This window comes from Vulpes vulpes, chromosome 1 (assembly GCF_048418805.1).
Source record: "Vulpes vulpes isolate BD-2025 chromosome 1, VulVul3, whole genome shotgun sequence".
NCBI lineage: Eukaryota > Metazoa > Chordata > Mammalia > Carnivora > Canidae > Vulpes > Vulpes vulpes.
The window spans coordinates 134215038-134503395 of NC_132780.1; the positions used below are offsets into that span (position 1 = coordinate 134215038).

At 43.6% G+C, this 288358-nt stretch overlaps 5 protein-coding genes and 1 pseudogene across 36 annotated transcripts; 2 read left to right on the forward strand and 4 right to left on the reverse strand.

Annotated features, from left to right (window-relative positions):
• Nucleotides 1-2471: 2471 nt before the first annotated feature.
• PNPLA1 (patatin like domain 1, omega-hydroxyceramide transacylase) lies at nucleotides 2472-49684 on the forward strand. The gene is made up of 10 exons (XM_072730959.1): nucleotides 2472-3324; nucleotides 25468-25700; nucleotides 27083-27148; nucleotides 28360-28569; nucleotides 30058-30118; nucleotides 38078-38662; nucleotides 41251-41329; nucleotides 42944-43069; nucleotides 46732-46837; nucleotides 47665-49684. Exons 1-10 carry the CDS (start codon nucleotides 3120-3122, stop codon nucleotides 47689-47691), a joined length of 1698 nt encoding a protein of 565 aa, XP_072587060.1. The 5' UTR covers nucleotides 2472-3119; the 3' UTR covers nucleotides 47692-49684.
• Nucleotides 49685-51558: 1874 nt separating this feature from the next.
• On the reverse strand, nucleotides 51559-100421 carry BNIP5 (BCL2 interacting protein 5). Of its 2 annotated transcripts, XM_072730982.1 has the most exons (13): nucleotides 100297-100421; nucleotides 99266-99373; nucleotides 65593-66215; nucleotides 64335-64454; nucleotides 62575-62639; nucleotides 62071-62311; nucleotides 60905-61036; nucleotides 59982-60043; nucleotides 59435-59675; nucleotides 58434-58565; nucleotides 57286-57350; nucleotides 55602-55859; nucleotides 51559-53557 (listed from the first exon to the last, which is right to left on the reverse strand). In XM_072730982.1, the coding sequence occupies exons 3-13, from the start codon at nucleotides 66209-66211 to the stop codon at nucleotides 53522-53524; spliced, it is 1971 nt and encodes a 656-aa protein (XP_072587083.1). In that variant the 5' UTR covers nucleotides 66212-66215; nucleotides 99266-99373; nucleotides 100297-100421; the 3' UTR covers nucleotides 51559-53521. The 2 variants fall into 2 exon arrangements, with proteins under 2 accessions (XP_072587083.1, XP_072587075.1); XM_072730974.1 differs by lacking the exons at nucleotides 99266-99373; nucleotides 100297-100421 and adding an exon at nucleotides 76575-76950.
• Nucleotides 100422-102948: 2527 nt separating this feature from the next.
• Nucleotides 102949-126209, reverse strand: ETV7 (ETS variant transcription factor 7). Of its 2 annotated transcripts, XM_025990819.2 has the most exons (8): nucleotides 125637-126209; nucleotides 123852-123981; nucleotides 111662-111826; nucleotides 111159-111284; nucleotides 108895-109110; nucleotides 107260-107402; nucleotides 104697-104797; nucleotides 102949-104586 (listed from the first exon to the last, which is right to left on the reverse strand). In XM_025990819.2, exons 1-8 carry the CDS (start codon nucleotides 125640-125642, stop codon nucleotides 104469-104471), a joined length of 1005 nt encoding a protein of 334 aa, XP_025846604.1. In that variant the 5' UTR covers nucleotides 125643-126209; the 3' UTR covers nucleotides 102949-104468. The 2 variants fall into 2 exon arrangements, with proteins under 2 accessions (XP_025846604.1, XP_072587097.1); XM_072730996.1 differs by lacking the exon at nucleotides 123852-123981 and having other exon boundaries at nucleotides 125637-125823.
• Nucleotides 126210-175683: 49474 nt separating this feature from the next.
• On the reverse strand, nucleotides 175684-176753 carry LOC140594772 (proteasome subunit alpha type-1 pseudogene; annotated as a pseudogene).
• A 1003-nt stretch (nucleotides 176754-177756) lies between these two features.
• KCTD20 (potassium channel tetramerization domain containing 20) lies at nucleotides 177757-216729 on the forward strand. Of its 24 annotated transcripts, none has more exons than XM_072731065.1 (9): nucleotides 177793-177947; nucleotides 200490-200594; nucleotides 201427-201634; nucleotides 204262-204535; nucleotides 207746-207848; nucleotides 208406-208526; nucleotides 209824-210021; nucleotides 211417-211527; nucleotides 213060-216729. In XM_072731065.1, exons 3-9 carry the CDS (start codon nucleotides 201475-201477, stop codon nucleotides 213350-213352), a joined length of 1260 nt encoding a protein of 419 aa, XP_072587166.1. In that variant the 5' UTR covers nucleotides 177793-177947; nucleotides 200490-200594; nucleotides 201427-201474; the 3' UTR covers nucleotides 213353-216729. The 24 variants fall into 24 exon arrangements, with proteins under 24 accessions (XP_025846611.1, XP_025846612.2, XP_072587166.1 ...); XM_072731076.1 differs by lacking the exon at nucleotides 200490-200594 and adding an exon at nucleotides 184334-184453 and having other exon boundaries at nucleotides 177799-177947; XM_072731081.1 differs by having other exon boundaries at nucleotides 177815-177947; nucleotides 200545-200594.
• Nucleotides 216730-220168: 3439 nt separating this feature from the next.
• Nucleotides 220169-261656, reverse strand: STK38 (serine/threonine kinase 38). Of its 7 annotated transcripts, none has more exons than XM_025990823.2 (14): nucleotides 261233-261656; nucleotides 256165-256297; nucleotides 244148-244199; nucleotides 243166-243288; nucleotides 241139-241222; nucleotides 236930-237053; nucleotides 234471-234625; nucleotides 231192-231294; nucleotides 230311-230372; nucleotides 225353-225470; nucleotides 224178-224301; nucleotides 223880-223975; nucleotides 222898-222992; nucleotides 220169-222203 (listed from the first exon to the last, which is right to left on the reverse strand). In XM_025990823.2, the coding sequence occupies exons 1-14, from the start codon at nucleotides 261588-261590 to the stop codon at nucleotides 222076-222078; spliced, it is 1755 nt and encodes a 584-aa protein (XP_025846608.2). In that variant the 5' UTR covers nucleotides 261591-261656; the 3' UTR covers nucleotides 220169-222075. The 7 variants fall into 7 exon arrangements, with proteins under 7 accessions (XP_025846608.2, XP_025846606.1, XP_025846607.1 ...); XM_025990821.2 differs by having other exon boundaries at nucleotides 220169-222206; nucleotides 261233-261551; XM_025990822.2 differs by having other exon boundaries at nucleotides 220169-222206; nucleotides 256165-256300; nucleotides 261233-261540.
• Between the last annotated feature and the right edge of the window lie 26702 nt (nucleotides 261657-288358).

Consider the following 288358-nt stretch of genomic DNA (forward strand, 5'->3'; position numbering starts at 1 on the left):
GTCCAACAGCCAGGCCTGGGCCATGTCAGGACAAGGCACCACCGTGCATGAAAGGGTGATGGGCCTCAGCCTTCTTGAGCCAGGGCAGCCTGTGTAGAGCAAGAGTCTTGCTTCCTATTTCAGGGATAGCGAGGTGAACCTGGAAGGAGAATATTTGTTCAAGATTGTCTTTCTTCAGCATAACCCTGTGCCAATCTCCTCCAGCTATCTACCCTTCTTGGCTGCCTCAATGGCAGGGGTCTCTGACACCTCTCTGGGGCCTTCCCACACCCCTGCCTCCAGTTCCGACATCTTTTTTTTAAGATTTTATTTATTTTTTCATGAGAGATACACAGAGAGAGAGAGGCAGAGACATAGGCAGAGGGAGAAGCAGGCGCCATGCAGGGAGCCTGATGTGGGACTCAGTCCCAGGACCCCGGGATCATGCTCTGGGCCGAAGGCGGACATTCAACCACTGAGCCACCCAGGTGCTCCAAGCTCCAATGTCTTCTTATCTTCTCAGATATGTCCTCTATCCAGTTTCCTCAGCTCAGCCCCAGTTTCCTTAAGTCAGCCAAAGGCTTCCCTACCCATCCCGACCCAGGCTGAATATAAGGCATCAGCAGTGACTCATTCCCGTCCAACCAGTCCCCTGGTCGGGAGAGTCTCTGCGGTAGTGGCATCACTAACTTGTCTTCCTTCAGCTGCTGCTCCGGCCTGGCCTCCAAATCTCTAGGAGGATCCGATGCTATTCTCCTTTCTCATCTTCCAGTCCTGGTCTCCTTGCCCGGTGTGAGCCGCCTGCCAGCTCCTCCTGCACGTCACAAGCAGATCATGCCTTCCTCTTCCCACCCCACCTTTCTATTCCGTTGTATCTCCCAGGTCCATCTTTTCCCGAAGCCTTGACCCTTACTACCCTTTAATCATAACAGATGTTCCACATGCCAGGCATTTTACAGCCACATCTGTATAGCTACAGCATAGGTGTTATTGTCCCTTTCACAGATGAGGAAAACCGAGTCCAGGAGCAGTTACACAGGTCCTGCTGCCTATAAACAGCTGGGATTCAACCCATTGTTGGTGTGATCCAAAACCCTTCATCCTGTGTAACCACCCGCCATCACACCCGTCCCCTCCTCTGCAGGAGCTTGCGCTGTTCCCTACCACTCTACCCTCCCTCTTCCTTCTAGCTTCTTCATATCCCCCAACCCACAACTCCACTGCTTAGCTTCTCTCGTGGTTCCTGCCCACGCTACTCACCCTTGATTCTTCACTTCACTGGCAGGAATCTCAGCCTGCACAATTTGGTCCTTAATTATAGACTGCCTTGTGTGGTTCTCTGGTTATTTCACATTTGCCTGTCTCGTTCCCAAGAAGCCTGTGAGTGTCCGAGTTCGGGGATGGTCCGTCCACCACTCCTATCCCCTGGACCTCCGTTACAGAGCCGGGTAATCAAATACTCAGTGGAACTGACCTAGTATCCCAGGAAGGAGGCAGGGTCTCGATGTTCCAAAAGCTGACTGAACTCCACCCTGTCACATCCCACCTTCTAGTCCAGCGGTAAGCCTCATACCTCTCTCTGCATGCGTGCATGTGTACACACAGATGCACACGTTTGCCCTGTCACTCACACATTTAATCCAAAGGGCTCTTCCCAGATGGAGGATCAAATTATGTATCTGGAACTATCCACCCAAGAGAGAAAACTCCTTCCTAACTGAACCCTGGGCGTGGCCCTCATTGTGGATTCCAGGGGGGACCAGTAAGGCTAAGAGTTGACGGGAGTTCCCTGTGTCAGGTGAGGCATTGACATCATATCCTAACAGAGTGTGGAGCTGGACTGAGCACCAAGTGGGGGACTTGGTGGCTTGATTCCGATGCTGGTCCTGCCACTGGATGGTTTTGGGGGGAGGGGAGAGATGTGATCTTGCCAGCTTTGTAATGACATCCTAGACAGAGAAATTGTGGGCTGAGGAGGGGCCCTCCTCTCCAGAACCACATTGCACTGCTCCAGAGGGGGCATTACCAGTGCTCCCTGTAGCCAGCCTTGGTCCCCAAGCACCACCTCCTTGCCTTCTGGGCTCCAAATGCCTCTCAGTCCTGACCCCAATGCCCCCATACCTGCCCTCCCAAGCTGCTCATTCTTGGGGTTAAATATTGCCATCTCCAATTTATCATTAGAAGAGCATGCAGTATGAAGGTCCAAACACTTAGAATGATCTAGATTTCAAACTGATTTTTTTTTTCCTGGATGCTGAGAAGACCACATGAGAGTCTGGGACTTGGTGAGAGGATGCTACAGCTGAGTGAGTCAGTGTTGGGCCAGGAGAAAAGCTGGAGGGCGATGGAGAGGCAGTGGAGGGTGGGGCTCTGAGGCCTGACTTCTCTTCCTTTAAAATTTTGCCGTGGCCAGTCCTGACATGTGAACAAACACACACATTCTTATGTAAGAACAAATAAAAACAATTGTGTAACACACCACACCCGCCCCCAGAGAGCCTGGGGAAGGAGTCCAGGGAGGAGTGATGTTGTCAGGGGGCATGGGTGGGAGGGAGTGTGTCCCCCCTCAGAAATCATAGCCCACATGCTGGCTCTGCCCCTGCCGGGGAGGGGACACCTTCCTCCTGGGAGAGAGGCCAGCAGATAATTCCTTGCCTGCCACAGCATGTCAGAGACAGAGGCATCCTCTGATAACCATCAGTGAAGGGTTTTGCAACTCTGTGTGTGAAGCCTCCTGGGCTGAGGGCTGAGCAGCGCTGCCTCTTTGGGATGGCCCCAGTGGCGGCTGCCAACGCTGCTAGGTTTACGCAGCCTCCTGGCCAAGGGCTGAGGAGCCCGTGCCAGAGATGAATCTAGCCACTCAATGAAGCCAGGGGGTACTCGCAGGCCCGAGACGCTGCTCATACATTCAGGGTGCCTTCTGCACCTTGACCTGGGCCTGAGGCCTTTGATCAGCCTTTGGGACTGCCTCCTGGAGGAGCTGGATGGGCCCAGGCAGTGGCTGCTGAGCCGTCCGTGGGTGTCCCAGCCGACCCAGGAGAGACGGCCCCTTTCCAGGTGCCAGGCTAGCAGGAGAGTGTGGCCCTGACTTGCAGCAGGAGCGCAGCCCAGGAGGCAAGCCTTGCCCAGGGCCCGAGGAGATGGAAGAGCAGGTGTTCAAGGGGGACCCAGACACTCCCCATTCCATCTCCTTCTCCGGCAGCGGATTTCTCTCCTTCTACCAGGCCGGGGCTGTGGATGCCCTTCGAGACTTGGCCCCCCGGATGCTGAAAACGGCCCACCGCTTTGCCGGGACATCAGCAGGTGCAGTGGTGGCGGCTCTGGTCATCTGTGGGATTGAAATGGGTAAGGTGTTTGTTCTGGATTCCCTGGGGGAGCCTTGGGGGTGGGGGGACTCCCCAAAGTGGGGATGCTTTGGGAAACAGAGCCAGGCCTTCTGGCTGGTGGGAAGGGAAGGTTGAGAGGGATGGCAAGAAGCTGGGACATTTGAGGTTGGGGTCAGCCAGGTCCCAGTCTCTGAGCCACTGGGTGAGTGTGGACCCGTCCGTCCTTCTCGGTCTCCCTCAACATTTCTGTGACACCCTGTCTGCCAGGGCCTGGGAGGGACAAAGGCAGTATCTCCCTCAAACATTCTGGTCTTGGAGTCACACCATGACACAGTCAGACACTGGGATGGAGTGTCATTCCTGTTTGGCCTCTTTTGTAGCGCACCCATCCTTGGGTGGGGCAGCACTTTACACCTTTATTACCTTGGCAGGGTAGCTTCCAGGTGGCTGGAGAAGTGGAAGCCTTGTGGTCACAGGGAACAGCCAGACTGGGAAAGAATCGGGAAGGTGTCCCTTCCCCCTCTTTCCTGCTGCCCCGGGTCCCACTGCTGACCCGGAGGCCAGAAGCGCCATCTGGTGCAGGACCTCCTGGCCGCCCCACATGGCAGGCCTAGCCCAGCGTCCTCACAGCTGCCTCGGATGGCAGTCATCCCTGCACTGTGCTACTGCTCAAAGGCCGTGCCCCAGGAAGCAGAAATTCTAGAGAGGGGAGACAGAAAAAAACATTCAGACAGGCAACCTTGTGATGTCACATCAGGACACCATAAGATCTATGAATAAGATTATAGCAGGAAAGGGGCAGACAAAAGAGAAGCTATTTTTTTTTAATCAACCCAACCTTTTATCTATTTATTTATAATGTATGTATGCATGTATTTAGTCTATTACCCAGTTACCCCCTCCCCATCCTCCTCCTCCCCCAGCAACCCTCTGTTTGTTTCCTATGATTAAGAGTCTCTTATGGTTTATCTTCCTCTCTGATTTCATCTTGTTTTATTTTTTTCTCTCTTGCTCTATGATCCTCTGTTTTATTTTTTCTTTTCTTTTTTTTTAAGATTTTATTTATTCATGAGAGACAGAGAGAGAGAGGGGGGGGGGGGCATAGACACCAGCAGAGGGAGAAGCAGGCTCCATGCAGGGAGCCCAATGTGGGACTCGATCCTGGGACTCCAGGATCACGCCCTCCGCCAAAGGCAGGCGCTTAACCGCTGAGCCACCCAAGCGCCTCTGTTTTCTTTCTTAAATTCCACACATGGTGGACCTCACATATGGTGAGATCATATGATAATCGTCTTTCTCTGACTGACTTATTTCCCTTAGCATAATATCCTCTCATTCCATCCATGTCATTGCAAATGGTGAGTTCCATTTTTTTTGATGGCTGAGTAGTATTCCATTGTATTCCATTGACCACTTCTGTATCCATTCATCTGTCAGTGGACATCTGGGCTCTTTCCTCAGTTTTGCTATTGTGGACATTGCTGCTATAAACATTGGGGTGCATCAGATCACCACATTTGTATCTTTGAGGTCAATACCCGGTTGTACGATTGCTGGATTGCAGGGTAGCTCTATTTTCAACTTTTTGAGGAACCTCCATACTGTTTTCCAGAGTGGATGCACCAGGTTGCATTCCAGTGGGGGCTATTTTAGAAAGAGTGGTCAGAGAAGCCCTTTTGAAGGAGACAACATTCAAACAGAGACCCAAGTGCTGTGAGAGAACAAGCCATTTGAAGTGAGGGAAAGAATTTTCCAGCTGGAGGAGCATCCAGGGAGCCAGGGAGTGGGTGCAAGAAGAAAGGAGTGGGGGCCAAGGGTGGAGGGGCAGGCGGGGGTCAGATGGCACCCACATGATGCCTTGTAGCCAGAGCAGCAAGCTCTGAGTCACCCTGAAAGCTAAGGAGCGCAGGCAGGCTGTAAGGGGGCAAAGTGGGGAGGCAGTGAAGAGCACGTGATCCAGGTGGATTGGACCCCAGCTCTGCTGTTTCACCATGTGGACGTGAGGCAGACTATTGAATGCTCTGTGCCTCTGTTTCTGCATCTGTAAAGTGGGAATTCTACTCGTACCCAATTCCAAGAGTTGTTAAAGGGTTAACTGAGCTAGAGTGACCAGTTTATCACAGTGCCTGGCACAGGGCAACTGCGTGGGATGTGTCAACTCCCTGGTTAGGGTTTGTAAGGAACCCCAACAGCTGGGCAAAGTGCCTTAGGAGGGGGAGGGCAGCAACAAGGAGCTTAGCGGGAGACCACAGAGTGTCCAGGCAGGGATGAGCACAGCAGGTGTCTGGGTCTTGAGGGGCAGTAAGAAGCCAGTTGGTTTAGGATGTACTTTGAAGGTGGAGCCAGTGAGACCTGCCAAAGGGCCAGCTGCAGTGTGCGAGGAAGCGGTGCCAGCAGGCTGCCTTCCTGCCTGGGGCCTCTGTGCTGGGTGAGAAGTCTTTCTTCATCATAAAGAATATTAGTGATGCCCATTCACTGAGTACCTCTTATGAACCAGGTAATTTTTTTACTTCTAATATTTCACAAGTAACAAATTCCTTCTCACTGTACAAAATTCAAACAATGCAAAAGTATATGTCCCTAATCCCACTCTTCCTCCTGTAGCTAGTCTAAGAGACCATTTTTTTCCAATTAAAAACATTTTAAAATTCCAGTATAGTTAACAAAGTGTTGTATTATTTTCAGTTCAATACAGCGATTCCACAATTCTACACATTGCTCAGTGCTTACCATCTTAAGTGTACTCTTAATCCCCTTCACCTGTTTCACGCATTCCCCACCCACCTCCCCTCTGGTTGCTACCAGTTTGTTCTCCATCGTTAAGAGTCAGTTTTGGAGTTTGTCTCTTTTTCTCCTTGTTCATTTGTTTTGTTTCCTAAAGTGAAATCGTGGTATTTATCTTTTCCCTGCCTGACTTACTTCACTTAATATTCTATCCTCAAGGTCCATCCATGTTGTTGCAAATGGCAAGATTTCGTTTTTTTTATGGCTGAGTCATTATCTATTCATCTCTCAATGGAGTCCTGGGCTGCTATTATAAATAATCCTGCAATAAACATAGAGGTGCATATATCCTTTCAAATTAGTGTTTTTGTATTCTTTGGGTAAATACCCAGGAGTGGAGTTGCTGGATCATATGGTAACCCACTTTTTAATTTTTTGAGGAACATCCATACTTTTTTCCACAGTGGCTGTACCAGTGTGCATTCCCACCAACAATGCACGAGGGTTCCCTTTTCCCACATACTCACCGACACTTGTTGTTTCTTGTGTTTTTGATTTTAGCCATTCTGGCAGGTGTGAAGTGATATCTCCTTGTGGTTTTGATTTGCATTTCCCTGATGGTGAGTGATGTGGAGCATCTTTTCATGTGTGTTTTGGCCCTTCTACACCTTCTTTAATGCACAGAGTCCTCTTTGAATGTAGCAGTTCACTTCAGTCACACAGTAGACCCTAGAACAAGCCTTCAGAAAGGGGCTGGGTGAAAGCCCACACTCTCTTGTCTGGGAGTCACAGAATTCCTGTCCTTGGAGACATCCTGTCTCTGGGATTCTCTCCCTTTCTGGGTATGTGTGTCACTCACATGCTCCATCACTCCCACTCTCTTCGTGTCTTTATTGCGACTTCTTAAAAGACACTGTCTGAGAAAGTCTGTGGTGTTTCCACCCTCTGGCATTCAAGGATTTGCCATAATTCATTCATTTCAATCAGTTCCACCAGTACTACCAAAAACGGAGTCGGCCAGGCTGTGAGAGGCATGGACAGCAAGTGAGAGGCACTAAAGCCCAGGAGGACACTTAACTGTAGGTGTGACCAAGGCCCTGACCATGCACACTGCCGGTGATCAGGACAGTAGTTCAAGGAGGAGTGAGATGCACGTGGGACTTGCCCTTGTCATTCAGCAGCATATTTATGAGATTTATCCACGTCATTCCAGCCGCCTTCATTCAGGTTAACTGCCACATAATTCACTGTTAACTAGCACTTCCTTATACCAGGCACTGTTCTAAGTCTTTGGTATATTAACTCATCCAGTCCTCACAGCAAGCCCCTGAGGTGAGAACTCTTATTGCCTCCATTTACAGAGGAGGCAACTGAGTCACAGAAGGCCTAACTAACTTGCCTACAGTAATAAAAAGAAGCACGTGGTAAAGCTGGGGTTAGAACCCAGTCTGGCCTCACCTTTTATTTACATATTTATTTTTATTTTTATTTTTAAAAATGTTTTAAAGATTTATTTATTTTAGAAAGAGAGAGTGTGCACAAGTGGGAGGAGGGACAGAGAGAGAGAGGCGGGGGCGGGGAAGGAGACTCTGTGCTGAGCACAGCGCCCAACGTGGGGCCCAATCTCATAATCCTGAGATCATGACCTGAGCCAAAACCGAGAACCGGACACTTAACCGACTGAGCCACCCAGGCGCCCCTGGCCTCACCTTTTAAACTACTCTGCTTCTTGACAGAGCAGGGTCAGGGAGCGCAGATGCTGGTTGTATGGCTCCTGGGGTCAGGAAGTCTCTCTAAACAGATGGAATTTGCACCGGGACCTGGAGGGGGTGAGAGAGTGAGCCACGAGAGTATCTGGGGAGATCATTCTACAAAGAGGGACAAGTGACTTGTGTAACGTCCTGTTATCAGCCAGAAGCAGAGCAAGAAGCAGGACCAGATTTCCTGACTTTTATTAAGGATCTTTACCTCTTTCAGTATATATTCCATTAGGACTATATCATGGCTCATCCAGCCATTCTGTTGATGCAACAGCCTTGTTTTTGTTATAAACAACCCCGCCATGAACATCCTTGCTTGTATTTCATGCCCACATGAATGTTTCCCTAGGATATGCACTCACATTAGCATTACTTTAGCACCAGACTAAAGTATTCTCTGAAGTTTAACCACTAGCAGCGTGTACAAGTTCTAATTTTCCCACAATGTCACCAGCTCTTGGTACTGTCAGACCTCAAAGTTCTAAGTCAATCTAATGAATGTGATACTATATCTCATTTTACTTTGCTTATTTAATCTTCCTACCCTGATTGGTAGTAAGCAATGTTAGGCATCTCCGTGTGTTTATTGCCTGTTTGCGCGCCCTCTTCTGTGACTTACCTGTCTGCTTGTGAACTTCTCCTGCCTTTTTTCTCTACCATTATCTTGTTCTCTTTAACTTGTAGATGTTCTTGATATAGTCTGCACGTGAATTATGTCAGTTTTAAGCATTGCAGCTACACTATTCCACTCCGTGGCTTGTCTTCTTATTTAAGGATGTCTGTTTTTCACTCAGAAAATTTTAGTTTTAATATAGTCAAATGTATGAATCGTTTCCTTTTAACAACTTCTGTGTTTTAATATCTTCACTTTGTTACAATGAGTCCTATATTTTCTTTTAAAAGTTCTAAGGTGGGACACCTGGGTGGCTGAGTGGTTGAGCATCTGCCTTTGGCCCACAGCATGATCCTGGGGTCCCGGGATGGAGTCCCACATTGGGCTCCCCACAGGGAGCCTGCTTCTCCCTCTGCCTGTGTCTCTGCCTCTCTCTTTGTCTCTCATGAATAAATTTTTTTAAAAAGTTCTAAGATTTCTTGCTCTTCCATTAATCTAGCTGGAATTTACTTTGTGGCTAGTTTGAGGTCAAAATAAAAAATTTTCATTGTTTTGCCACATGATAACCAATTTCCCCACACCATTTATAGGCAACCGTTTTCACACTGGTCAGCTCCCTCTAGTTTCATTCAAGGTCCTGGATTCTCAAGGGTCTATCCCTGGAGTCTCTCTTCTCTCCCACTGGCAAATTTGTAGATTTCTGCACCACATCTCGCTGTTTTAATCACTGTAGCCTATTGTGTATGGCAATCCCCCTCTCCTCTGCTCCTTTTCTAATTTCTTCTTCAATATTGCCTCTGTTATTCATGATCTCTCTTTCCCCCTTATGAAAGAACTTGGGATTTTAATTGAAATTATGTCTTCCCATTTATAAATATAGTCTATTTCTTCTGGCCTTTTATGCCATTTAATAAGGATTCTGTGTCTTTTATTGGATTTATTAGTTTTTGTTGCTATGAAGAATGGGTTCTTTTTTCCAATGGCATTTTCTAATCTAATTGATTATTGTTGATATAAAGGAGTGTTGATTGTTTTTGCACATCGATCTTGTTTTGAGCAAACCTGTGAATGTTCTTAATAGTTCCAAAAGTTTATTGATAGATTATTTCATATTTTATGTGTAAACAATCACCGTATCTCCATATAATCAGAGGTTCATTTCTTTTCTAGAAAATCTTTGAGGTGCCTGGGTGGCTCAGGTGGTTAAGCCTCTGATTGTTGATTTTGGCTCAGATCATGATCTTAGGGTTGCGAGCTCTGTGTTGGGCATGGGGCCTGCTTAAGATTCTCTCTCTGTCTCCTTCTGCCCCTCCCCACCATCATGTGCACATGTTCTCTCTTTCTCTCTCTCTCTTAAAAAAAAAGAATTCTCCAACACATGGCATGCAGGGCTTCTCTCTTCCAGGTCACAGCCCTCCTCTTGTTCCAGTCTGGGCTTTCTGCCCTGGGAGTGCATGTTTATTTCCCTCAAATGCTAAGGCAGCAGTGGGTCCACCTTCTGGAAAGTGTGCCAAGCTCTGTGATAGGACCAATTTGGGGTATATGAAAATGTTTGTAAAAACACTTAGCACAGTGCCTGGTTTTCATTAGTAATGCAGTAAAGGTTTCTGTTCATTCATTCATTTACTTGAAGATAGATGGTCTTAGTGACAACAGGTGGGGGATTCAGGATTTCCAAGCTGGACAAAACTGGGCCTGGGAACTTGTCCCCAGTTGCATAATTTTGAAAAATAAAATTTCTTCTTATTCAAGAATGGGGATTTGGTGGACTTAAAACCCCATCCCCACTTTAGCTACTTAGCACCTTTTCCCCCATAAAAACTACATAAGCAAGCCTTTCCTTCCTTCCTTCCTTCCTTCCTCCCTTCCTTCCTTCCTTCCTTCCACAAGTGTTTTCTGAGCATATGCTTGGCTCTGCAGAGGACACAGAGACAGAACACAAAATGAAACTCTGTCTTCGCCCTCACGGAACTTACAGTCTACTCAAACTCAAAGGCAGCTGCTGAGTAGGTACAACACAAGAGAGTTCCAACTGAATGTTGGACAATTCAAAGGCTTAGGAGAGCAGAGGAAGGGAACAACACCTCCAATGGTAGGAAGCCTCGCGGAAGTGGCATCTGAGCTGGCACTTCAAAGATGAGGAGAAGCTCCACAGGGAGGGATAGGTAGGGCAGGAGCCTAGCCTTCTAATGAGGACCAGGCATTACAGCACAACAGTAACACAATGGGGGAAACGTGATGCCTCCAGGAGGTGGTGAACTGAGCAGGTTGGCTGATGTCAGGGGCCTTTTGCGAGAGTCACAGAAGCAGCTTTGTCTCAGCAAGAGTTGCCCAAGACGGGAAAGAACTGGTCCTGAAGAAAGGAGCACCTGCCCTCGGAGAGGCCCACACAGAACCTGGAAGCCACCTGTCTGGTTGCTGCTCCCATGGGTCCCCTTCATTTGGTGCAGTCACTGAGATGACCCATAAACCCGAGGTCTCCAGATTCCAAGACCGAAAGGAACAGGGAAAAATATTATTTATCTTGTGACTCATTGTAAACATAATTCTAAAAAAAAGAAAAGTTTCCATGATAGGATACCATACTCAATGCCATAATTTTATTTTATTTTATTCTAAAGACTTTATTTATTTGAGAGAGAGAGTCTGTGAGAGAGCACAAGCCAGGTGGGGAGGGGCAGAGGGAGGGGGAGAAGCAGACTCCTCATTGAGCAGGGAGCCCCAACACAGGGCTCGATCCCAGGACCCTGAGATCATGACCTGAGCTGAAGGCAGATGCTTAACCGACTGAGCCACCCAGGCTCGCCTCAAATGCCGTAAATTTAATATTCTCTTCCTGTCATTAAAACGACTTCCATTAAATCAGTGGTCCTCTCAGCTGCATATTCGAATCACCGGGGTGCTTTCAAAATGTCCACTGCCCAGGCTTCTCACCAAGCGAATTAATCACATTCCCCCAGGATAGAATCCAGGCTCTAGTGTTTATTCAACCCCAGCAGATTCCACTGTGCAGCCACGGTGGTGACCCAGTACGCGTTGAAAACCTAAGTGTACCACTACCCTAAGACTCTATGAATGTCTGACCAGGCAGTGGGAATGGGTTGGGCATTTCATATGCAAACCTGCAAAATGCCCATCACAGTCCTGGACTAATGGCATTTCTCTGTCTGATTATTAATGGGGAATGGCTTTTCCCAGGATAAAGAGAAACTGTTGCCTTAGGTTGGATTAGATTCTGTGAATTCCTCTGGCTGGGCCATAAATGAGGAAGACTGATTTTGTGAAGGGGTTGGTCCATCCCTTTCTCTTGGACCATCCCCAAGTTGAAACCACTTTTCAAAGAAGCCAGTGGACACCCCTGGCTCAGAGCCTCCCCTGGGTGTCTTTATTTTTCTCCTTTACAACCCCCTCCTGGCCTTTAACTTGCAAAAAACAGCTTTATTGAGATAGAGTTCACATACTGTACAATTCACCCATTTAAATCATGCAACTGAATGGCTTTTAGTATATTCACAAAGTGGTGCATCCATTATCGCAATCAATTATAGAACATTTTAATTACCTCCAAAAGAAAGCCTAGACACCTTAGCTGTGTCACTTCTCAATTCCTATATTCCCCCCAAGCATCTGACAGTCGATAATCTACTTTCTGTCTCTGTAGATTTGTTTAATCTGGACATTTCATATCAATGGCATCACACAATATGTGGTCTTTTGTGTTCAATTTCTTTTATTTATTTATGCATTCTAAAATATTTTTTCCTTAGATTTTATTTATTTATTTGAGAGAGCGAGTGAGAACAAGCCCGGGGGTGGGTAGTGGGGCAGAGGGTGAGGGAGAAGCAGACTCCTTGCTGAGCAGGGAGCTCTATCCCAGGATCCCGGGATCATGACCTAAGCTGAAGGCAGATGCTTAACTGACCCAACCACCTAGGTGTCCCTCAGTTAATTTAGCAGAATGTTTTCAAATGCATCGTATTATAGCCTGTGCTAGTGTTTCATTCCTTTTTATTGTTGAATAATATTCTATTGTGTGGATATGACATTTTATTTATTTATTCATCGGGTGATTTACATTCGGGTTGTCTTTGCTTTGGGCTATTATGAATAACGCTGCTATAAACCTTCATGTACATTTTTAACACTTACTAATTACTTTTTTAATGAAAAGATTTCAAACATGTTGGAAAGGGCAATACCTCGACTCCCAAGGACCCATCTTATAACTTTAGTAGTTAATTACCAGCATTTACCAACTGGATTTCAACCACAGACTCCCCGCCTCACTTTGTTTTGCTTTGTTTTTTATATTTTTTGTTTAGTAATGATTTTAAGCTCAGATGGAAGTTGCATGGAGCCTCGCCAGGCTCTGTTTTCTGCGCTAGTGTTCCAGAGCATGTATCTCTGTGCAGATAAGGACTGTGAGCCTGAGGAAACCCAAGGAAATGGGACAGGTTGATCTGCTTGCAGCACAGAGAGTGTGTGTGTGTGGGGGGGGGGGGGGGTAGGCACCTTCTTGGTAGAGGGGACTGTTCTCCAGCTCTTCCCCCCTGGGTGAGGGGAGGGACCAGGAGACAGAGCTGCCTTTCAGCTGAGATCATCAAATGACTTTGTTTTGTTCTCTAAAAGTAATTATCTTCCAATATTGTCACACTGCCTTCTCAACAATGCCAACCCCGGCCTCTACCCTCACCGCCTCCAAACACCCAAACCACTAAATAAAATATTAAAAGGGTGGGGCCCAGAATCTGGGCTGGGTTTGGGAGCTTTTCTTTTCACTTCCACAGTAGGTAGTCTCAGGAGATGTCAGTTCTCTCCCTCTTTGGTGAGCTGTTTCCTCTCTGAGGAATGCCATCTCTGCTTCTCTCCCTGTGGATCAGCTCTCCATCCTCCAAGTGAATCCTGATTCCCTTCAGGCACTGAATCCCTGGTGTTCCCACAGCGGCTCTAGGATAGGCTTGTCTCAAAGGCCGGAATCGCCAGGGGAAAGGGCACCTGACTAGGAATAAGGCTCTCGGGACTCTGAGAACTGGAGTGTCCCACAGTCAGATTATGAGCCTCGCTTGCCACATGCATTATTTGCACATGGTCTTTCACAGTAGAGTTTAGTAAGGAGGGAGGTGCTACAGGGCCTGGGCAGGGCACCACCGCACCGTTACATCCTCCACGTAAAATGACCTTCTGGTTTTCTCTCGAGAGATGTTACCCTCCCAAGACCTTCCCATTTTACCCTACTGGATCTTTTTCCATGATCTCTAGTTTACCCACAGAATCTATCCACCTGTCCTAGCACTTGATATACGATCTTATTTCAGATGCTGCATCTTATTTCATCAGCTAGATTGGTTGAGCAATCTGAGATCTTATGGGTCCCAAGGCTTCACAGACTGCTTGTCAAACAAGAAATCTTGATAAACTCCTCACGATTGCTGGCCATGGGCAGGCATGACCTTGAATGGGTTTTCGCATTTCTATTTTGGGAGCCTATTTCACCTGACTCTTAGATAACTTTGTACATTTATGGATATGACTTTACTTATAATACTAGAATTTCATAGAAGGAAGGTCAAGGAGTCCAACTTTTTCATTTTAAAGGTAATTGTATTTAGACTTTGGGAAAGGAAGTAACTGGCTGAAGGCAGACCTTGCTTAAGCCAGTGATTTCCAAGCTGTGTTCTGAAAAAAACCAAAGTTCTATGGGAATGAGGGAGGGTGAGGGGTGAGGGAGGGAGCCAGGGAACAGGGAGAGAACACACACTGAAGCTCTGGGACCTTCCCCAGCTTCAAAAAGTATAGTCCTGCTATTGTCCATTCTTTTTAAAATTTCATTTAGAGGAAGTTTTCCAAGTGATTTTTTTTTTTTAAGTTTCAAAAACCACTGTTTGAGTATAATCCACTTAATGTGCAGACAAAGAAATTGGCCAGATTCTGGCTGAATTACAGTGAGTTCCAGCAGTGAACAAAACGCTGTCTGCCCTCATAAAGCTGACATTGTCTTGGTGAAATCAAGCCATAAATAACCAAACACATAGAAAAACATCAGCATGCGTGCTCCAAGGAGAAAATAAAGCAGAGGAAGGGTGTGGTGAATGATTAAAGGGTGAAGTTTCAGGTGTGCAGGTCAGGGGAGGCCTCTCTCAGGCAGAAGGAAGGGAGGAGGAGCCACATGAGCTCAGAGAGAAGAATGTTCCAGGCTGAGAGACCTATGGCACAAATGCAGTTGAATTCAGCTGTCCTTCTGGACAGAAAATGGTCTTTAAAGGGACCTCGCAAAGCATACGAGGGCCGGCAGAGCAGTAGGGGCCCTGCCCCACATCCACGGGCACAGCAGGACCCAGCAAGACCCTCCCATGGAGAAGGAGTCCACTACAGGTGTTTGGTCTGCCTCCCACATGCGGGCCAGTGCTGCCTCAGGCAGCTCCTGCTACCCCAGTAACCAAAGGCCTCCTGGGGCACTTGGAGCCAAGGGTGGCTTGAAGTTATTGTCACTGGCAGGTGGCTCAGGTGTATTCTCCGCCCTGGGCCCGGTGGGGTCTCAGGGGCATGTGCTGGGAGGACAAGACTACTTTGCAAGAATCTTGACTCTGGTAACTCCTTTCTTTTATTTATTTATTTATTTACTATTTTGTTTATTTATTCATGAGACACGCAGAGAGAGGCAGAGACACAGGCAGAGGGAGAAGCAGGCTCCACGCAGGGAGCCCGATGTGGGACTCGATCCCTGGACCCGGGATCACAACCTGAGCCAAAGGCAGACAGACGCTCAACCGCTGAGCCACCTGGACTGCCTTTTTTTTTTTTTAAGATTTTATTTTATTTTTTTTTAAAGATTTTATTTATTTATTCATGAGACACACAGAGAGAGAGAGAGAGAGAGGCAGAGACACAGGCAGAGGGAGAAGCGTCTCCCAAATCCTTCAACCCAGGAACGAGAGCCTCCATCTCCCCTGTGCGTGCGTGCGTGCGTGCGTGCGTCTGTGTCCCTGCGTGCCTACGCGCCGGCACGCATGCGCATATGTGTGTGCGCGTCCCTGCGAAACCCTGGGTGGGTCCTGGCTGCCGGGCGCGCTCTCCGAGGCAGGGTGTCTTCATCAGCCGTCATCCCGTTACCCATCTGCCCGGAATGGCGACGTTTCCTGTAAAAAGTCACTCTGCTCCGATTCCTGCCTTGATGTCATGCTATTAACAGCTATTTATCAGGCCCTGAGAGCGTGCCCGGCCCTGTGCTCAACGCCTCGCACGAGTCAGTTGCTCTAATTCTCTCGCAACCCCACGAGGCAGACACTGTTTAGACCCATTTTAGAAAGGAGGAGACAGGTATTTAGAGCGGTTAGATAACCTGCCCGGGTTTATACGGCAGAGCCAAGAGTGAGCTCTCTCTCTTGCCTCTGCCTTCTCCGTCCTCAAATCACGAGTTCAGATGCTGCTTTGCAAGCAACGGGACAGCTTTCCTGCCAAACTCTGCCCAAGCAATTATTTGCACATTGCCTAAGAAGGTGAGATCACATGACATAATCAATGCAAAAAATGACTTTTTAAACATGCTATAGAAGTGACATCACTGCATGGTGATGGTTGTAACTCACTACGGTGCTGACATCAGTACCTTTTAAATCACTCAAAGCAATTTGTGTTTCGCATGTTTAACATTTCCAGCCAAGTGGATAAAGGTCAATTTCCCCCCAAACAATCCTCTCGACTCTTAAGTTGAAGAGAAGTGAATGGCAAATCTGGTCAAACTCTGAATGTGCTGGTTACACAGTAGAAACATCTAACAACTCGGAAAACAACTCAGTGATGTCCTGCAATCCGTTTCCCCCAACATCCGCAGGCGTGAGCTGAGCCCCTGCCGAGTGGCAGGCTCTGTGTGTCTGACAGCCCTGTCATCTGTGGTGGGGTATTTTTTTTTTAATTTCACTTATGATAAACTTTTAATTCTGGAATATTGCTAGAATTACAGAAAGGTTGCTGAGATCATACAGAGAGTTTGATATGCTCTTCACCCATTTCCCCTCCCTAATGGTAGCATCTTCATAACTATGGTACACTTGTCAGCAGTAAGACATTAACGTTGGTACATTACTATTAATGATAGATTTCACCAGTTTTTCTACTAATGTCCTTTTTTTTCTGTCCTAGGATCTAATCTGGGATCCCTCACTGCATTTTATGGATCCATTTCTTCTTCTTTTTTTTAATCACTCTGATTTGGTGATTTTTTTTTTAAGGTTGTATTTATTTATTCATAGAGACACACAGAGAGAGAGAGGCAGAGACACAGGCAGAGGGAGAAGCAGGCTCCATGCACCGGGAGCCCGATGTGGGATTCAATCCCGGGTCTCCAGGATCGTGCCCTGGGCCAAAGGCAGGTGCCAAACCACTGTGCCACCCAGGGATCCCCATTTCTATTTTTTAAAAAGATTTTTTGATCTATTCATTCGTGAGAGACACAGAGAGAGAAGAGAGGCAGAGACACAGGCAGAGGGAGAAGCAGGCTCCATGCAGGGAGCCCGATGTGGGACCCAATCCCGGAAGTCCAGGATCACACCCTGGGCCAGAAGGCAGATGCTAAACAGCTGAGCCACCCAGGGATCCCCTATGGATCCATTTCTAAACCAACTCAACTCAGTATTAAGATAGCATTGTCTTTCTTGCTTCACTTTGGGATTAAATTCAGCAAAGATAGCAAGCTCCATTTCCAATTCTATAGGGAAAACAGGCAAACAAAGGATAAACAAACCTCCAGACCAGCTTGACTCCCATTTGAGTCAAGAGTTGACCATTGCTCCAACTCTGACCTTGTGAAACCACCACATTAGGAAGAATCTCCTCCTCAGCTCCAGCTCAGGGCTTTGTGCACATTGATCGATGTGGGGGCAGCAGCCAGGACCAGGCTTGACAGAGAAAACTGCTCTGTGGTTTACTTTCTCACAACCCCCAGTCTGGCTGAGTCACTGAAGTTTCTACCTTCCTTATCAGCAGTTGGAAAGATCCTTAACAGCCCAGTAGAAAAGATATTCTCTCTCTCTCTCTTTTCATTTTTATTTATTTATTAGAGGTGGGAGAGAGCATGAGTGGGAGAAGGGCAGAGGCAGAGGGTGAAGCAGACTCTCCACGGAGCAGGGAGCCTGATGTGGTGCTCAGTCCCAGGACCCTGAGATCATGACCTGAGCCGAAGGCAGATGCTTAACTGACTGAGCCACCCAGGTGCCCCTAGAAAAGACATTCTTTGATCTCCTTTTTCAGCTCATTCTTTCACTCATTTTGTTAAACATTTATTATTAATTTATTAAATCGGGCAGCCCGGGGTGGCTTGGCGGTTTGGTGCTGCCTTCGGCCCCGGGTGTGATCCTGGAGACCCAGGATCAGGTCCCGCGTCGGGCTCCCTGCACGGAGCCTGCTTCTCCCTCTGCCTCTCTCTCCAATCTGTGTTTCTCATGAATAAATAAATAAAATATTTTAAAAAATAAAAAATTATTAAATTAATAAACATATATTAAGTTCCTACAGTGTGCCAGGTACTAAATTAAGTGCTGGGGGCATAATGTGGAACAAAACAGAAATAGTCTCTGCTTGTGAAACATTAAATAGTTTATTTATTCTTGAATACTGACCAAGTGATCAACTCTGAGCTAGGCAATGATGGGAGAGAAGGGTATTCTTTTTTTTTTTTTTTTTTTATTCATGAGAGAGAGACAGACAGACAGACAGAGACACAGGCAGAGGGAGAAGCAGGCTCCATGCAGGGAGCCCTATGCAGAACTCGATCCCAGGACCCTGGGATGACACCCTGGGCCAAAGAGACGCTCAACCGCTGAGCTACCCAGGCATCCCAAGAGAAGGGTATTCTTAATATAGGCCCTGCCCTGTCTTCAAAGGATGCAGCTAGCCAGAGAGACAGGACAGGCCACTCAAGACAGACTGAGCTAAATTGTGTGGATGGTAAGGGGAGACAGAGAGTGACTCCTATGGCATGAATGGAGAGAGATGGAGGTAACAGACCGGACCATCCGAAGTCTCGGACAACTGGGGTAGTGAATGTCTCCAATCAACAGAAAAAACTTTTGTTATCATGGTGTTTGAAAGAGGGAGACCTAGGTGTTCCTCTGCGGTGGCACCCTAAATTGAGCATATCTGGAATGAGGAGATGTTCAGAGATGGCTTTCTGTCTGTAGAGCAGAGGCTCACATGAAGGTCTCTTGACTACCCACCCCCTCATACACAAAACAAAACAAAACCAGCTTTTAAGACTAAAGGGTGACTAGTTCACAGCTCTCACATTATCCCAGGAGCCCCCTCAGTAGTGCAGGGAGAGTCTGGAGGGTAGGACAGGCCACAGCCTAGAAAGGAGACAATAGTGGTTTCTACCTTGGGGCAGGATCCCAAAGAGACTTCTAGATCCACCAAAGAAAACAGAGAGAAAAGAGCAGGGGCAATGGCCCTCAGAACATTCTGAGGTTCCAGAGAACCTTCTGGATACATTCCCTGACTGCCTGTTTTATCTCAAGGTGATCAGTAGATCCTTCAGTGGAAAGCTGGGGAGAGTGTGCCCAGGTTCTCGGGGAGAGGCACACAGGCAGAGTGAGGCCCCAAGTGCTTGGAAAGAGCTCCAGGGGCACCTTGATAGGAACCTAGGTGAGGAACCAGTGGGAGGCACCGCTGTTTCCACGGCAACCTGAAATTTAAAAAACAGATATGAACTTTAAAAGCCAATTCTGTAGCAAACTCTTAGGGTTAGAAAAAGGTCTGTGTGAAAGATTGTTATTATCCGTAGGACAGTATTGGTTTGGGGTTTTGTTTTTTATAAGTGCTTACTAGGTCAGACTTGTTTTGCCTTTGGCTGAAGCCTATAATGCATTCTGAACAGGGTAGAAAAATGTGAATTTTGTCATACATTCTACTTCCAGCTTTTGTTAACATAGGCTGTGTGACCCAGGGTATATCCACCCTATTCATTTCTCTGTGCATCCAACCACCCAGCCATCCGGCTGTATTTATTGAGCTTAATCTTCATTTGGGCTCAATTTCTTACCTGCAAAATAAGAGAAATAGTCTGGTTTCGCATTTTGACCTAGGCTCCTAGCATCTTAGGAGTTTCAAGGTGGTGCTTTCAGCAGTCACCTTCCTAGGGTGGGGATGGGGCGGCAGGCAGGGTCTGACACCCCACTTGGCTTCAACCTAGAACAGCCCTGTTATAAGCCGTTATATGTATTGGATTTCCACTTGAGATTTCTTTGGAACAAAGGCTCCCTGACTGAAAAATCGCTGCCCCAGAAGATCTCCATGGATCTTCCCCGTGGCAATACTGTCGCTTCAAGGCAAACTGTTTTCCAGTCAATGCCCCTGCAGTGCGGGGTATGGAAATAGAATGGTGAAGGAACCAGGGTCACTACCCCTGGGGGCTCGCTGTCACTGTGAGGATAGACTGAGATTGTAAGCGTGAAAACCCGCTCGGGTGAAATGACTGTTGTTAAGATAATAATTTTTATTATTATAGTGCAGTCGCGCAGTGGAAATATACCCATGGGGAAAGGCAGCGATAATTCAGCCTGCAGTTAGGGACCAGGTAGGAGCAGCAGACTCCCAGGGGCTCCACACAGGGCCTCGGAGAATTGCAGGGCTTTCCTGGGAACGCAGCTCTGCTCGCCGCCGCCTCCCCTGGGGCTCCCCGCGCCCGCTGCTGCCGGGGGCGGCCCGGGGCGATGGGGGGGGGGGTGTTCGCTGTGATTGGCTGAGCAGGAGGTTGTTGCTAGGCTACCAGTCCGCGGGAGACTGGGGCCACGCAGTCCCATCCAACACCGCAGATCTGTCCCCCACTGCCGACCCCAATCGGCTACGCCGTGAAGGAGATTCCCCAGCAGTTTAAAGTGGCAGCTGCCAAGTGCCCATCTTTCTAGGATTTTTTCACTTAGCTTGAGGTCTGGTGGAGGAGGGGAAGAGAAGCTGTTTTATTCTCGGATCGCCTTGAATAAGCTGCTTGCCTTTCCGGCCCTCAGTGCCCTCCTTCGATTCCTGAGGTCCCTTCATTTATTCATTATGCAGGCATGCATTCATGTTTATTAAGTGCCTCCCATGCTCCCGGCACCAGATCAGGCGCTAGAGACAAAAGGATAAACAAGATAGAGACCATCCTTGCTCTCAGGAAGCCCGGATGGGGATGGAGGTGGGTGAAGAGGTGGAAGACATTAGACCTTTAAGCAAATAAATAAGATAATAAAATAAACATTTATCTAATCCCTTTCCTTCCTCTTCAGTGATATTTCTAAGCCCTGTCCCTTTTCTCTGCTAAATCTGTAGGGTTCCCCAAGTTGACAAGGGAGGGAGGGCAGATGCCAACAGTGCCTTTACTGCATTACAGCTGACCTATCACCTTACTGTGCTCTGAAACAGAGGGACACTCTCATCCCCACAGTGCTTGCTCTTTTGCATCCCAAAGGAAGCCTGAGCATACCTCAACAAAGATAGGAGGCAGCGATCATCATGGTCCTCTGCTCAGATGAGAAAGCTAAAAGCCAGAAACATCAAGAAGACTTCTCCACGGTCACAAGAATTACTAGCATAACCTAACTGATAGTGAGCACTTATTATGCACAGAGACTTAAATAAAACAATCTGCCTCATAACATAACAAGTCAGTTAAATTATTATTATTCCTATTTTATAGGTGGAAAAATTGAGACTGGAAGAAGTTATTTGACTTGCCTGTGATAGTATGTGGTGAAGCCTGAGCCTTTCTGAGAAATGGAGCTGGTCCTAGAAAAGAGTAAAAGACTGTCTGAGTGGCTGAGACCTGGCTTCCAGATGCCCTTTAAAATCTCCTAGTCCCCAGATCTTGTTTATTTATTTTCCTATTGAAATTCTTGGCACAAGAGACTCAAAATGTGATGAATTGGCCACAGTTACCAATACAGTTGACCTTGTTGTCGCTCCATCTATCTGGGATGATCCTGCCTTCAAGCTTTTACTGAGTAATGATGTTGAGTAGCTCTTCCCTGTGAGCATCTCCATCGCTTGCTTCTCCTCCCTGCCAGGTTTTCATGTTTCTTTGTTCACATACTGAACAAACATTGGGCACCCACCAAACGTCAGGAGAGGCTTGGTAGACAAAGGTGAGTATCCATCCTTGAGGAGTTCCCAGCTTACAGCAAAGGTTTCTGAAGGGCCTTCCATAGGCAAAGCACAGTGATAGGCCTTAGAGAGGAAAGGACCATAAGGATCTTCCCCCAAAGAATCTTCTTCTTGGCTTGGGAGACAGACCGAACTTAGATAATAAAAGGTGTGAAAAGAGGTGGGAGGAAGCAGAAGTGAATGTAGCAAGTGTGGGTTAGGGGTGGGAGAGCCAACCTTGAGTCTCCTGTGGTGCTGCTTTTAAATCCCATCTTGCCGTGGTCAGTGTGGGAAAGTGTGTCTTAGAGCCCAGCAGCATGCAGCTTGGAAGGAGGCCTTTAAATGGGAGAAGGTGCTGGAAAGTACAGAGATGCATAAAGAAGCAAGCTAAATTTATCCCTTCTCCCAACACCCAGCAATCGCTATGCTTAACACTTGACTTTCTACCAACAGAGACTTGTTTAACCAGAAGATTAGTCGCTTCTACCTCGGCTGGGAAAAGAGAGAGAAAAAAGAGAGAGACACATTTAAGCATCGGCCTTCGGCTTGGGTCATGATATCCAGGTCCTAAGTTTGAGCCCTGCATTGGGCTCTCTGCTTGGCAGGGAGTCTGCTTCTCCCTCTCCCTCTGTGCTGTCTCTCTCTCAAATAAATAAATAAATAAATAAATAAATAAATAAATAAATCTAAGAAAGAAAGAAAGAAAAAAAGGAGAGACAGTAAAAAAGAGACAGAAGAAGGGATGGTCAGAGACTCTAAAGACAGAGACACAGAAAGACCTGAAAAGAAGTAGGAGAGGCAGGGATAGAGGCAGCCTCTGCTACAGAGTACCGGGGAGCAGCAGGAAAGAATTTGACACTGGGCGCCTGAGTGGAAGAAATCAGACAATCTCCTGCTCCCTCCCTCCCTGACTACATGATCCTGGCTGAGCACTGCTAATTTCTAGACAGCACAATTTTCAGATGTGAGTATCCTGGAGATGTCTGTACTATTCCTATTGTCTTGGTCACTGATTTGTCTCTGTCACCCATCACCACTCCTGAATAGCTGAGAATGGACTGTAAATGGGTGATACACAAAAGCCATGATTAAAATAAGCAATACAAGATGAAATATGCATGCCTTTGACCTAGCATTTCCACCTCTAGGAATTTATCCTAAGGACAATAATTAAGGACATAGGTTAAAAAAAAAAAAAAAAAAGGCATGAGATTATTCCCTGCAGCATTGTTTAGAAAAGCAAAGAGCAAACTACATAGCTAACCCCTACCAGGCACCTGCTCAGCAAATAATGGTGTAACCTGACAATAGCTTTCCATGCTGCTTGTAAATTGGATTATAAATAGACACTTATTGATGTGGAAAGATGTTATTTATTAGGTTAAAAAACCCAACCAAGTTACAAAATAATGTATATAGTTTGACTCCATGTAAGTATTCTTATAAGTAAGAATACATATAAAACCTATAGTCTAGGAAGACATAAACTAGATGTAATCTCTGGTTGGAGAGATGCCCAGACACTTTTTTTTTTCTTTTGGCATTTCTGTATCTTAAAAAATTCTTTTTGCCACAAGGAACATGTGTTTCTTGTGCAATTGGAACAAATTTCCTTCCATCAATCCCAGTGAGCATCTCCTGCGGGGAGTCCAGGTGTGTAGGGGCAAGCTGAACCAGTTGTTCCTGGCTCAGAGGCATTGTGGGAAAGGCCAACCAACCCATGCAAGGCCATTCGAGCTGCTCATTAAGAATTCCACAAACAGCATGTCCCCAGCCTGGTTTGACTCCTGTCCTGACTGGTCTGGTGGGCAAGAACTCAGTGACCTAGCCACTGGGTATCCACATGCAGTTGCTTCGTAACTACCGGTGAGTTGGCCACAGCTCTCCCTTGAGGGAAAACGCTGTTGGTACAAGTTGGCACATGGTAAAGCTAACCTTGCTAAAACCCTAGGTCCTTCCCACCTCCCAGGGACACCTTCCCCTGTAACAGGATGACGGCCAGCATGTTCTGTTGCTCTGGTCAGTCTCTACTACACAGATGCAGTTTGATTCTGAATGTTGGGAGGCGGGAGGCCGTCACTATGGCAACCCAGGCTTGCTCAGCCTCTGGGATCAGTCCAACACCCGGGAAAGAAGGTGGGGTCTAGAGTCAGAACAAACATTGTGGGGCTATCTGACCTCACACGAGGCACTTAGCTTTTCTCTGCCTCAGTTTCTACACCCATAAAATGATGCTGAAGCTCTTTATCCTACCCACCTCCAGGATAAACTGTAAAACATGGAAGGAGTAGCGCAGTCCTAGCTTTCATTTGTCTTCAAATTGCTGTGTGTGAGTTTGAGAGAATCACTTAACCTCTCCATGCCTCAGCCACTCTATTTGTAAATAGGAATATAACATCCACTGTGATGACTTCCCAGATATATTGTCAGGCATCTGTAAGAATCCAAAATCCACATGTTGGAAGGAATCTTAGCACTCATGCAGGAATCCCTTTGATAAATCCTCTGGCTGAGGTGCCTGTCCCTCCTTTGCTTGATTACCTCCAGTGGCAGAGAGCTCATGACTGCCAAACTTCCCAAATAACCATTGCTACCATGACACTAATTGTAAGAAAGTTCTTCTGTATAGGATTTCTTACAGTTAAATATTCATTTTAAAACATTGGCAATCCTTTTCTGAGCTATTGCTGCTTCTGATTTTGCCAGAGGGCTTGCACAGGGTAGAAATTAGCAGCAACTGGCAAGGAGCAGGTCCAGGCCCAGCTCTAGAAGCCTGTGGTTTAGTGTAAGGGAAGGAGTGTGGGTTCTGGTGTCACACACCCCAGGTTAAAATCCCACTTTGTTCAATTGCCAGGCAGCTGGTCTTGGGCCAATTATAGTATCTCTCTGAGCTGCAGTCTCCTGATCAGTGAAATGAGGCTAGAAATGCCTACCTCACAGTGTTGCCAGGAGAATCTGGCATGATAACAGTTCTCATCGAAATTACACCCCTAACTTCCGCAGGAAATTCTAGGGATTGGGAGGACAGGTTACACCTTCTCTGTGATCCCCTGAACAACACATCTGCCCGCCAAGCCCCATCTGGCACATGTAGACTCTTATGTGACCTGACTGTGCTCCTCTCAGAAAGAGGGAGAAAGTTCCTCTCCAGGCCCTGGGGACACCTGCAGCCTGGCCTGGCGCAGTTTGTGCTCCATATTTTACGGCCTTCTCTCTCTCAGGCCTGTACCAGGGGTCCTAAAGGGAAGATGCATGCAGTGGTTTCAAGACACAATTCACTTTCCCAATTCACCTGCCTCAGGGCCAGTACCCCCTCCCTGCCCACAGATATTGTGGGCACTAAGCTAAGTGTCACAGGGTGTCACTTGATGAAGGCTTTCAACTGTATCAGTGTGTTTATTTAATTTTTTTCAAAGATTTTATTTATTTGACAGAGCAAGAGAGAGAGCACAAGAAGGGGAGTGGCAGGCAGATGGAGAGGGTGAGGCAGGCTCCCACTGAGCAGGGAGCCGGATGCAGGACTCGATCCCAGAACCCTGGGATCATGACCTGAGCTGAAGACAGACGCTCAACTGACTGAGCCACCCAGGTGCCTCTGTATCAGTGTTTTAATAGGAATCTCATATAGGGCAAAAAGTCTCTAAGACTCCAAAAGAATGTAGTCTGGTGGTAGATTTCCATGCAAGTTGGGGTAGGCATGGGGTCCTTTGCCCTCAATATGAAAGGGGTCAGGATGCCTGCATCGAGTTTGGCCATCGACCAGCTGCAGGCTCCCTGAAGCCAGTGACTTAATTCTTCTGTGCCTTGCTTTCCCCGTGTGTAAAACAACAGGTTGATTCCAGAGACCAACACTGCCTCAGAATTCTAGGGTTTCCCGTGTTGGCTGCAGCCTGATTGCCACTGACCTCTCTTGTCCACAAGCGGCTGACCTGCCCCCTCCTCTCTGCTTCCTCCACAGAAGAGTACCTGAGAGTCCTCAATGTAGGTGTGGCTGAGGTGAAGAAATCCTTCCTGGGGCCCTTGTCGCCATCGTGCAAGATGGTGCAGCTGATGCGGCAGTTTCTGTATAGGGTCCTGCCCGAGGACTCCTACAAGGTCGCCACAGGGAAGCTCCACGTGTCCCTCACTCGGCTCACGGACGGAGAGAGTGTAGTGGTTTCAGAGTATACATCCAAGGAAGAGCTCATCGAGGCAAGGGGCAGGGCCTGGACCAAGGGGTGGGGCCCAGTTTGGGGAAACAGTCCCCCATTCTTGGAAGGAGTGAAATATCACCAAATGGGTTATCACTTAGGAAAGGGCACTCTGGGAGCTTATTATATGCTCATTAATATAAATCTTAGTTATGAATTATTATTGTTGGAAAGTGCTGTGGATATGCCCAGTTTTCTTTTGGGACAAAAAGGTCAAGTGGCATGACCCTCTGTCCCTTATCTCCACTCCCCTCTCCTCTCTGGAATACAAGGCCCTTGCCATGCAGACTCACAGCCCCATGCTGGCATGGCCATGATCTTGGGGGTGAAGAATGAATGGCAGTAGGCATGGACACCTCCTTCACCTACCTCACATCTTCCTGGATTTATTAGCACTCAGCTCTCCAAGACTTCTCTCTCCTGGCCACCTCCTACCAGCTTGCACTCTTGCTCCTGCCAACGAGAGTGAACCATACACAAAGCAGACCTCTGTACCTTTGCACCTGCCGTGCCATCTGCCTGGGATGCCTTTCTCCCCTCCCAGCTCGCTTCACCTGCTTAACAAGACTCTAGTCACTCTGCCTTGGAACTTACCTTCATCATCTGTCTGCCCTGCACTCCCCTGGGCTGGGCACTCCTCCTTAGGGGCTGCAATGCCCATGCTCACCTCCTTCACAGCTCCTGTCACCCTTGTACCCTTGTCACCTACTTGCTTACTCTCCCTCGTTGAGCATTCTCAAGGGTGGGCATCTCACCCTCCTTTGATTCCAGAGCCTGGCCCAGGACACACACACATTAATGGTTGCTGAATTCCATTGGATTCATGAAGATATGGTGCTAGAAGGAACCCTGGAGGTCACTGAGGCTGCCCTGTCTCTTTAAAACCGGGATCTTGGGGATCCCTGGGTGGCTCAGCAGTTTGGTGCCTGCCTTTGGCCCAGGGCGCGATCCTGGAGTCCCGGGATCGAGCCCCATGTCAGGCTCCCGGCATGGAGCCTGCTTCTCCTTCTGCCTGTGTCTCTGCCTCTCTCTCTCTCTCTCTCTCTCTCTCGAATAAATAAATAAATAAATATTAAAAAAGAAAGATAAATAGAAAGAAAGAAAGAAAGAAGAAAGAAAGAAAGAAAGAAAGAAAGAAAGAAAGAAAGAAATAGTAAGATACCTTTAAAAAAAAAAACAACAAAAAAACGGGATCTTGGGACCAGACTACCAAGCACGTTCACAGGGACGCAGCTCTTTGGGGCCAGGCCAGGAATTGAACCTGGGGCTCTGGTCCCCATAACAGTGCCTCTGTCTTGGATTTAAGAAGGGCCAGGCTGCTGAGGAGGCCTCCCCATCCAGCCACCAGAGCCTCAGGCATCTCTGCTGGTTCTCTCCCCACAGGCACTGTACTGCAGCTGCTTTGTCCCTGTGTACTGTGGACTCATCCCCCCAACTTACCGTGGTGTGGTGAGTGCTTCGGCGTGGGAGAGGATGAGCCAGGACCCAGGAGTGCCCTGGGGCCCATAACTGGGAGAGTAGAGGGGTGGTCTCAGAATTCAGTGGGAAGTCCAAGAGTTGGAAAGATTCTTGTGTTTTTCTACTTCTAATTCCCAGTGTGGATGGATTTCTGGGGCTTTGAAGTGAACTTTCCCTCCATACATTGGGCTTCACTCTGGACCCACCAACCCATTACTGAGCCTGGCTAGTCAAGACTCCATAGGCTTGCTGGATTTTCTCACACTTGACAGAGGGTGTAGAATAGGACCCTGTGACATTGGTACCCGGAACTGTGATTGACGAGGACCTTTAAAGTCATCTAGGCTAGTGTACATGAATCACCTGGGGTCAGAGGGAGTCATGTAAACTAAGGCAAATTCTAATTCCCTAGGCCTGGGCCAGGGCCAGAGACTCTGCCCCTCAGACCAGCCACGGCTAACGCCAGTGCTCCTGATCCACGGACCACATGCTTTGAGTAGGAGGATCTAACCCATGTTTCTTCTTCATTTTATATGGAAAGAAAATGAGATCCAGAAATCAGGATTCAGCTAAGAGATGGAGCACATATTGCACATGTCAGCCATGTACTTCTCAGGCACCCCAGAGAAGTATTTGTGGTCCTTTGTTCAAGATTGAGGCAACAGAAGCCCCATGAGGGAAGGGATATGTGGCGGCTGGTGGCCAGGCCATGGTCATTCTGGAGAGTGCCAGGGATACCTGACCTCAACAGAGGGAGGCAGTGTAGACACACAGCAGTCTGGAGAGGGGATATTTCCCAGCCTGCTCAGACCCACTATGTGTTCACATTTTCAAAAGGCCATGGGAACAGGCTCCATTCCCTGGCCCTGCCCTTAGCAGTTGACTGGCTCAGGAGGGGTAGCCTGGGAGAGGGAGCTGTGACTGGGGAGCATTTGCTCATGCTTTATCCAGATTATAAATGTCCCTCTCCCTGCAGAGGCCTGGAAGCCCCAGTCTCAGGACCATAGAGATGGCTGAGGACAGACAGTGAGGGACAGAGCACTGGGCTGGGGGTTCAAGGACCACTGTGGACACACCACTTACCCACCTGGACCTTGGTCTCAAGGCTTGTCCCAAGGGACTCATTTCCTGGGGGTACTCCTTGATCGGGGAAGAGGAACTCTGATCCCATGAGCATTTATTACTCTGCCTGCCCCCCATAGCGCTACATTGACGGGGGCTTCACAGGCATGCAGCCCTGCTCCTTCTGGACCGACTCCATTACCATCTCCACCTTCAGCGGGCAGCAAGACATCTGTCCCCGGGACTGCCCCGCCATCTTTCACGACTTCCGCATGTTCAACTGCTCCTTCCAGTTCTCCCTGGAGAACATCACCAGGATGACCCATGCCCTGTTCCCGCCAGACCTATTGGTGAGAGGAGGGGCCCGAAAGGGAGGGAGACCCGCAGAAGGTGACAGGGCCTGGGGGTAGGGTTGGGGAGCCAATGGGGTCCATGCATTTCCATTTGTGTCTCCTTAAACTTCCTCCTAAACCCATATCCTCGTCTTGCTGCTACCTAGCTATGTGACCTTGAATGAGGCCCCTATGTGCTCTCGGCCTCAATTCTCTCCCTTGTAAAATGAGATGATATCAGAACTGCTGATAGGAATCTTACCTGAACTTTTCCACTCTGACATACAATGTAGGCAACAGCAGCCATGGCCCATGAGCCAAATCCAGCCAGTGGCTTGTGTTTTGTTTTCAACTTTCAATTTCCAAAACTGCTCTTAAAAAAATAAAGTCTACATGTCTTTCCAAATGTATGTCTTTCTCCAACACAGAAGGGTGAGCCTGGGAACAGGCACCACATTTAACTCATTTTTTTGACTACACTCACCATGTCTACAGAAGGCATTGCTTATAGAAGGTTCTCAGTAATTGTTGTTTGAATGATTAACTCCTCTGAGCCAGTTTTGTGACTTGCACTCTAATTATTGTTTACAAAACTCATAATCAAAACACTATTACACTTAGTCAGGCTATGGATACACAAGGTATTTTATTCATCTGATTGACTTTGTCCTCCAACAGTTGCATTAGGAATTCCAGCATCTGCCTTAAACTAATTCTTTGGTAAAGATTATGTCTATTTACTTTCATAAAAGCAATCCACAAATAGGCAGTTCAAGAAAGATAGAACAAATACATTGTATTCGTCAGAGCCTCTAGAACTTGAGTTTCTGCTCACAATCAGTGCCTGCCTTCCATTCTCAAGGTGGCTTATTTTTATATAGCCTGTGAGCTGAGAATGGGCTTTCCATTTTCAGAGGGTTGTAGAAGTAGAAGAAAGAGAAGGAGAAGGGGAAGAAAGAAAAAGAGGAGAAGAAAGAGGAGGAAGAAGAGGACAAGAACAAGAAGAGATAATCTGTGGCTTTCAAAGCCCAAGTTATTGACCATCTGGCCCTTTATGGAAATGCTTTGTGAGCAATGATAACCCATGTAATCCTCCAGAATCCTTTGCAATAGATACTATCATATTCCCATTTTACAGGTGAAGAAATCGAGGTTGTGAGAGGCTACAGCCACACAGCCACACAGCACCAGGATTTGAACCCAGTCTCCAAATTCTGCTCTTCTTATGGCCCAAATGCACCTTCTCTGGCTCTGCTATAAATATCTCTCCTGCCCAGGGGAAGCTGATGATCAGCTAGAAATGGTTTAACACATTAATGCACTGCCACTATGGACCCATAATCTGCAACTGCTCCCCACTTCTCAGCAGATAGTGAGGGATGGAACACTGGATGGGTACATTCTGAAAAATCCATCAAATAAAGCTCAAGGGCCATGAGGTGAGGGGACCTTGGCTCTCTCCATTGCTGCAGCCTTAGTCATTTTCCTGCTGTCCCCTCCTTGCAGATCCTGCACAACTACTACTACCGAGGGTATGAAGATGCTGTTTCATACTTGAGGCGGCTGAGTAAGTACGGGGTAGGGCCACCAAAGGGGTGGGTTGGGGGTGGGGTAAGACAGGAAGTAGAAGGGCTGAGTCCAGGAGCATTGTCCTAAAAAGAGAACCCGAGATGCCCTTCCCCAGGAGGGCTGGGAATGGGTGCAAGGACCTGGCAGCTTGCATTGTCCAGGACACACCACTGTGGCCAAACATTAGGATCTCCATGGAAAAGTGGTCTTTAGGGTCACTGCTGGGACAGTCGATATGTTTTCATACAAATATATTTCTGGATTTAAGGACTATGTTTAGGAAACACCATAGCTTGTATCTTCCTGGAACATTCCATTTTCAGGTCATTTCACTTTATTCTCTTTCCAAGACGATTGCATTGTTAATGCAGAACTAGACATGATGAGTTTATATTTGGGTAAGACTCCAAGAGACATTGATCAACAAAGGAGAGGGTCTGTGTCCAACAAATGTTGGTTTAGCAAGTATGGTCCCCTACACCTGCAAATGGCTCCGTGAATCCTTGCCTGGAAGATTCCAAAGGCATGTATTTTACACGCTAACTCCACGAAGACCATGGCAAACATCCCTGACAAAAGGAAAGAAAAAAATCTTTTGCATATTTAGAATTGTTTCCATAGAACATATTTCCAGGGGGAAGAAAGGATTCCGGGATTGGATGGTGTTTACCTAATGCTGTATGAAGTGGGGGGTTTTGTTTCCCAGGTTGTCATGTGGTCTTTGTGACTGTCTTTTTTGGCAATCCTGTGATATTCCATGACAGTTGAACAGAAACTTTGATCATTCCTTTGAGTTTCCAAATGTTCACTGTTATAAGCAATACTGTGGTGAACTTTTTGTGTACATAGTTTAAAAAAATATTTTAGGAGTGAGTTAAGGGATTGAATGTGGGTTTTTCCCTAGGATGTGTTGGCTATTTTTCCTTCAAAGCTGCTTCCTGCTTTCCCAAGCTCCCTTTGTCTTGACTCTTTCCTTTCTCCTAGGGCCATTCTCCGAACAAGGGGTGGGGAGAAAAGGATGGAGGGACTGTGAGTTCTGGAGGCAAGTAGGTCTGAGCCAGGATTCTCATCCCCCCTGGCTGTGTGAACTCAAGGAAATCACTTGCCCCCTCTGTCTTGATTCCTAACCTGTAAAAAGGATTAAATCGTTGTTCCTGACACCTACTAACTGTGTCATCTTCTGGGACCTCAGTTTTCTCATCTGTATAAGGGGGCTGACCATGGAACTTACCTCAGAATTATATTCCTAGACACAGTCATTCCAGCCCACTGACCCTGTGACCTAGGAGTCAGGGCCATCCTCTCACTTCCCTGGGGGACAGATTCCTCCTAACCCCGACTCTGCTTGGACAACTCTCCTCTTCTCCACATTTACATGAGTGACATCTCTGAAAACTATGCCAAGCGTCCAAAAGCTGGACCACCTGAGGGGTGTTAGTGGAGGGTTAAGATGGGGTCTCACTCTCGCCTCAGGAATAGGAGGGGCTGGTGAGGGCCTGGGGTGCTTTCCACCACCAGCTGGGAAACCCCTTCACTCTTTCCTCAGTGATGGTGTGTACTGGGGATGTGGTGTTGGGGGATCCCCTGATTTGGGACCAATTCCCTACGTCAGGAGACCCCTCTACCTCTCAGGTTCCAGCCTGGCTGCCTGGCTACCACCATACCTGTCTTTCCCCTAGAACTTCTTTCTCTTCCTCTCAGGGCAAGCCTAAGGAGAATTACAAAGTGCCTTGCTTTAGCATCTCTGGTGTCCCTCACTCCTCAATAGCCTCTGGAAGGAACCCAGTGCCATCTCATGCCCCCACACTCTTCTACCCTTAGGTGATATGAACACCATGGTCTAAATGGCAGTCTTAAACCAAAGGATGCTCTTATAGGAGCATTTCGGGTATCCATGAAAGAATCAGGGCAGTGTATGGAGGCTGGTGGGCTTTCCCAGGGGCCATGGAATCACTCCAAGTAGGAACTGACACAATGTGTAAGGAAGAAAATGTCTCTTGCTGGCTACTGACTATTTTTTATTCCTCTTCCAATTTGCCAGTGTTTGCATGGCTTTCTCAGTGCAGGTTTCTTCAGCTCCACCCTAGATCCTCTTAGGTTTGGTAGGGCTGGATTTTCCTCCCAGCACCAGATGCGAACAGGAGGTATGACGCATCTTGAGAAATTGTGGCCAGTGCCCAGAGCCACACTCTTAATTCCCACCTCCCATCTGGGAACAGAAAAAAACGGGAGTCCGCCCCAGCCTCCCACCCACCCTACTGCTTTCTGGATGGGGGTCAGCTCCAGCAGAAGGCTACACCTGCAAAGTGTCACCCTCAATTCCTCCACTCACATCCTGGCATCTCCCTCTGCTGCCCTCCTCAGGGCTCAAATCCACCTAATTATTCCTGCTGCCAGGCCAGCTTCCCTCTCCACCCTTGGCCTCCCCTGGCAGCAGCCTTCTGCCAAAGGGAAGGGCACTGCTTGCTGGCATGCTTGAAAATCTACATTCCCCACACAGACATGTGGACGTGGGTGCTGAGTGAGGTTGGAGCTCAGAGGATGCCATGTCTAAAATAATCCATCTGGCATCCAGGCGTGCCTGGCCAGACCAACCCATCCATCCTTCTTCCCTCCCTCCCTCCCTCCCTCCCTTCCTTCTTGGCATTCTTCCTTCTCTTACAATTTGTTAAGTTCTCTCTCTCTCTCTCTCTCTCTCTCTCTCTCTCTCACACACACACACACACACACACCTACCTATGAAACTAATACCACAATCAAGAGAGTGAACCATTATCCATCATGCCCCAAGTTTTCCTTACGTTCTTTTGTGACCCTTCCCACCTTCCCCCAGAGTCCCCAATCTACTTTCTATCATTATAGAAATTTCCTACTGGACTTACAGTATGGGCTCTATTTTGTCTGCATTCTTTCACTCAGTATAATTATTCTGAGATTCGTCATGTTATTGCATGTATAAATAGTTCATTCCTTTTTAATTTCCAATCCATTTATGAAATCCCACAGTTCATTTCTCCATTCACCAATTAATGGACATTTAGGCTGTATCCAGTTTGGGCTATTATGAATTCTTTTTTTTTTTTTTAATTTTTTTATTAATTTTTATTTATTTATGATAGTCACAGAGGGAGAGAGAGAGAGAGGCAGAGACACAGGCAGAGGGGGAAGCAGGCTCCATGCACCGGGAGCCCGACGTGGGATTCGATCCCGGGTCTCCAGGATCGCGCCCTGGGCCAAAGGCAGGCGCCAAACCGCTGCGCCACCCAGGGATCCCTATAATTATAAATTCTTTTTTTTTTTAATTTTTTTATTAATTTTTATTTATTTATGATAGTCACAGAGGGAGAGAGAGAGAGAGGCAGAGACACAGGCAGAGGGGGAAGCAGGCTCCATGCACCGGGAGCCCGACGTGGGATTCGATCCCGGGTCTCCAGGATCGCGCCCTGGGCCAAAGGCAGGCGCCAAACCGCTGCGCCACCCAGGGATCCCTCAGTTTGGGCTATTATGAATAAAACTGCTGTGAATACTCATGGAGTCTTTCTATGAACATATGCTTTCATTTCCTTAGGGTAAATACCTAGGAGTGGAATGTCTACACGGTATGGTAAATGTACATTTAATCTATAACCGTATTTACGTAATATACAATATTATATGTGTATAATTAAGGTAAATGCATAACACAAAATTTACCATCTTAACTATTTTTTAGATTTTTTTTTTATTTTTTAAAAATATCTCCTACACTCAATGGAAGGCTTGAACTCACAACCCCGAGATCAAAAGTTGCACGCTTTTCCCACTGAGCCAGCCAGGTGCCCCACCATCTTAACCATTTTAAGTGTACGGTTTGGTAGTATTACGTATAGTCACATTGTACAACCAATGTCCAGAACTTTTTCTTACTGCAAAACTGAAACTCTATACCCATTGATCAGCAACTCCTCATTTCTCCCTCTCCTAGGCCATGGCTACCACCATTCTATTTTCTACTTCTAGGAGATTGACTACTTTAGATACCTCATATCAATGGAATCATACAGTACTTGTCTTTTTGTGACTGGTGTATTTCGCTATCATAATTTCCTTCAGGTTTGTCCATTTTGTAGCATGTAACATACCACATTTTCTTTATCAATGAACAATTTGAATTGCTTCTTCCTCCTGGCTATTGTGAATAATGATGCAATGAACATGGGTATGCAAATATCCTTGTTTCAATTCTTTGGGATATAGAGTAAGGACATATATCCAGAATGTATGTTTAACTTTTTAAGAAACTGTCAAATTATTTATCGAAGTAGTCGTATCATTTTACATTCTCACCACCAGTGCAGAAAAGTACCAGTTTCTCTGTATTATCACCAACACTTGAAATGGTCAGTCTTGTTAATTTTAGCTATGTGAATAGTTGTGTGGTGGTATCTTACTGTGATTTTAATTTGTATTTCCTTAATTTCTAATGATGCTGAGCATCTTTTCATGTGCTAATTTGCCATCTATATTATATATCTTCTTTATTGAAGTGTTTAACTCTTTTGGTCATTTCCCACCTAGACTTACAATAAGCTTTATTTTTAAAAATACTTTTAGATTTCCAGGAAAAAATATGAAAATAGCATGGAGAGCTTCCATATACTTTACATTCCCTATTATTATGTCTTACATTTGTTATATGTTATAGTATGGTATATATAAAATTTGGTACATAGTATAGCATAGTGTTTACAATTAATATGCTAATATTGGTTATTATTAACTGAAGTCCATATGTTCAGATTTCCTTACTTTTCAACCTAATGTCCTTTTTCTGATCCAGGATCCCATTCAGGATACCACATCACATTTTACCATGATGTCTCTTTAGGTTCCTCTTATCTGTGACAGTTTCCCAGACTCCTTGTTTTTAAATGAACTTGGTAGAATGGAGTACTGGAATGTTCCTTAGTTGGGGTTTGAGGTTGCCTGATATTTTTCTCAGGATTAGGCTGGAGTTCTCAGTTCTGGGAAGGGAGATCACAAAGGCAAAGTACCATTCTCATCACATTATGTCAGGGTGCATGCTATCTACATGGCTTATTATTCATGAAGTTGGGCTTGGTCATTTGTCTGCAGTGGTATTTATTGGGTTTCTCCCTGTGAAGTTGCTCTTTCTCCCCCTTTCTCTTTGAAAAGAAGTAACTATGCACCACCTACTTAAGGGATGGGGAGTTAAGCTTCACTTCCTTAAGGACAGGGTAATCTACAAAAATTATTTGGAATTCTTCTGGTTGGGAGATTTGTCTCTTCTCCCCTATTTGTATACTTCTTCAATTCCTTGTTTGTTTCAGTATGGACTCCTGGATACTCATTTTATACGTTGGGCTATTATTCAGGTTTCCTTTATTTATTTTGCTACTCAGATTGGTTCAGCTTTGGCCATTGGAAGCTCTTTCAGTGGGCTCTTTTGCCTGTCTTAAAAATTGAATTGTTTGTTTTCGTATTTAAGAACTTTTATGTAGTTCAGATAAATGCTCTTTATCAGAAATATGATTTGTAAATATTTTCTCTCAGTCTGTAATTTCTCTTTTCAAGTCGTTAAGTCTTCTGAAAAGGTATTTTTTTTTTGAAAAGGTATTTTTAATTTCGATAAGGCCCATATTATTAATTTGCTTCTTTTATGGATTATGCTTTTGGTGTTTAATTTGCTTCTTTTATGGATTATGTTTTTGGCATCTTATCTAAGAAATCTTTGCCTTACTCAAGATCACAAAAAGGTTTTCTCCTATGTTTCTTTCTAGAAGCTTTATAGTTTTTTGGTTTTCCATTTGTGTCTATATTCCATTTTGAGTTAATTTCTGACTATGGTTCAATATCTAAAACAAAGTTCTTTTTTTTTGCATATGGATATCCAGTTGCTCCAGCACTATTTGTTGAAAAGTCTATGCTTTTGGGTGGCTCAGGGTTTAGTGTCTGCTTTGGGCTCAGGGCATGATCCCAGGGTCCTGGGATCAAGTCCTACATCAGGCTCCCCAAAGGAAGCTTGCTTCTCCCTCTACCTATGTCTCTGTCTCTCTCTCTCTCTGTTTCTCATGAATAAATAAATACATAAAATCTTTTAAAAAAGACTATGCTTTCTCTGTTGAGTAGTCAGTTGTCTCTATATGTCATGGGTCTATTTCTAGGCTTTCTGTTCTGTGCCATTCATTTATTTCTCTGTCTTTATGTCAGTATCATACTGTTTTGATCACTGCAGCTTTATCATAAGTCTTGATACCAGGTAGTCTTGGTTTTCCATCTTTGTTTCTTTTTTTTTTTTTTTTCTTTCAAAGTTGTTTAGGTTATTCCAGATTCTTTCTAATCCCATATGAATTTTAGAATTAGCTTGTGGATTTCTACACAATGTAGTCGTGCTGTATTTGTCTTGGCAACCTATTCTCTCCTCCTCTGCTATCACCACCCTAACACTTCCCTGCTCCCTGACCTTGCCTCCAAACAACTTTACAGAAGAAAGCAAAAGCCAACAGAGAGTTCTCTCAACTTTGTGCTACCAAATATACAAACTCACCTTGCTTTGTTTCCCTCCTTCCTAGAACATTAAAGGAAGCAACCATCTTCTTGCCTAAAGCCCACTTCCTACCTGTACTCAGACCCTTCCCCAACTCAACTCTTGAATTATCCATTATTCCATCTCTCTTTTACATATCCAACCTCCACCTCTCAACTGGATCCTTATCAACAACTTGTAGGTCTACCCCAATCTTGCCTATTTTAGAAACTTGGCCTAGGTTCCTCTCTCTCTCTCTCTTTGCTCAGTCCTGGCTCCCTCCTCTTCTCACTCTGCTTTTCCTCCCTCAGCAATCTCCTCCATGGACACCATCACAGCTTCAGTGACCATCCATAGATGGGACTCCCAAATGTACATCTCTAACCCTCATGTCTTCTCTGAGATCCAAATTCATGTATCCAATCATCCACTTGTTATCTCTCCTTGGACACTTCTAAGGCCCCCTAAAATCCACATATCCCCAAACTATAACCTGTGCCCTCCTCACTGCTTCCCTGACCCATTCCCTTCATGGTCACCCTGCCAGCACCAGCATGCATCTGGTTGAGCAAGCCAGCTACTTCCTCCCTTTCCCCCAATCAATCCATTGCCAGTTCTCATTTATTTTACCTCCTAAACAGAATCTTCTATTTCTTTTTCTCTCCTTCCAAGCACAAGTCCTAAACACCTCTCCACAGCAGCCTTACAGGTTTCCTGGGGCCTCTCTGCCCTTTTCAGTGAGTTTCCACACAGCAGCCATAGTAATCTTCTTAAAGCCAGAGGCAGTGCAGCATTCCCCCCTGCCTATAAGTCTTTCAAGGTTTCCATGAAAACCAAAGACCCTCAATGGTGTCTATAAGCATGGTCTGGCCCCTGTAGCCTCCTCAGCCCCATCTCCCACCAAAGTACCCCTCTCCAACCAGACTGACCTTCAGCCCCTCCTCATGCTCCCTCAAACCTGTGGCATTTGTGTGTGCCGTTCCCACTGTCTGAAATGCTCCTCATCCCACCCTGACCACCCTCTGGAACCTCACTTGCCCTTCAGATCTCAGTTCAAATGTTGCTCCCTCAGGGAAGCCCCCCGCCCCCATGAAATCCTCCCTGCTATCACGGTCCTTTCTTGCCTAGGACTTATCTTGGTTAAAATGAGATTATTTGCATAGTCAGTGCCTGCCCCCATGCCAGACGTAAGCTCCAAGAGGCCAAGAACCATCACATCTGTTTTTGTCCACTTCACTCCTCAGCGCCTGCTATAATGCGTGGCACATACAGATGCACAATAACTATCCGTTGAATAAGTGAATCAATACACAATATAAATTTGAGCACATTCTGCTTCTGAAAATAATTTGGGAAATCATTTTTGCAAATGCCAGACTGATGTCAAAGGTTAGTAAAGCCACCAGTGACCCCAGGCTGTTGTTTTCCTAGATGCTGCTTACATCAATTCTCCCTCCAAGAGAGTGATGTTCCCCCGTGTAGAAGTGTACTGCAATATAGAACTTGCCCTTGGCAACGAGTGCCACGAACGCAGTCAGTCAAGCCTCCAAACACAGCAGCAAGAATCCATACAACTTCACACACAGAGGGCTCCTGAAGAGGAAGGAAAGGGCAGCCACAGTTCACTTCCGTCCTCACCTGTGCAGACACCCGAAGCCACATGTGAGTGGCCTGCAGAGTCACCTGTTTCACCACCTGTCCTTTCACCTGAGCAGTCACCTGCAACTCCACTGGCTTCATCACCATCACATTCTGCAGCTGACCTGCCCCCTGCTTTGCTCCCAGCTGTACCCTTACCACTCAGCTCAACACTTGTGCTGTCACGTGTATCACCACAGCAGCAGGTACAAACTACTGGATCGCCACCAAGATCCCCACCTTCCCAGTCATCTCTGTCACCCAGGCCATCCTTGGGGCCTTCATCTGTAGGGGCATCTCAAACACTGCCCCAACGTTCTTCTTCAGCATCACCTGCACAGCCACCTGTGGAGGAACTAGGCCCAGAACAGTCCCAAGGTACAGACCCTTCTGGCTTCTCACAGCTTCCTTACATCTGGAGCCTCTCAAGAAGTGTGCAACAATATGGTAGCTGATAACCATTGCTTCGGAGGGGTGCACTGGTAAAGTTAGCAGTCAGCTTTAGCGGCTCTACCTATTTTGAGGATAGGCCACCACAAGGGAACAGTGTTCTTGACATTTGTTCATGTCTTTAGTCCAGTGATTTTCAAAGGTTGGTCTCTGACCAACAGCGAACTCATCACCTGGGAATTTGTTAGAAACGAAAATTCTCAAGCCCTACTGTAGACCTACTAACTCAGGGGGTGGGACCCAGCTATCTATCTTTTTTATAAGCCCTCCAGGGGATTCTTTTGAGAACCATGTTTGGGAACCACTGTAATGGAAGGTTTTTATTTTGTGATAACCACTGTGCCAGGGCAGTGCTACTCAAAGAGTGCTCTGTGGACCAATGCTGGTCCCTAAACTATTTGTTACTAATTTACAATGAAATGAGCACAGAAGTTAAAAGTAAGCATTTAGAAATGTTTATAGCCATGACATCTAAGAGCTTGGTCATTTTCTTACCAGTTCATTGTATTGTATTTCACAAAAGTACTAGTCCATTATGGATTACGAAAAAAAAAAAAAAAAAAGATTTTTAAAAAGCTGGTTCTTCATAACTGGTATCTTCCACAGATAGTTTGAGAAGCATTATTCTAGAGGCTTCATAGCCACACAATTCTTAGCTCCTCACTCTCAGGAAATCTCCCTTCCAGCAAAGGGGATGACAGAGATACCAACCTCAAAAATACAAGCAAGAGTTATTAAGTACAACATTACTAAAAAGAGTATTGGAAGTATTCATAGAGATTAAGATTACTTCTCTCTGGGGAATTAAGGAAAGCTTCTTGCAGCTGACAGGTGAGTTGAAATGAGCAAGATTTTGACCATCATGGTTTGTGAGACAGGATGAGGCAAAGTAGAATGAGAAGTTTAGGCTTTGTTTATCTTAGAGGCTCAGGTACAGAGAGGGAACGTGCAAGGTACGTTCAGGATGAAGAGGATACCTGTTTAGCTACTGTGGATGGTCTGGGTGGGGGCAACAGGAGAGGAGCCCAAATGATGGACTGAAGCCAGGTCATAGGGTCTTCATGATCCATCCACCAAATTCCCATAGTTATTAGGGTAAACATCAGCACCAATTAGCACGATGGTTTCCTTCTTGGCAGATCTGCCCCAGGCAGGGGCACATTTTCTCTAGAATAGATTTGACTCTTTTAATCATGGTGGGACAAAAATATCAGGACATTAAAAGTAAGGAAATTGGCCCAAGTGTTTCACATGCTTTCTTATTTGCTGTTAAGTGAAACGCATTTCTCTTATGTTATTCACACCTCTGCCTAAAGATAGTCCTCTTCAGGTAGCCTGAGCAATCCTGGGCCCTGAGCTGGCATTCCCTGCTCAGATTGGGGATAGAGGGAACAGATTGTCCAGTGGTTCTCAACTAGGAGTGATTTTGTCTCCCAGAAGACATTTGGCATCAAAGACATTTTTGGTTTTCACCTAGTGGGTAACATCTAGTTGATTGTAGATCAACGCTGCTGAACACTGTACAATGCACAGCCTCACAACAAAGAGCCATCTGGATCCTACATTCAGTAGCTCTGAGATGGAGGAACCTTGTTACAGTCTTCAACTGAGCCTTAGTAAGGACAGCCTAGGCCATCTGTGGGAGCTGAGCAGCAGGGAGCCTCTTCAGAGGCTAATGTCATCTGTCATTTAGTGATGGCCATGTTGTTGTTGGGGGTAGAAGGGGTTGCAAAAAAGTTTCAGGAAAACCCATAAGCAAGGGAGCTTCAAATAGATTTGGGAGTGCCAGAGATATCCAATGTGACCCCCAAATGAAAGAACTTCAAGTAGAACTAAAATATGTTTTATATTATTTTTATCTACACATATTACAAAATTACATACCAACCTTTATATATTATATACCCCCATATTTACATAAAATATGAAAAGCACTTACTTAAGAACAACAGTCATGGGTGCAGCACCTGGGTGGCTCCACTGGTTAAGCATTCTACTCTGGATGTCAGCTCAGGTCTTGATCTCAGGGTCATGAGTTCAAGCTCCACATTGAGCTCTATGCTGGATGTGGAGCCTACTTGAAAAAAAAAAAAAAAGAACAATGGTCATGAAACTAGTAATGTTTTCTATTCTGTTAAAAAGGAAAAAAGCATTATATTCAGATACAGCAGGTGATGGAAAGTTCAGGCCCCTTAGGGGGACTTTTCCTGAAAACTCATACTAAAGGGCTGTTTTTTGTGAGGGAATTGTTGATAACATTGCATTAATTGATAAATTACATCGATTATTGATAGCATTACATCAAAGATCAGCATCTGTCCTGCCACAGATGCCACTGCCCTGGGTCTCAGTCAAATCCAACAACGTGGTTCTGGTCCTAAACATGAGACTTTGAGATTAAGAGAGCTGTTTATTGTTTCTGGACACTCTCACTTACTTCCTATTTTTATTTCGAAAATGACTAAGTCCTCCTCCCTGACCTTACCTCACTCGTGTCTCTTATTTTTTTACTGCAGCTCCCCTTGCCTCTTCAAATCCAGAAGGTACCACACCTTTGGTTAATGTGAAGGAAGCCACCAGCAAGCCTCATGCAATGTAAATTTCTCCTTAATCGGGACACATTCTTTCCTTTGGCTGGGGGTGGGGGAAGTGGCGGGGAGGGTAGCTAAGTGAAAATTTCCTTTTCTTTAGTTGCGCTAGAAACACTGGGATCCTTTTCCAGTTTGTGTGATTACATTCCACGCCTTTACACTTCTCTCTTCTTCAGTGGGGGCAACGAATGGGAAATGAGTTATTCATGCTCACAATGTCGTTCTCTTCATCTCCTTGCTGTGCCCCCTGGGGAATGTGCCTTCTCTGAGTGTAGTAGGAGAACGTGCACCCCCTCATGTCTTATTCTCTGGTAGTGTCTCAGTTCAAGGGAGCTAGCAGGCATGCTACATACTAGCCTGAGGTAGGCTATTTCCTGCATGGTATGAATTGTGAGACTCTATCAAAGGCCTCCTTTAATCCAAATGATTTTATATCAACACAGTAAGAGGGCTGATATTGCTATGTTGTAAATTGTCCCCAGAAAATCTTTTTTATAACACACATCAATTGTCTGGATTGTGTAACATGTTCTCCATTACTTACCTTCACAGTCATTCTGAGAGGCCTGAGGATTAGTATATTTTTTAAGATTTATTTTTATTTATACGAGAGAGAGCACACATACGTGCATTTGCAAGCACAAGGATGGGGAAAGGAGAGGGGTGTGTAGGGGCAGAGAGAGAGGGAGAGGGAGACCTATGCAGACTCCGCAATGAGTATGGAGCCCCATGTAGGGCTCTATCTCATGACCCTGAGATCACAACCTGAGCCGAAACCAAGAGTCAGAGGGCCAACCAACTATGCCACCCAGTGCCCCAGGATTGGTATTTTTAAGTTCCTTGGGGACCACATTACCCCGGCTCCCTTGCTGGCTTCTTCCTAGTTGGGTTAGCCAGTGGAAGGCACCAGCAGGAGATTAGAAGATGGGCTAAAGAGTATCTCTCCCCTTTCCCAATCTCATCCCTCCCACCTTGGGCAGTTCTGGCAATGATTATTCCATGGCCATGGCTGCAGCTATTGGGAGAGCAGGTCCTTTTGATGTTCCAACTCCATATCATCAAATATATTAAAACATACCTGCTTCTCACATTAAGTATCACTTTAATTATAAAACTTTTTGAGAAACAGCTGGGTGGCTCAGTTGGTTAAGCATCTGCCTTCAGCTCAGGTCATGATCCCAGGGCCCTGGGATTGAGCCCCGCATCAGGCTCCCTGCTCAGCCAGGAACCTGCTGTGCTTGCTTGCTCTCTCTCTCTAATAAATAAATAAACTCTCTCTCTCAAAAAAAAAAGACTTTTTGTAAGAGTTTGCATAAATTTAAGAATTTTGTGCTCGGGCATATACTATGCATTTTGTTCACATGGTTTAAACTTTATTGCATTGACATTGAACTTATAAAAGTTTAATTGAGTTTCAGTTGACTAGTTGGTATGATGTTACTTAGATAAATAGTCATTGGTTATAAAACGAATATTTGCTGTGGAACTCTGGTGTTCAGCCAGGGTTAAAAGCCATAACATTGGCTTGTCTGTCTACCTTCTGAGCTGGAGCAGGGCCCTGATAGTGAAGGACACAGGACAGGTCATTAACAAACTATTTACTTCATCTATTGCCCAGGGGAAACCCTACTGAAGACTCCAGTTGGATGAGCAAGGTGTTCAAGAAGAACAAACAAAAGACAAGTAGCACCAGAAAAGGCTTCCCAAGACATCCACGATCCAAAAAAACAGGCGGCAAAGTGCAGTGAGCATGACTAATGTTTTTCAAAATCTATGGGGAGGAAAAGCTCCGGGAAGAGTCTGCAGGAAGATCACAAGGGGCAGAGGAAGAATCAGTAGGAACAGGTGTTAGGAGCTGGACTTTGGAGTCAGACCCACCCAATATAAACTCCCTGCTCTGCCATAATCTTGCTCAGTGATCATGCTTAGGACATATGGTCTTTCTAAGCCTCTATTTCCTGATCTGTAAAATAGGGATTAATATTGTGAAGGTTTAATGAGGCCAACATGTAAATTTCTTGCAGAATGCAAGATGTGTAATCAGCACTCAATAACTTAGTAGGTATTAGGGTTATATGCAGAGGTTAACTACCTGCTTCTCAGTTTCTGAATAGAACTCTATTTACAAACCAAACTAAACAGATGTGTGACTGTGTGACCCTCAGCATATAGAGATCCTAACTGTTGTCAAGCTACAACTAAAAGCCCTAACCAATGTAAGCCTGCTTCTTACAGCTTTTTTATTATATTATATTATATTGTCATTGATCCATCAATTAACTTTGACTGAGCACCTAATGAGTGCCAACCACTCTTCTGGGCTCTAGAGATAGTAAAGATTAATTGAATTCAATCTCTGACTTTTAAAAAAACATTTTATTTATTTATTTGAGAAAGACAGAGAGAGATTACAGAGGGAGAGGGAGAAACAAAGATTCCCTGCTGAGCAGAGCCTGACACAGGACTCGATTCCAGCACCCCGGGATCGTGCCCTGAAGCCAAAGGCAGACATTTAACCAACTGAACTACCCAGGCACCCCTCGATCCTTAACTTTTAAAAGGTTACCCCAAAATTGAACTTAAGACCAAAGACAATAACCAAGTTTTAATTTTTTACTGAAATATAACATTGTTTTTTAAAGGGACATGCATATATACATACACACTTACAAGTGAAAAATGCCAGCTTCAAACAAACCAAGCCAGGGATCATCTACAACTATTTTATTGGATTGTCAAAATATTCTCTGAATGGAACAGACCCACACTGCTATCTACTTTGCTTCAAGCTTCCATTGGTCAGAAAAATCCCTAGATTATTCTAAGCGACAACATTCTGTAATGTTCCTGTCCCAGGTGGGGATCCCAGGTGAGCAGAGAGCTGTATCAGGGAGGTGAGGGTCAGAAGCTTGCCCTAGCATCTCAAGTTCACTTTGAGGTCCGGGCAAGTAGGTACTTGGTGGGTGGTGGGAAGGAGATTCTCAGGAATCCACTGCAGGAAGTGGGGCAGATGCATGTGTTACTTTCTGGATTAAAGGACAGGCAGGGAAGGTGCAGGACCCAGTGGGCAGTTGGCAGTCTCCTTGAGGGTCATGAAATTAGTGAATCCTGGAATTAGTTTCACTTTGTTCCTTGGTATCCAGCCCCAAGTCTTCTTTGACTTTTGAGCGTCTGTATCTCTGTTGCTAGGAGCTCAAGGTCAATTTTGGCCAAGAGACCATGGGCAGGTCTGCTGTGGGGGTGGGGAAGCTTCCTTGGAGCTGGGAATGCCATCTGGAAGCCAGGCTTAGAGTTAAGTCCCTTCATTCCAAAGCCAGGCTTCCTCTTATACATCGGAGCAGGGGGAACTATGTAATTCAGCCATAGCTACCCTGCTCATTAAATTTCTAAGAATCAAGGTGCTTTATAAAGAAGAAGGCTATGATAAAAACAAACAAAACAACATTCACAGCTGTGGGAAACACTGTTGTCAGTAGGTCACACATTCTGTCTGCGGCATTCCTTTATAGAACAGATTACGAAACTGCCTGGAAGCAATTTACCAATTGATGGTCTCAAGCAATTCCACGCAAATTCACTGCTCTGAGCTTCAAAGACCAGGGTAGGGGTAGGGGGGTAGAAAAGACAAGTTGAAAAAGGTTAGGCATAGAAGAGGAGTGATCCAGAAAGAGAGAAATCTGCTCATTTCCTCCCAGAGTATAATCACAAGAGACAGGGTCACATCCATGGGCTAGTCCTGTGCAACTCCTGGCCCCCAGCTAATATTCCTCCCAATAAAGAGGAGAGAAGCTAGAATAAAAGCTACAGAGTAGATGTTCCATACACTAATATCTCTCTCTCTCTCTCTCTCTCTGTTTCTTAAAGATTTTATTTATTTATTTGAGAGCAGAGAGAACCAGTGGGAAGGGGGAGTAGAGGGAGAAGGAGAGAATCTCATGGAGCCTGACCCAGAGCTCAATGCAGGGCTCCATCATACGACCCTGAGATATGACCTGAGCCAAAATCAAGAGTCTGATACTTTAGGGGATCCCTGGGTGGCGCAGCAGTTTGGCGCCTGCCTTTGGCCCAGGGCGCGATCCTGGAGACCCAGGATCGAATCCCACGTCGGGCTCCTGGTGCATGGAGCCTGCTTCTCCCTCTGCCTGTGTCTCTGCCTCTCTCTCTCTCTCTCTCTCTCTCTCTGTGACTATCATAAATAAATAAAATTTTAAAGAAATATATCCATATTTAAGAGTCTGACACTTAATCAACCAAGCCTCCCAGGTGCCCCTCCTTCTGTGTTTTTTAAGTCAGACGTTCAAGTTCATACTCTGATGCTGGTTATTTTAGTGAGTAGTTGCTGTTTGATAATGCTACCTAACAAACACCCCTCTCCATCTCAATGGATTACAAAGCAAATGTTTATTTTGCTCTTTCAGAGTTCTGTGACTTGTCTGGGATAGATCTGCTTAGGCTACAGGTTGGAGTCGAGTTTGATCCCTGTCCCTTTCATTCCAGGACCAGCAGATGTGCCAGATATGCTCTGCCTCTGGATCATGGCTAGATACATGTCTCAGCCTGGCTTTCCTCTGCTAGTTTGTCTCTCCTCCAGTCAGATTTCAGCAGTCGTCTGATGCGGGTTGTGTAACTGGCCTCAAAGTGGCAAGACAGATTGAGAAATTCAGGGACTGCCTACGGCTACAAATGGAAAAGGAGGAGGTCCCACTTGCTAACTGCCACTCAAATCCTCTGGACTGCTACTGTCTGTCAGACTCCTCGCATTTCTACCATTTCTACAGCTAGAAAGCCTCTCCTTTTAGTTACTATGGAATTTCCCCCTATTCAAATTAGAATGTGATGATAATAGCTAAAACTTAGAGTAGTTCTTATGTTCCAGGCATTGTGGTACAGAGAGGGTAAGCAACATGCCCAAAGTCACACAGTAGGTAATGACAGAGCCAGGATCCGAATCCAAGTTGTCTGTCACCAGCATCTTAGTGTCAAGCACTAAGTGATATAGCCTTCCAGGGTAGGAGCACCAGAGTGCATCGGAAGTCACAGGGTCTAGTCCTAGATTGTCTGTTTGGCAGGGAGGGTGCACTTGGAGGTGCACAGACATGGCAGGGATAACTTGGGTGCCATGCTAACAAAGTTGGACCTCACCTGTGGTGCTGGGGAGACATCACAGGGTTTAAACAGAATGACATGGTCAGATTTGAAAACCATCCAAGAATGTACCGTGTACAGTGCACACGCCAACATTTCTCTGAGGTGGACTCTGCAGGAGGCTTCCTACAATATCCTTTAGAGGGCCAATGACTGGCCAGGGCCACACAGCAAGTGGAAGAGGCCTTGAAACTCAGGGCTTCCCATTGCCCCCTTGTCTCATTTGTCCTCACACCTGCTTTCTTGGCTTTTCACATCCAGGTCTGCTCCCTGTCCCCTCGACTTCACTCTGCTCTCCACTTCCGAGACAGTTTGGGTCACCTACAGGCCTCATCCCAGCCAGATCCAGGAACACAGCTGTCCTGAGGTATGGAACTGTCCAGCATCACCCTGGAGGCCACACACGACCTGCTCTGTCCCCAAATGCTGCGGTGACCTCTGAGCACGGTTGACCCAGTTTCCTTTCTGACCCCACCTGCCTCTTCCTGGTCACAGTCAAGGCCAACCCTAGCACATATAGTTACTCATGTACTAAGAAAACAGTACCCTTTCTGAGAGAACTTGATTGCGAGCTGTTGGATGATCTTGATAATACACTGATTTTGTTAAAACAGTTGACTGCCACCTGCTAGAAATCTGTATGAATGACATATAAAGCTACAAAACGGTACACATAACATACAAAACTGTACAAATAACATGTGGCATAAATAGGTCCATGATATGTGGCCCCGTTGCATTGGCAGTTTCTCCTTGTACAGTATACAGTCTGTACAACTGCACTCAGCACTCTGGAGGCCACTCCACTTCTTTTCCCTTCTCGAAAAGCCAAGTATTAACCAGACTTTTGTAAATCTAATAATGTTTCAAACACTCTTTTATCTACTCCTGCTCTGCAAATGGAATTCTCCATTTGCAAACAAAAACAAAAACAAAAACACAACAAACACACACACACACACACACCCCACAAAAAAACCCTCTTGTATAACAAAGTGGGATTTGCTAACTGACTTTTTGGTATAAATTGAGATTTCCAATTTACACACATCAAGTTGGCTATAATGGGGCCTGGCTACTTGCTTGGGGCTGCCCGAGGCATAGGAAGCTATGAGTGATGTTCTCAGTGAAAATAAGGGGAGGAAAGTCCTAGATGAGGGACTTAGAAATGATGTATCTCTGTCCTTTTTCTAGGAAGCTGTGAACCAAGAGAGAACTTGAGCTGGAATGAAAGAGAACCTGTTGACCGCAAGGTAGAACCTTCTCCCCAAGGCTCTCAAACACATTCTCTTCACCTAGGCCTTTTGGGGATCAGATGTCACCCACGACCAAGCCTGTTAGTGCAGAGGGTCCTGCTTCTCCTGGTCAAGCACCTCCTTGTCTGAACAATCTCTCAGCTTCTCTGCGGTCCTCCAGCCCTTCCACTACTCTGCTCTGGACAGAGAGATGGACACCAACATGGATAGGCTCTGAAGAGCCCACAGCACATCCTGCTCCCATCTGGCTGGGCTCTGGGCCTTCCTCCCAGCCCAGCCTGAGTTTGCTTCTTCGAGATGGACCACATCACTTCTGGCCCACCCGGGATCTAGTCTACAGGGCCAAGCTCTTGGGGGTTGAGCAAGACTGAGCATGGATGCACTTTCCTCTTTCCTGTGGTGTCAAGAGACTGAGCTCTTTGGTTTTGTCTTGTTTTTAATTCTCAAGTGTACCAAAGGCTTGATTTGGAACCACTGGACTCAGCTGCTCAGTGGAATCACTTGTGGAGCGAATCCGGCCTGAGGTCTTTAAGAGGACTTATGCAGCGCGGCCATGTTGAGCAGGCCACCCTGGGCTTCCCTGAGCCCTGGTGTGGCTGTGGAGGAAATGGGAGGCCAAATGCCCCTCCCCTTCCCATCCCCAGGAGGGCGGCACGAGGGCAGACTCTGCTGTTCACACCTTAGTGAAGACATCCCATGACAAAGATACTCTCAGCCTCAGTTTTTCCAGCCTGTCCCCCCAAAAATTAGCCCCACTTCTTGCTGGAGCATGGGTAGCTTCCAGCCCCAAGCCAGGCCCCATAAGGAAACCCAGGCTGCCCACAGGCCTCAGATGTATTTGCTTAGCAAATTCTGGAATGCAAAACCCAGATGACTGAGTGGAAAACAGCTTTGAACTTGGTTGGAACCCCTGGAGGAAGCATGCAAATGTTAGCCATGGAGGGTGGAGGGCTGTGGCAAGGCGGCCTGGTGGAGCCTAGTCTAATGGGGCCATGTCCTGGAGCAGGAGTCCACACAGGCAGCCTTAAGAAAGTTCTTCCAGGAAGAACCTAACTGATGTGGGAAACAAAGGCAAAAGAAAAAATTAAATGTCCTTTGCTGCCTACAGCCCATTGACAAGGCCTTGAAACAGGCAGAGTGACTTTCCTCTGGGAGCTCAGCTGCCTCCGCGTTGACACTCTCCTAAGGGCAATGTTACTCCGACCCCCCAGGATTTCCTGTAAACCTACTTTTACATATAAAACTCCCTTTGGAAACTTCCTCTATCTCTAACCCCCCCTCATGATACATGTTAGCAACCATCCTCCAGGCACATGGTCCACTGATCTACATCTGAAGGGGCTCTTGATAGAGTTTTTACTAAACGATAATAAATGACCTTTTCCTAACAATAGCCAGTGCCCTCTTGCTCCCTCAGGATCCTGAAAACCTCGTTTCCAAAACGCTTGGAGGCTTGCACCGTCCCTAACCCCCTCCCCACTTGAAAGTATATAGACAGTCACAGCTCACAGCCCCAGGGCTGTTCTTTCTGCCCACAGGTCCTGTCCCCCTGCTTTTAATTAAACCACCCTTTTGCACCAAAAATGCCTTAAGAATTCTTTTGCGGCTGTCAGCTTTGCACTCCAACATTTCCTACATCACTAACTGTACCTTTGAGAGGCTCAAAAGGGTCAAATCTCAGGTGTTCTTGCACCTTCTGCCTACCTGATACTGATACCCTGATGCTGTGGCTCAGACGGGTCAAGGGGAGCACCTGGGGACCGTGTAGCGGGGAGGAGAGAGGCCCCTGCAGTGGCCCACCTGGCTGTGTCTCCTGCTCTTGTGGTTTGCAGGTGGCTGCGTGCAGGGGGGGGCAGGAGACACGTGAACGGGGGGAGGGAGGGTTTCATTCCCATGCAACTCTATTCCCTGGTGTGCAAGGGGGACTTGAACATAACAATAAATTGTTCCAACCGAAAGCCTGTATTTATTTATTTTTTGTTAATTTTTTTTAATTTTTATTTATTTATGATAGTCACAGAGAGAGAGAGAGAGAGAGAGGCAGAGACACAGGCGGAGGGAGAAGCAGGCTCCATGCACCGGGAGCCTGATGTGGGATTCGATCCCGGGTCTCCAGGATCGCGCCCTGGGCCAAAGGCAGGCACCAAACCGCTGCGCCACCCAGGGATCCCCCGAAAGCCTGTATTTAGAGCCCAAATGCCCTTATGTTAGCGTTATGTTACTATCAGAGGTTATCGATAAAGCCCCCTGGATACTTTCCTTAATTTTGCTTATTTCCCTTTTCCCCTTTACAAGGTAATTAGGAGAATTGTTCTTGCATTAGCCCCAGGCTTGCCAGATAAAATACAGGGCAACTTGTTCGATTTGAATTTCAGAGGAATCATTACTCAGTAAGAGTATGGCCCCAGCATGGCTATTATTTGTTGTCTATCTGAAATTCACAGTTAACTAGGCCACCCATATTTTTATTTGCTAAATTTAGCAACTCTAATTAGCTCCTTTCTCCTTATAATGCTTTTTTTTTTTTTTTAAAGCCAATACTAGTAGATTGTTTTTTGATGTGCCAGTCACTGTACTCTGAAATTGGATGTCTCAGGCTGCGGAGGTCAAGGGCAGACCGCTCTGGTCTTCCAAACAAGCATATCTGAATGACCTCTCCAGCCCAACCCTCCCTGATAACTCAGCTAACACCCCGGAACTCAACCAGGTCTTGGCTGACCCCATTATCTCTGACTCACTCACTTAGCCTCCTGACTTCTCAGGGTCAGAAATGAGGTTAATTATGTCCTGATGCTACTTACCCACCTTTTCAAAGCCTTTCAGAGCAGCAGGGTCTCCCATGCATCTCAGCGCTCTTGAAAGCCTCAGCGGGGTGAGTTAAGGGAACCCCGCCCTCACACAGTAGTGTCCCTGCCACCCTATATTCTTACTGGCACTAAAGTCCCATAATGAGTAAGGCCTGTGAACAACCTGAGGGCAGAGGTTGTGCCTTTTGCATTTGTGTATTCCACAGAGCTAGGTCAGATCTGGCACGTAGTAAATGCTCAATAAATATTGGTTGAGTAAATGAACTACTGAATGAGACAGTACCCGGAGGCACTAAAACAGGGGTTCTGGGACCTGGATCCTGTCCTGGTTCTGTCTGTAGGGGGCCGCGTGACCTTGAACAAGGCGTCTGCCCATTCTGAGCCCCTGTTTCCTCGTCTATGAAGTGATGTGCTGCCCTCTTCTGCCCTCCTCAGATCATTACAGGGAGCCTTCAAGGTTGGGGAGTGGAAAGGTGGTTGGGAAAGAATCTGTACACCAGAGGGCCGCCTTCCCCAGGGAGCCACTGGAAGAATTCATGCATTCCTTGAGAAAGGGGAGAGGAGGTCTTCGATGCCTTTCAGCAGAGACCATATTCTCTGGACCAAAACCCAGACACTGTATCCTGTCCATTTTTACCCTGGTTCTGAGTGACAGTTTGGGCACCAAAATTAGGGACTTACTAAAACAGATGATGTAGAATCAAGACTGGCCCAGATATTCTTGGACTGTCATCTTGGCAGGCACAGAGTTGTAGAATGTCAGGTCCAGAGGCAAGTCTCATGTCCCTGAGGTCCTCAGCCTGTGGGGAGTTAGACTAAAACCCAGGTCTCCTGATGCTCAGGGCACTCCACCACTGTCTTACCAAGTTGGAGCCCAAGGATGGGACCCCTGGGTAGCTGCTGGAGAGGGACCCCCAGCTGGGGACAGGGAGGCTGACCCTCACAGCCTTGCAGGCACCAGACTGGCCTAGATGTGGCAGGTGCCCTCACACCCTGCCACCATTGTGAATAATCCAGATTAGACCTTTGTGCAAGGCAATGTCTTTATTTGCTTAAATAACACAGTACAAAAATGAGACTCAGATGCCAGCATCAGGAACTCATACCAAATACTCCTACAACTGAAAGGACATCATCCCAAATAAGAAATTATGTACAGAAGGTTCCTGACCCTCATTTCAGAACTGATTCTGCCCCTTTACATTTAGGGGTTGTGTTCTTGACACTAAAATAAATCCATAAATAGCTCATCTCTCCCCAACTTCTTAGGATCGGCAATAAAACAAGATGACTTCAGAATATGCTTTGTTGAACTTCCTAAAACTTTGCCTCCGGCTTGAGGCCAGTCCTAAGTGCCCAAGGCCTCACCGCCCTTTGTTTTACTCCCTCTCCAGTCCTACCCTACAGTGATCACCATGGGTTCAACACGACAATGCAGTGTCCACTATAAGGGTAATAAGAATGAGTCTAGATTTTAACACTGTCTCCCCCATGGTCATGTGTTCCGGGCAATGTCCAATGGCTATGTTTATAGCCCTGTTGGGCATGCAGGGACGTGTGCAAATTGCCCATCTGAGCCAAGCTGTTCAAACTATTCAGCTTCGTAGAAAGCAGAGCCTCTAACAGCCTACACCTCACCTTTGTGCAAAAACAAAAGGGAGTCCCTTTCTCAAGACACTTTTCTGCCATCAGGTAGAAAACTATTATCATAAATCTATAAATCTACAATGTCTAGGAAGTGAATAGCATTTCCTGGGGTATGGTACTCTTGAGCAGTGCACACCCATGCAACCATCCCTGGCAATCCATCTTAAAGCCCTTCCCTATTTCCTGAAAACTACCCAGTTGTATCTGTAATAAGAATAGCAACATACATGAACATAGCACCATGTAATTTTCAGAACTCTCCATATTCATTTTCTCACTGACTCTTGACAAACCCTCATGAGATGGGAGAAGTGCAAGACATCAGCTTCACTTCTCTGGACATAGAATTATAGTATCACAACACTGGCAGGATTCTGAGAGACCGAGGATCCCCAATTCACAGGTCTTCCCTATCTGAGGCCTGTAGACTTCCTGAGAGGTATCTGCACATCCATGTGGATATTGGTAATCACTGTTGGTCAACTGAATAAATTGCTTGTTGCACATGGATGCACATCTGGCTAAATGCATGTGGGTATTCTGGTGGGAGATTAAACAAAAATTTATATAGAAAACTAAGGCTCACTTGAAATTGACATCTAGAAAATGCCAGCCAGCTTTTCACATGATAGTAGGTATCGTTTTAGCCCCTAAGGGTCAGGAAAATACATGATAGTAAAAAATAAGGGTACCTAAGTCCATACTAGGGTTGGCCCCAGAATGTGAAGGCCTTGACCCCAGCCCCCAATTTGGAGATAGAACTACCGGTTGCACAATCCCAGTTGAGGACCACGGCCTTCCAAGGAATGCCTGGTAGAAGCATCTGGATCTCAGGAGCTCTCATACTCATTTGTCTGATCATTCATTCATTCAGTGAAGACTTAAGGACTGCCTCCAACTCAGTGGGGTGTATTTAGCCACTGAGTGAAAGCCTGACTTCCCTCCCATTTAGGGAGACTTCAGCATGATAGAGTCCAAAGAGGTCTGATGGGTCACATAGTTTTTGCCCAGAATCCAAGGTGTGGAGAAGGTGACAAGTCCAGGGTCTTGCAGCAAGTTTGGGGCAGGTCAGGAGGTGGAGCTCTGGTCTCCTAACTCCCAGTACAATGCTTTTCTTTCCCCGACATGGCCTCTGCCTCCTGCTAAGTGGAAGAGAGCTTTGTGTATCTCAGTCTCAGTAAGCCCACAAGGGCACATGGACACAGATGGCCATCCATACTTGTCTTCATTCATGCCTGTGAAGCACTGGATTGGGATATTATGAAGCATCTTCAGAGGGTCCCGGCTAAAGCTTACAATTGCTCAGGTAGTTCAAGGAAACTTGAGTTAAAAGCATAGCTTTTAATCTGGACTTTGGGTTTCAGGACTTGTGATATTCTGAGAGGAGAAAAAAGAACATAGGTTTTAGCCATAGCTCAGTTACTCATGAGTCCCACTCTAATAGCAACAGACAATAGACTTCTAATTAACATATTAACACACCACACTAGCTGTCTTTACTCAGACAGCAGCTCTTGCCTTATAGTGCCCTCCTGGCCCTTTCTCCCCATCAACAGCCTCCCCACCCTCAAAGGCCAAAACCTATGCCTGCCACCTCCTGGAAGGCCTCCCAAATCAATGGTTTCACTGGCCTCAGTTACCACTAATTTGGCATTTTACTGAAACTTAATTGTGTCATCAGGAAACATTCTGTCTTTCCGTATAACAGAACCATACAGAGGCCCTCCAGCATCTCACACAGCTGGGCCCAGTGGAGGCTCTCAATACTTATTGGTTGAATGAATGAAAGAGTGAGTGAATGAATGGTTAGTAAAACCAAAAGCTGGAGCTAGGGCTACTGAGGAAGTCAGAGCTGTTGTTTCTATAATATCTTTCACAAAGAACTCAGATGACTCCGTAAGTTTTTATCTAACCCATCCTAGATGGCAAATTATCCATAATAACCCATATCTGGGCAAAGATAATGAGGCTGAGGAAAGAGACATCGAAGGTCATAAGGAGTTCTCACCAGGAAAACAAGTCAACATAGAGCAGACCATGTGAATGACAAGAAACGAGTATTATGAGATCAGAGCTTTCTTGAGAAACTTATCATATGACTTTGAAAGGTAATTCCAGGAAAGACTGGGTGTTTCCATAATGGTGACATCATTGTACTAAAGATCTAAGGACCGTTTGGATGTAGAAGTCCTGTTTGGCCAATGCCAACAGACAGAATCCTTCCTCCCTTTATTTCTTTTTAAGATTTATTTATTTATTTATTCATGAGACACACACACACACACACACACACACAGAGGCAGAGACACAGGCAGAGGGAGAAGCAGGCTCCATGCAGGGAGCCCAGCGTCAGACTGGATCCCAGGTCTCCAGGATCAGGCCCTGGGCTGCAGGGGGCGCTAAACCGCTGCGCTACAGGGGCTGCCCTCTTTTTTTTTTTTTTTTTTAAGATTGATTTTATTTATTTATTTATTTATTTATTTATTTATTTATTTATTTATGAGAGAGAGAGCATGAGCAGGAGGAGAGAGATAATTAGACTCCCTGTTGAGCGGGGAGCCTGACAGGGGGCTCAATCCCAGGACCCCAGGATTTTGGCCTGAACCAAAGGCAGACGCTTAACCAACTGAGCCACCGAGGCACCCTGTGGAACACTTCCTGTAATGTCACCCCTTCATTCAGTAGATTCTGCACTAAAGATCTAGGTCAAAAGGCCTATAGGCAGGTTATCTTAAGTGATTTTGAAAAAAGTGGGGAACGCTGTTTATCAGAATCCACCAGACAACATGAAAACTCAGACTTTAAAAAAATCAGTGAGGAGTATTATTTCTAAAGGGACCACCTCAGAGCCTTAGGGGCAGGGGCGAGGTTATTAGGAAAAACACGAAACCAATCAGAAGAGTGAACTTGATGATAGGGAGAAGCTACTTTTAATCAATCAACCAAGACAAGGTCAATGAAGGATCACTGCCCCCTAGAAGCCTTCCAGATCCAACAGGATCCTCCTCATCTACCTCAACCACTTACTTCACTTGATATGGAATCTTACTCTGCTTTGTCATTCGAATTTTATGACAGTCTTGAATTTGGGAAGCCAAACAGCACAACCCATGAAATAATAAGAAGGGCAAGCTAAGGTAGCACCGGGTCCAATATTCCACATCCAAATCAAAAAGTATGGAAATGCACATACAATTAGGGGCTGGAGCCAAATAAAGAAGATTCTAATGATCAAATAAAGTAAAGCCAGTGAGGGTTTGGGGGAAAAAAATAGATCACGTGGGTTAGAATCATCTCACAAGGCCTTAGTAAGAAGGTGACATTTGAGCTAGACCCCAAAAGTCAAGAACTCAGCAGAGGAGGGGAGAGGACAGTATGCCAATCCTGTTGGGATCTTGAGCTGGGTGTTGCTTGTTCTCACCTGCTGGGCCTCCCGACAGGGGAAGTGGGAGTAGCTGTGTTGGCTGTAGCGCAGGCCCATGAGGCTGAGGACGGCGTGGCTGTTGTTGCCAGCAAATTTGTTAGGCAAGCCAAAGGCAAAGTGGTAGGGTCCCTTAATTAGCTTCCTGTCCGACTCCGTAGAGTGGGCCTGCTGGCTGTGTAGGGTGGCTGCCAGCTTCCTGAGGGAGGAGTCTGAGAGCCTGTATAAAAACCTCTTAAAGCTGGGGTGTCGCTTGATCTGGAAGCAGAGATGAAGACAGGCCATCAGTGCTGCTGGCGAGTAGCCCCCTCCCACCAGCTGCCCCTGGCCCCAACTGCGTGCACCCAGGCTGGACACCTTCCTGTCCCTGGGATGAGCTCCCTTGTTAAATGCTTCCACCACCCCCAGCCTCTCAGAATCTGTTCCGCAAGATTCAACTCCAAGCAGCAGAACAACATGGAACAGGAAGAATGTGCAGGTCTTTGTATAACAGATGCTTAAGTAGCATTTACTAGCTGTGTGATTTCTCTGAGCCTCAGTTCAGTTGTGGGTAAAATGGTGGTAATAATACCCCCACCCACACTCAGCGTTGTTCGGGGAAAGGGATTAAGTGAGATGGTTTATGTAAAATGTTTCATGCAGAGTAGATGTTGGATGGATTTAAGTTCCTACTCTAAGTTGCTTCCTCTTAATACCTAAATGTCCTAGGTTGGGTTCCCCCAGAGACAAGGGCTTAAGTGCAGTTGGTTTATGTGGTCAGTGATGCTGCAAAACACCAACGGAGGATGAAGATCCAGGACAAGGATGGGAAGGAGGTCCACAGAGGTTAGCTACTGAGCCTGGTCCTCGCTGGCCACTCCAGGAGTCAACATAGAGCACACTCCTCAGAGTTATCCTCTCAAGGGGCAAGGAAGCTAAAGTATGTATACACCAGCTCCCAGAAGCCATGGGCTGCTCCTCAGAAGGTGGGGGGTGATCATTCTGGCCTACTGTGTGGATGGTAAAATGATTCTAGGGGCCAGTCCTCAGGCAAAAGGATGCAGGTGCTGGCAGTGGGGAGCTGGGCCAGTGAGCACTGTGATGGTAAGGTGAGACACTCACAGTGTCCCTATGCTCATGACTCATCTGTGATCTGGGTTCATATCTATTGCTTCATATGTGATCTGTGTTTGTTTCTCCAAGTTGACTGTGAGATTTTCAACAAGAGAACTTTCTGTTATTGGCTCTTTGGCAGGAGAGGCAAAATCTAAAAGCTTGAAACAACTGCTGATCATAAAGATGCTGAAATGTGTGCCAACACAGAGTGAAAAGAAAGCTAGTAGAGGACAAGATCAATGGGACTGGCAGGCCCAGGGAAAGGGGCTTCAAGGGAGGTGTGAACATGAGTTGAACTTCAAGGGGGATTTGGATTGGGGAGGTCCTGGAGGGCGGGGTGAGCCGCATAGACATTATATTAAGCTAACATTTATCTCATCTGCTATGTGCCTGGCATTTTCTATATATGCACTAAACTTTGTCAAGTAGGTATGTACCCCCCATTTTGCAAAAGAGAAAACCAAGACTCAGAGAGTTTAAGGGACATGCCCAAGGTCACCTGGATGTAGAGATGGGGATTGAATTCAGGCCTGAGTTGTGGGTTATGAGGCCCCTGGGGCCAGCCTTGGGGGTACTGAGTAGTCCTTACCTGCTCCCCTAACTGGCCATCCACTTCCTGGAGAAGGTCCGCCAGCCTCTGAATGATCACCTCCTCTACAGAAAATAAAGAACGATTCAGAGGCCATTGACAAGTTCTGCAACAACACACCCTCCCACTACAGACGGTATTTTGTCTCTAAAACACAGTACAGGGATCCCTGGGTGGCGCAGCGGTTTGGCGCCTGCCTTTGGCCCAGGGCGCGATCCTGGAGACCCGAGATCGAATCCCACGTCGGGCTCCCGGTGCATGGAGCCTGCTTCTCCCTCTGCCTGTGTCTCTGCCTCTCTCTCTCTGTGACTATCATAAATAAATAAAAATTTAAAAAAAATTAAAAAAAAAACACAGTACACAGATGAGTTTTGAAGGGCAAAGAAAAATCTTCTCCAAAACTAGGGCTGGAGCATGAGAGCTTTATTTGAGTTTGCTTTATAGGAATTGAAAAGACTTTGGCCAGTCGAGCCTCACCTCAGCTCCATTTTTACAAATGTGGAAACTGAGATCACCCAATGTCTCCTATCCAGGCTATAGAGTAGCATGGTCACGAATGGGAGTTGGGACCAGGAGCAGCTAATTAGAAAGCAGGGATGGGGAGATGCCACAGCCATGGATGTAACAGGATCGCGTCCACCAGGCGGGGCTGTAAATGGCCACATGCGTTTGTCTGATCCTACCAAGATCCAATCGCAAATATTCTGAATATTTGCAGACCTTTCATCATCAACAGTTGGCAGCTTGAAATCAGCCATGGTGGAGACACTTACACCACGAAAATCTGCAAAAGCTACATATCAGGGCTCCCCCACCACACCCACCCTCATTCTGTTTGCCAGAACACCACTGGTTATGAGACCCAGAGCAAGCCGGGAATGTTATATGAAACATTCGAGCAAACCAGTGGAGCAGGGTGGGTGAATTTACATCCCACAGAAAGACAGGTGTTCTCTACCTCACCTGCAACTCGGCCCCAGGAGCCCCAGTTGAAAGGCCAAGGCTGCCTCCTCCCCAGCCTGCTAGAGTCTCCTGGGGTATTTGTCAGTAGCCCTCTCAGACCCTACTCGAAGTCACCCTCTGAGACCCACGCAAACCGAAGCCCCACAGCAGCCGCCCGCCCCGGGAGAGAGTAGGGTGGTACTAACTAGATTCGAACACTTCATCTGGCTGTGGTCCCTCCTCTGGCTTATGGCCTCTGGTCTGGGAGGGTCCATCTGAGGGCCCAACAGGTGCCCCTTCGGTGGGCAAGGACTCCCGGAACTCGACACCGTCCAGATCTGAGGGCAGAAAGGAGATGGTGTGAGCATGTTTTGCACCTGTCTCAAATCCACAAGCATATCCAGGTCCAGGTTCTGACAAGAAGCTGTCCAAAGGCACTGGCCCCAGAGGGGTCCTGCTTCCCTGGGCTCCTCAGGGAGCCCCCAGACCTCCAGCGCCCGCCTCAAAGGCATTCACAGCGCCTTCTCTACCCCCTCCAGAAATATTCTTATTTTCTGCCACCAGCCCCCTCTGCCTCCCTCCTCACAATGCAGGAGGAAACAGAGCAGGCCTGTCCACAGATCCCACCAGATGAGCCCACATCCCCTTTGCTCTGTGAGGCTTTGCCGAGTCACTTCCCCTGCATGAACCTCACTTTCTCCATCTGTCAAATGGAAATACCAAGGCTGACTTCACTGGTTGTAAGTGGTTTAAGTGAGATAACATGTGGGACAGTAGCATGTAGTGGGCCCTCCATACATGTCAAGGGAATCACTGTATACCTCATGCTTCGGAGGAGTAAAAAAGGCCCTGGCCATATCCTACTTCATCACACCCAGGTCTCTGTGGTTTTCTATTAGCTTTCGGGTGAGTCAGATGCACCCAGCTGATCAACCCATGCACTGCTCTCCGACTGCATTTGATTTTAAGTATTTGTGTGTTTGTGGGTGGGGGAAGGGAAGGCTTGCATCGTGGGTGGTGGGTCCAGCTGGCAATCAGCACCCCCTCTCTCGACAGCCCTCCCACACCTCCCCACCTCATTGGAGCAGAGAGCCAGAGAGTGGAATCAAGCTTGAAGCAGAGGTCACACAGCTGGCCTAGCCTGCTCTGAAGGAAGCCCGGGGCCAGAGGCAGCCTCTGTTGCCATGGTGATGCTGGGGCTGCTCACCAAGGCTGCTGGAGGTGGAGGGCTGGTGGCCTCCCACACACAGGGGCAGAAAGCTGGGCCTCCTGTGCGGCCGGGACTCTGGGCTGGTGGCACCTGCAGCCCCAGCTCTCTTCTGGTCCTTGGAGCCATGTTTCTTATGAGAAAAGGCTTTTCTGAAGCTGCTCTTTTTCTCGTGGGATTTCCGTCTGTAGGGTAGGGACAGGTTTTCTACAGCCACCTCTGGTTCCTGGACTTGAAGCTGCTGTGGGGGAGATGAGAGAAACTGAGTCAGGGCCCCCGACCTTGAGGAGATTGCAAGCAAGCTGGGGAAAGAGACCAGCCCCCACTGAATCACACGGAGACCCCGTGTAGACCAGAGGGTGTGGGTGCAGCCTGGCCAGCGCGAGTGTGGCCTGAAGCCATGGGGGTCGGGGAAGCTGGCTTCAGGAAGGCCAAAGGCTTGGAGGTGGGCTCTGGAAAGATGGAGAATTGGGGGAGGGGCAGCGAAGTTATTATGCCAGGCAGGGGTGGGGGTGTCCCCAGCAAGGGTTGGGAACGTCGGCCTCACCTTCGCTCCCCACTGCTCCTCTGCATCCGGGAGTAGGGCAATGATCTTCTGGATGAATTCTTCTAAAAAAGAGCAAAATGGCGGCTTACACTCGAGGGTAGAGAAAAGCTTATCTATGGTCTGTCCTCATTTCCTAAGGCCCAAGTGGCTCCCTGGGTGAATCTGACAGGTCTCCAGGCTGCTAACGAGCTTGCCCTTGTCCGGTGTCCCAGGCCGGGCCCTGAGGACACCGGTAGATTCCTCAGAAGTGGCCTGAGGGCAGAGCTGGTGCCCTGGGAATATGTTCATTTCTCCGTTGGTCAGTGAGCGCCTATAGGTGCCACGTTCCCTGTGGAGGCCCTGCCTCCAGGAGAAGGTGCCTCGAGGCCATTTGGGAAGGCCTGGTCCCCTCGCCCAGCACCGCCTTCCTCTCCTACTTAGAACAGGGGCCCTCCTCAATTCCCCTTCAAGGCACGTTTTCTGTGAAGAGCAAACAAGGCAGGAGGGGTGTGGGGGGGAAGGGGATCTTTAAACCATCTCCAGACGCACAGAACTGACAGTGATTGTACGACCCCATCCTCGGCCCTGCCGATGGCAAGGAAACAGTAAGCATCCCGGCAGCCGGCAGCGGCCATCTGTTGCACTTCTCCCCCACAGCCCCTGCCTCTGTCCTACCCTCTGGACTTCTGCTGAGGCCCTGTCCTCAAGCTGGGCCCCATGGCCACACCAATAATAACAACAAAGGGCAGCTAACATTAATTAGCTCTCGGTAGCTTATTAACTATGCTGAGTGCCCCGGACGCCACACTGCCCCCTGCCAGCTGTGCTCAGAGGAAGTCAAGGCCACGTCACTGTCTCTCTCTGGGTCAGTTTCTCTTCTACATGTAGAAGGGTCGGATCAGATAATTTCCAACAGGCCTCCAAGAAGAGGAGAGGGTACTAACTGAATTCCAAGGCTGTGTTAGTCTGCACGTCCTCTTCTGGTTCCTGACCTCCTGCTTGGGCGGAAAGCTCGAAGGGACTTGGACCCCCACTGTCTGTGGATGCGGCCTCTTGTATGTTATGTTCCTCCAAGCCTGAGAAGCAAGAAGAAAGGGTGGGTGTGTTTCATCAATGTGAAGGTGTTGACTCACATGCAGAAGTTAGCAGAGGTTCCAAAGTTCACTCTGTGGCTAGAACGTGCAAAGGTCTTGATGCAGCAGAGGTGAGCGGTGGGTCAGGGTCAAGGCTCCCGTGCACGGGCCCAGACCTGCCTCCCTTATCCCGCTGTACTTCCTAACAACCGGTTTTCCTGGGCTCTGCCCTCCTCTCCTCCCTCCCCTGATAACCTCATCCCTCCTCCAGCATCTTGGCTTGGAGAAGAAAGGCCTGATTCCGTGGTGTGAATTATCCCAGCAGGGCCAGAAACCCCCTGCATGAGGACACCTGCCCCTGTGACCTGAAATTCTACCACTGGGGCTCATATTTGGTGTGAAGCATTGCCCCTCCTTTTTAAAATCTAAATTCCCCCAGCCAGGCCAAGTGGCTGGGCTAGGCGCTTCTCCCCGCCACCCAGGATGATCCTTTCTCTCTAGCTCAGTTTCCAACACTGGTAGGCCATGTGACTCTGAAACACATTGTTTTACCTCCTCAGGCCTCAGTTCTCTCATCTATAAAATGGAGATAACAATATGGCTATGAACACTGATTGAGTATAGACACGTAGTACGGAAGTGTCTTATTTTACAGGTGAGGAGCCTGAGGCAGTCACAGGGATGGCGAATGATATAGAAAGCGTAGCTCAGAGTTCAGGTGCCCTGCTTCCCAGGCCGTAGTTCCTTCCTGCACATGCTACCCCCTGCCAGGGTAGAGAAGCTGGATGATGGAGAGATGTGAATGGCTAAGGGATCCCTCAACAGTGTCTGCTGTGGGCTTAGCTGGATTGCCTGGGCAGTGAGGTCTTGCGTGTGGAGGTGATCTTTCTCCCCCACTGCCCTCCCCACACTGCTTGGAGCAGAACAAAAGTCAGAACTGGGATGGCAGCCCTTCAAACGGCCAATTCCAGCCCTGGAGAAGGTTCCAGAACTGGAAGCAGCTGCAGTGTTGCTATGGTGACTCTGAGTCTGCTCACCAGGGCTGCTAGAGGTGGAAGGCTGATGGCCCCCCACACACAGGGGCAGAAAGCTGGGCCTCTTGAGTGGCCGGGACTCTGGGCTGGAAACCTCTCCAGGCCCCGCTCTCTTAGGCTCCTCTGAGCTATGTTTCTTGTGAGAAAAGGCTCTCTTGAAGTTAGACTTTTTCTCTTGGGATTTCTTCCTGACAGCTGGCGCTGGGTTCTGCGACACCAACAGCAGCTGAGGAGCTTGAAGCTGCTGTGGGAGAGATGAGGGAAACTGAGTCAGGCCCTGACCTTGAGGAGAGGGAAAGCTCCTCGAGAAGCAACCAAAGAGCAGCCAGGTGCTTCGGGGTGGCCCCAGGTAAGGGAGGTGAGAGAGCCCAGAGCCGGGGAGCACTGAAGCCTGGAAGGGCAGACAGGGTTTGAGCATGGAGGAGGAGGAGGAGAGGGGAGTAGGGAGAGGAGGAGGGGGGTTGAGGTCAAGCCGATGGGGCTTTACACAGACCCTTTGCTCCTTACCTCTTCCTCCCACTGGTCTCCCACTCTTTGGAGAAATTCCACTATCATCTTGATGATTGTATCCTCTGGAAGAAAGTGAATGCACCCAGTTAGTCTTTCTATGTGCACAGAGACCCCTTTCTAATGACTGTCTTGGACTTCTGGGATCAACTTAGTCCTGTATTAAGAGACAGAGCTAAAAAAAAAAGAGAGAGAGAGAGAGAGAGCTCTTAAAACAGGTCCATGGCCCACGGACGTGGGGAAAAGCATCGTGTCCCAGGAGCTAATCCTTCTAGAGAGACTCTGGAGAGCCACAGGAAAGGGCAGTAGGCCAAAGCATGCAATTTTAGGCAGGCAATCTCAGGTCAAGCTTCAACCTGTACCCCCTATTTCCTTTGGCCTTTACAGATTTATAAGTACCTGCTTTGGGTTTGGCAAGCTGTATGACCTTGAGTAAATCTCTTAACCTCTCTGGGCCTTCATCTCTCTGTGAAGTGTGAATCGTAATCCCGGTCCCACTTCCCTCAGTTGGCTATCAGGCCATTAAGGAACTGTGCTTGGAAATAATTTAGGAGCCTAATACCAATCTTCCCACCTGCAAAGTTCCAGTGGGGAAAATGGTGGAGGCTCAGCCTAATTAAAGTAGAGAACGGAGAGACTCCAACAGATGTAACACAGACAGCCTGGCAGGTGGACACCTCTAGCACACCAAGTCTTTACGGAGAAACCACAAACGACATAAATGGTTTTCTTTGATACCCTCATCAACTGACCCAAAGACAGTATGCTCAGAGTAGCTTCTGCTAGCTGTCACCTGAGCGGTTTACATGAAAGAAGGTGTAAACAAGACTCCCCCAGCCCCGGGCTGTCTGCACATTTTGACTCAGTCAACCAGCCAATTTCCTCTCATGTGAAAAAACCAATCTGCGGGGCACCTGGGTAGCTCAGTGGTTGACCTCTGCCTTTGGCTCAGGTCCTGGGATCGAGTGCCACATCGGGCTCCCCATGGGGAGCCTGCTTCTCCCTCTGCCTATGTCTCTGCCTCTCTCTGTGTCTCTCATGAATAGATAAATAAAATCTTAAAAAAACAAAAACAAAACAATTTACGTGTAAAATAAACAGCCTGCAGAATAGCCAACTAGATGCCTTTTAGTTATTGTTTGACAGATGCAGAGATGTTTTATATCTTTTAAAATGTGCCCATTCATTATAGGGAATTAGATTCATAGAGCATTCACTATTGATTTTATTAAGGGCAATAACAGTATTGTGGTTGTGCATGAGACTGTACTCATTTCTTGGAGAGACGTGCTTAAGTATTTAAGGATGAAGGATCATTTTACTGAAAATGGCTCAGCAACAAAATTAAACACACACACACACACATTTATGAAGCAAATGGTGGCCTACATCAACAATTGTGAATATATGAGTATCTGTAGAACTCTTCCACTCTTCCATATATTTAACAATGTATATACAATCTATACTCTTCTATTCCACACTCCTTCTCTAAATTGAAAAAGACTAAAAAAAGTCTCATGCTCATTAACACATAAGGCAGGAACATTTGCCAGTGGCCGTTCTAATTCCTGAGACTCCCTTCTGTGAAACTCTAAAATAAGTAAATGTGACCAGAAGCCCCAGAAGGAACAAGATCTGTACACGATCTTGAGAGGACCATCCAAGGTCCAAGCAGTCATCCAGAACAATCCATTATAATCATTTGGTATCGGCCACCCCCACTGCAGAGAAAGAGGACACTGTAGATTCTGACTCACTGTCAGTGTTTTTGAGGTCTTCTCCCCACTGGTGACCTGTGGCTTGAGGAGAAATTTCTGCTGCTCCAGGACCCCCATCCTCAATGCACAAGGACTGGGGAAGATCAGAACCTTCCCCACCTGGAAGAAAGATGGAAATAAGTGTCTGGGTTGAGGGGGAGATCAGGGGGTGTCAGGGACGTTCTTCTGACTTTGCTCACGAACACAATAAAATGACAGAATTTGCAGCGAGACAGACACTGATGTAGCCAGCTCTAGGCTTAACCAAAAACAAAAAATCAGAAACCTGCCAAGGTTTCCATTTGAAAACAGGCTGCTTCAACCCAGGCATTCCTTCTCCTTATGAAAAACATGGTGAGTTTGGGGTCATCTGGGTGGCTCAGTCAGTTGAGTGTCTGACTCTTGGTTTGGGCTCACGTCATGATTGGACTCAGGTCATGATCTCAGGGTCCTGGGATCATGGGATCGAGCCCTGTGTCAGGCTGCACGCTCAGTGGGAAGTCTGCTTGAGATTCTCTCTCTCTCTCTCTCTCTCTCTCCTTCTGCCCCTCCCTTCACTCATGTATGCTCTCTAAATAAACAAATAAATAAATAAAATCTCAAAAAAAACCCAAAAACCCCATGGTGAGTTTTGAGTGCTCTACCTCCAGGTGCCTATAGTGCATTCAACTCCAGACATAAGAGTCAGAAAAGAAAGGCACCTTGGGGACCAGCTTCCTTGTTTTAGAAATGAGGAATCAAAGGTCCCAGAGAAGGGCCGTAACTTGCCCAAGGTCACAGAGCAAGTTTATTCCTGACATAGCCAAGTGTGGGACTGGCACTGGGCAGCTGGCTCTTTCCACGTCTCTGGCCGCACCCATGGTCCACACAGATGGATCGATGTCTGGGGCAGGGCTCCCCTCCTCACCTCTCTCCCTGCCTTCCCATTTCTCCCTGGTCTTTGCTCCTTCAACTAGAGTACTTAACAACAACAGCCACCATGTATGGACCATGGGCCAGCTCCGGGCCACAGCTATCCCAGTGGAGAGCAACTATTACCCCCATTTTATGGATTAAAAGAAAACAGTGGTGGAAATGGGGTTTGACCGCAGGCTTTCTGCCATGGTGTTGTTCTGCCTTGAAGACATTTCACAGTGGAGCTGTGCCTGATGGTCGCCCCACCTTCCACGTCCCTTCTGTTGAGAGGTTTGAAGAGCCCGCTTAGAGGACCATAGCCCTTGAGGGTGGGGCAGGGGGTTACCAGGCACGGTCTGCTCACCCTTGGGTGCTGGGCCCCCGTCAGCCTCATTGGAGCATGGGGTAGCAGCCAGGTTGGGCAGCCCAGTCTCTTGGCCTTCGGCCTCATGATCTTGGGCCCCCTTGGTTTCTTCAGCAACATGTTTCTTGTGACTGTGTTTCTTGCGGCTGGCCTTCTTGTCGGGGGCTTTCTTCCTGGGAGCTGTGTCCCCTGGTGCTTCTGGGGTTTCTGCAGACTTGGGGAGGCCTTCTTTCCCCTTTGCCTTCCGGCTGGCCTTGTCTTTGGGCTCCTCAGGGCCTGTCCTCAGAAAGAAGTTTATGATGGTCTTCAGCCACCCCTGCTGGCCCCGCTTCTGGGCCTTGTCCTTCTTGGTGTCCTGCGGAGGCCTCTGGTCACTGGAGAGAAACTTCTTGGTCTCCTCCAGGCTCAGGGCACCATGGCCATGAGCTGGGCTCTGGGGACATCCGGTCCCATCACTGGCCGTCTGGTGAAGCACCCTCTTGGAGGGGGGAGTGGACATGGGCAGGGAAAGGCCCTTGCAGTTCCATGACTCTGAGTCCTTCTTGGGGCTGTGTGACCTCTCCAGAGACCTGGCTCTCCTCCCCGACAGAGGCTTCTTGGGTCCCCGTGGATGATCCATTGCACTACAAACAAAACAAACAGCTCCCTTACAGGACACCTCCCAAAGATGTGCAGGTGGGCTAACATGCCGACGCATGCTCCGACCCACCCTGCCCATTCGTGTGAGTGACCATCAACCCCCAATGCTATTGTCTCCTTTAAATTCCTCAACCATCCTGGGAGGAAGGGCTATCTTTGTCCTCATGTTCCAGAGGAGGGAACTAAACCATAGGAGGTCATGCCCCAGATGTCACAGCCGGTCTGCAACTACCCCAGGGCCTCCAGAAGGACACGGCCTTGCCAGCAACTTGCTTTTAGCCCTTGAGACTGCTTGTGGACTTCTCACTGCCAGAACTGGAGGATGATTAATTCACATTTCCCCCAAACCTCTGAGTTTGTGGTATTTTGTTATAGCAGCAATAGGAATCTAATATAACTGGAGCCAGGGGCCACGTCCTGCCCCTTGGAACTTTGGGCAGGTCATGTACCACTGTCCTCATCTGAAATATGCCTGAGACCTGCCTGTCTGTCTCACAAGACAGCTCGGTAAATGGCAACTCTGCTCCTCCAATCGCTTGGGCCAAAAATTTGAAGTCATCCTGACTCCTGGCTTCCTCTTGCTCCCCACATCTAATCTGATGTGGTTTAATTCCACATCAGCAAAGACTGTTGGTTCCATAAAGCACATCTGGACCCCCACCCGTCTCCTCTCCTCCTCCACCACCCCATGGGTAAGCTAGGCCCAGCTCTGCTCACTGGGGCTATTGCAATCGCCTCCCAACTGGTCTCCCTGCTTCTTCCCTCAGCAGCCACGTGTTTCATTGTTATTGTCTGAATCTCTCTTCCTTCCCTCTGTTTTGCCAGGTCCTGTATCCTGACTGCCCAACATTCAGTAAGCACTCATTCAACAAATGAATAAATGTACAACACAAACATTTAGGAGACTGTGCAATACATAGGTATTTTTGGCTGCGTAGTTAACATACAGGACACATATTTGGACCAGTCCCATCTTAGAGCAGCGGGAGCCCTTCCTTTCTCCATCCAGAAGGAAGTAGCTGCCCACAGAAAAGATGATAGAAAGAATCATCTCCTCCTGGGCACCATTTTAATCAGGCCAGACTATGAGCAGTGCACCTAATTTGTGTGTCTTTAACCCGAAAGTCCTGTAGCTTCCCAATTCCTCCAAAGCTGTTCAGAAACCCTTTGCCCTTTGGGGGAAGCTAAAATAAAATATGGTCTTGAATCCCAAATCTGAGCCCCTGGAGATTCCTATGTAGTTTAGATACACAGACTGCCTATGCTACTTTGTAATTACAGCTTTATCATGCATTTACTAAGTATTATTTAGCATATTCCTTATTCAAGAATTACCTATTTACATCATATCTCCTGCATTTACCAACTAATTCATTAAAGTGTGCCCTATCACATGTCTAGCTTAGAGGCACAAGTAACAACCTATAATTGCAATTTCAGATGTGTGGGGATCCATGTGAATATGAGGAAAATACATAAAGAGAGAGAGGACAGGCATGGGGAAATACAGAGAGATTTGGAGGTGACCATAGCATTCAGGATATCTTCCCTGCTTCATGCACAGGTCTGGGGAGGAGGGACTTCGAAGGGTGGCCAGAGGCCAGCGGGAACCAGCAGCATTGCTGGGCACCCACATGGACAACCTTGCAGGAAATGATAAAACGGGCTGGGGAGGAAGCTGGCAATTTGGAAGTCTTTATTTGGTGTTTAATGTTCCTTAAACGGAACTTCTGAGTTATATGAAAACTTTAGCTCTCCGTACCTGTACCTTATGTGGAAATTAAGTAATGTTCTCAAAAGCCTCAGAGGTCGCCTTCTGGTCATGCTTTTGAAATGTGGTATGGGGTGGGATGAGCAGAGGAAATCATAGAAGAGAATATTTTCTTTCTTTTCATTTATGCCTTTCAACAAATGTTCAATAAGCACCCACTAAAAACCAGGAATTATGCTTGGTGCTAGGGATATAATGTACCAGATACAGGTGGTACCCTCGGAGGGAATGCTCTGGTCTTCTTCAAATGGGCACCACATAAGTGGTGGTGACAGTAATGCTCTATTCCCCTGAGAGCTGCTCTCTCTTTAGTAGCACATGGTCTTAAGAGAAGATAAATTTAGGTTGAAGGTTTATTTAACTTAAGATCCAAGCAAGCTGAGCCAGAGATATTTACTGAATGGTGTCAGGGTTCTCTCTGCTTCTTTCATATATTCCTGTGGTCAGGGCACATTGGATGGGGCTGGCCGAGAAGCAGTTCGCTAACAAAACCACCGAACCACCGAACCAGTGAACCACCGAACCAGTGAACCACCGAACCACCGTAACACAACAGAACACCCTTGTTCGGGAAGGGGGAGGGCGGCTTAACACAGAGGGAGGGTGGGAGCATCCTTCCCAGCTAATGGGGAAAGAGGCGCAGTAATCTGTTTAAAAGCTGTCATTGCCATGGGAACGGTTTCCACCATCGCGGATGGTCAGACGGTCGCAGTGTCCTCCTCCTGCATTCAGGGGACACGCCGAGACTCCTAATCACAGCATCGGTACAATTCCACTGGGTGATGGTTTCCTTCTTGATGTTTTCTCAAGAAAACTGCCTCAATTTGGCCACCCTCTCTCCAAAGCAGCAATGCCCTGGGCCCAGAGGGAGGCGATAGAGCACAGCAGCTTAGAGCAGCACCTGAGGCTGGGAGAGGCCTTTCTGAGTGTTGCTCAGAGAAGAGTGACTCCAGTATCTCCTGAGGCCTCCCAATTCCAAATCCAGGGACCTCATCCTTCCCTAAGGTGCTACAGCATTTGATACGCTCTTCCCTCTCTAGGCGGCCGTGACCCAGCTCAGTCCACCCTCCTCCTACCTCTCAGACCTCTCCTCCTCTTTCACACTCTAAAGATCGGCCAATGCCAGCCCCAGGAGTTGAGACAGTGTGGCTGGCCAAGGAGGCCAAGTCCACCCATCCCCCAGGGAGACACCCCAGAAGAGCCCCCCTTTGGCCAAAGTGTCCTCAGACTTTTAAAATCTCTCAGCCCTAAGAGGACTGTGTTTTCACACACACTCCACATTCTACATGTGCTGAAATTAAATCTTTCCAGACATTCTGATTGTAAAATTCTGCCTATCTAGAATTCACCAAAGCAAGATGTTCTCTTTCTTTCCTCTTTTTTCCACGTTTCATGCCCCTGCTCTGCCTGGGGGTCCACCCACGTTCAGCCTCCGGGGGAATTCCACTCTGTCCCGGAGGTGTGTCCAGACCAGTAACCCCAACACTGCAGCCAACCCCTACTGTACAGAAACCCAGCTATTCTTGTAAACCGGTTTATGACCTTGGCAGAAAATGGACTTCGGAACAAAGTCCGAGCCTACTCAGAAACTCCCAAGCGATGTGCAAATCACAGGACTTCTGATAAGACGTGATACAGGCCGGTGACGTGTTACAAACAACCGCCACCCACCAGAGAAAACCCACAGAGCTGACCTTGACTTACCAGGGAGCAGGAAGTTTGCCAACTTCTAAGCGTGCTGCTGTTCTTGTTGCGCTAAATGCTGCGCTGACCTCATCTGTGTACCATTCTCTAATGTAGTCCTCTGGCTCCATTTCTCTGTAACCGCTCTGGCGCCAGTTCACAGAGATACTCTGGGGCTGCCTTTATCCACCCCCGTGCTTTGCACAATAGATATTCTTTTTTTTAAAGATTTTATTTATTTATTCATGAGAGACAACAGAGAGAGAGAAAGAGAGAGGCAGAGACACAGGCAGAGAGAGAGGCAGACTCCATGCAGGGAGCCCAATGTGGGACTCGATCCCGGGACTCCAGAATCACGCCCTGGGCCGCAGGCGGCGCCAAACCGCTGAGCCACCCGGGCTGCTCTGCACAATAGATATTCAACAAACAGCTGGCTACTCCGAGGGAGTGTGTATGGCACCCACATCGGGGCCCAGCGTCAACACCCACAGACGCTCATTGCCATGGTCTGAATGTTAGTGTCCCTCTGCTGCAAGTTCATATATTAAATCCTCACACCCAATGAGATGGTATTACAGGAGGTGATTAGGTCATGAGAGCAAAGCTCTCCTGAAAGAAACAGGCTCCCTGGCCCCTCCTACCATGTAAGGGAACCACGAAGCCCCCACAAGACACCAAATCTGGAGCACCTTGTTCTTGGACCTCCAGAGTATCAGAACTGTAAGAAGTAAAGGTTTGTGGTTGAAGCCACCCAGTCCATGGGCCAGAATGGGCTAACACGTTCGTGTGTCACAGAAACACACTCTAATGCACATACATCTATGTGGATTTATAACACCGTGTTATTTTTCTTAAACCAAAGGCAAGGGAATAATGAATTAAGTGTATTCGCCGCCACACTACCACCACCACCACCCCCAAGTTAGGAGAGAGGACCTGAACCTGCCTGGTTCCCAGCTGTATCCGCACCGCCTGGGCGGGGCTCTCAGGTTTGCAGAACAAATAAGCAATACACAGATATGCACAAATTCAACCAGTCACCTGTACGCAGCCACAGAGTGCCCAGAATGCCCTTTGAAACTGGCCCAGCTTCAAAGCCACAGCCTTATGAATCCTACAGGCTGGTGGTGGGAAATTGAGTCTCTGAACAGTTGAGAGACTCACCTGGGCTCCCACAGCCAGGAAGCATAGAGTTGGGGCTTGAGTCCACCTCCTCGAATTCTAAATCCTTTGTTCTCTCTCTGACACCAGGTGGCCTTCCATAAACATAAACACACACCAGGACTTAGTGGTGAGCAAATCTGCTATTCCACACTCAGGCACATAACCACATCTATACACATGCACACTGTGACCTGTACACATGGAGTCACAGATGCACAGGTGCTTGGTATAGATGCCCATGCCCCAGAGGCAAAGACTGTCAACACCAGGCGGGGCTCACAGACCCACAGACTAGAAACCACTCAATAGGCTGGAGGGTCAAGGGCCTCACCTTGAGGTCACGCTTGCTTCTCACTGGCAGAGGCGGCCCCATGGACACTCCAAACTCCTGGAGTGAGAGCCATGCCTGTCCCCAGGTTCAAAGCCTTCTACCTGGGCTCCCACAATGATGTGGGTCCCATTTGAAGCTCACATGCCGCCCCCCACAACATGCAGTATAGTGAGGAGTTTCTTTGGGGAGGGCCCTCCACCTCCACTGACCAGACTCAAGGGGATGGCAAAGCTGTCATTTTCTCTTTCAACACTAGACCCATCCTCTTCCCACGCACACCTCTCAGGTGTTAGATGGTAAAAATCCAAGGTATTACTTCTCCTTTCTGGAGTTCCTAATAGATTCTAGGAGCCAGAAGTCACCTGAAAAGGATCTAGCCCTACCTCTCAGATAGGACTCCTTTATGCCACATTCCTGGCAGGTAGGCTTGCTAACCATGTTGAAACACGTCCTGCAGTGGGAACTCACCACCCTTCCACTGTCAGCCAGTCCGTAGTTTAAGAAAGTCCTCCTTAGACTGAGCTGAAGTCACCAGCAACAGCCCAGCCCAGTCCATCACTCTCTGTCCAGTCCATCACTCCGATCACTCCAGCCTCAAATCACATGGTTTCTAGACCTGTCGCCCTCCTGGGCACCCTTCCCTCGGTATTCACCTACTGGTCCTTGTCCACTTCAAAATGGACAGAAGCTCCAGCCAGGGCCCAAGCCCAACCACAGCAGAGCCTGATCAGATCTTTGCGTGAAGCCTCAGGTCACAGGGACATTTGAGCAGCCACATGGCAACATTGGGGGTGCCAGCTCGGTGTAAAGGGGTGGAGGAGTGGACTTTGACCATCTGCCTATTCCTTATCGCCACCACCAAACACACTTATACCTGGTGCCTATTTTCCAAAAGGCTGTGTGCTTGCATCTCTTGAGGATCCTTCAAAACCCAAAAGAAAGAGCTACCTAATGGCGGAGCTTCAGGCACTAAGATAGAGCAGTGGGGCAGACTTGGGGCAGGGGAAGTGCAATCATCATTCGCAAGCTGGAAAACTCCTAAGATAACCACCACTCCCCTCCATCCAACACTAGACTGTGCTCTATCCCATCCTCACCCCATCATGTCCTCTATCAAAGACCGCAGGCAATGCAATGTTATAATCTGCCATCAAATCCTTGTCAGAGCAGCAGGCCACCAGAATTCTTTATCTCTTCCTAGCCTTGGACTAACTTCCAAGAACTTTAAAAGGATAGACATTGAATCAAGCCATATCATAGTAACAATACCTCCTGTATGTGAGGTCTCTTTACTATATACCTTCACATAAAGTCCATGACTTGACCTCTACTATGTTCAATGGGGAAACGAGCAGGAGAGGTAGGTAATGCTGCTCCCATTCTATAGATGAGGAAACAGAGGCCCAAAATAAGGAACTTGCTCCCCCAGGCTTGCTGGGCTAATAAGAGGCAAGACTAGGACTTGAATTCAGAGCTTGTAAGCCCGAGTTAATTCAGAGCTCTTTGAGCAGCACTGCTCAAGATTACTTCACTGACATCTGCCCTTTCTAGAGGTGAAGAAACTGAGGCCTAGGGAGAGTCCAACAATCCAGAAGCAGAATTGGGGTTCAACTCAGAGTCTGAGTCCTGGGTCTGCCCCTACTTTCAGGACCCCAAGATACCCAACTGCTACTCCAGCCCCCAAGAAGAGAGTATCGTTCAACTAACCTCAGACCACAGAAGTCACTGCTGCCACAGGACACCCTTGGCCAGGACCTCCAGATCAGGAGCTCTGTGTCGGGTACCCCTGCAGTATCTGGGTACAACTTGCTGTCGGCTGGAAGTTGCACCGAGGGGTAGTCCCCCTAGCTCGCCCAGGGAGAAGATGCTACTATTGTTGCTGCCAATTTCCAGTGTCTCAGAAGATGCTTTGGTCATGGTCATTTATATCCTAACTCCCAGGAGCTGAGCTCATGGGCAGCCAATCCAGAGAGCCAAGTGTCAACCTTTGCGGGTTATGGCCTCACCCTGTCCTATCACAGCACTGCTTCCTGCTCCTCCAGCGATAGGAGGCTTACCTCAGCTACCTGGGGGAAAAAAACAAACCAGTTTCATTCAACAACTTCCCTATTACATCCAAACATCAGCAAGAAACCAACGCCAGAAAACAACCTGAGACCTGGCTGGAGGAAAGCTGGTCCGTGAAAGAGAAAACCAGCCAAGAGGGAAAGATCTAAAAAGAAAGGTCACTGAATGCAACATATATACTGGTTGAGTTGGGGGGCAAACTCAGAAGGAGGAGTGATAAGGCACCTGTTTTCCAAATCCCACTACCCCTGGATTAGGGTCTCCGTGAATCTCGACAACATTCTAAAAGGTCTTAAAAATTCACATTTTCACTTTCTGTAATGCCTGGATGTTTTTAGAGAGTTTATACATGTTTATAATCCAAAAGAGAAGAACTATTTTTATTTAAACACAAGCAAAAATTGTCCCCGAAATCCAGTCTTGGTTAACTTGACATGGGAGGCATTGCAAAGTAAATATTGAAAGCATCACGCTTTGGAGGCACCCAGACCTGGAACCATATGCCAGCAGGGGACACAATGTGTCTGAGTTTGTTTTTCATTCAAAAACTAAGTAGTCTCCAAAGAGGGTGAGCATAGGGCCAGATGTGATAATGTTCCTAACGAAAAGAGGAAAATCTACTGAGTGCCAAGCCCTTTTCTCCGTACTTTGTTTTCTTTATTTTATTTTATTTTATTTTATCTTAATTAATTTATTTATTTGAATGAGTGAGAGGGAGAAGGCTACAGACAGTGCACATGAGCTGGGTGCAAGGGGGTGAGAGAGGGGCAGAAAGAGAGGGAGAAGCAGACTCCCCGCTGAGCAGGGAGCCCACAATGCAGGATTCGATCCCAGGACCCCAGGATCATGAGCTGAGCTGAAGGCAGTCGCTTACCTGACTGAGCCACCTAGATGCCCCTCCATCCTTTCTGTGTATTGAGAGTGCTTAGCACCTAGTAAGTGTTCAATAAAGGGCCAGTGTTTTGCTGTGTTTTCTTAGCCATGTAATCTGGGCCCCCTGTGCATCTATGTGCTCTTTCTTATTCAGAGGTGAATAAGCCCCACCCAGCCCTCACGGCTTCACAGTGTAGCTGGAAGAGAGAAGAATCATACAAACAGGTGGTAGGGTATGGAGAGTATTGTTTTACGGGTACAGGGTATCAGCTTGGAGACATGAAAGAGATCTAGAGATGGATGGTAGGCTGGTTGTCCAGCAAAGTGGATGTACTTAGTGCCACTGGACTGTAGATTTTTAAAATGGTTAAAACGGTAAATTTTGTGTTATATATATTTTACCACAATTGAAAAAGAAAAAGCAGATGGAAGAGCAGGGGCAGAGCCAAGGGGGAGTGGTGTCCAAGCCCACCCTGTGATGCAGTAAGTCCACTCACAGGTACATCCAATCCCAGGTTCTCATAGGAGGGAGAGCCATCCTGGGGCCATTATGGCATTTGACACCTTCTGTAGTCAGCCAGAGGGGACCCCTGGCTCTGGTGCCCGGGGCCAGCTGCAGGATGTGTGAGGCTTAGGCCAAATGAGAACCAAGGGCCCCTTGTTCAAAAAGTGCTAAGTAGGGGCACCTGGGTGGCTCAGTCAATTAACGGCTAACTCTTGGTTTTGGCTCAGGTCATGATCTCAGTCAGGGTCATGGGATCGAGCTCCACCCACATCAAGCCCCACATTCCACTTGGTGGTTGGCGGGGAGTCTACTTGTCCTTCTCCCTCTTCCCCTCCCCTCTACTTGTGCTCACCCTCTCTCTCTCCAAAGTAAATAAATAGAATCTTAAAAAAAAAAAAAGATGGTAATTATTTCAAGACAGAGACAGCAGAGCATGAAATTGTCTCAGGCGTTTCTGAGTGCAAGCCCTGTGCAACTGTACAGGGCCATAGGGGACTCTGATGTCCAGGATGGTTCCCAATCAGTGCTGTGATGAAAGCTGACAGAGGAAGGGAGAGGGGGAAAGTAAGAGAGACTGCTTTTTGAAACTTTCGTGTAAGTATCACATATAGAAAGGAGCACCAATCATAACCATACAGAATTTTTGCAAAGAGAATAAACTTCTAGAACCAGCACCCAGATCAAGAAACAGAATCCCAGCTTCCCGGAAGCCTTTCTCATGCTTCTCTCACAGGTACCCCAATCGAGACTTCTAACAGCTTAGATTATTTTTGCCTGTTTGGGGGGCTTTATGTAAATGGGAACCAGAGTGCATGTTTTCTTTCACAGCTGGTTCTTTTCTATTCCATGTCTCAGCCATACAGCAGCCTGTAGTGGGGTTGTAAATTCTCTGACTGATGTATCAAGTGTCTGAGAGGATGTGGGGGGGACCAGAACTCTCCTAAGCTGCCAGGTGCAGCCACTTAGGAAAACTGAGTGTCGATGTCTACTAAAGTTGAACAGACACCAACCCTCTGACCCAGGACTTCATTCCCAGATAGAAACACAACAGAAATGTATGCACATCCCCCCCAAAAGCAACATTTATAAGAGGGCTTCTATTCTGGCAGCCACCGGAGGGACAGGAAAAGTCACCGAGGCAAGGGAGCATAGAGGGGGATTGAGATTCGCTGAGCACTGAAGGCATGAAATGTAACTCCAGTCATTTTTTTGGGCAGAAACCAAAAGAAATTCTGAGACTGCCTTCTGGCCAGGAGTAATAGCCCCAAACTCAAAAATTTATAATAGCCCCTTGCACAGGGGCGCCTAGGTGACTCAGTCAGTTATGCGTCTGCCTTCAACTCAGGTCATGATCCTGGGGTCCTGGGATCGAGGCCCCAAGTTGGGCGCCCTGTTCAGTGGGGAGCCAGTTCTTCCTCTCCCTCTCCCCCTACCTCTTACACCAGCTTGTGCTCTCTCTCTTTCAAATAAATAGATAAAATATTTTTTTAAAAGTGGTAATTCAAAATGGAGATTTTTATTCCCCTGAGAGTCTGTGTATTTGTTTGTTTAGAAAGACCATTCACCCTCTTCTGTGGCCTATGTAGGCAATATAGGGACACTCCAGACCAGAAGATAAACTTGGTCTCGAGGGAAAATGAAGGTATCGAATGAGGAGGGGTGGGTAGGAGGGAATGCTCCAGTTTCAGGAGCCAGAGGAGGGGCAGTTCTATGTGATATGTTTAACAGAAGAATTTTCCCAACAGAGATTCAAATCTGTCTGAGTTTGAAATCCCAATTCCCAGAAATCTACCTACCATCCCAGCGAGAGAATTGACGTTATGGAAACGATGGGTCCCAAGAGCAAAGAGCAAGCACCTGGACATGCCCTCCTTTCCAGGGCCACACCCTCTGCCTGGAATCCACCAACCCAAAGTCCAGCCCCAACCTTTTTTGGGCTTTCCACTTACCCAGCTTCCTGGAGACATGTCATCTTCACTCTCCTCAGTGAGAGGTGCCCTAACTGACCTCACACTTCGCCAAGTCAGGTTAGAACCAAAGACCAAAATCCCCTAGCCAGAAGGCAGTCTCAGAATTTCTTTTGGTTTCTGCCCACAAAAATGACTGGATTTAGATCTCATGCCTTCAGTGTTCAGTGAATCTCAATCCCCCTCCAAGCTCCCCTGCCTCGGTGACTTTTCCTGTCCCTCCGGCAGCTGCCAGAATGTCCCCTCCCTCAGTCATTTCTGGGTCCCTGCTGCAAGTGGATGACTCAGGTGACCATCATGATGGCATGGCTTTGGCTTTGGACAGAGCTGCACTGTAATCCAGGACCTCGCTTGCAGTGGGCACACTGGAATAGTAATGCCAGCAACAGCCAAGAGCTTTTATGTGTGGTATTTATTTTCATCCCCATAATAATGGTTATAAAGTCAATATTGTTCTTTTACAAATCTGGAAACTGACACTCGAAAAAATAAAATGCTGGGTGCCTGGGTGGCTCTGTCAGTTAAGTGTCTGCCTTCCACTCAGGTCATGATCCCGGGGTCCTGGGATGGAGCCTGTGTCAGGCTCCCTGCTCAGCGGGGAGTCTGCTTCTCCCTCTCTCTCTCTCTGCCTGCCACTCCCTGATTGTGCTCTCTCTCTGTGTGTCAAAAAAATAAAAATCTTTATTTAAAAAAAAAAGATTAGGGCAGCCCCAGTGGCACAGCGGTTTAGTTTAGTGCCACCTTCAGCCCAGGGCATGACCCTGGAGACCCTGGATCGAGTCCCATGTCGGGTTCCCTGCAGGGAGCCTGCTTCTCCCTCTCTCTCTCTCTCTCTATCTCTCTCTCTGTCTGCCACGAATAAATAAATAAAATCTTTAAAAAAAAAAGATTAAATGCTTAAGTGACACTGCTAAATGACAGAAGAAAACCTGTCAGTAAGTCTCCAAACATGTCATTAACGATGGCACGCCACTGCTCAGTTTGCACGGCTGTGCAATGGGAATAGATGATGCTGACCTGGCTTAATTGTCGGGAAAGTTCAAGGAAGCGATTCCCATGAGCATTACCTGGGGCACATAGTAAGGGGCTTGGGCAGTGGCAGTGCTGGATGTAGAGGGTATCTCAGCCAAGGGCCTGGGGACCTCAGCTCTCTCACGGAACTTGCGACAAGCCTAACAGAGCTGTGGGAGTGAAGCCAGCTGGAATAATTACCTACATGTCTCTTTCCCGTGTCCCATGTCCTAGACATTGGTCCGTTCACCCTCCTGTGGCTCTGGCCAGCCTTTCATATTCTCTGTCTCAGTAATGAACATACTTGGTCAATAATGGCTTATACCAAAGTCTCTCACCCTGGCTCTATTGACATTTTGGACCAGATAATTATTATGTGGCCTCTCCTGTGTATTGTAGAATATTTAACAACAATCTTGGCCTCTACCCACTAGATGCCAGGAGTACCCCCTTCCAGTAGCGAAAACCAAAAATTCCAAATATCTCCCAGAGGGCAAAACCACCCCAGGTAAGAACCACTGGCTTAAGCAACAATGACATGTAATTATCTCATCCAACAGGGAGTCCTTGAAAGTTGGCAGTTCCAGGTTTGGTGCAGCAACTTGATGATGCTAACAAGGACCATCACCTCATAATCACAAGATGGCTGCCACAAATCCCATTGTACCACCATCACATTCAAATTCAAAAGTAGACAAAAGGCACAAAGGGATAGTGTCATGTGTGGCTTCACCCTCAATCTTAAGTTTTCCCAGACACTCCTCAATAGATCTTTTCTATGTCTCGTTGACCAAAACTGGTTGTATGTCCATCCCTAGCTGCAAGGGAGGCTGGGGAAGAGACTAGGTGGCCAGGGAGGATGAGGTAGGAAATGGTGTGGGTCTCCCCTGACATGGCAGTATGGGCACTCCCCTTACCTGTGGAAATTATTTTTCTATCTGCTTTCCTTACCAGACGAGAGCACCTTGACAACAGGGGACCTCCTCGGGTTTTCCTCTGTGTCCTCAGAATTTAGCCAGGTGCTCAGCACTGAGAAGGTGCTCGTCAATGCTCATGAATGAATAAGTGAGTGAACCAATCAATCCATGATTTCTCTTCCTTCTTCTTTGCTCTTATCACTAAAAGCCCTACATAGGCAGTTGTATATTCATATGCAAACTAAACATGGTTTAAATACAAATAAGCCCATAATGCAAATGATGATCCAAACATCTCCCAGTTCCTTATACAAAGCATGATCCCTCTGGTCATGGACATGCTGTTCTCTTTGCCCAGAACATTCTTCCTGCCACCTCCAACCGCCTCTCACCCATCTTCACATGGCCAGCTCCTCACTCTCTAGGCCTCTGCTTACATGTGACCCCCTCAGAGAAGCTTTCCCTCATCTCCCCAGGGTGGCTTAGCACCTCTGCTCTATTCCCCTCAAGCCCTCCATGTTGTCTCATTCTAGCTGTTGTCACCCTGTGACTTCCATCAACTGTTCTGGAGACTAGAATAGCTCCTTTTTCACTAGTGGGTTCTCCATAAACTTTTGTTGATTAAATAATTTATATTAGTGTTTGGCAAAGCTTTTATGTACAGAGACAGATGGTGAATATTTTCAGCTTTGTGGGCCACATGACCTCTGTTGCAACTATTCAACTCTGAACAGAATGAGTGAGAAAGCAGCCATAGATAACATGTAAACAAATGAGCGGGGCTCTGTTCCAATAAAACTTTATTTATGGCGGCTGAATTTGAATTTCATATAAGTTTTACATGCCATGAAATATTATTCTTCTAAAAAATCTCTTTTCAACCATCCTAGACTGTAAAAATCATTCTCAAAGGCTCTTTGGCCATACAAAAACAGGTGACAAGCCCTAGTTTATTAACTCTGATTGATACTAAGAGTCACATGCTTTGGGATTTCCAGGTCACTCTCAGGAATACACCAGAACCACTTAATGCAGTAATATAACAATATTTCTTTTTTCCCTCTTTTTTAAAAATTTAAATTCAATTTGCCAACATACAGTATAATACCCAGTGCTCATCCTATCAAGTGCCCTCCTTAGTGCCCATCATCCAGTCACCTCTTCCCCCTACCCTCCTCCCTTCCCTCAACTCTTTGTTTGTATAACAATATTTCTTAATTCCAAGCAACAATTTAAACTTGAAAGTACATTAAATGACTTTGCCATAACATTCAGTAGGCTGTATTTTAAGAAATCAAAGATGATTTGAGATTAACAAACAGTTACTGTCAGGAAGCCATGTCAACAGGTTTTAATAAAATTGTTTGACAATTTCTTCTTCTTTTTTTTTTAATATTTTACTTATTTGAGAGAGAGCACAGAGGGAGAGTAAGAGGGAAAAGCAGACTACCCACTGAGCAAAGAACCCAATATGGAGGCTCAATCCCAGGACCCCGAGATCATGACCTGAGCCGAAGGCAGACACTTAACTGACTGAGCCACCCAGCACCCCTGTTTGACAATTTCTACACGCAAAACTTGAATTTTTTTGAACTAGACCTAGGAAGGTATTTCTTTCTCTTGATAAAAATTATTTACCTTAAATAATATCCAAAATATGACTTATGGAAGTAACCAGTGAAAAAAACAGGGGCTTTTTAAAACTGAGTTTCACGTATTAGAGGACTATGAAGTGCTGAATGGTAGTGAAGCTGTGGGAGACGCAGGAGCTTCCACACTCTGCTGGGGGTAGGGGGGCATATGCGCTGGTGTCTGTATTTCCAGGATGTAACAATTCCACACCTAGGAATTTTCCCTCGGCTTCTTAAGGGGACGTGAACAAGGCATTCACCGCAGCACTATTCATGATAATGGAGATCCTGGGAGATGGACAAATAAAATATAGAGGAGGTACAGCCTGAAGAGTTATTTACACATTAGAGGCATCTGGTTGGATAAACACATGGCAATGTGGAAGTATCCTAAAAATATAGTGTTTGGTGAAAAAAAAGTGGGAAACAGAATGAGATATACCAAATAGCATTATGAAAATTAACAAGATAAACAGGCAGAGGCGCCTGAATGGCTTAGTCAGTTAAGCATCAGACTCTTGATACCAGCTCAGGTCATGATCTCAGGGTCATGAGATCAAGCCCCTGTTGGGCTCTGTGCTGGGCATGGAGGCTGGTTAAGATTCTCTTTCTTACTCTCCCTCTGCTCGCCTCCCCCACTCCTGCACATGTATGCATTCACTCTCTCTCTCAAAAAAAATAAAAAATAAATAAATAAACAGGCAAAGTGACAAATCTGGATTTATAAGAATATATAGAAAAAGATACACATCCAACATATTGGCAGGGTCAGTTTGGGAGACAAAAGCACACATACATACATAACACGTGCTAGAGGAGGCCTTGTACCAGCAAATGATGTACCATGAGCTGTACCTGAGGTCTAGTAAAAAAAACAAAATAAATGAAGAAAACAAAAATAAACAAGAAGAATATAAATCTCTTAAATCTGCAAACATCATTACACAATAGTGAAATATCAGAGGTCTTTCAGTTTATCCTCTACAGGAATAAAAGGTAAAGTAGTTAATTATCTCATAATTGGTGAACATTGTTCCAGGTATTTCAGACCAACCCATTAAAACTCAAGTTCGAAATAAAGGTTGTACATTAAAGGTGAATAGGTAGGGAGATGGATAGACAGATATAGATACAGATACAGATATACACATATACACAGACATAGATTTTTTGGGGCGGGGAGAGAGCAGCAGAGACATGAGCAGAGGGAAAAGCAGGCTCCCTGTGGGAAGCCCGATGCAGGACTCGATCCCAGGACTACAGGATCATGACCTGAGCTGAAGGCAGACACTCAGCCACTGAGCCTCCCAGTTGCCCCCATAGATGCACAGCTTCCACTTTAGCCAACTTCTGACCACAGAGCTTCCTAAAAAAAAAAATCCTTCAAGTATCTTGTCAGGTTTCAGCTGGGACAAACGTAAATATCCCTAGCAGTATTAAACAATGTCATGGAGGGATCCCTGGGTGGCTCAGTGGTTTGGCACCTGCCTTTGGCCCAGGGCACGATCCTGGAGTCCCGGGATCAAGTCCCACGTCGAACTCCCGGCATGGAGCCTGCTTCTCCTTCCTCCTGTGTCTCTGCCTCTCTCTCTCTATGTCTATCACAAATAAATAAATCTTTTTAAAAAATAAAAATAAAAAAAATAAATAAATAAATAAACAATGCCATGGATCTGAGAGGCATCCCCCTAAAGACTGCAAAAGATGATACCTGCCAAAGATCCAAAGCCACTCCCAAAGATACCTAAATGAGAGAAAGACTTAGACAAGTTCCCCAGGGACTCGCAATAGACCCTGCGTGCAAATGGGCTGCAACCCACATTTGTGTTCAGCCTGAGGCCTCTAACCTAATGGTTGCCACACCAAGTTCTTAGGGCACAACACAAGACAAACAAGATAGTAACAGCTACCCAGGGGTAGAAAAGGATCCATAACCAATGGATTTGGATTTGGATTTGAAAAGGAAGAGACAATGTGAGATTTTACCTTCCTCTCTCACTTGAGCTCTACAGACAGAGATTCAGGGGAGCTGGCCCTGGTGAGAATTCTTGCCCTTTGCTGGCTGCTACTAGCTTTCCTAGGATCCCATCTACAGGATCCAAAGCAAGTAGAGTTTAAAGTACTGAGTGTAGCTCTGGTATCTATGAGAAATTGGCAAGATTTTCCATTCATTTTCAATTTCCCTTGACTGTTTAAGGTCAGTTTATCAGAAAACCCCTCAGATCCAGTCAACCCTGGAAGGGACCCATGGGGGTGGGGATGGTCTCCTTCAAGGATAGACATGGGGCCACCTGTAAGACCACCAATAGACTTTTGTTTACAGTCAGGTAGTCTCTTTAGAGTAGAAAGATCCATCAGATAAAGGACTAGCAGAATGAGTACCTAAGCAAAGGAGGGTAGGTAGACGGGCCATAAGAGTGACATCAGTCTCATGGTCTTTTGTTTTATGCCTTTAAATTACCATTAGCCTTTGCAGTGAATATTTAAATGAAACTATTTTAGAAATTTGAAGCCTTTGGGAGGCTTCTGCATTGCCAATTGAAAGGTGTCCCCCCCCCCAAAAAAAGATGTCCCATTTTGTTTGATTTGAGAACCCTTGCTTTCAAGTGCATCTTTCATTTTTTTTTAAAGATTTTATTTATTTATTCATGAAAGACATGAGAGAGAGAGGCAGAGACACAGGCCAAGGGAAAAGCAGGCTCCATGCAGGGTGCCCAACATGGGACTGGATCCCAGGTCTCCAGGATCACGCCCTGGGCTGAAGGCGGCGCTAAACCGCTGAGCCACCTGGGCTGCCCAAGTGCATCTTTTAAATGAATGAGCTTGTCTGATTGGAACGTTCCTCATAACGGTCATTGTTTTAGGCTGTCTTCAGTAAGATTGGTCCATGCACATGAAGAAAGATCATAATTTTTTTAAAGATTTTATTTATTTATTTGAGAGAGAGAGAGTACAAGCTGAGGGGAGGATCAGAGGGAGAGAGAGAAGCAAATTCCCTGCTAAACAGGGAGCCCCATGTGGGGCTCGATCCCAAGACCCCAGGTTCATGACCCAAGCTGAAGTTAGACCAACTGGGCCACCCAAGCATCCTGAGACCATAATTTTTTTTAAACATAAAACCAGCCATTATTGCTAAGGAGGGGGCCATCCTTAAAGCATTTAGATGACTAGGATCCCATTTTTGGAGTTTTCCTGAGAACAAAGAAAAAAAAATCTTAGATAGCCTAGGGGGCATGCTTGGGGTTGAGATGTCAGTTTTGTTTGACAGTATACCTCTCACAGGATACTTCTTTCTCCTGGCAGACAACTTCTGCCCTGTTTATCTGACCTGTGACCAGGTGTCCCTCATTACACCAAATTTTCTTGCTGGTAGCAAGTAACCTAACATGAAACTTCCTCATCTGTGATCACCTTATCCTTACACAGTAGTCTTGTGCTTCAGAGATGGTTGTCTCTCATAGAAAGGTGGCAAGTGCTCTAGCAGCATCCGGGTGCTCAGCCCGTGTCCATTGGTTTTGGTTTTAATCTTGCTCTCAGGAAAATTCACAAGTTTAAATCTAAACCAAACACATTCTAATTCATAAACCAAGTACATTCTAAATTCAGAAACCAAGTGCATTCTAAATTCAGAAACCAAGAGAGTACTAACCAGAAGGACAATCTGTCCTTATCCAAATCCCAAAAAAAGTCAGAGCTCAACCAAAAGGAGGAAGCTTGAAATCTGAGAGGAGACTCCCAAAACCAGAAGCCGAAGGTCACTTGTGAAAGCAGTCAAGGAGCGCATAGAGGGGAAGTCCAGCCAGAGTCCTGTGTGCAATATAAATACCACAAAAAGATCAAGTTTTTCTATTTACTGTTATTTTCAATATTTTCTATTTACTATTTATTTTTATATAGCCAGGAAGGTGTGATGGCAGGAATTATGGCAGACACAATAGCAATTTGAGAATACTCTGTTCAAAGAAGAAATGTAAGAAGATCTATAAGCCGTATAAAAGATTTGAGAAAATACAGAAACATCCACATTCTTGAAAGGAAAGCATATGCAAAAAAATTACAGTTCTCTGCTGGTAATTCATAGTTCATTATAGTTAAGATTAAAATTCAAAAGAATTTGACAGAATCGGAATTTAGAAACTGGCAAATTTTCCCTGGCTATATGTCCCTGGAAAATTAACAGGTAAGGCCACTATAAAATTTTTGGAAGATAAAAATAATTGAGATAAAAAAGGGATGTTGTCTCTGCTGGGTAATATAATATAATATAATATAATATAATATAATATAATATAACAAATGTACTATAAAGCTAAAGAGGTAAAGCAAGGCTGTATCAACAAGAATCAATGAACAAATCTCCCAGAAAAAAATAGTTCTGAAACCATTGCCAATAATATATGAATTTTCTGTATGAAAAAGAAAGCTCGCAAACCAACAAGAAGAGGTGGGTTGTACAGCAAATGATATTGGAGAAATTGGCTAGAAGGTGGGGAGTACCTGTTTAGATCCACATTTTATACTGTAATATAAAATAATTTGCAGATGCATTAAAATATTACATGTAAAAATAGCACCGCTTTAAAAACTTAAAAAAAATAGCTACATAACTAAGTTTGGGTGAAGGACTTTGTAATAATAGAAACCATAATGAGGGGCACCTAGCTGGCTCAGACAGTAGAGTACCCAACCCTTGATCTCAAGGGTCATGAGTTCAAAATCCACATTGGGCCTAGAGCTTATTTAAAAAAAAAAGGAAAAAAGAAAAACAAAACACAACATAATGAGAAGTGTCACATAAGAAAAAAATGATAGATCTGACAGTCAAACTCATAAACTTCTACAAATCAAAAACACTACCAAAGGTTAAAAGGCAAACAACCAAAGTAGGAAGAATTATTTGCAACAAATAATACAGGCAAAGGGTTACTCTCCTTATTTTATAAAGGATGCAAAAATAAATACAAATTTAAAAGTAATCGGTAGGGGCACCTGGGGGGCTCAGTCGGTTAAGTGTCTGCCTTTGGCTCAGGTTATGATCCCAGGATCCTTGGATCAAGCCCTACATCGGGCTCCCTGCTCATCAGAAAGTCTGCCTCTCTTTCTCCCTCTATGCACTCTCTCAATCTCTCTCTCTCTCTCTCTCAAATAAATAAATAAATAAATAAATAAATAAATAAATAAAATCTTAAAAAAAAAAAAAGACATGGCTACCCCCTTTGGTAAAGAAGGTGTGTGGGGGGGATTCCTGGAGTATCTTGCTCAGTGACAGCATCCAAGTTGCTGTGCCCCACGGAAGCTCCTTCCTGTCCACATGGAGTCTCAGATACGTCACCCTGGGTCTCTCCATTTCACCAAAAGACTCAAGCTACAGGCCAAACTTTCTCTATCATGATCCTGCTCCCAAGGAAGATGCCATGCAGTGGCTCCAGCTCTCCATACACTGAACAAATTCAAATCAAGCCTTCCTATCTAGGAGGGTTGTTGGGGGGAGGTCCCCACCAACCCAAGGCCAGGGAGTGACAACAAGCAGAGGGGAAGAGGAGTTTCAAGAAGGCCCTGGCTCCTCAGGAGCTGATCACCTGCCCCAAAGTGCCCATCTATTTCCTCTTCCATTGAGCACCCAGGGTATTCTGCAAAAGGGCCCCATTATGCCCATCTTCCAGCCAGGTCTGAACTGGCTGAAAGGCTGTGATTTAGGCTCCAGGAGCTGGAAGCTGCTTTGCAAATATGAGATCATGCAAATTATTAGAGAGAGATTTGCATCTGCCATGACCAACTGCAGTAGCCCAAAGGGCAGTGAAAGCAGCAGTGTCTTCACTCTCATTGGGCCCTTCTCTGTAGTGGGTTGAATAATGACCCCCAAGAGGCTATGACCAAGTCCTAACCCTTTGAAACAGGGGAATGTGACCTTATTTGGAAAGACTTTTTTGCAGTTGTGATTAAGTTAAAGACCTCAAGATGAAGGGTCCTTGGGTGGCTCAGTGGGTTAAGTGTCTGCCTTTGGCTCAGGGTCCTGGGATGGAGCCCCGCATCCAGCTCCCTGCTCAGCAGAGAGTCTACTCCTCCCTCTCCCTCTGCCTCTCCCCAAGCTTATGCGCGCGCGCTCTCTCTCTCCCATTCTCTCTCTGTCAAATAAATAAATAAAATCTTAAAAAAAAAAAGACCTCAAAATGAGATCCTCCTGGATTTAGAGCAGGCCCTAAATCCAATGGCAGATGTCCTTAGAAAGACAGAGATTTGAGACTCACAGAGGCACACACAGGAAGAGATGGGAGTGACGTATCTCTTGACTGACGAATGCCAACGGTTGCTAGTGACCACCAGAATCTAGGAGAAAAGCATGGAACTGATTGTCCCTCAGAGCCCTCAGTGGGAACCAACCCTGCTGAAACCTTGATTCCCAATCTCTGGCCTTTTAGAAAAGAATAAATTTCTGCTGAGTCAAGCCCCCAAGTTTGTAGTCATTTGTTACAGCAGCTACAGGAGACTAATACACTCTCTTTCACACCCAGCTGTTCAGCAGTCTGGGTCTCCAGGTTCTGGCACCCCCACCCAGCTAACTCTCACCCAGACTCATGGTTCAGCTGCCCACCAATCTCCTCCAAGTCAGGAACCTGCTGCAATATCCCTTTCCTGCTAGAACAAGAAGCACTCAGAAGCACCCCAAGTCATCCAGCAGAAGGGTGCATACCAGGCAGATGACAGTGTCATCCTGCCACTTCCAAAGTGTCCCTTCACAGCCCTAAAAATAAAGCAAAGAAAATGAATTATAAGAGAAAATAATGAATGTTGAAATCTTAAAAACTGTGAAACCAGTATCATAGATACTGAAGCCAAGGCAAAGCATTGCTCACAGGTCTTTCTGTCCTGAGGGACAGAAGGTTCTGAGTCATCTCTGACTTTCCCATTAAATTCAAGGTAAGACTAGGTTTTCACTTGCAGATATCATCCAAAGGTGACACCTGAGGGTCAGGCCTTTCTGATCACTCTGGAATTCCCTGGGTAATGTGATCAGCTATCAGAATCCTGGGTACTAGGCTCCAGCTGGAAGGAGCCATGTTTCAGGGAAGAGGCAGGCCTTTGAACTAGCAGGTGACTGTCTTGTAGTTGATAAGTAAGATCTCTCCACTCCCACCAGGGCACCAGAAAACAAGCAGTCCAGGATAGACTTTGAAGGTCTTATCTTACCAAAACAAGAGCCTACTGACAGGCAGGCAAGCCTGTGGGCCAACTTGGCTGGGAACAGAGCAGCTTCCTTCAAGAATAATACATGTCTGTGTGTGACTTAAAACACCAGAGGCCACCCAACGCCCCCACACTTGGAGATAGCCATTGCTTTGAATAAGCCTTCCTGGGATTTTTTTTCTTTTAATAGAAAATAGCATAGCATTACATATTATTATTATGTTCCCATTTGGGGAACTTTTAGTATATACTGTTGCATAACACACCCTTTCTTGTTTAGGGTCCTCTGGTCGTGGGATTCCACAATTAACAGTGTGTTTTAAGGGAGTTTGGCACCAAAGAGTGGAGGAAATTCCCTTCTTCCTTCCAAGCCCCAAATGATTTCTTTTTTCTTTTTTTTTAACTGAGTGAGTGAAAGGGTTTGCAACTCCAAGAGACAGTCAATATTCAGGAAGTGAATTCCACAACATCCCCCATACTTCCCATGCATTTTAGACTATTTAGAAGAATCTTGCATTTTTCCCACACTGGCTTCTCAGCCTTCTGCTGATGACTTTTTCTCCTTGGAACATACAAAAGCTTCAGGTGCCTGGGTGGCTCAGTCATTGGTCAAGCATCTGCCTTTGGCTCAGGTCTTGATCTCAGGGTCCTGGGATTGAGTCCCATGTGGGGCTCCCTGCTCAGTGGGGGAGTTTGCTTCTCCCTCTCTCTCTGCCTCTGCCTTTGGCTCAGGTCATGATTGATCAGGTCATGTTCTGGAATCGAGTCCCACAGCAGGCTCCCCACAGGAAGCCTGCTTCTCCCTCTGCCTGTGTCTCTTATGAATAAATAAATAAAATCTTTTAAAAAATTAAATTAAATTTATAAAAAGACAGGAAAAAATTTTGGAAAGGTGGAGTAGAAGTCACTTGCCCCCTTCCCACCCAACCCAGATAGGCAGGGATGTGGAAAGGTGACAAGGAAATGGACCAAAATCAGCCTTGGGCAGCTAGGTCACTGGGCTTTTGGGCTTTTCCCAAATTTCTGTAAGTACAGCCCCGTGTTTCAAAGACTGTTTCTATAAATATATATATATTTTTGTATGTGAGGACATTTCTGAAAGTCATTTTCTCAGAAACAGAATGGCTGGATCATAAGGGAGATACTCAATTTTTTGGTAGGCCCTGTTGAATTTCATTTCCAATCTTTGCATCTCTTTACCCCACCAGCTAGGGTCTCTGAGAGTGGCTGCATCTCCGCACCCACACTCATAGTGGACATGGGTCTAGGGAGCTTCAACCATCAACATCTTTGCCATAGACCTCTCTACTGCAAGTGTTTTCACTGATTAACTAATTGACTGAAGGCAATTTTGCCATAAGAGCTGAAATAATGCAATATAAGAGGGACATTAAAAAAAAAAAAACACGGGGCATCTGGGTGGCTCAGTCAGTTGAGCATCTGCCTTTGGCTCGGGTCATACTCCTGGGGTACTGGGGTCAAGCCCTGTATCAGGCTCTCTGCTCAGAGCCTCCTTCTCCCTCTCCTTCTGCCTGCCAATCTGCCTAGTTGTGCTCTCTCTCTCTGTCAAATCAATCAATCAATCAAGCCTTTAAAAAAATAATGAAGGGCAGCCCCCCTGGCCCAGCGGTTTAGCACCACCTTCCACCTGGGGTGTGATCCTGGAGACCCCGGATCAAGTCCCATTTCGGGCTCCCTGCGTGGAGCCTGCTTCTCCCTCTGCCTGTGTCTCTGCCTCTCTCTCTCTGTGTCTGTCATGAATAAATAAATAAATAAATAAATAAATAAATAAATAAATAAATATGTAAAGATAATGAAATATGGAAAAATTATTAGAATCACCATAAGGCAATTTGTCATAAAAAATAAAATCACGAAAAATAAAAGGGGAACATTCATTAAAAAGCACATAATGAAATATGAAAATTGAACAACGGAATTAAAAATATTGGGAAATGCAAAATATTTGAACACATTCAAGATGCATACTGTAGATTCATTGGAAAATATTTGAATACATTCAAGATGTGTAGTGTAGATTCATACAATGTGTAGTATAGCAACACTGCACAAATAATTGATTTTATTTTGTGGATTGTCCCTCAGCATGTGTCTTCAAAGTCTTTCATTTATAGCAATACAGTGATCTCTCCTTACCCATAAGGGGTATGTTCTAAGACCCCCAGCGGATGCCTGAAACCACACCGACCCCTATATATGCTGTGTTTTTTCCCATATGTACATGACTGTGACAAAATTTGATTTATAAATTAGATGCAGAAAGAGATTCACAGCAACAGCTAATAATAAAACAGAATATATTGTAATAAAAGTTATGTAAACGCAATTCCTTTCTTTCAAAATACCTTATTGTGCTATTATCACCTTTCCTTTTGTCATGACCGTGATGATGTAAGAGGAGAATCATCTGCTTTTGCCAGTGTTGATGGACTAGGGTAAATGAAACTGGTGGGGGCAGCACCAAAACTCCAGATAAGGGGGAACTACTGTATGCTTTTTAAAAAATTTTTTGCTTGTTGATTCATCGCCTCCTTCTGTATTACACTTTTTTTTTTTTTTGCATGAAAATTTCTTTTCAGGGACACCTGGGTGGCTCAGTAAGTTAAGCATCTGACTCTTTGTTGGCTTCAGTCATGATCTCAGGGTGGGGCTGCAATGCTCAGTGCAAAGTCCGCCTGTCCCTCTCCCTTCCCTTCTGCTCCTCCCCTTGCTGGCTCTCCTTCTCTCAAATAAATAAATAAATAAAATTAAAATTAATTCAAAAATAACAAAATAAAATTTCTTCTCACTAAAAGAGGTATCAGTTTCCAAAGAGTGGGATGTATATTTGTAACTGAGATTTGTGTTGCCTTGTGAAAGCCTTCCATTCCACATTGTTGTTTGTTCTTGGCATATTGGCACCTGTGGAAGAAATGCCAGTGCTATAAAGCATTTATAACTGAGCTCTGTGATTACTGTAACTGATAAGATATCATCTTCTGGCACAGTGTGGCATGCGGTCTGCGCTACACACTATGTCACGCTGCTGATAAACTTGGCCACCGAACTTTCTATCAAGTAAGATATACATAGCTGTTATCATCCACTGTTTTAAGACCACCACCCCTACTCAACACTGTCTAGACCATTATGAGGGCTAGCGAAGATTTATATAACATAGAAACAGGAACTTTGTCAGAGGAGAAATGAAACCCAACATCAACCAGTTATTTTAGCTTGTATGGCAAAATCGCCTTATGGCCAATTAGTCATGTGACAAAAACGTTTGCAGCAAAGGTGTGTACAGCAAAGATGCTTACAGCAAAAATATCAGAGGCGAATAGACACTCCTGAGCCTGTTCATTGCTGTTGATGTGACAAGCCACTCTCATTTTTTTACTTGCTTTTAATTATTCATCAAGTGAAGCATCTTCTCAAATGCTTCTTACCTCTGAGTTTGTTCTTAAGTAGTTGGTTCTTTATTGGAAAAAAATTCAATTTATTACATTATATTGTTTCCTCCAGGAAGGGCTCATTATTCTCAAGAGAATACGTGGAAGCTCTTACTTCCTATAACACACAGGAGTTTCGCACTTCCTGTAGGAAAAGTGGCTATTCATTTCAGCAGCAGCCAAATACAGAGCACTTGAAGTCAGATACAAGGAGTCATCGCAGGAAACCACTTCTCCTGGTTTCAAGGGCTTCGGAGGTAAATTTATAGACTCCTCACACAGGAAGAAGTCATTTCACACTGCAAATATAAATTTTCCGCAGCCAAAAGGATACAGAGAAAGAGAGAGAGAGAGAGAGAGAGAGAGAGAGATCATTAGTTGTTTAACTCAAGTTTGAGTCAAAAGAAACGTCAAAATCTTGATATAAGGAGGCTGGTCTTGATGGATGGACGCCATTCATGTCCATCCCAGCCTCCTGCCAGAGGCCTTTCCTTTACTGCATAGGCTGAAAAACAGAAAAGGATACTTCCCACCCTCCTTTGCCACTAGAGTTTCAGAAGTGAATTGGGATCTGCAATTAGATGCTGTGGCCCAAGATTGGAGAGGAGCAGGTGAGACAGGGTGTCTTCCTGTGAGGACAAGCAAGGTCAAAAGCAACTGTACTTTCCAGGAGCATTCCAGCATCGTGGGCACCTCTCCGTGTAAAAAGAGTGGTCCTCGATGTCCGGATCAGAGGTAACATGGCAGTGTTTCAGATCATTCCTGGAGGCCGCACCTCAGAACCCTCACTTCCAACCCTTCCAACCACTCTGTAAACCCCTGATTACATTCCTTCTACAATCAGTGGGCATAGTTTCTCATTCCCCCAGCTGAACCCTGACTGATACAGTTCAAAAATACTAATCCTGTTGAAGCCAGGCAAGATACAAGAAGGAAAAGCATGGACAAAAGCAGTGCTGTCGTGAGTCAGGCTTATTACGGGTTTCCTAACATTTTAGTCAGAAAACCTCATCCCTGTAGAAAATTTGAGAAGTATGGAAAAGGCCAAAGAACAAAATAAAAATTATCTGTTATTGCACAAGAATCAACTATTGATGAGAAGAAAAGATTTAACTCCACGAAGATATAGTCCTAATGGGCCAGCTGTTGCTGTTCATTTGTACGCAGAATCACTGGCTCAGCCAAGGGGAGCCTGGGCTGATTTTGGTGCTCACACTTAATACCTACAGTGAGACTGCAGAGCAGCTCCCAGCCCCTTCCCAAGAGTAAGGGAGAAAAGTTGAAGCATTAGAATGTGCCAAAATACCCAATCTGCCTCCTAGGTCTAACCTACTTGGCCATAGTACTGGGAGGCTGAGTATCTGTACTCTTTCCCTCTCCAATCACCCCCCTGGAGAGGGTTCTCCATATCCCTCTAGCCCTGGCTGCAACCTAAAATCTATTTGTCTAATTATTTCATCTGGGCCTCTTCTTCCCACCTTTTATCCAAGACCAGTTTCCTTCCAGAGACCCTTTCCCTCTCTGTCCAAGAAAATAATAATAATAATAATAATAATAATAATAATAATAAGCAGCTATCATTTATTGAACACTCTAAGCTACCAAGCAGGTAATCCTCCTAAGAACCCTACAAAGTAAGAATTATTTTCATGTTACAGATGAGAGGCTCAGAGAAACCATTTCCCAACACTCTACAACTCATGAGAGGTGGAAGCAGTGTTCAAGTACACAACCATCAGGTCTCAAAACCTGAGTTTTGATCCCTACTCTCTCTCCCACTCTTAGAGCCCTGGGAAAGTGCCTCTGACCTGCTGTTGTCTTTGGGGAAGCTGCCACTCTACACGGAGGCCTGTTTGCACATAAACACTTTTTTTCTTCAATCACGTCTTTATTGCGATCTAATTCACATGCCATAAAATTCACATGCCATAGTTTGTAGAAAACCGGAGTTATGCATCAGTCACCACTATCAGATTCCAGAACATTTTCAACATTGTGAGAAGAAATCCCATTCCCATTAGCAGTCATTCCCACTCCCCCATCCTTCTAGTCCCCAGAAATCACTCATCTGTTTATCTCTATTGATTTGCCTATCCAGACATTGCATGTAAATGGGATCATACGATCTGAACTTTATTCCTTTTTATGAATAATATTACACTGTATATCTACACAGATATACTACTATTCTTTATCCATTCATGTCAGTTGATGGACATTTGGGTTGTTTCTACTTTTTGGCTATTATGAATCATGCTACAATGAACATTTATGTATGAATTTTTGTGTGGTTCAATTCTCTTGGGTATGTACCTAGGAATTGAATCGCTGGATCATACAGTAAATCTATTTTATCTTTTTGAGAAACTGCTAAACTGTTCTCCATACCAGTCACACCATTTCACATTCCCACCAGAAATGTATGAGGGTTCCAATTTTTCCCCATGCTTGTTACTGTCCATCTTTTCCAAGATGGCCATTCTAATAGGCATGAGATAATATTTCACTGTGGTTTGGTCTGTATTCCCCTAATGATTGATGATGTTGAGCATCTTCTCATGTGCTTATTGGTTGTTCACATACCTTTTTTGTTCATTGTCTCTTCAAGTCTTTTTTTTTTTAAGATTTTTTTTAAATTTTTATTTATTTATGATAGTCACAGAGAGAGAGAGAGGCAGAGACATAGGCAGAGGGAGAAGCAGGCTCCATGGACCGGGAGCCTGATGTGGGATTCGATCCCGGGTCTCCAGGATCACGCCCTAGGCCAAAGGCAGGCGCCAAACCGCTGCGCCACCCAGGGATCCCTGTCTCTTCAAGTTTTTTTCCCTATTTTCAGTTTGGTTACTTGTCTTTTTATTATTGGTTTTAAGAGTTCATCATATTTCCTGGGTATAAGCCCCTTGTCAGATACATGATTTGAAAATATCTTCTCCCACTTTATTTTTTTAAATATTTTTAAAAGATTTTATTTATTTATTCATGAGAGACAGAGAGAGAGGCAGAGGCAAAGGCCAAGGGAGAAGCAGGCTCCATGCAGGGAGCCCGACGTGGGACTTGATCCCAGGCCTCCAGGATCACGCCCTGGGCTGAAGGCAGCGCTAAACCACTGAGCCACCCAGGCTGCCCTCTTCTCCCATTTTCTGTGCTGTCTTTTCAACTTCTTATTTTGATGAACTCTAGTTTATTTATTTTTTTCTTTTGTTGCTGTGTTTTTGGGGTCTCATTTAAGAAACTGTTGCCTAATCCAAGTCATGAAGATTTAATTCTGTTTTCTTCTAAAGGTTTTTTAGTTTTAGCTCTTATATGTATGTTTTTTATTCATTTTGAGTTAATTTTTGTATTAAGCTGAATTTTCGATTGAGCTAAATTTTGTATATTGGTGTGAGGTTAGGGTACAGTCTCACTTTTTTGAATGTGGATACCCAGTTGTCTCAACACCATTTGTTGAGGATATTATTATTTACCCATTGAATAGTCTTGGTACCTTTATCAAAAAATCAATTGCCACTGATTTATTTTGGGATTCTCAATCCTATTTCACTGATCAACATGTCTATCCTATGCACGTACCACACTATTCTGGTTACTGTAGCTTTGCAGTATGTTTTGAAATTGGGAAACATGGGTCTTCCAACATTGTTTTCCTTTTCACGATTACTTTGGCTATTGTTTTTGGCTATTTATGGTCACTTACAGTTCCATATAAGTATTAGTATTAGCTTACCTATTTCTGTAAAAAAAAAAAAAAAGTTGGAATTTTGATAGGGATTGCACGGGATCTGTAGGTCAATTTGTGGAGTACCACCATCTTAACAATAGTAAGTCTTCCGACCCATGAACATGGGATGTCTGCTTATGTATTTAGGTCCTCTTTAATTTCTTTCAATAATGATTTGTAGTTTTGAGAATATATTTCTTATTCTTTATTTTTTATTCCTAAGTATTTTATTCTTTCTGATACTATTGTAAATGGGATTGTTTTTACATTTCATTTTCAGACTGTTCATTGTTAGTGTATAGAAATACAACTGACTTTTATAGATTGATCTTGTATCTTGCAATTCTGTTCTAATAGATTTTTTCCTTTGGCATTTTTATATACAATATCATATTATCTATGAACAGACATAGTTTTACTTCTCCATTTCCAATATGAATGCCTTTTATTTTTTTTCTTGCCTAATTTCTTTGGCTAGAATCTCCTGACATTAGGGGGAAAGCATCTCATCTTTTACCACTAAGTGTGATGTAGCTGTAAGGTTTTCATAGACGACCTTTACCAGGTTGGGAGAGGTTCAATTCTGTTCCCAGTATGAGTATGTTTATCATGAAAGAATGTTGGATTTTGTCAAATGATTCTTCTGTGTCTGTTGAGATGATGACATAGGTTTCATCTTTCATTTTATTAATAAAGTGTATTATATTGATGTTCATAAACTCTCCATGTATGGGTTCAAGAGAAAAGTAGAGCTGTGTTCAAATAGTGGGCCTACCTAATCCCTGGCAGGTAGAGTCTGTACACAATGGAATCGGTGACAATTACTGAGAATATTTTATGCCACACGGTTAAATCTCCTGAGCTCCAAAGCAGCAATTCTCTCTGATTCATCCCAAAGGACACCCCCTCTCTGCTCAAAAACCTCTGGTGATAAGGAACTCACCTTCTAGGATGGAGAGAAGTGGCAGGCCTGGAAACAAACTTGAAGAGTGCCAAACAATTTATGGCAAGAACTGTATCTCCTTTAAATAGAGTCCAAGCATTCTTAATTATATAAGACAGAAACCCCAGCTCAAACCAACTTAAGTGAAAGGAGATTTATTAGAAAGCTAGCAGGGTTGTCAAAGAATTGAAGGAAGATCTTCAGGGATCAGGACAGCTCAGAGCTCCCAAGGATTGGCACTGGACAGCCGACCCTGTCAGGACTTCCCTCACCTTCCTGCTTCTCTGTCACACTGTCATGGCTGAGGGTGTAACCACCACCAGCTTGGGGGTAACCTCCCTGCCAGCTCCAGTTAGAAAAATGCCTGGGAAGGATTTTCATTGGCCTGCCTGGGTCACATGCCTTCTCTGGGACAATCACTGTGGTCAGGGGAATGAGCGTCTCTCAATGGCCCCGCTTGAGTTGTACGGACTTTTCCCAATTGCCAAAGGGCAGGAGACTGTGATGGAGCAGGAAAGAAGCTGCTCCCAGATGCAAAATCAATTATTACCGGGAGGATGACAAGAGGGGTGCTGGGCTGACACCAGCATTATCTCATTGCCAATCTCCTTGGGGCACAGTCTTAGGAAGATTCATGCTTCAAGTAGAGACATGTTATTGAGGGGAATTTGAAGGACTCTCTTACCTCCACTGAAACATCGTCACAGGTTATCAGAGTACTGAGCCATAACCCAGAGAAACCTTCAAGGGCTAAAACCCAAGATGGGACATGTATCAGTTTTCTAGAGCTGCCATCACCAAGTATCACAGAGTGGATGGCTTAAACAACACAGATTTACTTTCTTAAACTTCCGGAGGCTGGAAGTCTAAGATGAAAGTGGCAGTGGGGCTTGGTTTCTTCTAGGCCTCTTTCCATGGCTTGCAGATGGCTGCCTTCTCACTGTGTCCTCAGAGGGTCTCCTCCCTTGTGCACACATATTCTGGGTGTCTCTGTATGTGTCCTAATCTCCTCTTCTTGTAAAGACACCAGTCAGATTGAATTAGAGCCCACCATAATAGCCTCATTTTATTTTAATTACCTCTTTAAAAGTTCTATCTCCCCAATGTAGTCACATTCTGAGGTACTGGGGTTAGGCCTTCAAGAGATGAATTTGGCACAATTTAATCTATAAGAGGAAGTTAAGAGAAGATATGTGCCAGGTGATATATTATGAGAGTACTTTTATTTTGGAGCCAGAGAGAAAACCTGCATTGAATTCACAGGTAAGGCACCACGTAGCTCGGGACAACCAAGATACAATTTGCATTTGGAGGGACTAACCAAATGTCAGTTGAATAGATCCCCTGCTCAGTCCATTCATTTTATAGGTGAAGAAGCTGGGGTGCAGGAAAGAGGCATTACCCTCTACTAGCCTACACAGAAAAGCCAAAAAGCATAGAGGTCAGAGCGGATGGGGCAAAGACAGCTGTCCATCAAAGAGACCCTTCCAGATGGTGAAATGAGACACTCAGGTTGGGCCACCATTCCCCAGACCCTCTGCATCTATGCGTGTCCACATGAAGCAGTTGGGATCACAGCAGGAAAGGCACACTCTACCAGACAATTGTGAGAAGTTTAATAACAAGACCATGTACAAGGATGAGCGCAGGGTGTAGAGAAAGCAGCAAATGATGGTGCGGTTTCCTGGGGCTGCCAACAGTGGGCAGTGGTTCAGTCTAAAACGGCAAGTGAAAAGAACAGGAACAGAACTGGAAGGAGTGACTGTATGGAGAGGGCAGAGACAGAAACATGGCCTTTAGTAGAAGAACACAGCCAAACTATGCACCTGGCTGGCACCGGGTGGAAAGTCTCCCAGTCAAGGAGGGAACTAGGAGAAATGCATACCTTGGCCACATCCTCCAGTTTTCCTGCCAGTGGCTTCCTTGACCAAACTCCAAGCAGAGGACAAAGGAGCCCCTTGGCGCAATCCATACAGGTCAGCCTCCTGGCCATGAAGCAGGAGAAAGAAGGCTGGAGAGTGGAAGAAAGAAGGGTAGAAAGTCATTCAGAAGGAGCAAGGAACATATATATCTGTATGCCATCGGCCTGAGTTCTGGCAATGGAATGTGGGCAGAAATGATGGGTGCCTCCCTCACCCCAATCGAACCCATGAAAACCACCCTCACAGTCCTCTGGGCCTCTCCCTTCCCCACCAGCTGCCTGGAGGTCAAGCCCCCATGGAAACCATATGAAGAAGATAACAGTAGCGCCTCCAGCAGCCTGAGTCCCCAAATGACTTCGTGGAGAGAGCCCCCCAACCAAACTTTACATGACTGAGAAACAAATGTCTACCATACTAAGCCACTGAGACTCTAGTTCATATGATACAGCTAACATGACCTTAACTAATACAGTAGGAGCAGATTAAACAGGACTGGCTTCCTTAGAACAAGAACTGGATTTTGATCTGGGCATGTCCAACTCACCATAGTCAAATGAGTGAACTTGCACTATCAGAAAGGCACTTCATCTGGCTGAAAATCCAGATGAGGTTGACCCACTAAGTCTTTGTTTCTGCTATTTCTCTGGGGACCTTCTGCTGTTGGCTCCAGTTCAGATCTTCTGCTTGTCAAAGGTCCATTTTTTTCTTTTTGTGGCTGATTGAGACCCAAGTTGTTAAATTATTCACCCTTCAGCCAGGAAAACATAACACTCTTTATTGCAAATCCCATTAGAGTTTGTAAGAGGCTGGAGTTGGGATGATCTGTTCCAAAGCTTGGAAAGGAGCCTGGATGAAAGCCAGGATCCCAGACCCTTGGGCTCCCCTTGACATCTCTGATCTTCCATTGTCCCATCCCTAAAACGGGACCAGATTGTGATCCTCATACAAGATGGTAAGAAGAAAAGTGCTTTGTCAGATGCTTCAGAATCTCTTTGGGGGGCACCCCGGGTGGCTCAGCGGTTTGGCGCTGCTGTCAGCCTGGGGCGTGATTCTGGAGACCCGGGATTGAGTCCCACGTTGGGCTCCCTGCATGGAGCCTGCTTCTCCCCCTGCCTGTGTCTCTGCCTTTCTCTCTGTGTTTCTCTGTGTCTCTCATGAATAAATAAATAAAATCTTTTAAAAAAATCTCTCTGGAGATTTACTCACCAGGTCTAGCCACCCCCAGGCATCTGCTCCCTGATAATCCGATATGCACCCTCCATCCCAGATCACAGGTTGAAAACCTGAGCATGTCACTAGCTGGAGTGCATGACTGAAGGGAAATCCCTTCCTGATAAGAACTGCTGGGATTTCAAGGGTCATATTTAGAAGTCTGGGCTTTCTAGTCAGAGTGCTTCGAACAATGCACAGCGCTTTCTTGAGTTGTGGAAATGGGCCTGGCCTGGAGAGTTCAAGCCTGTTCAGAAGAATTTATTATCTCATTGGCCTTAGTTTGTGGTTCCCCCACAGGGAAAAGAGAGGACTGGAGAGGATTAGCTCTGTGTCAATTTGGTCTTCTCCTTCCAGCCTTTCCGTCTGCAATGTTCATATCCATGAGGATTGCGTCTGATTGCACATAACAGGAACTAACAACAGTGTCTATCTCAAAAACACTCAGAAACAGTACCTGTCTCACTTTCACGGCGTGAATCACAGGCCAAGAGAAGGATGGATACACTATGGGGAATCATTCCTGCTTTCACATGCTTGTCACCTCTCTGATAGCTCAATTTAGATCTCCCCCCTCACTTGACCCCATTGCATCTTCCTTCCTGGCACTTACCACACCACTCAATATCAGATTCACTCTTTCTTGTTTACTTATGTCTTCTCTAGTTTCTAGAATTGTGCCTACCTTATAGTAGGTGCTCAAGAAATACTCGTTAAGGGACACTTGGGTGGCTCAGTGGTTGAGCGTCTGCCTTCTGCTCAGGTTGTGATCCTGGGGTCCTGGGATCAAGTCCTGCATAAATAAATAAAATAAATAAAATAAATCAGGCTCCCTGCAGGGAGCCTGCTTCTCTCTGCCTGTGTCTCTGCCTCTCTCTCTCTCTCTCTGTCTCTCATGAATAAATAAATAAATAATTTTTTTTAAAAAAATAAATACTCATTAAATAATCAAATGCATCATTGCATTGGCAATTTCTCAACAACTGAATGCGGCAAGCAGGGTAAAGGATGCTGTTAATCCCTTTACAGATAGGGAAACTGAGGCCCAGAAGGTTGACTTCAGTAAAGCCACCAGGGAACTCAGGTAGCCCCAGTCCTTTGATTCCTAATCAAGGCCCAGGGGGTGGGAGGTTAGGAGATAGAGAGGCTTTCCGACATACCCCTGGCCTGTGTCCCAGATCTGTGAAAGATCTCTTTGGGGCTGCTGTTCAGAAACTTGACAAATTACTCAGGGATAAGGTGATTTAAAAGAAAAGGAGATAATAAATTATTTCCAACAAAGAACCTGGTACTAGGGATTTTAGAAACCAGTGGCCTGGGACGCCTGTGTAGCTTAGCGGTTGAGCGTCTGCCTTTGGCTCAGGTGGTGATCCTGGGATGGAGTCCCACATTGGGCTCCCTGCATGGAGCCTGCTTCTCCCTCTGCCTGTGTCTCTGCCTCTCTCTGTGTGTGTCTCTCATGAATAAATAAATAAAATCTTAAAAAAGAAGAAGAAAGAAAGAAAGAAGAAGAAGAAAGAAGGAAAGAAGAAAGAAAGAAAGAAAGAAGAAAGAAAGAAAGAAAGAAAGAAAGAAAGAAAGAAAGAAAGAAAGAAAGAAGAAAGAAAGAAAGAAACCAGTGGCCTGAGTGTTGGACAAGGAAGGGTGATATTATCACCCAACAGGTGGCTTTTGGATGGCCTCAATTTCACCCCTACCCCTACCTCCACTACTTACCCTGCCCCCATAGGTGGTGAGCTCCCCGTCCCCGGAGGTGTTTAAGCAGAGGCTGGATGTCTGCTTACGGAGTATGCCAGAGTTGGGGTTTTGTATTCCCGTCCTGGTAGGAGAGGGCAGGCCGCCCAGACACAGAACAGGTGGTGTAGGCAGTGGGTCCAGCACCCGCAAGGAAAGGAGGCTTTGCGCCACCTGGTGGACCTATCTTTGAACTGCAGGCCTTTCCAGGGGGAGAAGCCCAGCTCCTGAGTGTCCCCAGAGTCCTGGGCAGTGAAGACAGATTAGGCCTCTGACGGCCTCACAAGGACCCGAGTTAGTGTGTGAGAGCTCGGCGGGGCCTCAGCGTAGATCCAGGCACCAGCAGGCTCCCGAGGGGCAACTGTTACAGGGAGGATTTATTAACAGGACTCAAGACTTGCTAAGGCATGTGCCTGGGATTGGAGGGGACACAGCCCCCCTAAACTCAATCCAGATTCCTGGGAGGACAAACTGAGAAGTCACCTGGCAGGAGGAGGCTCGTTTCTTCATTCTGCTTGCCTCTGTATCTGGGAGTGACCCTGGACTGTCTTTGCCCAGAAGTAAAACTTCCCAATTCAGCTCCACATGAGGCTCCGTAAAACCACCCATAAAAAAGCAACAACTCGGGATGCCTGGGTGGCTCAGTGGTTCAGCGCCTGCCTTTGGCTCAGGGTGTAATCCCGGGGTCCCAAGATTGGGTCCGCATCAGGCTCCCTGCATGGAGCCTGCTTCTCCCTCTGCCTGCCTCTCTCTGTGTGTCTCTCATGAATAAATAAATAAAATCTTAAAAAAAAGAAAAAAACCCTAAAAGTGTTTTGCCCAGTGGATGTCACGTCCAAAAGAGTCTGTGTACCAAAGTGCATATTTTCATTATGTTTGTTATTGGATTGCATCATTCATTATCATCAAAGGCCCTTTACAACTGCTACTAGAAGCCACGACGGGCCTTGCCCATCACCGGGACCACATGGCATGCCTTTAATTGAGCAAAAGCGTAGACGTTTGAAAGATCAGTGAGTCCATGCAGCCCCCTGTGAGGTAAGTGTTGGATTATGCTCAGCCCCCCTAAAACACTGAAATGGGCTCTGGCTCCCAGCCCAGCCTTCCTTCTGCTCTGGGCAGTGAAGCTCAGGGCTCAGTTACTCCCTAAGGGATATGTACTCCCTGCCCAGCGCTGAGCCCTGGCCAGCTGCCCCTCTCACCACTTCTCCTTTCATTTTCACTTCAGTTCTGAGAAGAGGGCATAGTTTTAACCAACAGTTCATCCCAAGCCTGGTCCTGGGTGACGGAGGGCCATCAGGATCCTGCAAAGTGGGGCAGGGAACCCCGGTCCAGGACCTGAGGTTTTCTCCTGAGTGAACACTTGAAGGCCCCCTGTGTGAACTGGCTCTAAATCATGTTTTTCCCCAGCATCAGCTGGCCCATGAAGTGGGGTATATGCAGTTGGTGCTGTTGGGAGTTTCATCTTGTAGGTCCTTATGGGTTGACACAGGACAGCCCCTGCCTGTTCCCAAAGGCTCTCTCCTCCCCCTTGTGATGATCTCAGCCCCAGTCCTGGTCTATTTTCCCACCTTGTGAACAAGGCTGACCCAAGGATGTAACTCGGGGACCCCTTTGCCCTGGCCCAGGGACGGGCCTCTGTGGTCAGCCCCTGACCTACCCTCCACTCACAGTGATCAAGAAGCCCACAGCCCCACCACACCTCCAGGCTCTCCAAAAAAGGGAAAAACAGAGCAGAAGCCTATAGGATCCTCCTAGGGGGCACTCTCTCTGGCACCTCCCAAGCAGAATTCACCAGTGTTTTGTCCTCACTGTCTCCAGTGGGCATGGACTGTGACAAGGTCTAATGTGTGAACTTCCCCAAAGGCAGGGCCACATCCTCCTTCCTATGCCACCCCCATATTAGCAATGAATTTACAAGGCTTTGGGAATTTTAAAAAATTAAGTTCATGATTAAAATATTTTTAAAATATGCACATTCTGATTTTCAGAACAGCATACTCGAAACTCCCTGCCCAAATCTTGAAGCCATCCCAGGGCAGCTTAGTTCAATAGTCCCTCCGGGTAGCCAAGTCAGCACACAGGAAGGGACCTGGCATTCCACAGACTCTTTCTGAGCCAGGATCACCTTCGTATTTACCGCCAGAAGCTGGATAGTTTGGAGGTATTAAGACCTCGCTCTATAAATGGATGTGTCTTCTGAGCATCTCTATAAAACTTCGGAAAAGAGCGCTAGAGTAGAAAATGTGGATTTACACCATAAGGAGGGACCAGAGGAAGTAGCCAAGGAGAGTTGTCACTACGAGGCTCCTCCAGGAGAGAGACAATAGGTCACCAGCATCAGCCCAGGCTTCCCATAAGAGCCCGAGAGGTGGCAGGGCCACCAGGATTGAAGGAAGTGCTAGATGTTGTCACCTCAAGTTTACACCATGTTATACGTCAATCATATCTTGGGGAAAGCCAGGGAGAAGTGGAACTTCCTTGCAAGAGAAAAAGACTGTTGGCAAGAATCCACGTAGCAGAGATGGAGAATCATGGAGCCCATGCTTTGGGTTCATGCTGTAAGTGGCTTGACAAGATGGTGACAGTGACTTGTGTCATTTATTTCATTAATGAACTTCTTTACACACTCAGTTTTTAAATAAATTATTTATTTACTGTTGACTTTAATATTATCTGTGAAAAAAAAAAAGAAAGAAAGACCGACATGGCTGGCTCTTCTTTCAAACTATGAGAATGTATCTCTTGCTTTTGAAAATTATCTGTGAGGAAATCCGTTTTGACATGTTTTCAGTGACCCATCACTTTTTGGGAATCTGTGCCAAAAATGGTTGCAAACCCAGAGCTTCACCTAGTTCCAGGTACACAGCAAGTGCTCAATTAATGTTGGTGGAGGGAAGGGCTGAATGGATCTTTTTATTCCTGGCACCCAAGTATACATCCCAGACCCGGGCCTAACATGCATGGGGAGGTGGGGAAAAGGTGGGCTTTCCCCTGGGGCTGAGTGGGGAAGCCAAGGATCTGGGCTCTGGGGTGGAAGAGTCTGTCCTAGCCCAGGCCCCTGTGGCCCCAGCACTGGGTGAGATTCATCGCCTTGGGTAGAGACATATTCCCTGGGACACACAGCTGTTGACAACCATTAACGAACGCCAGGCAAATGCCAACATCGTACCTGGAAGAAGTGACTTATGAGGCAACGTTAGGAGTCAGTCAGGCTGAGCTGTTTGTCCTTGAGCAAGTTACCCACCCTGCCACCACCATCTCTGGCCTCAGTTGCCTTATCAATAAAAGGAGGGGCTGGACAAGGGGGTTTCCACAGTCTTTCCCCGTCCAATTGTGGAGTTCTGGGTTAGAGATGCTGAGAAACGCTATGGAGCACAGGTTCATCCTGGTCCAAAGCGGAGGAGATGGAACCATCTCAAGGAAGAGGAAAGAGGCCAAGGATTTTCATACTGAGCCTTTATGCCAAGGCCACCTTGCTGTGGCCCGGCCACTTCTGGTGTGGAACAGTCGAGGCCCGGGACGGAACTAACCCAGGACAGAAGCCCTGCTCCTGAGTGATCGAGCTCTGAGTGCCAAAGTCCAGGAATCCTTCTCAGCTTCTGTGTGGTGACTCAAAGCCAGCTCAGGCTGGGGATTTCCTGACCTGCCCAGGGGGTGAGAGGCAGAGGTTTCCTCCTACCAAGAAAGAAGATGTGAATCCAAGAAGTTCTGTTTTCAGTGAAGTGAAAACATCCTTCCCTTTCTCCCCCAAACCTTACTGGAGGAGGTCACAGGGCAGAGGTTCTGACCCCCTCCCAAGCCTCCAGCCACTCCTAGGGGCGTTGGGGAGAAGAGAAGAAAAGCTGAACCCATAGCGCAGAGGCGTTTTCAAGCTTCAGAATGGTTTGGGATTTGTGGAGTCACCAATGTTGTCACCAATGTTGTTGTATGGAGATTTCTGGCAATCCTGTGAGGTCAGCTCAGAATAGCACCTGCATTTTATGGGTGAGAAGCCTGAGGTTCCAGGGAGGGGAAACCACCTGCCCAAGGTCACATGGCAGGTGCAGGTGCTGCTCCGGGAGGAAGGTGGAGACCACCATGCAGCTAGCTGCCTTCAAGGGAGACTCAGTTTCTGTCCTGTCACTGCTTGGTGCCCAGAATCCACCTGCCCCTCATGGAGAGACTTCCAGCATCTCCTCCTTGAAATCCATCCTGTCCTGCTCCTGGCTCTCTGGCTGTTCCAGGTGGCTGCCCTTGTCCTGGCTGACCTTCCTGGGTGTCTTCAGAAATCTGGAATATTCAGGCCCCAGCTGCAAATCAGCCCCTGCCCCAGCCGCTGGGGGCTTCCAGCCCACCCAACCACTGCTTCCCCTTTCCTCCTCAGCCCCTAGGCTACTCACCTGAATAGCAGTTTCTGCCCAGGTTCTTTCTTAATGATGTTCAGCTTATAGTAGTGGCGCAAGGCACGTGACATCTTCTCATAGGTCATGTTCACCCGGTTCTAGAAGGCAAAGCAGTCCCACATCATCCTTCGCTCCCCACCCCACTCCCTCCGGGCCTCAGTTTCCACACCTGGAATGGAGCAGGTTGGGGGCACCTGGGTGGCTCAGTAGGTTAATCATCTGACTTTTGATTTTGGCTCAGGTCATGCTCTCAGGGCAGTGAGATTGGCCTCAGGCTCCATGCTCAGTGGAAAGTCTGCTTGAGATTCTTCCTCCCTCCCTGTATCCCTCCCCCTGCTCACATTCTCTCTCTCTCAAAAAAAAAAAATGTCTGTCTCTGTCTCCTTGCCTCTATCCTCCACCTCCCACCCTACCCCATTTCCTTTTTTTTTAAAAAAAAAAAAAAAAAGGAAGAAAGAAAGAAAGAAACAGGTTGAACCAGATGGTTTCTTAACCCCCCAGAACCAGAGTTCTGTGAGGGCTTATGAGAGCTCTCTTGAGTTTGGAAGGAGACAGGCAGGGGAAGGTTGGAGGAGAAATAATCAGTACTACCTACAGGGCTGAGGACCACAGGGCAAGAATGAATCACATGTTGCTTTTGTTTATTTATGTTTTAAGATTTTATTTATTTATTTGAGAGAGAAAGAGAGCACAAGCAGCAGACAGAGGGAGAGGGAGAAGCAGGCTCACCACTGGGCAGGGAACCTGATGCAGGGCTCAGTCTCAGGACCCTAAGATCATGACCTGAGCCGAAGGCAAACATTTAACCGACTGAGCCGTCCAGGCGCCCTTCATATGTTGCTTCCAAATAGCAAATGTCACAAGTAGTAATATATATATATATGTATATATATCCTTGCTACCTGCCCCCCAAGTGAAGGGTGTTGGCTCTCTCTCTCTCTCTCTCTCTCTCTCTCTCTCTCTCTATATATATATATATATATATATATATATATATTTAGTTGGAAATGCAGTCAGAGAGACAGAATGGTAAGGGAAACACAATGGTAGGGGTAGCTCGCCATGGGCTGCATGACTTTAGCCAAGTCATTTTATTTTTCTCTGAGGTGTGGGCACTGCAGAGTAAGGCAACGAGGCTGGGCTTTAGTGTCAATGTAAGCCCCAGCTCCACCATGTGGCAGTTTCGTGGCCTTGGATAAATCTCTTCACCTCTCTGCATCTGTTTCCCCAGCTATAAAATGAAGATGAGAGCACCCATCTCACAGGTTTATTGTGAGGATTAAATTAGCTAATCCATGGGAGCACTTAGCACAGCACTTGGCATGGGGTATATATGCTCATTAAATGGAATCGCTGCTCCCTGGGCCGCAGTTCCCCTCCCTATACTAGAAGGGGATTGGACCAGGTGAACACACCCAGGCTTGAGTCATCTGCATCCGTTCCAACCACCAGCACCACAGAGAGGCAACAGAAGCAGATCCTTTTGAGTGCCTGGGTGGCGCGGTTGGTTGAGTGCCTGACTTGTGGTTTCTGCTCAGGTCGTGATCTCAGAGTTCTGAGACTGAGGCCCACATGGGGCTCCTTGCTCAGCAGAGAGTGTGTTTCTCTTCTCCCTCTCCCTCTGCCCCTCCCCTCACCATAAATAAATATATAAATCTTTAAAATAGAGTGGAGGCAGAGGCACACACTCTGTGTTCAAGTCCATGCTCCGCCACCTACTGGCTGCAAACTCTTGGACAAACTACTTTGTGTGCTTCTGTTTCCCCTCTGGTGTCTACTTCACGAGGTGTCCTGAGGATTAGAGTTAATGCAGGGAAAGCCCTCAGAGCAGTGCCTGGTGATCAAACGCTATACCATTTTAGGAAACGTTATCTATTACAGATTACCATGATTGATTGCTAATAGTTTTTTTAAGACTCTTTTTATAGCTAACTGAATTTATTTATAGACAAGGACACTTGCTTTACTGTAAATCAAGAGATCGACGTCGTAGTTAAAAACTTTTAATCCCAATTCTTACTAAAATAAATAAGTAGTAGAATTTGGAGTAAACCACCTAAAATCTTCTGGCAGATGCCCTTTTAGGTTATGGGCATTCTTCACATTGGGAATGCAGACCTCAGTGGTTAACAGGCTTTCCCAGCCCTGATACCCAATGCTCCCACACAGCCTGAGACCTGAATCTCTACCCCAGCTCCCCCACCCCATCCCGGGAAACTGGTTTCCTCACCTGGCCTAATTACCCCACAGCATATGCAGTGTAATTCATGTAAAAATGCTTTGAGAGTCTCAAGAACTAAGCAAAAGTGGGTTTAAGTGAGTAGAAGGGCAAGATTCCCGAGTTTTGGGGACAGTCCCCATCCTCAAGAAGTAACTTCTTGTCCCTTAGGATCTCCCAGAATAAAATGATCCCAATACTTCTGGAACTGCTGGTGAAGCCCCTCACCCCCACCTCTGTCAGTTGAGAACTGTCCCCTAGTGCTGAGGGGTCCACTCTGAACTCCTGCTCTGTCTTCTTCTGGACATGTGGAGGCCAGCCCACATGCTAGCTGAGGTTTACCTTATGGTTTCCCCAGAGTCTGGCAAGCCCATTTGGATCCACAACTCTGAAGATCTTGGCGTTCTTATCTTCCCATCTGATGTAGGGCTCATACCTGGTGTCACAGAGCAGCTGGTACACATAATCCCACAGCAGCCGGCAGTCTACGATGGAGCACAGCTGTTTGCGGGGGCTCATGGACTCATTTATTCACCCTAACTCTAGGAAGTGCCCCCCCCTTAAATAAATATATAAATCTTTATCCACAGCGAGATATGACGAAACGAGCCCAGAGAGGTATGGACATATCCGAGTCACCAATCTCCTGAGTGACACACAGATTGAAAAGACTAACTCAGCTCTGCAAACATGAGAGCCCTTCACTTGGGGGGCAGGTAGCAAGGGCAGGCAGTGGGGATGCTGGATGGCGGCCAGTGGCCTGCACCTGCTTCCAGATCCCTCTCTGCCCTTTGCCCTATTCTCTGTTAAATCAGGATTGTTAAATCCATCCTGTCAAGTCCTTTAGTGAGAAGCTTGAGAAAATCAAATCATCATGGAGGGCAAGTGGCCAAGGGAGCCTGGGAGCAAGAGCTTAAGGCCTCCTACCTGGGCCACCTGGCTGGGTCATTTCGGGCAGATTACCTAACCTCTTCTGAGCCACAGTATCTTTGTAGGGGATGATATGAGGCTTGAGTAACATAATAAACCCAAAAGCCCTTAGCACTGTGCCTGGTACAGAGTAAGTGCTCAGAGAATACTAAGCATTATTATTAAAAAGATCAAATGCTTGTGCTTCAGTGATTCCCAGGCATTTCCAACCCAGAAGCCAGGCTTAGTGGTGTCTTAGGACAAATGTTATTGCCCTAGCATGGCTCAAAATTATGCTTTGGAAAGGCAGGCAGGGGGTACCTGGGTGGCTCAGCGGTTGAGCGTCTGCCTTTGGCTCAGATCATGATCCCGGGGTCCGGGGATCAAGTCCTACCTCAGGCTCCCTGCATGGAGCCTGCTTCTCCCTCTGCCTGTGTCTCTGCCTCTCTCTCTGTGTCTCTCAAGAATAAATAAATAAAATCTTGTAAAAAAAGAAAGAAAGAGAGAGAGAGAGAGAGAAAGGCAGTTTATCTGTCAGTTTTTCTGGTGGCCTGTTAGTCAACACTTTAACAATGAATGTAGAGTGGAAGTGTGTTGCCTACTTAGAGCTCAGGCTCTGGAGCCAGACTGCCTGGGTTCATGCCCCAGCTCTGGCACTTACTGCTGTGTGATTGATCCTGGGGGAGTCACTTAAGTTCTCTGTGCCTCATTTTCCTTCCTATAAAATGGAGCTAATACTAACCTCAAAAAGCTGGTGTGGGATTAAGTAAAGTTCTCAGAACCATGCCTGATACATAGTAAGCACCCAATTGTTGAAAAATAAATAAATAAAAATTTAAAGGGAAGAATACTCCATGCCAATCTCACTATCTGACTGTGACTAGTTTAACTGTCCCTGCCCTATTGTGGCCAGATTATGGCAAGCACATGGGACAGTCACCCTAAACTCTTCTAAAAGCTCAGCACAGACTCCATTCCTCAGCTCAAAACAAACCTCTGCCCTGCCACCCCCCACCCTCTAGACTTGGCCTCAGCCTACCTCCCAGGGGCACACAGCCTCCTACTCACCAGAGATCCTGCCATCAATGGGGGCCTGTGGCATCGTGGGGGAGGAGCAGTCTCCCTCAGCCTTGCAGCCCAGCTCCGCACAGTGAAATACATCGAGGGATTCCTCCCTGCCAAAGGGCCTCTTAGCCAGGGGGCTCAAGAAGCTGGCAGGCCCCAGGTGTGATGGCTGCTGCAGGAGATCCCTTTGGGGGGCCAACTGAGGGGGCCCGGTCCCCTCTGCAAGCAGATAAGCACCAATTGATTCTGTGGGAAGAATCCTGAGCCTCCCCCAGCTCAGACCCCTCAATGCCATGCCTGGGAGCCCCGTGAGGCAGCACTCCCAATGCTCTTCTTCCATCTGGTCCCCAGGTGGAAGGTCAAGGAGACGTAGGGTCCCTGAGCTCTGGCACAGGTGAGGGCCAGACAGCACAGGGGCCAACCTCAGCTCCGAGACAAGTAACTTAATCTCTCAAACCCACCCCTTGCAAAGCCAAGGGGTGACAGAACCAGGTCCAGAATTCAGGTGCCTTGTATCTTAGTCCTGTATCCTCTCCATCCACCCAACAAATATTTATTAAGAACTTTCTGTGAGCCAGGCATTGTTCTAAAGCATGTGGGGGACATATCACTGAACCCAAAAAAGGCCCCTTCCCTCATGGAGCTTATAGTGGGGGGGTAAGGGGGTTGCAAATGGAGAGAATGTGTAAAATAAAAAAGGAAATCGTATACAATATGAGGGGGGTGAGAATAAAGCACTGTAAGGCAGATAGGGAATCCTGGGAAAGACAGCTACATGATGGTAAGGGAAGGTCTCACTAAAGTGTTAACATCTAGTAGACATCTAAAAGAAAGAGAGGAGTGAGCTATGTGAGAATCTAGAAGAGGGAATGCCAGGCAGAGGGAGCAGCAAGAGCAAAGGCCCTGAGGCAGGAATGTGTCTGGCTTATTCAATGACCATGGAGGCTGTTGTAGCTAGAGCAGCATGAGCAAGGGGGAGAGGGGTGGGAGAGGACAGCAGAAGGCAGGAGTCATTATAAGGACTGTGGCTGGGCGGCCCAGGTGGCTCAGTGGTTTAGCGCCACCTTCAGCCCAGGGTGTGATCCTGGAGACCCAGAATAGAGTCCCCCGTCAGGCTCCCTGCATGGAGCCTGCTTCTCCCTCTGCCTGTGTCTCTGCCTCTCTCTCTCTCTCTCTCTGTGTCTCTCATGAATAAATAAATAAAATATTTAAAAAAAAATAAGGACTGTGGCTTTGACTCTGAGTTTGATGGGAGCCATTGGAAGATTTTGAGCAGAGAAGTGACATGATCTGATTTATGAATCTCTCTGGCTACTCTATTGTGAATAGATCATAGGAGATCAAGAGTGAAAACAAGGACATCAGTGAGGAGATTCTCTAGAAGTGATGAGGGCTGGGCCATGGGCAGCAATAGAGGTGTGTGAAATGATTGAGTTCTGGATAGATTATGAGGGTAGAGTCCACTGGTCGTGTTGATGGTTGGGATTTAAGTGGGAAAAAAAAGAAAGCAAGCATGAGGTGACATCCAACATTTTGGCCAGAGCAATCAGGAAGATGATGTTGCAGTCTGCTGAGATGGGGAATCCCAGAAGAGGAGTAGAGTTGTGGGGAGAGAGGTGGGACACATGTTTGCTTTAGGAGTTAGGGTTGAAATGCCCATTAGACATCCCAGGGAAGGTATCGGGTAGGCAATGTGGGGTGTGAAAGTCTAGAATTTGCAGAGGTATGGGCATATGTAGGGGTCATCGGTACTAGATGGTATTTAACACTCTAGGTCTGAGTGCAGATAGAGAAGAGGCCCCTTGAGCCATGGGGTACTCCAACATTTAGAAGAAGGAGAGAAAAAGAAAAGCCAGGAAACTGAGGAGTGACCATGGGGTGTTCTGGAAGTCAAGGGAAGAGTTTGAGGGGAAGGAGGATGACCATTGAAGGCCATGAGAGGTGACAGTGAACAAGTATTCACTTGGTGGACAGGGACATCCCCACATTCAGGTTTCTAGAAAAGAGTTTCCACAAAGAGATCAGGAGGAGAGGGAATAGGGACACCAGACAACAATGTTTTGCTAGAGAGGAGTGCAGAGAAATGCGGAGATGGGTGGTCTCAGGAGACCTACAGGGGCCAGGGGTGATGGCTTAGGAGGCAGGGCAGAGGGGAGCTGGGAGCCCAGCCCACACAGCTGCCTCTTCCTTTGCCTGGAGGAATCCCTGTTCTTCCAATGAAGCCAACTTGGGGTAGGGTCCCAGAGCTCTGAGAGGAGCCTCCTCACCTTTCAGGAGGCAAGGGTAGTGCTGAGTGGGCATCTTCTGCCTGAAGGCCCCTCCAAAAAAGGGCCCACACACCAGGGCTTGCCTCTGGGTCTTGATGTACTGGAGCAGCTCATACAGGACGTCCCCTAGGGGTGAAGGCAAGAAGCAGGTCAGTCACCTGCCTCTTGGGTGAGGTCTGGGATCATTTACAAGCTTCATGCTGATGAGATGAGAGGGAGCAGAGTGGAAAGGGGTAGGGGAGACAAGAGCTGTGGGGAAGGCAAGGGGAAGTGACAGTAGGACAGAGCTCTGGGGCTCTGCAAACAACACCCAGATTCCTTTGCTGCAGCCTGCTTTTGTGAGGAACCACTAGGCAAACATTTATGGAAAAGGGGATGTCTGCCATGCTGGAAGCTGAGAATGCTCCTCCAACCAACACGTCCATCTCCCTCCAGCTTCCTCCCTGGGCCTACCTGCGTTTTCATCAGAATGTTTTAGAGGGAATCCAGTGAGTTTCTCTGACCTGAACCAGGTGCACGAAGCCGGAAGTCATCCTTGGTGAGGATGCAGAGGGCTCGGCCATTCATCTCAAATCCATGCTCCCCAGTGCGCTCCAGAGAGTACTCCTGCTCTGCCCAACGCAGCCAATGCAGTACGTCCTCCCTGCTCCAGAGTGCCGGCTGGATGCCTGCAACCAGAGGGACAGGGACTGAGAGAGAGCACAGGGTGGGGACAGGAGCTCTCCCCTCAACAATCACTCATCCTTCCATTTCAGGCCCTCTCTGGAATGTCACCTCCTCCAAGAAGCCCAGTCAGAACGCTACATCTGAGCAGATGCTCTGCTGTCCTGTCTCCTCCTTTGTCACCAGGTCCTGTTCTTTTACTTCCTGGTACCTTACTTTCCTCGTCATTGCACTTGATATGGTCATATGTTTAAGTTAATCATTATCTATGCATTTTGTATGTGTTCACTTATTTTACTTTGGGTACCCCCTCCCCCTGGCCTGTTTTCCAACTATTAAGTCAACAAATATTTACTGAGGAACTATTATATGCCAGGCACCAGGCTGGATGTGCTAGGGCACTTTGTTCTATGTATTCAGCACCCAGGACAGCGACCGGACCACAGGAGGCGCTCCACAGACATGTGTTGAGTGATGGCATGTATGATTAGACGTGAAGAAAGGGTGTTACTGTGACTGTTTCCCCAATAAGGAAGCTGAGGCTCCCAGAGGCTAAATGACTAGCCCCGGGTTACACAGGTAACACGAGGTAGAGCCAGGCCCAGAATCCAGGTCTGTCTGGCTGCCCCACTCTTCCGCTCTCTTGTACCAGCTCAGGTCTGGTTTTGCTCAGAGAGCAGCCCAAGGGACCAGGAAGTCTCCTGCACCCATTTTCAGCTTGTGTGTTCTTGCCTCTGGCAATACCCAGACAATGAGTTGCTTTCTTTTATTCCTTCTCTCTACATGTCTACACTGCCTGGGCCTATTATGCTTCTAATGCCAATTATTTGCCTCACTCATATGGGTTGCATTTAAGAGGGCCACATGACAACTTTCGCAGTCCTTGGTACTCTTGCTCATAGGCCCTTTCCTTCCCTAAAAAATATTTTTAATTTTATTTTATGACTACACTGGTATAAAGATGAGTATATTGTTATGTATTAAAACATTTTCTTCTGCCTAAAAGTTTTTTTCTCCTAATTTTAAAGTAAATCAGAACATTTCTGTTGGCCCCTAAAAATATTGGGGCCCGCAGCACTGTGCCCACTGTGTTGACAACCTGGGGCTTTGCTTTGTGTGGTGCTTCTCCTCTCAAGAGCATTTCACCCCTGCCAGGATCCTGGCCATGTAACAGTGGAAGGAGCTCAGGGTTCATCAGGGCTGGTATGACAGGTAGAAAGCTGAGGCAGGGGAGATACCTGTCCATGGCCATATCTTGGCAGTGACAAAGATGGTGCCAACCTGTGACTACTTTGGTCCCAAATCAGCACAAAAGATAAAACTCACTTTCAAGTTTACGAAAGAAAGAAAGAAAGAAAGAAAGAAAGAAAGAAAGAAAGAAAGAAAGAAAGAAAGAAAGAAAGAAAAGAAAAGAAAAGAGAAAAGAAAAGAAAAGAAAAGAAAAGAAAAGAAAAGAAAAGAAAAGAAAAGGTGCACTATCCACTTATTCATCAATTCAGCCAATATCCCAGGCAAAGTGAGGCTGGCAGGAGGGAGGTAACCAATGACTACGTAATGAAATCCTGCTCAGTCATGCAGAGGGAAAGAGCCCTGAGCTACAAACACAGAAAGCAGGGCAACACAGCCCAGCATGGGAGGAAGGAGAGGCTCCTTACTTTAGTTTGGGACTGAAGAATGAATAATAGAGAAGAAATTTCTGAAACTGACCGAAAAATTATTTAAGGGGAAAAAAAAGAACAGATGTGGCAACTGGCCTTCATGGTACTACATACCACAAAGCCACGTAATCAAGATCTGACGCTATTACCTGAGACTCACAAGTATCATTGGAAAAGAAGGAGCCCGAAAGTGTGAGGTGGGGTTTTAATTCAGTGGGAAAGGATAGTGAATTTAAGCTATGGTAAAAACCACATTGGTTGTCCACCTGGAAAAAAATATATCTGGACCTTTACCTGTCACCATTTACAAAACTCAGTTCCAAATGGGATTAAGCCTTAATATATAGAATAATAGAAACTCAATAGAAGTGGGAGCACCTGGGTGACTCAATCAGTTAAGCATCTGCCTTCAGCTCAGGTCATAATCTCAGCTTCCTGGGATCGAGCCCCAAGTCGGGCTCCCTGCTCAGTGAGGAGACTGCTTCTCCCTCCCCCTCTGCCTGCCACTCTCCTCACTCGTCCACCCTCTCTCTGTCAAACAAATAAATGAAATCTTAAAAAAAGAAAAAAGAAAAAAGAAGTGGAAATAGGGGGAGTACTTGACGGCTTACTTGGAGGAGCATGCAACTTTTTATCTCAGGGTTGTGAGTTCGAGCCCCATGCTGAGCATAGAGATTGCTTAAAAATAAAATATTTAAAAAGCGGGAATAGGAAACCCACATGCATTAAACAAGGATGGGGGGAACCTCAAACCTCAACCATGACAGTAAACTCAGAGGCTATAACATATGTAGAGGATGCACTTGACTACATTAAGTTTTGTATGTGTGTGTATACCATAAATGAAACTAAAAGAGAGCAGAATAAAGGAAAATAATTTGCAACGTAGATGACAAATAAAGGATGAATGTCTATCATAAGTGAAGAGCACCTTTAAATTGATTTTTTTTTTAAGACAAAACATCTTACCAGCAATTCAGGTGGAGCAATCAGCCTTGGCACTTCTGACACTTTGCACCTGATAATTCCTTGCTGTGGGGGCTATCCTGAGCTTTGTGGAATGTTCAGCAGGATCCCTGGCCCCTGCCCACTAGATGTCAGCAGCAAACACACACACACACACACACACACTGAGATGTGACAACCAAAAATGTCTGCAGACACTGAGCAGCCCTGGTGGCTCAGCGGTTTAGCACCGCCTTCGGCATGGGGTGTGATCCTGGAGACTCGGGATTGAGTCCCACATCAGGCTCCCTGCATGGAGCCTGCTTCTCTCTCTGCCTGTGTCTCTGCCTCTCTCTCTCTCTCTGTCATGAATAAATAAATAAAAACTTTTATTTTTTTAAAAATTTTTATTTATTTATGATAGTCACAGAGAGAGTGAGAGAGGCAGAGACACAGGCGGAGGAAGAAGCAGGCTCCATGCACCGGGAGCCTGATGTGGGATTTGATCCCGGGTCTCCAGGATCGCGCCCTGGGCCAAAGGCAGGCGCCAAACCTCTGCGCCACCCAGGGATCCCTAAATAAAAACTTTTAAAAAAATGTCTGCAGACATTGCCTCGTGTCCCCAAAGGAGAGGAGAAAAATTGCTTCTACTTGAGAACCTCTACAGTAGAACAATACACTAATAAAGATGTGCCAAGACATGACACTTCACAGTCAGGGACAGGCATAATCAGAGAAGAATGAGATATCATTTTAATGATAACATCTGCACCTGACAGGAATGCAGGGGAAAGGATGCCTTGCTGGTGGAAATAGGAATTTAGAGCCTCCATGAGAGATCAGTCCAGTAATCACAGGAGTGACTGAGACACAAAAGCTGAGTGGTATGAAAGCTGGAAGCCACCTGATAGTAAGATTCAGGAGTATCAGGGGCAGGCCCATCAGCCAGCCAGGGCTTCTGGGGCTCTGGGAGCCCACTGGCCATTGCATTTTTGCGGGATTGCCTATTTCATGATATTTGAGGCTGTCAGCATGAAAATTCAAAACTATGTTCCAGAGTCAGAGGAAAACATGGTCCTGTGTTTGGCCAGAGTGAGGGGATGGAATCTACCCCCTCCAGCTGTCCTGCTTCCAGAGAAACACTAAAACTACAGAAAGAGGAGGAAACCATGAACTTGGCAGATAGTATCAACCACAGATGTGGTCCTGCTACCAGGTCCGGAGACAGGGGCATGGGACTCCCCAAGCCATCTGTGACTGACTCTAAGGTCACACAGTAGTACCTGAAAGTGAAGCCAGTCGTCACTCCGGAGTGAAATTTGGTTTTTCTTTCATTATCTCTTCTTCTCTCCTACCCTCATTTTTCATCCCTCTGCTGTCAAAACCTCCAGTCCAATAAATACAGAAAAAGGACCTTCCGGTTCCTTGTGTCCTCAAAGAATACTAGGGTCACAAAAGGCTTTCCAATAGGATTTGAGTCCCCAGGGAAGGACCAAGTTCCAAGCAGTGGCTCAGCCATCTGGTTCTGGGCCAAACCTCCAGCCCCAGGGTCTGGGTCCCAGCTCAACCCCTTACTAGCCAAATCACCTACAAGCTGTTCTTAGCCTCAATCCCCCCACCCCTGTAAAATGGGATAAAATTTCACTGCCTGGGTGGGCTGCTGGGCTGTGTGAGGGGCAGGATGGTGGAGGGGTTAGGGACCCAGGCTACATACTGTATCATTCAGCATCTCACCCCTACGTAAAGACCCAAGAGACATGGTGGGAATGCATCCACCAGAAGACATATATGCGAATGTCCACAGTGTCAGTTCATAATAGAAAAGTATGGAAACATTCCAAATATCCATCAGCCAGAGGAGGGACAATCAAATTGTGATGTGTCCACGCAATGAAATGCTGCCTGGCCATTAAACAGAGAGTATAAGGCACTGCTAATCCATGACACATGGATTAAAGTTTACTGATATATTGAAGGAAAGAAGCCAGACGTAAACATGTAATCAAGAACAGATGCTAATCTAGGGGGAGAAATCAGAGCAGTGGTTGCCCTTTGTGGGACCGGGGAGAGGAGCAGGGGAACTTCCTGGGACACTGGAAAAGGTCTAGTTCCCGATCTCACTGATGGCTCACAGGTGTATCCAAACATAAACATTTGTAGACTCAAGATCTGTACACATAACTTTATGTAAATTATACCTAAAAGAAAAGGAGAATCATACAACAAAAAGGATCAATGATGTTGCCAGACCAACTGAAAACTGGCAAAACAACTATGCTTCAGTGTCCTCACCAGCACATCGAGGGTGGTGACGAATACAGAACTAGCAACATGGGACTGTCATGAGGATTCTACAAGATCACCAATTTAAAGACCAGGGTCTGGCACGTGGTATGTGCTTTCCAAGACAAGTGGAGCTCTTGACATTAGCTGAGGTGACACAAGTAAAATGGTTGGCAGGACTCAGCACAGCCTAAGAGCTTAGCAATTGCTGACGAGCATTATCTAAGGTGTCCACTACTCACCCACCCACCCACACACAATGTCTTCCTGACCTCATTACTGGGATGACCCTAAACTGAGTCTCCCCTTACCAGTCTAACCACCTTTCAGGGGATTTACCTGCAAACCAACCCATGCTTTTCCCTCTCTTGGATGTGATCCACCATATTTTCAGTTCCTCACATCCCCCCACCCCTGTAAAATGGGATAAAATGGAGTCTCAAGACTCCAGCTGATACCACCTTACTCTCCCTGCCCCAACTACATGCTTACTGGGGATTTCCAGCTTGGCTGGTTCCTGATTCCTGGGACAGATCTGGACAGAGCCCCCAGCTGGGAAAGCTGGAGGGTTCATGTATCTTCCTGAAGAGTCAGCACTGCCTCCCACCCACCCCCAGAGCAGGGCAGGACTCAAGGGCTACCCCCCCCCTTCCTGGGCCACATTATCCTCTGCTGTGCTTATTACTGGGCATCCTGCTTCCTTATGCAGTCACGGCATCCCTCGCTAGAATGTCAGCTCCATGACCACAGACTTTGCCAGTCTCGGTCACTGCTGTCTCTCCAGCACCTACAGCAATGCCCAGCACACAGGAGATGCTCAATAAATATAAATTGCTTAAATGAGTGAGCTGAAGGACTTCTAGGCATCCTGACCAACTCCCAGTCCCACCCGAACCAGGTCTCTTTTCTCATAGCATCCCTTTCACTCTCTTGCTCAAGAAACTGACATGGCTCCCAACAATCAACCCCAGCAAGTCAAAAACCCCTGTCTTGATTTCCAGACTCCCTCCAGCTGCCCCTCCCCATGTGACCAAAGTTATTTCCCAGCTATTCCTTACCATACTCCTGCAGTTTGCTGGATAGAGTGACCTCCAGAACAACAGAGCTGGACCAATCATTAGCAACCAAATCAGAACTAACATCTGGTTTCTACCTTCTTGGCAGGGTTCTCAGGAGGAATGCAGGAAACTATGAAGTACTTGGCTAGTCCTCTAAAAATGAAAGCTGTCATCACCCCACAGTGGAGGCTGATGCTCAGAGTAAATGACAGCTTCAGAGTCTGACATACCTGAGTTTGAATCCCAGGCCCCCATCTTTTTACTGATGGGTGACTATGGACAATATAATTTTTTTTTAAGATTGTATTTGTTTATTCATAAGAGATACAGAGAGAGAGGCAGAAACATAGGCGGAGCGAGAAGCAGGCTCCCCGCAGGGACCCTGGGATTACGCCCTGAGCCAAAGGCAGATGCTCAATCGCTGAGCCACCCAGGTGCCCCAAGGACAAGATAATTCTCCCCACTCTAAGACCAATGTTCACATCTATAAGATGGGGATAATAAAAGAATCTATTTTCCAGGCCTGTTCAAGTGTATTTAATCAGACAGTATATACAACACACCCAGCACAATGCCTGGTCAAGAGTAACAATTCAACAAATGGTATTTATTATGATTATCAGCATCCTCATTGGTGGAGACTGCCTGAAAACAGAGGGACTAGCTTGATTCTCTGCTCTGATGACCATAGTTTAGCAATTACCATTGTCCTTGGTTTATTGAGAGTCACTGTCCAGCAGCCTCAAATCCATCACCCCATTGTTTGCCCTGTTATCTTAGCTAATATTGCTTTTCTTGGCAATCATACTCAGCTTTATATTCACCAGACAGTGGGGCAGGGCCAGCACACACAGTTGTGTTGTGTCTTGCACAAAGCCACGTTAAAAGGAAGGAATGGGAGGGTAGAGATAAAACCAAGGGCTTTGGCTTAGCTTCTTCCAAAAGTGAGGTTCTTTTCAATCGGCACGAAGATGCACACAGTCTAGTCCAGGCCCTGACTTGAGGGAGGAGGAAGCTCTTTGTTTCCAAATTGTTGGGTTTGGGAATCTCCCATCTGTTTGTTGTTTGCCATATTCCCTTTCATTGGCAGGTGACAAACATCATTGTCAATATTCGGACATGCGCTTCTAGTCTCCAGACTCCCCATTCCACCCCATTCTACCTTTGTCTTGGCACCTGCATCCATCTAACTTACTGCTTGTCATATGCCATCATCTAGGGCAAAGTTTCTCAGACCACTCTGACCTCAACTCGAAGTAAAAAAAAAAAAATGCATTTTATATCACGACCCATACATATAAAGAACCCAAAGTATTTGTAAAATGTTCTATTTCATTTTTAAAGATACTTATTTTTTTTAATTTTTTAAAGATCTTATTTATTTATTCATAGAGACACAGAGAGAGAGAGAGAGGCAGAGACACAGGCAGAGGGAGAAGCAGGCTCCATGCAGAGAGCCCGACGTGGGACTAGATCCAGGGTCTCCAGGATCACACCCGGGGCCGAAGGCGGCGCTAAACCGCTGCGCCACTGGGGCTGCCCCTAAAGATACTTATTTTGATCCACTAAATTGATTCCACTCCTTAGTGAATCCTGACCAAACACTTTGAAAAGCACTATTAGGACATAGCTATGTAAAATGAGGTCCTCAAATGTATTTCTAGCAGCAACAGTGTCACCCAGGAGTCTACTAGAGATATAGCTCTCTAGAAGCTATGTCCCACCCTAAAGCTACTGAATCAAAATCTGTGTATCTAGCAAGGCTCACAGGAGTCTCATTTGCATGTGAAAAATTGAGCCACCCTGGTCCAGGAGAGCAGGAAGCTATGCTCTGTTAGAATTGTATATATGAAAATGAGTGCCCAGAGATTCTGTATAGGTGAAAGATATGAACTTGAACAGCAACACGAACATCTGTTAGAGTTCCCCCAAGGGCCTCTTCCCTTGTTTTATACTGCCAGGGAGTTGCAGGGATGTGTCATCCCTCTGCCTTTGACATTTGAAAATTGGACAGGGTGTGCTTTGTGGTCTCTTCCCATGGCTTACTCACAACTAGGAGCTTTGAAAGTCAATTTCAAAATGCAGAAATCACAGTTTTTCTCTATCCAGCAGTGGGAAGTTGACAGAGTTTTTTTCCCCAGGGAATAAGCTCCAGCAAAATGCAAAGACATGGGACCAAGGACTAAGAGTCCGAGGTGTGAGGCCCTATCTGGCCATTAGCTGCACAGATGACTTTCTCACATGGCATCTCAGTGTCTCTGTCATCAAATGTGGCTGTGCCAATGACCATCTCTAAACTGCCTCTTCTCAAAATCCCCTGAGCAGTCCCCTTGAGGTTGCATCATTTCCTCTCAGACTTACTCCCCAGGGACCTCCGCCCAGCCCCTGCCAGTGGTCCCTGGGCCTGTACTGTCTTCACAGCTCCTGACTCACCCTGGCTTTGAGAAAATCCTTGTGGATGCAGACTGGGGGATGGGGAAATGAATTTTCTCACTCTCCACTTCTTTTTTTTTTTTTTTTTTTTTTTTTATGATAGGCACACAGTGAGAGAGAGAGGCAGAGACATAGGCAGAGGGAGAAGCAGGCTCCATGCACTGGGAGCCCAACGTGGGATTCAATCCCGGGTCCCCTTGGCTCCCCTGGACCCCTGGCAGGCACTAAACCGCTGTGCCACCCAGGGATCCCCTCACTCTCCACTTCCAAAGAGGGAGGGATCATTGTGAATCTCCTTTTGTGAGTGCAGGACACAGTGCTGGAGCCTCGTGGATCCAGCCCCTCAGTCCCAGCCTACTTTCCGTCACTAGACAGGAAAGTCATCTTTGGAGTGAACTCTGCACTGCTCTAATGAACATCTTTGTTTGTCAGGCAAATAGGCACGGAAATGTAAGCTCTACAGGGAAGTTGTGTGTGCTCCACTTATCACCAACTCACAAAGCTAAGCAAGATTTGTTTTGTTTATTCACCTTCCTGAGGAGGCAAATCACCCTGATGATTAGAATAGAAGCCAGAGATGGAGGAGGGAATGGGGTGGGCAATTGGGGATAAATGTCAGAGAGATGCCAGGAAATGGAAACCCAATTTCAGGAAACAGGGATGACATCACTCCAGCCATCTGAAAGGTCAATCTCTCATTAGATGTCAGGAGTTTGCTTCTTTGGGATGTTGTTGGCATGAAAATGAGTCATTTAGTGTGCCCTATCTTTTAAGATTGTTAGATATTTACTAAAGGCCAGAACCGTGTTGCCTGAATATTTTCAGAAGTAAATATGAGTCATGAAATCTAAGATGAGAAGTATAGAAGATGCTGCTGGGGCCCTGCCCAAGGCCCTTAGCTCTCACCTCTACTCCCTGAAGGCCACTGAATGCTGAATGTCAGCACCTGACTCTGCATCTGACTTAGCCAATGCAGAGGACAATGTGGAAAGCTAAAGAGGAATGAGAAAGAAGGGATGAAGCCAAGCCAATCCCTGGCTGGGTTTGGCTCCGCTTCTCCGCAAAGGAGGGGTCTTTCCAATTTGCTGTAGAATCAAGGAAGCAGCCTCACCCCATCATGGATGGGAAGTGGGTAGATGAAGAACCTGCCTCTTTACCCCTGGGCTAGCAAGACTCAGGGGGTGCTCTCACTGTACCCCAGAAGTCCCCTCTGGGAGTGAGCTCCAGCTGCCCACAGTGCTACAATTTAAATTTCTTTTTTTTTTTTTTTAAGATTTTATTTATTTACTTATTTATTTAGAGAGAGCACAAGTGGTGGGGGAGGAACAGAGGGAGAGGGGGAAAGAATCCCAAGCAGACTCTGGGCTGAACATGGAGCCCAACATGGGTGGGATCCCACAACCCTTAGATCATGATCTGAGCCAAAACAAAGAGTCAGACACAACCAACTGAGCCACCCAGCCACTCCTACAATTTAAATTTAAATGGAATTTCCTTCTCTCTCTCCTCCATGGGGAAGTTTTTCCGGGTCTGTTTCTGGAGAAATCTAACCAAAGGCTATAGCACTAGTACCTCAGGAGCTCTAAATAGATCAAATGACCTGCACCCTGAGTTGAGTAACAGGGAATAAGGCTGGCTGAAGAGAGGAGGACGTTCCTGTCACTAGAAATGTGCAGAAAGACCTGGGGACCATCTCAGAAGGGACCCACCAAAGGTGACCTCAAAAAATTAAAAGGCCTGCATAACTGCATTTACCAAGATGATGACTAAATTTTCTAAGTCCCTACTCCCTCTCCTGTACCCTCTTACCCAATAACCTTGAGCTAGACACCAGAAGAAGGGAGGTGACCAAAGATTACTTGACCTTGGGCAGAACACAATCTTCTGGCCCTCAATTTCTGTAATACAAGTGAGTTACCTGAGGCAACATCTAGGGTCTCTATCAGCGTTGACATTCTAGAACTTGGTGTGCCAGTTATGGGGGCGGTCTTTGAATATGGGGGAGGCAATGGGGGGTAATCTAGAGGGCCTTGTGGAACCTGCAAAGTAGCCCGTCCCTCTCTGAGAATCGGTGTCCTCAGCTGCCATGAGATGACATCAAAGCTTCTTCTCAACAGCAACACTCAGGGTCTTCAGGTCTGTCCCCAAAGTTCCATTTTTCCTCATTGCCATGGCTTGGGTTGGGTCAGAGCCCAAATTCTATCCTCTATATAACCATTGCCAAATATCTCCTTGGAACAGCCCTGAGCCCCAAGCTACCAGTCAGGGCAGGCATTTGGACAAAATGAAACAACAGAGATTCTTTATAGAGCTCCTTGCCCGCCTCCCCAAATCACACTGCCACTTCCTCCACCACTGCTCTGAGGCATGAGGGCATCCTTCACACTCTGTGGTTCTCTCATATCCATGAGTCCCCCTCTTATCCTCATTAAAAGAATACCAGGCTGTGGACAGCAGAGGCACTTGGGGGGTATCCAGGTCTTCCCAAGGCCTGTAAAGTCATACCCAACATTCTGCTCAATCCTGTTGGTGGCTCAAAACTCAGGTCGTGGCCAGGAAATCAGAAGGGTATGAAATCGGTGTTTCAGACACTGAGTGAGCTGAGCAAGAAGTGGCCTGGAGGTTTCACAACTCACGTCAGATGTAGCTACCCACAGCTGCCCCAAGAAGATTAAGACCTTCCACTGGCAGTCGGCTTGCTGCCTATCCCATGATTTCCATGGCTTAGGAAGTACATTTAAAAATCTCTTGGAAGATTATCAGCAGGACCAAGGTTTGGCCTTAGCATGGAGAGCCCATGTGCTCTTGAGCATGTCACTTAGCTTTTCCACCTCTCAGCTCTGGTCATTGAAATACAGACATAAATACATGAATCTACAGCCTGTTCTATGGTTATCAGTTAACTAGGACAAGAGCATTACTTAGGAAAGTGAAATAAAAAGATATGGCCAGTATACTTCCCGTGGCTCTCTTTGGGTAGATTTGATTATTCTACGTATTCTTCTTATGCTTCCCTGCCATTTCCCATTTTTTTATGATAAGCACATGCTACTTTTGTAACAATAAAAATTAAACATAATTATTTAAAAGAGAGTTCTACATACATATAGCTGTTGCTCACTGTTTAACCCTATCTGGCTTCCTCATTAGCAATATCCCCAACTCTAGACTGGGAGAGAACCCATAGCTCATTTGATCCCAGCCTTCATCTTACTAATGAGGAGACTGCCGGCCCTAACCTTTGGCCATGGCAGCTGCGCTCTCTGCAGTGAGAATTCACATTTACATCCTCTGACTTTCTCACCAAGGAAAAGTTAAATAAAACCCAGCAAAGAATAGTAAATGGAGGGAAGGCAGTTCCTTAGGTAGGAAGTTTATGTGTCACATTTACGTCCTTTAAAAACATCAGCCTGGGGCACCTGGGTGGCTCAGTCGATTAAGTGTACAACTCTTGATTTATGCTCAGGTCATGATCTCAGGGTGGTGAGATGAAGTCCCATGTTGTAGGGCACCACACTCAGTGGGGAGTCTATTTGAGAGTCTCTCTCTCCCTTTATCCCTTCCCACCATGTTCTCTCTCTCTCTCTCTCAAATAAATAAACAAATCTTTAAAAAAAAAAAAAAAAGTCAGCCTTTTCCTCCTCTCTACTCACGGAGTCTTCCTGGCAACTTGCAGATTTCCCCTTCACCCAGCAAGTTCATTCTAGCTTCACATCTGGCCTGGGCTCCTGGGGGTGGTGTGGCTGCCTCGGGGCTCACAGAAGAGCTGGCCAATGCTCCCTCCTAGAAAGAGGAAAAACCAGGGCAGTCAAAGACAAACCTTCTTGGTGAAGGCTCAGTCATCCTTAAACGTATTAAGAACTTTTCTCAAAGGGAAAGAGCATCCATCTCTGCATCTACCTTAAAGGTAGGAACCATGTGGGGTGCCTGGGTAGTTCAGTTGCCTGGGAGTCTGCTTCTCCCTCTCCCTCTGCTCCTCCCCCCTGCTTACTCTCTCTCTCTCTCTCTCAAATAAATAAATGAGAAATTTAAAAAAAAATTTTAAGGTAGGAACCATGCATGTCTTCAGCTTGATATCTTCAACATTTTGTACAGAGTAGACACTTGATAAATTTCATCTTTCTGATTCAAGTTTTCCATGCATATGCATAACCCCACCAGAAGGCTCCCCTGCCAAAATTTGACTTGTAAGATAGAAATCTGAGAGTCTAGAAATATCTACTGGGACCTTGGTGAGAGGACACAGGGGACATGAGGGGCCAGGATAAAAAGACCTTAAGTCGTAAATAAATAAACAATCAAGTAAATGCTGATTTTAAGGGAGAAAAAGGAAGGATAAATTTCTGAATCCCAAAATCCCTCCAAGGGAAAGCCTGTATCTTTACAATTTTATAACCAGCTCAGCCCCAGAGGTGATTTGGTTCATCCCTCAGGATGAGGGGATGAAAAAGTGACAAGATTTTGTAGAAACAGAAATAGCCTTGGGACTTATGCCCAGCTATAGGTGCCACTCTGTGAAAAGTAAAAGTGAAACTAGTCCCAGCAAGTCATTTTCTCAAACTAGGATCTTCAAGAGCATTACATTCATCTCTTGATGTCTGAGGAGGGCAACCTGCAGTGAAAGACTGTGGATCTGGAGCTGCAAAGCAGAGGAGGGTTTAACACCTTTTGGGGTAGTTCTCACTGCATTTCTGGCTGGTATCCCCAACCCCACCCTCAACCCCCTCCAAGGCTGGTGCTATTTCCCAGGTAACCCAGCCTCTTGAGGCTGCCACCTAGGAGCGTTGGCTTGCCAAGCTGGAGAAGGGTCTAGGTCTCACACTTGCAGGAAAGCCCCCTGTGGACTCTTCTAGCCTCTTCCAAGCATTAGGATCAGCCAATTCTGGAGTTTTAGCTGCCTGGAAAATACCAGCCAGGGAGCTACTGAGAGTTAGAACTCTGAGCTTCCGCATGAAAGCCAGGGGGGAGGTCTGATAAACTGTGGATATGCATCTGAATCTTCTTAGAGAGAGGAGGTGGAAAAAGGCCTTGGAGGTGGGAAGGGGACCAGCTCTGGGGCAGTTCTGAGGCTGCTGGTGAAATGTGGCACATGGAGAGGGACTGCTTGAGTGGGGGCCCCTCTGCAGTGGCGCTTTTGTCAGCTATTAGGGCCGCAGGAACTTCCAGGGACATCACAACTGGATGATCCAAGGGTGAGGAGGATGTAAGGAGGAGCAGAATAGAACACAGAGAGGTTCGGAAGAGAGACCGTGAGGCTGGAGGTGAGTGAGGAGGGAGGGCCGGTGAGGGATGAATGGTGAGGTTTGGGGAAATGTTGGAGAGTGAGATTCCAGGCAGGAAAAAGGTCTGATAACTTGGGTATGGAATTTGAGGTGGCGGAGAAGCGATGGGGGTGCGGAGACTCCGCGCGCTGAGGGGTTCAGCCGCCAGGCTCTTACCTGCATTACAGGTGGAGGTGGGAGAGCCGCCGGCCGGCCGTCGTGAGCGTCCCCGCCGCGGCCGCTGGGCGCTCTCGGGCCTCCTCCCCACCCAGCCCACAACGGGCCCCGGCACTGGAAGGCGAGGAGGAGGAAGCCTCTTTGGAGAAGCGCCGGGCAGTGTGCCCTCGGGTTCCCCGGACCAGCAGGCTCACAGGGCGCTCGGGTGATCGCTGTCCTTCCGGGAAACGAAAACGAAAGAGCGGGATCTGGCTCCCACTCCCGCCCGGCGGGCTCTGCCCAGGGCAGGCGCGGGCCCCGCGGGAGCGCAGCGCGGCGGGCGCGGTCCGGTCGCCGCCGGGAGGCGTCGGTCCTGCTCGCATCCGCCCAGGACGGCCTGGCGCTGGCTCCCGGGGGCACGGGGTGAGATTCTGCGGGACCTGGGGGGCCGAGAGAACCCCTGGTCGTGGGCTCAGGACGGCCACAGACCAACTGCGTGTCACCCCTGTGTGTCTCCGCATTTGGATGGAGGGGACCTTCCCTGCTGCCCCCCGGCCGGGGGCCTCTCCTCTTAGGGATGAGTGACCCCCTGGTCTGACCCCACCCCGGCCTGCCGTTTGGCCCGCCGTGCCCCACCACCCAGGCAGAGCCCCATCATCAGAGCGGCTGTGCTAGTCCTCCCGATAGACCCTAGTGACTGTGGATCCCGGCTAGCGCCTTTTCCCGGGCCCCGGCTCCTCCAGGCACGCCCGCACACCCGCACGAGGAACGGAGGGAAGTCTGAACCTTCGCGGAAACTCTTGAAGGTACACATGGGGTCACAAAGAAGGCTTAGCGCTGATACAGCGCGAGCTCCTAGGAGCTGGTAAGAACAAGGCCAAAAACCCAATAGAAAAAATGAGCAAAGGATATGAATAGACCGTGCACATAAAACAAAATATCGAGGGCAGCCCGGGTGGCTCAGCGGTTTAGCGCCGCCTGCAGCCCAGGGCGTGATCCTGGAGACCTGGGATCGAGTCCACGTCGGGCTCCCTGCGTGGAGCCGCTTCTCCCTCTGCCTGTGTCTCTGCCTCTCTCTCCTCTGTTTCCCATGAACAAATAAATAAATAAATCTAAAAGAAAAAAAAATCTTTAAAACAAAATATCAAATGGCCCTGGGAACATAGAAGAAGATGCTCAGACTCACCCGTTATAAAAGATATGCACATTAAAGTTTTTGAGATATCATTTTTTTACCTGTTAAGTTAGCAAAAATTCAAAAGTTTAATAACATAGTCTGCTGGAGAGGCTGAGGGGAACAGAGAACACCGGGCAACCCATTTAAGGTAGTAAGGCAAGATCTGGCAAAGTTACAAATACATGTACCCTTCCCCCAGCAATCCCACTACTGGAAATGTATTCAATAAATCTACCTGCACATATCCAGAATGCACATGCTATTTATTTCAGCATGGCTGATGATTCTTTTTACATTTTTATGATAGTCACACACACAGAGAGAGGCAGAGACACAGGCAGAGGGAGAAGCAGGCTCCATGCACCGGGAGACCGACGTGGGACTCAATCCCGGGTCTCCAGGATCGCGCCCTGGGCCAAAGGCAGGCACTAAACCGCTGCACCACCCAGGGATCCCAGCATAGCTGATGATAATGATTAGAAACAATCCAGGTATCCATTAAAAGAGGCTGATGAGGGGCACCTGGGTGACTCAGTGGTTGAGCATCTGCCTTTAGTTCAGGGCATGATCCCCAGGTCCTGGGATGGAGTCCCACATTGGGCTCCCTGCATGAGCCTGCTTCTTCCTCTGCCTGTCTCTCTGCCTCTCTGTGTGTGTGTCTCATGAATAAACAAATAAAATATTTTTTTAAAAAAAAGAGGGGAGCTAATGAAATAAATTATGGTAGATCCATTTAACAGAACACCATGCATCGTCTGAAAGAGCTCTCTGTCAGATGGCAAGCTCTCCAAGAAGCAGTACAGTATAGCAGTTAAGAATCTAGATTCTAGGGATACTTGGGTGGCTCAGCAGTTGAGCTCTGCTTTCATCTCAGGGCGTGATCCTGGAGTTCAGGGATTGAGTCCCACATTGGGCTCCTTGAGGGGAGCCTGCTTCTCCCTTTGTCTATGTCTCTGCCTCTGTGTGTGTGTGTGTCTCTAATGAATAAGTAAATAAAATCTTAAAAAAAAAAAAAAAGAAAAAGAAAAAAGAACCTAGATTCTGGGGGCCCCTGGATGACTCAGTTGGTTAACCCACCAACTCTTGATTCCCATTCAGGGTTGTGAGATTGAGGTTCCACTTTGGGCTCCATGCTCAGCACAGAGTTTGCTTGAGACTCTCTCTCCCTCTGCTCCTCCTCCCCCTAATAAATAAATAAATATTTTTAAAAAGAAAAAAATAACCTAGCCTGGAATTCCAGCTATGTCACTTACTGGCTATGTGCCCTTATGGAAACTAGTTAACCGCTCTACTTCCTCTATCAACTGCCTTAGTTTCCTTAACAGTAAGAGCTAATAAAAATAATACCTGTCTCGTAAGGTTGCTATTAGAAGTAAATAAGTTAACATTCGTAAGACTACTGATCACCATGCTAAGCAAAAAAAAAAAAAAAAATCAAGGTACATAACAATGTGTACTACATACTTCCTTTTAGGGTAAATATACGTATGTGTGTTTATGTTATGTATTTGTACATAGAAACTCTAAAGGGATATGTAACAAACTATTAGACATAACTGGGATTCAGGATAGAAAATAAGACCAAGAGTTTTCATTGGAAACCTTTTTATATTGTTTTGATTTTTAACCATAGGAATAAATACCTATCAAAAGAGTAAATATAAATAAGAAAGATGTTCCAGCATTCATCCATCCATGTCAGCAAACCAAAACCTAAATAATGATGGGACTGTATAGGCATTACCTGAGACAAACTGGAAAATTGGGGACATTTCCCTTTTGGAAGGACAAAGGTGATGCTACATATGATCAAAGTCTACAAAATTTTGAACCCATATGAGCAGGAATAAGTGGAATCCCTCCTTCACAAAAGAAATATGCACAGTTGGAGCACCTGGGTGGTACGTCTGGTAGGCATCCAGCTCTTGATTTCAGCTCAGGTCATGAACTCAGGGGATCATGACATCACACTCACATCCACTCCATGCTCAGCAGAGTCTGCTTGTCCCTCTTCCTCCCCCTCTGCCCCTTCCCCAGCTCTCACTTGCTCTCAAATAAATAAATAAACAAAATCTTTTTTTAAAAAAAGAAATATGCACAGGTGTTTCATGCTGAAAAAATAACAATATTTATTTCATTTTTAAATTATTAATTTTTAAATAATACTTATCCTACAAAGAACTCAAAAGGTATATATAGAACTTATAATTTATAACCACAAACTTTCTTAATACTCGTGATACTTCAAAAAGGGGCAAGAGAGGGAAGATGAGGTAGACAGGTGGAAGAACAGGGCACTGGAGATCTGGGCACAGGCAACAAGGGGGGACCAACAGATCACTGGAGGGCCTGGTACCCCAGGAAGGGGCAGGAGAAAGCACTCATTTCTGTGACCTCTGCTTTGAGGATGAGGTTCAACTTCACTCATGGAAGAAAATGTTTAAGATTTCCTTACAAGGAACACAGGGACCATCCACAGCGCTGATGTTCTCTAAGTGTCATGGCCTCCTTGGGCTTTTCCAGGAGGCAATCACAAGCATCTCATAGCTGGTTGCTCTGCACAAACAAGTGGCCAGTGAGTCTGCATTTCTCCAACAAACCAGGTGTGAACCAACAGTGATGGGTAAAAAAGAAGGAGATGGAGAAGGGTTTTCTTTCATCTGTTCTAGTAGGATTCAGGTTTTCTCAGAGGACAGGAGCAAAGCAGAAGTTGGCATTTACATTCCTTTTACAGCAAATGGTTATTCCAGAGAAAGCGCAGCAACACATGAACTCCTCCAAAGAAAAGCAAGACAAAATGAGCCAGTGCCTCTCTGACTTCCTGTTGAAGATCCTGTTTAACACAAGAATGAGAGGGGAGGGGGTTAAAAAAAAAGAGCAATAGAACAATCAGTAGATAGAAACTCCATATTAAGATTAATTCAATCAATGTCACAAACAAGCATCTTGGGCTGCTTTCTGAACTGTATGAGCCGGACAATATCTTGGTCTGTTGTGTAATGTCCACATCCTCTGCATGCCCTGGGAAGTCTTCCTCTGGGCGGGTTTTCCCATCTTAACCATCAGCAATCGGGGCACTCTTTTCAGGACTGATGACCTCTTCCTCTGGCTTTGCAGAACCTTTGCTTTGTTCTCTCAAAGAAGCAAGATGTTTGCTTTGGGGTTGAAAGAAAGGATAGGACATAGATGAGTGTGTGGGGGTGAATATGAGCCAAGTTGGAGGTAACAGAGCACAGCAGGTCTATGGAGCAGTAAGCACACACCACTGTTTATTTGTGAACATCAAGAGAACAAGGCTGAGAGTCAAATACAAATGGGTCTCCCTGTCCCTGTCCCTCGTCCAGCAGTCCCTTCTCAACACAGCAGACTTGATGGGCCGTGAACTGTGCTCCTCTGCTCAGTGCTCTCCAGCGGCTCTGCCTCAGTCCTCAGGGGGACCTCAGCGCCCTCCCTCATCTGCCTCTACCAACCACTCTGACATAGGTTTTACTACTTTTTCTCCTACTCAGCCTCAGCCTCATTGCTTCCTTGCTCAAACATGCCGAATCTGCTCCTGCCTCTGAGTCTCTGCTTTCCGCTTGCCTCCACTGCTCCTCCACCCCACCCAACTCAGGACCCAGAATCTTGGGGTCCTAAGATCATCCAGGGCTCCCTCCACACCTCTGTCAAGGTTTTGCTCAGAAATTACCCTCCCAGTAAGGCCTTCCCTCCTCAACTTAAAACTGTAAATCCTCCAACACTCTTCATTTCTTTCCTTGCTTTATTTTTCTCCACAATATTTATCAGTGTCTGATAAGCTATATACTTTATTTGTTCACTTACAGTTTGTCTCCCTTTTAGATTATCAACTCCATGAGATTAGGGAGTTGTCTCATTTTTTAAAAGATTTTATTTATTTACTTGAGAGAAAGAGAGAACATACACACGGGGGCTAAGGAGAAAGGGAGAGGGAGAAGCAGACTCCCCACTAAAGCAGAGAGCCTGACAAGGGGCTCAATCCCAGAACCCAAGATCATGATCTAAGCCAAAGGCATCCACTTAAACAACTGAGCCACCCAGGTTCCCCAGTTCTGTCTCTTTTAATCTCTGCCATAACTCCAGTACTTAAACAGATCCTGACACACAGTAGATACTCAATAAGTGTTAGTTGAATAAATGAATGAATGAAAGATAAACCAATAGTAGCAAGCTAAAGAATTTAGACTGTGTCCTGTCAGCAACTGGGAATCATTAAAGGATTTTCCCCCCTTTTTAGTTGATATCAGTTAGGAAAATTGAACGAGTTTCCTTCCAGCAATGTAGATAAGAAAATGTATACAGCACCAAATCAGATGCTCATATATTTAAATTCTAGTTTTGTCACTTAATTGCCAAGTGACCTTAGGTTACCTAATCTCTCTGAGCCTCAACCGATTTCTCCTGAAATGCTAATCCACTAACCCATAAAATTATTGGGAGAATTAAATGAAATGTTTAAGAGTCTTTCAAAGAGCACCTGCAAGAAATTGTTTAATAAACATTGGCTTCTCTCCCCTCTTTCTAACAAGCTAAGATATTCCATATGCATTATTGTACCAGTGAGGGTCCCAGAGGGAACAGATGGCACACTGCAGAGTAGGATAATTCAGAAAGAGGGGAACTGGGGTGGTTCAGTTGACTTGAGTCATGATCTTGGGGTCCTGAGATCAAGCCCTACATCGGGGTCCCTGCTCCATGGGAGGCTTCTCACTTTCTCTTTGTCCCCAATCTTGTGCTCACTCTCTCTCAATCATGCACTCTCTCTCTCTCATAAATAAATAAAATCTTTTTTTTAAAAAAATGATAATTCAGGGATCCCTGGGTGGCGCAGCGGTTTGGCGCCTGCCTTTGGCCCGGGGCGCGATCCTGGAGACCCGGGATCGAATCCCACATCGGGCTCCCAGTGCATGGAGCCTGCTTCTCCCTCCGCCTGTGTCTCTGCCTCTCTCTCTCTCTCTGTGACTATCATAAATAAAAAAATAAAAATAAAAAAAATTAAAAAATGATAATTCAGGGATAGTTAAATAAAGAGACTACCTACAAAGGTGGGGGACAAACAAGGTGATGCAGTTACCCAGGCTAGTAATGTCTCAATTATTGCCACTCCTAGGCCTGTAAGGATGGCAGGGGAGGCAAGGGCACAATTTCTAGAATCCAGAAGGAAAGAGTCCTCTAGAGAAAAATTCCAAAGACATATTTAAATCCTAAAAGTGATAAGAAGACTATTTTAAAACATACTTTAGGGATACCTGGGTGGCAGAGTCAGTTAAGCATTCAATTCTTGGTTTTGGCTCAGGTTATGATCTCGGAGTTGTGGAATCGAGCTCCACAATGGGCTCTGCACTCAGTGTGGAATCTGCTTGGGATTCTCTCTCCCTCTCACTAACCCCCTCCAAAATAAATAAATAAATATTTTCTTAAAATAATAAAAATAAAACATACTTTCTACCTAGGAAAATTACATGCCCTGGATGAGGGGGGAGAAAATACCAGGTCCTTGAACCAAAATCCCGCAAAACCCCTAAATAGCAAAATAGAAGATGTTATTTTTGAGAATCAAGACCTATTTGAAAATAAAGAACACTTGCTTAAGTGAAAACCGCAAGAAATCAAGTTACATGGCAGCTCAAGGACAATCCATTTAGCAGACAAAAGTATAGCTCCTTGTTAGGAAGTTCCAAGAGCAAGAATAAAAGTTTCTTTAAATACACCAAAAGCAAGAAGACATCTGGAGAATCACTGTGGCCACTTGATTAAACAGAGTACAAAAGGTAAATAAATGATGACTATATATGAAATATACCATTCCAGATTTGAAATTCTGTTGCTTGATTTAAGTCTTGAACCAGCAGAGTAAAGCCTTGAGCATTTTAGAGCCAAACTTCAGAGGTATTTTTTAAATTATTTTTTAAATGTACTGTGGTCTATTTATAGGTGGTCTAAAATGTAATTTTGTGGTCCAGGACAAGATATCTTTAACAGTCTAGGGCAAAGCCAGCTTTGAAAAATGCTGCAGGGAAAGCTAGGGCAGGCGTATGGATGGACATACAGATCAATGGAATAGAATGGAGAGTCCAGAAATAAACCCTCACATTTACAGCCAAATGATTTTGACAAGGATGACAAGGCAATTTAATAGGGAGAGAATAGTCTTTTCTTTTCAACAAATAGTGCCAGGACAGCTGGATACCCATATGCAAAGGAACGAAGATATCTTTTAACTCATACCATATGTAAAAACGAACTCCAAATGGATCAAAGACCTAAATATAAGGGTTAAAACTAAATCTCTCAGAAGAACAAATAGGTGTAAATCTTCATGGCTTTGGATTAGGCAAGGTATATTAGGCAATATAACCCCAAAAGTAGCAGAAATAAAAGAAAAAAATACATAAATTGAACTCCATCAAAATTAAAAACTGTGCTTAAAGAACACCATCAAATAAGTGAAAATGGGAGAAAATATAAGGAACCTCCACCTAGAATGTACAAAGAACTCCTACAACTCAATAATGAAAAAGAAAAATAATCCAATTTTAAAATGGACAAAGAATGAATAGACATTTTTCCAAGGAGATATACAAATGAGCAGTAAGCACATAGGAAGATACACAACACTGACCATCAGGGAATTGTAGATCACTTGGGACTCCACACACACCAGGCTGGCTATAATAAAAAAGACAGTTAACAACAAATGTTGTCAAGGATGTGGAGAAACTGGAATCCTCACATCCTGCTACTCCACACCACTGCTACAAGTGGTGCCACAACGTAAAATGGTGCAGCCACTTTAGAAAACCACCTGGAAGTTCCTCCAAAAGTTAAACATAAAGTTGCCCCATGACTCAGCAATTCCGTTCCTAGATATACTCCACAAAGAATTGAAAACATATTTCTACACAAAAACTTCTACACAAATGTTCGTGGCATTGTTATTCATAAGAGTCAAAGTTTAAACCACCAAAATGTCCATCAACTGCTGAATGGATAAAATGTGATACATACATACAACGGGATAATGTTCAGCAATAAAAAGAAATAGAATAGGGCGCCTGGGTGGCTCAGTTGGTTAAGTGTCTGCCTTCAGCTCAGGTCATGATCTTAGGGTCTTGGAATCAAGCCCCACATAGAGCTCCCTCTGCCTGCTGCTCCCCATGCTTGTGCTTTCTTCCTTTCTCCCTCTCAAATAAAGAAAACAAAAAGAAATAGAATACTGATAGGTATTACAATATGGGAGAACCTTGAAAAAAAACATGCAAAGTGAAAGAAACCATACACGAAAGGCTGCATATTAGTCCACTTACATGAAATGTTCAGAATAGGCAAATCCATGGATATAGAAAGGAATTGGGTGGGGCTGGGAAGAAAAGTGGGAGGAAACAGAAGTGACTATTAACTATTGGGTCTGAGGTGTCTCTCTGAGGTGATGAAAATGTTCTAAAGTTGATTCTGATGATGGCTGTACAGCTCTGTGAATATTCGAAAACCATTTGTCGTACAATCTCAATAAGTGAATTGTATAGTATGTGAATTTTATTTTTCCATAAAGTTATTTATTTTTTTAAAAAGCCAGGAGAGTTCAATGTCAACTTATTAAGCTGTAGGCATAAATTTAAGACATAAGTTAATTATACCTTCAAAGGGAAGGGAAAGAAAGAAGGAGGAAAATTGAATAGGAAGTTAGGTTAGAGCAGTGCCCTCTTGACTGGGTTGAGGCAAATACAGAAAACAGGTCGCTGTGCTTTGTCCTCCTCTGTTCTCTCCTCTTGAGAGAAAAAAATTATAAGGAACCATGAGTACTCAGAGTTTGCAGATAAAGAAGCAGGAACATTGAGCTAAGGATCTTAATTCATAAAGTACAGTCATCTGGGAAAACTTTCCTACAGAAGAGACTGTGGCCTGGAAGGGAAATGGTGAATAACAGGAATATGCGGTGATAAATGATCCATAGCAGAGGTGGTCAACTCCAACTGTGAAAGGGCGAAGGCAGAAAATTAGTTCATTCTTGGCTGAGATAACACTTAGTCATCATTTTCTGTGGCTCAGGCTCTGTTCTAAGTGATTTACATGAATTATCTCATTTAATTTTCACGACAGTGCTCGCTTCGGCAACACATATGCTAAAATAATTTTCACGACAGCCTACTTTCTGCCTGGCAGCCAGTCCTTATCCTAAATGTAGATCAATCAGCTCATGGCACTCTCCTGCTCTCTCTTCCGTGAAGCTTCCTTTATCTCTAGGGTAAAACCCAGACACCTTACCACTGCCTCTAACACTGAGACCAACTTCTGGACTTCAACTCTCTCCACTCCAGCCTCCTTGCTGTGCCTTAAGCCTGCTCCTATCACAAGGCTTTGCACTCCCTGTTCCTCAGCCCAGAACACTTTTCCCCACAGGTATTCCCACGGCTCATTCCCTGATTTCCACTCTCCACTCAAATACTGCCTCCCCAAGAAAGGCCTTCCCCAAAGTCACTGTGCATCACTCAGCATGCCCCATCCTTCTTTGAGCCTGCACCACTATCTGACGAGTCATCTGCTTTACTGTCCCCCTCCTACATTACAAGTTCAACGAGTGCAGGCTCATCTGCTGCCCTGCTCTCTGCTCTGGCTACCTATGCCTGGAACTGAGTCTAGCATACGGTAAGCACTAAATAAAATGTGTTTGAATGAAAGTTGTCCATCAAATATTTTATTTGACACTCTGTGTTTATTTCCTCTTTCCTTCTGACTTTTAGTAGTTGGGATATTTAGTCTCAGGGAATGTGTTCTCTGAGGGAAGGGCTGAGTATTGTTCACCTTTGGACCCGACCATAAAAGAGGGCATGGCACTCCCTAAAGCCAACATGATGGCAACAGTAGTGATGAACAAGAAATCATCACAGGACAGGTCCAATTGAGGGAAAGAAGTTGGGCTCTGAAGGCAGCCCCTCCCCCACCCAGCCCCACCCCCTTATGGAGCCCATATATCACTCTTTCTCCACTGCCAATTATAGGTTGTTCTGGTGGACTTGAACACCTCTTAAGACATCAAATGGTAATCATTCTTCTTTCCCATTTCCCCTTATTATCTCTTATAATAATCAAGAGAAACAAAGAAACCAGAGGGGTAGAGTTATCGTTATCACCTCTGGGTTGGTTCAAGGAGGAAAACCATGACAAAGCAAAGGCTTTCTTCCCTGAATGAGTATTAGATTCACCTGGGGAGCTTTTTTTTTTTTTTTTTTTTAAGATTTTATTTATTTGACAGAGAGCGAGCACCAGCGGGCATGAGGCTCCCCAGTGAGGCTGGGGAGCCTGAGGTGGGCTCAACCCCAGGACCATAGGAATCAGGACCTGAATCGAAGGCAGGCACTTAACTGACTGAGCCACCCAGGCGCCCCACCACCTGGAGAGCTTTTAAAGTACCTGATGTCGGGCAGCCCGGGTGGCTCAGCGGTTTAGCGCCGCCTTCAGCTCAGGGCCTGATCCTGGAGACCTGGAATCGAGTCCCACATCGGGCTCCCTGCATAGAGCCTGCTTCTCCCTCTGCCTGTGTCTCTGCCCCTCTGTGTCTCATGAATAAATAAATAAAATCTTTTAAAAAAAAAAAAGTGCCCAGACCACACATCTCATGCCAATTAAATCAGAATCTCTCAAGGTGGGGCCCAGGCGGCTGTTCTTCAAACTCCACAGGTGACTCTAATATGCCCTCTAGTTTGAGGGTGTGGAGCAACGTTTCTCACACCTTAATGTGCACACACATCTCTGGGGTATGTGTAAAAAAGTAGATTCTGATTCCAGCACTGAGGCTGGGGACTGAGATTTTGCACATTTGACCAGCTGCCAAAAGCTGCTGCTGCTATACAGCTGTCCATGTACCACAGTTTGAATAGCAAGTGTGAGATCAAATACTGGCTTTGACTCAGGTTCACAATTTTCAGATCTAATGTTTCATACTCTAGACATTACTAATCCATGTGTTCTGTTAATTCCTGGGCATCCCAGCCACTTGACAGCCATTGTTCTGTTTGCTTTTCCTCCCTACCTGACTGACCGTGGGCTGGGGAAAACGAAGACCCACCTCTTGAACCATCCTACGATCAATGCTGTCTCCAATGTTTCTCAACTGCATGGCCAACTTGTGGATTATTTCCTCCTGGTGATGGTTCTGGCCAATGCTACTCTCCTTAGGCTGAGAAGGCAGACTGTGATCTACATTGACAGGAAAGAGTTCAAGAGAGATGATTAACTATCTGTAAATCACTCCCCACTTGTCACTAAAAACTGTCTCAGGCAATGAGAGGGATGAAATCTCATCATCAATGATTATAGAAATGCAAAGTCTTGCCTTGGAATAGATTAGCTCTGTTCAATAGAAATATAATTCAAACTACATATTCATTTCAAATCTTCTAGAAGTAACGTCAGCAAAAATAATTTTAGTAGTATATTTTACTTAAGACGATATAGCCAAAGTATTAGCATTAAACATATAATCAATAGAAAATTATTACCAATATGTTTTGCATTCTTATTTATTATACTTAAGCCTTTCAAATCCAGTGTTTATTTTATACCTACAGCAATCTCAATCCAGGTGCTATCTTTTCATTGGGAAACCTTAATCTGTATTTTGATTTCATGAAATCTACAGTTTAAAGGTAGATATATACAACCCAGTTGTTCCAAACATACTTAAGAGTTTTCCAACAATGAAATCAAGTGTCAGGTTTTTTGTTTGTTTTTACTGAAACTTGATTTGCCAGCATATAGTGTAACACCCAGTGCTCATCCCATCAAGTGCTCTCCTCAGTGCCCGTCACCCAAGTGTCAGTTTTTACATTTAAATAAATTAAAAATAACGAAAACTTAAAACTCAGTTCCTCAATGGGCCACATTTCAAGCACTCAGGAGGCAAACATGGTTAATAGTTACTCTACTGCACAACTCAGGTCTCTATCTTTATAGTTTTGTAAAATAGATTTTTCCATTTCATGCTTATATCCATGGTCCTTGAATGAGTTCCTCCAAACCTTATTTGCTTTCAACAACCAATGAGTGTTTTTAAGCAATACTATGAGTAAACTACTGTGCTGGATGCTTTGGGGAACTTACAAAGAATAAAGACAAGGTTTCTGTCCTTAAGTTGTGTACAACCCACTGGTTGGGATGAAACAATTACCAAGTGCTTCAGGCATACAGAGGAGGAGGAAATAAATTTGGACTAAAGTAGATATAAGTATGGCTTCGTAGACACAGCAAATTTTGCATTGAACCTATTTTGTTTCAATACAATTTGAGGACTTTGATTTTCCAGGCTTTGAACTGAGAGAATAAGTCCTGTCCTCAAAAAATCTAGCAGGAGAGAGACACAAACTACAATTCAACATGTTATATATAAGAGCAAGGTCTACATAGAGGAGTCAGGACAGATGACCCTAAAAAAGTGATAACTGAATTCAGTCTTGAAGAATGAAGAATGAAAAATTAGCCAGGAGAAGGGAGAGATGGGGGTGGGCCCAGCTGGGAAGGGATGGCAAACAAGATTTTTCAGGCAGAAGTGTCAACTGAGCAAAAGCACAGGGATGACAGTGAGGTTTTGTACAGAAAGTCTAAGTAGGGCTATTGTTGAAAGGCAGGGGATGATGAGAGACAGAGGTAAGAGAGTAGGCAAAAGTAAAATCATAAAGGCACAGAAAGAGGCTTGGACTTTATCTAGGAGAGCAGGGGACCCACCGAAGGATTTTAAGCAGGAAATTACAGGATCAGATTTCTTCTAGCTCTTTCCTTTTGGGATTGAAGTGGAGATGGGTAAGATTTAAGACAGGGAATGCAGTAAGAGGCTACTGCAAAGTACTGCAGAGAGATGATAAGGAGTTGCCTTACAATAACTAGCATGCCTACCCCACGCCAGCATTGTCTTACTAACTACTTCCTCACAATGACCCCCATGTGGTCATAACTGCACGGTACAGATGAGAGAACTGTGGATTAGGGCAGTGCTTTTCAAACTTGGCTCTGGCTTGGAATCCCTTGGGAAGTCTTTAAAAATTCACACAGTTCAGGCCTCACTTCATTCCAATGAAATCAGTTGAACCAAGCAAGCATCAGTATTTTATTTAAAGCTCCTTAGGTAGGGATCCCTGGGTGGCGCAGCGGTTTGGCGCCTGCCTTTGGCCCAGGGCGCGATCCTGGAGACCCGGGATCGAATCCCACGTCAGGCTCCCGGTGCATGGAGCCTGCTTCTCCCTCTGCCTGTGTCTCTGCCTCTCTCTCTCTCTCTCTGTGACTATCATAAATAAATAAAAAAATAAAAAAATAAATAAAGCTCCTTAGGTAGTTGCCATGGGCAGCCAGGTTTGAGGACCAGTGATTTAGATGGGTTGAGTAATTTGCCCAGGGTTTGAAAGCTAGTAAGTGTGAGAGCCAGGATTTAAACCTAGGTCTGCCTGGCTGCAGAGCCCATATTCTTAAACCTCACCATACAGACCCTGAACTAGTGCATACACACCTGAAGCAGTACTAATAGGGGTGAGTGGTGAGAACAAATCCTATAAATACTTGGGAAGCAGAATAGGCCAGAATTTGGCAATAGATTAGCTGAGAAATGTGAGGGAAAAGGAAATTCTTACTTTTTACAGCTCAGGACACTGGAAAGGTGATGGCATCATCAGCTGTACAGAGAATGAGGGTCAAGGGAGGACAGGTATAGAAGGCAGAGGAGGCAGGTAGAAAGAAGAAGAAGCTAATTTTGAGTTCTTTTATACATTTAAGGTACCTGGTAGGACATCTTAGCAGGCATCTGTAATATTTCTGAAGCAAAAAAACAAAAAAAAAGCAATATATCCAAAGCTCAAGGGATGTCAGAACTCAAAGATTTATGAGTTTCATTTATTTATTCAATAAAAATGTAGGAGTGAGTAAGATCTTTCTGAGCTTATATAGCTGATGGATAAGATTGATGATTAACAAGGTAAGCAAAGGAACAAAAGACCATAAAAATGACTGAGAAGGAATAATGAGAGAAGTAAATGGGAAAGCAGAAGAAACAGTGTTTTCCTAACCATTTTTAAATGCTTTTTGAAAATTTCCTTCTCAGGGAACCTGGATGGTTCAGTGGGTCAAGCATCTGACTTTGGCTTAGGTCATGATCCTAGGGTCCTGGGATTGGGCTCTGCACTCAGTGGGGAATCAGCTTCTCCCTCCCCCTCTCCTTTTGCCCTTCCCTCTGCTCATGCTCTCTCTTTCAAATAAATAAAATATTTTTAAAAAAAAGAAAATTTCCTTCTAAAATATATTATTGGGCATCGTTACTTGTAACTATAGTATATTGACTATGACTCTGTGTGTGTGTTGATGAAGATGATGATTCTGAATCCTGAAACACACCTTACGGTCCTTTCATTAAAGATGCCCATCTTTAATGTGATGTCCACATCCCCTTCCAAAAGAATCTGCCATGTTGCCTAAGCAATCAAGCTCCTTCCATGTCCCCACCCCAACCCTGGGCCACAGCTGTTTGGATCAGAGATGAATACCTGACCTAAGCACATACACTGGCTGGCCAGGTAGTCAGAACCTAGCCTCTCAAGAGAACACGGTCCCTTCACCTCTGTTCAATGTTCAAGAGACTAAGGGAAAAGTTGTCAGTAGGACAAGGAATGCCACAGGATTATGTCAGGCCTAGGATAAGTCAAAGCATTTGCAAATGAAAATTATGAAGGGGAAGGAAACATTTAAAGGAGAGATACAGGAAGCTCCCAACAGAGAAGAAGTAAGCAGAACAAACATTCATTAGAAAGCAAGACTCAAAAAAAACTGGGCCCAGAACTGCCTCAGAACCTGAACCCTCCAAGTTCACTTCTGTTTCATAAGCGTTCTCACCAGCAAACACAGCTTTTTGGAGGTGACCGGAGTAAGTCTCTTCCCTGCAACCAAACAAATAATCATCAATATCCATATCAATTTTCCAGAGCTGTCAAATATAGGAAAAACTGTGTAGGAAATTGTGTTGGCAATAAATCTGCTTCAGGACAGACTCCAAAAGTGAAATTTAAAAATTAGTTTCCGGGCAGCCCCGGTGGCGCAGCGGTTTAGCGCCGCCTGCAGCCCGGGGTGTGATCCTGGAGACCTGGGATGGAGTCCCACATCGGGCTTCCTGCATGGAGCCTGTTTCCCCCTCTGCCTGTGTCTGCCTCTCTCTCTGAATAAATCAATAAATAAATCTTAAAGAAAAATAAAAATTAGTTTCCTGGAGTGCCCAGCTGGCTCAGTCGGTGGGATATTGACTCTTGATCCCGGGGTTGTGAGTCCAACCCCACACTGGATGTAGAGATTACTTCAAAATAAAATCTTTAAAAAATAATAAAATAAAATAAAAATTAGGTTCCTGGCGGCTTGTGTTTTGGTTCTGATCATTTAGTCATTCCTCATAAAAGTTGAATGCAAGGGCGCCTGGGTGGCTCAGTCCGTTAAGCATCTACCTTCAGCTCAGGTCATGATCCCAGGGTCCTGGATAAGATTGAACCCCTTGTCTGGCTCCCTGCTCAGTTGCTCAGTGCTGAGTTTGCTTCTCCCTCTCCCTCTGCCCCTCTCTCCCCCGCTCCTTGTGCTCATGAATGCACACACACACACTCTCTCTCTCTCTCAAATAAATAAATAAAAAATATATATATATATATATTTTTTAATTTTTATTTATCTATGATAGTCACAGAGAGAGAGAGAGAGAGAGAGGCAGAGACACAGGCGGAGGGAGAAGCAGGCTCCATGCACCGGGAGCCCGACGCGGGATTCGATCCCAGGTCTCCAGGATCGCGCCCTGGGCCAAAGGCAGGCGCCAAACCACTGCACCACCCAGGGATCCCTAAAATATATTTTTTAAAGTTGAATACAAAATGGCTTCAGGGCTCTGCTGTACTAACCTGTTTAGTCAGCATTATTTGCTGACTCTTAAAGAGAGACTGATATCCCTGTCCTGCAGACATTTACACAGCAAAATAACTATGTCACCATATTATAATAAACATTATAAAATTACAGGTAAGAAATTGTTAAATCAAATTTCTAAAACAGTTATATGTTGAAGAAGTGCGAACTCCTGTGACGAGATAACCAAAACAAATTAAACAAAAAAGTAAATAAAACTGTATTTTCCAAGTATTGAATTTTTTATGTCCAGAGGGGAAAAGTATCTTGCTCTATGCTGAAAAGTTGTATGGAGAAATATATATATATATATATATATATATATATATATATATATATTTATTTATTTATTTATTTATATAAACATATATTTTGTATTATATAAATATAATATATTTATATATATTTATATTTATAAAGTAGTATATAATCATATATATACTATATAACATAGTAACTATATATACATATAATAGTATATATAGTATTATACTATATAACATATATACTATATATATGTGTGTACTATATATATACACACATATCTCCACACAGAGTTCTGAAAATAAAATCATAGTCTAAATGGGCTACTGGGAAATCTGGGACAATCATGTGATTAATCTTTTTGCAAGAATAATTCCTTCATAAAGCAAATAATAAGCCCCAATTTATTGTAACTTTAAAAAACACTGCTGTAAAAAAAATAAATAAAAAACACTGCTGTGTGTTAAGAATCCTACATAATAAACTTTGACCACCTCTCCCTTCAGTTGCACTCAGGAAATCTTCTAAGCAAATATGGTTTTATAAGTGTTTCTCTGCTGCTAGCTATAATATGAATATTTTAATTTCTCATATAGTGATCATGCTTTCATAATCTTGATTTTGTTCACTAAAAGTAGAGGTCTAGGGACTTCTGGCTCAAGGCTGAACACAAGCATTGGCCTCCCATTGTCCCTAATCCCTCCCAAGACATCACCAAAATGAATGTACGAAAAAAAAATAAAACCACGAAAGTGAAAAGAATGGAAGACTGGGTCAACAGCAGATGGGAGATCTGTGCATGTTTCTGGAAGGCAGAAAGCAGATGAGACAAGATATGGACCAATAAGCCAGGCAGAGAAAGCACCAAGACTTCACCACAGGAGTTCCTGAGGCTTGCAAGGTCATTTACTCCACTAAATGGAGCCCTTCCAGGGCTGGGAGAAGGAGATGTGACATTGGCTGGAAATCTGATGGGAATCACCTGTATCACTTGGTGGCCTCGACACCCCCAGGTCACTCACTATACATACCACACACTTCAGGCAAAAAAAAAAAAAAAAAAAAAAAAAAACCCAGACCACTCTTCTCTAATGGAAGAAAACAAATCTTGTGAAGAAAGCTAAGGTTTCTTTAGGAATGTTGGTGCCTCAAATTAACGATCTCCTTGTTCTAGCATTTGGGGGACCTGGGACCAGAAAGTGAGCTCCCTAACTCATCTCCCTAAAGCACCCCCAACTCAGAGCTCTCCTATGCCTCTATATGAGTCTCCACTCAGCGGGGAGCCAGTTAGGCAAAGTGGTAAAATGTTTAAACCAGATCACTTGGGTCCAAATATAAAACCCACTACAGATAACACTGAAACCTGGGGCAAGTTATTTAATCTCTCTGTGCCTCAGTTTCTCCAACTGTAAGATGGGAATAGTAATGTATTATTTCATCAACCCTAAGATTTTTTTCCAAAGATTTTATTTATTTATTTATTTACTTATTTATTTATTTATTTGAGAGAGAGAGAGAGCATAAGCAGAGGCAGAAGCAGAGGGAGAAGCAAACTCTCCACTGAGCAGGGAGCCCAATGTGGAGCTTGATCCTAGGACCCTGGGATCACGACCTGAGCAGAAGGCAGGTGCTTAACAGACTGAGCCCCCCAGGTGCTCCAACCCTAAGATTTTTTAATGCTTCTAAAATCAAAATATATTTTATAACCTATGGCATGTCATATTTCAACAACATTTATCTTCTTAGTAGTAAACAACAATGATGGTATATTTATCTTCTTAGTAGTAAACAAAATGATGGTATATTTTACATTTATCTTCTTAGTAGTAAACAAAATGATGGTATATTTTACAATTGATGGAATGTAATGAAACTTAATAAAATATCATAGTAACTACCTCATAGAGTGGTATTTGAGATGATTAAATGAATTAATATATTTAGCTTGCACAAGGCAGTGCCTGGAACATGGGTAGACACTACATAAATGTTAGCTACTGCTACCATCTAAGAAAACAGTCCTACTCACACAAAGCAGAGAAAAAAAAAAACACACCAGCTTCCCAGTTCATATTTCTTTAAAATAACACAGGTTCACTAGGCAATTGAGAAGGACCAAAGAATGCAAGACAAATACCAGAAAAACAAACTAAGCTAATCCTAAAGAAAACATATAATTCAAGGAATGGAAGAGAATGTTTGCAATTTCTAATGTATATATTTTGAGAGATTTAAGAAAATATTACATTCAAGAACAAAAAGAGAATGCTATGAAAAAAGAATAATCCTAGAACAAAATCTTTCTGATTTAAAAAATAAGATTGCCAAAATTAAAAGCATAACAGTTGGTCTGAAAAAATAAAGTCAAGGAAATCACTCAGAAAAAAAAATCAGAAGGTGAAAAATATGAAAGAAAAGATGACCTAGAGGGCCAATATGGAAAGATGAGTATTTGATTTATGGGAATGCCAGAAAGAGAGAAATGGGAGGGGGGGCAGATTTCAAAGCAAAGAACGTAAGAGAGAGCTCCCCAAAGCTGAAAGACACCAAACTTCATATTAGAAAGTAACCCCCACACATACACACGCACATACACACAAAAGCCCCACAAAGTTCTCAGGACAACAAATGGGGAAGTAAAAACCTCACTTCTAGAACATATTAAAACTTCAAAATAAATAAAATAAAATAAAATAAAATAAAATAAAATAAAATAAAATAAAATAAAATAAATAAAATTTCAAAACACTAAGCATAGGAGATGCTAAAAATCTCCAGAGAAACATTGATTAGTTTGGCAACAGACTTCCCATGAATGAATGAGTGAATGAATGAATGAATGAATGAATACTAGAATATAAAGGAACTATTTTTGCCCTGAAGAATGTTATAAAAGATTATTTTCAACCTAGAATTCCATGTCTAGCAGAACTCTCAATTATATGTGAGAGGTGAATAAAGATATTTGCAGATATATGAAGGTTTGGGAAGATTTTCTTCCATCCAAAATTCCTGAGGAGGTCTCCAAAAGAAGTCTTCCAGTAACACAGACTATGACTAAACCAAGAAAGAAAAAGATTTGGCAGAAGGTGAATCCAACCCACGTGATCTGGGAAAGTCCCCGGATGACAGAGGTACAATATGCCTAGAAAGAGACTAGATGGGAGTTAGAGAACAGCTCTAGAAAGGAAGTCTCCTGGGCAAGGGAGACTTATAGAAGAGCCAGTACAGCTGAAAATTGGGGGAAATTCAAAGAAATGGAAACTATAAATCATGTGACAGAAGAGAAGGTGGGGCATCTGGGGGGCTCAATTGGTTAGGTATCTGCCTTTGGCTCAGGTCATGATCCCAGGATCCTGGGATCCAGTCCCCAAACAGGCTCCCTGTTTAGCACAGAGTCTGCTTCTCCCTCTCTCCCCTGCCCCTGCTCATTCTCTCCCTCTCTGCCTCCTTCTCTCTCTCTTTCTATAAATAAATAAATAAATAAATAAATAAATAAATAAATAAATAAATAAATTCCTTAAAAGAAGAAAAAAAGGAAAGGCAATAAGAAAGTCCAGAAAACAATAAAAGGTCATACAGGAAGTTTATGGTCTGAATGTGAAGCAAATTATAATGTGGCTTAAGTTGGAGATGAAGGAATTGCTTTATAGTTCCTTCTAACAGGGCATTCGTCTGTGTTAAACTTCATGGTACCTTACCTGTATGACACGGCAATTTTGTCCCTGTTTCAATCACCAGGAAGTGATTATACTTCGAGAAAAAAATCCTTCCTGTACATATGGATTTTATTGCTGGTGGCCACCACCCCTAAACTTCAGGGTCTTGAACAACCATTTAACTTTGGATGCTGACACAACAAGTGGACAGAACTGAGTGTGAAGCTTCTGAAGTCTTGGCCTCTCCACATGTGGGACCATCTGCTTCCAGATTGGAAAAATACATACGTCTCCTTTGCAGAGACAAACTACCTTAGTGAAAGGTAAAGCCTCACCTCAAACTCAGTGAAACCTTTCCTTTTAATTGAGGAAAGTGGCATCTTTTAAGAGCACTTTAAGCCATTAAGTAGTGCTGTAAGTTCAACTACTTTGAACATTTAAATCTGCCAAGTGCAAAATCAGTGGTCACTGCCTCATCTCAAAGGACATCTTTTCAGGGGTGCCTGGCTGGCTCAGTTGGTTGAGTGTCTGCCTGTGGCTTGGGTCATGATCCTAGAGTCTCGGGACTAGGCCCCACATTGGGCTCCCTGCTTGGTGGGCGTCTGCCTCTGTCTCTGCCCCTCACCATGCTCTCATGCTGTCTTTCACTCTCTCTAAATAAATAAAACTTTTTTAAAAAAGACATCTTTTCAAAACCAATTAAACATATATAGTTGAATGTTCAATAGCTAACAATACCCAAGCTGAATAACAATTTCAAAACAGTTTGCTTAAATTTAGCAAGACCACTATAATCAATCTCAGGAAAGCTCAAATCTCTCACCAAGGACAACTGCTCTTTTCAAAAAGGACTGCTGGTATCTCCCAGGACTGAAGTAGAGCAAAAGAGAATTATTCATACAGTAAGGATGAAAAGAAGTTTGCATGACAGCGAAGTGTGAATTTGAGCCACCAGACTGGATTTAGCGCCAAGAGGTATAGACTACTCTTCTAAAGGGTGCCCTGATGAAGGAAGGAGAGAGAATAGGCAGTAGCAAAAAGAAGAGATATGTCGAAGGAATTTCCTAGGTTGAGAGTCCTGAGCAGGTTTTGTAGGTTGAGGAGAGGAATTAGAGCAGAAATAATCTCAATGAAAGATAGAGTAGAGCAAATTGTCGAGGCAACATCCCAGAGTTTTAGGAGCAATGAGAATAAAAGTACATGGAAAGTTTATTAATTAAACTTCGATTAATTTCGAATCGAAGGTGGGGGGTGGGGAGGAGTAGGGGGTGTGCCCTTCCTCTGAGATAGAATAGAAAGAGGTAAGTTGTGATGTTGGTGTAAAGAAGTCTGGAGCAAGGGAGAAGGAGATTCGGGTGTGTACCCCAATGACATCAATTTTGTACATGAAGCAGAAAACTATGCCATCCGCTGAGAAAGAAGGGGATCCTAAAGTGGCTGAAATTAGTTACTAACAGAAATGGAAAAAAGAAAACTGATCAGAGTTGTATAACAGGAGCTGAAGACAACCATCACCTTCCCCACCCCCAAAAAAAGAGAAAGAAAAAAATGTGTATATATCCTTCATGAGCATTCTCTTTCCAGCCAGTAGGTGTCCTAACCTTGAATCTAAACAAAAGAAATTTCTATCTTATCCTCCACAGGGGAAGCTTCAAGGTTTGGCCCAGTTACTTTCTAATTTCCTGTTCTTAAGCAAGATACTTAGATTCTCTGGGCCTCAGTTTCCTCATTTGTTAAAAAGGACTTTAAGATTATTATGAATATTAGGGGCACCTGGGTGGCTCAGTTGGTTAAGCAGCTGCCTTCAGCTCAGGGCATGATCTCACAGTCCTGGGATTGAGCCCTGAGAGGCTCCCTGCTCAGTGGGGAGCGTGATTCTCCCTCTCCCTCTGCCCCTCCTCCACACTTGTGCTCATTCTCTCTCTTTCAAATAAATAAATAAAATATTTCAAAAAAGATTATTATGATATTAAAAACTGATGTTCATAGGTGCCAGGTATACAATAAGCCTTATACATCTTATTGACTACCACTAGACTTGGTATTTGGCAGTATTTACATAGGTACAAAAATGTAAACCAAGGTTATTGGTTTCTAACTTTTGGACTCAGCTGATGGACAAAGCATGGAAGAGTTGCTTGTGGCTGGAGGCCAGAATGTAAATGCTAACAACTCTGGCTATATAAAAATAAAAAAGTGTAAGGGACAAAGAGCAGGGTGAGCAGAGGACTGGGAAGTTAGTATCTGCCTCTTATAAAATGGGGAGTCATGTGATCGTGCTGAAAATATATGAAATAAGGAGTTTAAATTGCTTAAGTTTACAAAGACAACGAAGAGAAGTATTACAATAATAATTTAACTATTAAACATGAGAAGAGAGGGTATGATATGAGCTAAACCTTATCTGTCATGTTAAAGAATCAATAGGAAAAAAAGAATCAATGGATGGCATCAATTCGATAAACCAAGAGATAGATGAACAAACACATTATTTAGAACAATACTTCTCAACTCTGGCTATACATGATTATCGACTTGGAGACAAAAAAAACAATTTGGGGGACGCCTGGGTGGCTCAGCGGTTGAGCAGACATCTGCCTTTGCTCAGGGCGTGATCCTGGAGCCCCGGGATCAAGTCCCACATCATGGAGCCTGCATGGAGCCTGCTTCTCCCTCTGCCTGTGTCTCTGCCTCTCTCTCTGTGTGTGTCTCTCATGAATAAGCAAATAAAAACTTAAAAAAAAAAAACAATTTGGGGGATGCCTGGGAGGCTCAGTCGGTTAAGTAACTGCCTTTAGTTCAGATCATAATCCCAGGGTCCTGGGACTGAGCCCTGAGCCCTGTATCGGGCTCCCTGCTCAGCAGGGAATCTGCTTTTCGCTCACCCTTTGACCCTCCCCTCTATTCCTGTGCACCTGCACATTCATGCATGCTCTTGCACACGCATGCTCTGTCTCAAAGGAATAAATAAAAAAAATTTAAAAAACAACACTTTGTTGTTCTTGGAATAAACCTACACATAGGTTGTTTTTGTTTTAAAAAAACTTCCCAGGTGATCCTAATATACAGAGTTGAGACTCATTAATCTACACAACTGAAAAACAGCCAGTTAAAGAGTTTCTCTTCTGGAAATGGGACAGTAGGATAGGGTAGAGGTGAAAGGAGAGGCTGGATACTAATTTAGCCTTCATTCATTCATTCATTCATTCATTCATTCAACAAATACAGTAGAAGGCTACTTTTTACCCTTTTTACCAAAAAACAGGCCCTTTTTACCAAAACAACCTCTCTAATCCATGATTTGTTCTCATGGGCATGAGTGCCTGGAGAAAAAAAATTTAATGCAATGAAATACATCATTACCTGATTCCATACACTTATTATTTTTTTATCTTACTTATTTATTCATAAGAGACAGAGAGAGTGTGAGGCAGAGACGCAGGCAGAGGGAGCCCAATGTGGGACTCGATCCCGGGACTCCAGGATCACACCCTGGGCTGAAGGCAGACGCTCAACCACTGAGCCACCCAAATGTCCCTGATTCCATACATTTAAATACATTGGGCAGCCAGTGAGAACCACTTCTGCCTGAGTACAAAGTGTATCACCTATGCAGGGTAATACAGTTGGAAAAAAAAAGTCTTTCACAAGAGATCAGCCAGGCTGTGAGCAGCCTGGGAAAAGATGAAGGGAAAGAGTGTCTAAGGGCACGGGAGAGCACCCACCCCACTTCACAAGCCCCCTTTCCTTCTGCCAGATGCCACTAAGCCAGGGCTGCCTGACTGGGTTCAAAAGTAAAAAACTCTGAAAGGTGCCGGAGTAGTTCCTTTGGTTGAGCCTCTGACTCTTGATTTTCACGAAGGTCATGTTCTCAGGGTCCTGGGATCGAGCCCCATGATGGGCTCCATGCTCAATAAGGAGTCTGCTTCTCTCCTTCTCCCTCTCCCCATTCGCTCTATCTCTAAGATAAATAAAATATTTTTTTAAAAAAAGCTCTGAGGGCAATGGCCCTCAGAGTTCCTGAACCCTACAACAGAGTAAAGAGGGAGAGGGCGAAGAGAGGGGGCAGGGAGGGCTAGGGTCTCAGTACAATAATTTGCCTCAGGCAAGAGTAAGCCCCTATGTAGGTGGCTTACATAGTAGCTGAAATATATGGCCCTTTGATAAAAATTGCAACCGTACTGTCATTTCAGTTTCTATTGCTGTTTTCAAGAGTATCATGAAACCTACACATATTAATGACATTCACATCTCAGGCCATCTTGAAATAACACCCTAATGATTAATTGACACCCAAATGAAGGGTTGAGGGTATTAGTGAGGACTGAGAGCCTCCCCAGGAGAGAAGGTTCCCAGAGAGGAGAAATACTATCCTCTCTGGGCACAATCAAGTAGGGAGATCCTCCAAATGGAGGTCACCTACTTCGAAGTGGTAAGGGCCAGCCCTGCCTATGCCAATCAAAAGCATAATGACTTGCATCTCTTAGTTTAACTCATCAATTAACTGTCATCTGGGAAATACAAAATCTAGTATCTCCATTAGGAAGATGGAATACAAGTTGGATATGTTTCAGTAATGGACAATAAGAGAAATGAGGAGCTATATGAAAGGCAACAAGGCTTGGGTAGCTCAACTGGATAGGCAAAGGGGCAGAAAAGGAAGGACATGGAGGTAGGATGCAACAGAGGATTGAGTGTGCCAAAGCCAGAGATGTGTTTTGCATTCTGGAACTCAACATAATAACCATTCATATTTTGTGCATGTCTGATCAACTGAACAGTAAATTCCTTGAGGATTCTATTTCATAACTCTGGAATCCTGCTCAATGCCCTACACATAGAAGGTATCCAACAGATATTATCGATTATGATTCTAAAGATGCAGTTGCGTAAAGGGAGTGGAGAGAATGGGACAGAACATAGGGTTAGATGAAAAAACATTGGCTATTCTATAAGTTTATCTAAGAAACGCCCTTTTAGTTTCTCTTGAAGACAAATATTTCATTTAAACTTGTACAACATCAACAATAATTCACATTCACATATTTTGCCTCTTGGCATAGAACCTTATCAAAAGCCTGAAGATACTCCCACAGTTGGTGGGAATGAAACTGGAACAACTTCTGTAGGGGGCAATGTATCTGTCAAATTTTACAAATGCAAATATGTTCAAGATTATTTGTTGTAGCATTCGTGTCAATAGTAAATGATTGGAAACAACTGAAATGTATATCAAGAGTAAACTATTTAAATAAATTGTTATATTCACACAATGGAATATTATGCCTTTGTAAATAACACTGTATTAATGCAGAAAGATCTCCAAATCATATTGTTAAGTGAGAAAACAAAGACAATGTGCTCTATATGCTACCTTTTCTCTAAAAAGGGAGTATAAAAATCTATACTCACAATTATTCATATTTACATAAAGAACCTCTAGAAGAATGTCCCAAAATCAAGAACAATGGTTGCCTATAATAAGAAGTGCTGAGAGTGGCAACTGAACAGACAGGGAACAAGAATGTAAGACTTTTCACCATATGCCAAAATTTTCATATTCTTTGGTTTTCCACTCATGAAAATGTGTTTTTATAAGCAAACACTTGTATAGCACTTATTGTCTCAGTCATTGTTGCATGCCATATAAAATTAGTAACTCAGGGATCCCTGGGTGGCGCAGCAGTTTAGCACCTGCTTTTGGCCCAGGGCGCGATCCCGGAGACCCGGGATCAAATCCCACGTTGGGCTCCTGGTGCATGGAGCCTGCTTCTCTCTCTGCCTGTGTCTCTGCCCCCCTCTCTCTCTCTCTGTGTGACTATCATAATAAAAATTTAAAAAAATTTTAAATTAGTAACTCATTTATTATTGATATGTTAATGTGAATACTCAAATTTTCATTTAAAAAATATCTCAGGGATGCCTGCATGGCTCAGAGGTTAAGTGTCTGCCTTCAGCTCAGGGCATGATCCTGGAGTCCCGGGATCGAGTTCCGCATCAGGCTCCCTGTGAGGAGCCTGTTTCTTCCTCTGCCTGTGTCTCTGCCTACCTATCTCTCTCTCTCTCTCTCTCTCTCTGCATCTCTCATGAATAAATTTTTTAAAATCTTTAAAAAATAAAAAAATAAAAAATACCTCATGAATGTCATAATTGTACTGCGGTTATGCAGAAAAGTCTTTGTTCTTGGGAGATAAATTATTTAGAGATAGAATTATTTAGAGATGAAATTAGTATATCTACTTTATCTAACTTTCTTTGTAGCAAAGAAAAACATCTGTACATCCATTCATGAGTATGTGTGAATGTAGAGAGAGATAAAAAGTAAAAAGTAAATGTGCCACCTCCCCCCCAAAAATGGTAAATCCATGTAAAAGGTATATGACTAACCATAGACTTTTGTAGATTTTAAATTTTCCAACGTAAACACTGGAAAGGAAAAAATATCTCAGGAAAGTCCTTAAAAGTGAAATAAAACATTTCTATTTAGTTTCTATAAACTCTTTGGACTGGTTTTCAAGGCTCTTAGATCACATCTCAATTCATCCATCCAGCCTTCTTATCCTGTTTGACCAAATCTTACCTTTGAATCACATCTCAAAAATTACTTTCTCAAGATGTCTTTTTTGAATCTTCCAAAAGAATGTGTTCTCTTACCACTTTGAATTCCTGTAGTGCTTTTAGTTCTGTTGAGATATATCATATTCTAAATGGTTATAATCATTGCATGTTTTTATTATATAAAACAAGAGATAATGTATATTAGACGCATATATTGATTTTTAAGATTTTTTTTTTATTTATTTATTCATGAGAGATACAGAGAGAGGCAGAGACACAGGCAGAGAGAGAAGCAGGCTCCCTGAGGGGAACCTGTTGTGGGTGGGATTCTATCAGGGAACTCTACTATCAGGCCCTAAGCTGAAGGCAGATGCTGAACCACTGAGCCACCTAGGCATCCCTAGATGTGTATAGTGTATACTTACCTACTGTACATACATTGTCTATAACAATAATTATAGGTTATGAGTCACTCCCTAAGAACTTAACAATTGAATGAAAAAAGTGTCTTTGATAACTTGGAAGCAAGATTAATTTACATGTGGTGGAAAGGAGTGAGATGGGCAGTCACTGGAAGGGGAGAGGCTATCAGCTCTCCCTTGGCCAAGCTGCTCCCTCTGCCTGCAACTCCCACTGTCCTTAACTCCTTCAGGTTCTCAGTCCTGGGTTACATCTTGAGCGAAGCCTTCTCTAATCTCTCTGCTAGGTCAAAGCCCCATTATAGCACCTGGACCTCTTCTTAGCACTAATCCCATCATATTGAACATTACTATGTTTAATTGACTACTATCTGCCTCCTTTACCACACAGTACGCTCCAGGATGGAAGGCACTGTTAATGTTTTTGTTCATCACTGTCATCCCAGTATGTAGCATGGCGTCTGGAATTCAGCAGGCCCTAGCATTTTTTTTTTTTTTTTGAATGAATAAAATAAGAAAATGTGTCCACCTAGAGGAAGAGGGAGTTGATGAGACTTAGGAGAAGCAAAAATGAGCACCCAAGCACTCTCAAAGGGAGAAAGAGGCTGAATAACTGGACTAGACTTATACAATCCACTTATCTCATTTATACCCATACACACACTTATGTCATGCTGCCCTCCCCTACCAGTAACTATTACATTTTTTAGAAATGGAAAAGCCCTATTTTGTTTTTACTAATTGTTTCCCCAAGAGTTTCTCATTTCCCTTAAACGACTTATCAGGACTTCCCAAGGGGAGGGGATGCCCAGAGGGGATGCCCTGGACTTCCCAAGATCCTCTGCATCCCAACTTTTCCAAGAAAAAGTGGTTAAGTTCCCCTCACAAAAATTGCTTCCTTGGGGATCCCTGGGTGGCTCAGCGGTTTGGCGCTGGCCTTCGGCCCAGGGTGTGATCCTGGAGACTCGGGATCGAGCCCCATGTTGGGCTCCCTGCAGGGAGCCTGCCTCTCTCTGTGTCTCTCATAAATAAAATCTTTTTTTAAAAAATTGTTTTCTTTCTCCGAGGAGTTCTACGTTCAAACGTGTCTATTTCCCGAAAGTAACAAGAGAAACAGATGTGGGCTTCACACTGCATAACACTGGCGATTTCCACTTCCAGTCTGTGTCCAAAAGCCAAAAGAGGGGGAAAGGAGACCTTTCAAGAATCAGCTTCCTCAGTAGGGGTTTTACGTTGAGCAGTACTTAAGGCGTTTTTTGGTTTTTTTGTTCTTGTTCTTGTTAAGGTTCCCGGCGAGACAGCTTCCGCAGCCCATCGGAGCTACCTCCCGCGACCCCACCAGCCCCTGCAAATGGCGGTGGCCCAGCCGCCGCTCTCCGGCGGGAAAGCGCGCGCGCGCCGGGGGCGGTGCGGGCCAGGTCACGTGGGCCCGCTGTGGCCAATGAGGGGCGCGCACCGCGCTCCCGGCGGCCCGCGCGCTCTCTCGCGTGGGCGGTGAGCCGCCGCGCGCTCTCCGAGCCCCTGGCGGCGAGCGGGAGACGTGAGATGCGTGTCCGCAGTGCTCCGGCTGGCGCCTCCCCTCACCCTGCGGCTCGGCGCTCTTAACGCCGTTCGGACACCTCCGCGGCCCTCTCACAGCGCCGCCTTCAGTCTGCACGCACCTAAATGCCCCCCAAAGGCAAAGGGAGAAGCGCGCGGCAGCCTCCTGGGCCGGGAAGCGGGTGGGAAAGAAGCGGGAGGCTCGTGCCGGATCCGGATCCCAGCCCCTGGACGCTCGCCGCTGGCCCGCCCCACTGAAAGACCAGGCCCAGGGGCAGCCCGGGTGGCCCAGCGGGTTAGCGCCGCCTTCGGCCCGGGGCGCGATCCTGGAGACCCGGATCGAGTCCCGCGTCGGGCTCCCTGCGTGGAGCCTGCTTCTCCCTCTGCCTCTCTCTCTCTGTCTCTCGTGAATTAGTAAATAAAATCTTTAAAAAAAAAAAAAAAAAAGACCAGTCCCGAGTAAGGTCTTACGTACAGAGCGAGAACAAACACGTCGACTAGGTTGTTGGCTGTCACCCCATACATCAAGCGGAGGAGCTTTGTTTTTCACCCTGCTTCTGCGTGTGAGGCGAGACTAATTAGGAAAGCATTTGGACCAGCCTCCCATGGGGCACCTCGAAGGGGCTCGAGGAGGAATCTGTGAGGATGCAATGGTTTAGCTGAGTGTGAAAACGTACCAGGAAAAGTTTACAACATTAGTTCCAGAACAGTGATTGCGACTGCACAACCTTATGAATATGCTGAAAACCACTGGATTTTGCCCTTTAAGAGGTTAAACTTTATGGTGTACGGGTTACATCTCAAACATGTTCTAGAAGGTATTCACAGGTGACAGTCTCAGGCTTTAAGCAATCATTGTTGACACCTGCACATATCAAAATTCAGTATTTTAGTCAATTCAGGTCTTTCTAGAAGATAGCTACCCTATTTTATATGGTGGCAAGAGACTATCAGGATGCCTGAAATTGCCACTTTCTCAGTGGCTTGTACTTCTTTTTAAAATGGAGAATAGTCTGAAATTAGCTTTGGTTATTCCTCTCAGGTGTCTAGCATATTCTTAATCTAAAAGTCTAAAACCCCATAAATTTAACACCTAATCCTAATATCCTTCACAACATAAGGCTTTAATTTTCCAACATTCAGGGACATTTAGTAAGCGTGCAAATTTTTGTAAAACAGTAATTCAAGCTTATCTTTCCTTCATGTTCTTTCCTATATTGGCAAAATCAAAGAGGAACCTAAAGTGTATTTTCCCTACTTAACAACATGGACATTGTCAGGTCAAGTTAAAGACAAATTTGTATTAAAAGACAAATATGATCTATTTTAGTTAATTTGGGGTCATCTGAATGAGTTGTCACATCAACAACTCAGAGCTAATAGACACTAAGAGATTTAGTATCATGAGGCAAAGTCAGCTTTAGATTTTTACTACCGAAGAACATTGATGAATAGATTTACCACTATGTTCTTACAGTCAATGTTTAAATAATCTATTTAAGGCCCAATTTTATGTCCTCAATACCAAGAAAAATATGTGCTAGATAGAATATTTATCTTAGCTTAACACAAATAATATCTTACCTGGGTTCCTTGACATGGCTGAAACTGGCTGGGAGCTGACAAGTCGGGTCATGTACTCCTTCTGAAAACTGTATTTCACCCACAGGGATTTGCAACAATTTGTTACTTTGGGAGAGGGATTCAGAAGTTCTTTAGGTTCACAAACAATGGTATCATGTTTTTTCTTCATGTTTTTTCCCTGTTGAAAAATATATCTTCAGAGAATTTCCCCCATCAGTATATATTCAGTATGTTTGATGAATATTGGTGTTCTCACAATACAAGCAGCCTTTATTCTACATATCTAAGGGTTATGGTTTAGAGTGGAAAATGGAACAGGGTAATTAAGGTCTTTTTTCAACTTAGATAAACATCTTTAAGATCTATGCTGTTGGTCTTTAGATCTGCAACACCACCCCACATCCTCATCTCCAAGCAGTTTTTCTTCAATAGCCACATTCTACCGACAGAGCAGTCTAAATAAGTATGCATAGAAAAAGGCAGACGTATTAACATCACCAAAAAGAAAATAGATTAAAATCCTAGAGATGGGGAGGGTTGGAGATGAAATACATTTTGTCCTACTTCCTTGTGTATGTATGATTTTGTATTATCTCTTTATGTCTCCACATACACATAGTCCATCTCTACAAACACTAATGAAGACTATTCTCCTGCTGCCCCACCTTTTTCTAATACTGTAGCACCAACCCAATACATTGAAGAATTGAACTGAGACTTTTCATTGTTTACCAGTGCCTTTAATTCTCTTGACTTAAAGGTTGGCCACAGAGTTTCACTTTCTAGTTTACCTTCTAAATCTAAGCAGTTACTGAAAGGGAAGGAATGGTTAAGAGCAGTCAGACAATAAAGAACAACTAAAAAAAGTAACAGGAGAAAACTTCAGGAGTCTTAGATCAGTACTACCCAATACAAATTTGTGACTCACATATGTAATTTTAAGGTTTCTAGCAGCTACACTAAGCAAGTAAAAAGAATCATGTAAAAGTAATTTTAATGATATATTTTATTTACCCAAATATATCCCAAAATAAATCCAGATATTATCATTCCAATAAGTAATCAGTATAAAAAATTATTAATGAAATATCTTACATTCTTGTTAATGTACGTCTTCAAAATCCAGTATGTCTTTTACACTTACAATACATCTCAATTTGGACTCAGCCACATTTCCGGTACTCAGTAGCTACACGTGGCTAGTGGCTGCATTGCAGCTTTAGACAAAGAAACAAGAACTAAAAAGAAATGACTGAGAGAAAAGTAATAAGCAGTTATCTTGCAAACCAAGAGGGGGTGGGAATCAGCAAGTAGAATTCTGACTCATTGTTTTTCAAATATACTACCTTTTCCAATGCAGAATGCTACATGAATATTTTGATTTTTATAATTTGAGCCAGATTAGGGAAAGGGGAGCTGTGGGTTGAAGGGTTGTGAGTGCCTGGGCATTTTTGATTTTTGGTACCTTGGGCAGCTTGATAGTTGTTTTGTTTTCTTTTTTAAATCCCTGTGACTTCTTTATTTTATCACTGAAAATTTGTGCTTCTTAATCCCCTTCACCTATTTTAACAGCTTGACATTTTAACTATATGCATCAGGCAACCTTCTGATCCTAATTTGATTTCTCAAGTAAACTTTACATTGCAAAAAAGGACATGCTCTCCAGTTAATGCATCACAGCCAAATTAGCCCTGAATAGAATTATGAAATATTAAATATTAGTTTACTAATATTAAGTATTAGTAAATAGTCAAAGTTGACAGTCAAGATACAGTTACAGAGTGAGGTTCTTCTCTTTTTTTTAAGATTTTATTTATTTATTTGAGAGAGAAAGAGAGCATGAGAGGGGAGAGGCAACCGGAGAAGGAGAAGCAGGCTCCCCACTGAGAAGAGAGCCTTATGCCAGGCTCAGCTTGATCCCAGAACCCACCAGGATCACAACCTGAGCCAAAGGCAGACGCTCAACTGCTTAACCGACTGAGCCACTCAGGCACCCCCAGAATGAGGCTCCTATCTGAAAGAGCCAACTGATAGCCTCCCATAAGCCCATTGTCATCTTATACTATGTACTCATATGACATTGCTAAATAACAGAATAAAATATCTAACCATGGTCTTTCATTTTTTTAATTTTTTTTATTGGAGTTCAATTTGCCAACATATAGCATAACACCCAGTGCTCATCCTGCCAAGTGCCCCCCTCAGTGCCCATCACCCAGTCACCCCAACCCCCCGCCCACCTCCCCTTCCACTACCCCTTGTTCATTTCCCAGAGTTAGGTGTCTCTCATGTTTTGTCACCCTCACTGATATTTTGGCTCATTTTCTCTCCTTTCCCTTTATTCCCTTTCACTAATTTTTATATTCCCCAAATGAATGAGACCATATAATGTTTAAAATAAACAATTGAGAATGTTAGAATTGGTTTTTCCCAAATAGGTTGTTTTATAATTTTTCCCAAACTTTTTGGAAAACTTTTTGGGAATTTTGCAGGATATTAAGAGGTATTTATTGAAAAAAAATCATTGCTAATTATATTTTTCATCTAAAATTTATTTTTAAACATATGTAAGAAAAGCACTATGCTGTTATATATAGTTGTTTGTATAATTATATAATTGCCTTTAGGAAACAGTGTGTGTACCTGAAAACAGCAGGAAATCCCAGGTTTCATGAAAGCATTATAGTGGATATGCACATGGAAGCAAGGCAACTACTGAGCTGATGATGTATGTTGTCTATTTAATAATCTTTGGTTTATGCTTATCTTCTTTCAATATATATTTATGATATTTTTCACTTAATAAATTATGTCATCTACTCTGGAAGTTGTTCTGATATAAAGTTTAAAGTATATATGAACAAAGTTCTTAACATTTCTTGCAACAACTAATTCATGTATGCATTTACATTTTACTGTCTTGTGTGCTAGAGTTAATAATGGTCCCCCCAAAGATGTTCACATCCTAATTGGATGTGTGGATATTTTACCTTATGTGGCAAAATGAGAAATAGAAAACTTATACACTATGCTCATCTGAATGGATATTACTATCAGTACATTATCATCTTAAAAGCGTTCATGTAAAATAAGTTTGGAGATGGACAAGAGTCCATTTGATAGTGTTTCTATAATAATAACTAGACAATCACTGTAACTAAGATTGTTAAACTCTAAATAACTTATTGGTGGTAGCAACTGTAAATCCAGCTACTTTTTTAAAAGTAATCTCTACATCCAACATGGGGCTTGATTGAACTCACAATTCCAAGATCAAGAGTCACATGCTAAAAAAAAAAAAAAAAAAAAAAAAAAAAAAGAGTCACATGCTCTATGGACTGAGCCAGCCTGGTGCCCCTAGCTAAAAATCTTTATAATGAGTAATATATGTTGATCAGCAATGAAATATATATATTTAGCCCTACTAAATGCTAGGGCTACCCACTGGGGATATAGCAGTCAGCAAGACAGAAATGCTCCCTTCCCTCATGGAGGTAACAGTCTAGCAGGGGAGGCAGATATATACACTTAATTAGAATCATGGTAGGTGATATGAAGATATAGGGAGTGGACTAACCTAGTCTGGGTCGTCAGACAGGACTCATCTAGGAATGATGTTTAAGCTGTGATCTAAAAGATGACTTGGAATTGGCCAAGAGGGAAGAGGAGAGAGGGAAAAAGAAAGTCTCAGAGAGCTAGAGTACCACATGCAAAAGCCCAACGGCAGTAAAGACTTCATGGCACTTGAAGAACTAAAAATAAAAACAGTGGAGCCTTTCAATTCAAGATAGCTGAGAACTTCCCCATACCACTTTTCTTAAAAATAACAAGGAGGAAAAAGAGAAAACAGATTTCATCTTTATTGAACTGGTAGTCACCCCAAACCACAATACACGAAAATGAAAAATGGATCGAGGATGGTGAAGCACTTAGCAGACTCAAGGAAGGTCAAGCTGAAGTGGTTAGAGGAGAAACCAAGGAGAAGCAAGGCAGGTCACCCTGAGGAACCCTAGAAAAGACTCACAAACTGTAAGTAGGTAAAGTGCAGGAAGGAAGCTAGAGTGAAAAATGGGAGAAGTATAATGCAGAAAAGGGAGATTTGTTTAAAAATCTGTTTAATAAGCAGACAGATCCTCACATCCCCATTCTACCTGATATAATCAGGCTACTGCTTTTACTTTCACAGGAGACAGGAAATGTCACCTCTGGAGAAAGTAAACCAGAGGAGTTCTAGCTGTGGCAGCATGAGGCATAGATCAGAGAGTGAGATATCTCACTGAAAAAAGAAGAAATAGGGGGCACCTGGGTGGTGCCTGCTTCTCCCTCTGCCTATGTCTCTGCCTGTGTCTTTGCCTTTTCTCTGTCTCTCATGAATAAATAAATGAAATCTTTAAAAAAAAAAAAAAAGAGGAATTAAGTCTGAAACTGAAAATAAGACACCCAGTCCGCTTCTCCTGCTTGTAGAACTTTGCAGCCAAGTTCTACTCTCTAGCAAAAAATAAAAGGTAAAAACTTCATTCTCAGGAAAAACTGAACCATGTCAGAAAAAAAGCCAAAGACGCTGACATCTGGGGCTCCCCAAAGGAAAACCCTTCAATTGCCAAAACTCAAACACACATTTGGGGCCTCTGATCAGCTTTTAGGACTTCACTCCTAAAATATGAACAGATAAAAATCACCATATACCAGAGGGAATCCTTCAACATGAAAAAGTAAAAAACCTCCAACCTGTAAGAATCAGGGAGAGAAAAGGAATCACAAGAAACAGAGACAATGCAGGGAGCATATACATACTTCAAAGAAATTAAGAGTATCATCAGAAAAATATTGTATCTGTAAAACAAGAACAGGATACTAAAAGAAGAAATAGTCTAAGAGCAAGGAAGACCAGTTGAAAATTACAAATACTAAAACTATTTAAAATTCAGTAAAAAATTATATATTGAAAGATAAATCCTCTGAAGTAGAATGAACTTGGAAACTGACACAGGTCAGAAAAAGTCATGAGGACATTCTAAAAAATAACTTGCTGATCTTTTTTTTAAAATTAGTCTTAAAAAAATAATAAATAAGTCTTATAGGGAGATAAAATGGTAGGCAGATGGGGAGCATTGCTCTAGATTTAAAAACTCTAAAGAAATAAAACAACAAAATGCAATGTGTGAACTTTGGATCCTGGCTTTTTTTTTTTTTTTTAAGATTTATTTATTCATGAGAGACACAGAGAGAGGCAGAGACACAGACAGAGGGGGAAGCAGGCTCCCTGTGGGGGAGCCTGATGTGGGACTAGATCCCAGAACCCTGGGATCATGACCTGAGCCAAAGGCAGACACTCAACCGCTAAGACACCCAGGCATCCCTGGATCCTGGCTTTAAAAAACAAACAAAAAAAAAAAAGAGGGACTCCTGGATGGCTCAGCGCTTTAGCACCTGCTTTTAGCCCGGGGCATGATCCTGGAGTCCCAGGATCGAGTCCTAGAATCGAGTCCCACATCGAGCTCCTAGAATCGAGTCCCACATCGAGCTCCCTGCAGGGAGCCTGCTTCTCCCTCTGCCTGTGTCTCTGCCTCTCTCTTTCTTTCTCTTTCTTTGTGTTTCTCATGAATAAGTAAAAATCTTAAAAAAAAAAAAAAAAAGAAAAGAAAAACTGCTATAAAAACTATTACTGAGGAATTATTGTTACTTTTCCTCAGCAGGATAGTGCTATTACAGGCATACAGGGATAGTCCTTATTTTTAGGAGTTACATTTTAAAATGTTTGGCAATGTAATGTCCTGTTGTCTGCCACTTACTTCCAAATAGGTCGCCAAAATAGTCAAATAGATAAAGCAAATATAGGGAAATGTTGACAATTGTTTAGTCTAAATAATGGATATCCTAGTGTTGATCATACTATTCTCTCAACTTTGAAATTTTTCATAATAAATTGTTATCAAAAATAAAGTAAAGGGCAGCCTGGTTGGCTCAGCGGTTTAGCGCCGCCTTCAGCCCAGGAAGTGATCCTGGAGTCCCAGGATCGAATCCCATGTCGGGCTCCCTGCATGGAGCCTGCTTCTCCCTCTGCCTGTGTCTCTGCCTCTCTCTGTGTGTCTTCCATGAATAAATAAATAAAATCTTTAAAAATAAATAAATTCAATTTAGCTAACATAGTGTAATATTAGTGTCAGGGGTAGGATTTAGTGATTCATCACTAAACAACACCCAGTAGTCATCCCATCAAGTGCCCTCCTTTTTTTTTTTTTTAAGAGATTATTTATTTATCCATGAGAGACACGGAAAGATGCAGAGAGAGAGGCAGAGACACAGGCAGAGGGAGAAGCAGGCTCTGTGCCGGGAGCCCAAGATAATGCCCTGGGCTGAAAGGCGGCGCTAAACCATTGAGTCACCTGGGATACCCCCACATCTTCTTTATGCATTCATCTGTTGATAGACATCTGGTCTCTTTTCATACTTTGGCCGTTGTGGACATTCTTTCTATAAACATTGGGGTGCATGTGCCCCTTCGAATTACTATGTTTGTATCTTTTGGATAAAGTGCAATTGCTGGGTGGTAGGGTAGTTCTATTTTGAACTTTTGGGGGAACCTCCATTCTGTTTTATAGAGCAGCTGTACCAGCTTGCATTCCCACCAACAGTGTAGGAGGGTTCCCTTTTCTCTGCATCCTCATCAACATCTGTTGTTTCCTGACTTGTTAATTTTAGCCATTCTGACTGGTGTGAGGTGGTATCTCACTGTGGTTTTGATTTGTAATTTCCCTGATGCTGAGTGATGTTGAGCATTTTTTCATGTGTCTGTTGGACACGTGTAGGTCTTCTATGGAGAAATGTCTGTTTATGTCCTCTGCCCATTTCTTGACTGGGTTTTTGTTTGTTTTTTGGGTGTTGAGTCTGATAAGTTCTTTATAAATTTTGAATACTAGGCCTTTATCTTATAAGACATTTACGAATATCCTCTCCCATTCTGTAGGCTGCCTTCTAGTTTTTTTGATTGTTTCCTTTGCTATGCAAAAGCTTTTTATCCTGATGAAGTCCCAATAGTTCATTTTTTGTATGTTTTGAATTGTGGCCTCTTTTGAGAAGAATTCAAAATAGAATGAAGCAGTAAATAAATTGGCTGAATCCAATCAAGCGAGGTAGCTAATCAGACTGAAATCAGTCCTAATCAGATTGAAAATTAGTTAACGATATAATTGAAATCCTCCTTACTTTTAGTGGAACAGTTTGGGTATATAAAGGACAAGTGAAATCAAATCTATTTTTGAGATATCCAAGAGAATTTGGAGTATAAAAGAACTAACAATCACTCATATTTATAAATATAAAAGCACAAGTACTTAAAAAGGCTTGTCAATCAGACAATTAAGGTATGTGAAGAAATAAAATATTTAAATGTATGCAATTTGAAAAGAGTTATATTTAAGTGGCAAAACTGCTAAAATTTGCTAGATTCTTTTTTGATTTTGTTTTTAGATTTTTAGCTAAAGTAATAAAATGTATTAACTGAAATGTTATAATTCTCTTTTTATTCTTCTTTTAACAGCTTAGACAATTTGCCAAGAGAAATTTGGATCTCATAAGACAGATCAGGGCTAGAAATTTAAATTTAAAATTAAAGTTAAGTGAGTCATTATCTTAGAGAAAATAAAAAATGCTGTGTAAGTGAAAAGAACACTCTTACATTCAATCACTAAAGAAATATTTATTAAACTTCTACTATGTGCCAGGCACTGTGTTAAGTGCTAAGTTGCAATTGTGAGCAAAATGTCTATGGTATGGGATATATAAGTGGACTGCACTGTGAGCAGTACGAGTCCTTACAGGGTGTTGTTGAAAGTGTTGTTGTGTATTTGTAGAGTGATATTAATAAAGGGTTATATTCAGATTTAACCGATCAAATTATGTACCACAGACATACTCCAATCCTGCCAAGATCCTGCCCACAAAAAAATTGTCCTATAACCTGTGTACTGTATTTGTTCTGTTCCTCTGGATATTCATATAGGTTAAAAAATGCATGTATAGAGGCAGCCCTGGTGGCGCAGCGGTTTAGTGCTGTCTGCAGCCCAGGGCGTGATCCCGGAGACCCTGGATCAAGTCCCACGTCAGGCTCTCTGCATGGAGCCTGCTTCTCTCTCTGCCTCTCATTCTCTCTCTGTGTTTCTATGAATAAATAAATAAAATCTTTTTAAAAAGTGCATGTATAATTATCTGTGTTTAGAACTTAAGTCTGTTTCACATATAAACCCAAAGATTTTTTGCATGGGTTTTATACACACTAGATTTTCTTTTTTTTTTTTTTCTTTTCTTTTTTATATTCATGAGAGACACACAGAGAGAGGCAGAGACATAGGCAGAGGGAGAAGCAGGCTTCCTGCAAGGAGCCGGATGTGGGACTGGATCCTAGGACCCCAGGATCACACCTGAGATGAAGGCAAATGCTCAACCACTGAGCCACCCAGGCATCCCTAGACAATAAATTATTAATTAAAAAAAAAAAAAGAAGAGTTAGGGAAGGAGAAGGGGGAGTCAGGGAGAGAGAAACCGGAAGTGGAGAAAAGGAGGAAGCTGGTATTAGAAGGGAGAAGAAGACTGAGAACAAAGATTACCCAGGAGACATGAGTTAAGAGGGTTCCTTGTTTCATCAACAAATGTTTATTGCCTAAATATTTAGGGAGCCTGTGTCTCTGCCTCTCAATGTATCTCTTATGAATAAATACATAAAATCTTTAATAATAATAATAATAATTTATTCTCTATATTTTCCCAGCATTTTATAATCTTTTTTTTTTTTTCCTTAGGAAGAGAGAGAGTGTGAGCACAGGCAGAAAGGCAGGAGGAGTGGGGTGGGGTGCAGGAAGGGAGAAGAGAGAAAGAGGAAGAGAATCTTAAGCAGGCTCCATGCCCAGCCCAGAGCCTGATATCAGGCTCCATCTCATGACCCTGAGATCATGATCTGATCCAAAATCAAGAGTTGGATGCTAAAAAAAAAAAAGAGAGAGAGAGAGAGAGAGAGAGAGAGTTGGATGCTTCAATGGCTGAGCTACTCAAGCACTCTCTTCCCCACTGTTCTTTGTCATTCTTTTTTCCTTCTCTCCAGCTCTAATTTTTTCTGCCCATGTTTCTCTCCTTTTTTCTCTTTAATCTAGTATTGCCTCCACCTTTCTTTCTTCTCTCCTCCTTCTATGGAAATTCTAACTCTTAGCTAGCTATAATAAATACTTATAGTATTTATTGAAAGTTTATTATTTACAGAAATTTATCCTGCTTTTAGTGTTTGAATAATTTTAAAATGTAAAAATGTATCTACAGCAATGCTTAATTTCTAAGGATTATTTTAATAACATATTAATAGCTAAATTAAGGGGCACCTGGGGGGCTCAGTCAGTGAAGTATCTGCCTTTAGCTCAGATCATGACCCCAAGATCCTGAGATGGAGCCCCACATTGAGCTCCTTGCTTAGTGGGGAACCTGCCTCTCCCTCTCCCTCTACCTGTCACTCTATCTATTTGTGCGCTCTCTCTGTCAAACAAATAAAATCTTTCTTAAAAATAGCTAAATTAAATTGCTTTTTAATTATGTGTGATTCTTTCTTAACTTTTCAGGGGTCAGTAATTCTCTGTGAAAGTTTCACTGCCTCATTTTATACCTCTCCAAAGAAAAGGACTGTCCTCCAGTGACCTTCAGGTCCTGGAAATTCTGCTTATTTGGACAATATTTATGCACATAACCAAGGTTAAGTGAAACTTTTGGAGTCCAGGCCAAATTCCACCTCCTGAGACATCTCCCTATATATATATTTCTACCCAGGTAGAATCAGGTTACAATGAGCAGTACAGGCAAACTCAGAAAAGAAAATAAATTAAAACCATGGGCTGAACACTCATCCTCTTTGGACCTTAGATTCCTTCTTGAGAACTAAAAAACCTGACACTGATGATTTCTAAGGCCCTTTCCATATTTGGCATTTCATGACTGAATCTCAAACAGTGGAATTTCTAAAAGGGAAACATGAAACCCAAGAGGTAGATTTTCTCAGTAATCCTAGAATTTCAAAGCTAAAGTGGTTCCATGGCGTTCACCTAATGTGACCTGCAATAACTTCATCTCTTTGAACCTTGATTTCTATACCTGTAATATGGGACTACACACCCGGTCTTGCCAGGCTGCTAGGAGAATTAGAGCTACTATCTGCCTACTGCTAAAAAAACATGACAACAGGCCCAAAATGGAATTGCTCATGCTCAGCCCCACAGCACTAAATGGAGACTTAATTATAAGTTTGGCTCTCTCAGAAATGGAATCTTAAATCAGTCAATCAGGAATCACTGATCAGCACTCTTTTTTTTTTTAAATGTTTAATTTTTTTTATTATTTATTTATGATAGTCATACAGAGAGAGAGAGAGGCAGAGACACAGGCAGAGGGAGAAGCAGGCTCCATGCACCGAGAGCCCGACGTGGGATTGGATCCCGGGTCTCCAGGATCGCGCCCTGGGCCAAAGGCAGGCGCCAAACCGCTGCGCCACCCAGGGATCCCACTGATCAGCACTCTTGAGGTAATCTGCCTACTAGACCCTCTGAAATACTCTTAAGGAAAGTAGCTTTGCAATAACTAACCTGCTTTTTGTGCCTAATAATAATGTCGTTGTTCCTGCTCCCTTCTGCCTATAAGCCTTTCATTTTCACAACTCCTCAGAGCTCCTCTCTGTTTACTGGATTGGATGATGCCAAATAAACTCTTATTTTTTTTAAATTTATGTGTATTTATTGAAGAATAATTGACATACAATATCGTATTAGTTTCCAGTGCACAACACAGTGATCCAATATTTATAGGCATTATGAAATGGTTACCACAGTAAACTCCAGTTACCATCTGTCACCATAGAAAGTTGTTATAATATTATTGACTATACTCCCTACCCTCTACGTTACATCTCCACATTCTATTTATTTTATAACAGGAAAATTGTACTTCTTAATCCCCTTCACCTGTTTCATGCATCCCCTCCTCCCCTCTGCCAACCATCAGTTTGTTCTCTGTATCTCTGAGTTGGCTTCTGTTTTGTTTTGTTTGCTCACCTATTTTGTTTCTTAGATTCCACATATGAGTGAAATGATACAGTATTTGTCTCTTTCTGTCAAACTTATTTCACTTAGCATTATACTCTCTAGGTCCATCCACATTATTGCAAATGTCAAGATTTCATACTTTTTTTATGACTGTAAACTCTTTTTTTAATTCTTTGAACTTTGTATATATTCTAACTTGAAAGATAGATCAGTTAAACATTAATTAATTAATTTATTTATTTATTTATTCATGAGAGACAGAGAGAGAGAGAGAGAGAGAGAGAGAGGCAGAGACACAAGCAGAGGGAGAAGCAGGCTCCATGCAGGGAGCCCGACGTGGGACTCGATCCCGGGTCCCCAGGATCACCCCTGGGCTTAAGGCAGTGCTAAACCGCTGAGCCACGCAGGCTGCCCTATGGCTGTAAATTCTTAAAATTTTTAATGTGACTCAGTTTACCTTTTAACACTACTTTATGGAATGTGGCGAATAAATGGCAGTTATCATTTCATCTAAAACTCCTAACTTTTTTTTTTTTTTTAAGATTTATGTATTTATTTGAGAGAGAGAACACCAGTGAAGGGGAAGGTCAGAGGGAAAAGCAGACTCCCTGCTGAGCAGGGAGCCTGATGTGGGGCTCCCTCCCAGGCCCCAGGATCACGACCTGAGCCGAAGGCAGATGCTCAACCACTGAGCCACCCAGGTGTCCCTCAAAGTAGAGGATTCTTATGAAAACTTTCTTTTTTTTTTTTTTAAATGTCCATTTTTTTCTTTTTTAATTTTTATTTATTTATGATAGTCACACACACAGAGAGAGAGAGAGAGAGGCAGAGACACAGGCAGAGGGAGAAGCAGGCTCCATGCACCGGGAGCCCGACGTGGGACTCGATCCTGGGTCTCCAGGATCGCGCCCTGGGCCAAAGGCAGGCGCCAAACCGCTGCGCCACCCAGGGATCCCTTATGAAAACTTTCATAAGCCAAAATGGCATAAAGAAGAAGAAATCAACAGTAATTTATGTGGAACATTTTTTTAGCATTCCCAGACCCAAGCAAATAACCTCTCTTAAGCTTTTCTGATACCTTAAGGACACATCTTGGTAACAAAAGCACAAAATAAATTGAGGTAAAGCACAGATGCTCACAGACACAAATCAAAGCCATGGCACCTTGATCCTGAGATGCTGAGTGTACTTCAGGGGGCGGGGAAATGGGGGGTACAGGGACTTGTGTCAGGTACACGCTGCCTCTCTAAGGGTTTGCTGCAAAATAAATGCTGAATGCTATTTTTGCTTTTTGCCTTTTTTCTTGTAAAAAATGAAAATTCTCTTTGGATTTCTTTCAGTTGGCAAAAACAGTTCCTCATGCAGGTCTTTTAAAAACAATGCAGCATAATTCAAATTTTCAGAAATCAAGAGGTTTTTTTTTTTAAGATTGTATATGTTTATTCATGAGAGACAGAAACATAGGCAGAGGGAGAAGCAGGCTCTTCACAGGGAGCCCGATGTGGGACTGTTTCCCGAAATCCTGGGATCAGGCCCTGAGCCAAAGACAGAGGCTCAACCGCTGAGCCACCCAGGTGTCCCAAAAATCAAGGGATATTTGTATATTATCTCCACCCCAAGGCCTGAACATCTACTAATTTTCAGCATCCTAGGGCCTACCAGCATTTACAATAAAGAAAAAGAGAGAATAGCCCAAATTGCTATCTAAACTTAAGTGTTAAATGCTTTAGAAACTCAGAGCAAGAAAACAAACTTTCTGAAATTGCTCTCTTCAACCTTGTTTGTATGCTGCTATCATATGATTAAAAAGGAATGGTGGGGGTGCCTGGCTGGCTCAGTCAGTACAACCTGTGGCCATTTTTTTTTTTATTTTTATTTATTTATTTTTTTCATTTTTTTTTCATTTTTTTTTTTAAAGATTTTATTTATTTGTTCATGAGAAACACACAGAGAGAGAGAGAAAGAGAGAGGCAGAAACACAGGCAGAGGGAGAAGCAGGCTCCATGCAGGGAACCTGACATGGGGCTTGATCCCAGGTCTTCAAAATCAGACCCTGAGCTGAAAGCAGGACTAAACTGCTGAGCCACCTGGGCTGCCCCAACCTGTGACCCTTGATCTCAGGTTTGTGAGTTCAAGCCTGACTCTGGGCTTACATTAAAAAAAAAAAAAAATCATAGCATGGCTGAGGAAGGACTGAGTTAGCAAATTTCCCATAATTTCTTCAGCCAGGGGAGTGTGTGTGTGTGGGGGGGAGGGTGGCGTGTACACACTATAGCCCTTTAAAAATAAGAATCTATGAGGGCAATTACTTACTGCACCATTAAAAAATTGCTCCATGGGGGGATCCCTGGGTGGCTCAGCGGTTTGGCGCCTGCCTTTGGCCCAGGGTGTGATCCTGGAGTCTCAGGATCGAGTCCCACATCGGGCTCCCGGCATGGAGCCTGCTTCTCCCTCTGCCTGTGTCTCTGCCTCTCTCTATGTCTATCATAAATAAATGAATAAAATCTTTAAAAAAAAAATTGCTCCATGAAAAAGGACACATTACATAGAGAACTAAATGTCCTCTTAAGATGTTAAAGGGAGGCGGGTGGGGGTATAGGGTATCTGTAACTGGGTGATGGGCATTAAGGAGGGCACTTGATGTGATGAGCACTGGGTGTTATATGCAACTGATGAATCACTAAATTCTACCCCTGAAACTAATAATATACTATATGTTAACTAATTGAATTTAAATAAACAATTCAAATTCAAAAAAGAAAAGATGTTAAATTCTCTTTAAATGTAACTCGATTGTTACCAATGATTATGAATGAAAAGAGAAAATACTGAAACTATTTTGCCATTATAACATGGTTTTATTTTCATTCAAACTGCATAATGTTAAGGAAAGCAGTATATTTTGATACATAATAATTAATGGTTGACATTGACGAGGTCAACTTTATCTCACAAGAAAGTCTTTTGGTATTCCTTTTATTTTTTATTTATTTATTTATTTTTAAATATTAGGAAAGTTTTCTTTCTTTTTTTTTTAAGATTTTATTTATTTATTCATGAGAGACACACACAGAGAGAGAAGCAGAGACCAGGCAAAGGGAGAAGCAGGCTCCATGCAGGAAGCCCGACGTGGGACTCGATCCCAGGTCTCCAGGGTCAGGCCCTGGACCAAAGGTGGCGCTAAACCACTGAGCCACCCGGGCCACTCCTTGGTATTCCTTTTAAAGATAATATTGGTTTGGAATGGAATGTGTGAATATGACATTAAGAGTAAATACTTCAATAAAAATTGTTTCAAGTACAAAAATAACATTAATACTGATAGTACCTTTTTCTCTAATACTAATAGTACCTAATTTCTCTAGTGCTTTGAGATTATATACTTCTGCATACATTTTGACTATATTTTCTTCCTCATAACAACTTCAAGGCAAAGGTAGGTCAGTTATCACGTTACAAATTAGGAAACTCAAGCTTCTGCATGACTTGCTCAGCCAGTAAGTGGTGGAATGGCCTCAAACTGAGGTCATCTGGCTTTTTTTCCAATGTTGTTTTCTTCACTACATCATACTGCCTGCCCTATGAATCTGATATCACTTCATGTTTTTGTACTTCCTTTTTTATGTACTTTGTACATTCACAAACACTGATGTACTTCCAAGGAGGCATCATAACTCCAAGTAAACAAGAACACTTTGGGCTCTTGGTTAACAGGCAGAAGAAATCTTTCTGAATTTACCTAGTCCCTATTATTTACTGTCTGTTTTTCATTATAAAGTTTCCCCAAAAGTGGAGGTAATGGGCCAGGGCACATGCTGTGGTAAGCAGATTTTGCTTTATTTCAGTTACTGAAAGTTTGGGGGGAAAGAGGAGGTATGATCTGAGCAAGTAAAACAATCTCTTGATTTTCTATGGTGGCTCAATGGATAACTGGAGTCTATTTTGCAAGCCTAAAGTTTACTTGTTCAAACCCTGGTTTGACGAATGTATACTTTGGAACCTGTTTGTTTTCTTTTTCTGATGCAGTTCATTGAAAACGTGTATGAAGTAAAAAAAAAAAAAAAAAAAATTCCCAGCATTCTCAGTATTGTGTTCAAGAATGAGACTTATGTGTTCATAAACAGAGGCATCGTGTGCTGTCAGAGCCTGTGCATGAGATCTGGAAGGTCAGAGTCTGTTTGTAACAGGAGTAATGAGAGATAAACATATTATCAGTTTACACCCAGCCTGCTGAAGCCCCAGGGTAACATATTTCTACATTTTCCGAAGCCACCATTCTGACTCCCAGCAGGACTTCTATTTACAGGGGTTTATTTGATCTTGAATCTCAAGCTGAGCATTTTATATCCCTTTAAGAAGTCATAGAATTCTGAGATGAATTGTCTTCACTGGTGGGTGGGCAACGGAGGGAGCTCCTGCCCTTGGCAAAATCTCAAGCTGAGCCACCCAAGCATCCTGGATTCGGTTTTTTTTTTAAAGCATCTTTCTTTTAAAAATAATTTAACCGGGACACCTGGGTGGCTCAATGGCTGAGTGTCTGACTTCAGCTCAGGTGGTGATCCTAGGGTCCTGGGATCGAATCCTGCATTAGGCTCCCTGCGGAGAGCCTGCTTTTCCCTCTGCCTATGTCTCTGCCTCTCTCTGTCTCTTATGAATAAATAAATAAAATCTTTAAAAAAATAATTTAACCGTAATATTGTTCCAGGAGACCAAATGAATACATTTGCAAATAGCTTGGTGTGGAGAAAATATATTTCAGCTCTTAGGTAGGACTGGCCTATCCCTCTTTTTTTATATATATATATATTTTTATCATAAAATAAAACACAGAAACAGATGACACTATAAAGGAAATGTTTGCCTTAATAAATTATTCTAAGGCAAACACCCTTGTAACCATCACCAGGTCAGGAAACAGAACTTTGCTACCTACTCTTAGGAACTTCTTCCAAGTGTCCCTTCTCAATCATTTCCTATCACCACCATCTCGGAAGTGACATTATCTTAACTTTTAATAGTATCACCTTCACTTCCTTTTTCTTTAATGGTTTCTCCACCCAGATGTTTACCCCAGATGGTATAGTCTTTCCCCCAACACATACAGGACACTTAAACTTTTTTTTATATATCCTTTAAATAATTTTTTTTTCCAACTTTATGTTTATCTCTCGAAGAATGGAGGCCCATTGACTTGTAGAGTTTCCCACAGTCAGGACTGTGGGATTGCATGATCATGTAGTGTTCAACATATTTCTGTTTCCTAGAAACTGGCAGCTGGATCTCAAGTCTGTAACAGATTTAGGTTTGATCTCTTCAGCAGCAATTTAAGTGGTGGTGTGGTCTTCCCTCAGGAGGTACAAAATGTCTAGTTCTCTCTCTTTTTTATGATCTTAGGAGCTGCTGAGGCACAATGACTGTATCTATTAATTCATAGGGAGTTACAAAATTGGGATATTTTATCATTTTCCTTTTACTTAATACTGGAATACTTTTTTTTTTTTTTTATGATAGTCATACAGAGAGAGAGAGAGGCAGAGACACAGGCAGAGAGAGAAGCAGGCTCCATGCACCGGGAGCCTGACGTGGGATTTGATCCTGGGTCTCCAGGATCGCACCCTGGGCCAAAGGCAGGCGCCAAACCGCTGCGCCACCCAGGGATCCCAATACTGGAATACTTTTATCTAGATTCACTTCCCCTTATCTATTTGGTTACCCAAATAACCAAACTTTTTAAAGTTCCTTTAGAGAAGAGATCTTGCAATCATCATCTACGTAATTCTTTTGGGGTCCTATACCTTTGGATTGTACTACATGTTTGTTGAATTTGCAGATGAGACATTATAAACAAGACTAAAAAGCTCACTGAAGTTGTATGTAAAGCAGATGTATACAAATAAAGATCCAGTAGCAAATTCCAGCCACTAGAAACTTAAAATTCATGCTCCTCTGGTTGATTATGTTTTCAAGATCCAGTCTTTGTTTCCTGCTGGTCATTAACCTTTGTGACTTTCATGAAGAGAAAGTTGTTAACAAAAGTGAACTGATAGAAGTAAAGGAAAAAAGATTCTTGTGAATCTATTTTGGGCTAACATGCAGAGTTCCAGCCTCCCTCTAGAAAGTCAGATGTTAGTTATTTACATCGATATTTGATCACAATTTTGGACTTCCAAATGAAAGTGATTATTCTTTCAAAAAGTCTCATTTTACATGTCTGCAGTGACCTAGAAATCATACAACCTAAATCACTTAGTTTTTAAAAATGTAAATATAATTACTTTGGGAGTTCAAAAATCTTGGCATTTTTGCATTGTTTTTACATTTACTACATATAATGTAGAAAGGATAATTATTTTCTTATACTAATGTTAACAGCTATTTAAAAATATTTTCAGGGGCAGCCTGGGTGGCTCAGCGGTTTAGCGCCGCTTTCCAGGGCGTGATCCTGGAGACCTGGGATCAAGTCCCACGTCAGGTTCCCAGCACAGAGCCTGCTTCTTCCTCTGCCTATGTCTCTGCCTCTCTCTCTCTCTCTCTCTCTGTGTGTGTCTCTCTCTCATGAATAAATAAATAAATAAAACCTTTAAAAAAAATAAAAAATAAAAATATTTTCATTCTAAAAAATAATAAAATAAAAATAATAAAAATATTTTCATTCTAAGTTAACCTTAAAATTGTTTAGTGTTGACAGCTGAAGGCATTTAAGGTGCCTCCTGAAAGCACTCCGGAGTTCACCTGGAAGCAATTAGGGAGATTTGCCATATGCTCAGTGGATGCTGAACAAGAATTTGGGGGTCAGATGATCCAGGTTTCTCAGCCCACCAGTACCACTATGTATTTAATAACCTTAGATACTTGTTTGTCTTGTTCTGCTCATTTGTAAATCTGAGTAATAAAATCTATCTCCCAGAATTGTTAATTAATATTGGAAAAGGTGCCTTGTAATATTTGCTGGTAGTAAGTATCCTATTCAAGGAGACTTAACACAGTTAATCAGATGAACTGAATTGCCTTTTGAATTAGCCATTATGGCAGTGGAAAATTCCAGGTCTGCCAACTTGATATTTGAAAGGGTTTCAGCTTCATTCAGATATAAATGCAACTGAGAGATTCCAGTTTGGAGATGCATTAACTTACAAGTGAATGATAAAAATCTGCACACACCGGTGCTTCCTGTGAATATACATTTCTCATACTTCATTCATCTCCTCGGTGTCTACCCTGAAAAAGTGCTAGATCTGATACGCTGTTCACTACATGAAAGTATAGACAAAAATAGAACAATTTAGTCTTAACTATTAATTAAAAGGCACAGTCATTAGCCTGACTGTCTGATCTTTGTGCCAGATTTTTGTGTATTATAAATCTGCAGAAAGAGGGATCCCTGGGTGGCGCAACGGTTTGGCGCCTGCCTTTGGCCCAGGGCGCGATCCTGGAGACCCGGGATCCAATCCCACATCAGGCTCCCGGTGCATGGAGCCTGCTTCTTCCTCAGCCTGTGTCTCTGCCTCTCTCTCTCTCTCTCTGTGACTATCATAAATAAAAAAATAAAAAATAAATTTAAAAATAAATAAATTAAAAAAAAAAAAAACAAAAAACAAATCTGCAGAAAGAAAACTTTCCAGAAAGGAAGAATTTGCTTCAAGAACTATCCTGCAGGAATATCAAAAGGTTTTCCTCCTTTCCTTCTCTTTTGCCTCAGGCATAACATTTTACTTTATAGAAATGGAAATAAAGGTATTAATTTGGACAATCCTCTCTTTTTAATTAAAGATTTTATTTATTTATTAATGAAAGATAGAGAGAGGCAGAGACATAGGCAGAGGAAGAAGCAGGCTCCCTGCGGGGAGCCCAATGTGGGACTCAATCCCAGGACCCCGGGATCATGACCTGAGCCAAAGGCAGCCACTCAACCGTGGAGCCACCCAGGCTTCCCAACAATCCTCTTTGACTGTAAAGTTTGGATCCTAAGATTCTCGAAGACCTCTAAAGTCAAATTACAATGAAAAAACATAGCTTCAGTTTTTAAAATTAAAGTTGCTAATAATGCAATTTTGCCATACAAGTATCCAACAACCATTTGCAACCTATTAGAATGAGAATCAAAACAATTTCATCATGTTCCTTCCACTTCAACTCTAATCCTGATCTTTGGCCTCAAATTAATTTCTAGAGACTTTTTAAAAAGATTTTATTTATTTATTTATTTATTTATTTATTTATTTATTTATGAGAGATACAGAGAGAGAGAGGCAGAGACACAGGCAGAGGGAGAAGCAGGCTCCACACAGGGAGCCCGACGTGGGACTCAATCCCAGGACCCCAGGATCAGCCCTGGACTAAAGGCGGCGCTAAACCGCTGAGCCACTGGGGCTGCCCCCTAGAGACTTTTCTTTTTTTTTCTTTTTTTTTTTTTTAATTTTTTTTTTTTTTTTTTTTTTATGATAGTCACAGAGAGAGAGAGAGGCAGAGACACAGGCAGAGGGAGAAGCAGGCTCCATGCACCGGGAGCCCGATGTGGGATTCGATCCCGGGTCTCCAGGATCGCGCCCTGGGCCAAAGGCAGGCGCCAAACTGCTGCGCCACCCAGGGATCCCCTAGAGACTTTTCTAACAAAAAAACTGGACTCAGAATTTTAAGAAATCATGCTATTAACTTACACGGTTTTCAACAATTTCATTATTTTTTTTCCACAGGCAGGTGAAACAACTTTATTTCACAGTTGTCTTTAAAACCACAGACACTATGTTCTTCATATAAAAACATTAGTACAGATAACTATACTTTCTAGAAAATGATTATATAGACCCTCTCAAAGAAAAATGCACACCATTATATGGTTCAGACAAGTTACTTGGGAAAAACACATCTGGACCGATACCTAAAACATACCAGGAGACCACGCTGCATCTTTTGGTTCAAAGTATAGATTACTGTCATCAGTAAGGGCTCCTGAATTCTTACATATTTGATAATACACATATAGACTGGTTTGTGACTTAATGCTCCATTGGTTCATCAGCCTTTTCTGCAGGTTCATCAGCAGGTTGAGCAGGCTGTGCCTTTCTCTGCGGTCTTTCTTCAAGACCTTCCAGGAACGGAGATACATCATCATCATCATAAACTCGTAAACTCGTAAACATCATCATCATCATAAACATCGTAAACTCCAAGTCTTTACCAACAATTCCAATGGAAACATTCTTTGTAGTTAGGTCCTGTTCTGCAGGAAGTGTCTCTCCTAAGGCACGCAGACCATGTTTAACCAGTTCATTCAAATTGCATTCCATAAACCCAGACATATCTCTCTCCAAGTAAGTATGAGCTGATTGAGAACGGGCTCCAATGGACATGGCTCTACAGTCAAAATAGTTGGCAGATGGACAGGTTTGGAAAATGTGAGGGCCCATATCATCATAACCAGCAATAAGCAGTCCAACACCATATGGTCTCCGGCCATGCCGTTGTGTTGGTATCTGGGTCTTGCTTCCATTTAGAGATACAAGACGAGCCACAGGAAGAGGTCTGTCAAATACAAATCTGGAATCCAAACACTCCTGGCGCATAACATTACATAACAGTCTAGCATCAGCAGTAAGTCCCGCAATTGAGATACCAGTATGGTTATCAACATGAAGAATTTTCTTCTGATGAGCTGCAAGCTCTGACTGTGCTCTCTTCAATGCAACACACTGCATGGGTTTTTGATTTCAGACCAACTGTGGCTGAATCTTGTTTGACAGCTTCCATTGCATATTCAATTTGATGAATCCTGCCCTGAGGGCTCCAAACAGTGACGTCATTGTCATACTGGTTGCGAAACATGGTTCCGGCGCCGGTCCCGCTGCGGCCTCCCGCAGAGGTGGCAGTTTCAGGAGCGCGCTCATTATTTTTTAAATGTTTTATTTTTATTTATGAGAGAATGGTGGGGAGGGAAGGGCAGAGAGAGTAGCCCTTAGCCGGCTCTATCCCACCACTCTGAGGTCCCAACCTGAGCCGACACCGCGTCCCACGCTTAACCTTACCGCGCCACCCAGGTGCCCTAGTTTTCAAAATTGTTATTTTAATTTAATTTTTATTTTAAAACAAAACTGCATAATCAGTACAACTTTATAACTTTTAAAAGTACAAAAGCCACTAGAAATCAGGACAATGAGGGCTGATACCGTTTCCTTCATATTTTCAGCACTCCTGTCATAGGACAAGGACCGTGCGTTCATGTTTTTCGAGTGTTGAAATAGTTTACTCGTAACACAACCAGTTTTCCAATAATTCGCTTGCGGTTGATTTTAGACTTGTAATTCAACTTTGTTTGCTATACATAGCATGTGATTTCATGAGCTCAAAATCTGAGAAAAATATAGGTTGTTGGTTTTTTTTCTTCCTTTGGTCAGAATGCATACCCAGGATAGGGGCTTCTAAGAACACGTGTTTAAGGAGCTCCGTTATTCTACCTACCTACCTACCTACCTACTCCCTTCCCCAAACGCACGGAGAGATCGAAGCTCCCAATCTTCTTTAAGCTTAGCTGTCCCGGGGGCTGCACGAGATTATTTTACAACTCAGGTAACTACTAACTTTCCGTTTTCTTTTTCTTAAAGATTTTATTTATTCATGAGAGACAAGCAGAGACACAGGCAGAGGGAGAAGCAGGCTCCACGCAGGGAGCCTGACGTGGGACTCGATCCCAGGACCCCAGGATCACGCCCCGGGCCAAAGGCGGCGCTAAACCGCTGAGCCACCCGGGCTGCCCTAACTTTCTGTTTTCTACCTTTAACGATTGAAAGCGAGCATCCACAGCGCAGACCCCACTCCCACCCGGCCGAGCAGGTGCCACTGCGTCCTCCGGGGTCGGTGGGCGGGGCGGCAAGGAGAGCGGGCACCTATCAGCGGCCGCCCCAGGCGGCGGGCCCGGACGGCCTTCCCGGCGTGCCCCGCGCGCCGAGGGGACTCTTAACGTGAAGCGCCGGGTGACTCAGCCGCGTGGCCGCGCCGGCCGGGGTGGGGGGCGCGCCGCTGCGGCACGGCGGCTCCTCGCGGCGGCTCCTCGCGGCGGCTCCTGGCGGCGACGTGTGCGCGCGCCTCCTGGGCGGGTTCGGGCCCGAGCGCGAGAGCGCGGCGGGGAGCGTCAGGTAAGTGGTGGCCCGGAGGCCGGAAGGGCGAGAGTGGCCGTGGGCAGCGCCCGGACTTTGCCTTTGTGTCAGGGCGGGGGCGTCTCCTCCGGCCGGGGAGAAAAGTCGTCGCGCGGAGGCTTGTCCGCGGCTGCGTGTGGGGCGCGGGTGTGCGTGCGGAGGCCGAAGTCTAGTAACCCGGGAGAGGGCTGTCCCCTCACATGGAGACGGTAAACGCCGCGGGGCTGGGGGGGCGAAGTGTAACTTGTGGGTCTCTGCAGGCCTGGGGTGTTTCCGGCCCGCCCGCGCGGCCGCGACGGCGACCCCCGGGCGGCTGTTGCTAACGCCTTTGCAGGCGCGTTTTCTGCCGGCAGTTAGTGGAACTCATTAGAAACCGGGTAGTTGCTCGGACTTCTCGTCCGACTCTGGAGCGGAGGGCGCTCTCGCTCGCCTCCCCGCCTCGGCTTCAGAGTCCTTCGTGCCCCCCGCAGATACTGCCTTTCGTTAGTTAGTGCTCCGAGGGCACCAGAGCTGGGCAGAGCCTTAACCCGCGAGCTCCTTTTTTTTTTTTTTTTTTTTCAAGTGAAACCCTATTCTTTTTTATAGTAGACAGCGACTTCGGGTTTACAAGCCTAGTTCTGCACTATCAAAAAAAAAAAAAAAATACAAAAACCCCAGACCTCTTCTATTTTGGAGTTTGTGATTCTTTCTAAAAATTCCTGGGTTGAACCGACATATTTTGTAAACAAGAAACCAGTGAACAAACGAAACCCGGTAAACAAGGTCCTGGAGGAGCTGTTTAACCAGTTCCCGAAAAAGCATTTTCCAAGCCCTTTCATTGGGCCCCTGTGAGCTGTTAGACAACTTAGCTGCAGCTGTTACCTGAGAAACAGGTATTGAGGGGTTTCAGTAATGGTCCCCAAAACAGAGTGGTGTAGTCCAATGTAATCCAGAGGCGAAAGAACCTCACTTCAATGCCTATCGCTGCCCCACCCCCATCCCCACCTGTCATTCTGGGGCAGTAGTTCTCAAACGTAAGTTTGCCCCTTAAAAAATGCCAATTTGATTCTAGAGATCTGTGATGGGTCCCTGAAACTGCATTTTAAGCAGGCACCCCCTTCCTTGGTGTGTTATACCACACTTTGAGAAACACCACCATAGGGCTGGCCTGAGAATCTCCAGAAGTGCCTAACTCCCGCATCCCTTGGTTGATTTACTGTCCCCTTCCCTCCAGCCAGCCATGAGCCAAGAAGCTGGCCTTGAGCTAGTGCTTTCTTGGACTCTGACACCAGGGTAGGAAATGACTTTCATACATATTCTGATCTTGCCTCGGTGGGTTAGAGATGGCCTGTGCCTATTAGTCTGTACTGTACTTCCAGTATCATCAGAATTTAAGCAGTGCCATTAGGTCACATCTTCCCATCCTAACTCAGTCTCAGTCTTCCCGTTAGAACCAGGGCAGCCAATGCTATGTAATTCCCATGGACTCGAGTCCTCAGATTTCATGGTACCTAGCGGTCCTGGTAGCATTTATGAGAGCTTTCAGTTTCGCTGAATACAGTCACGGAATATCCTAGTAATGCCCTATTTTGTTGCAAAGCCTGTAGGGGGTCACTTTAGCAACAACATTGCAAAGATGGTACACAGTCACACTGCTCCCTTGACATGGAAACCAGAGCTGAATAACGTCTGCTGCTAAGAGCTTTTTCTATTTACTAGTTCCTCTTCAAATAGATATATGTAAGGGTGAGGTTAGATAGGCTGCTGGACTTTTCTGTTTTTGACATCTTTTTTTCTATATTAATCTTTTCCCGTTGGTTCACAAATGTCATATCTTTTCCTTCTGTGGCCCCAGACTTCCTATTTATTGTCTTGCCTCTCCCCCAGAATCTGAACATGCCTGCCTCTCCTTGGCTAACTGGAGTAAAAAGTTGAGGGAAGTCGTTGGAATGTTGAATGACTTCTAGTAGGAAGACTCAGAATCATGGAAATATGAGGCTTAGAGATATAAGGAAACCTATTACAAATGTGTCTGGTGCAGTCCTCTCATCTTTCAGATGAAGAATCTAGGAGATGAGATGGCAGAGGTGAGGATGCCTGGCTCCTAACCCAGTGTTCTTCCTGTTAAATCTTCTCAAGAAAAATGCTTCAGTGGGATCCCTGGGTGGCTCAGCGGTTGAGCACCTGCCTTCGCCTCAGGGTGTGACCCTGGAGTCCCAGATCAAGTCCCACATCAGGCTCCCTGCATGGAGCCTGCTTCTCCCTCTGCCTGTGTCTTTGCCTCTGTGTGTGTGTGTGTGTGTGTGTGTGTGTGTGTGTCTTTCATGAATAAATAAAAATCTTTAAGAAAAGGTTGAAAGAAATTCAGTTATAAGAAGATGACAGTGGAGAGACTTCTACATGACTACAAAAGCAGTATTTTCTAGAAAAGTAGAGATTGAAGGAAAATGTAGGAGATTGAAGGACTCTGAAGCATGAAATAGGTAGTAAAAGTTTAAATAAGCAGATACCTTGTAATCCCAAGAGACATTGTGAACTTAAAATTTTTTTAAAATTCAGTAAAGGTTAAGATGAGTACCTTGGTGAACTTTTATTAAATATTAGGTGTTTGAGCAATGTCCAGAATGTTGTTGTTTGTTTTGTTTTTAAAGATTTTATTTATTCATGAGTGACACAGGCAGAGGGAGAAGCAGGCTCCATACAGGGAGCCCGATGTGGGACTCTATCCCGGGACTCGGGGATCATGCCCTGGGCTGAAGGCAGACGCTAAACCGCTGAGCCACCCAGGCGACCCTGTACATATTGTTTTGAGGTTGTTACATAACTATATTTTTGTCCATATCAAAGTTATTAGGTATTCTGTGGAAGACAGAACATAAAACTGATCTAACTACTAATCTGATTTAATATATTTTCTTAGGAGAAATAAGAGTAATGGGATACAAATGCATTTCTGAGATGTAGGCAGGAAAGAAGTATGGATGGAAAAAGAAGCTTTTTTGTTCTTGGAGAGTGAGTGCACACGCACATACACATGCATGGGGGCAAAGGGAGAAGGAGAGAGAGAATCCTAATCATGCTCTATGCCCAGTGTGAAGCTGGACATGGGGCTCTATCTCATGACCCTGAGATCACGACGTGAACCAAAATCAAGAGTTTGATACTTCAGTGACTGAGCCCCAAGAGAACCTTTTGATATTTTTGCTTTTAGTCCCCAAATTAGACATTGTTGGATTCTCCTTGTATCTTCATGAAAGTAGAATTAGAGGGGTAAGGGCTAATGTACTAAATGCTTCTACATCCATTGTTTTATTTATTTCCATTATATAGCTGAGGAATCTAAGATACAAAGAGCTTAAGTTTGTCCAAAGTCATGCACCTAGTAAGTGGCAGAGCCACTGTTCAAACTTAAATCTGCATGCCCCCAAAGCTATTAAGATTTATGCTCAATAGTGCCCTCATTATACTTGATTGGGTGGTAGTTCAGAATGTGGGCATTGAGGCCAGCCTTTCCTGGGTTCAAATCCTGGCTCCTTTATTTACTAACTGGATAAAGTACTCCTCCGTTTCTATGTCTCTGAAACGGAAATTGTCATAGTTACCTACCTCAGAGGGCTGTTAGGGTCAAGTTAATTCACATAAAATACTTAGAACTGTGCCTGACACAGTAAATTCTCAGGAAATGTTGGCTTTTTTTTTTTTTTTTTTTTAATCAAGATACTCTTTTCTTTAGATTCAGATGGTCCTTCCTACTGTTAAATTACTAAGGCATTATGATAAATATAGACAAACTATCTCTGTTCTTACTAAAACAGAGGGAGCCTTATTAAAATTTTGGAAAATACTGGGGTATAGTGCAAAGATCTGTAATTGGGACCAGAGGGTTTGGTTTCTGTTTGTTTCATAGAGAAGGTTGTACGAATCAGATGAAGTAACAAATACAAATGGAATTTAAGTAGTATTTTACATTTGTATAGCATATACAGTTATTAAAATTAGAGAGGAAAGTTACAGTAAATTATTGATAAGATTTTTAAAAGAAAGTTTGACTTCCTTAAAACAGCTAGTGATTTACAGTTTTATAGGAAGATCACAGTCCATACCATAAAACCACATAAGAGTCCTTCCATGTGTTTGTCCTACATCTCTTTTTTGGTGGTAGAGCCTGAAATTTAATTTTTTGCAGTTGTATCTGTTATATTAGTTTGCTAGGGCTTCCATAAAAAAAATAAAATAAAATATCACAGACTGTTAACTAACAGAAATTTATTTTCCTACAATTCTGAAGGCTGGAGGTCTGAGATCAAGATGTTGGCAGGATTGGTTTCTTCTGAGGCCTCCTTGCTTTGTCTATGTCCTCACTTCCTTTTCTTAAAAATCCTATTAGATTAGGGCCTGCTCTAATGGCTTCATTTAACCTTAATTACCTCTTTTAAAGTCCTTATTTCCAAACAGTCCCACTGAGGATTTAGGAGTTGGGACTTCAACATACAAATGTTGAAGGGAACACAGTTTGCTTATAACAGTCTGTTTAGGGAATTTTTAAAAAAAAATTTATTTAGAAAATTTTATTTTTTTTTAGGAAATTTTAGGAAAATTTGTTTTTTATTTTTATTTAGGAAATTCTGTGCCAGCTAATCTGAATGTTCCATTGCCCTTATTGTTGAGTGCCCTAGGTCTCAAGCAACATCCTTTATCCCCATGCCTGCCATATCTTACCTTCCATCTGCTACTTAGAACCATGCTTGCTGTCGAATACCCTAAGAAACATCATGAAACATCATGCCTCTGCATTAAGTCACTGCGTTTGGATTTTTTTTTTTAAAGATTTATTTATGAGAGAACAGAGAGAGAAGGGGGGGGGCAGCAGAAGGAGAAGCAGGCTCCATGCAGGGAGCCCGATGTGGAACTCCCCTGGGCCGAAGGCAGGCACTTTAACTGCCCAGGTGTCCCGTGTTTGGATATTTAAAAAAAAATTTATTTATTCATGAGAGACACACAGAGAGAGGCAGAGCCATAGGTAGAGGGAGAAGCAGGCTCCCTTTGGGGAGCCTGATGCAGGACTCCATCCCAGGGCCCTAGGATCACGCCCTGAGCCAAAGGCAGATGCTCAACCACCGAGCCACCCAGGTGCCCCTGCATTTGGACTTAAAGCAAGAATCTGCTTGAGAAACTGTTCCATATATTTAATAAATTCCTAATTTATTTGGTAAGCATATTTCTTTCATCTAAATGGAAGAATTTCAAAATCTCTTATGTATTACTTTTTTTAAAACTTTTAAAATTTGTTCTTAAACTGTTTTAAGCCTTTTTTTTTTCTTTTCTTTTTTTTAAAGATTTTATTTATTCATTCATGAGAGAGAGAGAGAGAGAGAGAGAGAGAGAGAGAGGCATAGACACAGGCAGAGGGAGAAGTAGGCTCCATGCAGGGAGTCCAACATGGGACTCCATCCCAGGACTCCAGGATCACACCCCGGGCTGAAGGTGGCATTAAACCGCTACACCACTGGGGCTGCCCTAAGCCTTTTCTAAGAAAAAAAAGTTCTTTTTTTTTTTTGAAAAAAAGTTCTAACATTTTCTTAAAGAGTTCTCTGTTTTAAGATATTCCCCCCCCCCTTTTTTTTTAAAGATTTTATTCATTCACTCATGAAAGACACACAGGGGGGCGGGGGGCAGAGACACAGGCAGAGGGAGAAGGGAGCCAGAGATGGGACTTGATCTCAGGTCTCCAGAATCACACCCTGGGCTGAAGGCAGCGCTAAACTGCTGAGCCACTGGGGCTGCCCCTTTTTTCCCATTTTAAAAGTAATAACACTTTTATTTTAGGGACTTCGGAATATTCAATAAAATACAATTTAATGGGGTGCCTGAGTGGCTCAGTTGGTTAAACATCTGCCTTCAGCTCCTGTCATGATTCCAGAATCCTGGGATGGAGCCCCACATCAGGCTTCCTGATCAGTGGGGAGTCTGCTTCTGCCTCTCCCCCTGTTCATGATGTCTCTCGCTCTTTCAAATAAATGAATAAAATCTTTAAAATAAAATACAATTAAACACACATGATAAGCCTACAATGGAGAATAATTAATATTATCAAACTTTTTTCTATGAATATTTCAATCTGCTTTTTTCAATCAATATTGTTCCATGCTACTTTAGTCATAATATAAAACTTATTTCTTTTTAGTCTTTGAATGTGAATTGTATTATAAATTATATTAATTTTTTAGACTGTTAAACCAACTTTCCTCATAATGTGTTACCCCTTTGGTTTTTTAATAATGTTTAGGATTTTTGTGCTTATGTTTATGAGAGAAAATAACCTCAGAAAATTAACTGGGGAAATACTCCTCCTTTTTCTTTTCTTTTTTTTTTTTTTTTTAAATATTTTATTTATTTATTCATGAAAGACCAAGGCAGAGGGAGAAAGAAGCAGGCTCCATGCAGGGAGCCCGACGTGGGACTCGATCCCGGGACTCCAGGATCACGCCCTGGGCTGAAGGCAGATGCTCAACCAATGAGCCACCCAGGTGTCCCTACTCCTCCTTTTTCTATTTTCAGAAAGAGTTTGTATAAGATTGATGTAATTTCTTCCTTAAAGATGTGGAAAAATTTGCTAGCCAAGCCATTTGGTCCTGGAGTTTTCTTTATGGAAAGGTTTTAATTATGGATTATGATTCTGTGTGTATGTATATGATAATATATGTATCTTCTAACTATAAATATACACACCTATATTATATATGTTAAGATATTTATCATAGGGAGTTGGCTTATAGAATCGTGGGGGCTGGACTAGACCATCAGGAAGGGCAGGTTGGAACTCTGGACAAGAGTTGAAGCTATAGTCCAAAGGTGAATTTTTTCTTTCTTAATAGAGAAACCTTAGTTCTGCTCTTAGAGCCTTTCAATTGACTGGATCAGGCCCACTCAGAATATCTAAAATAACCTTCCTTAATTAAAGTGATTATAGACTTTTAATCACATCTACCACACTTTCACAGTAACACCTAGATTAGTGTTTGAACTGTGACTGTAACTTAAGCAAATTTACATATGAAACTGACCATCATAGCTTCTCTCCAGTCTTCAAGACTTGGCTACTTTACTTGTCTGATGCCTTCAAGCAATTGTCTTTTTCTGTTTTGCCCATTTTTCTGAAGGATGTATTATTCTAGGGGATAGGACTAAAACCAAACATGGAAGTTATGGTGGGTCTGGGGAGGAAGACAAACTTGGGTTCAACTCGAAAAAAGAGAAATTTTCCCCCAAGGATTGCTATTCAACGATTGAGTGAATGAGCAAAACAAGAGACTCTTTATTTTTGAATGTTTTATAAGTAGGCTGGACTAAACTGGTAGAAGTGTTTTTGTAGTCCTAGGTGGAAGGTTATTGGAGTCCAGATTTTTTTGAGATTCATGATTGGTAAAATTGTGGGGGAGGAAATTGGGAGCCTATCATAAGCTTGCCAGTATCTTAGCACATTAAAAAAAAAAAAAAAACTGGCCATCATTTTCTGTTACCATTATTTCATAAAAGAAAAGACATTTAATATAAAAAAAGAAAGGTATAATTTAGGTACAAAGGACTGCCCTTCCCAAGAAAGCACTACACTAACCTATACCATAATTCTTTAGTTAACATTTTAATATTTTTGGAATTATGGGGTATCTTAAAATCATGTATATATCTAATACATTAGTACTTCTTTTTCCTACAAAGCTGTTATTATTAGATTAATGATGTCTCCATCAATGTCCAGTGTCTTTGAACTGGAATGACTTGTCTGTTTATGTGTATATTGCATTATCCTCATTTCTGCTAAGAATTCAGTGGAAACTTTTGACACTAATGGTACTGGCCCTTGAAGCAAGCATCTTCTGACAGTGATTTTTGGATTGTCTCCAAAATTTTCAGCATCTTCTGTAGCTACAGTACTGATCCATGGATCTGTCTCCAGAGACCTTCAGATCTTTCTTGCCATACGTACATCTAGCTTTTTTTTCTAAAATGGCCTGCTATGTTAACTAGTACTTTTTTTTTTTTAAGATTTTATTTATTTATTCATGTGAGACACACAGAGAGGCAGACATGTAGTCAGAGGGAGGAGTCTCACTGCAGGGTGCCTGGTGCAGAACTCGATCCCAGGACCCCAGGACCCCAGGATCATGACCTGAGCCAAAGGCCGATGGTCAACCATTGAGTCATCCAGGTGCCCCATTTTTAAATTTTTTAATTGCACTGCCTTGCACTATACTTTTTAAGACACTATTACTAATAGTATATCCCTTGGAGGTTTCCTGGAAGTTTGCCAAAGTAATCTTTGTGTATCTCTTCCTTTAAAGGTTTTCAGGTTTTTAACAAGCAGAAGAGTGTCTTGGACATTAGGAACATCACCCTGGAGATTATATAATATGTTGACTGGCTTCTTAGTAGTCATAAGCTTTGCCTGGTCTATTATGTGCCTTGGGTTGTTCTTAGCATAATGTTGTCACTAACATGAATAGAACTAGTTGAATCCAATCAAAAGATCGAAACAGCCGTGTGGAAATTATAAATTTTCATCACAGTTTTTTAGGTAATAAAGTTGAAAGTTGAAGCAGAATTAGGTAAGATCTTTGAACTCGGAATTCACATTGTAAAATCGACCCTCCACATGGAGTTAATTGATTTAGAAATCTTCTTATAGCAACTATTTAAACCAAAAAGGTGCTGAGTATGCCCATTATTGGCACAGAAAAGCTGTGTGCCCAGGCTACAGATCTTGGGCTTGAAATTATATCTCCAAGCGTCTGCAACTTAAGTAGAAATTGTGAGGTAAATCAGACCTATAACACAGCATGATGGGTAACATAGATAGTGAAGCCAGAAGCCTGGGTTTGAAGCTTGGCTCCACTATTTATTAGCTGTGTGACTGGGAACTTTCCTTAACCTCTTTCTTCCTCTGTTTCCTCACCTATAAAATGAGGGTAATAATGGCACCTACTTTGTAAAGTTTTAACATTTATAAAGTACTTAGAACCATATGTGGCACATGATATGTGTGAATAAAGTTTATGGCCATCTGTATTTAAGATGTAGGATTTGCAGTAATTTGACATATTGAACAATCTCAGCTGATTCATTTGTGATTGTAATGTAGAATGTGTTCTTGAGTAATTAGTTGGGCGTTAGATTTGATTACTAGTTTAAGGATGTAAGATAACTTTGCTGTTTGAAAGAGTTGCAATATTTAAGAACTTCTTGAGATACACTAGATTCATCAGTTTAACTTTTTTTAGGATCTACCAGAGTTTCTTTTCATTGCTTAAAGATTTGCTTGGTATGCAATTGAAGTGCTAAAACAAGAAAAGAGAATATATTAAGACTATAGGTATAGTTTGAAATATTTGATAGAAATACCAAACTTGGGATCCCTGGGTGGCGCAGCGGTTTAGCGCCTGCCTTTGGCCCAGGGCGCGATCCTGGAGACCCGGGATCGAATCCCACATCCGGCTCCCGGTGCATGGAGCCTGCTTCTCCCTCTGCCTGTGTGTCTCTGCCTCTCTGCCTCTCTCTCTCTCTCTCTCTCCCCCCGTCTCTGTGACTCTCATAAAAAAAAAAAAAAAAGAAATACCAAACTTAGGGGCACGTGGGTGGCTCAGTCAGTTAAGGTCTGCCTTTCACTCAGGATCCTGGGATTGAGCCCCATGTGGGGAAAATCCCTGCTCAGCGGGGAGCCTGCTTCTCTCCCTCTCCCTCTGCCTGCTGCTCTGCCTACTTGTGTTCTCTCTCTCTGTCAAATAAATAAAATCCTGAAAAAAGAAATACCAAACTTAGGATAGTGGTTATAGAGGATTCAACTATATTATCATGTTTTTTATTTTAAACTGGGTGGTAAGTATAAAAGTTTTTATTGTTTAAATCTTTTTGTTTTAAGTACAGTAGTTTTTAAATTAATTTGAAAAATGTGTAAAAGAAACTGATTAAGGGCAATCTTAGTTTTAAATTGAACACAAGGTCTTAAATCTTAATTTAAATCCAAGTAATTAGAGTATAGTCTCTGTGAACAAAACCTATTCTTGGACATAAGTAATCACAAAAAGTACTAGAGGCAGTAAATTGGGAATGTCAAATAGAAAAGACAAGAAATAGTGTCCAAGCAATTATGATCTTTCACTACTGTCATTGTGCTTTTATCTGCCAGCCTTTTAGCCTGTCCTCAGCAATTCATAGGGAAGAAGGAAAGAAAGGGGAAGTGGAATTAAACCTTCAGCCTTTCTGTGGAATTGGAATGTCCTCTTCTTTCTTGCATCTCTTCTCTCATTGTGGCTTTCTTCCAAGATAGAAAAAAATGAGGAACAGAGGTGGTTGTGCCAATAGACATCTTTGAATTTTATGCCTTCCCCAACTTGTTTTTTGCCTTAAATTCTATTTTGTAGGCTATTAATATATTTTCACCATCTCTCTTTTGGGTGAGTTTCTTTTTCCATCCTTTGCCCGTTTTTCTGTTAGGTTAGTGTCGTGCATTCTCATAAGCCCTCTCTGAATATTGTGATAATAACTCTGTGTAGCCTGTTGCAAATACATTTTTCAAATCTGTTTTTATAGCATCCCTTGTCATACAAAAATTTTTAGTTTTTTGTTTTGGGGGGGTAGTTTTGGAGTCAAATTTGTCTTTTTTCTTTTAGCTTTTGGGTTTTGGGTCCTGATTAAAAAGGCCTCTCTTGGGGCTCCTGGGCGGCTCAATGTGTTAAATGTCTGCCTTCTGCTCAGGTCATGATCTCTGGGATCAGGCTCTGTGTTGTGTTCCCTGCTCAGCAGGGAGTCTCCTTCTCCCTCTTCATCTGCCCCTCCCTCTTTTCTGCTACCGCACTCACACTCTCTCAAATGAATAAATAAAATCTTTTTAAAAAAAATTAAAAAGGCCTCTCTAACCCAAGATTGTAAGTCTCCTAGAATATTCTGTAAAAAGAATATTGCTGTGATTCAGTCTCTCATCCATGAAATGAAAAGTTATAGTAAATCATTTGTTCCTAAACATCGTCATTCTACAGGATCACCTGAGGAACTTATTAAAAATTCATTCTCTCTCTCTTTTTTTTTAAAGGTTTTATTTATTTATTCATGAGAGACACAGAGAGAGAGAGAGAGAGAGAGGCAGAGACACAGGCAGAGGGAGAAGCAGGCTCCACACAGGGAGCCAGATGTGGGACTCGATCCTGCAACTCCAAGATTATGCCTTGGGCTGAAGGCAGGTGCTAAACCGCTGAGCCACCCAGGGATCCCCTAAACATTCATTCTCAGATCCTACCCCAAACTTACTGAATCAGAATCTTTGCGGAATGGAGCCCAAAAATATGTTTTTAACCAGTTCTTCTGAGTGATACTGATTATCAACTAGACTTGAGAACTACTGGAAATATAATCACCCTAAGGTCTCTTTTTCCAAAATATTACTTTTCTGTATTATGTAACTCTTGTGTTTTGAGTTTTCTTGACAACTAGACTATAAGCTCTTTGTTTTTGTGTTGTTTTTTTGTTTTGTCTTGTTTTTTTGTTTTTTATTTATGATAGTCACACAGAGAGAGAGAGAGAGAGGCAGAGACACAGGCAGAGGGAGAAGCAGGCTCCATGCACCGGGAGCCCGACGTGGGATTCGATCCTGGGTCTCCAGGATCGCGCCCTGGTCCAAGGGCAGGCGCCAAACCGCTGCGCCACCCAGGGATCCCCTATAAGCTCTTTGAATGTAGGCAGGACTATGTCTTATGTACTACCCTTCTTGCCATTAACCAATTGAGATCCTATTACTTAACTCTTGGACAGTTCTAATAGCCTCTTCTTTTAATTATTCCAGTCTGTCTGTGGCTGTATTTATCTTGAAGCATTCATCTTCAAACATTTTGAACATGAGCCTTTTTTTAAAAAAGATTTTATTATTTATTTGACAGCACAAGCAGGGGGCATGGGAGAGGGAGAAGCAGGCTCCCCACTGAGCAGAGATCACGATGATGCAATGCAGGGCTTGATCCCAGGACCCCGGGATCATGACCTGAGCTGAAGTCAAGACACTTTACTGACTGAGCCACCCAGGCACCTGAATATGAACTTTCTATATGTAAAAACATTGGCTATAGGACAAAATTCTGTTTTACTTTGTAATTCAAGGCCTCCATAAGCTGGTTCTATCTTGTTTTTTAATTTTATCTGCCCCCAGGACTGTTGTGTATACTCATCTAAGTTATACATTGTACAGTTCCTTAGATGATGGTATACATGGGGTTTCCTGGAGTTGTATGATACAATGATGACCCTGGTTTCTCCCATCCTTTTGCATTAACCCTTTACTCTAGCCTGATTGGTCTTCTACCCCACCCCCCTTATATATAGTAATAAAGCCTTGTTCACTCTTACTTTCCTGCCTGTTATATGCCATATACGCTATCTAGCATGCTCTTTCTTCTTTTCTCTATCAAAGTTCTACATGTTAACATCTACAGAATGGAGTATTACATAGTAATACTAGAATAGTATTAGTATAGAATGAGGATGGTTTCTAATCACTCTTTTGGCGTAAATTCCAGTTCAGTAAAAATAGCCAAAGATAGGAGGATTAGATATAGCATTCCATCTTCTGTATAAGAAAAAGGAATTTTGACTCTATCTGTATATACATATTTTATGCTTATTTCTTCAAAAAGAAATAGGAAGGGTAAATAAATTAATAAAACTAGTTGTGGGGAATAGATGGGGAAAGATTGAAGGGAAAAGGGAAGGGAAAGATACTTCTCTGAGCATTCTTTTTTTTTTTTAAATTACGATTCATCCATTTATTCTGCAGGTATGGAGGCAGAGGGGGAGGGAGACAGAGAATCTCAAGCAGACTTCCTGCTGAGCTCGGAGCCCCATATAGGGCTCCATCTCATGCCCCCAAGACCAGGACCTGAACTGAAATCAAAAGTCAGATGCCCACATGACTAAGCCACCTAGGTGCCCCATAACACCTGAACTTTTGAACCATGTAAAGGTTTTACATAGTAAGTATAAAGAGAAATGAACCTAACCTACAGGAGGATATATAGAGGAAAAATAAATTGAACATAGCATACTGATAGTACATCCCTAGTAGGGTATACTTTAAGGACAAAAAGAGCTGCCCCCTAATATGTACTTAAAATTTAGTATATTCTTTATTGTAAGTAGTAATATAGATGTTATAATTTTGTTTTTTTAAAAAAAGATTTTATTTTTTATTCATGAGAGACACAGAGAGGCAGAGACACAGGCAGAGGGAGAAGCAGGCTCCATGCAGGGAGCCTGATGCAAGACTTGATCCCAGGACCCCAAGATCACCCCCTGGGCTGAAGGCAGGCACTAAACCACTGAACCACCCAGGTGTCCCTAGATGTTATAAATTTGAAACTAGTTTATGAACCAAGATTTTCATTGTGAGGGAAAAGATATATGAGGAAAAACTATAGTGTTGAATTAGAGTTGAAAATATCAGTATAGGGGGGCCTGGGTGGCTCAGTTGGTTAAGTGCCTTTGGCTCAAGTCATGATCTCAAGGTCCTAGAATCAAGCCCTGCTTTGGGCTCCTTGCTCAGCAGGGAGTCTGCTTCTTCCTCTCCTCCTCCCCCCCCCCCCCATTGTACTCTCTCTCAAATAAATAAAAAATTTTAAAAAAGAAGAAAATATCAGTATAAACTCATAATTGTTAAAAAAAAAAAGTCACAAAGTTTGTCTATTAAAATAGCTTAGAAGTAGTGACACTCCTGTAACTATGAGGACAGCTAGTGCCCAGATCTTGATTTATAAATGCCATTGCCCACTAGAAGGAATAAAGGCTCCAGGGAGAAGTGGCTGATTCCAGGTCTGGGGCAGAGATGGCAAAAGGTGAGCTTAGAGAAATCTTATGTCAACAAATAGCCTCAAAAGCAAATAGAATTGTGTGAAAATGACACAGATGATAACTTGAAGAGAATCCCACTGGCAATATTTGGAATAGTTTGAACCAAAAATTGGGGACAATTTGAAAAAAAAAGTTATGGTAATGGATTATTATACTAGATTAAAACAAATGAGTTCACAAGGGTACTTAAGGAAAAATAAGGGAAGGGTGAAAAAATAGTTCTACTTCATGGAATACTGCTATATTGTAGATGTAGGAAGAATTACACAATTAGAAAGCCATCATTTTACAGTCTGAAATGTAATAACTGATGCAGGCAAGAATCCTCAGTAGATTGCCAAAACCACAGGGTAAGATTATTAACTTCTCTCTTTACAATGGAGAGAGATATAGAGTCACCATTTAGCTGAGTCATCAAACTTATCTCCTGTAGTGGGGTAACCTGGCATTATGTGCCCCTAATGTAATGGTGTTTGGAAGGATACAACTGCCATCTATGTTGTATTCTAGTTTAGACGCAAAATTTTTTACTCATTTGGAAACAATCAGATCCAGTATGTTGGAACTGACCTAGACTCTTTTAAAATGTCAATTTCAGGGGTGCCTAGGTGGCTATCAGTTGAGCTTCCAACTCTTCATTTTGGCCCAGGTCATGAGATTTTGAGATGAAGCCCCGTACTCCCTATAGAGTGCTCAGTGAGAAGTCTACTTCTCTCCCTCTCTGTACTCTCTTTCAGCTCTCTCTGTAAAATAAATTAAAAATAAGTAAAATGTCAGTTTCATTTTTTTTAAATGGAGGGAGGGAATATGCAAGATTAAAAGATTCAGAACAACCAGATGCAAGGAATGGGCCTTGATTGAATTATGGATCCCCAAAAAGGCTGTAAAAGAAAATACGAAGCCAAATTAATAGATTTGATTATAGATTATATGTTGAGATTATAGAATTGTTCATTTTCTTAGATGAAAATGGTACTGTAGCGTTTTGTAGGAGAATGTTGTGATTCTTAGACTATGTATACTGAAGTATTAGGATTATCAAGTGTGATACCTAACAGGTGATTTGGAAAATTATGGCGGAGGAGGAAGCATAAGCACAGACAAATGAGACAGGATGATCACCGGTAAGTCTGAGGGGTACATATGAGGGTACTGATTGTAATGATTTTTCCATTTTCCTGTAGATTCGAAAAGTTTCAAAATAAAAAATTGGGGAGAAAAAAATCTTATCTTCAGAGCCCAGCACAGATTTTTTTCTGATGCTTTGTTTTCCTAGCCACACTAGCTCGAGGTGATTTTCTCGTATAAATTTTTTTTTAAGATTTTATTTTATTTTTATTTTATTTTATTTTATTTTATTTTATTTTTTATTTTATTATTATTATTTTTTTTTTATTTATGATAGTCACAGAGAGAGAGAGAGAGGCAGAGACACAGGCAGAGGGAGAAGCAGGCTCCATGCACCGGGAGCCCGATGTGGGATTCAATCCCGGGTCTCCAGGATCATGCCCTGGGCCAAAGGCAGGTGCCAAACCACTGCGCCACCCAGGGATCCCTCGTATAAATTTTTATGACTTACGTTTCTCTTACGATCCCCAAAACTAAATGCACATGGGAGCTGCCTGAGAAGTTGACTTTGCTGGATCCCACTGTGAGCCTATGGCAACTACTGTAGGAGGATAGACCTGAGAATCGAACTGGTGTTTTTAGAACCACTTATTCTGTATATATTACTTTATTTATCTTTTTCACATATTCCCACCTAAACAGCCCAACCCTGAAGTTGTTACTCAATACTTTGTGTCCCTCATTGCTGGCACACAATATTATGTATGTTCCACAAAGTAGATGTTTGGTAAATATATGCTGACTATATATGTTGACTAATAGGTAGATAATCTGAAGAGATTACCAGAAACTTCTCACATTTTGAGAGCTTAAAAAAGAAACATAGCTGATAAAAGTTTTTAGTCAAGACAAAAGATCATTAGAAGGCTGTGTAATTTGGGGGCACTTGACTGGCTCAGTTGGTAGATAACACAACTCTTGGTCTCAGGGTCATTAGTTCAAACCCCACATTGGCCATGGAGCCTACTTTCACTGAGCCACCATGGCTGCCCCATAACTAAATTTTATTATCTCTGCAGACGAACATATTCAGAATCCAGTAGCTATTCTTAACATTAAAAAATACTGATACAGGGCAGCCCTGGTGGCACAGTGGTTTAGCACCACCTGCGGCCCAGGGCGTGATCCTGGAGTCCTGGGATCGAGTCCCACGTTGGGCTCCCTTCATGGAGCCTTCTTCTCCTCTGCCTGTGTCTCTGCCTCTCTCTCTCTCTCGCTCTGTGTCTCTCATGAATAAATAAAATAAAATCTTAAAAAAAATAAAAAATACAGATACACAGAGATAATAGAAGGTTGTTGGTATTGGAGTTGAGATGAGGGATGATACGGTAGGTGGGTAATGCAAGAAAGAAACAAGCAAAGATTAAAAAATGTTTTTGAGTATGATTGAAATATGATTTTTTTTAATAAGTTTGAAGCCAAAAAGAAAAGCTTGAAGGTAGATTTGAATATATGAATAGTAACAGCTAACAGTTTCTTCAGTGTTTACCATATGCCGGAGATTGTGCATGATCTGAAGTATTCGTAATCCTTCTTCCAAATAGATATTACTTCAGGCTCCCTGCCGGGATCCTGCTTCTCCCTCTGCCTGTGTCTCTGCCTCTCTCTGGGTGTCTCGCATGAATACATAAATAAAATCTTTTAAACAAACAAAAAAAGACAAACAAAGGGGCGCCTGGATGGCTCAGTGGTTGAGCATCTGCCTTTGGCCCAGGGCATGATCCCGGGGTCCCGGGATCGAGTCCCACATCAGGCTCCCTGCAGGGATCCTTCTTCCTCTGCCTGTGTCTCTGCCTCTCTCTGGGTGTCTCTCATGAATACATAAATAAAATCTTTTAAACAAGCAAACAAAAAGCCAAATAGATATTACTAATTTACAGCTGAGAAAATTAAGTCTCAGAGACGTTAGTCCTGTGCATAGATTCACATAACAAATACGCGGTGGAATCAAGAACTAAATAAACTATGCAGCCTGGTTTCCAAGCATTTGCAGCAGCATAGGGTACGGTTACATACAGCTTCCCTTAATTTGAGACTTTGTAAAAAAAATGGTATGGTAAGTGGGAAAACATTGTATAGCATCAATCCTTTGAGAAGAAGTAGAAAGAAAAGATAAAGCAGGGGAAAAGAGCTGATCTTTACTAGGGATTGATTGATTAGGCTCATGAGGAGAGTCTATAAGATGGGCATGTGAATATACCTTGACCAGTATTTAAGAAGTACAGTATCATGAGTTCTTTTCCTGCGAAGAATAGGTCTTCTGGTATAGCACAGTATTAACCTAGGCAGCATAATCTGTCTTTGATGCATATAATGTATTTATATATATTAAAATAGTTGAAGTAAACTTAGGTTTTACTTTTGAAGTAAAAATTTGACTAGGGGATCCCTGGGTGTCTCAGTGGTTTAGCCCCTGCTTTCGGCCCAGGGGCATGATCCTGGAGTCCCAGGATCAAGTCCCGCGTCGGGCTCCCTGCGTGGAACCTGCTTCTCCCTCTGCCTGTGTCTCTGCTCCCTCTCTCTCTCTCTCTGTCTCTCGTGAATAAATAAATCTTTTAAAAAAAGTTTTTGACTAAACACTGTCTCAACAATAAACAGCAAAATCACTTTAGTATTAATAGTTTCAATCACCCACACATATTTTTAATATTCCATTGGAATGAGTTAATGGCAGTAATCTTTTCAGGTAAAGCGAAGTTTTACTTCCTATAATAAAAGTTGGAACAAATGGGTGCCAGGCTGGCTCAGTTGGTAGAGCATGCAACTCTTGATCTTGGGGCTGTGAGTTTAAGTCCCACATTGGGTATAGAGATTGCTTACAAAATAAAATCTTTACAAACAAAGCTACAGTTTGGGTAACAAACTGGTACAGGGAATCTGTGTACAACTGATATCCATTAAATGTAATGTTCTTATCACAGTAATTCTAAACTAATAAAACATGTTATGCATTGCAGAAAAAAATGTAAGGAAAAGTTAGGCAACTGAGGCAAAAATACTATGTGGAATTCCAAAAATAGTACAGGGTGTTGTCTTACTGAATCGAAATGAGAAAGTCGAGCAGCCCAGGTGGCTCAGTGGTTTAGCGCCACCTTCAGCCCAGGGTGTGATCCTGGAGACCCGGGATCGAGTCCCACATCGGGCTCCCTGCATGGAGCCTGCTTCTCCCTCTGCCTCTCTCTCTCTCTGTGTCTCTCGTGAATAAATAAATAAAATCTTAAAAAAAAGAAAAAGAAGACATGTTTAAAAAAAGAGAGAGAAAGGTGGCTCAAGTCAGAACCAGACAATAGTCAGAACATAATAAACATTCAGAAGTGGAGGATGAGCATGATGTGCTTAGAGAGCTAAATAAGTACTGAGCAGTTGTATAAGAGAAACTGACACATCTCCAAGTTTATCTCGTGTCTTTTGTATGTTGTCTCATGATTTTTGAGAGCTTTTCCATGCATCCTGTTTGAGACAGGTTTGTCTGACTTGGTAACGGCAGATATCTTCCTCTGTTTTTATAGATGAAAACATTGAAGCTTAAAGAATGTTTTGGTGACATGGCTAGTTAATAATGAAGCCAAAGCCAGAAGCTGCTTTGCTTTAGTCTAGTGGGTGGTCTTGTAATCATATGTCGTTTTCTCAGACTTCCAGGGAGATGAGAGCAGTCCTGGGAAACATCCAGTGATTCTGGTCAAGCCTGACAAACTTGATATGAATAAATCACTATTACCTAATACCTGCCCAGTGTGGTTGTTTTTCCCCACCCACCCAGAATTTAAGGCTTTTTTTTTTTTTTTAAGATTTTATTTATTTATTTATGAGAGACACAGAAAGAGAGGCAGAGATTTAGGCAGAGGGAGAAGCAGGCTCCATGCAGGGAGCCCAGTGCGGGACTCGATCCAGGGACTCCAGGATCATGCCGTGAGCTCATGTCAGGCACCAAGCGGCTGAGCCACCCAGGTGTCCCTACTTTTAAGGCTCTTGAAGGTGAAATTTTTGATGAAAAAAATGATGTTAATTTACTACATTAAAATGAATATCAAAAAATGAGTTATATTTGTATTTCACTCATCAGAATAGCAAAGATGAAGAAAACTGCAACACTAGCAAGAGTTCTGGAAAGTGAATGCCCCATGTTGCTGGAAAGATTTTATTTATTTTTTTAAAGATTTTATTTATTTGGCAGATAGCACAAGCAGGGGGAATGGCAGAGAGAGAGGGATAAGCAGACACTACCCCCACCCCTTCCCACCCTCCCTGAGCAGGGAGCCCAATGTGGGGCTTGATCCTAGGAACCCGTGGTCATGACCTGAGCCAAAGGTAGATGTTCAACTGACTGAGCCACCCAGGTGCCCCTGGAGATACTTTAAATGGGTATATTTATAGAGGATAATCTGGCAGTATCTATCAAAACTTAAAAATTATTTACCTTTTTTTTTAAAGATTATATTTATTTATTCATGAGACAAAGACACAAGCAGAGAGAGAAGCAGGCTCCATGCAGGGAGCCTGACGTGGGACTCGATCCCGGGACTCAGGGATCACACCCTGGGCTGAAGGCAGCACTAAACCACTGAGCCACTGGGGCTGCCCTGTTTACCTTTTTCATTATCAGTTTTACTTCTAAGAGTTTATTCCAAGGATATAGTGGGGAGATGCCCAAAGTTATAATATTATGTGCAAAGATTTCACCACAGCTTTATTGTATTTTTGTTTTTTTGTTTTGTTTTGTTTTGTTTTTTTTAGATTTTGTTTATTTTAGAGCAGGAGGCAGGGGCCAAAGGGAGAGGAAGAGAATCTTCAGCAGACTCCCTTCTGAGTGAGGAGCCCGCGACACGGGGCTCAGTCCCAGGACCCTGAGATCATGACCTGAATCAAAATCGAGAGTGATGCTTCGGGCCCCTGGGTAGCTCAGTCAGTTAAGCATCTGTCATTGGCTCAGATCATCAAGCCCCTCATTGGGCTCCCTGCTCAGTGGGGAATCTGCTTCTCCCTTTGCCCCCTCACCCATCTCCCCTCATGCACTCTCACGCTCTCTCTCTCTGAAATAAATAAATAAAATCTTAAAAAAAAAAAAAAAAAAGTCTGACACTTAACCAACCGGGCCACCTAGGTGCCCCAGCTTTGTTGATTTTTCAAGTATCTTTCTATATTGACTGATTTTTTTTTCAGTGAGTACATATTGCTTTTATAAGCAGTAAAATACTAATGCTTATTTTATGGAAGAATATAACCATGCTATCACAGGATTCTTACTGCTGTAACCCCTACATGTTAAGAATAGCAGCAGTGACACTACTGGCTTTCTCTTTCATTTGTGACAAACAATAGAAGGAATAATTTCTAGAGTCAGTAATGGATTAAAGGCAAGATGGTTTGCGGGAAACACTGTGACTGAATGGAAAGAATACAGGAATCAAGGGACCTAAATCTGGAATCTACCTTTGCCTTTTAGCTAGAGTTATGATTTGGAGAAAGTTGCTAACCTCTCTAAAGCTTGATTCCCACCCCCATCCACACCCCCGATTTGAGTGAGGATAATTAAAGTATCCCTCCTGGAGTTGTTTCAGTAGCAAATAAGATTAGGTTGGTAAAATCTCTTTGTAGACTCTCTGGTTTAGTAATAGAACAGTAATCACCATACATGCCAAGCATTGTACTAAGCACTTTAAATGTATTACCTCATTTAATCCTTATATCAACTTTGTGTAATTAATAGTTATTTCCTTTCTGACCAGTGAGAAAGTTGAGACACAGACTTAGGAACCTGCACAGGGCCACGTTATAAAAGTTAGAGCCATGATAGATCATACGTGGGGAGGAAGTGTGGCAGGAGAGCTCTAAGAAGTGATTCGTGTCTCACCAGTCTGCCAGAGTTCAAGGAAGCACGTGTGTAGGGAGGACCCAGTAGAAATAATTTACTAACAAGGGTCTCATTGCTCATTTAAACAGCTAAATTATTATGGATTTAGGGACCTATTGTAGGACAATTCCAAGATTTAAAAATGTTAACAGAATTTATATGGGCTTTATACTGGAGTGGTCTTACTTAAAATTTTTAGAAATATTCTGGGAAAAGGAAAACCAGAAGCCTTCAATAGTTAGAAGACAATTTCTTCAGAAATTGGAACATTATTAGGGTCACACATGCAAAGGAAGTGAATAGAACTATGACAGAAAAGCTTCGGTAGAGTTGGTTTAAAAAAAATGGATACCTGGAGTATATTCTAAAAATGGTAGCCTCGGGGATCCTTGGGTGGCTTGAGCGTCTGCCTTAGGCTCAGGGCGTGATCCTGGAGTCCTGGGATCAAGTCCCACATCAGGCTTCCTGCATGGAGCCTGCTTCTCCCTCTCCCTCTGTGTGTGTGTGTGTGTGTGTGTGTGTGTGTGTGTGTGTGTGTGTGTATGTGTCATGAATAAATAAAATCTTTTAAAAATAATAAAATAAATTTTTTAAAATGGCAGCCTCTTTGCTATCCATCTATTAATACCTTAGAAGGTGATCATGAAGACATTTTAGATTATATCTTTGTTGTCTCTCTCCTCCCCTACTATTAGCCCTTTTTAACTATTTCCAGAAATCCTGGGTATCATCAGAGAATATATGTGAAGCAAAATGAAAACCTGTTCAACTTTAAATAAAAAACATTAGCAGGGTTGTCATTACTATGCATAAATAATGGAACTAGGCCAAAGTCAACAATATGCCATTAAAACAGTTAAAGAAATGTAGTAGTTTTCACATAAGAACAGACTGAAGGGATCCCTGGGTGGCTCAGCAGTTTAGCGCCTGCCTTCGGCCTAGGTGTGATCCTGGAGTCCCGGGATCGAGTCCCACATGGGGCTCCCTGCATGGAGCCTGCTTCTCCCTCTGCCTGTGTCTCTGCCTCTCTCGCTGTGTCTCTCATGAATAAATAAATAAAATCTTAAAAAAAAAAAGAACAGACTGAAAAGACCGAGACTTGTTTAGAATTAAGTTTGGGCAAAGATGTAATTATTTTCTGAAGCTAATTATGGAGTATGGATGAAGGGTGGACTGGTTTATTTACTGAATTCTGTGGCATCCTACCTCATCTCCACCACTCAGCTTACTCTGAAGTAAAAAGGTACTGCCTTTTAAAAGATCATACCCAAGACCTTCTCGGGGTCCTGGGATCCAGCCCTATATTGGGCTCCTTGCTCAGCAGGAGGTCTGTTTCTCCCTCTCCATCTCCCTCTGCTCCTTCCCCTGCTTGTGTGCTCACTCTCTCTCTCAAATGAATAAATAAAATCTTTAAAAAATGAACAGTCTAAGAGCGTTGTACTTTTGAAATAGATTAAACCTTATTAAAAAAATAAGACCCCATTTTGGTCTTTCCCTTGTCGGCAATAAGCATTTTCTGATTTTATGGATCTTTTTCTTATCCTGTTCTATAGACCTGACTTTGACATCTTCTGAATCAAACTTGAGAGGAATAGTGGTTTTATTTGACTTTACCAGTCACTAGGGATCTGTTTTAACCTCTCCATGCTACAGGTTATTGCCCTTAGTGACCTAACTTTTTCCTTAACTGGTGTTAGGATGCAGTCCATTTGCATAAAAATTGATGGTGACATAAGATCATTCTTCCACCAGAGCACCAATGGAAATCAGGACAGTATAAACCGAAAGTGCTAATACAATAAGTAGGGCGAACTTCGGGAGTATTTTGAATAGTTGGACATCCCCCAAAGTATAGAAGGGTTGGGTGGTGTGATTACCTGAAAGAGAGGGATGAAGCTTCCCGCATAGCCCCCTCCCCATTGTACCTTGGGAGCAAATGCCTTGCATGAGGCAGTAGCTCATTACTTGTTCCTTACATGACTCCCCTGCTTGGGGGAGAGTTAGCCTTCTAGCCAGTGGCATTGTGGTGTAATTTTGACACAGGGGCTGAGGGTTAAGCATAAGGTACAGAAAGTGAGAGAGGACTTATGAAGAGGAAGTTGAGCACTGTAAGTCAAACTGCTTATTTGAGGGCAGATGACTTCTTGTTCCAACTCTTGGATGAGCCTTACAGTGCTTGATAGTTTGCATTTCCTAATGCTTGTTAGAGGAGCATATGTGCCTAGATTATTTTTAATACATGGGCAGGTTTTCTTTAACTGACCAGTTGGATTCTTGCCCTCTTTTGTGTCTGTGATCTAAACACCACCAAATTATTGCACTACCGTTTAATTTGTAGAACTGATCATGACTGCAGCAAGAATGGTGGATTTGAGTCTCTTTTTGGATACAGCTTAAAATTATTCTCAAGTAACAGGTGGTCAATGTTTTTACATTGTCAGTGGTTTGGTAAAGACCATTTCAATAAGCCCAGTTCCTCCCAGTATAAAATCACAGGAACGTTTAAGATGTCCTATCTTTTCAGAGCAAGAATGTGAGGCATCTGTGAGTTCTCCAGCTTGCCTTTCATGCCTTGGAGTTCTTTGGGAACGTGTTTGGAGAATGTTCTAGATCATGCATATTCCTGTCTTCCAGGCTTTTTTTTTCTGGTCAAGCAGACAGTTCAGGATTCCGAATCCAAGCATGAATGTTCATCGCGGCAGTGAGAGTGACAGAGGGCTGTGGCAGGAAGCGAGCTGCCCAACTGACGGGCCCACAGCCCCAGCACCAGAAAGAGAAACAAACAGCTTGGCTGCTGCTGCTCTTCAGAACCTCACTTACCCTCCAGGTCCCAGGAGTGATGGTACGAGGGTTAGAGCTTGACTTACTTGGGAGGGCTTTCTGACACTCGAGCATTCACTCTACCCAGAAGGCATATAAAAAAAAAAAATCCCCAGCTAATTGGCTTAGCTCAAATATCACTGTTACATAAAGCTGACTGTCACCAAAAATCCCTGCTTACTTAATCAGTCCAGCACACCCAACTCAGCAACAACGGTATAAGAAAAATAGTCCTGGGTCTGCAATCAGAAGACAGATGCAAATTCTAGCTCTGCTACTAATCACCTATAACCATAGATGAGCTCCTTAATCTTTCTGAGCCCTGCTTTCTTAATCTAGAAAACAGGGATATTAATATTATTCTTACTTCATGAGACTAGAAGACTTTGGAGTTCATGGATGTGCAAGCTCTTGATAAACTGTCAGGTTCTTTTTAACTTTAAAAGGCAGTGGCAACACTAATAATAACAGTTACTGAGTTACTGTTTATTGAGCGTTCACCGTGCTAGGAACTTTACATACATGTTTTTAGATAAAGGGTGGCAAACTGTGGCCAAATCTAAACCACCGCCTGTTTTTGTGCATAAAGTTCAAAAATGCAGCCATCATGCCCGTTTGTTGACACACGGTCTTTGGCTGCTTTTCTACAGTGGCAGAGACTGACCGGCAAAGCTTTCTGGCCCCTTATAGAAAGTATGCTGATCCCTGCTTAGATTCATCCTCCTTGTGCAGATGAGGAAACAGAAGCTTCAGAAGCTTACAGAACGTGCCCAGGCCCACACCGGTAGAAGGTGGGCAGCCACCATTTAAACATGTGTCTTTCTGACCAGGCTCTGCTAGAGAAGCAGAGAGTGCTAGAAGCATTCTAGATGCATCCGCTGGCAGAGGGGCAGGGTGTGCCTGCCATCCTAGAGGTTGCCATTAGGGAGAGTTTATGCACTGAGTCCCGGTGGGACTTGCATCCTTCAGGAATCAGGCCACCTGAACTGCTTCCTTGGTGGGCAGGCAGGGTCAGGCATCCTGAATTTGTGACATAGGTATTTACTTTCATTTTTTAGAACAGCACTTTGAATTCAAAAGCCCATCTTAGTGATTAAAGTGTTTCTTGCTAGAAGCTTGCTTGTGGACCGTGTGGAAATTTAACTCTTGGTGTGCAAACACAGGGCCACACTGAAAATTTGTCAAAAGTCAATAGGTTTTTGGTCTAGATTTTGGGTTTTCTTCTTGAAAAGCGAATGGAGAAGAAAAGTGTGTGTATGCTAGCTCACAATTTTTTTGGTTATCTAAGGGTCCGAAATCAGACTGATTTCCCAGAAGTCATGAGCAGTGATCATGTTCATAAAATATTGTATACAAACTTAAAATATGTGAGGGATGGGAGTGAGACATTCAGTTGTATTTCTAACCTTTTACTCTTTAAAAAAAAAGATTTGAAGAAAATGTAGAAAAGTGTTAATTAAGCTTGTCAAATCTAGGTGACAGGATATACATATTATACATTGTGTTAATAACCTTGGTATGTTTGAAATTTTTCATAAAAATTTTTTTACATTAAAATAAGACTTTTTTTTTACATTAAAGTAAAATATATTAGGACAACTGCCAATTTAAAAGAATCCTATAGTAATCATTTTATAAATATTTCCCCCTAATTGTCTACTGCATGCATCCCAATTTCAGATATTTAGTTAAAAGCCTTTTTTTTTTCTTTTTTTGCATGATATGGTATTAGCACACTTTGAAATCTCTCACAATACTTTATTTCAGCTGATAGAATAATCCTGTGAGGGAGGTGGAGTGAACATGATTCTTATTTTTTTTTTAAATGAACCAGGTTTAGAAAATTAAATAAACTGCTTAAAGCAAATGGCTGCTTGGTGATACCAGGACAAAAACAGGTTCTGTGAAGGAATCCTTACTCAAGGCCACCAGCATTGGAACTTTTGTGTTGAGGGCAAACCTAACCTCATTTTGAACCTCTTTCAAAAAATGGTATTGGTGATGTTAGGATTCTCCAGTGCATAGTGACAATGCATTTTTATGGGAATTTCTAGAAAAAGTAATGCAACAACTGTCATCCCTTTTAGGAAATAAAATTTAGAAACATTTAGAAATTTTTGAAGAATGTGAAAAATGAAGTTTTTGCTCACAGAGGTAGCAGTTTCCTTAAATAAATCATAAGAAGTACAAGAGTATTATTTAGAGCCAGAAGTGGAAACAGAAGTAAAAAGTGAACAAGACCTCTTGTGAACAAGACCAGGGGAGGGCTTGGAGTGTGGCAGGGCCTTGTTGGTTGTCCACAAGAATTCTCTAGTGTTTAAATTTTTTTAAGCCATACACATAGTTTATTTTAAAATTTTTAAAACATTTTAAAGTGTGGGCATTATTGCCTGCCTTCTCTCCTCTCCAAAATATAAACCTGGGAAAAAAGCTCAGAGGGGTCCAATATGAGTCTCTAGCTTATTTTTCCTTTACTTGTTCAAGGCAAGAGGTTTTTTGTTTTTTTTGTTTTTGTTTTTGTTTTTTTTTGCCTGCAAACACCTAAAAGTTTGGGGGGTTTTTTGTTGTTTTTTAAAGAGATGAAGTTTCTTTTTCCCCCAAGCCTTTTTTGCTGTCAAGTTATTTTGGTTTGTTTGTATGATCTTTTAGACCTTTCACTTGACTATGCCTCTCAGCCAGCAAATCTTCAGTTCCCTCACATAATGCCACTTCCTGAAGACGTCAAAGGCTCCTGCTTCCAAAATGGGAATAAACGGAACCATGAACCCTTTATGGCTCCAGAACGATTTGGAAACAGCACTGTGGGCTTTGGCAGTAACGTTCATTCCCAGGCGCCAGAGAAAGTGACACTTCTTGTAGATGGCACACGTTTTGTTGTGAATCCACAAATTTTCACTGCTCATCCGGATACCATGTTGGGAAGGTAATTGACAATAATTTCCTTCCAAATTCACTCTGTTCTCTATGAATAGAAGTACCTGTTAATCTTGCACTAGATGTGAGGAAAAGAAGCACTGCATTGCTTATTTTTCTACCTTCATACTTTTGTGAAATAGGGAGGGCAAGCTTATAAAAAGCCTTATATGTGTTGATGATTTAGGGGAGGTACTTATTTACAAAGTCAGTACAGCTTTGAGCCTCCGCAGAAGGGAGTGTAGTCAGTTAGAACTGTGGAAAGTAATCTGCTGAATATCCCTCCCAATTTCTCTATAAACTCAGTCTAAAACAGAAGTCAGATACCTAATTTCTATTATCCATAATTTGTATACTCTCAAAAGTAATCTTGTCTGAGTTCCACAGGTCAAAGACAGGATTAGGTGAGATCTAAGTCATGTTTGTTTTTTTTCTTTAGTCTTTCAATAAGCAAATAGAATTAGACACGTGTTTCACATGACACAACAGCAAAGCCATTTTACAGAAAAACATTTTGCCTGCCATCCGTCAGGCTTGGCAGTAGGTGTCATGCTGTCATTTTCTAATGCCTCCATCACTATTCCAAGTTTTCCCAAACAAAATCTTTGTATCTGGCTGTGTTAGTGTTTCATGATTTCTTTCTTTTCTTCATATTCCATTCTCTGTGCTGCTTCATTTAGACCATAGTCTTAACTCTCCTCACCATCTCCTGCCTCCAGCATTTTAGAGTTAGAGTTTAGGAAATACAGGCAGAGCCTGCCAGGGAGGAGTACTGGCCAGAAAGTATTCTTGGGAGCCTGGGCTGAGAATTAGGAAGTTCTCTTTCTGGCCAACCATAGACCTTGACATGAGGAATAGCAAGTTGGGATAAGAGTAAAAATAATAATAATCTGTGTGTATATACACACAAACATTTGACTTGTGAGGACTTTCATCTCCTTGGAAGTAGATCTTATTTAAAGATCTAACTTCACTCAGGACCTTGAACTAATTTGAACTGATTTAGAAATCAGAATGGACCACACTCATTTGTTGAATTTTAGGATCAGTGGAATCTAGCTATTCAAATATATTTATATTTGAACATACACATACAGATTCATGAAGAACCATTTTTAACCAGAACCAAACCTGTATATTTCTCAAACATCTAAAGTAAGACTAAACTAGAACATTAAAACATTTTCCAAATTGGCCCTGTATTTTATCAGACTTGACTTCCTGTCCTCAGGTTTGGTGTCACTACCACTATTGCACTGCCCCCCCATCCCCACCCCCTGAAACTGTTCCCCCAGTGCTGGCTGGCTCTTTGAGATAGATTGCCCCTGAAGATAGCAATCTCAAGAAGGAAGGCAAGCATTTTCTGAGTGATAGATTAATAGATTCTTGAGTGACACTCTGAATCTGGTTATGAGTTGTCCCATGGCAAGAGAGTCTGATTCTTTGTCTAGGTGGTTCATCAGCTGAGGTTATCAGTTCTGAGAGATACTTAGGTTGCTCTGTCCTGAGGTTACATACAGTGTTCATAAGCCTAGGCAGTGAGCTTACAAATATGGGCCACTGGTCACAAGATGGACAAGCTGAGAGAATGTGAATGGATTTATGTTAACCCACGCCACTACCAGATAAATAACTTTGAGCTTAAGTCTTGCTGATGATAGTTGAGGGGACTGGTTACATGGCATGTGTTCACTATTTTGGTTTTTTTGTTTTAATTTTATTTATTTATTCATGAGAGAGAAGCAGAGACACAGGCTCCATGCAGGGAGCCTGACGTGGGACTCAATCCTGGGTCACCAGTATCATACCCTGGGCCGAAGGCGGCGCTAAACCACTGAGCCACCCAGGCTGTACGTGTTCACTATTTTGATTCATAACTGTCTTAGCTAGACTTCAACCAGAATGTTCCAGAAAAATGTCAGCATTCTTTGAAGACACTTATCAGGATGGATTTCATATATATATATGGTGTTCGTAGTTTGGAAAGCATGTGATTTGGAGTCTTTTTCAGAACTCTGAAAAGCAGCCAAATTAGGGTGGAGGGTAACAGTTTTAACATTGAACAGCAGGACTCCCAGCAGGTGAAGGAAGGATATGGCAGTGAGGCCCCATTAGGAACTTAAATCAGGCTGGCCAAAAATCCTGCCTGCCTGCCCTGTCCCTCCCTCACACTGTTTTCCCACTCCACAGCTCAGAAATGTAATCTGAGTGGTAGAAGTCATGGGGCCAGTTGTACTGGACGGGATCTGAGAGAAGGGAGGAAGCATGGGAAAAGATGAGTAAGAAAAAGTAAGATCTCCCTGTAACCTCATGATCTCTGAATTCATCCACACAGAGCAGGCTTGCCTCTCTAACCTATGGCAGACCACTGATGAGCCTAATACCTCCCGTCCCTGTCTACTTGACCTGAAGTTCCCATCATTAGGGTTACACCTTGGGTTGAAGGAGGACATTTTCCCAGAGCCCAGTATTAAAAGGTACCAGGAGGGATCCCTGGGTGGCGCAGCGGCTTAGCGCCTGCCTTTGGCTCAGGGCGCGATCCTGGAGACCCGGGATCAAATCCCACGTCGGGCTCCCGGTGCATGGAGCCTGCTTCTCCCTCTGCCTGTGTCTCTGCTTCTCTCTCTCTCTCTGTGACTATCATAAATAAATAAAAATAAAATAAAATAAAATAAAAGGTACTAGGAGAGGGAGAACAGTAACATGTGCACCCACCAGTGCAGATACATCTGTCACACAGGTGTTGAAAAGCAAAACTCAGAACTACTGAGAATTGGCATACTGGATAAGTAACGGTAACAGGGGGCGGAAAGGACCAGGAAGGGTCAGGAGCACGAGACACGCAGTCTTCCTGAGCTGCCGGCACACAGGCAGGTTCCTGGGCAGTGGGGAGCATGTGGGAAGCAACCCTCACACACGCCAGAGATTTTCCAGGGGCTAACTCTGCAGATGCCGCTTTATTTCATTCACTGTCACAGACGCTTACCACAGGTGTTTCTTGAGGACTTGCTGCTTCATCTCTGCTTGGATTCTAATATTGAAAGCAATTGCTACCACCTGGAGGGAGCTTCTTCAAAGGGGTTGGGGCCCATTGCTGTTTTTTAATTTATACTATGAGAACATGGAATGGAGTCATCCAGAATGAAGATGGGAGCAGTCCTCATGTGTGAAGAATCCCTTGAACTAGAGAAGGTTAACATAGTTGCCTGATGTCTTTCAGAATGTTTGGACCAGGAAGAGAGTACAACTTCACTCGGCCCAATGAGAAGGGAGAGTATGAGATCGCGGAAGGAATCAGTGCTACCGTATTTCGAACAGTGCTGGTGTGTAGGAGCCTCTTCCTGACATCCTCTTCCCCAGGCGCAAGCATAGTCAGAAGCCTTCAGAGTTCCATCAAATTGTTACTGACTTTAGAGTCTCTGGTTCCCAGTTTCCTTTCCATTTTTTTTTAATTAGTTTATCTTTCTTTTTTCAAATATTTATTTGAGAAGGAGAGCATAAACAGGGGGAAGGGGGAGAGGGAGAAGCAAAATCCCCCTGAGCAGGGAGCCTGACTTGGGCCTCTGTCCCAGGACCTGGAGATCATGACCTGAGGCAAAAGCAAGACGCTTAACCAACTGAGCCACCCAGGTGCCCTTCCCTCTGTTTTCCATTCCTGTAACTTTTAGGTACTTCTTGCTTGTGCAGGCTCAGTCAGGTACCAGGTTGTGGTTAAGCATGCCAGGAGAGACCAGGGGCTACTTTGCCAGCTGACAAGTCAGCCAACTTGGTGATAGTTCTAGTAACCTGTCATTTTAACAGAACCAGGAATGAATAGAGGGTTGAAGAGGTTATTCTTTGTCTCGTTCTTTGCCTACATTTCTTTTTAATCTGTTTACAGGATTATTACAAAACTGGTATCATCAATTGTCCTGATGGCATCTCGATTCCAGACCTTAGAGATACATGTGATTATCTCTGCATTAACTTTGACTTCAACACTATCCGATGTCAAGATTTGAGTGAGTACAGGAGCAGCTCCCAGCTGCATTTGAGCCACTGAACTTTGAGTTTGCTTGGAATCAACTGATATTTTTGATCACTAAACAGAGTTTCAAGCATGGTTGAATATCTCTGCAGAGGCAGAGATGTGATACTAACTTGTTCCCTCTTCCTGCTTCAGAGCACTGTGAGGAAGTGTGGAGTAAACCAGAACGTGTGGTGGGTTCTGAATCTAGCTTGTCCAGCAAGGCACCGAGCTAACTACTTCTCCTCTTGGAACCTTGGTGTCTCAACTAATAAATAGGGATACTGATTCTTGGACATTAGTCTCCAGGTCCCCTGATTCTCTCTCCCATAGAGTCAAACAACATAAACTGGCTGGGTTCTTCTAATTATTTTTACCATTATTAACTTCGTGTGTACTAAGTCCTTTCTAGATGTGAACTTGCTTCATTCTTAAAACAGTGAGCCCTGCAGGGTGGGCGATAACCCCATTTAACAAATGAGAAGACCGAGAAATTAGCTTGTTCAAAGCTGTAAGCGTTAAAGCTGGGATTAGAACTGATTGTCTGACTACAAACACCATTCTCTTATTATCACCTAGGCTTCCTGAAATTATTTTTAAAATAATTGAGGTTCACGATACATTTCCCTGCATATTCCATGAAGTTCTCTAGACTTGTGGTTTCTCTACTGGGTCTAGCGCACACTTAGAGCAAATCCCTTGGTGTCCTCAAACTTCAGATGATTTCTCTTTGTGGTACTGTAAATCCATGAAATTGGGGTCCAGAGCATCTTCAGAACGGGTACTACAAATGGTAGTTCTGTCTCTGGTATTATTAATGAGTGTGGTCTGACATTGTATAGCTAACAAAACCTCAGTTGGTCAGAATGCTCAGGGATTATTAAACGTGAGGGGGGTGCTTGGGTGGCTCAGTTGATTAAGCATCCAGCTCTTGGTTTTTGCTCACATCTTGATACTCTGGGTTGTGGGATTGAGGCCTGCATCAGCTCCATGCTGGGCATGTTGGGCGGTGGGACCTGCTTGGGATTCTCTCTCTCCTTCCACCCCACACCCCTCCCTCCCTCTCTCTAATAAAATAAATAAACATGAGGAAGTTAAGGAGTGGTAAAATGTGAGACCCGTCTAGCAAAATCAGCTTAATTAGCATCTTGGAGCAAGAAACAGTTTCTGCCTTTAATGGGCAACCTTTCTGGAACTTCTCAGTAATAACAGCCATTACCTCATAGTCTTTTTGCTCCAGTAATATCTGCATTTGGGCAGAGAGGATATTCACCTATAGTTTCTCTCCCCAGGTGCTTTACTGCATGAATTGTCTAATGATGGTGCTCACAAGCAGTTTGACCACTACCTTGAAGAATTGATCTTGCCCATCATGGTGGGCTGTGCCAAGAAAGGGGAGCGAGAGTGCCACATCGTTGTGCTAACAGATGAGGATTCTGTGGACTGGGATGAAGACCACCCTCCTCCCATGGGGGAGGAATATTCCCAAAGTAGGAGCCCCCTGCATGGTGTACATGTTTTCTGCAAGAAACATGCTGCCCAGAGTAGCAGCTAGATCCTAGAAGCAGTGTGGATATCACTTATTGAGCTGGCAATGAGCACACTCACCTGGATGATGAGTGCAGTGTAGTGACTGATGCAGGGCTAACGTTTATGCTGAGCATCTACAACTCTGACTGCTGCACCCGGTGTCGGATACTGTGGTGATACAGAGCCTATTAAATGGTGGTGTCCCTCTTCTCTCCGTTGGTCTTATTTTTAAATCCTTTTGAATTGGTAATAATTCAAAAAGTACAAAAGGTTGGATATACATTGAAAAGTCTTGATCCTACCCCTGCCTCATCTCAGTTTCTTTTATACCCTTCAGATGTATTCAGTGCACACACATAAGCAATTATGTCCATGTTTTTCCCTTTTTTTCAAATGCTACCATATTCTATGGACTGTTCAACACCATGTCTTACATAAAAAGCTTCCATGATCTTTTTAATCGCTATATACTATTCCACCGTATGACTGTGCCATAGTTGATTTAACTGGTTCTGTTGCTGAGCTTTTAAGCTACAAATTATAAATGATGCTGCAATAAATTTCCTTTTAAACACAGCCTCTTCATATGTATAATTCTATAGAACAATATTCCTAGAAATGGAATTTCTGTGCCAAAGCCATGTTCCTTTATAATTTGATAAATGTGGCCAGATTCTCCTCCATATTATACTCACAAAGCAACATATGACAGGTATGTTCCCTCACCAAAACAATGTTTTACTAAACTTTTATCATTGCCACTCAGATAAAAAAATAGCATTGCATTTACACTTAAATTTCATTTTGCATTCCACAATCAAGATTTACCATCTTTTTAATTTTTAAGAAACCATTTTAATTTCCTTTTCTGTAACTTTATTTTGCCTTTTGCCTGTTACAGAATTGGATTGTCTTTTGCTTAGTGATTTGTGAAGGCTCTCTCTTTGTATATATATTAAGGAAATTAGCCGTTTGTAATGTGAGCTGCAGATATTTTTCCCAGTTGACTATTTGTTTTTAGCTTTATTAAAAGTGGTTTTAGCTAAGCAGAAATGTTGCATTTCTAGGTAGCTGAATGTATTAATTTTTATTTTAAATGTATTAATTTTTAGTTTATGGCTTCTGGGTTTTAGGTCATACCCAGAAGACTTCCCCACCCTGAGACTATAAAAATTTCTCAGGTGGTTTCTTTCTTATGTTTGATCTGTTGCTTAACATTTAATCTGTGATCTACCTGGATTTTTTTTTTGGCATCAGGGTCAGGTATACCTTTCATTAGACTGATTCTGTTAGCTCATCTCCCTCCTTTTTCAGAAGTCTTCATTCCATGACTAACTCAATTTTTCTTTTTCCAGTTCTTTATAGCTCCAAGCTCTATAGATTCTTCAAATATATTGAGAACCGTGATGTTGCTAAAACGGTGTTAAAGGAGCGAGGCCTGAAAAATATTCGCATTGGAATTGAAGGTAATAAATATCCCAGTTAGTATTCAGTTTGCATGGCTTCTGGAATAGGCTGTATCTCTGGGCACTGCTTATGTCCTTCAAACTTGGCTTCCAGAGGACCTAGAGAATAGACACCTGTGAGAACTACATTCCTACCTGTTGAAAGGATTCCTGGTTCTGCTTTTGTTTGCCCTTACATTTCCTTTCCATTTTATTTCCAGTTGTAAATGCTTTAAAACAGCTGGAGGAATAAGTCCCAGCATACTGCTTTGGGATAAAGAGCAGTAAGGGCTAGGGACACTACTGGGTGAATGGAGCAGAGCCCCAGGGGCTCACCAAGTGCTAAGGATCTCTTTGGAATCTGGAAGGGTCCTTCTGAAAACTATAGCCTAGAGACTTATAATTTGAATTTATTCCACTACATACCTTTGAGGAATTTCTGTATTGATAGAATGGTTTTAAATGATGTTGAGCAGTGGCTCCCAACCTATGGTCTCCATGAAAGGGTCTTAGCCGCTGACTCAGAGTATGCTGAAGTTGTGCTGGTTTCCCCTCTGTGAGTCTTTGACTCTTGTGTTTTACTATTCTTGCTGTCTCAGTCTAGCCTACTGAGACATATCAGATCTTCACTGTGTCTGACTTAGGTTGGAATTGCAGGTGGGAAGAGATTTTTGAGGTCTATTAAACCTTTCATTGGGTCCCTCCTTTTCACGAGAAACCCCAGGAACAGGGTGATAAGGATTACTCCATTTCCCAGAGCAGCCTGTCATACTGTCCTACCACTAGAACATTCTTCCGCATATCTAGTACATAACTTCCTCTCTCTTCTGTCTTCCAGTTCTAATCTCTGAAGCTACTCTAAGATTTCTACTCCCATTTCCATGTGATAGCCTTTCAGATACTTCAGGCAACTTCCCTGTTTTTTCTTTAAGAAAGCATGTAATGTATACCTTAAACTACTCCTCCTACAGTGTGCTCTCTAAGCACTAGAATTAGAGACTGGAGTTCACCATGGCCAAGCAGGATTTCTGTTCTCTGGCATTGCTGCCAGTGAGTACAGGCTTCTGAAATTACTAAGAGGCTCTTCTCACCCTGCCATTAGAGGGGATAGAATTTTTGTTACTTCCCTTCTAGGGACAAGACCTGCAAACCTGGATAGATAGGAGGTGAGTGTAGCACAGAGGGTTGGGAGTGGCAGGACATGGTCAGAGGTCATTTCCCCAGTAGTTTTTTTTTTTTTTTTTTTTTTTTTTAAGATTTTCAATTTATTTATTTACGACAGACACAGAGAGAGAGGCAGAGACACAGGCAGAGGGAGAAGCAGGCTCCATGCAGGGAGCCCGATGTGGGACTCGATCCTGGGTCTCCAGGATCACGCTCCGGGCTGAAGGCAGCGCTAAACCACTGTGCCACCAGGGCTGCCCATTTCTCCAGTAGTTCTTATGCACAGTCTTTGAATTTGGGAGGAAATTACTGTGGTTAGGCAAAGAGAAAGCATGGAATCTAGAGTGAGCAATTTCCTGGAGTCATGAGAATGGCCTTCTGTGTTACAGGTTACCCTACCTGTAAAGAAAAAATTAAGAGGAGACCTGGTGGCCGGTCTGAAGTAATCTATAACTATGTGCAGCGCCCCTTTATTCAGATGTCCTGGGAAAAGGAAGAAGGGAAGAGTCGCCATGTGGATTTCCAGTGTGTCCGAAGCAAATCCCTCACCAATCTGGTAGCTGCTGGAGAAGATGTCTTGGAGGACCATGAGATATTAATGCACCACCCACCCCAAGTGGATGAACTTGACCGGCTGAACGCCCCACTTTCTCAGATGGCTTCTAACAACTTTCAGGATTAGGGCCAGCTGTGGACCCACGCCTCTTCGGAGCCCTTCTTTGTACTGGATGCCCACAGCTAGCCCTTCCCATGGTTTGTCTCACCCTGAGTAGGAGACCTGCTTCTCCGTCCTTTCCGTTTTTCCCACAGTTAGCGTGTGTCCTTTTCATTACTGAAAAGTCTGTGCCTCCGGCAGCGGATAAAAAAGCACTGACTGATAATTAAGCTACCAACTTTGCAGCAGCCCTGGTAACTTGAAAAATCTGGTGCCGTTTACAGAGTCTTAACTGTAAAAAGTCATAACTGCAAAAAGCAGGAAAGAAAGTCAAGACTCTGGTGGCTTCGTATTCATCAAAGCAGTCCTCTCATCCTCTATACTTTGTTCTTGGCTTTTTTGTTTGTTTTATACCAGGCAAATTACTTGGCAGCAAAGGGACCAAACCTTAAAAAGAGACAATCTCTAGCTCCCACAAGCTGGCGCTAATGGGATTCTTGTTAGGGGTCAATGAAATGCCACTCCTGGTGGCCTCTGTGCCGAGATCGCATCTGGGAAGAACTAGGCTCTCATCAAAATGTCCAAAGGGGATTTCTTAAGAGTTTAAATTCAGTTTTGTTTTTCATTCATTCAGTGAATAACTCAAAACCAGACAGATTCTTTGACTATAATAGTGTAACAATGTTTATGAAACCTTGTCAGGTTCAAGTCTAAAGGAATTATTTGGAATGACCATTTGGAATCAAATTCACAGCTCCAGAAGAATCTTTTGAATCAGGCCACTTTAATTATCTGGCTTGGAATCTGATGTGGAGAAGCTGTAGGTCTTCACTGTAGGCAGCACACTACTATAAGTGTGGCTTGGAAACCTTAGATGATATGGGCTTAAAGGCTTTCAAGAGTTGGGCAGAAACTTCTGACAAGTGCTCTGTTTCTCAGTAGAAAAGACTTCTAAGAGCTCCAGGGAAGGGGGCATTTGGGGTGAAGCTGGGTGGGGAAACATCACCTACCCAGGTTTTACCCCAGTGCAGGATTTTACTTTATATATTCTTTTCATACAATGGAAATTTTTTTGGATATCAGGATATTTGTTTTTGAAGTGGCCTATCACACTGCTCACACTGGGTTAGAAAACCATAGTACCGTCATCCCCAAAGGAAGGATGAGTTGAAGGGATGTTAGGCCTAGTAATTTTGTTTGATCTGTTGGCTCTGGGTTAGGTATGGCATGGTGTGTGATAATCCAGACCACTGCCCCCGGTACTGAACCATTTTCCCTCATGGCCCCTTGGCTGTTAACAGCAGAGCTAAATCTAGAGTCTAGAGCCAGACGTTAAGTGTCTGGGGCTAATCTCCCATCTTGTGGTAAAGGTTGGCCACCTACCCAGAGCCTGTAGTCCTCACACATTTCAGAGGTACATAGTTTCCTTCAAGTTCTTTAAGGTAACATGACTAGTTTTCTTAAATTCCATTCCCATAAGACACCATAAGGCAAAGTAGTCGATTCCAGTTTGCCCTAATCATAGTCCTCCAAAGGTATAAAGTCAGATGGGTGTCGAAAGCTCCTCTTTCCAAGGCTTGAAGAACAAGAACGTTAAGAAGTGTGTTCTCTGTACATGTGACCAGCATCACAGTGGAAATCAATGCTCTGTTCATTACTCAGAAAAAAGTAGTAATAAGTGGTTAAACTGAGCCATCTCCCACCTATAGTTGTTCTGACTACCACTGGCATCCAATTTGTAAGGCTGATGGTAATGGTTCAATTTGGGGTTAGGTCTTTTTGTAGCCAGAGGGGACTTTTATTTTTTTGTTTTGTTTTGTTTTTCCAGAGGGGACTTTTATGTCTGTGAAACTCATTGACTCTTGTTTGAGGTCTGGTTTGGCTTTGACCTTACCAGTACTTCATTCCTACCAATAGCTGTCCAGCCCAGATAATCATTTAATGGTGCTTCCTTTCTGCTTCTCAGTTGACTTCCTTCCATGCCATCACAAAGGAAATCTGAATTAACTGTGTAGTGTAATAACTTCCTTCTGCATCTTCTGTATTAACATTCAAGTGTGAACATGCCGCAGCTGACACTCTAAAACCAGTTAGTCCTTGCCTAGGTAAAAAGCCAGGTATGAAAGTATGGCATGTATGTAGCACTCTGTTCTATGTAAATGACTCATTTCCTCAGGCTTTCAAGAAGTAGGTCCCCCCCACACACAAAAGGTGGGTAATGTGCTTTTGGCTGCAATCCATGGGGTGAGTGAGCCTGAAACCTGTACAGGTAAATCTGCTGGTGTCACTGGATAGTGGTGACAAAAGGAAAAGTGGGGCCTAAAGGTCCCTTCTGGTGAAGAGGGAGGTGTCTTATGGACCCCCCACCCTCCCAACCTGGAGCTCTGCATCACTGTAATTTAGTAGCTCCCCTTAGCCATGGCTGCTTTGTTCCCAGGGCCAGGACATTCCATTAATGGCAGGACCATTCAGTCGCCGCAGGGACAAGGGCTGGGTTGCAGTCATTCCCTTCAGAGTCCACCACTGGCCAGTTCGGCAAGAGATATTTCTAATAAAGGTGGAACTCAGGTTTGGTGATTTTTGTTTTTTTTTTTTTTTCTAAGTGCCTAAATAAGGAAGCCAGGCTGTTCATACATCTTCTTATGAAGATGGTTTTGCTCAGACTGTCTAACTCAGAGGTAGCTCAGCGAGCCAAGAGGAACCTGAACTTGGGAGTTTAGAATCTGAGTTTGTGAATGCATCATCATCATGCATCATTGACTAGGAAACATTTGGCATTGAGCTGGAGAGTGGGCAGAGTGTTAACATGAGATGACGTCATGGTTTCTCCCAAATGGAGGAAAAGTATAGAAAAGATGCCAGCAAAAATGGTAAGGAAGCTAGAAAGTAAATTTACTGCATAATGTATAATAGCCTATATATTATTTTAAGCTAAATTTGAAGAAAGTAGTATGTCATCAAACCTATACAGGTCTGAAAATACTGTAGAGTATCCCAGGAAGGACAGATATACTTGCAGGAAACAATCAGCACAGGCTTTAACTCAAATTGTCAGAGTGTGACATAGAGTCTTTTTTTATTAAGTGTCAACAGAAGGTTAAGAATTGGGGTTTTAGTAATTTGTTCAATGCCACTTCTTGCCATTATTTTGAAATTGTTAAAATGAACTCTTACCGAGTTCAGAAAGCAAATCTGATGGCTTCACTGGGGGAGATGGAGCCACACTGTGCTCTGGGTGGGATTGCCTCTGCAGAACATTACATTTTCTCTTAAAGGCAAAATGCTTGTAGATTTTGCCTCTTTACTTTGTATTTACTTTTAAAGTTGCACTTGTTCACCTACCAGTGTTTACGATATCCTATTACTTGGGATGCTTTTTCTATAATAAAGTATTATCATTTGTGTCCATGTTGTTTTTTTAGCAGAAAATAAAATTGGAAGCCAGGACATTAAAAGGGACTGAAGTAGCAGCACCTCGACTATCCAGAGCAGAGCCTCTTCCTTTCCTACAAGGCCACAGGGTCACTTTGAGCCAATGTGCACCCTTCTTATCCTATTAATCACTCCCGGGTTCCAGAACCCTAAGAGTCTGCCTTCTTGAGTTCCTGGTTCATTGGCATTCAAGCCCTCCTGAATCCTCCAGGCCAACCTAGTAGGGCCCCACAAAGCCAAATATAAATTTGGAAGATAAGAGGACTCAGACTTTGATGTTCTGATTTCAAACAAATGAGAAACTGCAGCAGGAATGAAGAGCAGGTCCCTGGAAAACACTGCTGTAGAGCTGCGGGCTCCTCCTCTGGTCTCTGTGACTTGTCCTGACTCCAGTCTGGTGCCTGCTGAGTTTCCTCAGCTCCCTTAGCCTAGGAGTTTATCGATGATAATAATTTCAAGGGGTGCTACTAACACCTCCCAGCAGGCCTGCCTTTATCAACAAAGAGGTTAAGAACATCTCTGCAGACATGGCCTATTAAATATATTCTGTGCCAAGTCCTATATGACCACAGGGACACAATGACCAGGACAGTTCCTCTCCAAGGGATTTTTAGATTTGTGTGGGGAAAACCTCTATCTACATTCCAAGTCACCCAGAAAACCCAAGAGCATGCAGTAGCCAGTTCTTCACCATGAGGAGAGTTTGCAAGAGTGCTCTACAAGTGATATGTGAAGCAAATTGTGAAGAACAAACACGAGTTGTTTTTGGATCCGTGAACATGCCAGGAGGTGTTCCAGGCCAACAACCACTATTTGAGAAAAGATGCAAAGGTGAGATAATCATCAGGGAAGACGGGGAGATGCAGAGATGAAGCCAGAGTAAGGAAGGACTCTTCTACCTCAGAAAAGGTGTTTGGTCTCATTCATATAAACTATTGGGAGCCCTGAAGGGTTTTATGCAGGAGAACGACATGGTCAGACTTGAATTTCTTTGGCAGCAGGGAGGCCCGTGGACTTGAAGGGGGAAGGCCCAGGGACAGAGGTCAGCTAAGGGGCCACAGCAGATTCAGCAAGAAATGAAGGCACCAGTAAGATGGATGGCTGTGCCCCAGCTGTGCGTGTTTACCGATGGGAGCCGGGAAAGAAGTTTCTGGCTGGACAGCTGAGTAGGCGGAGTCAAAAAGGCCAGTGGGAAGCAACAGGAGTTCCGTCTGGACTGCCAAACTGTAGTTTGAGCCTGAACGAGGCCTTCCACACTGCGGTGTTTAGCGGGCGCCTGGCTTCGTGGGATCTAGTGTTCCAGGGCTGGGGCTGGAAGCTGGTCACTGAGAAACTCCCCACAAAAAGGGGCGCTGAAGCCCCGGTGTTGGGGAGATCTCCAAGACCACGTGAGTCAAAAGAGGGCAAAGGCATTGCTCAGTCAATCCTCAGCATTTCAGTCGGTGGCAAGGAAACCACCAAGAAGAAAGTTGGGTGAGAGTAGTCTTTTGGTTTTGTTTTTTAAGTCAACAGTATGCATGCAACAGGTTGATCAAGTAAGGAGGGCTGAAGGGCTGCCTGGGTAGCTCAGGTCATGATCCCAAGGTCTTGGGATGGAGCCCCAAGGCAGGCTCTCTGCTCCGTGGGGAGTCTGCTTCTCCCTCAGCCTCCCTCCTCCTCCCCCCAACCCTTAATAAATAAATCTTAATGAGGACTGAACGGAAGCCAAAGGCTATGACAGGACATCCATGACCAGAGAAATGAATATAAAAACAAAAACTAGTAGGTTTTATACCTGGGATAATGAATACGTTTCACACTAGGGACGGAAGTCAGATGAGGTGAAGTGGGAGCAGGGAAATGAGGAAGTAACAGCTCCACGCCTCTGCCAAGTCACTGCTATTAAGAAACTTATCCGGAATAAATACATCTTAAAAGAAACCCCTCCGGGAAGCTTCCCTCAGCTCCCCAACACCACCAGGTCCCCCAACAGCTCCAGGTCAGCTATCACACTGCTCCGCCAGGACTTCACAGCTGGTGCCGCGTGCCCTTAGGCCACTTGGTGGGAACTCTCCAACCGCTCTGCAGTTCAGGACCACAGGGGGCTCCCCGGGTGCGTCCCAGGGTGCCCAGTACTGTGCTCTGTATATGATGGGTGCTTCATGTGATTTAGGCAAGATGCTCTTCCCTGAAAGTACGCCTGAAAAGCATCATGGAGGTGGTTTTCAAGTCAGTGCTGGCTTTTGTAGATCATTCCAGGGAAATGTATGCTAGCTAGGAAAGGGAAATACCATTCACTGAATCCTTTTTGAATTCAAGAAAAAAATACCATGTAGGGTTCCACACAGAGCCCCAGGAAAGAGTGAAACCCAAACACACCTGCCAAGGAACCAATTCAGAGAAAAAGCATTAACAGTTGATGGCAGAGGATTCCTATTATGCCATATACATGAGCTTTGACATTGCAGCCTGCTATCCAGAGCCTGAATATTAATCCTGAAGGAACTCATTCATAGCTTTTCAAAGTAATTCTAAAAAGAAATGTACGGGGGGGGGGGGGGGTGCGTGGCTGGCTCAGCCGGTAGAGCATGGGATGCATGACCTCAGAGTCGGTAGTTCAAGCCCTGTGTTGGGTGTGGAGCCTACTTTGAAAAAAATTTAAAAAGAAAAAGAAACAGGCACCCAAGAAAATCCTGATGTAGCCCCAAATCAAGAGGAGGCTGAATGACATCAGCATTGTTTCACTTCAGTATGCAGTACGGTCCAAGTCCTATTTCCTGACTCCCCCTAAGAGAGCAGGGGGCAGTACTATCCGTGAAGAGGACCAAGGCTGAACCAGCGGCTCCCAACATGTTTCTCGAAACTCTAAGTTTTGCAAAGACAACAGCCATTCTGGCTGCATTCAGCTTCCTTCTGCCTGCAGTTCTGACCCGGGATGGCCTTTGCTCTTCTTTCCTCTTTTTGAGGCTCCTTTCCCTAGCCCAGAGAAGGGGCTGATGTGGGGCCCCAGCAGGTGGACCCAAAGGGCCCAAAAGGCTCTGCCAAAGTCCCATCCCAGGAGCCTGTGAGGGTCCTGGTCGACCCCAGGCGGGTAAACAGCTGTACGGAAGTCCAACAACTAACAGGACTTTTGTCAGCAGGTGTCCCCTTGGCCTTGCTGCAGGGGGAGGCCCCACTGCCCCGCAGCCCTGAACCAGGCAGAAAGAATGCATGCATGGGGCCAACAGAAGATGGTCTCTTTATACAAACCAACTCAGAAGGCTCATCCTCGGGGAACAAAAAAGCAGGCCCCAGCCTCCCTGAGACAGAAGAGCACTTTACTTAAACATGGTGATGAATAGTTCCAATGGTCTGCAGATAAACGGGCTAAAAGAAGCCACAGCACTCTGCCCCTTTCAGTTATGAACCACGCTGGCTTTAAAACACATCAGATTCACACCGTTTCACACAGTTTATTCAGAAGTTTAAAATATGGGCATCTTCCCCTAAAACAAATCATCCCCTGCCAGTCCCCACACAGACTATCACCACTCCTGCTAACTTCTCTTTACCGTGCTTACCAAACATACTTGCAAAACACCTCGGGATCAAAACCTCAGCTATTTGGTAATACAACGAAATGACAAAGTTACACAAAAGAATCTCATTTACTTCCTTTTCACTAGCAGACCATGAGTGAAAGATTAAAGGGCAAACATTACCTTCAACCAAAGTTAATGCTTCCCTATTATTCTCTTTTTCCTTCCTCTAAGACGTTGAAACTCAAAGCAGTTTCATTTACTACTGTAACTCTGATATCCCATTTTTCTTTTCAGAATGGCTAAGCCAGGACATACTTTCCTTTCAAGTCGATCTTAACCTCAAGTCTGGCAGAAAGCGGACTCCCTGTTGTCGCTTGGCCATGACACTTTGCCATAGGCAAAATTACCACAGAGGTGCAAATGATGCTTTCAGAATTATCAAAAATCTTAATGCATTAGTATGGAACCTCCACATTTTTCTGATGCCACAAAATTCCTCTTAAGGTGGTGGCAGGTGTGAAAGAAAAGGCACTTTGTGCTAAAATTCAGAGGGTCTCTTGGGAGAGTGCCACAGCAGAGAGGACCGGTCAGCCTGAGCAGCAGGCTGCCCTTTAAGTTGGAGAGAAGCACCCCCCCTGCCCTGCCCTGGAAGGCATCTGCAAAGGAAAAATCAGTAATCATGATTCCAAGGCAAAATGGTTACTTAAATTGGAGAGGACAAATACAAATATCAGAGAGAGAGAGAGAGACACCAAACACAGTTGCACCAAGGACTGAGGAGGAGTGAGCTTTACAGGGCCCTGTAGGCCAGCTTTCGCCTTCTACTGGGCTGGCTCCTTCACTTCGGAGGAGGTTCTGGAGACCGAGCAGGAACAGCACCTTGGCCAAGAGGGTTCCAGGCCTCCTGCCTCTGCCTGGACTCTCCCTGCTGTGTTCCCAGGAACAAACCGAGTTCCTGCTGACAGCACTTGTGGCTACTGCTGGTCCGCGACAACATCCATCTTAAGGATTTTTTGATCCAGCCATGAAGGGACAGTAAGGGTTTTCCACATGATCTGGGACTTCTTGGCAAAGCCCAGTAGCTTCTGGGTCTTCTGAGAGCGACGATGGATCACGCTAGGATCCCCCACCAACACTCAGAAAAGCAGCATGAGTGTTTTAGATGGGCAGGAGATAAATCAGTGGACTCAGGGTCTTTATCCTAGTACCATAAATAAAGTGCACCATGAATGGAGGCTGTGAGGAGCCACTCACCAGAGGCCGAGGTATGGGAGACACTACCCTCACCACCTGCTCAGAGGATGGTGGATCATTTCCTTCAGCCAGAACGCTGGCTGCTGAGGCTTTCATTATTGCTTTATTTCCTTAGTACTATGGAACTTTTAGCTGTAAAGGAAAAAGAAATACTTGGTGGGATTGGCAGAAAGCAGGTCTGTCACAGAAATTGGCTGATACTCAGTTAAGTGTATGTTACAATCTTAATAATGTTTGATGATGGCTGTTTTTTTTTTCTCCTTCATTCTGATGAACTTAGGAAAACGAGTTTTTTAAGAACTCTATCAAATTGGCTCATGAGGCTTCTGAAGAAGTGGTACAGATGTTTATGGCCGACGTAGTAGAAATGGTTGTCTTTGTTCTGCAGGTTTCCAATGCTTTATGGAAGAGAATCCACTTACTGTCACATTTCAGGAGAGTTTACCATGACATACTGGCGGGTTCCATAAACTTCTTGGAAACTCTTTTCAAAGAATGTGTAAGAGGAAAACCGTAACGTTGTACAAAGAGCTCTGCTCCATTTAGGATTCTATTTCGAGGACGCTATTTAGCTGCTTTCATGTAGGAAGGTATTGCCCCCCGAGCCGTCAGGCCCTCAAAGCGCTTGTATGTGTAATTGATGAAGACCCAGTCTTTGTTCTTGTAGTCAGTCTCAGGGTGATTACTTGTAGCTACTGGGAAAGAAATAGATGTGAGAGTTGATTCACTGCCTTACCCCGATGGACTGCTCAGTACTGAGGACAGGACATTCTGAAGAAGATAGCACAGTTTGTATTTGGGAAAAACTGCTTTTCACTCTGCAAATTTTCTACATTTGCGTGTCTATGGTCTTTGAATCTCCCATTTGTCACAAATATTTTAAAAGTTCCATTTTCCCATTTCTGTCATTTCAGGTTACCTAACCTTTAATAAATAAAACAAAAGAACAAACCTTTGTGATTTACCCACTCCATTTAGCAGGTAAACACTGGGAGTCCATGGGGCATTCGGGTGGCTCAGTTGGTTAAGCGCCGGGCTCTTGATTTTGGCTCAGGTGATGATCTCAGGGTCACGAGAGCCAATGGAGAGTCTGCTAGAGATCCTCTCTCTCCTCCCCCTGCCCCTCCCCCCACTCATGCTCACTCTCTAAAATCAATTTTAAAGATCTTAAAAAAATAAATTAATAAATAAGGAAAGAGACCATGGGAGTTTGTATTCATTCTCCATTCAACAAGGTGTCACTGCTACCCAGCGTTAGCACTAGAAAAATACTTACAAAGAACCCAAAGAACTAAAGTTCCTCTAGCTGACCTGTGAATACAACCCTTAAACTGGCAGGAAGTAATGGGCCTATAATGCAGCAGGAGGCAGTGTTGGCGATGTTACCTGTTGGCTTAAGAATATCAGATTCTGGAAATTCATCGAAGTTTGAGGTATCATCAATGCTTTTGATTTCAATAGATATTGCAGCAGGTCTCTCTCTGCCAAGAACAGACATGCCAACAATTACTATAGTTAGTACTCACATGGCTCACAGCTAATTTTTTCTCCAAAAAGAACCCTGGCCTGACACGGGAAGACCACCCCACTGGCAGGCAGCATTTCCTTTCTCTGAAGAGCTTCTGACACCAAGCAACCATGCCACTTGGCCACATCCAAATGAGAGAATATAACTAACAATTATCCAGAGCTGGGAAGAAAGACAAAACCCATGAGGAGAAAGTCAAATCCGAGGTTAACGCACTGCCCTTGTGGCCTGCCCAGTTGTTAAAAGGGGAACTAAACCTCCAGGCGCCCTCTCGCGCGGGGCTCTCACCTTCCACCACAGGTGTTAACAAGGAGAGGGCTAAAAATGTGGCAAAAAGGAGGTAAAGGTAAAACTTATGAGAGTGCAAAACAGAACACAATTATGAGGAGAGGACAACGTCCCCACCTTGTTTGGGAACCGCCGAATGCCGAGGAAGCAGCGCTGGGCCGGGGGCAAGAGGCGGCGCGCTGGCCACACCCCACAGCCCACACCGGGGCCAGGTCCTTCCTTCCTACCCCGGCTCCGGTGGCCGACGCTACAGAGGTTGGTGTGTTCTAGGTAAAAGCAAGGGCAACACGCTTAAAGTGCTGTCTTCACCACGGAACTCAAATGTCCCTTCACTTTGGAAATAACTGCTGGCTTCCCCATGTCCCCGGGCACATGGCCGACAGCAAGCCCTGACTCCTGAGCCCCGCCAAGAATGAAAATCAAGAAAGGACGCTCACTGTCTCCGAAGCCCTCTTCCCTTACCTGGCTTGCCAAATACTGGGGCCTCTATATTAGTGGTAAGCAAATTACACCCTTTCGGAAATAATCCTGAAAGCCTTTATGTGGATATACCTGATATGTTCCCAGTCAACGCCTTCAAAAAAAGAATTACTTTTGATTTCCTCAACTCCAGGGGCTCCAATTCTATGTTCCCACTCAGAGCAGAATCTGGAAAAGACAGAGGCCTTTCAGCAAACCTCAAGTAGTCTCTTTAGAAGAAGATATGGAATAACATCCCCCCCTCTTTCCTAAACAGAGGAATGGGAGACAGCAGGGGGCAGATCCAGGTAATAATTTAAGTTAAAAAAAAAAATGAATTTTGGCATGTCAAAAAACCTGGGTGAAAGGCGGGGGAGATGTTCTCTAATACCTCAAAATAAGGTCCTTGGCTTTCTCAGAGATAGGAACTTCTGGAGGAAAAGTCAGAGTTTCTTTCCAGTTCATCACCTTCTTATAGGTCTCTTGGGGGGTCTCAGAACAGAAAGGTGGGTACCCTGTAATAAGAGAGGCACTTCGGAGCTTTTACTCCCCAGAACTTTGAATCTGAGAGTACTCTCCTTAATATGATTTTATCTTTAACCGTCCATGACATGCACAGGACTTCCACTCATTCCAGAAAACATCTAAACTGATTTTTTATTTCCCCCCAAACTTCTAAGCCCAAAGTGAATTTGTGCTTCTGGTACCACAAGAGAAGCAGCTAACAGCTGAAGCCGGGAAAAGAAAGGAGGACATACATAGCGTTGCACGGGTGGAAATCACCACGCCCAAAGAAGAAATGAAAAGATGAAACAACATCATTGAAAAATGGCTCTGTTCCAGGAGTATCCCTATATGAGTAAAGTGCCAAACAAGCTGAATAAGAAAAAAGCCTAGGTTTTAAAGGTGACTACCATGCCTCTTTTTGAGAACTACAGATAAGGGGATAAGTACTCTCATACCACATTACTCCACACGCCCTCCACACAGATCTCATGCGCTTCCACAGGCATCCACCCGATGTTCCAGAAGACAACACAGCCAGAAACCATTCTAGTCATCCAGAGACTCATGCACTCGGTACTGCCATGGACATATTTACTCTCCTAGTGCTCTCGGGAATATGGCCACCCACCCCTGGAGTGTCCTCTAAATACACAGACACATTATCCAAATTAGAGGGAGAGGGAGAGAGATCAGAGGGGTCCATGCTTTGAAGGCTTAGAGAGAGGAAGGGGACAGCAAAGAAGTGAAGAGTATGTGAGGCAATGCCCAATTAAAGCTCTCTGCATATAATGAATATTTAAGTGACTGAAAGAGCTGCTAGAAGGAGAGGATGAAATAGGGGAAGAACAGGATAAATGATCAGCAAAGCAACCACAGGATGCAGGAGGCCAGAGAACATAGTTGGCTCTTTGATGGCCAAGAGCTTTCTGCTTAGGAAAATTCACACTGAAAGACACGAGGAGAAAAGTGCTTAGACCACCCTCAACTGAAATCATCTATTATCAATACGGGACTCTCTTCTGGTTGCACCAAAATGTCCTCTGAAAGCATGCAACTTACCGATGAGCATCTCATACATGATCACCCCAAGCGACCACCAATCACAGAGCTTGTTGTACCCGGTCTGCATGAACACCTCAGGAGCAATGTAGTCAGGAGTGCCTACTGTGGAGAAGGCCTGAAACATGTACCATACATCAGGGAGGGGGGGCCACAGCCAGCACGGTGCTCAGAGTTCTGTTCTAGAGACAGAAAGTTTCAAGCACCACCTACGGGGACCCACAAACTAACCAAGCAGAATGGATGGCCCCAGTAGCCCAATGGCAAGTCTGATTTGCCAGAGCACTTGCAAAATGAACAATAAAGCTTTGTCAGCAAGGCAAGAGACCCTTCCTAAATACACCCAAAGCCCACGGTCGATCAGGACAAAGGTACCCATCTCAACAACCAGCACTGTGACTGACTGAGCACCCAGTGAGTGCGAGGCTCCATATTTCTTACATGCTTCTGAGCCTATGTAGTCCTGGCACAAGTCAGCAAAGGACTTTATTAGCAGATAAAAAAAAAAATCTGATGCCCAAAACAGCTTTGTTCATAGGCTGAGAACTAGTTAAGTGGCAGAGGCCAGTTTGAAAATGAAATACCTTGTCTAAATCATCCCTCTTTCTACCCTAAATATTCCTTAATTTGATAAAACCTAAATAAAGGGAAGCTTTATTATTACAAGGTAGTCGTATCCTACAGATTAGAGATTTATGTCCATTTACCAAACATATTCATTTATGTAAATAGTTCTTACGGGAATATTTTCTAAACTCAAGTAATCTACTCTCATAATGAGGACTATGATACTAGGGGGATGTGCACTCAAAGCCTTCCAGTGTGCTCAGCATTTGAGGATTTACCACATAGAAGGCTCTAATCTAAGTGCTTTTGACATTACAGAACTTCTAAGATAGAAAATAACATGTGTTGTCTTTTGAAAATATTATGGAATACTGCAAAGATACAGAAAAAAACAACAGACAACACAACACACAACACCTACTGCCCATATTAAAGAGAAGTTAATAATCTGCCATATTTGTCTCAGATCAATTGTTTTTTTAAAAGACATAAAACTATAGAAACGATTAAAACCAGATAGCCCTTCCCTCCTCCCCTACTGAAGTCAAAACCACTCTGAAGTTGCTGTGCCATGCTTATATGCATATTTGCATAAATAATATAATATTATCTCCTGAATATTTCAACTTTTAATAAAGGGTTTCCTTTGGCACTTCATTAGTCTACAACGCTACAATTTGTTTTAACTTAACATTATGATTTTAAGATTTATTCATGTAGCTCTGATTCACCCATTTCACTACTGCAAATGTATTCTGTTATACAAATGTCACAGTGGTTTTTTTTATCCATTCTTCTGTTGCTTCCAATGTTTTTCACTATGACAACACCCGAATAAACATTCCTGTGACACCTCCTGGGCACTAGAGCAAGAATTTCTCTAAAGGAGGAGTATCACTGGGTCTTGCATTACAAACATCTTCTAATTTAACTAGACATCTTCCAACTGTCCTCCAAAGTGGTTATTACCTATTGCAACACCCCCAGGGGGGAGGAGTTCCTGATGTTCCAGATCTCACCAACACTTGGCTCTGACAGACTCTTTTAAATTTTTGCCAATCTGATGAATATGAAATGGGATGTTTTAATTTGTATTTCCTTTATTTCTAGTAAGGTTGAGTATATATTCATTTACTAATAAGCCATTCAGGTCTTTTTTTCTCTGAATTCCCATTTAGATCCTTTGCCCACTCGTTTTTCAGTTGCATTATCTTTTTTTTTTTTTTAATTGGTTCGTAGGAATTCTCTATGAATCCAGGACATTAATTCTTTATAGTTTTACATATTGGAAATAACTTATCCCAGTGTGAGGATTATCATTTCTATTATGACCTTTAAGTGATGTAATATTTGTTACATACCAAAAAGTGTGTAATTATCAAATTATGAAGCACAATAAAAATGAATAACCACGAGTTCAACTGAAGAAGTGAATTATTACCAATGTCATTAGAACTAAACATGTACTCCTGTCCCTTCCGTCCTCTTACCTCTCCTAACCCCTATGGTTCAATTTTGTTATCATTCCTCTGCTTTTAAAAAGAAATTTAATTTTGTCCCACATCTGCCTCTAAATGAGATCTTGGTTTTATTCTGGGGCTTTGTAAAAATGGTATCACACTACATCAGTCTTCTGCTGTTTGATTTTTCTTCTCCATGTTTTGCTCCTAAAATTGATCCATGATGTCACATGTAGCTATAATTCATTCATTTTCACTGCTGTAAAATATTCTATCCCAAAATGTAACCACTTTCCTGTCAATGGGGTTCTGACACGGGGTTATTTCCAGTTTCTTGCTATTAAAAAATGCAATAAACATTCTTATATATGGCTCCTGCTTCACAAGTGCAAATTTCTCCAGACCATATGAATACTGGTAGACTCCCTGGGTTGCAGGGTATGCATGTGAATTGTAACATAATCCCAAAATAGTGGGACCATGTGGCTTATTTTTTCATTTGTTTATGTCTTTCAATATACTGAAGGGTTCTGTCTTTAAAGTAAAATCAAGTTTTCCTTTATGATCCGTACTTCTTGTATCTTAACAAGAAGTTAAATTTTCCTTTAAAATTAAAGGATTTTTTAAAATCCTTCCTTACTCCAAGATCATGAGCATACCACCCTATACTTTCCTCTAAAATTTTAAAGTTTTATTTTCCATCTACAACTTATTGTTATGTATACTATAAAGTAGGAATTCATTTGTTCCAGATAGAATTGTATACTGTTTTCTTTTAAATACATGTATTAACTAATATAAATGCCAGTTGTTGTTTTTAAAGCTTTAAAGTCTGATACATGGACTGTGGTCTCCCTGAGAAGTATTTTCATTCTAATTATAAAGGTTAAGAAACTACAGAAACCCTTCCACTTAGAAACTAGATTTATTCCACCAAAACTGAATATTAAGTATATCTTATTTGTTAAAAAAAATTCTTTTTTTTTTTGTTAAAGAAATTTCTATTACAAAACCAGAAATGACTGGCTCAGTCGGTAGAGCATGCAACTCTTAATCTTGGGGCTGTGAGTTTGAGCCCCATACTGGGCATAGAAATCACTTTAAAAAACAAAAGTAAATATATTAGCACTGTAGCCAAAGGTTAACTCTTGGCTTACTTTTAAAAAAGTGTAGGGGCAGCCCGGGTGGCTCAGCGTAAAGTTTAGCGCCGCCTTTGGCCCAGGGTGTGATCCTGGAGACCCGGGCTCGAGTCCCACGTCGGGCTCCCTGCATGGGGCCTGCTTCTCCTTCTGCCTGTGTCTCTGCCTCTCTCTCTCTCTGTGTCTCTCATGAATGAATAAATAAAATCTTTTTTTTTTAATTTAAAAATCAGAAGATTTTTTTACCTTTCATTAGTTTCCAAAACACAGGTAAATATCAGTTTCCCAATAATGCAGAAGCTATTGAGAAACAGTCTCTTCAGTGGAGGATCTCAACCTTCACTGCACAGTAAAATCACCAAGAGTCCTCTCAAAAAACCAGATACCCAGATTATATACCCCAATACAACTCAATCTATCTCTGGGAGTAGGACCCAGCCATCAATAGGTTCTAAAGTCCCCCAGGTGATTCTGATGTGCAGCCAAGGTTAAGATCTACTACTCTATGGAGAGACATAATAGAAGCATCTGACCAAATTTGTTCCTGACATTTCCTAACCCTCCACAAGCTATGTAAACAGTTTTTCAACCACATACAAGATTCAGACACTTAAAGAGCATCAGAGTTCCTAAGGAAAGGAGATCATGATGTGACTGATGTGGCCCACCAATGGGCCTCAAAAAATGCAAGCCTTTCTTTTGATGCTTTCTTCAAACAACCCTACAGGCATCCATTTTCACTAGGACGGACAACTACTTACCAGTGACTTACTAAATACTACAGAGAACTCTAATTCAGTATTTTACTAAGAAGGCTGACCCAAATAAGTATTTGGCAAACCCGCCAAGTTACTACTGTATACACCAACCAACAAGCAGAGTGCCACCATTTCTAGAGGATACACGTGCATGACCATCATTCCAAGTTAGTCATCATTTTCCACAGCTGCTATTTTTGCTTTCTATGATCAACTGTTAGTTTAGCTTTACGATCATTTATTCCATTCGCTATGGGCTTCTAGCAAAGTAAGTCTAAGTATGTGGTGATACACACTTCTATTATCTCTGGTCAATAACTAGACATTTGAACACAAGATTATACTTCAGATATAAACCAATGAATGAGAATAAAAGTTTGCCTAGACAGCAATATTTCACTGGTGACTTTGTATATTTAAAATCACTTCCAACATATCATCAAGGTAAATGCAATAATGTTACTTATTTTTAAGCTTGTAGCCCATAATTTTGTGTATATATTTATTTATATAGTAAGTTATAAGCACTTTCTTTAAATTTCTCTCCAATTTTTATCACTAAGTTCTCTTTTCTACCACAAAGTAGGAAAGGGTGGGGCAGGTGAACTGAATAGTCTTCACTTGCCTAAGTGAATCAAAATTTTAAAAGTCTGAGAACCGCGGCCTTAAAGCTCTGGGTAGGTATCTGTAACTTACTTTCATTTTGAGAGACCTCCAATTCAAAAATAACCCCTTTACAACACCATAAAAAAAGAGAACAGATTGAATAGGAAGGAATGGGGTTGTCTTGTAAAAGGTCAGGATGAGGTCCCCCACTAAAAATGTCACAACCAAAACAATCTAAAATTATCTTCCCTTCATCAAAATACTACCTTTGGTGCCACTGGCAAAACGATAGTGTTCTGTCAAGGTAATCTTAAAAGCAAGGAATAGATATGCTGTCAACACTTATTGGATGCAAATTTCTGTGCCTATTTTTAAAATTTACTCATACTCAGTTTGCAGCAATTTAGGAAGCCACAGATATTACTTACTAGCTGACGTCTATTTCTTTTCCAGGTTTCTGCTTTCCTTTTGGAATTCATGTTCTGGAAAGCTAAAAGTAGAGAGAACAAGTTCTAGTCAAAGTTCAGACAGGTATGTTTAATATTTTTTCAGGCTCTGATTCAAGCCACATGAGACTTCGGTCTTGCTTTTCCAGCTTGTACATCAGTAACTCTAGATCTAACACACCTCCCAGCAAGTCTATAAACCCAAATCAAAGTCACTGAAGCATTAGCTCGAAGAATCACACAGTCACATGGGTCATGCGGCCATAGAGGATACAGGCCTTCATCAGAATTACAGGGAATACAGTTTCATCAGAAGCGAAGGTCCCAAAGTAGACCTAAGATACTCATAATTTCTCAAAATTACCATCAAGTTTCCAAGAGTAATAATTAGCATGTATTCAAAGACTTCTGAATTTAGAATACATTTTTGGCATAACCTTCTCCAGGATGAACTGTAATTGTACTGCATAGTTTTAATAGTTTAACGGTGCTGGAGTGAAAATAAAACTTACAAAGATCAATTTCTTTCTGCCATGACAGAAAGAAGCACCTAGGATAAATCTCATCCAGAGCTGGTCCCAGGACTTTTTCCTCTACTGCTTGCCTGACCCAGATACATCCCCCGCTTCTCAGTAGAGGTCCAAAGAAGGCTCTTTCCAACATCCGCCTTAATATATCCGGCAGCACTCATCTTGCCTCTCTATACAATAAAAACCACAGGCACACCTGGGAAGATACTTTCATTCTCTAGACTCAGGTTGTGAGAATCTCCTAATCTGTCCTGCATACTTTGGTTATCTGGGGAACAGCTCTTCTAGGCCCAGGGAAGGGATACAAAGGCTAACACCACTACTGACACTTACTGAAATCACTGGGGAGGCTGTGGTTCAGATTCCTATAAAATTCTGTCCTATGTGCTTTCTTCAGTCCTGTGCAAAGGCCGAAGTCAGAAAGCTTCACATGGCCCTGTGGGGAAGAAATAAGGTAATGGAAGATGAACATTCTCAGATGTGGAACAGACGTTATATTTTCTGGCTCTTCAAAATATCTGTTTCTAATTCTCACTCTCATGTGATGTAGATTATAAGCACCGCTATGATAGAGGTACAGAGGATGGTTTCAACAAATGATTGTTAAATAATGAATACATGGGGATCCCTGGGTGGCGCAGCGGTTTGGCGCCTGCCTTTGGCCCAGGGCGCGATCCTGGAGACCCGGGATCGAATCCCACGTCGGGCTCCCAGGGCATGGAGCCTGTTTCTCCCTCTGCCTGTGTCTCTGCCTCTCTCTCTCTCTGTGACTATCATAAATAAATTTAAAAAATTAAAAAAATATATTAAAAAAAATAATAATAATGAATAAATGAACAAGTCTTTGTTCATGTAACTTTTACTCTTGAATTGTTTCATTAGGCTACAGTCCAAGGGATAAATTATTCCAAAGACAGAGAATGAATGTTATTACATAGTTCCTGACAAATGTTGCTATACTATATTTTAATCATAAGTAGACACTTATGATTTATCATTCTCTTCAAGGAACACTCACACCTCCTCTGAGCCAGGCCTCATGCTTTAAATGTATCATCTCATTTATAACTCTTAAGCCGCACTTCACTGACTCAGACTTGTTAAATGGCTTACTGATGAAATGGGAGAACCAAAGCCAGAAATCAATCCATGTTCCTTCTCCCCAGACCAGGATTACCTACCCTCTCGAAACCCCCTGATCTCATCTGGAAAATGGAAATAATGGTATCTTCCTGGTAGGAATGATGAGAATTAATGCACATAAAGCTCCTTACCTAGTGCACATAACCAGTCCTGAGAAAGAGGTAGGTGTCCTTGCAGTAGTGAAATTTCAAGTAGGTAAGGAAATAAAGCCAAAATTACGGGAGGGAATCCTGATGTGCAGGGATCTACACACTGCTCAAGGTCGTACAATTAGAAGTGGCACGGCAAGGGTTAAGCCCCAGTGATTTCAACATCTGTGGTCTTTCCACCACCTTCCTTCAGACATACTTTAACATACAAACTTCTCAGGATACAAGGAGGCTACAGAAACCCTGCCAGGTGGGTCAAGTTTTATTTTGAAGAAATCCCCTTAGGTTTGGCCTTGTGTGTGTTGCATACATGTGTATGCATGCACAATAACGTAAACTGCCAAACGAAGACAGCCTTGAGCTTGCTAACTTGGTACCACTTGTTTGAGATCTGCAAATAATATGTTGTACAAGTCAAGGGCCAGAGTTTAATTTATAGTTCTCAAAACTACATTTTACCTAGATACCTCTAAGACAGGAATGGAAAAAAACAGTACTGGAGCAGATGCTAATCAAGCCTAATTTCAGGGAATTTTGTAGCTTTTTTAAGTATGCAGCAGGAACTCAAAACATCCAGTTTCACTTCTAGAATCTGTATGGCTGAACACCTAAATGAGCTTGTTCGTGAGAACATTTTTCTACAAGTTTGGGCTAGCATCTTGTAGAGAGCAAATGTGCACCTACAAGGGTTCCTCACTCCTCAGTTATATTGAAGCCCCAATGTCTTGCCCTTCAATATGCTTGCTGGACCTCAACACAGACTACAGGGTTCAACTAAGCCTGCACTAATTCATTTGGATACAGGACCAGGGCATCTGAATCCAACCACAGAAAGTAGGGCCAGTACTCTATTAAAAATATATCTGAACATAATGACATAGAAGAAAAATTTGAGGGGCGCCTGGGTGGCTGTCAGTTAAGCATCCACCTTCAGCTCCAGTCATGATCCCAGGGTCCTAGGGTACTGGGATTCAGGCCCTCATCAGGCTCTCTGCTCAATGAGGAGCCTGCTTCTCCCTCTGCCCCTTTCCCTGCTCATACTCTCTCTCTCAAATAAATCAATAAAATCTTAAAGAATAATTTATATACATTAATATTTTTAAAGTACTTTTAGGATATTAACTGTATATAAATTATAGACACAGACAGAAAAGGTACTGAGGCTATTTTACCAAAACAGTAATTATCTTTGAATGATCAGATTATAGGTATTTTTCTTCTTTATAACTCTTGGTACTGTCCAAATTTTCTACTATGTATATATTCTTATGAGAAGGAAAAAAGCTACTAACCAGAAGAAATTATTTGGTAAATCTCCTGCCATTTTGAAATAGAAAGATAAAAGTTTTTTTTTTTTTAAGATAAAAGTTTTTTAAAGAAAGTATACCAAAAGTTCAAGTTTTTCAAAGATCCCAAGAAAATTATCAAAAGACAGGAAGAGGGGCACCTGGCTGGCTGAGTCAGTGGAGCATGTGACTCTTGATCTTGGAGTCATGAGTTCAAGCCCCATACTGGGTGTAGAGATTACTTAAATAAATAAAACTTTTAAAAAATGGCAAAAAAGAAAAATATAAGAATCACATTCACTGTTCTACTTAAAAGTTCAGTCCAGACAACTGTGTAATAGAACAAAACATCCTAAAATTTTACAGCTGGAAAAGATTTTGGAGCTTCTCTGGAACAATATATCCACTTTATAAATACGTGAGTTCTGGACAGTGGGGAGACGTGCCAAGGAGCAGCCAGCAATCTAGCAGCACAGCGATTCTCTTCACATTTGCTATGAGTTTAAGAACCAAGCGACTGAACTCATTTGCATGTCTGAAGAAAATTACAAACAGAGCAGTACAGAGGTTGAGCAGGACTCTTCTTTACACAGAGGACAAAAGATCTGGAACCTGAACTTTGGGAGAGACTTTGTTGTTTTTGTTTGTCTTACTTCCTGGTTCTTAGCTGGTTCGTCAACTAATAAGGTTTGCCAACAGAGGGGTTCCCAATAGGTGATGCATTTGAATAGTTAATTATATGCTAGGAAAAGATGACTATCTTTGGCTTTATCATAAAATAAGCTTCTAAGTCAATTTTCCTCTTAATCATTTTTGAAAATGTCCTTTACTTTTAAAAAGAATATTCAATCAAATTATAGAATCATATGCATTTCAGAGAAAGGAAGTAACAGCAAGCTTACTGACCACCCACCCCCACCTCAAAAGGCAGTGCCCAGCTTCCTTACTGTGATTATAAATGGTACAGTTGTGAAAGCAGAGACTCCTCAGATGAGGAAACACACATCAGGCATGCTTCTCCCCTACCACAGTACCTTGCTGTCCAGGAGAAGGTTGTCTGGCTTGATGTCTCTGTGGATGAATCCAAGTTGGTGAATGGAGTCTATGGCTAATACTGTTTCTGCTATATAAAACTGAGTCTCCTCTTCTGTCAGGGTATCTTTTTTCATTAATAGGGTCATCATGTCCCCTGCAAACAAGAAGATATAAGACACCACACACACACACACACACACACACACACACATACACACACACACACACACACACAATACATAAGTAAGCGCCAGTTTCCAGATTGGTCTTCCCTATCAGCCTACATAAGGCAGTAATAAACAAGCCTCTTTTGTGTTCCAGAAACTGACCCCACACTGCCAATATGGGTGGAAATGGTAAACAGTCTCTAAGACTTAGACTTAAAAGTAAAATTCACAGCCACGGAGAGAAAAATGTTTTTAACCTAACCTGATGCTGACCACTGAGCATTGATTTACATTGTGATTTAGAGAGAAAAAGGAAATCCCTTTCTCTCTCGCTCTCTCTCTCTCACACACACACACACACACACACACACACGCTCACACACAATTTGCTTACAGTAAATTTTTGGAGTGGGAAAAAATTACTTCACTTTTCATTTTGCCTGCCAACTTCTCTATAACCTAGAACCAAATGGCATTTCCACACAGGCAGTACTGCCACTATTATAGAGAGGTCGAAATGCCAAACAAAAACTAAATATATGAGAAAGCTGAAAATAAGGTCTCCAGTCTCTACTCACAAAACACTTGAACATAAAAAGGTGTGATTTAGGTAGCAGAGTTTAAGTCAACAAAAGGTAAAAAGGAACTGAAAATGCTATGTACTGAGCTATGTAATGGCTGCCTCCCCAAAGTGCAAAGTGAACACCTCCTGAGATCAGTGGAGTTTCTTCTCCAGAGTTTTATTATAGGTAGTTAAATATACACCGATAGGCTTTATGCAACTTTTATGACACAGTATCAGTATTCTATCAGATAAAAGGTAAACTCCCTAGTTTTCTGCAAAGTCAAAATTTAATTATCTCTGCTTAATATCAGCAACATAAAATGGAAAAAAAAAATTCTGATCCTAACTCAATGGTTAGACAAAAAGCAAAGCAAAGAAAAAATATGTATAAGTAGTTTAAAGCTAAGAGAAACAGGAAAGATTCAGTTTAGATTCCACATAAAGCCATTTATGGTCAGAAAAAAGGAAAAGAGAAAGAAACCTCTGATTTTAATACAGCATCATGCCACTTTGTGAATTTCATTTATAACTTTGGGGGAATTTCATGTGTTCTTGGAAGAGTGGATATTTTATGCTCAGGCAAAAAATTAAACCACTTATTAAAATGCTCTCTTTTTTGACCCAAGACTTGAAAGCCAGGATTCCCTAATCACTCCTGGCAGCTACCTATTCAATCTGGAGGCACACCAGAGACATGGTGCACTCAGGCTAGCTTTAGGGTAGCTATGTGACCTTAGTGCTGTGGCCCAGGAGAATAGCCAATGGCCTCACCTGTGCAAGTTTGCCCAGATGATCAGAGAGCTCAAGTCAGATGGTCTATGGCTCTGCAGGCCAGCTTCACCAAGTGCAAAGGGCAGGGTCCAGGAGACATGAGAAGCTATGGAAGATGGTGTACTTAAAGGCTTGAGGAGACATGTGTCAAGGGGCTGGTGGCTGAGCTGGGTTTTATTCCTATTTAAGAACTGGCTTCTAAATGTTCAAAAGTTTTTCCTCATTCTACTACACAGACTCCTTTCTTTAATTGTTCATTAAAAATTGATGACCCTAGATCTAATTAAAGGTTCTCACAGGATCAAAATATTATACTACAGTTGCATTTTGCTTTGCTATAGAACCAAAGAGAAAAAAAAGTTTTCTTTTTTGGCCACCAGAGTTTGCTCACAGCTCATCAGCTCACTGGCAAACAGACTGTCTTCCCCAGAACAGATGGTATGTTCTGTTATGGGTTTACTTTGGAGCAGTCTTAGGAGATACACATGCTGGGTTATATAAAACTTGAAATCTCAAATATGAGAAATTGATTCTGACTACTAATATAATGTAATGAGAGATTCATTCATTAATAGAAGTTACAGAAAAAGAACAAAAAAGCTGAAGCAAAAAAAGTAATAGCTTCAATTTGGTCACTTGGGTACTGATTATACATGATTCCCATTGACAGGAGAGCAAGCAGAGTCCCTATTGTATTCCTATATTGAAAAAGAAAAAGAAAAGAAAGAAATGTCCATCTGAAATCATGAGAATGAATGAGGTTACTTTTATGGCACTAAGAATTGTAGAAAGGCACCCCAGCACAAGACAGGTTACTGACCTCCTTTACAGACCTAAAAAAGATATAGAAAGCAACTTTGTGAGCACGATTAAAAGTAGAAAGGAGGGTTAATTGACGTGAGAGAGAAACCACAGAACAAAAAGGAAAAATGACCTTTCATCGTCAAGTAATTACCTCCAGGCAGGAACTCCATGATTAGGTAGAGGTTTAGCTTATCCTGAAAACTATAGAACATTTTCACAACCCACAAACTGTCTGCCTCCACTAGAATGTCACGCTCCGCACGAATGTGGCCAACCTGGAGGTATACGCATTTGATTAATGACAAGCCTTGCTCTGCTTTATTCGACTGTATATTTGTTTAAACAATTTAAATACTGTTTGAGTATTAAATTGTGATGATGCAAAAGAACTAATTTCTGCTCAGGCAAACGTATGAACTCAAAACAGACAACATTTGACTTGAAGGTATTCAGTCATGAACACCTGAGTGATGAAAGGCTTAAAAAAATAACACAATGAATGGCTATAATGCAAACGGCAACTTTCACAGTGCTATAAATTGAACCTCTGATTAATTAAAACTACCATTCTTTGCACAGCTTTTTGTTCCAATAATCTTTTATGACAAAAATAAGGCCCCGAGATGAGACTCTCTAAATAAGTAAGTCCTGGCTCGGGTCTGCGATGACATCAGCAATGACAATGCCCTAGTTGACAATTCTAGAATACTATTCCACAGCATTCAGTTCACTGCTGTTCACAGAGTTAACTGCTCAGTTCTTACTGAATTGTAATATAAGAATACCTAAGAAAAGTTACTGATTCAAATTTCTATTGCCAGTTTTCTGCTCTTACTAAACTTACCTAGCTAAAGAGACCAAGTCACCAAAGGTTTGGGAGAACCAGCAGAATTACTTCATTAAAATAATGTTTCATTATCAAATTTACCTTATCTACTTTAAATATGTAATAGTAATCAAAACACTGTTGTGTGTTATCAAATCCCACTCCCTCTCTCTCCTCTTATGTGTCACAAAATGTAAAACTGAGTTCAATCAGATCTATGTTTATTAAGACCCAGTCCAATTCTTGAGTAGAAATTTTATTCTTAACATATGTTGAAGGGCTTGAGTTCTACTCCATGTTAGGAGGTGAAGATGTACCATAGCTCACAAACTGGCACTTCTGTGGCAAACTCAGCCCATGGCTGTTGTTTTGTTTGATACAGTGTTCTATATGCTTGTTTTATTGGAATGTCTTTAGCAAAGCCAGGCATTTGCTCTTCCAGTAAGACACAGCTCTCACTCCTCTCTCCCATCTTACATGGAACCTGCCCCATTCTTCCCGCGGGCCTCAGAGTACTTGAGTTTACAGATTTTGGTTTCAAGGCTCTACTAAAATTGTTTGGGAACTTTTTAAATAGCTTCAAGGTGGCAGAAAACTTTCCTTTTGTAGATCTCTAGGGTACAAGGGTGAGGAAATGGAAGAAGGGTGGTAAGGAACAGTGCTAGGAAATCACAAAGAAGCTGCGTAGGAGCAGATGCTTTTCCTCGGCTTTCCTACAGAAGCAAAGCTTGTGGAAAACACAAATGTCACTTGCTCAACTGCAGATGGGGATCTGCCCCTGGCATTAGCAGATGTGAAGACTGCGCAAGTCAACCTCCACCTGCCTCTGCTCTCCTGGCTCCAGAGAAGAGCTTCTACTTGGTGTAGGGAGTCAAAGAAAAAGCAAGGCATAACCACTCCCACTCATCACTCACCGTGGAAGTGAGTGCAACATTCACTGTTTGTCAAGGGGAAAGCTATAGGCAACCTGTGCACATCTTGCCCTTCTTTCCTGGGGCTGAAACAGCAGCTAGGAACCTCAAGATCCAGATAGTAGTGGAGTCAGGTAAATATAGGATCAGGGAGGGAAGAACCAGAGGTGCAATTCACATCAGAGGTTCCTTTTCCTTGTTCCATAAATATTTAATGGAGTGGACAGTTACATGCTAGTTGCTATCCTAAACATGAAAAGAAAAGAGCAGAGATAAGTCTATCTTTTGTCCCATCCTAATACTATACTGGCATCACAACTGGAGGTTTTCCTTTTGCAATGTAAGAGACACACGAAAAAACTAAGTGCTGGTCTCTTATCCTTTAAAATTTTCCAGATAGCAAAATTTCTATCCTAAGGATGAGAATAACAACCTGAACTCTCAGCGAGTAGCTTTAATTCCTATTCAGTTTAGTAAAAGCAAACAAAAAACTTTTCCTATGGATAATGTACTCTACCTAACAAAAAGTTAGGCTCTGAATCTAAATTTTGTCAGCCCTACCCAAAAGTAATGGATTTGCACTGGCTGGTCTACCTCCCCTCACACCCTAGCACAAACTATGCTTCTTCAAGATGGCTGATCCAGGCCATGTCTACAGCCAGAAACTTTAACTAGACCACACTGAGATTCAACCCAGGGAGCAGAGTCCAGCAGCAAGGTGAGCTAACAATTCAGTTAATGTACTGTTTAAAAACCCTAATTTTGGGCAGCCCTGGTGGTGCAGCGGTTTAGTGCCGCCTACAGCCCAGGGCGTGATCCTGGAGACCTTGGATCGAGTCCCACGTCAGGGTCTCTGCATGGAGCCTGCTTCTCCCTCTGCCTGTGTCTCTGCCTCTCTCTCTCTCTGCATCTCTATGAATAAATAAATAAAATCTTTAAAAAATAAATAAAAAATAAAATAAAAACCCTAATTTTCACAAAGTCCCTCTACTCTCATGTAGGAAAACTTTCGAAAATGATTTTTGAAGAAAGTACAACTTGAAAAAATATTTTACACCATATGTTTGGATCATAATCTGTGACTATTCTGGGCAACTGGCACGAACTATGAAGGATCAATAAGTGAAAGTCATGATGGACACTTCTTTTTACAATTTGATTCTGAACACTCTTTGATAAAGAAACATTTCGAGCGTTGGTTAAAACAACAGGAAATAGGTCTTGTAAAAATAAACCTTACTTGTGAAATACAAAGTATAGTGACTAATCCATACAGTTGTACTTTTCCCTTTCCAAGACTGAAACTCTTTCAGTGCCTACACCCATAGTGCACACTAATTTTTAGATAATACACAAACAGGGCTCTTGAGCATTCTGAATGAGGTTGGTATTAGCATAAGCTATGGTGTCTGAAGGTTCACTGCCAGAGTATTTGATACTCTCAACCAAAATTCCCATGAGTCTAAGCATATGGATAATACATGAAAATTAAAGAGAAAATAAAAACTCCAAATGGTGACTGGCACTTAAAAGAAGGGCAGAGAAGCCTTAGTGATTATGCCTCCTTTCATGAGGCAGAAAGGGATTGGGTGTGGGGCTGGTCTCCATCCCTGCTCTTACACTCTATACCCAGAGCTCTCCTTGCCACAGTCTCTCTGTTCTCTCCTAGGGCATCTGATCCTTTACAGGACCTATGCAGGCATCACCCACTACAATCTATTCTTAAGCAAACTGCTGAATGATATTAGATTTACAGAAAGGCTGCATTTTTGTTTTTAACATACTGTCCAATATTTAACATTTTATTTTGCATAAAGTATTTCTGCATTTTTTTTTTAATTTTTATTTATTTATGATAGTCACACACAGAGAGAGAGAGAGGCAGAGATACAGGCAGAGGGAGAAGCAGGCTCCATGCACCGGGAGCCCGACGTGGGATTCGATCCCGGGTCTCCAGGATCGCGCCCTGGGCCAAAGGCAGGCGCCAAACTGCTGCGCCACCCAGGGATCCCTATTTCTGCATCTTTTAAAACTATATGCAAAGTAGGTTTAGGTTTTAGAAAGCGTTCTTACTCCTTAAAGGAGAATTTGCACTGCTCTGCCGTTTGCATTAGGTTTTTTCAAATTCACTCGAATGAAGACTGGTCTCCTCTCTTGGGTAATAATGAGCGGGTCAGAAGACCCAACTTTGGTTCGAGTGTACAGAATGAAGCGTATTAAGACACGTTTTAGATTGCTAATTCCGAAGTCTCAGTTCCAAGGTATATATATACAATTTCTCTCAGCATTCAGTAGGAACACGGTACCACAGCAAGGGTGACCTCAAAAACAGGCTCCTCATGACAACCACAGCTTGTGATCAAATGGGAGACACGAACAGCAGATGCTTCTAATAGGTTTTCAACGTTTAAAAGACCATACAACATAAGGTATTAGTTGTACTTTTACAATATATGTAACTGCTTCTTCGTTGGGGAAAGAAAAGTAATTATATGTACATTCATACATGAATCAGTGCTAAAGAAAACTGTAATAAAATACATTTCAAATAAACAAAAAGAACAGTTTTACATGACACAAAATTTATCAGCTGACTAAAATCACTCCTACAATTGTGGTTTACCTGCTCTTTTTCAAGCATATCTGCTTTACGGAGTATTTTCATTGCATACACATGCCCTGTATCTTTCTTCTGAACAAGCCGCACCTAAAAGTTATAAAAGAAATGTCAAGTCAAAAGTTCACAATGCCATTCTAATGCTTTCATGTGTTTTAAGAAATAATTTAAACCAAAAAAGTATTACACTATTAATACAAGCAACCAGCAATAACAAAGCAGAAAAAAAGCGCTTTTTTAATGTTCCAGAATGGATATATTTATTATATATCATGAAGTCAGCCCTGAAAACATTCTCAAACATCTCCACATCTGAACAGGTTTCACTCCTTCGTTGAATAAATCCACCTAATTTAAAACCCTCACTTTCAAATTTAAGGATTCATTATACCCATGCCACATATCCATCCAGTCAGCTCAGAAAACCTAAGGAATCGATTACAACAATGTTTAAAACAACAGCAAAAGCTTATGGGTAGGAAAAACGTCAAGAAGGAAAAAACCTAAAAGGTATAATTAGGGAAATGGAGTTTTATGCAGTTTTCCTTTCTCTTTATCTTCCAATGTTTTTAGAAAGAACAGATAATTTTATGATGAAAAGAAAACTAATGGTCTATCAACCCAAAGATAAATCTCTTGGCAAGTCCCCACACATCCTCCCCCTATCCCCATAAGATATGTATGCTTTGTTCTCCCTGTACCTTTCTTCCTGTTTTTCCTGAGTCTGAGGTCCCTTCCTCACTAAGCAGTCCTTTCAGAGGGAGTACTGTACCTTTCCCTCTTCCCAGGAGCCAACAGGGATTCTGAACACTGAGGGATCAATTTAATTTTTTGACTTGTGCTTCTCAGTAGGTACTCACATTTCCCCCTAGGTATGGGTTTTTAATAATATGCTACTCCTTTTATACAAAGTTAATGAAACTATTGCATCAGTAAGTAGTCCACTTTGGGTGTTTACCATTAACGATGATGACCTCACATGGGCTCATTCAAACCCTCCCCACCAGACTGCCCTTATGACCTAGCAGGATGCATCTACGAGACCAGGTAGGACAAAGCTGCAGATGCTTTCAGCTCTCTACCACTATCTGCATAACCTATTTCTATAAATTCTGTCTCCTGGAACTATTTTCAGAGCAATAGCAATCTGGGGGAAGAAATGAAGGGTACAGATATGCTATTAGTTTGCTCTTAGAGAGGCAGTGTGATGCTGGGAAAAGCAAGAGCTTATGTAAGATCAGGAACTCCTTTAAGATAGAAAACAAATGGGTCAAGGAGGAAAAAGAGAAAGACAAACCAAGAAACAGACTCTCAACTATAGAGAATAAACTGATGGTTACCATAGGGGAGGTGAGCAGGAGGATGGGTGAAATAGGTGATGGGGATGAAGGAGAGCACTTTGTCATCATGAGCACTGGGTGATTAAAAACTTTAAGAAAGGGATGCCTGAGTGGCTCAGTGGTTGAGTATCTGCCTCTGGCTCAGGCTGTGATCCCAGGGTCCTGGAATCAAGTCCCATATCGGGCTCCCCGTGGAGAGCCTCTGTCTGTGTCTCTGCCTCTCTCTCTGTGTGTCTCACATGAATAAATAAATAAAATCTTAAAAAAAAAAAAAAAACTTTAAGAAAAAATTCAGGAATTCCTGGGCCCAACTTCTGGGGCTGCTGCTCAATGCATGTGACAACAGAACATTATATATCCCCCCTGAGTCTTAATTTCATAATCCATAAAATGAGTTCTTGTAGGAGAGAAGCACTCAGTAAATAATAAATATTGATTTCCTTCTACCTTTCAACTCTCCCTCTAGATCAATACTTAGAACATCATCATCTCTGGCAAAACAGAAGAATAATCAGAGATCTGGGACAGGGGAGGGGGAAAGAAAGAAAGGACAGACAGAGCAGTTACAATGTGGGGCTGGCATGCCTGACCTATCTACCCCATATTTCAGTTCTATTAACAATCATGAGTATGTCAGCAGCTTCAAAGTTCTGTGGTGTTTTTATATCTGATAAGTAGCTGTGGTTTTTTTACCTCACCAAATGCTCCTCTGCCTATCACTTTTAAGGACTCAAAATCTTCCAATCCAAGTCTTGTTCTCTTCAAACGAAGAAACTCTGTTTCCTTCCGAGCATGCGCAGATCTCCTCAGTCGCTTCTAATGTTTAAATAAAGGGAAAGAGAGGTGGGAAGGGGAGGAACTGAAACACTGCAACTCCTTAACAGTCTTATTTGTGATTGGAAAGCAGGGCCACACAGACTAAGCACAACCTTCTCACACGTGAAAGCCTCACAGAAGAACCCTTAAGAGGTCAAATCTCCCCACCCCAGCATTTGGACACAATAACCAAACCATAGAGAACAGATGGGTGCCTGCCTCCTCTGAGGACTCTACCAACTTTGGCAATCAACTATTTGAACTTTTCTAATGAAGGAAGAATAAACAATCAATGTTTTCCTTTAATTTCTGCATATAAAATAAAAGGGTATGAGCTTTTTTAAATTTCCTTCTGGGTTTGTTGGGGTTTTTTGGGTTTTCCTGGATTCTATGATTCATTCCTATTTTTGAAAGCATTTCCACTCTCATTTCAGTTCTTTGCACAGTTTTTTAACTGTATTTTTTTCCTACCGCATCTGTAGGCATTGGGGGAAGAGCTGATTTGATATTTTGCCTTGATAATGATTTCAGAAATTGGCACCACTTCTTAAAGACTTTCCCATGATTTCTGTAAATATGTTATAATTTGTTTTTTTAAATTTTAATGTGATCTCATCTCTTTCCTAGAATTCTAAATCTAGTTAATTTACTATAATTGTGCCTAGATAAATATTCTTCTCCCTGGTACTTAGTAATTAATTTCTCCCTTTGCATAAATACCTAAATCCAGAAGTACACCAGCTCTCATAAGTTCCTCTGTTACTAAGCCAAGACCCTTTCCCTATGCACCAAGGCTAACAACTTGCTGGGCAAGATCTGCCATGCTGGGTTCAAGGAAAAATTTCCCAATATGAATTACCTCTTCATCTTTTAGGCCTTCTTCTTCCATCACTTTTTCTAACTTCTTTTGTCTAAAAATAAATAAAGATATTTGAAATAACAACTGAATACTTTTCTGAAAAGTCTATATAAACATAGTATCTTTAAAATGATATAAACAGGTAAATCTCAAAATGCCTCATTAAAACAATTACAGGGCTGCCTGGGTGGTGAAGTCTGTTGGGTTACCAACTCTTGGTTTCAGCTCAGGTCATGATCTCAGAGTTGTGAGACAGAGCCCCACATCAGGCTCCACCCTCAGCAAGGAATCTGTTTATAAAGATTCTCCCTCTCCCCCACCCCTCTTCCCCCACCACCCCCAACTCCCCCCTGCCCTCTCTACTCATGCATACACACCCTCTCTCTCAAAAATAAATCAATCTTTAAAAAAAAAAATTATAGTTACTAAGACAACTAAAAAGATCCCCACCCTTTGTTCTACATTTTGAAAAAGACTATATAAGACATTAATGCAACAAAGAATCCTATTTCAAAATGAAAAGTTCTCTCTCTTTTTTAAAAGTATTTCCTCCTTAGCAAACCACAAACAGCTGGTGTTTGATAACCTCTTCTATCAGGATGTCTCTCTGTCCCTGACTGAAATCTACTTCCTTTATTTTTACATCTTCCTCCCCCCCCCCCCCCATACACAAGCAAAGAGTGATAAACAATAGTAAAGGCAGAATTTAGAGATTCAAGGGTGGGGGGGGAGATTCGGGAATGATCAAAACAGGCCACTGGCACCACTGTTAAAATGTAAGGCTCTAAATCCCTAGAGTATTAAACTTTAAAAACTGCATCACGAATATTTTTTTTTAAGATTTTATTTATTTATTCATAGAAACACAGAGAGAGAATGAGAGGCAGAGACACAGGCAGAGGGAGAAGCAGGCTCCATGCAGGGAGCCCGAAGCGGGACTCGATCCAGGGTCTCCAGGATCACGCCCTGGGCTGCAGGCTCTGTCAAATAAATAAATGAAGGAAGACAGGTGCTAAACTGCTGAGCCACCGGGGCTGCCCCACGAATATTTTTTTTTAAAGATTTTATTTATTTATTCATGAGAGACAGAGAGAGAGAGAGAGAGAGGCAGAGACACAAGCAGAGGGAGAAGCAGGCTCCATGCAGGGAGCCCAGCGTGGGACTCAATCCCGGGTCTCCAGGATCACGCCCTGGGCCAAAGGCAGGTGCTAAACTGCTGAGCCACCCAGGAATCCCCATCCATGAATATTTTTTATCTATAGTCTCATACTGACTTGATAAAACTCAAAAACACAAGAAAAACTTCCTTATAACTGATTCCACCTGTATTTATTTAGCATAATAAACGAAAGCACATTGGCTGGGATCTCTATCCCTTATCAGCATTCCAGATAACAGGCAATGTGGACAGAGCAGGGAAGAATGTAAGTAGGGAATATAGGGTGCTGGGTTGCCGCAGCCAGTTGAGCGCCCGACTCTTGGTTTTCAGCTGGGGTCGTGACCTCAAGGTCATTGGATCAGGCCGAGTCAGGCTCCAGCTAGGCACAGAGTCTGCTTAAGACTTGCTCTCCCTCTCCGCAATCTGTGGGCATGCACATTGTCACTCTCTCAAATACATAAATAAATCTTAAAAAAAAAAAAAAAAAGAAAGTAGGAAATACATGAAGCAACAGCATGTAGTCTAATGTGGCAGAGGCACACAGCACTTCAAATGTCACACTAAGAGGGCTGGCTCGGTCTGTAGACAACTAAGAGCTACAGACCGAGCCAGGGGTTGGTGTGTAAAGGAGTGATGTGATGAGATTTCTGTTTTAAAATGACAGCCAGCAGTAAGGAGCTGATGGATTGGCTGGGAAAGCAACAAACAAAGACTAAGGCAAATTGAAAGCTCTCCTAATGATTCTTCAGAGTCAAGATCTGGACCAAGAGCTGGAAACCCAGAATGAAGTAAAGGGGGTTACTACAAAGATGACTAACTGGTAGTAGGAGTCAAAGGAAAAATCTTAGACTCATGGGGGGGCGGGGATAATGATGCCACCAACCAAGACAGGAAACACAGAGAAAGGACCATGGGAAGGTAATGGGATTAATTTTGGTCAATAAATAATTATTGCAATAATAGTAATTAAAATTTGTATTGTGTTAGAAATCATATTACAAATCCACAGGATCATGGGGATCCCTGGGTGGCTCAGCAATTTAACACCTGCCTTCTGCCCAGGGCGTGATCCTGGAGTCCCGGGATCAAGTCCCACATTGGGCTCCCTGCTTGGAGCCTGCTTCTCCCTCTGCCTATGTCTCTGTCTCTCTCATGAATAAATAAATAAAATATTTTTTAAAAAATCCACAGGATCAGCTGACATTTAACAATTTGTGTCCAAGCTCTCAGGAAGTGAAAAGATCTACTCTAACCCTGATGAAAAATCTTTTTTAAAAAGCACCCACATGGAGATACTTGAGTAGCTCAGCAGTTGAGCATCTACCTTTGGCTCAGGGCATGATCCCAGAGTCCTGGGATCAAGTCCCACATCAGGCTTCCTGCATGGAGCCTGCTTCTCCCTCTGCCTATATCTCTGTCTCTTTCTCTGTCTCTCTCTGTGTCTCTCATGAATAAATAAATAAAATCTTTAAAAAACAAAAAAACAAAAAAAACCCTACATGGTTCCCAGTCTGCCTACTTCACTTCTCTGAGTTCCCACAGTATTTTATGATACACATCTTTGTTTGCATGTGTGTTAAAAGGATAAGTCTATACTGCTGGTACTTTCAGGAGTATAAGTTAATTAGTTGAAGTAAAAATAATCAAAGAGGGGCACCTGGGAGGCTCAGTCAGTTAAGTGTCTGCCTTCGGCTCAGGTCATGATCCCAGAGTCCTGAGATTGAGCCCTGCATCGAGCTCCCTGCCCAGTAAGGAGCCTCCTTCTCCCTCTCTCTCTGTCACTCCCTCTGCTTGTGCTCTGTCAAATAAATAAAATAAAGAAAAGAAAAGAAAAGAAAAGAAAAGAAAAGAAAAGAAAAGAAAAGAAAAGAAAAGAAAGAAAGAAAGAAAGAAAGAAAGAAAGAAAGAAAGAAAGAAAGAAAAGGAAGGAAAGGAAGGAAGGAAGGAAAGGAAGGAAAGGAAGGAAAGGAAGGAAGAAAGAAAGAAAGAAAACATCATGGCAAGAACTATAACTCCACCATGGTCAGCTCTTTTTGTGCCTTGAATATCAAACACCATCATACTTTCTGACTATATTTTTTTTTGAATGACCATACCAGAGTGGGAAGACCAATGCATATTGGTCTTATCATATCATATCATATGATATGATATGTATCATATGTATCATATGTATCATATCATACAAAGTATGACCCAGAGACAGTTGCTTCTGACTATATTTAAATCTTAATTCAAACTAAGAAGTTTTCCGTAGCTTGAGTATACTTGCAAGAGTAATTAAATGGGTTTCTGTAGAATACCTACCTGAGGGTAAAGTTATTAGAATCAACTCCTTGAACACAATCAGATTCTTTCATTAGAAAAAGTATCCAGAAAAAACCTATCATGCAGAATTCTCCATGGTAATAATTTATTGGGCCCAAGCCAATGAAGTCCTTAAAGAACCCCAAAATGGCAAGCATAACCTAAAATGAGGCTTACTAGTGACATCCTCTATGAGATGACATGAAGAAATTACTGTTAACTTTGTTAGATTCATGGTGGCATTACAATGACACAAGTAAATGGCCTATTTTTAGAGATGTACACTGAAATACATAGGATTGAAATCATAAATGCCTGGGCAGCCCCGGTGGCTCAGCAGTTTGGCGCTGCCTTTGGCCTGGGGTGTGATCCTGGAGACTGGGATCGAGTCCCGCGTCGGGCTCCCTGAGTGGAGCCTGCTTCTTCCTCTGCCTGTATCTCTGCCCCTCCCTCTCTCCCTCTCTCTCTTTCTCTCTCTCTCTGTGTCCCTCATAAATAAATAAATGAATAGATAGATAGGTAGATAGATAAATAATTTTAAAAAAAGAAATCATAAATGTTTGAAATTTGCTTTAAAACACACAGCAAGGGATCCCTGGGTGGCGCAGCGGTTTGGCGCCTGCCTTTGGCCCAGGGCACGATCCTGGAGACCCGGGATCGAATCCCACGTCAGGCTCCCGGTGCATGGAGCCTGCTTCTCCCTCTGCCTGTGTCTCTGCCTCTCTCTCTCTCTCTCTGTGACTATCATAAATAAAAAATTAAAAAATAAATAAAAAATAAAAAATAAATAAATAAAACACACAGCAAGAAAAAATAAAATGGAACAGATGAAACAAATTTAGCAAAATCTTGATAATTACTGAATCTGAGGGCTGAATATACAGGGGTTCATTGTATTAATCTTTCTATGTGTGTCTTTAAAAGTGTTCATAACAAAAAAGAAAAGCAGGCCCCTCCACTGGTATGTCTCTGATTGAAGAGCCAGTTTAGCTAACACTCCAAGCTTTGGTGAAGTCACTCTTGCACTCAACTCCAATGTTCCAGAGCAGAGCCCCGGGAAAGAGATTGGCCGCTTTCACACTTACAGGCCACACTCAACCTAACTCCATCATGGCTTTCCATGAACTCCATTTACTTGCATGTGAGCCCACCTCTCATGAGACAGTAAGTTCTTTTGAAGGGATGGCCCATATCTGAATCCTTCTTTTCCACTAATAGTGCTTTGTACACACCAATTTTATAAAATTTATGTTTCCAAATGGTAAGAAAAAGAATATCAGAGGGATCCCTGGGTGGCGCAGCGGTTTGGCGCCTGCCTTTGGCTCAGGGCGCGATCCTGGAGACCCGGGATCGAGTCCCACGTCAGGCTCCCGGTGCATGGAGCCTGCTTCTCCCTCTGCCCTGTGTCTCTGCCTCTCTCTCTCTCTGTGTGACTATCATAAATAAATAAATAAATAAAAATTAAATTTAAAAAAAAAAAAGAAAGAAAAAGAATATCAGAGTATGTAATGATGTGCAGACACATTCATGACTATGTGTAATTAGCTCCCTCTGCTAAGAGTAATTTCAGTTCACCTCACAGCACATCTTGATTCAGAGGTTCCAGGGATAGGAGAAAAGGGCTAGTCCATTCTATGAGAGTTGACCAGACAATATTTCTAATTTCTGTTGATGAGACATTTGAAAATCCAGTAAAAATAGTATAGAAATGAGCACTAGTTGTTATTTCTATGATTAAAATTGAAAATATTCTCAAGAAATACCTAAAAATAAATATTACACAGACTTTTTAAAAATCTCAACAAATTGGGGTGCCGGGGTGGTACAGTAGGTTAAGTGTATGACTCTTGGTTTTGGCTCAGGCCATGACCTCAAGGCCCTGAGATCGAGCCCCAGGTCAGCTCCATGCTCAGCACTGAGTCTGCTATCCCTCTTTCTCTGCCCCTCCCTGGTGTGTGCTCAAAATAAATAAATAAATACATACATACATACAATTCAACAAATTACTTTGGTTTGACTGATACATCTAATCAGTGAACAACATTCAAAGGTCAAGACTTACTCATCCCTAGGACTTAAATAAAACTGACACTTGTAGGCACCTAGGTGGCTCAGTCTATTAAGTGTCCACCTTCAGCTCAGGTCATGATCCCAGAGTCCTGGGATGGAGGCCCGCTTCAGGCTCCCTGCTCAGCAGGAAGTCTGCTTCTCCCTCTCCCTCTGCCTTTCCCCCTGCTCCTTCCCTCTCAAATAAATAAACAAAATCTTAAAAAACCAAAAACCCCCAAAAAACTGACAGTTGCTCACTAATAATAATCACATATTGCAACTCCGTATCAGATCAGACCAAATACACAGGAAAACCTGGGTAAGAATGAATATCTAAAAGGAGTAGCAGACAGTGCTGGTTCTCAAAGGGTAAAATGTAGAAAAGTTCTTATTTGATTTAGGGACGGAAGGTGAGGGAAGCATACAATTACTTCCTATTAAATTGGGTTTTTGTGGCCTTAATTAATCCACCAAAACAGTATTTATGAAGAACAGAAACAACACAGAATATTTAATAAGAAAAAATGCCAGCTTCCTCAGTTTTGATTTCAGGCTGCTATAATCATATTTTTTATATGAAAAACTAGGCAATTATCAATATATACTGGGTACCTAGGGTCACATGAGAGAGAATAGAAGGAGAACTGCTATTCTTAGATAACCTTACCATCAGAGGCAAAACAAAGATTAAAATAGTATGTATACAGGGGATCCCTGGGTGGCGCAGTGGTTTGGCGCCTGCCTTTGGCCCAGGGCGCGATCCTGGAGACCCGGGATCGAATCCCACGTCGGGCTCCCGGTGCATGGAGCCTGCTTCTCCCTCTGCCTGTGTCTCTGCCTCTCTCTCTCTCTCTGTGACTATCATAAATAAATAAAAATTAAAAAAAAAAAATTTAAAATAGTATGTATACAAAAAAAATAGTATGTATACAAATTATATACATACATATATATATATACATATACACACACACACACACACATATATATAAAGAAGATAAACTTGCATTCTTGAGGGGATTCAGCTTATAGCCTACCAGTAGCATTAACAGGAGACCATCAAACAGACACAAGACTCAGGGGGTTTAATTGTTTTTAAATCCATCAGTAGAACTTGCTGTAATGTTTACAATCCCAGCCAATATTCTCACATTTTATTTTTATACAGAAAACCAATCCTAAATGATTTTTATTCTTTCTTCTACCTCTAGGTTTTGGTTTCATCTCCCCTGCCGTTAGGTACTTTGTTTCAAATATAACCTACTGCTCTACTACACATGGAACAATGCAAAAGTTCATGTATGTGGCAGAAATACTAGAGATTTTAAAGGCATCCAAGGGAGGAACAAAATGAAAATTTGTTACAATCTGATCTCAAAATTTACTAGCAATACTTATTTCAAACCACTCATCATCACATATTAGTGATATACTCATAATAAAAGTTTCTTTAAAAAAATTTGGGATCCCTGGGTGGCTCAGCGGTTTAGCGCCTGCCTTTGGCCCAGGGCACGATCCTGGAGTCCCGGGATCGAGTCCCACGTCGGGCTCCCGGCATGGAGCCCGCTTCTCCCTCCTCCTCGCTCTGTGTCTCTGCCTCTCTCTCTCTCTATGTCTATCATAAATGAATGAATGAATGAATGAATGAATGAATGAATAAATAAATAAATAAATAAATAAATAAATAAATAAATAAATAAATAAGGGATCCCTGGGTGGCGCAGCAGTTTAGCACCTGCATTTGGCCCAGGATGCGATCCTGGAGACCCAGGATCGAATCCCACGTCGGGCTCCCGGTGCATGGAGCCTGCTTCTCCCTCTGCCTATGTCTCTGCCTCTCTCTCTCTCTGTGACTATCATAAATAAATAAAAATTTCAAAAAATATATAAATAAATAAATAAACAAATACATAAATAGAAGTTTCTTTATCAATGAGTGTCTCATATCACTTAAACTCTGCTTATTTCTCAAGGTTTTATGACATTTCCACCCATAACATCAAAAAGCCTGAAAATCCATTTCTGATAGGGTTTTTGTTGTTGTTGTTTCCAAGTAGGCTCCACACCCAGCATGGAGTCCAGTCTGAGGCTTGAACTCACAACCTTGGGATCAAGACCTGAGTTGAAATCAGAAGTCAGACACAACTGACTGAGAAACTCAGTTCCCCATCTGACAGTCTTTTTTTTTTTTTTTTTTAAGATTTTATTCATTTATTCATGAGAGACAGAGAGGCAGAGACACAGGCAGAGGAAGAAGCAGGCTCCCTGACTCGATCCCAGGACCCAGGATTCACGATCTGAGCCAAAGGCAAATGCTGAACTACTGAGCCATCCAGGTGCACCCCCCATCTTACAGTTCTTTTTTTTTTTCCATCTGACAGTTCTAAATGTAGTTCTAAATGTGGTAGTAACTCCTGCCAATTGCTGTTTTCCTTTTTTAATTTTTAAAATTTCTAGCAATAAAACCTAAATAGTCTTATCAATTGGTATAACAAACCCACAACAAAGTATCAACTCATTTCCCAAAAAGGGGGCACCAAAAAAAGGGGCACTAAATGAAAAAGATTAGCAAGGATATCTGACACCTTCAACATATTTACTACTTTTTTTTAATGAAAAATAATGATTTGATAACTAAAATTACCAAAAACATTCTAATCCTCTTAAATGTTTAACATTCCCTTCTTACGATCTTTTAATTAATTTGGTCTTTAAGAAAAGCAAAACCAGGGGCTCCTGGATGGCTCAGTCAACCAGTTAAGTGTCTACCTTTCGCTCAGATCATGATCTCAGGGTCCTGGGATCAAGCTCCCACATTGGACTCCCTGCTCTGTGGGGAGTCTGCTTCTTCCTCTCCCTCTACCCCTCCCTCCCACTACTGTCCCATCTCTAATAAATAAATTAAATCTTTAAGAAAAATGAATATGACCTGATTGTTTACACAGAAAATCCTAAGGAATCTACAAAAAAGCTAGTAGAATAAGTAAATTAGCAAGTTGCAGGATATAAAGTCAATATACAAAATTCAATTATATTTCTATATGCTAGCAGCAAATAATTGGAAAAAATTTTTTAAACATCCAATTAACAGCATCAAAAAAACCTCCAAAATACTAGTAACAGATGAACAAAATAACATGTAAGATCCCCACAGTAAACACTACAAAACACTGCTGAGAAAAATTAAAGACCTAAGAGAATAGAGAGATACACCATGTTCATGCATCAGAAGATTCAATACTGATATTAATTCTCCCCCAAACTAATCTACAGACTCAATACAATTATAATCATAATTCCATCAAGCTTTTCTCTAGAAATTGACAAGCTGATTCTAAAATGTATGTGAGGAACGGCTGGGTGGCTCAGTGGTTGAAAGTTTGCCTTCAGCTCAGGACGTGATCCCGGAGTTTTGGGATCAAGTCCCGCACTGGGCTCCTGCAGGGAGGCTGTTCCTCCTCCCTCTGCCTATGTCTCTGTGTCTCTCATTAATAAATAAATAAAACCTTAAAATACAATACAATAAAATAAAATTATATGAAAATGCAAAGAACCTAAAATATCCAAAACAATCTTAGGGGGAAAAGAAAACAAAACAATGTAGTTGAAGATTTACACTACATGACTTCAAAACTTACCACAATGCTACAGTAACCAAGTCAGTATGATACCGGCAGAAGGACAAATGATCAATGAAAGACAACAGAAAACCATATTAGGGTTCAATTTCTGGTTCAGTTGGTAGAGCACGTGACTCTTGATCAAGAGTCATCTAGATCTAGTGTTCTCATCTCATACACTTATTAACTCAAGATGGATCATAGAACTAAATGTAAAAACTAAATTATAAAAGTTTCCAAAGGGCAGCCCTGGTGGTTCAGTGGTTTAGCGCCGCCTTCAGCCCAGGATGTGATCCTGGAGACCAGGGATCGAGTCCCGCGTCAGGCTCCCTGCATGGAGCCTGCTTCTCCCTCTGCCTGTGTCTCTGCCTCTCTCTGTGTGTCTCTCATGAATAAATAAATAAAATCTTTAAAAATAAAATAAAATAAAAAATAAAAGTTTCCAAAGAAGATACAGAATATCTTTATGACTTGGGGGGCAGCAAAGGTTTCTTAGAGGTCACAGAATGCAAGAACTATAAAAGAAAAAAATGTCAACTTAGAATTCATCAAAATTTAAAACTTCTGCTCATCTAAAGACAACAAACAGGAGGGAACCTGGGTGGCTCAGTTGGTTAAGCATCTGCCTTCGGCTAAGGTCATAATCCCGGGGTGCTGGGATCAAGTCCCACATTGGGCTCTCTGCTTTGCAGTGAGTCTGTTTCTCCCTCTGCCCCTCTCCCTACTCGTTCTCTCTCTCCCTCTCTCTCAAACAAGTCTTAAAAAAAAAGAAAAGAAACAGGAGGGGCACCTGGGTGGCACAGTCAGTTAGGCCTCTCTTGATTTTGCTCAGGTCATGATCTCAGGGTCATGAGATCAAGCACTGCATTGGGCTGTGAGCTCAGCAAGGGATCTGCTGGAGATTCTTTCCCCTCCCACTCCCTTTCCCTTTGCTTCTCCCCCCAGCTCTCAGGAGTGTGTGCACATACACACTCTCTCTCAAATAAATAAATGAATAAAATCTTAAGAGGAAAAAAAGGCTGACAGACATTTTGTTAGCAAAAATGTAAAGCAACTGGAACTCTCACACATTGTTGGTAATATTTTAGAAAAAAATCTAGCAGTTTTTCATAAAACTAAATATATACTTATGTATATTTATGATCCAGCAATTCCACTCTGAAATATTTACCCAAGAATTGAAAACACATGTTCACAAAAAGATCTGTACACAAATGTCAGTAGAAACTTATTCAAAACAGCCAAAAACTGGGGATCCCTGGGTGGCTCAGCAGTTTGGCGCCTGCCTTTGACCCAGGGCACGATCCTGGAATTCTGGGATTGAGTCCTGCATCGGGCTCCCGGCATGGAGCCTGCTTCTCCCTCTGCCTGTGTCTCTGCCTCTCTCTCTCTCTGTGTGTGTCTATCACAAATAAATAAATCTTTAAAAAAAAAAAAAAAAAAAAACAGCCAAAAACTGAGAAAAGCCCAGATGTTTATTAACAGAAGAATGTAAAAACAGAGGTATAGTCAGAAAACAGAATGGTACTCAGCCAATACAAAGGAACAAACTACTGATACAAGAGCAACATGGATGAACCTTGAAAACATTAGGATGAGTGAAAGATGCCTTACTCAAACGAGTGCTTACTATATGAATCCATTTACATGCTCCATTTGCATGGAACCAGCAAGAGTAATCTAATATAGAAACAAAATTACAACAGTGGTTGCCTGGGGTTGAAGGAAGATCTCCAAGAATAAAAGAACTTTCTGGGACGATGGTACCATTCTGTCTTGATAGGACTAAGTTCTATAGGTATTTCCATTTGTCAAAACTCGTTGAATGGTACCCTTAGATTGTGCATTTTGGTTGGAATCCCAACGTGGGTATACAGATTACTTAAAAAGACAGGAAAAAACATACCTAGAAGACTGTGCATTTCATTGTATGCAAAACTTACACTCTCTTAAATATATACGTATATATAAATATTGAACTTGTTATACAAGCTGACATCATATTCAGAAGTAAAACATACTGACATCTCCAACATAATTTCAAGTATAGCAAAAAATCAAGATGGTTTAATGAATGAATAGAGGGATGGATAGATGAATATGTAATAAAATGAATGATAAACGTAGAATCTTGATGTATATAAGGGTATTCAGTATATTATTCCTTCAACTTTTCTGCACTTTTAAATATTTTCATAATAAAATGCTGGGAATAAAATTTTAATTACAAGTTACCACATGAATACTGTACACCAGATCATAACAACAGGTGCCAAGTGATTAAGTGATTACTACGTGAGAAGCACTATGGTGGTTACTGACATATGTTATAGATAATCCCCATAGCAATCCTGCAAAGCAAGTATTATCTCCACTTTCCAGATAGGGAACTGATACACAAAAAGACTAAGAAACTTATTCCAGACTCAGACAGCTAATAAATGGTAAAAGCATGACTCTAAATGCAGCTCTGATTCCGTACGGGCTGCTCTTTCCGTTACATCATACTGTTTTAACAATAAATCCAAGGATTTGACCCAATTAATATTTTTATACTATGGAATTCTGCATTCTTTTTCCTAAGAGTTTAAGTAATCTCTGCACCCAATGTGAGCTCAAGCTCACAACCCCAAGATCAAGAGTCACATGCTCTACCAACTGAGTCAGCCAGGTGTCCCTGTGCTATGACTAGTAGTAAAAATGAATGGGTTAAATAGCAAGGGTTCTGGAAATCAATGACCCTGTCCCTCCACTGTAATGGGATAGCTACTGCATGGCTGCTGCTATTCTTATCTCCTTTCAACAATATTATGAATGTGTTTTATGATACTAGACATGAATGCCAAAACCATGACACAATTTCCTCAAACACAGTTCTTTACCTCATTTCTCGTTCTTCATGTTGAGCGATAAGGTTGCTATAAAAATTCTCCAGTGTCACTTTGGTCATGGTCACTCTTTCCTTTGTGTGATTACTCATGGAGGAACAAGGTGTTGAGCCTGTCATTGCCATGGCTGCTAGAAACAAAAAAAGAAGAGGTATTAGTTTTGGATTAGAACCCACCAACTAGGGGATCCCTGGGTGGCGCAGCGGTTTAGCGCCTGCCTTTGGCCCAGGGCGCGATCCTGGAGACCTGGGATCGAATCCCACGTCGGGCTCCCTGCATGGAGCCTGCTTCTCCCTCTGCCTGTGTCTCTGCCTCTCTTTCTCTTTGTGTCTCTCTCATGAATAAATAAATAAAATTAAAAAAAAAAAAAAAAAGAACCCACCAACTAGGGCAGCCCAGGTGGCTCAGCGGTTTAGCGCCGCCTTCAGCCCAGGTGTGATCCTAGCGACCCAGGACTGAGTCCCCCGTCGGGCTCCCTGCATGGAGACTGCTTCTGCCTGTGCCTCTCTCTCTCTCATGAATAAGTGAATAAAATCTTTTTTTTTTTTTAAAGATTTATTTACTCATGAGAGACACAGACACAGAGAGAGAGGCAGAGACACAGGCAGAGGGAGACTCAAGTCTATCGAGTGGGACTCGATACCAGATCCTGGGATTACAACCTGAGTCAGAGGCAGACACTCAACCGCTGGAGCCACTCAGGTGTCCCTAAAGATTTTATTTTTAAGTAATCTTTCCACCCAACGTGGCGCTCAAACTTACAACCCAAGTTCAAGAGTTGCATGCCCTACTGACTAAGCCAGCCAGGTGCCCCAAATTATCAATAATTTTTAAATTTATAAACTTTCTACAGTTAAAAAAATCTATAACCAATGCTCATCTACAGGGGCACCTGGGTGGCTCAGTGGTTGAGCATCTACCTTCTACCCAGGTCATGATCCCAGGGTCCTGAGATTGAGTCCCACATCGGATTCCTCACAGGGAGCCTGCTTCTCCCTCTGCCTATGTCTCTGCCTCTCTCTGTGTCTCTCATGAATAAATAAAATCTTAAAAAAGGACAGCCTGGGTGGCTCAGTGGTTTAGCACCGCCTTCAGCCCAGGGCGTGATCCTGGAGACCCAGGATAGAGTCCCACGTCGGGCTCCCTGCATAGAGTCTGATTCTCCCTCTGCCTGTATCTCTGTCTCTCTCCCTGTTCCTCATGAATAAATAAATAAAATCTTTTTAAAAAAAAAATCTTAAGAAAAAATAAAATAAAATGCTTATCTGCAGGTATAGATGTACTCTGACATGTCTTATAGTATTTGATAAATGCATGCTATTTGGATTTATAAATTAAATTAAAACCTATGATAAAAACAATGTTACAAAGAAAAAACCTGAATCATAATTTTAGCGATGGAAGATATATTAAAAACAAGAAACCCTAACTTCTTAATTTACATATGAGAAAACTGATACCAACATGGTTTAAACAACTTACAGAACATTTTTCCCTAAATTTATTTATTTTAAAGATTTTATTTATTTATTCACAAGAGACAGAGAGAGAGAGAAGCAGAGACACAGGCAGAGGAAGAAGCAGGCTCCATGCGAGGAGCCCGACGTGGGACTCATCCCAGGATTCCAGGATTCCAGGGTCACGCCCTGGGTCAAAGGCAGGCTCTAAACCGCTGAGCCACCCAGAGATTCCCCCATTTTTTCCCTAAATTTAAATCTCATTTTCCCCAGCCCATACTGTCACAGTTGGTCAAACCATTCACCACTCTGGACTTGCTCCAGGGTTGAGAATAATGCTAGATATTTTAGCCTTATCATGCCTTCCTCCAATATGACCTGCCTCTAAGTTTGTCCTTTCATCCCAATATGAAGCTGAGTAAAAATCAGAAGCAACCAAGGGCCATTTTCAAAAGTACATTTGGGACGCCTAGGCGGCTCAGCGGTTGAGCATCTGCCTGCTTTAGCTCAGGGCGTGATCCCGGAGTCCCGGGAACTTGTCCCGCAGCAGGTTCTTCTCAGGGAGCCTGCATCTCCCTCTGCCTACTTCTTTGCCTTTCTCTCATGAATAAACAAAGTTGGAAGAAAAGAAAGAAAGAAAAAAAAAGAGAAGAGAAGAGAAGAGAAGAGAAGAGAAGAGAAGAGAAGAGAAGAGAGTATAACAATTTTTTTAAAAAGTACACTTTAACTCCTAACTCGGGGAAACGAACTAGGGGTGGTGGAAGGGGAGGAGGGCGGGTGTTGGAGGGGAATGGGTGACGGGCACTGAGGTGGACACTTGACGGGATGAGCACTGGGTGTTTTTCTGTATGTTGGTAAATTGAACACCAATAAAAATTAATTTAAAAAAAAAAGTACACTTTATGGAAAGTTTCCTTAAGGTTCTTCCCTTAATACTTAGCAGCTTCGGGCAGCCCGGGTGGCTCAGCGGTTTAGCGCCGCCTTCAGCCCCAGGCGTGATCTTGGAGATGCGGGATCCCCACATTGAGTCCCACATTGGGCTCCCTGCAGGGAGCCTGCTTCTCTCTCTGCCTGTGTCTCTGCCTCTCTCTTTCTCTGTGTCTCTCATAAATAAATAAAATCTTAAAAAAAAAAATACTTAGCAGCTTCTTAGAATAAAGCTATTTAGGAGTGTGCACTTATTATTACTAAGGCAAAAGGCTTAACATAAAAGATATTCAGGCAAAAGTCACGTAAAAGAATAATCCTTTCAGAGCAAAGAGATTCAAGATCAAGGCTCTACTTCAAACATTTTTATTCATGATGTGCCAAAATGATTAGTAATCACAAATTCAAGAAAGTGAACTCAGCTCTACCTTACAATGTTATTCGTTACTGTTATTTTTTATGGGGCGGTTTCTGCTAATAGCAACAGCAAACCCAAATATTTTTAGGATAACAGTAGAATTTTTTAAAAACCTCTGGTTTATGAAGCTTGGGTGTGGTTCCTTATTTGTCAGCCTGTACCCCCTCCACCCACAATGAAAACCACATGCACTCTAAGTCTGGTGAAGAAATTTTAAACCAAATTTAAAAACAAGTCTGAAGCAAGGGAGTGCTTTGTACTCCTCCCTTGCCTGAACACTTCTAGAGACCTTTTTATATATATATAACACATATATGTGGTTACATTCTAACAACTGAAATTATTTCAACATAAAAATGCAACTAGAGTGTTTAAACCTAAGACAAACAATGCCTTTCATATAATATGTTGTTAATAAATATAAGTTGAGCAAGTTCATGATTTTTTGGTTGTCAAAAAAACTAAAGAACAAAATTACATTTACATTGATCTGTATATAAATACTCGGGTGAAGAAAGTTTTGACTCATTTAAGTCATTGGCATGGCTTTCTAAGCTTTTAAAAAGATCAACAGATAAGTGTATTCAAAGATGCTCATATAACAGACCAACAAATTTTCTAGTAGAATGATACAGTCTCTAATGTAATGGCAAAGGTGGCACTGCCCTTCCCTTTGACCTTTCTTCAAAACCTCCTACTCCTCCCCTTCCTCTACTCATAAAAGGAATAGCCTTTTCTAATAACCTTTCATCAAAAGATACAATTACTATTGCCCTATAGCAATTTATAGCTTTACTGGGTCAACCAAGTACTTTTTATAAGACAGGGATCACACTCACACTTTTTGATCATTCAAGCCTTCATTGCCCTGACCTACAAGCCAACGGAGGCCCCTGTCCTATTTGTCTCATTCTCCAACTCTGCAGGATTAGGGAACAGGTAGGTAAAAAATCCTTAAAAGTGTTAAAAGTTTAAAAGAATGTGATCTTCAGAAGTTAGGGGTAGGTAGTGCAAACATAAAAGTAGACTGAATGAATACCATTGTTTTATTCAACCTAGATGATTATCCTTGGTTGACTGACTCTACAATGGCACTGTCATCTCTAATGAAGACCCCTTCTCTCACCAATTCTTTACTTCTTTGTAACAGACAATCCCGTATCTTTCATTTGGGCAAATGAACACGGATGCTAAGACTATTCCTTAAGAATCATGTATCTGAATTTCTCCTCCTGAACTGTAAGCCAAGGGAAAGCAAGCATCTGTCTTACACTACGCTTAATATCCTTCTCCCATCTCATGCTCAATGTACTTAGTAAGCACCTTATAAAAGATTTACCAAGAAAGCACTCATCTTTCCTCACCATTCCTGGGAGCTGAGAATATGTATGTAGGACAGGGACGGCATTGGGAGGTGAAATGGTTTTCTCCGCCAAGCTGGGGGATAAAGTTCTGGTCCTCTTACCAGCGGAGCCTGTTACCCTGATGTTGTCTGTTTAGGGAAACCACATCTACTGCCTGGCTAATTCTAATTCAGAGCCAAGGTGAGCTGAAAGGGAGAGGAAGCAGCAGGTGTGCCTCACATCAACCTCCCTCTGCACATTTAAAAAAAAAAAAAAAGTTTCTCTTTGTGTCTTTCAGTTGATTCAAAGTGCAAACTGGGAGATCTGATCTTTAGTAGATCAGCTAGTAGCTGTTTCTGCACACTCTGTGATACACACACTCCTTTTCCATTATCTCTTTAAAAAACAACAACAAAAAACCGTCACTCAATTTTCCTGTGATTTTAAGACGATCTGAAGCCCTGTACCCTAAGCCTAACCATGGGGAAGGGGGCACACTCAAAGGAGCCACACCCCAGCGTGGGCGTTCCACATCTCTGCCTCACACAACAGCTCCTAGGTTCTCAGACCCCAGAAAAAAAGAAAAAAGAAAAGAGGTGGAAAATGGTAATGACTGAGATCCCAGAGGAGACCTGAGCTGCAGCAGCGAGCAAAGCTAGCAACATGGAAAAAGAGAAGAGAGCCTGGCTCCCCGCCCCAACTGCACAAAAAGAAAGAAAGAAAGAAAGAAAGGGGTGGGGAGCCTGAGACTGGGGAAGTGTGGCGAGGACCGACAGGAGAGAAACCGGGCGCAGGGGGGTGTCAGCGGCTGAGGAGAGCCGCCGAGGGCCGGCCCGCACAACGGCTGCCAGGAGGGCGCCGGGGGGAAGGGAGAACCCCTAAAGGAGGGGGAAGCCTGGGGTGGGCCGAAGACTCACCAGAGCCCCGGGAAAGAAGGGCTGGGGGCGGCGGACGGCCGCGGACGCCGCCCGGCCAGCGACCTCTCCGACCGGCAGACACGCGAAGCCCCAGCGGCAGCCCCGCGCCGACCAGCCAAGACCGGGGGACGCGCAAGGGGCTCCGAGGCTGGGGCCGGGGGCGGGAGCGCGTAAGGACAACAGGAAGCGCTCCAACTGCCGGAAAAGACGGCAGCGCGGAGGGGCCAAGGCAGCCCAGTCCCCCGCCGCGGAGAGGGGCTGGCGCGGGGGCCGGGGGCCGGCACTGCGCAGGCGTGACTGCCCCGCGACGCGGCGGGGGGGCTTCGGGACTGCGCGTGCGCGGCCCCGCCGCACCCATCCTCCCCGCCTCACCTGGAGAGTCGGAGAGAGCGGGAGGCGGTGCGGAGGGCGGCCGCGCGCGGTGTGCAGTGGGGGTTTCGGGGTGGGCTAGGCCGGGCTCGGGGGAGGTGCCCTTTGTTTTCTGGTGTCTTTGTTTGCTTTATTTGGAGATAATTACAGGCTCGCAGAAGGCTGCAAGTTTAATACAAGGAAGTCCCGTGTACCCATCACCCACCCAGTTCCCTCACCATCTTACACAACTAGTACATGATCAAAACCAGGAAATTGACATCGGCACAACACAACTAACTAAACCAATACGATTGACTAGATTGCAGACCTTACTCGGATTTTACCAGTTTGCCATGCACTCGTTTGTGTGTCTGCGTGTGCCTGCGTGCTCGCATTCATCTGTAGTTGTATTAAATTGTATTACTTGTGTAGTCGTCATCCCCCGCCTTCCCCTGATTTTTGATCATCGTAGCAATAAGTCGGCTAGAACCCTTGACCCCATCTTACTCTTCCTTAAAATAAGGACTAACACTAAGGACTTACTTGGGATTTGGAGAGCTTTCGTAACATCAGGCTATGGCGGGGGGGGGGGGGGGGACCATCCCAGTCTGCACAGAAGAACCTGCTTTTCAAGGCGACGCAACCGCTTAGTCTGTGCAACCCCGGGTGAAGAAGCCCCAAGCTTCGGGACGCTCATTCTTTTCTTGAGAAAGGAGCACAGTGCTCTTGACTAGAAAGCGTCAAGCTCCTGGAAACAATAGATGAGTAAGATAGGGTGCCTGCTTGCCTTCAAAAAGACCATGTAGGTAGCAAAATGTGTAAGTCATTCATTAGGGTATTTTGTGCTAGCTTGGTGCCTCATTCTTGGGTTATTCTAAGACTATAGAGCTTGGTTTTGCCGTTCAAGCTTGGGGTCCTGGGCTTTGTTTCCTTAATGGTCTTAAAAAAACAGGCATTCCGTAACTGCTTTATCTTCCTAGACTTCAAAGCACTGTTTCCTTTGTGTCGCCTCAAACGAAAAACAATTCATCCTTCATTCTCTCTGTCCAAAAGCCCTTCTCCACCAATGCCTTTTGTCAAAGTCCTACCAGTCCTTAATGACTTAATAACAGTGCAAGATGTTTGCTTAGCACACTTTCCAGTTTAGAAACCCCATTCGTTCATCTGATCTCAGTTCATCCTCACAAGTCTTTGGCAGGTCACGTAGGATGAGTAACTTTACACATAAAGTAACTAGCACTGAGAGAAGTGAAGGAACTTGCCTGAATTGTCACAGCTAGTAAAGCAAGAGGAGCCCCATCCTCTGATTGCAAATCCAATGTTCTTTCTGCTTTCCCCTTTCCCCAGCTGAAACCTTATCTTTTCCTTGGAGCCTTCCCAATTTCACCAGAGGATACATATCCCATCCTCTATTCTCTATAGTTCTATATTAATTTATCTATACCTGGGATCCCTGGGTGGCGCAGTGGTTTGGCGCCTGTCTTTGGCCCGGGGCGCGGTCCTGGGGACCCGGGATCGAGTCCCGCGTCGGGCTCCCGGTGCATGGAGCCTGCTTCTCCCTCTGCCTGTGTCTCTGCCTCTCTGCCTCTCTCTCTCTCTGTGTGACTATCATGAATAAATTAAAAAAAAAAAAAATCTTTAAAAAAAAAATTTATCTATACCTTAACTCTAATAAACACTAAAATTTTACTCAAAATTGCTCAACCAGAATATGCTGCTCTTCTCTACTTCCAGCAAGTAGAAACAAAACCTAAGTGCCACCAGTCACTTATACCCACCCCAGACTGTGAGTTGGAAGCAGAAGCAAGTGTGAGCTGACCCTTACACCCACAGGACGGGGCCTTATTTGCCTCCCTATAATACTGTGTTGTTGGATCCTGCTTTTATTTTAAATGCTGCTATTTGGGCAGCCCCGGTGGTGCAACGGTTTAGCGCCGCCTGCAGCCCAGGGTGTGATCCTGGAGGCCCTGGATCGAGTCCCACATTGGGCTCCTTGCATGGAGCCTGCTTCTCCCTCTGCCTCTCTCGGTGTGTGTGTCTCTCATGAATAAATAAATAAAGTCTTTAAAAAAAAATAAATGCTGCTATTTTGTTCACCATGCATTTTTTGCATTAATTTTTATTTTTTTAAATGTTGCATTAAAGTGTTATCTTGATTACTGATTCTTTTGCTACCCTCATAAATCTTGTACCAAGGGAAGTGTCTTGCTCACCTCACCCTACTCCAGACCCTGGAACGATCACTCTGAATCCATTCTGGTCAGAGTGGTAGCTGCTACATACAGTTTCTAGAGACCTTCATAGAGATCTCAGACCAGGATGGTCATGTGTCACACGGCCACCCTTTCTGGGAAAGCAAGTACTCAGCTTTTGTTATATTCTGTAATGGAGGCAGACAGAAAAGAAAGGAAGTGAAAATGGATGTTGAGTGATCCAGCCAATAATGACTGCCATGGAGTATACATTACTTTGCTGTTCTCTTTTAATCTAATTTCTTTTTTTTAAAGATTTTATCTATTTATTCATGAGAGACACAGAGAAAGAGGCAGAGACATAAGCAGAGGGAGAAGCAGGCTCCATGCAGGGAGCCCGATACGGGACTCAATCCCGGGTCCCCAGGATCATGATCTGAGCCAAAGGCAGACACTCAACCACTGAGCTACCCAGTTGCCCCTTAATCTAACTTCCTAATCTAAGTGCAGAATGGCATATTGCAGGATGCTTTATTTTTTTATTTTATTTATTTTCTTTAGGAAGCCCTACACTGAACATGGAGCTTGAACTCAAGACCCCAAGATCAAGAGTCACATGCTTCTCCAGGAGTTCCATCCAGGTGCCCCTACAGGACCCATATTAATTGACTTCTGGTTAATGGGAACATCCTTTTTTATTTTCTATTCTGTATTATCTCTGCCCTCATATAATTATAACTACAATACAATCCACCTATTCAAGATTCTCAGTTTGGGGTTTTATTTTGGGGGGTTTTGTTTTAGGTTTTGGTTTTGGTTTTCTGACATCTTTTTGCCACAAAGTACATGTTATTTTCATTCACCATACAAATAATTAAATTCCTGTAATAACCCAGGGCAAGGTGGAGAATTTAGCAGTCTGATTGGGAGTCCCCTGAGAGACCCACAGGCCAGTGGGATCAGCACAGAATGCCCGGGTTCACCATGCACTTACGTCCATCTTGCAGGTGATTCTTCTTCCTCCACGTCAGGACTGAGGTGTCTTGAAGATGACTGGGGGTGGAGAATCCTAAAGGTTCTTAGGAAATTTCACTCCACTTCTCCACTCAGCCATCTCTTGGGTCCATCTTCAGCTTGGGGGCGATTTCCCCCATGCCTGGCTTGTCTGCCATTTTCTTAAAGCGATCCATGAAATTCCCCTTCGAGCCCCGTGGCTGATGCACCCACTCCTGTTGCTGCAGCAAGAGACCTCCATTTTGGTTTTGGTTTTGTTTTTAAGATTTTATTTTTAAGTAATTGCTACACCCAAAGGAGTGAGCTCGAACTTACAACTTCCAGATCACGAGTCACATGATCTACCAACTGAGTCAACCAGGCACCCCGCAAGATTCTCGGTTCTATAACAGATATCTTTAAAAGCTGTTGGAAAACCAACAACCTTATAGTATACTAAGTTATTCTTCATCCCCATGGATTTGAATTACTTGGTCAGAATATTAGCACTTTTTTTTAAGGTAAGCTCTATGCTCAAAGCAGGGGCTCAAACTTACAACCCCAAGATCAAGAGTAGCATGCTCTGCCAACTAAGCCAGCCAGGTGCTACAGGTGCTACAAATACTAACACTTTTGTCTTGCTCTTTTCCCCAGTTTCAGACTGACTAATCTTTTCCTTCTGTTTAAAAGTTGCCCCAGGGGTGCCAGATTGCTCCCTCAATTGAGCATCAGACTCTTGGTTTCCGCTCAGGTGAGGATCTCAGGGTCAAGGAGATGAGCCCTGCCTCAGGCTCTGCTCACAGCAGGGAGTCTGCTTGAGATTCTCTCCCCCTCTCCCTTTGCCCCTCCCCAACCCTAGTGAGAGCAAGTGAACTCTCTGTCCCTTACTTTAAAAAAAAAAAAAAGATTTTATTTATTTATTAATGAGAGAGTGAGGCAGAGATACAGGCAGAGGGAGAAGCAGGCTCCATGCAGGGAGCCCGATGTGGGACTCGATCCCGGGTCTCCAGGATCACTTCCTGGGCTGAAGGCGGTGCTAAACCACTGAGCCACCCAGGCTGCCCCATCTCCCTCACCTTTCTCAAAAAATAAATAAATAGGGCACCTGGGTAGCTCAGTGGTTGAGCATCCGCCTTTGGCTCAGGTCCCGATCCTGGGGTCCTGGGATCGAGTCCCACATCAGGCTTGGAGCCTGCTTCTCCCTCTGCCTATGTCTTTGCCTCTCTCTGTGTGTCTCTCATGAATAAATGAATAAAATATTTAATAAATAAGTCATTAAAATAAAATAAAAGTTGCCCCAAATTGTTCTTTGTCCCAAGCAATTCACCTGTTTCTCATCCATCAGGTTGATCTGCAATTGCTTCACTGGCTGAAGCTCATCCTCTAGTCAAAGACCACAATCCTCTGAAGAATAGGCATCTTATCGCCTGTCAGTATGTCTCACCTTGCCTGTCAATGTGCCTCTGAATACTCCTTTAGTAAGAAGACAGGAACTGTTCTTGGTGCCTGCTAGCCCAGGGTTGCTCCAATGTTAACAAGCACACAAATCCCCGACGATTCGATTAAAATACAGATTCTAATTTAGAAGGTCTGGGCAGAGCTAAGAGTCTGCATTTCAAACAAGCTCCCAGGTGATGTTAATGCTGGAGGTCCATGTACCACATTTGGAGTAGGAAGGAACTTGAACATACACCCAAGTGAAAAATATGGAGTAAGTGCCCATGATCCAGCAGCCCTATGTCCCGACCATGGCCAGACTCGAGTGAGGCAAGTGAGGCACCTAGGCTCAAGTTCAGCAACTTCTTTACACGACCATGAGGTGAGTGCCTCCTTTTATTGTGCATTCACCTTGTTTGCCCACCCTACTCACTACCAAGTCACATTTTGGTGTGACTATCCCTCCAGACTACTTTTTTTTTTTTTTTAAGATTTTATTTATTTGGCCAAAAGAAAGCACAAGCAGGGGGGAGTGGCAGGCAGAGGGAAAGGGAGAAGCAGGCTCCCTGCTCAGCAAGACTCAATCCTAGGACCCCAAGATCATGACCCAAGCCAAAGGCAGACACTTAACCAACTGGGCCACCCAGGCACCCCACCTCCAGGCTACTTTCTAATACATATATCAACAAATGGGGATTATATGGTGTATGATTATACTGTGTGTAATTATACCTACAATATCACACAGTATTATACTGTTCTTATTCATTTACATCTAAGTTGTGATATTTGGTAAACCGCAAGCTCTGACGATTTAATCTCAAATTCATTTACATATTTTAAAAATATTTATTTGTCAGAGAGAGAGCACAAGCAGGGGAGCAGCAGGCAGAGGGACAGGGAGGAGCAGGCTCCCCACTGAGGGGGGCGGGGACAATGCCAGACTCCATCCTAGGACCCTGGGATCAGAACCTGAATCAAAGGCAGATGCTTAACCAACTGAGCCACCCAGGTTTCCCAAGTCTCAGATTCATTCAATAATCCTACTCCTGTAAAATGTACATTGTTGCTTTCTGTGAGTGAAAGAGTTATGAATGACTATTATTTTCTTCTTCATACATTTCTCTTTCAAAATGTTCCACATTGTACCCACATAACTTTTAATTTAGTTTATTTTTATCAAAGCAATACACATATAGACCTGGGGGGAAAAATGATCTACAAGACTTATGTTAACAGCAATTCCTTGCCCCATCCACTCCTACCAGGTTCACTCAGCAGAGGCAGCTACTTTTGGGCACGTGGATGGTTCAGTCAGTTGAACATCCAATCTTGGTTTAGGCTCAGGTCATGATCTCAGGGGCCTGGGATTGAGCCCTGCATTGGGCTCTGCACTCAAACTCTGCTTGAGTTTCCTCTCTCTCCCTCTCCCTCTGCCCCTCCCCCTGTGCACACACACTCTCACTCACTCTCTCTCAAATAAATAAATCTTTAAAAATAATAATAATAAGCAGTTGTTTTCAACACATAGTTGCTTCTTCTGCTTTTTACCTCCTTGCTTCTAAATAACATTGCTGATTCTGAAATTTTCAGTCTTTTTAAAATTTTTTAATTTTCACAGTGAAAGTGAGGACTTTCACCACTGCTTTTCTCCTTAAGTCAATATTCAGTGTTTACAACTAAACCAAACAAGACAGAATAGTTACTTGCCTTCTTGGGCCATTTTTTGTTTTCCCCAAAATTAATAATTGCCTCAGTTTTTTTCCTTTGCTCAGTTTTGTTTTAAAATATTTATCATCAGGCCAACTGGGTAGCTCAGCCAGTTAGGCATCCAACTCTTGATTTTGGCTCAGGTCATGATTCTCAGGGTTCTAAGATCAAGTCCCACCTCAGGCTTCATTCTGGGCATAGAGCCTACTTAAGATTCTCGCTCTCCTCTGCCCTCACATCTCCCTCCCACCCACCACCTGTGCACTCATTCTCTCTCAAAAAAAAATTAAAATTAAAAAAATGTATCACTAATTTAGTCTGCAATCTCTCTTGTCAAAACTGGAAAACTTTTTTCAGATTATGGTCAAACTCAGTCTATCAGCTCCAGTTTTTTCTCTAGGGTCATCCTTCGTGGAGCTCTCTGTATTAGAGTTCTCCAGAGTAACCGGAGAAATAGGATAGAAAGATTTGTTTTAAGGAACTGGCTCATATGATTGTGGGGGCTGGCAAGTCCTAAACTGGTAGGGCAGGCTGGCAGGCAGGAAACCCAGGCAAGAGTTGATGCTTCAGTCTTGAGTCTGAAGTCCACAGGGTAGGTCAGTAGGCTGGAAACTCAGGCAGGATTTCTATGTTGTCATCTTTTTTTTTTTTTTAAAAGATTTTATTTATTTATTCATGAGAGACAGAGACAGAGAGAGAGAGAGAGAGGGAGAGAAAGAAGAGAGGCAGAGACACATAGGGAGAAGCAGGCTGCATGCAGGGAGTCTGATGCAGAACTTGATCCCGGGTCTCCAGGATCACGCCCTGGGCTGAAGGCAGGCGCTAAACTGCTGAGCCACCCGGGCTGCCCCTATGTTGTCATCTTGAGGCAGAATTGCTTCTTCCTTGGGACACCTCAGCCTTTGCTTGAAAGGCCTTCAACTGACTCGATGAGACCCACTTACCTTATGGAAGGTAATCTGCTTAATTTAAAGTCAAAGGATTATAAGTGTTAATCACATCTAAAATATACATTCATAGCAACATATAGACTAGTATTTGTGGCCAAATTGAACCCCATAGCCTAGCCAAGTTAACCCTGAAATTAACCATCCTCCTAAGTGGTCTCTCCCACTATGGTTTTATTTTCTCATTAGTGTTCCCCTCCCACTCAATTTCATAGCCATCCCCTTTCAATATCAACCATAATATTTAAATATTGAAAGGGTCATGGTGCCAGGGTGACTCAGTCGGTTAAGCATCTACCTTTGGCTTGGGTCATGAACCCAGGGTCCTGGGATAGGGTCCCGAGTCCTGCTGCATGGGGTTTCCTGCTCAGTGGGGAGTCTGCTTTTCCCTCCCCCTCTACCCATCCCCCTTGCTTGCATGCATGCTCTCTCTTACAAATAAATAAAATCTTAAAAAATAAATAAATAGATAAATATTGGGAGAGTCAGTGGGCACCTGCTCCAGCCCCATCCAGCTGCCTTCTCATCTCCATCTCTTTCCCACAGTCCTAGGAGAGCAGAAGAGTGCAGAGCTCACACAGCATATATGCTCTGGTAACTGCCAATAACCATGCCTGGCCAGGAGGAGAATTTATTTGCAGCTGCTTCAGAAGCATTAGTATAATTGACTGGGCCTGCCACAGCTGTCTTACTGGTCTTTTTAGCCCAATGCTTAGGCTACAAACCTGAAAATCTCAATAAAGAAAGCACTAAAGAAAAAAAAAAGAAAGAAAAAAAAAAAAAAGAAAAAAAAAGAAAGCACTAAAGGCAACCATTAGGGCAGCCTGGATGGCTCTGCGGTTTAGCGCCTCCCTTTGGCCCAGGGTGTGATCCTGAAGACCGGGGATCAAGTCCCACGTCGGGCTCCCTGCATGGAGCCTGCTTCTCCCTCTGCCTGTGTCCCTGTGTCTCTCATGAATGAATAAATAAATAAAATCTAAAAAATAAAGGCAACCATTAGCTTTTCATATTGTTTATTGGGTGCAGACTTACAACTATGCCAACGCATAGTACAATAATAGTTTTGATCATATGATTTTGCCTGCTTAGAGGTTTTTATTTTCTCTAAACTACTTAAAGATGGGACCAAAATAATTGTGAAGTCTTAAAAAATACAGATTTTAAATCATTTTTTTCCAAGTGACTGTGTATACCCGTGTGTGTGTGTGTGTGTGTGTGTGTGTGTGATAATGAATCTATGTTTTTTGGGGGACTGAGGGTGAAAAATCTCAAAAACAAATGAAGGATGTGAAGCATGGCGGGTTCAGTAACCAAATGATGCATAAACTTTTCCCACCTAACCTTTGGTATGAAATATTAGGAGGGAAGAAATTATACGACCTTATGGAGCAAGGAAAGTTCTGTTCTGCAGAACAAAAAGAGTAATGAAAACGAGTTCCTTGGGATGCCTGGGTGGCTTAGCAGTTGAGCATATGCCTTTGGCTCAGGATGTGATCCCAGGGTCCTGGGATCAAGTCCCGCATCGGGCTCTCTGCAGGGAGCCTGCTTCTCCCTCTGTCTCTGTCTCTGTCTCTGCCTCTCTGTGTCTCTCATGAATAAATAGTCTTAAAAAAAAGAAAATAAAATAAAACAGGTTACCCAAAGCAAAAATATACTTGATCTTAGCCAAAAGGCCAAGAAGCAATCCCTAAAGCAAAAATAAATCAAAACCAGAAGTGAAAGGGATGTCACTGACTTCATTGTGTTTAGATGGGAAACTTCCTGTGAAACAAGGGAGTTCCTGAGGCTCCCATTATTGAAAGGTTTTCTTTTAACTGGTTGGGTGGGGGGCTGCTAGAATCTTAAGATTCCCAGGCTCCCTTAGGAATGCACTAAATTTTCCATATTTGCCAAGGGCCCAGAACTGTCCAAACTGCCAACTGATAGCTGATGTCATACATTCCCTAAAAGTGGAGGCATGTGAATCCCATTTGTTCCAAATAGATAAGCCCATTTGTTCCATAATAGAGAGAACATACTAAAATGTTCTATATCCATAAGTTTGAAACTGGGTTAAGTATAATGATATGAGTTTCTTTACGGCAGGCCTTCTCAGGACATTTAATAGCATTGTGACTCTCCATTAGGAACGTTTATTGTAAAGGAATCCATAGATGTATCTGAGATGTTTCTTGGAGCACTAGTTAACATTTCCCTAAACTAGTGCTTTGAGGAACACAGAACTAGATAGTTACCACCAGGGTATGTGTGGGGGGGGGAGAGGGTTATATGAGATATATGAGAGATGGGCCAGGATCACCTGCTAGTTCTTGTGTAGCTTCTGACCAAAGGAGCAAAAGGAGACCCAACAGCCTGTTACCACCTCCTGGCTTTGAAATATGATCTCATAAATTCCCCTTTGGTTCTCAATTGCTAACAAATGTTTTAGAATCCAACATCCAAGCTAAAAGGGAACCTAGAGATCACCTCAACTAATCCTTCCATTTTACAGATGGAATTGGGCCTACGGACAGGAATTAAGTTGCCCAAAATCATGGGTACATTAAATTGCAAAGTTCAGTTAGAGCCAGGTTTCCTGACTTCCTGTCCATTGATCTTTCTCCTGCTTTTTGGTGCCTCTCTCCATATGACTGAATCCACAGACTTTCAATGGGCTGTCATTGCACAATTCTGACAAATATGTCTATTATCAAAAATGAGATCTAAACTAACTAGTGGCCCATACAATCTCAAAGAAACTGCAATATGATAAAATAATTCAGACCATCACAGTCATTGGCATTTGAAGCAGCAGGATTTGACCCATGGTTTCAGCGCCAGATTCTTCATTTATCTCTGAGGCCATAGCTTCATGACGTCTACCTTGAAAACTGAATTTTAAGTCATGTAGATGTCATGGCCCATCTCTCCTTATAAAGTTTTAAAATAAGGTGGGAGCTTCTGGGTGGCTCAATTGGTTGAGTATCAGACTCTTGGTTTCCACTCAGGTCATGATCTCAGGGTCGTGAGATAGAGCTCTGTGTCTCATGGAGTCTGCCTGGGATTCTTAATCTCTTCTCCCTCTGCCCTCTCCTCTTTGTAAAATAAATAAATAAATAAAATCTTTAAAAATAAAATAAAATGGGGTTGTATTGTTCAAAAAATAGATCAAAGATTATACACATTTCAAAGTGAAAGTCTCATTCCTACCTCTGTCTCCCATGCACCTTACTTTCCATTTCCACATTGTTAGCCATTGTTATTAGTGTTTTGTATTTTTTTCCAGAGTTCTCTCTTTTTTTTTAAGTAGGCTCTACAACCAGTGCAGAGCCCAACATGGAGCTCAAACTCACCACCCTGAGATCAAGACCTGAGCTGAAATCAAGAGTTGGATGCTCAACCACTGAGCCACCCAGGTACCCCAAGTGTTCTTTTTTTAAATTCATTTACCCATTCATTCATTCATTCATTTTTAATAATCTCTACACCCAACACAGGGCAACCCTGAGATCAAGAGTCACATGATCTTTAGACTGAGCTAGCCAGGGCCCCTCCTTCCAGAGTTCTTTATTCACATATGCATATAGAGTCATTTCTTTCCCTTATTTACACGAATGGCATGATCTCTTCATCAGGCAAGTCTCTTCCTGTTCAAGCCTTAATTTCCCTATTTATAAAGAAAGGATATTGTTCCAACTCTCTTCGCCTGCCGCTCTGACATTCTCACAAGCCAGGCGTACATTAAGCCCCTTGCTACTCATTCTGCCTCTCTTGGCAATGTTTGGTCTTTTGGAAAGTCACACTTGCATGGCTAGTTTTGTCAGTTGACCTCAAATTTAGAACACTCAGGGTGTGGTTTATAGACTCTGGTATTTCATGCTTTAAGAAAATCCAGAATACAAATGTCAACATTTCCAAAGCAAATGAGGGAGTGGCTGTTTGTATTACAAATGAACCTTGCAAAATGACTCACCAAAGGCATCTTTTAATGTATTTATCTACTTAATGTATTTAATATTTTATTTATTAAATAAAATTAAATTAAATAAATTAAAATTAAATAAAATTTTATTTATTAAATAAATAATACTTTGTACAAAATACAAAAGAGTACACAATGAAAATGCCCCACCTTCATCTCTGGTCACCATGCTCTCCTCCCTCCCCATGGGTCATCTTTGTTGTCCGTTTCTTGTGTATCTTTCCATAGTTTTTACATATGCAAACACATTCATATATATCCTTTTTTGAAAATAACATTCTAAACACACTGGTTTGCACCTTATGCTTTTTCACTGAAAAATACATCTTGGAAATCATTTTACATCAGGACAAATAAAACTGCCTCATTTTTTTAGGGTTATATAAAGTTCCAATGACCAATATACCAAAATGAATTCATCTAAAGGGGGTTCTTTTCATTATTATTATTTTTTTTATGATAGTCACAGAGAGAGAGAGAGAGAGAGAGAGAGGCAGGCTCCACGCACTGGGAGCCCGACGTGGAATTCAATCCCGGGTCTCCAGGATCGCGCCCTGGGCCAAAGGCAGGTGCTAAACCGCTGTGCCACCCAGGGATCCCAGGGGGTTCTTTTCAATAGTGAGCTCAGTATTGGCACTATCTGTGCCAAACAGAAACTCACAAGTGTGTTCACCTCCTAACTGCTAAGGCTGAATCTCAGATTGCTTCAAGACCCTCAAGTCTTAATGTTCCTAATTTTTGGAATAAGCTTATTTCCCTCTCCCTCTCTCTCCCCTACTCTCTCTCTCTCTCCATCCCTTCCTCATTACTGAAAGCTGAACAATCCAATGTAGCTTTTTTTTTTTTTTAAACCTCTAGCTTTTGAAACCTCCCTCATTCTCCAAAGCTCTGACTAATCCTCATAATGACCACTGGCAGCTTTTATTCCGGGTGGTTCCCAGTTCTGCCCTCACAACAATAAAGCTTCTCTACCATCATATTCACTATAAGAACAAGAAAAACCTTGATCAGGGGACCCTGGGTCGCTTAGTTGGTTAAGCATCTGCCTTCAGCTCAGATCCTGATACTAGAGTTCGGGGAAGGAGCCCTGGAGGCATTGGGCCAGGGGCTCAGTGGGGAGCCTGCTTCTCCTCTGCCCCTCTTCCTGCTCATGTGCAGGTGTGCTCACTCTCTGACTCATGCTCTCTCAAATAAATAAATAAAACCTTTTAAAAAAGAAAGAAAGAAAGACCTTGATCAGAGGCAGGCAAGAGGTGATGGCAATACCCATTTCCCAGCCTTCAGTGTAGCCAAAGGGACCCAGGCGGCCTTGGAAGCCTCATCATCCATTTACCACAAGAGATGTGCAAATATTATTGTTTTACTTTTTAAGATTTTTATTTATTTATTTGAGAGAGAGAGAAGGAGAGAGCATGAGGGGAGTAGGGGCAAAGGGAGAGGGAGAAGCAGACTTCTAACTGAGCACGGAACCTAATGTAGTTGTGGGAGGGGGGACGGTCCCAGGACCCCAAGATCAGGGCCCAAGACAAAGCCAAAAGCAGATTCTTAGCTGACTGAGCCACTCAGGTGCCCCAAATATTATTGCTTTTTTAATGTGTGGCCACAAGAATGGTTGAGGAGCCTTGATGAGCATGAGAGGAAACACGTCCTTAGCACAGTTTGGCATATGATGTGTTCTGGTAAATATGACTGATTGGTTGGTTGAATGATATAATCAGGGGCTGGGACTCAATAAAGAGTGGGCATTGTGGTTACTATATATCTTATCACTTTTTTGTGTGTGCCCAATCTCAAAGAAAGAAGACGTGACACCCACAGATATTTTATAATCCTAATCCTAGTTGACCTCTTATTTCACTTACTTAAAATATTCACTTCCCTTAGCTCTGAGATATGACGTTCTTCTGCTTTGCTTCCTACCTCTGCCATCTCCTCTGCTGATTCTTCTTCCTCTACTCAGCCTTTAGATATTAGAGTTTTTCCAAGTCTGGCTCTTTCTCCTCTTTTCTCTCCCTGAAATATGTCAATGACTCCTGGGCAAACCATGTTCTGATGAAATCCAAATTGATGTTTTCAGCCCATATCCCTTCTCTAAGCTTGAATCCGACCTCCTGTCAGCCCTGCTTAAATTGACTGAGATGAAGCATCTGCCACCTAGAGGAATGACAGCTCAAAATAGGAGTAAAAGTACTGAAATAGAAGGGGGTTTGTGTGCATCTGAAATTTGTACCCACTCTACTAGCTATTTTGAATCTTTTTTACCTTCTTCAATTCTTTGATTTTGCTAACCTTCCCACCCACCAACCCATCCCAATTAGCAGATTCTATCACTTCCCACTTTTCAGGGACCATTAGACAGCTCCCTCACCTTCTGCCACCAAATCTACAGACACCCAAGCCCTCAACCTTTTCTCTTCTAAATTAAGGCAATTTCCTCCAGGGCTTTGGCTTATGTCACTTCTAGTTCCTTAGGGATCCTTTGCTACTAAGTGTCCGCCCCCAACTCCATCCCCTCTCTCCTAACCAGCGATCTTGCTGCTTCCTAGCAATGTGTATGCATGTTCAAAGGCTCCCCAACTTAACAGCCCCTTCCTTTGACCCCATATCTGTCTCCCACCTACTGCCCTTTACCATTCCTTTCACAGCCAAATTTCATTAGAGTTGTCTCTGTTTACCATCCTTAGTTCTACATCTCCCACACATGTCTCAGCCTCCTGCAATTTTGTTTTTCCCCCTGCCATCTGCTGAGACTATACTTGACAAAGTCAACACCAATGTCTTCTGTATTCTTTAAATCCAGTGGTCTTCACATTGCTTGACCTCTCTGCAGTGTTCACCACTACCAACCACTCCCTCCTCTTTGTTTTGTTGCTCTTTTCCTTATGACAACATTTCATAAATGGTTCTGGGTGGCTCACCAAGTAAATGCCAGCCCAGAGATTATATTTGCTTTCTCCCTTCACAAACACCTCGTTATCTCTAACTCACCCTTCAGATCTCAGCAAAAGCACCTTCCCTTTTCCCTCAGACCTGTGTGCACAGTTTTCTGTGTTTCACCTGAGTAGCAATTATCACAGATTGCAATTAGATATGTTAGGGTCATTCTACACCCCAGCCTTCCCCCTGAGTTGTATCTACTATCCAGAGACTGCTGTGATGACAAGACACAGGGGAGGGTGGCTTTCTGCTCCTGCACATTTCTTGTTGTGCTCTCCAGCCGAAACGTTCCAAGAGTTTACAGTCCTCATGAATACTAGTTTAAAAGGATCTGAATACTCTCCTTCATTCTCCTCACACATTTAAATTGTTTTTCCAGGCTTTATCCAAAGTGATCACGGGAAATTATTAAAGCAGCAGTCCCTGAGAGTGGCCTGAGGGTGGCCACCCAGCCTTTTCGTATGAAATTATGCCTAACAACCACCACTGAGGTCACCCATCTCACCTAGAGGATCTTACCTAGAGGTTGAGTAGACTCTTCCAAACCTTGAGTGTTGTCTTTTCACATGAGTCTTTTTTGTTTCCCACAGGGTCCTAGCTCCCAAGCCCCAGAAAGAGATTCCTCTTTCTGCTGGGTCCACCCTGCCCTGAATTGAGACAACAAAGATTTAGTTCACCAAATGGGCAAAAAGGCCATGCAGAAAAAAATATCCTGGGGACAAAAGCCATGAGTTGATATTCCAAAGGAGCCTCCTGATGCAGTACTGTGGATATTGAGAATCTAGAGAAATACAGGTTTGGAGATAATCGATGTATCCAGAACTGCCTGATGTCTTTAGGCAATAAACAGATACGGCAGAAGGAGAAAAAAATCATTTTGCCAGAGAGTAGAAAAAGAAGGGCCCTTTGATCTCCAGCATTACACAGAGAAATTTTTGGAGGAAAATGTGAAGATTTTGTGATTGTTGAATCACAGAGGGTATGAGTCATTTGTAAACATTAAGGAAAATAAAACATGTACTTGTGCCTAAATGTAGCTAGCAAGAAAGTTAATCATCACCCACATATCTGCCCTTAATTATCTAATTAATCTAATTACCTCCTACCATCTTCTGACCTTTCTCTTCCCACCTATCCCCATTTATGGTGTATTACCTAAATGAAACAGCATGATCACCCCAAACAAAAAACCCACAGATAGCCAAGAGAAGCTGCATGGTTGAGAAAGACTCCCATTATATTTTATTTTCATGTAACTCTGTATTAACATAGTTTTTTTTGTTGTTGTTGTTGTTGTTTAGAATCTCAAACCCTGGGAAGATGCAAGTTGAAGGCAAAGTGACCTCATGCTTTTCTTCAAATACTGCTCCTTCTCCAGGGGGGCAGGAAGCCAGCTCCAGAAGCCTCTTGGTTTATGATAATCCTTCAGGACACAACTGAACAACAAGCACAAAGTATCTGTCTGCTAGTGGCTAAAACTTGATACAGACCAGGATGGGGTCTATCCAGCTTCCTCCTCTCTCAATAGCAAAGTATACCTTGAAGTCTACCATTTTTCAGCTGATTGAGAAAGACTTAAAATGGTTAAATATCTTTTCTTCTTGTTGACATCCACACAGTGGAAATCTGGCCTTTGGGGGCCCCTACAGATGACTTTCTCCCATGATACTCTATCTGCCTTTGTTTTTAGACGCCCTGTTTTCTTATTCTTACTTAGACTTCTCTTTAGAGAAACCAGAATAATTGGACTCCAGGGAGAGCCGAGTTGCAGAGCTGAGGCTTAAATGAACTGACAAACTAATTTTCTCCACATCATGTTTTTAATTTCAAAACCCTGGTTAGAAACTGGCTTTTAGTTGAAATATTCTAGTTTTTTTTCTTTTTTCTTTTCTTCCCCCCCCCCCCCCCACCCCTTTGGTCAGCAGCAAAGCAAGGTTTATTGAGCAATAGTAAAGTTTATTGAATGACAGAGTACAAAGCTCCCAAAGAGGGAGGGAACCCTAGAGGGTTGCCCTATTTTTTAAATCATTATTATTATATTATTGTTAATAATCAGTTATTGCATACCTACTCATAAACATTGTGTTAGGGCCTCCAGCGAATCTTCTGGCATCCATAAGAAACAAGCATTGTTAACCCTATTTCAGAGACCTAAAAACTGAGTGTCAGAAAGATAGGGCCAATGAGGGGCAGACACAGGCAAATTAAACAGGAAGCTAATGAAACTAAGGAGACTGAAGGTACCCTCTCTTACATGGAGCTCCTTCCAGACACTGCACCTAATTCTGTATCCATAAGCTTTATTCTTCTCCTTAAAAGGAGCTTTCAATATCATTTAAACTTTAGTCCCCACCAAATCTGAATCTGCCCCTGCTGTGGAGTCACTGTGTGAACCCAGAATTATCTAACTTTGAAATCTATGCTCTTCATACAGAACTCTTATTCATCACAAAATGCAAAAGTCAGAAAATATGCTTCCTAAATCTGTATAACCGTGAATAATACACCAATACCCTTTACAGAGCACTCTGTTCAAATATTACGTGAATCACTTGTTTGGAGAATCAGAGACATGTAACAGCAGATACTTGTTTCTCACCATGTGTCTGATGGGATGAGAGGAATGTAAGAGATTGGTTCAAAGGACAGGCTTTGGGCCTGACTCCCTGGATTAGAATTCTTGTTCCCCCACTTCATCCTTAGCCGTGTGTGCTTAGGCAAGTTATTTTACCTCTCTGTGCCAGAATTTCCTCTTCTGAAAAACGGGTATAAAAACAGTTCCTACTACACAGGAATTTATGTATGTCTGTGTGTATTAAATGAGTTAAAAGGGTTTTTCAAACTGTAGGTCATGACCCGTTAGTAGACCCGTTAGTAGAAATGAATTTAATGCGTTAACCAGCATCTTAAAAAAATATTTTTTTTATTTATTTATTAATGAAAGACACACAGAGAGAGGCAGAGACAGACAGAGGGAGAGGCAGGTTCCTTGCAGGGAGCCCAATGTGGGACTTGATCCCAGGACTCCCTGCCCAGGCGTCCCTAACCAGCATTTTTTTAACGAAGTAAAATCAGAATACATTTTTAAAAATGATTTTAGAATGCATCACACATAGTAGGGGAAGGTTATGTTTTCTGAGAGCTTTTGTTTCCATTGTATATGGCCTAAAAGTACATACGTATGAATGTGCTGCATTGCTTTGTAAAATGTTACTGTGAGTCACCATCCAAAAGGTTTGAAAACCCCTGAATGAATACAGGCAAAGCAATTAAAAGTAGAGGGGGCACCCTTGTGGACCCTTAATAAATGTTAGTTATGATCATAGTGGTAGACCTGGTGAAGTAGCCATAGATGTACCTAACATAGTCCAAGTGCTTTATCTGTATTACCTGTTGTCTCGTATAATCTGAATATTCCTTTAAAGATATTGTTAGTGGGATGCCTGGGTGGCTCAGCGGTTGAGCGCCTGCCTTCAGCCCAGGGCGTGATCCTGGAGTCCCAGGATCGAGTCCTGTATGGAGTCTGCTTCTCCCTCTGCCTCTGCCTCTCTCTCTGTCTCTCATAAATAAATAAATAAAATCTTTAAAATATATATCTCCTTTATATTATTTTGCAACTGTTTTTCAGTCACCAATCTTTTCCTCTTCACACCTGAAACTTTTATTTTATCTAATATCCAAACTAAATTCAAATTTCCCCCAAATTGTCCTTCTCAGAGAGTAAATTTGTAGAAACTGGGATGGGTGCAGTACTGTTCATTGATCTGGCTGTTACAACCCTTAACGGCTTCTTCTCCTTTTGTCATGAAGTTGACTTTCAGAGAGAACAGGCTCAGTGTCCTCCAGAATGTTCTACTTTCTGATTTCTCTGTCTACTTCCTTGTGCCAGTGTTTATCTTGCACCTTGTGTTTACAGTAAATTAAAAGTTGTATCTAGGGGCACCACGCTGGCTCAGCTGGTAGAGCCAGCTCTTGACGCAGAGTCATTGAGTTCAAGCCCCACATTGGGCATAGAGCTTATTTAAAAAGAAGAAGAAGAAGAAGAAGAAGAAAAAGAAGAAGAAGAAGAAGAAGAAGAAGAAGAAAGGGCAGCACAGGTGGCTCAGTGGTTTAGCACCACCTTCAGCCCAGGGCCTGATCCTGGAGACCTAGGATCAAATCCCACGTCAGGCTCCCTGCACGGAGCCTGCTTCTCCCTCTGCCTGTGTCTCTGCCTTTCTCTCTGTCTCTCGTGAATGAATAAATAAAATCTTAAAAAAAAAAAAAAGTTGTATCTAAAGGTGGAAGAAACTCAATTTAAACATTTGGCTAGACTACAGTTTAAGTAGTGTTGTCTATTCATACTATATCATCAAAAGACACCTAATATCTAGACCCACAACTGATGCTAAAATTCACCAATCTCAGGGGAATGATAGTCTGATTCTCTCACAATATGATTACGTCTACTTCATCTCCAATCTGAGACTAAAAATGAACCAATATGGTATTAACTGACGCTATTAGTGCATCCAGTTCTCGATCAATCATTTATTTTTTTATTTATTTTATTTTTTAGATTTTGACAGAGAGAGAAAGAGAGAGAGTACAAGCAGAGGAGCAGAGGGAGAGGGAGAAGCAGACTCCCTACTGATCAGGGTGCCCCACTTGGGACTCCATCCCAGGACTCTGAGATCATGACCTGAGCCGAAGGCAGATGCTTAACTGACTGAGCCACCCAGGCGCCCCCAACCATGTTTTTTTAAGATTGTATTCATTTATTCGACAGAGATAGCAGGAAGGAGCACAAGCAGGGGGAGTGAAAGAGAGAGAGAGGGAGAAGCAAGCTCCCTGCCAGTGAGGGGCTCTATGGATCCCAGGACCTGAGGAGAAGGCAGACACTTCGCAGACAATGGAGTCACCCAGGCACCCTTCAACTATTAAATTTTTAACAGCTTTATTTGGGTATAATTGACATGCAATAAACGGCACATTTTTATAGGGTACTCTATTGATTTTCAATTGCTGCTGTGATAAAGTATCACAAATGTAGTAGGTTAGAACAATACAAAATATATTATCTTACAGTACTGTAGGTTAGAAGTTCAACATGGGCCTTATCCAGTTTACATCAAGGTCTCAGCGGGATTGCACTCCTGTGTGTCTCTCATGAATAAATGAATAAAATCTTTTTTAAAAATTGCCAAATTGTTTTTCAAAATGATTGTACATTTTACATTCCCACCAGCACTGCATGAGAGTCCCAACTTTTCCATATCCTCACTAACATTTAATATGATCAGGTTCTTAATTTTAATACCAGTTGACAATCCTTGCTTACATTGATTTTATTAGAACTTGCAAAATGCTGATTTTATATTTATTTTTTTAAAGGTTTTATTTATTTGGGAGAGAGAGAGAATGAGTCAGGTGGGAGGGAGAGATGCAGAGGGAGAAGCAGACTCCCCGAGGAACAGGGAGCCCAGGGAGCCCAACGTGGGACTCAATCCCAAGACCCTAATATCATGACCTGAGCCAAAAGCAGACACATAACCAACTGAAACACCCAGGCACCACTGGTTTTATATTTCTAACATTACTTCTACATTGATTAGCTGGTATTTGTAATAAAATAGAGCTTTCTCTCATCAACTAAGGTTATGTAGTTATCCTAAATATAGTTCCCACTAGAACGGAGCTTAAATGTTTGATTCTTAAAATCTATAAAGAATTTATCAAACTCAACACCTGAAGAATAAATAATTCAATCAAGAAATGAGCAGAAGACACAAATAGACATTTCTCCAAAGAAGGGATACAAATAAATGGCCAATAGACACATGAAAAAAATGCTCAATATCACTTGGCATCAGGGAAATACAAATCAAAACCGCAGTGAGATACCACCTCACACCAGTCAGAATGGCTTAAATGAACAAGTCAGGAAACAACAGATGTTGTTGACAATGCTGAGAAAGGGGAGCCCTCTTACATTCCCTCCTTGGTGGGAATGCAAGCTGGTGCAGCCTCTCTGGAAAACAGTACGGAGGTTGCTCACAAAGTTGAAAATAGAGCTACCCTACCACTCAGCAATTGCACTTCTTGGGTATTTACCCCAAAGATACAAATGTAGTGATCTGAAGGGGTACCTGCACCCCAATGTTTATAGCAGCAATGCCCACAATAGCCAAACTGTGGAAAGAGCCCAGATGTCCATCGACAGATGAATGGTTAAAGAAGATGCAGTCTATATATATACAGTGGAATACTACTCAGCGATCATAAAAATGAAATTTTGCCATTTGCAATGTTGTGGTTGAAACTAGAGGATATTATGTTAAGTGAAATAAGTCAATCAGAGAAAGACAATTATCATATGATCCCACTTATATGTGGAATTTAAGAAGCAAAACAGAGGATCCTAGGGAAAGAGAGGAAAAAATAAAAGACAAAATCAGAGAGGGAGAGAAACCGTAAAAGACTCTTAATCATAGGAAACAGGGTCGCTGGAGGGGAAGGGGGCGGGAATGGGATAACTGGGTGATGAACATTACAGAGATCATGTGATGAAGTGAGCACTGGGTATTATATAAGACTGATGAATCACGGATTTCTACCTCTGCAATCAACAATACATTATATGTGAATTAATGGGATATAAATAAAAATTTTTAAAAAGAATACAAATTATTTATTTATTTATTCATTGATTCATTCATTCATGAGAGACACACAGAGCGAGGCAGAGACATAGGCAGAGAGAGAAGCAGTTTCAATCCAGGGAGCCCAACGTGGGACTTGATCCCAGGACTCCAGGATCATGCCCTGCACCAAAGGCAGATGCCCAACTGCTTAGCCACCCACGCATCCCAGAATACAAATTTTTTAAAAGTGTATTGGTTAATCTAAAGATAGCTCTTTCCCAAATATTCACCACACTGGTAAAATAGTAAAAATAAGTAAAATAAATTTTTCAAATGAAAAAAAAAAGTTCAATTCTCTCCCTTTAGTTGCCAATTTTTTTAAAATATTTTATTTATTGATTCATGAGACAGAGAGGTAGAAACCTAGGCAGAGGAAGAAGCTGGCTCCTCGCTGGGAGCCTGATGCGGGACTCAATCCCTAGATCTGGGATCCCGCCCTGAGCCAAAGGCAGACGTTCAACCGCTGAGCCACCCAGGTTTCCCTAGTCGCCAATTTTTAAAACAAAGAGTTGTTTTACTTCTCACACACCTTTTTTATTCAGGTCACCTTTTTATTCTTTTCCCATTTTATAAAATGAAAGATGTGACAGTGAGACTCAAAAGAACTTGAGACTAAAAAGTTGCTGAATCTCGGCCAGCAATCAAGAATTCCTGATATGACTTTGCCTTTAGAATTAAAAGCCTCGGGGCCCCCCTAGGTGGCTCAGCAGTTGAGCACCTGCCTTCAGCCCAGGGCATGATCCTGGAGACCCAGGATCGAGTCCCAGATCGGGCTCCCTGCATGGAGCCTGCTTTTCCCTCTCTCTCTCTCTCTCTCTCTCTCTCTCTCTTTCTCTCCCCATCTTTCATGAATAAATAAATAAAATATTTTTTTTAAAAAGAATTAAAGGTCTCAGTTGCTAAGGTACTTTGAAGATTTGTCATAATATGCCAGTACTGGGTGCCTGCTTCCTAGCAACATGGTCAGAGTCTATTGAGAAACATTTCATCTCCTTGCTATGAACTCCCTCATTTACAGCAGGGTCATTATCAAGTGTCTCACAGGCTGCTGTGCTGCCCTTCCCCGAACCTGCTAGTGTGGCACAAAACCTGAAACCGTGGCCCAATAGGCCTGGAATACATTCCTTTGCCGTTAAAACCCCCTTCATTGACTTCTGTCTGAACAGACTGCTTTTCTTTCAGAAATTAGAATTAATTAGAGGTGACCTCCTGGGCTGTTTTCCAAGCAAGGATGAAACAGAATGTAGCAAGAAACAGAAAAGACAGGAGTCTGAAAACGAGTTTAGATGGTGGAGTCAGTAAGGAACACAGAAGTTAAAGGATAGACAGGGGGATTCATGGGTGGCTCAGCGGTTCAGCGCCCACCTTCGGCCCAGGGCGTGATGCTGGAGACCGGGATCGAGTCCCACATCGGGCTCCCTGCATGGAGCCTGCTTCTCCCTCTGCCTGTCTCTCTCTCTCTCTCTCTCTCTCTCTCTCAAAAAAAAAAAAAAGCAAATACTTCTGTGTTTGTCAATAAATAGCCACTACTTGGAGAACCCCCATCCCTACCCTAGTGCTTATTTCCTACCTACCTTGAGCCCTAGTCTCTTCTCTTGCCACCCTCTCAGGACTGTTTTGATTAGCTAGGGTCCAGGCTGAACTAGGGTTAAATATTTTGAATAACTCCTCTGGGTGTGGACACAAACTGGTTTAGAATTCTAACTGCTGTAATCTGGCACTCATATTTGACTTGGATATGAACATGGTGTTGTTAAGGTAGGCACTGCTCCCTATCCTTGGGTCATGTACTTGTGGTCACTGGGTTGTGTTGTCCAATGCATTTTTTACTTTTGGGATCAAAAGTTTGAAAAACCCTGGTTAGGGCATTCCAGGCAAAGGGGACCAAATACAGAGGTATGCAGTTTGTTTCTGGAAAGGACTAGGAAGTAGGCAGGCAGGGCCAGGTATAAAGGCCATGAGGTTCCAGGTCAATCAAGAGTAGCCTGGATGTTGTGGTGCCTGGGTGATTCAGTCAGAAAAGCATCTGACTTTGACTTAGGTCATGAGTAACCTGGAAGCAGTGAGGTTCAAATGTAAGGCATAGAATGGAAAGAATGAGTTGGAGATCTAAAAAATGTCGGGAACATAGGGCATGTATAATATTTGGATGTATGTTTTTTTTATTTTATTTTATTTTTAAGGGCAGCCTTGGTGGCGCAGCAGTTTAGTGCCCAGGGCCTGATCCTGGAGACCCGAGATGGAGTCCCACGTCGGGCTCCCTGCATGGAGCCTGCTTCTCCCTCTGCCTGTGTCTCTGCCTCTCTCTCTCTGCATCCCTATGAATAAGTAAAGTCTTTAAAAATAATAATAATAATAATAATATTATTATTATTATTATATTTTTAAGTAAACTCTATGCCCAACATGGGGCTCAAACCCAAAATCCTGAGATCAAGAGTCACATGCTCCACTGATTGAGCCAGCCAGGCATCTCTCAATGTGTTCCTTTTTTTTTTTTTTTAAGATTTTATTTATTCATTTATGAGAGACACCAAGAGAGAGAAAGAGAGAGGCAGAGACACAAACAGAGGCAGAAGCAGGCTCCATGCAGGGAGCCTGATGCAGAAATCAATCCAGGGACTCCCGGATCACACCCTGGCTGAAGGCAGGTGCCAAACCGCCGAGCCACCCAGGGATCTCCTCTGGATGTGTTTTAAGCATGAAGGAATAAGTACCCCACCAATGATAAAGCAAAGAACTTAGGTCCTGAAACTAGACAAGCTCCCTCCTGGAGCTTGACATACAGAGAGCCAGGAAGAGATTATAAAGGCCACTTTTGGTCAACAAATTTGAGCACTGGAAATCTGAACAAGGTAAAAGGGCCCATTGTGCCCACTGGGCTGACTGCAAACAGGCCCATTAGGTAACCCACCTCAAATCACCCATAGGCCCTAACTGACTAATTACAACCAGGCACAGTTCCTAAGATTACCAAAAAAGGGAAAATTCCATTTGTTGTCATACTTCCTCACTCTGTCCTATAACTGTGGCCCCACCACCACTGCCTCAGAGCAGGCAATCTCTCCTTTGCTGTCCTGCCTGCTGCTCCCTTTCAGAGTAGTCAATAAATTTCTCTTTTATTTTGCCTTGGGTAGGGATGCCTGGGTGGCTCAGTGGTTGAGCATCTGCCTTCGGCCCAGGGTGAGATCCTGGAGTCCCGGGATTGAGTCTCACGTCAGGCTCCCTGCATGGAACCTGCTTCTCTCTCTGCCTATGTCTCTGCCTTTCTCTCTTTCTTTCTCTGTGTCTTTCATGAATAAATAAATAAAATCCTTAAAAAAAAGAAAAGATTATCTTGCCTTGGGTGAATTCCTTAACCGCACACATCCCACATTTGGTGGTTCCCCCATCTGATTGGAGTGCCCCACAGAGACTGAGAGGAAACCATGAGGGCTCCCTGATTTAGCAGGCAGTAGAAGAAGCACTCTGAAGGGCACTGAGAATGAGGAGCCAGATGGTTGGAAACTTATAAAACTAAGAGAGAAAAGACAGAGATGCAGGAGGAATGGAATCAATCTATGATGGATTAGATAGAATGAGGATTCCCGGATACTCAGAGGGTCAGAGGCAGGGTGGGCCTGTGGCTAGTATCCTGACTCAGAGGTCAAACCTGGCTCTGGTAATTCTGAGCTCTAGGGCCTTGCCTTGGGTAAGCAATCTAACTTTTTGTGTTTCAGTCTTTTCATCCATAAAATGGAGATAATGAAAACATCTACCTCAGCGAATTTCAAGGATTAAATGAGTGGGCGGGGCGCCTGGTTGGTTCAATGGGTGACGCTATGTGACTCTAGATCTGAGTTGTGAGTTTGAGCCCCAAGTTGGGTATAGAGATTACTTAAAAATGAAAAAAAAATTAAAAGATTTATTTATTTGAGAAAGAGGCAGAGGAGCGGCAGAGTAAGAGAGAGAAGCCCAAGTAGTCTCTCCACTGAGCACACAGCCCAACATGGTGCTTGATCTCACGAGACCCCGAGATCATGACCTAAGCAAAAAACAAGAGTCAAGAGTTGAATGCCCAACCTACTGAGTCACCCAGGTGCCCCCAAAATAATGAGAATGGGAGAGAGAGAGAGAGAGAGAGAGAGACCCTCTAAACCCACTTTAAAAAGGCTGTTTAAGGGATCCCTGGGTGGTGCAGTGGTTTAGCGCCTGCCTTTGGCCCAGGGCGCGATTCTGGAGACCCGGGATCGAATCCCACGTTGGGCTCCCGGTGCATGGAGCCTGCTTCTCCCTCTGCCTGTGTCTCTGCCTCTTTCTCTCTCTCTGATGACTATCATAAATTAAAAAAAAAAAAAAAAAGGCTGTTTAAGAGCTACACGTAAGCATATGCTAAATTATGACGACAGTTATGGTACCAGCTACCTAAATTTTTTTGCACTTTCTAAGCCTGTGAATTTCCTTGGCTATAAACTAGAGATTGGTGTGTAGACCCTAGAAACTCAGAAAAGAAGGGGAAAAAGACAGCCATGAGGAGCTGAAAAACATGAAAAATCTCTCCAAACACAGAATTATGCACACATTAGAAATTGTGACATCTCAAAACCTCTACTGGCCCTCTTCAGTTGTTTTCTTGTAGTTGCTTTTTTTTTTTTTAAGATTTTATTTATTTATTTATGAGAGAGAGAGAGAGATGCAGAGACACAGACAGGGGGAGAAGCAGGCTCCATGCAGGGAGCCGGACATGGGACCCGATCCTGGATCTCCAGGATCCCGCCCTGGGCTGAAGGCGGCGCTAAACCACTGAGCCACCCAGGCTGCCCTTGTAGTTGCTTTTGAGCAAACTCCTTTCCCTATTATTTGTGATTTCCTGAGCACTAAGCAGGGTCCGTAAAATAGATTTCTCATCTCCTAGCTGCATAAGCAATCCTTTTACTCAGGCCTGGATCCTTTTCCAGACCTCTCTGTGGGTCTGAGAACCAAATAAGGCAATATACTGAGGCAGGCATTGACGTTCAGGCACCACCCAGGGAGGGTAGAGGGTGGAGTTGAAATTAGGAAAGGAGGCTCAGGAACTGAGCTGTCAGAGGGGGCTGGCACAGCAGCGAAGGACATGTGTTCATGTAACATGTTGTTCCTTGGAGCTGAAAAAACAAACACACACACCCAGATATGTCAAAGGCAGCCTTTCCAAATGGCCATAATTTGCACTCCTCAGATAATCATCAGGCTCCAGAGCCTGACCTGAGGTTTGAATCCTATCTCCATCCCTTACAAGCTGTGTGACCTCAGGCAAGTGACTTAACCCTTCTGTATCCACTTGTTTCAAGTGTACAATTATATTTCATAAGCCAGATAAATTCCAGAGAAAACCAAGGTGAAAGATTAGTGCATGTGCTGGATTAGGGGTAGGGGTTGCTATGTGTAGAGAAAGGTATGTGGTGGGTAGGCAGTGTCAGGAAAGTGGAATTACTCAAATTAGCTCTTGGCTCACTCCCACACTTCCATGGTCATGTGACACCACAAAGTAGGAGAAATCGGAGCCTTAACTGATGATTATTGGAAACTATGAACCAACTTAAAATGAGAGTCTGAAAGCCTGAAACTCAGTGTTTCCCATACTTTTTGATTCTGTGACAGACTTTGAGAGGATTTAACCTTCTCCAGACACAGAATGGTGAATGAGAGGAAATATGACTTGAATAGAACTATCAACTATAACCTAGAATGAACAGCCCTCATTTTCTGGCCCTGTTCCTTAAACTTTAAAACAAAAACAGGGCAGCCCTGGTGGCTCAGCAGTTTAGCGCCGCCTTTGGCCCAGGGTGGGATCCTGGAGACAGGGGTCCAGTCCCATGTCAGGCTCCCTGCATGGGGCCTGCTTCTCTCTCTGCCTGTGTCTCTGCCTCTCTCTCTCTCTCTCTCTCTCTCTCTCT

Bases quoted from the DNA above. Each gene is read 5' to 3' on its own strand.
- PNPLA1 (XM_072730959.1), top strand. From the start codon at position 3,120: ATGGAAGAGCAGGTGTTCAAGGGGGACCCAGACACTCCCCATTCCATC. The intron at 38,663-41,250 runs GTACAGACCCTT...TTTTTACTGCAG, and splicing joins AGGCCCAGAACAGTCCCAAG to CTCCCCTTGCCTCTTCAAAT. The intron at 41,330-42,943 runs GTAAATTTCTCC...TCTATTGCCCAG, and splicing joins ACCAGCAAGCCTCATGCAAT to GGGAAACCCTACTGAAGACT.
- BNIP5 (XM_072730974.1), bottom strand. From the start codon at position 76,597: ATGACATGTCTCCAGGAAGCTGG. The intron at 57,351-58,433 runs GTTAGTACCACC...TATTTTCTGTAG, and splicing joins AGATGAAGTGTTCGAATCTA to AGGAGGTGATCATTCAGAGG. The intron at 53,558-55,601 runs GTGAGAACAAGC...TTCTCCTCTCAG, and splicing joins CCTGTCGGGAGGCCCAGCAG to AATATCACAAGTCCTGAAAC.
- ETV7 (XM_025990819.2), bottom strand. The intron at 111,827-123,851 runs GTGAGTAGAGAG...CTCTGGTTGCAG, and splicing joins CAAGTTGCCAGGAAGACTCC to GCATCCAGCCGGCACTCTGG. The intron at 107,403-108,894 runs GTGAGTAGGAGG...GCTCCATCGTAG, and splicing joins CATTGATGGCAGGATCTCTG to ACTGCCGGCTGCTGTGGGAT.
- KCTD20 (XM_072731056.1), top strand. From the start codon at position 184,365: ATGCAGGGAGCCCGACGTGGGACTCGATCCCGGGACTCCAGGATCACG. The intron at 184,454-201,449 runs GTGTCCCTACTC...CTGGTCAAGCAG, and splicing joins TCAACCAATGAGCCACCCAG to ACAGTTCAGGATTCCGAATC. The intron at 208,527-209,823 runs GTGAGTACAGGA...TTCTCTCCCCAG, and splicing joins TATCCGATGTCAAGATTTGA to GTGCTTTACTGCATGAATTG.
- STK38 (XM_025990823.2), bottom strand. From the start codon at position 261,590: ATGGGTGCGGCGGGGCCGCGCACGCGCAGTCCCGAAGCCCCCCCGCCG. The intron at 237,054-241,138 runs GTAAACCACAAT...GTATACCTCCAG, and splicing joins ATATGCTTGAAAAAGAGCAG to GTTGGCCACATTCGTGCGGA. The intron at 230,373-231,191 runs GTAAGTGTCAGT...CTCTACTTTTAG, and splicing joins CAGCCTCCCCAGTGATTTCA to CTTTCCAGAACATGAATTCC.